We start from the raw sequence: 242858 nt of genomic DNA, 5'->3' as shown, positions 1-242858 counted from the left end.
TTTAAAAAATAATAATAGGGTGGGATGGGGGAAAAACACATCAGATGTAAGATAAGAACTATGATTAGTAGTAAGATTTTGACAATATTCTTTCATAATTTGTAATAAACATCTCACGACAATGCAAGGTTTTGGTGGAGGGTTGATGTATGGGATCCCTATATGATGTTATGCATGTTTGCTTTGTAAGTTCACAACTTTTACTATACATTTAATTGTTTATATTCATATATAAATGATATAAAGATAATAACAATAGGGTTGGTTGGGGGGAAAATACTTTGGTTAGTAGCAATATTTTGACAATGCTCTTTAATCATTAGTTAAAAAGGTTTAAGAACAATGTAAGTTATTGGTGGTAGGGTGAGTTATGAGAGTTCTGTATGATGATATATATGTTTGTTTTGTAAGTTTACAACTATTATTATACACTCATTGTTTATGTATGTTTATGTATGAGTGATATATTTCAATAAATTAATTAAAAAAACAAAAACAAATTAAATTGCTTTCAAGTTCTAGTTAAAATGCTTCCCCTAATTTTCCCAAGCAGAAATTCCCCCTTTCTTCTCTGAATTCATAGAATTCAATATACTTCATGTGGTGCTTACCCTTTCTCTTTCATAGACTTATATGTAGACCTTATTAGTGTATTAGTTCCACAGTGACTACAAGTTCTGAACCAAAAATTGTGTGATAACTATATGTCAATAAGGAATAATATTGCAAATCACGCCTATTTTAGAAAATGTAGATTATATAGTTGCCATAATTGTCTTCCAACTAGAGCGAATGCTCCTCATGGGCCACAGACTCGATTTAAACAACTTTTTCTGTTTTGTAGAGTTCTACCACCATCTTTCAGACATATGAAATAAGTTAGGTTCCCTCTCTCTGTCAGATTAATGGAAAATGCAATTAGGTGGTTTTAATGAAAAGTTTTATCTCATGTTATATGCCAAATAAATAAAAGCTAGATTGCTGATACAAACAATTAAAAAGACTATAAAAGAGACAGTTGAACCCCGAGGTGAATGATGGAATGTGGTTAAGAATACAAATATGAGAACGCTCTCTCGTGAACTATAACAAATACACAATACTGATGCATGGTGTTAATAATAGGATGGTTTGTGGAGAAAACACACCAAATACAAGCTATGGACTATAGATAGCAGTAATACCATGGCAATGTTCTTTCATAATTTATAACAAATGTGTCACAACAATGTAAATTGTTGGTGGGTTGACGAATGAAACAATGTGTGGTATGCATGATTGTTTTAACTCACAGATTTTCAAATTAAAACAAATGTGAAAAAGAAAACTTTGGAGATCATTAAAATCTTATGGAAGTCTACAAAACAAAACAAAACAAAACTATAGAAGTACCAGAAGAAAATAAAAGAGAATATTTTTATAATCTTATGTTGGAGGAGACCTTTCTAAATAAGCCACAGAATCTCAGATGCCATAAAAAAAATCATTGATAGATTTGTACGGAAAAAAGACACCTTAAACAAAGCTATAGGACACATGACCGACTTTGAGAAAATATTTTCATGTGGCATAATAGTTAAAGGACTAGTATCAGTACTAAATGGATAAACAAAAAATTAGGAAAAAAAGGCAAAGAATGTGAACAACCAATTCAAAGGAAAAAAGTGCAAATAATAAACAACATATGGAAGATGTTCAATATTATTAACTCCATAGAAATGGAAAACAATACAATAATGAGGGTAATTTGTCAGATTTGCAAATGTGGAAAAGATTGAAAATATTCATAATTGGAAAATATTCATAAACCATAGTGGTGGGAATCACCTGAGGAACAACTGGGTGAACTGCAAGACCCTAGACAAATGGTATTAATTCCTCTGACGCAATCAAAGTTTTAAAGGTGTGGCCACTGTGTGGAAAAGCAATGTGTTAGGCTCTGGGAGACACAGAGAAGTAAAAGATAGGAGCCCTTGTGGAGAAAGGCAGCTTGCTGGAGAGATAAGCCAATGGATCTTGAAGTACACAGTTGGGCTGTGCTGGCCATGAGCAAGGCAGGGCATGGGGAACTCAGAGACCCACAGGACTGGACAAGTTAGAGACATCTCTCTGGAGAAGAGTTTCCAGGAGGAAAACCTTGTCCACCCGATTTCCTGATTTCATCTGACTGGAAAAGAGAGGTAAAGAGGAAAGAGGAGAAGGCCCCGAGGAAGGGGAAGCTACACGGACATTGGGCAGAGGAGAGAATGGTCACCATCTAGTTGCAAGGAAGTGTGTGTCTGCTGGGCATAATGTGGAATACATGGAGTTGGAGAGTGGGACCAGCTTATGGAGGGCTTTCAATGCCCGGCAGAGAAATTCAGACTTGACGCAGTTGGGTTTCCAATACAGGAATTATGTGATGAGAGCAGAGTTTAAGGAGGATTAGTAGCTAGTTCCCTGGGGGTTAGTAATGATTTTTTTAGAATAAAGCTTGAGGTATTTTTTAAATGCTGTAAGCAGCCCAAGGTCATCTCTGAAAATCATTTGCTATTCACCTGACTGGGAAAACCTCACAAAATCAAGAGATTCAAATCTTTGTTTTCATTTTAAGAACACCCTAGAAACTGCACAGGCCATCAGGGGTATGCATATTTGAAGAGCCACCAAGTATCTGGAAAATGTCTTTTTATAGAAGCAATAGTACCATTCTGTCGTTACAATGGTGGCATTGGTAGGTGTGCCCAGGCCAAACAGTGGGGCTGGACACGGTCGGTGGTCCAAAAAGAGTGCTGAATTTTGTTGCACATGCTTAAAAATGCAGAAAGGAATGCTGAGCTTAAAGGTTTAAATGCAGATTCTCTGGTTATCGAGCACATCCCAGTGAACAAAGTCCCCAAAATGTGCCACCATACTTAATAGAGCTCTTGGTTGGATTAAATCACGCTTGAGCTCTCCCTGCCACATCAAAATGATCTTTACTGAAACCAGAAGAGGTTGCACAGAAGAAAAAGATATCCCAGAATAAACAAAATCTTAGGGCTCAGGAATAAATTCAGCATACAGTAAATGCAAAAATGTTTTTTAAAATGCTGACTTCGAGATGCAAGCATTGTGTGTGTGTGCATAAAACTTCCAAAGAGGTTTGTAACTTAATACGGCCTAATCCATACAATTAGTGAGAGAGAGTGAAAGGATTATCAATTTATGAAATCCACAAGTCCAATCAGGAGGGTTTGGGTTGGAGAAATTTGGGAGCTAGTGTAATACCAGATGCCCAAGTGGTGAGTTGGTAAGGTGGTTGTGAGAAGCTGCTGAAGCTGGCAGATGACTATGTTGTTCTGCAAGACGACATTTGCAAGAGGAACTGCTCAAGTGTCCTTGGAGACAATTGCTGGTGTCCCAGATACCTTCCAAGAAACCAGCCAGATGAGAGATACCAAGACCGACATGTGACACCTGGGAGCAACCTCACTGCACTCACTGCCTCATTCTGCCATATTCATTCATTATTCATTCATTCACTCATATTTACCCCTTCATTCATGAATTTATATCTGCTAAGGACCTACAGAAGATGTGAGCTTCAATAATGGGAGGCATGGTCCCTAAAATTCAGTGGAAGAGACAAATTCACAAATCATGGCAGTGCAAAGCCATTCTCTTTTGTTCCTTCTTCCCTCTCCTCTCCCCTTGGAAAAAGAAATATCTGTTGTATAGGTCGGTGAGGGTTTCTCAATTTTTCTCCATGAATTCCTATGCCAACTTTTGCTTTTTGTTTAGTGACAGGAGTGAATTCACTCAATGAGAAGTTTCTAGAATTCCTTACTTTTTCCTGCTTCTGAGGAGCATGGGTTAGAAGAAGTTATCTGGTTTGACTGAGTTGAGGCAGAGGGTACACAACTGAACAGTCTGGAACAGAGAGATCAGCCTCAGAGAGGAGCTTGGAGCTCCCAAAAGAAGGACGGATTAGGGGTAGGTTGAGGATGAGAACTTGATTTGAAGAGAAAGAAAGAGAGGGAAGAAGAGAGGGAGGAAGGATGGAGAGAAACAGTGAAATTTAGGGAGACAGGGAAATTGGTGGTAAGAGAGAAAGTCTGAGTAGCCCTGATGGGCAGAAGGATTTGGGGGAAAGGGACTGTTGTCAATTTGACAGAAGTTTTGTTACGCTGTGAACTCCCTTCTCCATGGTACTCACTATGCTGTTTTTCAAAGCTTTCCAGTGGCGGATGGGAGATAAGGATTTTTTTTTTTTAAAGCACAAACTGGTATGAAGACTGAAGGTAGCTCTTGTGTTACTTTCAATTTTACTGTCATGTTTCCTCAGACTTATCTGTCTACATGTGTGCGGTATCTGAGCTCACTGGCTTACGAGTATCTACGATCAGGGATTTAGCTTTTATGGCTGTAGCATGGAGTGAACCAGCTCAGCCTCTTCTCTGCTTAGAGACCTGGTTTGTGGTAAAGATCATCCTTCTCGTTCACTTTCTGGCCCACCCCGTTTTTCACATCCCCTTCACTTCTGTGTCATGCCCCAAATTCATTTTGGCTTTAAGTTCTTCCCCACTTTCTCTCAGAAATGTATACTGTATCCCCCCATGGTCTTACCCTTTCCCTCAGCTAAGTCTAGCCAGCCCTCCCTTGAGAGAATGTTTCTTCCTCTCATCCCTCTACATCTTTCTTCAACCTTGGACTCTCTCATTGACCTTCTTCCATCTCTGTATCTTCACTCTGAACATACAACTCTGTCTACAACTCTGTCTACAAAATTTTTATTCTGAGAGTTCAAAAGATCATACTTTGTACATGCCTTACGGACAGAGACATTAATTTGTACATCCCCAGAAGGAGGCTTGGTGCTTGGAATACGCTGTCCCCAGATAACCGTGTGGCTCCATGGAGGTCCCTGCATGAAATAGGAACCCCTCCCTACCATTCCCTGGCTCCTTTTCTTGATTTACTTTCTGTATCACCTGACATATTATACAGTCATTTATTAAACTGCTTAATAGCTGTCTTCCTCTCTCCCCTGCAAGGACCTTGTCTGTATCTCCAGACTACTTTGTGCCTTGCACAAAGTAGAGGCTCAGTATATACTAATCAGGTAACTGGATTCCTAGTAGATTTCACTTACTCAGTCAGTGAGTCACTAAATTAAATAATCAGTGAGCAGTGCATTTCTAGAAACATAACCTAACAAAAATAAGACTTTGTCTTTGTTTATATTGAAATTTTGAGCAACCCAGAGGTTCAACTAGTATCTTCTCTTTCCTCTCTCATGGGGATTTTTTCAAAAGCCTTGAGAAAATACAATAAGTTTAACTGGAAAACAATCAATTTTTAAATGAAGATTGCATTTTATACTTAATATTTTCAACTTAAAGAATCTGAGAAAAATAAAAGACGAAACTGATGATATCCACTTTTGTATCCATAAGTGATGATTATTGATAATTTTCTCTTTGTAACACAATTTTTCTTGCTATGCTGTGAGGGAAGGCCCGGCAGTGCAGCCGTCCAAGCCATGAGACTTGCGCTACAAGACACGGGACTATGAGTAAACTCTAGCCCCCACATGCCCTTGGGTAAACTCAGGGATGGTCTTCAAAGCGCTGAGTCACGGGGCGAGGACAGTGCGCATGCGCCACGCCGCCATTTCATCTCCTTCCGCCATTTTGTCTACTAAATCTATAGTTACCATATATAGACATATTGCTGTCCTAACTCATCAGATAATGTTTCCGCGTTCACCGTATATAACTCCCGTCCACTACCCCTTCCCCGGACTTGCTCGCAGATGGCGCATGAGCCTGCGCGCGCTGGCTTCCCCGCTTCCGCCAATAAAGCTGCCTACTTCTCCTGGCCAGTGGCTTCTGTGGGTTTGAAGCGCGGTCCCCCTTCGCTGACTAGCAGCCCAGGCCAGCAGTCCCCCGGCGCACGGCTGGGGAGGTGTGTCCACAGCCCGCGGCTCGCAAAGGCGGTGCGAGGAAAGCTCCCAGCAGCCACCGAGGCGGCAGCGGCAGTGGAGAAAGCGAAACCAACATCCGTGCGGGCGGCGCAACTCCCCGCCGACAATGCTGAACTTGGACAACAAATTCAAATTGGCATTTGGAATGACTGCCTCTCTCTTTTTTTCTTTTTTTGAGGTATTGGGACCTTGTATGCAGGAGGCTGACTCTCAACCACTGAGTCACATCGGCTCCCCTGAGTTGGCTCCTTTGTTTGCTCATTGCTTTGCACTTTGTCTGCTCATTGTTTTTTGCTTGTTGTCTCCTCATTGTCTTTGCTCATTGTCTGCTCATTGTTTTCGGGTCATTATTTTCATTCATCATTTGTTTGTTTTCTTTAGGAGGCACCAGGAACCAAATGTGGGACCTCCCATGTGGGAGGCAGGCCCTCAATTGTTTCAGTCACATCTTCTTGAATAGCTCTTTTTAAAAAAAATTTTTGAATCAGAATCCCTAAGACATATATGCACCACTAAAAGGATAGACAAAAAGCACATGCAGAATTGCCTTCCAAGCCAAGTACAAGAGCATGGCCAGCTCTCTAGGATCCCCCAGCGTGCCCCTTCCTGAGTCCTGGGCACTTCCAACTCCCTGCCCAGAGCTAATAAAACCCTGATTTGTGTAATAATCTTTCTCCTCCTTTTCTGCATTGTTTTCCCCTGCATAGTTTTGCAGTCCATGTTTTATAATATTAAGATTTTTATCAATATAGTAATGCATGTTAAGGAAAAAATAAAAGCCATGGTTTCCTGACTTCCCCAGTTCTATCTGCAGAGGCAGCCATTTATTACTTTTTAAGATATTTCTTCTGGCAGCTATCTCTGTACTTTAAAGAATATGCTTATATTGCTATTGCATGATCCATCCTTTTTAAAAGGGTGGGGGTAGGGGAAAGAAATGAGCTTGCCAATGAAAAACAATAATTTGAATGGGATCAGACCTGCTATCAGTAACACTGGATATGAGAAAGCATTTTTCAGTATTCTAAGAAAAAAACTGTTTCAAACTAAAATTCTATTTCTAGCTAAGTATCAATTAAATGTAAGAATTGAAAACAAGACCAAAGAAAATTTATCACCAATACATCCTTTCTAAAGAAGATCAGTTTCTGCAAACCAAAGAAATAAGGCTGAAAAGAGCAAAATATAGGATCGGGGAAACAGTTTAAGCCAGTGAAAATACTGGGTGATTACTGCACAGGAAGCAAGAGGGCAAGTTGTCCAAATTGTAGCAGGGGAGATCTAAGGGACAAAGCGGGGGATTTGGTAGAATGCCCAATTAGAAAAAGAGATTAGATAAATTTGAGAATAAAATAATGGCAAAGAAACTCAGAAAGGCAAATAAAAACTCCTGAGAAAAGCAAAAAAGCTATACAAGAAAAGAAATCATACTGATTACTAGCCCTGTGGCAAACAATACTTTAACAATAATTTAAACTGTTACTCATTTTCAGCTTCTAGACATAGCCTATAGAAAGAGCACAACGGGCTTAGCTTTGGTCCCAGAACAGATTGTAAATGTCATTGAAGGTCTTTTCTTTATCCCTAATGTATAAATTCAGTGATGACATGTCTAGGAATCTCTTGTCCTTCAGCTATGGAAAATGCCTTGTATTTCCCATTGTCTACTTTCTCTTTCTGTAACTTCTATTAGTCAGATGTGGAACATTCTGGATTAGCCCTCTATGACTCTATGATTTTCTCTGAAATATTCTTTGAATTTATATTTCAATGTTTCTATTGTTTTTTTTTTAAAATTTCTCGCCCCTTCCCCGCCTCCCCCCCAGTTGTCTGCTCTCTGTGTCCATTTGCTGTGTGTGCTTCTGTGACCACTTCTATCCTTATCAGCGGCATTGGGAATCTGTGTTTCTTTTCCCTGTGTCATCTTGTTGTATCAGCTCTCCGTGTGTGCGGCACCATTCTTGGGCAGGCTGCACTTTCTTTCACGCTGGGTGGTTCTCCTTACGGGGTGCACTCCTTGCACATGGGGCTCCCCTATGGGGGGGACACCCCTGCGTGGCACAGCACTCCTTGCGCGCATCATCACTGGGCGTGGGCCAGCTCCACACGGGTCAAGGAGGCCGGGGTTTGAACCACAGACCTCCCATGCGGTAGGCGGACGCCCTATCCATTGGGCCAAATCCACTTCCCTCTTTTGACTTTTTAACAAATGTATTTTAAATTTCCAGTGCCTCTTCACAGTTCTCTGATTGTTACTTTTTCTTTGCTTCACATTCTTGTAGGATACAATGTCTTCTCAGATTTCTCAGAGGATACTAGTTGGTGGTGTCTTTCCCCCTTTCTGTGTCCAGTCTTTACTCTTTTCTTTGGGATCATTTTTTTTTTAAACAAATCAATTTTATTGGTACTTATTAATAAAGCATACAATTTAGCTAAAGTATACAATCAATGGAATTTGGTATAATCACACAGTTGTGCATTCATCATTTCAATCATTATTAAAGCATTTTTATTATTTAACAATAATAATAATAAACAAACACCAGACAAACACACAAGAAAATTCCTCACCTCTTAATTTCTCTTTTTCCCTTGCTGTACATAGCTGCTATTTCTGGCTATTCCTGCACAATTATTTATTTGTTGATTAGGTAGTTTTATTGAGATATAGTCACATGATCTAGGCAAAGTGTATAATCAATGGCTTCTTCTTTTTTCAGCTATCCTGTATTGGGGAAGCAGATGTGGCTTAAGCAATTGGGCTCCTGTCTACCATTTGGGGGTCCAGGGTTCGATGCCCAAGGCCTCCTGGTGGAGGCAAGTAGCCCGCGTGGTGAGCTGGCCCCCACGGAGTGCTGGCCTGTGTGGAGTATGCTCAGGAGTGCTGGCCTACATGAAGAGCTGGCACAGCAAGATGGCTCAACAAAAAGAGAGATAGAGGAGAAATAATAAGAGATGAAGCACATCAGGGAGCTGAGGTGGCACAAGAGAATGATTGCCTTTCTCCCACTCTGGAATGTCCCAGGATCGGTTCCCAGAGCCATCTAATGAAGTATAAGCAGATGCAGAAGAACACACAGCAAATGGACACAGAGAGCAGAGAGAGGGGTAGAAATAAATAGATCTTTTTTTAAAAAGTCCTTTTTTGTAAAATTGTAAAATAAATAGAAAAATAGATTGAAAGAAATTACAAATTTTAAAAGACAGTGCAAGGCCATTTAATATATTAGATTTAATATAATCAATTATAAAAAATAGCATAGCAACAAACATTTATGAATGTAAATAACAATTCAAATAGATGAGAAATTAACTATAATAATCTAATTTTTATATTAAAGCTCTAACTATTAGATATAATAATCTCGAAGAATGAAATAAATTACTGGTTTAGTTATTTAATTTCCATTTAAGCCATAATTCTTTCTAGATAATCAAATTCCTATTTGGGACTTCTTCACATCTTATTGGAATGAATTATAGCAGATAACAATTTGCCATTTTATCTATCATTCTCAAGTTGCAGCCTGTCCTCAAATAACTGTTCATCTTTGGCTGTCTTTACTTCAGAATGAGGCCATAAGATGCAAATTAAATGTATTTCTTGTGCCTGGATGAGTCTCATGAATTGATGGCTTAGCATGATCTAGCTCTGCCAGTTACTTGCTGTGTGATCCTAGGTAAGTTACCTAGCCACTCTGTGCTTCAGTTTCTTCCTAAAGTTGTTGTAAACATTAAATGAATTAATATATAATGTATTCATTACAGTGCTTTTTAATTATTAGCCTTTCCTACTACTATCATTATGACTACTGAGACCCAGCTATTTGGCTTGGGGGTTGCTAAACGCCAGCATATCAGGGGTGTTACATTTTATAGAGAGGAGAACAACGTTGTTGAGGGTTTTTCTGAAGGTGTGTGTGGGGGGCCTAGCTGCTGCCGAGTGGGATGAGAGGTGGCCTGCTCCTTTGTGGTGGTTTATCATTCACCATGTTCCAGCCCATCACTCACTCAGCAGGTATTTCTGAACTGCCTGGTCTCCCAAGTTCTGCTTGGCATAAGGTTTCCTTTTGGGCTCTACTGCCCCACCATCCCTCCACTTGTGTAATCTAGATTTCGCTTCCTCTGTCCTCTCTCTTCTGCCACCACTCCTCCATCCACTGTCCGCCGTCACTCATCTATCAAGAGTTCCTCCACCGTTACTGGGTGTGGCAGTTCGATACTATTGATGAATTCCATAAAGAGATATTTGATTATGTTTGTAAACTGGTCTGTTCCTCTGGGCCTGATATGCTTTGATTATATTAGATTCAGCTGAGATGGTTTGATTACATTACGTTAAGATTAGGGTTTTGATTCTACCACGTTATTAGGGCGACTCAGTTTGAGTCCCTGTCCCCTTGGTGGGCTCTATAAATGGACACTCAATCAAGGAGTCACAGAAGTAAACACACCAGTGATGACAGACAGAGGAATGGAGAGAACTCCACAGACCCAAAAGAGGAACGAACTTTGATCCTGCGGCCGCGGGAAGAGAGGTGAGCCATTCGCCTGAGAGTCTGTGGCTGACCTTGTGAAGAGAACAGAGCAGCTGAGCCCAGAAAGAAACGAGTCCTCCTGCCTACAGACATTACCCGCCATCTTGCTTCAACACGTGGCAAAAGACATTTGGTGAGGAAGTACCTCGTATGGTACCTTGAGTTGGGCTCGTTAGGTCTTGTGACTGTAAGCTTCTACCCCAAAGAAATACCCTTTATAAAAACCAACAGATTTCTAGTACTTTGCATCAGCACCCTTTTTGACATTTATTACCTTTGAAATGCCTTTGCTATCATTTTAGTCGGTCTTGGTGAGGATAAAATCAAGCATGATCCGTCATCTTTGATCAGATGCTTATATACCCTCTTGACAGATACAGGAACAGGCTCCGTGTTTGAAATTCTAGTTCTTTTAGTACCTGTTTTGTTTTTTTGTTTGTTTTTGCACTTGTAGGGTCCTTTAAACTTAGACAAAATAAGGGAGGGATGGAAGAAAGTGTTATCCTAAGAGATTTATTCTTAGCTAAGGGATCTTAGAAGATGGTTTACAAATGCGTTCTCCTGGAATGATACAGTTGATTTGAACTTGCAGTCAGTAGGAGAGATCATTTTGGGCAAAGGTTCAGGAAAGATATTATAACTCATGATAAAAATAAGTCACTTAGAGAGATGTAAATTACTTCCAAGTTCTAAAAGTTATTATGAGCACTTTCCTGTAACAACTACCAGATCATTCTTCCATGACGCTGTTGCTGGAAGTCAGTGTGTATATTAGCTCAGGAATGAATAAGAGCTATTTTGGCAAAATACGGCAGCAGTTCTTTGAACAACAATCATTTGTTGCCTTATGATTCACTATTTCCATTACATTTGTCATATGAACCTATTGAGCAAAAGGAGGCTACCGCTTTGAAGCTCAGAATGGTGAAATTCACAGGCATTTGTGAAACTTAAGCATTTAAAACATTTTATTGAAAAGTAATAACTTCAATAGATTAAGAAACCACCTGCCAAACAAATAATTACAGGTAATAATAGCTCGGTGACCACAACCTTAATTAAGGAATTTGCTAATAGCTCATCATGTTAAAGACGAATGTGTGTAACCATGACATATGTATCAGTCAGGGTCTAACCAGAGCAAGAGAAGCCACTCCAAGTGTTTAAAACAAAGGGAATTTAATACAGGGAATTGGTTCTGCAGGGCATGAGAATCCGAGCAGCTTAGATTAGCAACAGTGAGAAACCACTCCCAATCATGGGCTGGAGGTACAGACAGATGGTGTTACCAGATCCCAGGGGCTGGCAGCAGGATGGAGCTGGGACCATGGCAGGCCCCTCTGGCACAGACTAGCCATGCTACAGCGCTAACAGAGACCATCCGAGGCAGAGAGTCTTGGGAGAAACACCCTCGCTTTTCCTTCCTCCCACCTTCTACTGCCTCTCATTGGATGGGCCCAACTGGGATCCAGGCAACCTGGGGATGCTGGGGTCAGCTCTCCTGAGATTCAGAGCAGAGCAGGGGGAGAGAGAAGAGTGGATCTGAAAGCAAATAGGCCCAGGGCCTGTACACTATGCTCATTGTATTCTACAGTTTGGGCATCCCTTAGCTTAAATATATACTATGACTAGCAATCTTCGTGTATAGCTCGGCAATTATGTGTACTGAGAACAAATTAGAATCACAGCCTTAGGCGGGTCAGCAAGGACGATCGTTATATATATATATATATATGGGATTTTTTAAAAAAGATTTATTTTATTTATTTCTCTCCCCTACCCCTCCACCCCCGTTGTCTCTTCTCTGTGTCTATTTGCTGCGTCGTCTTTGTCTGCTTCTGTTGTTGTCAGCGGCACGGGAATCTGTGTTTCTTTTTGTTGTGTCATCTTGTGTGTCAACTCTCTGTGTGTGCAGCACCATTCCTGGGCAGGCTGCACTTTCCTTCGTGCTGGGGGCGGCGCTCCTTATGGGGCACACTCCTTGTGCGTGGGGCTCCCCTATGCGGGGGACACCCCTGCGTGGCAGGGCACTCCTTGCGCACATCAGCACTGCACGTGGGCCAGCTCCACACGGGTCAAGGAGGCCTAGGGTTTGAACCGTGGACCTCCCATGTGGTAGACAGACGCCCTAACCACTGGGCCAAGTCCGCCGCCAGGATGATCTTAATAAATTAAGATTGGCTTCAAATGAGCCATAAACTTTTGCTTATCAATTATATGATATTTTTTGGTTTTGAAATTAGGAAAACACTTCAGCTAGTCACCTTTGGACATGGAAACAGTTTCCTTTACACTCAATTTATCTCTAATCTTAACACTAGGAGCTCATAGTCTACGATGCACAACTATAGTTCCCACAACTGCATAAGACCGTGCAACCCACTGAGATGTAACTCATAAGTGGTGTGCCTTTGTAAACTACTGACACCTAAGTTTAGTACTCTTTGGTAAATTCCATGACACTGCATAAGAATAATATTCTGAAACCTAGGCTTCACAAATAACGAAGAACAATTATTCAGTTTTTCCTTTATAAAAACTCGTGGTGGATGCGCTGAGCTGGCTGTTTTCCCTCACTAATTTCTGCCTGGCAGATGGCAGGATAAAGCATTTGTAGTAGATGGTGCCTTTGTTTTCTGAAAGCGACAGGATATATGGAGAAGGCTTCAGTCTTGGCCTCCTTTCAGATGTCAGCATTAAGCCCTGAAGGAAACCCAGAAAGTCTGAGAGGCCGCAGAAACGCCTTCAGTCTGTGCTTTCTAGAAAATGCTGAGGGCCCGCTACGTGGAGTGGGCCAGTCTCAGCCCAGCCGGGCTGGGCGGGGCATTCACTCATTTCCTGTTTCCTGAGCACCTGCCCCTAACTCTCCCTCTGTCGGGCAAGACTTTAAGCCAAGAGTAAATGAAAACTTTAAGAGCCTGTAGAGTGTGCTGCCCTTTTTCATCTCCACTGTTTACGGCAATGGAATAATAGCTTGGATGCATGGAAGGGAACTATACAATTAATTTCAAATAATTTTAATAAAAATGGGTAGAAGGAAGAAAAGGAGAAAGTACAGTAAATTAAAGGGGAAAGGGGCCAACGAGGAAGCTTCTGTCAACGGGAAATTTTATTTTAATGCTGCTGCATTCTTCCCCCACCACAGCGAAAAGAAAAGAATCCTGCTAGGAATTATGAAGTCCAGCTAATTACCTTGGAACTTATTATTCAAATATCTGTGTGCACAGGCCAACCTAGTCTCGGGGGTGAGACGCAGACATCAGTGTTTTCTTAAAGGTTCCCTGTGGTTGCAGTGTACAGCCAGGGTGGGGAACCCCTGCGGTAAGCGCGCCTTGGGCGTAACACAGCCCACGCTTGAAGAGCACGAGCTGTGGAGAGACGGGAAGGCTTGGACTGTTTGGTTTGGTAAGAAAGCACAGTCTCTGCTTAGAGCAGTGGCTCCCGGTGGGGAAACTTCTTCCTACATAGTGGCCTCAGGAAGCCAGAAACTGCCGCCCCAGGCCCAGCTGGGGACAGGCCTTGCCTGCCGCACACACTCCTCCGAGTCGAGGGCTCTCAGTGGCGGTGTTCCTGCCCCCTGGGTGACCTTGGAACACCCAGGAGCGGGGTTTAAATTGCCATAATGATTTGGTGGGGCAGGACCTGAGGGGAACAAAGCTGCTAGGATGGGCAGGGAGGGAAGCGGATGTGGCTCGAGTGATTGGGCTCCCATCTACTATACGGGAGGTCCAGGCTTTGATTCCCAGGGCCTCCTGGTGAAGGCATGCTGGCCCATGTGGAGAATTGGCCTGCGTGAAGAGCTGGCCCATGCGGAGTGCTGGCCCACGCGGAGTGCTGGTGCAGCAAGATGACGTAACAAAAAGAGACACAGAGGAGAGACAATAAGAGGCACAGCAGACCAGGGAGCTGAGGTGGCACAAGAGATTGAGCGCCTCTCTCCCACTCCAGAAGGTCCCAGGATCGGTTCCCAGTGCCACCTAAAGAGAAGACAAGCAGACACAGAAGAACACACAGTGAATGGACACAGAGAGCAGACAACGGGGGGTGGGGGGTGGGGATGGGGGTGAGAGGGATAAATAAATCTTTAGGTAAAAAAAAGAATCAGCATGGAAGGGACAGGGAAGGAAACTAACACTGGGAACCTATTGTGTGTTAGGCACTAATCGGGCACTTGAGACAGGTGAAGGGCTCCCATCCTCTGACCTCCCCACCCCGCCACACACCACACACTACACACTAAAGCAGCTTGATTGAGCTTAAGGAGAAGGAATGTGCCAATGCAGGGAAGCTAAGAGATGGAAACCCTGGGAAGAGGCAGGAGAACACTTTCCTTAGATAACAAGGCCAGGATTATTAGTGCACACAAAGTCGAGTTCACAGAAGGACTATATTCTCAAATGCAACAAACGAATGGGCTTTGGGAAAGAGAAGTCTATCCTCGCAGCTTGAGGTATGATCAGCTTTCGACACTGCAGGAGAGAATGAGCTGCTGCCTGGAGCAGAACTCCACCCGGCCATTCTTCATGCTCACATCCCTGCATCCCCCATGGACCAGTGTTCACCTTTTCCCAGCATAGGCAACACCCTGGGGTCCAAGCTCTCCCTTCTCTCTTGAGTCAGCAGGAATCAGGCAGAGGAGAAAAGCCTTTGACATCCAGGCACTGTTCCAAGTGCCTTATATCAATGCATTTCAGCCCTACAATGGCCCTGTGGGGCAGGCATAATCAACCCTAGTTCCTAGGAGAGCATCTGAGGTCACACAGTTAGCTTCTGGCAAAGTCAGGATTCCAACCCAGGTTGTCCGGTTCCAAGACTCAGGGAGAGGTGAAAGATTATGTGAATGTGGGTGCTGGTGGATCCTACAGAGAAAGGGGACCTGCACTCCTTTCCCCAGTGGAGCCTTGTGGAGATAGTAAGTTCTTGGCATGAAGAAATGGAAAGAGCTGTCATATCTAAAGGGGCCAAAGAAGATGGAGAGGATCGAGGGGCAGCTGAGTGCTAAACTGGTGTGGGTGGTGGCCATCCCAGGGGGCATCAGTACAGATGGATGAATTTAGACCATCCGAGACCATATTGTCAAGGACTGCATGGGCCCATCCTGCCTCCACCTGCTGGGGATAGGCAGAACCATGGGAATTCTAAATACACCTCGAGGTGAGCTTTAGAATAATCAACAAATTCTATTCCTTGAACCGTTGAGGTCAAATATTTAGATCTCCAGCCAGATCTCTTTCCTGAACTTCAGGCCCCTATACTATTGCCTACCAGATGGCCCTCAGGAGCCTCAAACTCAACATGTCTAAAATGGAATTCATCATCCCTCCCTGGTTCCAGACCTTGTTTCTTCACTGGTCTTTGAGTTCAATTGGATGTCAAGGATGAGAGAAGCAGACCATCAAAGGTGAATCTGAAGTTTAGTTTCTACCATAAGGAGTCACAAAATAAACAGGATCATTCTACCTGCAGTGTTAATCTCATGCCTCTAAGATTAAACATATACTGGTATATTGTGAAGTGTGTCACAATTAAGAATTGCTTCCATAGTAAGATCACGTTTCTTTATTTTTCAAGTTAAATTAGAACCAGCTCAGGCACTGAGAAGCCAAGCTTGGCAGGAAGTCTGATATTGGTCTGTTAGGGTCCTGCCTTTGTCTCTCATTACAGAAGTGCTGCTCGAAGGTGGCCAACTGAGAGATGGTAGGTGCATCTCAAAAATGGGAATCTAATCATGTCATCAGAAAATGGGAGATGCCACTAGGGCATGAAGATCTGGAGACAATTAGCAAGAAACTGTTCCATGTCCCTGAAAGAGGGTCATCCTACTCCAGACTCCCACCTGTCAGAAAGAGTCAATCCTTTCAGTCTGAGGTCATCTCCACTCTCATTGCTCCTTGTAGCTAAAAGTAATAGGCAAAGTATGACATTTAACATAGACAACACCCAATCAGAATGGTTGTTAGCACAGGGCAGGGCCTGGGGGTCCCTTAGAAGGTCTGTGTTCCCTTTTCAGTTGTGGGGAGGAGGACCTGAGGTGGCTGGGATGGTATGTGTGTGGAGAACTTTACTATTTTCATAATCATTATAGCTACTGAATGAATATCGGCCACCCAGGCCCATGGACCTTCCATAAAGACGACCCTCTGATCACTCCATATCTGTGTTTCCCGCCTTCCCAAAGCCATTATCTTTGATATGCTGCCATCTCAGAAGCATATCCCACTGTGCTTCTTCCCATGCCAGATGTCCATCCAGAGTGTGTGTCCCACCTTTTCAACCCACCCAAACACAGGCTTATCTGGTTTCTTTTTTGGCAAAAGTGCTCGTTAGTACATCTAGAGGCGGTTGATAACTCTTGGAAATCCAGAGTAAAGCCTAGATCCTTTGATGACAAGGAGCATCTAGAAATACTGTCTTGGGAAGGTGGAAAAAGACCTTATTTCTTCCCTAGGACCAACATAGGGCTTCTTGCCACCACAGTTGTGGAAGGCAGGATAATCCACCCCCACTCCCCCACCCTCCAAGTAAAGGTGTTGATGTCCTAATCCCCAGAACCTGTGAATACAGGACTTTACATGGCTAAAGAGACTTTGCAGAAGTGGTTACGGCTATGGACCTTGAGATGGGAAGACTGTCCTGGATTACCCTGGTGGGCCCAATGTAATCCAGGGGTCCTTAAAAGCAGAGGACCTATCCAGCACTTAGTCAGTAAGAAAGAGGGATGTGAGAGAAAGAGGGTCAAAGAGATGAAACATTGTTGGCTTTGAAGATGGAGTAAGGGGGCCATGAGCCAAGGAATGTGGGCAGCTGTTGTGGGAAAACAGTAAGGAACATGGTTTAAAGCTGAAACGTTTCCATAATGCAGACAAAAAGTGCGGGATTAGGAACACCGGGCCTTGACTAGATGGAACACTGTCTGGTCAGCACGAAAAAATGTTTGCATAAGGAGGCATTTGAACTTTGTATGACCTGTACTTTATTATCGTAAATGTTGCACCTGTCCCTTATTATAGTAAATAACAAACAGCTGCTTGTTAGTTCCTAAATAAATACGATGTGGAAACTCGGGCTGAGGCTCTCAGTTTCAGAAGCTGTGAGTCCCCTGGTCCCATATTTATTTCCTCTCGTGTCTTTCTTTCCGTCCTTCTATTTCTTCACTTCTGAGTCACCTTCCCTTCGTGCAAACCTACTGCTGAGCTGGTCTCAGCAGGCAGCCTCTAGAAGCTGGAAATGGCAGGGAAACAGATTGTCCCTCAGGGTCTCTAGAAGGAACAGAAAGCAGCAGACACCTTGATTTTTGGCCAGTGAGACCCATGTTGGACTTCCAATCTCTGGAACTATAAGATAATTTGTATTGTTTTAAGCTGCCAGGTTTATGATTACTTGTTAGGGTGGCCCCAGGAAACTAACAGCCAACTAAAACAGCCAAACTTAACCATGACTAGAATAAAGTCTACTATTACTAGAATTAAAAGTACACATGGGTTTCTAAGGTAAATAGGAAACATGGAATACATTTTGTGCTTTAGACACTGTTTAGAGTCCTATCCCCCAGAGTTCCTATTATCCAAGTTTTCTCTCTTCCATCATTAGAGGTCCTTGAGTGGAAAAGGTTGAGCAACACTGAGGATTACTAGCAACACTAGTAATTTACACAACGGCATGCTGGAGCATCAAGAAAAAGGAGACAATTAATATGGGCCCGAGCCGTGTAACCATCTCAGGATGATTCAATATTGAGGCAGAGATTTTGTGGATATTTCTTTACCTAGGGGGAAGATGGTACCTTGATCGCTGCCTGATCCTAGCTCTGCTGTAATTCTCAAGATATTGCTGCATTTCACTGCAGTCAGCTCCACCCTGCCCTAGAATCCTCAACTAACAAGGGGCTGAGAATACCCCTCTCTGCTGTTACAGGCCAGAGAACAAAGCTCCTGCATGGATGAGAAGCCCAAGTGTGTCGTGATTGTCCTAGGTAGCATCTTCCGGAATCTGTGGCCACCAAGGGAGAAAACATTCCACCTGCTTGGTCTCCTTTGTTCAGAGACCTTCTTCCCCATCTCCTACCTCACCCCCTTCCTGGACGAAGCCCAGCCCTGTAGCCTAGCCAGAGACACGCTTAGGCCTCACGTCATCCATCGAATCTCCGATGGCCGGCCCTTGTGTCTTGATGCCCTCCACTGACCTACCACACCCAGAACTCCCCAAATGATGTCTCTGTCCTGCCTCTGTAGAGGGAAGCTTGCTAGGATTCTGTGGCAGGTCATAAAGTAAACAGGAGTTTGGCCCCACTCTTGGGTCTTGGATGCTGTGATTGTCCATCTTTTCCCTGAGCGGGGAAGAATGCTCACTTTACCCATGGTATTTCCTTTTCCTGCCTGCTTACTTCCCTGTCCTAAATTTCCAGCAAGCATGGTGTTCTCTACAGGCCTATCCTGATAATAGAGTGTCATGGTGCCATTCCCAAAATGTAAGAAGCTGATGGGAAGTAGTTGGCTGCTTTGTTTCTGATGTTATAGTCAATACCCTAACTGTATATAAACGCCTACAGCTCCATATATTAGCATATGTGATTTGTTCACTCACTGTCACTCAACTTTTTTCAGACAAGATAATTTCCCCCTATGCCCCAGCTTAAAGAGCAGCTGCATCCTCTTCCTGAGCCAAACCCCGTGCCCGAGCCCTTGTTCACATTCTTATTTCGCTGCCTGAACTACGGTTTCTCCCAACACCTTTAGCCTTTAGCTTCTCACTGGCCTGTTTCATTTGCCTTTGTTGTCCCTTTCTAGCTATTCCTATTTCCTTCCTTTCTTTTAAAGCAAAACTTCTTGTGTAAGTGTTCTGTACCCACTGCCCTGCCTCACCTCAGATCCGCTACAATCTCTGTGTTTCACCTGCTTCTCAGCCATGGCTATTTTCCAAGGGTTGCCAGGGTTCTCTACTCTGCTGAATCCTGTGGCCTTTTTTCAGGTTTCATGTGTTAGTTTGTTTACTTTAGATTTTATGAAATATTCAAATAGAAAAGTAGAGGGGAATAATGAACACATATACCTGTTCCTTAAATTAAACCGTTGCTACCACTTTGCCATAATTGTTCCATCCCTTTTTTTTTGCTGTGGCATTATACAACAAATAATAGACATTGATATTTCATGCTGTAATACTTCAGTAAGCATTTTTTAAAATGACATTTTCCTACATATCTGCAGTATCATTATCACAGAAAATTAACAATAATTTTGTAATATCGTCTGCTACATGTTCTACTTTCCACTTTCTTCAGTTGATCCAGAAATGTCTTTCAGTTGTTGTGTCCAGACCAGGATGTCATCACTGACATCATTTGTGTGGTGGTCATCTCTGCTTGTTTTTTTAATCAATGACCTCACTATAGCATTTGCTTCCTTGAAATTCAGTCCTAATGAAAGTTCCTCTTGAAAGTTCTCTCTTGATTTCCACTGTACCAATGCTCTCCCTTGGCTTTTCAGCCAAACCCTTTGTTTCCTTCAGAGTCGTCTATCGCTACTTGTCTTTCTGGTATCGGTGCTCTATAGGCGTCTTCCATGGCTCTCCCATCTCCCCTTAAACTTGGTTCCCAGGCAATTCCACCAAATAATACTCCATTGTATGGACAATCCATATTTGTTTATCCAGTCATTCACTGATGGACATGTGTGTTGTTTCCACTTTTGGCCTATTATGAATAATATGACTATGAATATCTGTGCACGACTTTTTTTGCAGACATATGTTTTCGAGTCTCTTAGCTATATACCTTGGAGTAGAATTGCTAGATCATGAGGTAACTATAATTAACATTTTGTGGAACTCCCAATCTATTTTGCAACATGGCTGCACCATTTTACAATTCCACCAGCAATGTATGAAAGTTCCAGTTTCTCCAGATTCTCACCAACACTTGTTATTGTCTGTCTTTTTTATTATAGACATCCTAGTGGGTGTGAGGCTGTATTTCACTGTAGTTTTGATTTTCATTTCCCTCATGGCTAATGATGTTGAACATCTTTTCATGTGTTAATTGGCCGTCTGTATATCTTTGGAGAAATTTCTCTTGGATACTTTACCCATTTTCAATTGTGTTGTCTTTCTATTTTTTTTTATTTTATTTTTTTTATTTTCCCCCTTCTCCTCCCCCCCCCCCTCCCCCCCCGCTGTTTTTGCTGTCTGTGTTGTCTTCTCTTCTCATTTTCTGTCCTCTGGGACTCACTGGGATTCGATCCTGGAGACCTCTGATGGAGAGAGAGGTTCCCTGTCAATTGGGCCACCTTAGTTCCTGGTTTCTGCTGCGCTTCACCTTGACTCTCCCCTTGTCTCTCTTGTGTTGCATCATCATCTTGCTGCGTGACTCACTTGCACGGGGCACTGGCTCACCACACGGGCACTGGCTCACTGTGCAGGCACGCTTTCTCTTCTTCTTTTATACCAGTAGACCCCAGGGATCGAACCCAGATCTTCCCATACGGTAGGCAGAAGACCTATCACTTGAGCTACATCTGCTTCCCTGTCTTTTTATTACTGAGTTGTAAAAATTCTTTATATAGTGTAGATACAAGTCCCTTATCAGATGTATGATTTTCCAACTTTAATCTTTAGGTAAAGTTTTTTAATCATCTTTTTTACTCTCCAGTTAATTCAAACTTTCTGTCTTATTAGAGTGTAAGAAAAATACAAATACCCTGCAACTCACTGTCCCCTTACCCTGCTTTATGTTTCTTCACAGTGCTTAATGCTCCCTAAATGAGAATGTGTATTTGTTTACTTCTTAATCGTCTTTCCCACTAGCATGTAAGCTCTATGGGGTCAGAGGTCTTATCTGCCCTGTTTACTGCTGTATTCCTAGTGCTGGGTATGATTCCAGCACATTATAGGTACTTGAAATGTTGCTGAATAAATAAATTGATGCTATCATCTTGTCATCTGAGAGCAAGCTCTGGGTTTGTGTATAGGCCCTGCCACTTACTAACCTACAAACTTTGGGCAAATCATTTCACCCCTCTAGGTATCAGTTCTCTACCTATAAAATTGAATTAATGATACCTGCTGTGAAGGACTGTCGTGAGGATTAGAGAAGGAATGAAAGTGCCTGGTATTAGGTGCTCGATTTATAGACCTGTAATTACCCATGAAAGTAAACATCTTCCTCATGTATTGTTAGACTCAGAGACAAAGGGGGTCATCAAATACACTCCTTTAGAACCAGAACTTATTCACTGAAAATGCCACACTAGAGGTTAAAGAAAGAAATGAAACCGTTTCGGTGCAACAAACCCAGAGAGCTGTGCTTCTAAAGCAGCTAGGATACCCAGGCTTAGAGATACTCTCTCAATTTCTAGTCAAGGCACCACTTTGTTCTGTGGCCAGCAGCAGGGCTAGAGGGAATGACTCAAAATGACATCAGCTTTTGTCTAATCTAGTCCTGTGACCAGACCACAAATACCGCCTCATGTAGGGTAATAATTTCCTTTGCAGCTCTCTGTAAGAGGCCCATCAGGACGGTAAAATACTGTGCAGCTGTTACAAAGGATGAGCTATCTCAATGTGTTCTGACATGGAAAGATCTCTGAAACATATTGTGACGTGAAAAACTTAAGCTGCAGATGAAAAATATAGACACAGCAACAAACGTACACAGGTTTCTGTATATGATGAAAACGTATAGAAAAAGGTATAAAAGGTTAGAAATCACCTCAGTTACTCTTCAAAAAATGGGGTGGTGACTAAAACTAGAGGTGGAAACCAAAGGAGTCTTTAGCCTAATTTATAATATCGTTTTACAGGAGAATGTATTACTTATTTAATTACAAAGTAAATGTTAAAATTGCCTGTGGTAGGCTGAGAAATGGTCTCCCAAAGATATATTCACTTCCTAATGCCCTAACCTGTGACCATTACATTATATGGCAAAAGACATGATTAAGGATTCCGAGAGGAGGAGCTAATCTTGTGTTATCTATGTGGACCCTAAATGTCATCACATGTATCCCTATAACAGAGAGGCAGAGGGAGTTCTGGGAAAATGGAGAGGGGACCATGGCGGCAGAGACAGGCGTGAAGAAGCCACAAGCCAAGAAGCACCTGCATCACCACAAGCTGGAAGAGGCAAGGGGCAGGCTCTCTCCTGGAGTCTCTGGAGGAAGCGTATGGACCCCTGGCGACATCTTGATTTCCGAGTTCTAGCCTACAAACTGTGAAAGAAGAAATTTCTGTCTTTTTAGACCACCCAGTTTGTGGTGATTTGTATGGCAGCCCTAAGAAAGTAAGACGCTGCACAAACAAAATGATGCTAAAACACCACATTTAAGGCAAAAGAAGGCAGAATCACCCTCTAGGATGATACTTTTACTTTCAACCTTTTTATATCCTTATGTTTTAGAAGTGTTTTTATATAAGCAGCAGTAGAATAGTTGGGTTTTTAAAATCCAGTCTGACAATATTTATCTTTTCACGATACCATTTTGCTCATTTTTATTTATAATAAAAATTTCCAATATAAAAAAACAAACAAAACAAAACCACCCTAGGGGTGCTTGGAAATGCCTTGGGGCATTTTTTGGTTGTCACAAAGACTCCAGGTACTGGCATTTAGTTCTCCAGGGACCAGGGATGCTAAATGTCTGTCTATGGGGAAGTCCCACACCACAAAGTAGTGTCCCACCCCAGAGGCAATCATTGGGCCTGCTGAGGAACACTGCACGAAAGCTTGCGTTGCTTGTACTTCCAAATTTATCTATGACCCATGATTAAGAATTGTTTCTTTTTGATGCTCAACCCATGTTTCATTTGAATATATGAAATAATAAATCTTAGAAATGAGATGTAAACTGAAAACTATGCCAGTTGCTCAGGTGAGGAAACCCTGGGGAAAAAGGCCCAGGTATTAACAGAGCTTTTGGTTTGGGTTTGATGTCTCCCATCTAGACTATGTGGATATTTCCAAGAGTAAGTGTTTTCCAGGCACCAATCAATTCTTTCACACTTAAATGAGACTTTAAGACACACGCCCCATTTTCCAGCGGTCAGGTGCGGTCTGAGCCTTCGAGAGAAAATTGGGAGGGAGCCTTCTCCCTTGGTTCCCAGTTCCCACACAGGACAGTCGGATTCAGAACCCCAGGCTTTGGGGAACAGCTCCCAGGAGCAGGATACTGAAACGTGATTATAGCAAAAGAGAAAGAAGGCAGCATTTCTCCCTTCAATTCCATACTCACTGATACTATTTTGGTTTGTGCGTTCAACAAACGCTTCCTGAGCATCAAGCACCGTGCTAGGTGTTGTGAAACAGGAGAGTATGACACAGGTGAGTTTGCATTCTAGTGGGAAAGACATAAATAGATCAATTCCTAAATAAGATCACTTTAAATAGTGATAATTGCTAGGATGAAGCAACACAGGGTAGTGTGATTGATGGAGACTAGAGGCAGGATCAACAGATGAGGACAGAGAGGCCAGCAGAGACCTGTCTTGGGAGACCACTGGGGAGGTGAGCTGGGTCCTTTCAAGAAGAAGTCTAAGTGTCATAGCCTACAAGATTGTGCGGGACAGAGTGTAAACGCTAATGTAAGCTGTAGTCCATGGTTAGCAGCAGTGCTTCAATAGGGGTTCATCAACCGTAGCAAATGTACCACACTGATGAGGGATGTTGTTGATGGCGGAAAGATTGGAGGGGAAGGAGGTGGGGCATATGGGAATCCTGTATATTTTTGAGGTAATATTTCTATAGTCGAAAGCTACTTTAAAATTTTTAAAGCAGTATTGAAGAAGGAAGGAGGGAGGAGGGAGGAGGGAGGAGGGAGGAGGAGGGGGAGGCGGCGATGTATACTTATGCTGGCATGGCTGTGGCCACCGCGGAAGTCCAGCGCCTGCGGGAGCTGGTCCCGCCTTTTCCGGCCTCAGATGATGAGGGTTACGCAGTCTGGAACAGCAGGTGTGACCCGATCTTGAGGGTTCTCTGTGTTCCTGGGCAATGAAAATTATAGCGAGTAGCATTCACACTAAAGCCCCTGTATTTGTTTTCCAACTGTCTTAGCCAGGCTTTCAACTGCATCTGAGCCTAGTGTTTCACCTGGCATCTGAAGAAAGTCGGTTTTATTTATTTCAGCAGGTGAGGTTGGAGTTTTTGGGTAGATAACACTGGCATGGAAATTTAAAAATGATTCTTACTTGAAAACACTTGTTTGGCATTTACTTCATGCCAGGCACTTCACAGATATTTAGTCATTGAGGCCTCACAACAAACCCACATCGCACGGGCTGAGGACTATTATTATTCTCACTCCATGAAATAGTTCCCAGCCCTGAGGTGGTTTCTCCCATCAGAGCCTCCAAAGAAGCCCCCTTGCCAGGCGTGTGCGAAGCACGGCTCTGGCCCAGCAGCGGCGGTGGCGCTGGCGCAGGACTTTGTGGTGGTAAAAGCAGTGCCAGAAATGCTGATTCTTAGCCTGCTCCAGAGCTACCAAATCAGAATCTTCATTCTCTAAGTGATTCTTGTGAATGGCCAGATTTGAGGATCACCGATCTAGCCCATTATTTCATTTTTAGGGAGATGCCTGCTCAAAGCCCCCTGAAAGATGATCTGACAGATCAGCCTTCTGTATTGAGCTAGGTGTTCAAATTCACATAAGTATTTTATTTTAGGCACCTTTTCCCTTCCTTAGTTAAGATTCACTTCTCGGATGGGGGAACCAAGCCCAGTACAGTCAGACTCAGCCAGTTAACCCAGGAATATTCAAGCAGGAGGTGGAACATGCAAGGGGCTGGGGTCTGAGGGGCGCTGGGGGAGGCCCAGGAGAGAGGCTATAAGCTGCAAGATGTTTTCCCTGCCTCAAAGAGCACCTTATCACTGTATGAAGAAAAGACATATAAGTGCCAAATGGGGGAGACATTTTACATGACATCTCATCCCATGCAATTAAGTCAATTTAACCATATGCCCTTGGCATAAAGAAAGAAAGAAAACGAATTAATGTTGTGCGGTATCACTCCCCCATTCCAAAGAGGAGATGCCCCAGAGGGAACCTGTATTTTCCAGGGACACTTGGTCCCCTTGGCCTTCTCTAGGGTGTAATTCTCTCTATTCTAGATGAGAATGGATCTAATGTTTAAAGGTTTTTACAAAAACGTGCACCCTGAGTGCAAAGCAACCACATCAGCCTGGTTGTCTGCCTCAAAACCTGGTCTGTCCTGGGGCTCCAGGAAAACGTGGCTGTGTTGGGCCTCCTGAGAAGCAATGTGTCCCATATTTCATGGGAGATTTAAAGGATCCCCAAGAGACATTTTGATTATATGTGATTTTCACCATAAGCCTCCTATTTTCTGATTTCCACTGATGCCGATGGCAAGGCCAATAAACTGCCCAACCAACCTTCATTCTACACTGCAAAGTCCATGGCGGGGTGGGGTTGGTGGATGAGGGTGCTGGCCCAGAAGGAAGCAAGAACCTTACAATCGTTGATGGAATCTGATGGTGAAAATACCCTCTGCAACCTCACAGTGCCTGCGCCAGAGATGGGCATTCTCAAAACCCCTGCAAATGGCAATGAGTCTGTGTCCATGTGGGCGCCAGGCCAAGGGTCACTGCAATGCCAGGCACTCTCTCCCCGCCCCCACATCTTCCTTGTCTAGCCATCCTGTATGGTTGGTGCTTCATAACCCTCTCTTTGATTAGGAAGGGAGTGGACAACTCAACACAGACTGTGCCCAGTCAACCGCAGGGTCTCCTCTTACAAATCTGATGTGAGGGGCAGGCCTTCTGCAGTCAGATGGCAGCAGGCTGTTCCCTTTGTATTGCTCATTGGAGTTGGATTTCATCTCTTCCATCCAAAGTAGCTTTTACTGGAGCAAAGAGCCTGAGGCCCAGGCTTTACCCTGTCCACAGGAGTCCTTAAAGGCCTGCAAAGGCCCTGACAAAAGAAGGCAGGTCTTCCAAATGCTCGTTGACCTCACTAAGAGCTTCAGTCACTGGTGACCTCTTGGGACCCAAAATGCAAGCTTCTAGAATTTAATTGGTCTTAGCAAGTTCATTTGTCTAGGAAATCCCTTCCTACAGGACAGATAGGTTTTCCAGGTGCTGCATAAAATGCCCACGCTTTTACCATCCCTTTTCCCGATGGTTCTTCTGTGCTACAGGCCTGCCTTTCAACAGGGGGATGAACGCCCCCTACTCTTTATCACATTAGGGGTGGAGATAACACTGCGGGCCAGTGGTTTTCAGTTTTTCAGCAATGATTTTTTTATTTTCAATGAATGCTGCTCAAAACCTCAATGCAGAAGCAATATAAGCTGATCTGACCTTGGGTTTCTTTTTACTGCATCCCCTTCCCCCACTCCACCTGCAGCTTCCTCGTAGAACCCGAGGGCTCCAGGAACAAATGCTCAGTGCGGCAGATCGTTTCATCATTATCAGGAGCAAACATCATGGAACACCCGTTACATATTACAGCCTGTCCCAACAATCAAGCATAAGACAGGATCCCTGCCACAGAGGAGAGGTGGGGCAGATAAGATGCAGGCAACAATCAGCTAGAGCCCAAGCCAAGTACAAAAGGGTCCTAAGTTCAGTTAGGGCAATGGGGCAGGAATACTGGCCATGGGCTAAAGCAGTCAGGGAGGGCTCCTCGGAGGAGGTGGGATTTCGATAGACTTACATAAACAGAGAACATAAAATCCAAGGGGTGGTGGTGGTGGGGTGTATCCAGGCAAAATGAGAAGTGTGAGTAAGGGTTTTATCTGCAGTGTATTCAGGGAATGATTCACTGATGGATTTGGTTGAAGTAATGGGACATTCTGAATGAATGAATGGAAGGAGCCACAATTTGAATGATAGGCTGGGAAAATTCCACGCACAGGAGATCATCGAGAGACCTGAATGATTCAACTGAGGGGAAAAAGCCATTAGGAGAAAAAGGAAGACAAGGTAAAGAGCAAAAAATGAGATGCCAAACTGCTGAAGTGCGGTGTTGGACATGGGACTGCAGGAAAGGCGAAGGGTCAGCAAAGGGAAAGGTTTTGATAACACATTTCCGTGTTGCTGCGCCTTTTTGCAAGAAGGTCATGAGCGGAGGAGACGGGTGAAGGCCGGCGGCATTAGCTTCCGTTTATTCACGCGCGCCAAGAGGCAGGGTGACTCATTCGAAGCCGTTCAGCCAGGAGGCCTCCTGGGGGTCCTGACTCACAGGGCTTCCCAGAAGAATCTTCTCTCATCAAAAACATAATCATAGCCAGACACTAGTTCAGCAGCCCTGAGAGCGGCCTCCCAGCGACATCGCTGCGTCCAGATTTTTCTTCTGCCCAAATGCATGAAAGAGGAACACCCGAAGACTCCCCCAAGTTTCAGCCTCGGCTCACGATGACACCCTTACAGTTGAAGGGACCCAGAGAACTGCCAAATATTGAGACGTCCCCTAAAATCACCCGCAGGGAAGCAGGCCCGCGCACACAGGCACACAGTCGTTCACCCCGCAGGCATGAGGATCTTGGCTGCAGTGGGTCCTGGAAAGGTCAGGCTGCCCTCGAGCCTGCCCAGAGGGAAGGATGCTGGAGCAGCAAACTTCCAGGGGGAGGATGTGAGGAATCACTCCCTCACCCGATACCGTCTGATGGCGACATATGTGGGCAGGCCTGCTCTCTCTCACTCCGTCCCCTAGAAAATCAGCAGCCTCATTTTTTAAATGGTTGCCTGGAGTGAAATGGAGTCTCCATATGGGAACCTGTTCAAGGCATTTGTCCAATTGCCAGTGGCGAAGGTATAAGCCATCTCACTCCACAAGGCACACGGTCACCCCTGCCTCAGTTGAATGCACGCACCAACATGAAAGTTAGTCAGACGGTTAGGTTTGTTGCCCTGTCTAACGTGATGGAATTGGCGTAGGAGGTTTTATAAGCGAAACTTCAAAGAGATATGGCTACTAATAAAGAATATTTTAGTTGACAGGGAACTCCACATGTATCCTCTCTTTTTTTTCCCTGTAACTTCATTATAACTTAATTAAAAAAAATTTTTTTTTAAAATTTTACAGAAGCTTTAGAGTACATAAATGTTACCTTGACAATATAGGGGATTCCCATATGCCCCATTCCTCCCCCTCCCACACTTTCCCACATTAACAACATCTTTCATTAGTGTGGTACATTAGTTACAATTGATGAACACATATTTATTGAAGCATTGTACTAGCCAAGGACTATAGTTTACGTTATAGTTTCCACTTTGCCCTACACAATTTTATAGGTGTATATAATGGCCTGTATCTGTCATTGCAATGTTATGCAGGACAATTCCAATATCCCAAAAATACCCCCGCATTGCATCTATTCTTCCCTCTCCCTCCCCTCTGAACCTATGGTAGCCAGTGCCATTATATCAATGATACAATTTCTTCCATTGCTAGAATAATCATAAGTCTAATTTAGTCCATAGTTGCTTTCCACCTTTTGTGCATTCCTCAATCTTAAGGATTTTAGGTTGGTGATGCCTGCCCTATTTCTGAATGAGAGGGGGCTTAGATCCCATGGGGCAGATGGACATAACTGTCTTGCTTGCAGTTGCAGATACTCTCTGTTTCCTGGGATGGGCGATGTCCATCATCATCCTTTTGTTAGTTGTCTTGGGTCATTCCAATGAACTGGTGAGTAGGTGTTGCAACTCTGCTGAGATTCAGGGCTCAACCAGCATATGAAGAGACCAAAGATTTATGTCTCTGGGACTTATATTTAACATGTATAGTGCTAATTATAGGTTCAAATAAAAGAGGCAAAAGAGCCATGTGTAGGGAAATTATAAATAAGTCTAACTCTCTTACCTTAGAGAGCATATATTCCAAGTAAGTCTCATTGACAAGGTGCTGAATTCCTGAGATATACTGTCTAGATGTCTCTAAATCCCCAGGAGCCCCACTGTTTGAGGCACTTTTTACTGTGGCAGTCAATGAGATCTTGCTGAGACATGCATAAGTGTAACCTCTGGAATAACCTCTCAACTCATTTTGAAGTCTCTTAGCCATAAAAAACCCATATGTATTTAGTATTTCCCCTTTTTGGTCATGGTCTTTTTCCAGATTCATTGCTTGTCAATGCTTGATAATAATCCCTTGGTGCCAGGGAGGCTCATCCCTGGGAGTCATATCCCACATGGGGGGAAAGGTAGTGTGTTTATATGTTGAGTTTGTCTTAGAGAGAGGCCACATTTAAGCAACAAGGAGACTTTCAGGAGGTAACTCCTAGGCAATATATAATACTCCGCTAAGTTTCCATTTCTCTAGAAAAGGTTCACAAGTACAGCCATCAATATTGAAGGCCTGGCGTAATGGTCTGTCCTCCATTGCTATCCTCTCTCTTGACTCTCTTAAGAATCTGGAGACATAGGGAGGGTATATTATAAGGGGGAAAAGAGGCATAAAGAATCTGAGTGTCCTGCACAAGGCTCCTTGTGCAGACCCACCCTCTCTATCCAGTCCTCCAGTTCCAGAGACTGTGTTCTCTCTTTAATCCATGGGCTGATGAGAATGGCATCATCAAAAAGGGGGGCAATGAGGGGTGAGGACAGCCACCCACATACTCCCCATCAGCATAGGAAGTCTTCCAGTGGGTTGAGCTGGACTTCCCAGCATCTTCCTCAGAATTCCCCCAAAGCCGATTCCCGAGGCTCTGGGGGCCAAGGGCAAAGGGTGCTCCCTGGTGCCCTCTCAGTCAGGAGAGCATGTCAGCCACAATGGCAGTGACTCAGCATTTATGGGAAGGCTGTCAGCTGAAGCTGAGGCCAGTCCCTCTCCCTAAGGTCACTGGCTGCCATGAAAGTAGACTGGTCCACCTCCCAGCGCAATCATGTAGAGAAAGGGGAACTCTTAATTCCTGAAGACTGGGTTGCCCCTTTGCCGCAGTAAACATGCCATCTCCTTTCATTATGTTTTCTTTTCCAATGAGTTTTCTGAAAGGCATAAATATAATAATGCACACCTGACTAAAAATTCAAGCAATACAAATGCTGTACAATAAAAAGAAAAGCAATAGAGGTTTGGTATATTTTTCTATTTCTTGATGCATCAATGTAAGGCAGCATCTTGTGATTTCAGTTTATGAGTGGAGGAAATTAATCCACTTTGTGTGACTTTCCCGTTCTGCTTTCCTCCACCATATTCTAACCTCTGGTGCCCCTGCTGTCACTGTTACATGGTGCCAAGGTTAACAGCTCTTATATTCAGTTTTAGAAATACAGTTGTTTGTGCTTCACCTATAGCTAGATTCCTAAAATTAAAAACAAATAACCAACATTTAAAATATTATGATTGTGTAAGTATTACTCACTACAGAGGCAAATGGAAATCCTAGAGAAGGACATGCAGTCATGGCCACTAAACTTAGGCTGCTCAAGAAGAAATATAATTAACTAAATTGAGAGGAAGATTTGGGGAGGGGAAAGAGCAGGGTATTAAGTTATTTTTCTTTAGCACATTGAAGGCATTTCTCTAAGTTCTATCATTGAGTGCATGAAGGATGAAAAGAACAAAAGCAGGGGTCTTTATTCATGTGCCTATTCATGAGCACCTACTATGTGCTCCATACTATGCTAAATTCATATAAGAACAGGCCATACCTTCAATGACTTTCCAGGGGAGAATCAGGAAGCCCAAAGACTGTGTGCAAAGGGCGAAAGCTCTGTGAAAGTGGGGTTTTTTGCTTGTTTATTTATTTGTTTTATTCACTGATGTATTTTTAGCATCTAGCCTAGCCAATTCCTGACTGACTGAATGAGTTCAATGCCAGAGTGACACATGGGGTGAACAAGAGCACTGAGAAGGAGCCCTGAAAAAGCCCTCCTGCCTGAGGCTCGAAGGTTCAGAGAACATTGCCAAAGAGAGGATGGGTTGAATATCGAAGACCAAGAAGGACTAGAAAGCACATGGGAAGAAGTGGGGAAAAGAATTCCCAGTGGTTCAGTAGGGCCAAAGGAGAAGGTGTGTTGGGAAAATGTTAGGAGATGAGGAAGGAATGACATGAGGAGCAGTTCATGAATGGGCTTGTGTGACAGGCTGAGAAGACTGAGCTTTATTCCAGGTTTATAGGGAATCTTGTAGGGTTGCCTTCAGGGGACTAGCATGGTCAGTTCTGCATTTTAGGGATACCCCTGTGAGGGCAGTGTGAGGGATGGAAAGGGGCTGAGGCTGTCTCTGTGATGAGACTTGATAAGAACCTGAACTAAGACGCTAAAGTTGAAGAGAAGAGTTCGGATCCAAGAACCATTTAGGAGGAAGACTCTGGATAATTCTGTAGCTGATGGGCTCTGTGGGATAGATGAGAAGTCCAGAGAGAGTTCTTGATTTGAGTTGCTGAGTGTGACATCATTCACAGAGAGGGATTCAAAAAAGAGCAGCAGGGACAGCAAGTTTTGAGGAGAGCAAGTACCACTGTAGAGCTGTTGTGCATGTGGGATATCCAAGTGGGGGCATCCATTGGACAGGTGGGTATGTTCAGAGATGAGAGAATGATGGGCAAGTAAGTGTAGATGAAGCCTAGGACAGAAAAACATATCTATGTACAGGAAAGTTTATGAGAAACACCAACCTGAAGGATAGATAAAGAGAAGTCCATGAAGGAGCCTGAGGGGTTGAACTGGAAGGATGTCACTTATTTTGGTGTAGGGGTGGGTGTGCATGAGTCAGTGTGTGTGTGTACGAAATGATTTATCCCTTCTGACGTTCCCCTCTGAAGTAACTTCAAGCACTACACTGTATGACTAGAATCTGTTCCCATTAATGTTGGCTTAACTGCCACAAGAAGCATGACTTAATTCTGCGTGTGGTTTTAAAGTCACTCTAGGGGGAAGCGGACTTGGCTCAATGGATAGAGTGTCTGCCTACCACATGGGAGGTCTGTAGTTCAAACCCAGAACCTCCTTGATCCGTGTGACCCGTGTGGAGCTGGCCCACACACAGTGCTGATGCGCGCAAGGAGTGCTGTGCCACGCAGGGGTGTCCCCTGCGTAGGGGAGCCCCACGTGCAAGGAGTGCGCCCTGTAAGGACAGCTGCCCAGTGTGAAAGAAAGTGCAGCCTGCCCAGAAGTTGCGCTGCACACACACAGAGAGCTGACACAACAAGATGACGCAATAAAAAGAGACACAGATTCCCGTGCCGCTGACAAGAATAGCAGTGGACACAGAAGGACACACAGCGAATGGACAAAGAGAGCAGACAACTGGGCGGGGGGGGGGGGGGGCGGTGCGGAGTGGAGAGAAATAAATAAATAAATAAATCTTTAAAAATAAATAAATAAAATCACTCTAGGAGTGATTCTCAGGAATCACAGGAAATTCTCAGGAAATAATGGAACTCACGAGAGAGTCACAGTAGTTTTCCAGTTAGCAATTCCCCTTGCTGTTAGATTTGTTTTTAAATAAATTTTTAATCTAAGAATAGTTTTAGATTTACAGAGAAGTTACAAATGTAATAGTGTTTCCATACATCTTACACCAAGTTTCCCCAATTGTTAGCATCTTACATGGGTGTGGCACATTTGTCACAACTAATGAACAACTATTGATAAATTATTATTAACTCAAGTCCATGCTTTATTTAGATTTCCTTAGTTTTTAACTACTGTCCTTTTTCTGTTCTAGGAAAGCATCCAGGACACAGCATTACATTTTGTTGTCATGTCTCTTTAGACTCCTCTGGCCTGTGACAATTACTTGCACTTTCTTTGCTGAAGACCTTAATGGTTTTGAGCAGAGCTGGTCAAGTATTTTATAGAATTTCCTTCCATTTGGGCTTGTGTGACGTTTGTCTCCTGGTTAGACAAGGCTTAAAGGTTTGGAGAAGAAAAACCACAGAGGTAAAGTGTCATTCTTATAACATCACATCAAGAGTTCATGATGTCAACATGACGTAGCATTGTTGATGTTGACATTGATCATCAACATCAAAGTCTTTGGCTGAGGTAGTTTGTTGGACTTCTCCACTAGAAAGGTCTTCTTTTCCCTCCTTGCCATACCATATACTTGGGAAGGAAGTCCCTACGGGAGCCCATGCTTAAGGAGTGGGGAGTTAGGCTTTCCCTCCTTCAGAGGGAACGGCACTTAGCTTATAACCTCACCCTGCCTTTCATTTGAAGGAAACTTCTCTCCAACTTCCTTTCCTGTCTTTCAGGCACTCTTTTAAGAATACACAAGCCTGTCATCTATGGAACCTGAATTTCAAGTGAACTTTTATGGAGCTTATCTTTTCTAAATATATCTAAATACACACACATGTTAAAATACTATATTAAAAGGTTTTAAACTGTGGGTACAAGTGACTTCTGTCCAAGCAGGCATTGATCAGCCGCTGCTTCAGGCCTGGATGTGCCTTCTGAGGCACGCATAGGAAGAGGTCTGTCTGGGGGCTCCTCTGGAAAGCCCTGATCCCCTGTCAATCGACTGGTTCTGTGTGTGAAGTGAACCTAACAGAAAAGTCAGGATGAAGTGGAAACCCCCCCCTCCCCCCCCCGCCAAAGAATGAGGAATCAGAAAAGAAGTACTTAAAAAGAACAATAATGCTGACAGGTAAATAAAGTCCTACTTTGTCACAATAACAGCTCTCACTTTCTAAAATCAAAGGATATCACTATAAAGACATGAAACATGATCAGAGAGTTCATCAGTACAAATGCAAGTGTGGAGAGTTTCACACCAAGATTGTAGAAAAGAGAAATATTATTTGATAGCCTAATGAAGGTCCAACAAGAATTATTGCCTTGTGAGTTGGGAAACAAAGCACTTGCATTTCAGCATACCAATTTTTAGATTTTTTATAAAAAATGATTGCATCCTGCTAAGATAAGACTCTATTCCCCACCCCCTACTTTGGCTCCTTCTGCTGCTTTAGGGCTTCCCCACAGGGTAAGAAAGATCAGTCAGGCAAAAACTAAACTATTTTTCTCTCTCACTCTCTTTTTCTCCTCTGAGCACCTGAACTTTGAAATTCAATGTCATGTAAACATTAACTTGTTTCTTAAAGCCACTAAGAGAAAACGCTAATCCAAGCATATGATTTGCCCAACACATTCCAATGAGCTTGAAGGATTCTGGTTTCTTCTCTACCACTATATCTGTACCTCATAGCATTCTTTTTTTCTGTTTTTAAAATTAATTAATTATTAGAGAAGTTGTCAGTTTATAAAAATCATGCAGAAAATACAGAGTTCCTATATACCGCCCTCACACACGCAGTTTTCCCTGTAATAAACGCTTTGGCTTAATGTGGTACCTTTGCTACAATTGCTGAAACAATATTATTATAATTATGATAGTAACTATAGTCCATTGTTTACATTAGGATTCACTGTTCATGTTGTACAGTCCTATGGTTTTTTAAAAAAATTATTCTAGTAACATATATGTAGCCCTAAAATTTATTCTTTTAACCACATTCAAATATATAATTCAGTGGTTTTAATTACATCACAATGTTGCACTACCATCATCACCAGCCATTTCAAAACTTTTGCATCACGCCAAACAGAAACTGAACCTATACGAAATGTCTCTGTTTTCTACTTGCACCCTGGACCCTGTATTCTAGTTCCTGACCCAATGAATTTGCTTATTCAAATTAGTTCATATCAGTGAGATCATACATTATTTGTCCTTTTGTGTCCAGCTTATTTCACTCAGCATAATGTCTTCAAGGTTCATCAACATAGTTGCATGTATCTAAATTTCATTCCTTTTTACAGCTGAATAATATTCCATTGTATGTATATACCACATTTTGCTTACCCATTCATCTAATGATGGACACGCATTATTCCATCTTTTGGCAATTGTGAATAATGCTGCTATGAACATCCATGTGCAAATACCTATTCAAGTCTCTGCTTTCAATTCTTTTAACCTACTATTGTCTTTGAATTTAAGGTGAGTCTCTTGTAAACAGTGTATAGTTTAGTCATGCTTTTTTATCCATTCTGCCAGGCTCTGCCTTTTGACTGGAGAGTTTAAATAATCCCTTTACATTTAAACTAACTGTATATGATACAGGTCTTTCTTTTGCAATTTTTCTAATTGTTTTTTGTCTTTTACTATTTTTGGCCTACTGTTAATACCTACTTTCATATTTATTTGATCTTTTGTAGTATATTATTTTGAGTTCCTTCTCATTTCCTTCTGTATATATTTTTCCAGTATTTTCCTTGCGGTTGCCATGGGGCTTAAATTTAACATCATAAATCTATAACAATCATGTTTGATTTGACACCAACTTAACTTCAATACCATACACGTACACTGTTCCTATGTCACTCTAGCTTTTTGTTGTACTTGTTACAGATTATATCTTATATATTTCCAAAACATAGATTTATCATTGCTTTTATGTATTTGAATTTTAGAAACGTTACTAGAGATCTTTGTTTCTTTATGCCACTTTGATCCATCATCTAGTGTCCTTTCCTTTCAGTCTGAAGAGCTCCCTTTAGCATTGATTGTAGGGCGGGTCTAGTGGTGACAAACAGACAAACAGGCTCCCACAGATTTTTTTTTTGCTGGTACTATCTTCATGTCTCCTTCATTTCTAAAAGACAGTCTCACTGGATATAAAAATATTGGTTGGGAAATGTTTTCTTTCAGCACTTTCAACATTTTATCCCATTGTCTTCTAGCCTACATGGTTTCTGTTGAGATACTGGCACTTAATCATATTGGGACTCCCTTATACATAACACTTGGCTTTTTCTCTTGCAAGTTTCAGAACTCCCTCTTTGTCCTTGGCATTTGATAGTGTGACTACTATGTGTCTAGGCGTGGTTCTCCTCAAGTTCTTCCTTGTTGGGGTTCACTGGGATTCTTGAATATGCTTATTCATGTCTTTCATTAAATTTGGAAAGTTTTTTATCATTATTTCTCTGAATAGTCCTTCTGCTGTTTCCTTTCTTCTCCTTCTGGGACATCCATAACGTATATATTGTTATGCTTGCTGGTCCCACAGGTCTCTTAGACTCTGCTCATGTTTTTTTTCATTCTATTTTCTTTCTGCTCCTCAACCTGAGTCATTTCAACTGTCTTATCTTTGAGTTTTCTGATTCTTTCTTCTGCCAACTACAATATGATATTGAAACTTTCTAGAGAATTCTAAATTTCTGTTATTGTGGTCTTCAAGCCCCATATTTGTTTGGTTCCTTTTTTAAAAACAATTCTTTTGAAGATCTGTTTATTGAGATTCTCATATTCATTCATCATTTTCCTAACATCCTTAAGTTGTTTCTCTGTATTTTCCTTGATCTCCTTGAGCATACTGAAGTTTTTTTTTTAAGTCTTTGTCCAGTATGTTCAAAATGTGGTCTTCTTTTTTTTTAAATTAATTTATTCCCTGCCCTCCCCCCCATTGTCTGCTCTCTGTGTCCATTTGCTGTTTGTTCTTCTGTGTCTGCTTGTGTTCTCATTAGGCAGCTCTGGGAACCGATCCTGGGACCTTCTGGTGTGGGAGAGAGGCAATCATTCTTTTGTGCCTCTTCAGCTCTGTGATCTACTGCATCTCTTATTATCTCTTCTCTGTGTCTCTTTTTGTTGTGTCATCTTGCTGCACCAGCTCTCCATGTGGACCAGCACTCCTGCACTGGGCAGTACACCTGCATGGGGCAGCACTCCTGCATTGGGCAATACTCTGTGCAGGCCAGCATTCTGTGTGGGCTAGCTGGCCACATGGGCCACCTTGCCTTCACCAGGAGGCCTTGGGTATTAAACCCTGGACCTCCTATATGATAGACGGGAGCCCAATTGCTTGAGCCACATCTGCTTCCCTCTGGTCTTCTTCATTGATGGTTTCTGAATTTTTATCTTGTTCCTTTGGATGGACCATCATTTCCTGTTTCTTTGTCTTGTAATCTTTCATCGTACACTGTACATTTTAATATTTTAAAGTGTTGCTCTGGGATTTAGTCCCTGAGCTGTCTGTTCCTTAATTTTGTATTCAACTAGTGATATGACAGAAATTTCCTTGCATACCAGGCACTAACAAAAACAAAAAACCAATGCAAAAACATCTTTCACAGTCTTTGGCAATTGGCTCTGCCTTGGCTGGAGTTCTTCAGATTTTAGGCCTACTACAAGAAGAGCAGCCTAAGGTGAAAGTATAGTGTCATCTCCATCTTTTCTGAGACTGTGCCTTGTCCTGGGCTTGTGCTTGCTTGTGACCTTAGGAATATCCCTGTTTACAGGAATCCGAATATCCCCTCTATTTGCTATGAAATAGAATACTCACCCTCCCACCACCAATGTGCTGTATTGTATATCTTAAAGCTGGTAATCCATATCTCCAGGTTATTTTGACTTAGTTTTTTCTTACACTGCTTTAACTGCCTGCACGTTGCTTCTGCCTGCAAGGCAAGCTCTGGGAGGGTGAGCCATAGAGACAAGTTTCCTGGTTCAGTTGTTCATGCCATTAACCCATATATTGGCACTGACACATAAGCACCCTAGTGTGTGCATAGGAGTTACTCTGCTCCCTCCAGAACAGGGCTAGGGACCCACAGTGGAAGTGCAAGCTGGCTCCATACCACATTAGGGAGTTGTTGGGGGAGGGACCAGCAATGGTACCGCAAATTTCTACTGTTTTTAAAGTTTCGTTTTCTTAATTCAGCATTTGCCCAGTTATTGCAATTCATTCACTGTTTTCTGGAGTTTTGAGGAAAATGTCTGCCAGTTTTTTGCTAGTTGTTCTAAGATTCTATGGGGATACATCATTCCATAGCATCTTACTGTGCCATTTTGGTTGACCAGAAATCTCTCAGAGCAATTAGATTTGAAAGTCTTAACATTATTATTTTTGTTGTTGTTGTTTTGTTATTGATGTGTTTTCCGAACAATGCCTACCAGAGATGATTTTAGGTGGTAATATCCACTATTTCCTCTTATAATACATTTAAGTTTTTAAAAAAAAATTTTTGATTTAAAGATAAAAACATGTTAAATAGCAGTACTAATGGTAAAAAATGGGACAAAAATTACACTCTTGCAATCATCAGTGTCAAAGATAAAATTCATTGCACATTAGAGCCTTAATCATCTTACTCTAAATATGGAAACAACCTACAGCAGCTAAGATGACGCATTTATTGTTTTGCTAGTCGTCAGTCACTGTCTATGTACGTTATCAACACTTGTGCTGATTGTGATAGTTAAATTACTCTGGCAAATCCTTCAAACTCACCAAACCACACTCCTCATTAACACCATATTTGCAAAGTTAGTAGCAAAAGGAAAGCTTCTCCGAATTTGCTTTAGAAATATTTTTAGATTTTCTCCTAGGTTATAGTTTCTTTTCCCCAATTAAAATAATATAGAGAATTATAGTGATTCTTACTAAGTTGACATAATACTTTAATATATGTTGCTATCTGAACTGCCGAAGAAGCAATTCCTCAGTTTTGAGATCTTGATTTAATAAACATTCCATGTGTGTTAACTATTCTTCTTCCTCTGCTGTGGTGGTGTATTCTTTTTCAATGTATGTATCATTTAAAGTAGGTTCTCTAGCTCTGAATTGTGTAGCTGCGTGATCTCCAACAAATGAAAGAGTGATACCAAAAAAATGCTAATTCTTTCATCTTTTCCTTTTCCCGCACTGAGGTGTTTTCCCTTGACTCACAAATAAGTATATTTGAGCTTTTGCTGAATTATTGTGTGGTTAATCTCTCTCAAGAGCAGGAAATCTAGATATTTGCAAATTTCCTCTGCGCACCATTTCTGGTAGTTCATGTTTTCTAAATGCCAAACTGATCAGTTGCAGTCGATTCAAAACATCTGATTGTAGTCCATAAATAAAGCTCTTAGATGTTTTAGTTTTCTTTTTAGAATTGGCATAGACACAGAAAAATGGTGATTATATTACACAATTTTAAGTCTAGCTTAAAATATTATCACTGTTGTCTATGCTTACATTCCAAAGATTACATTTGTTATTGTGGTTGTCTAGTGTTATTTTATCTTTATAAATACACTCCATTTTTCAAAGTGACTTTGTTTGATTCTATGTGTCAAGTGATATTGCACATAATTAGCTTCGAAAACACATCACATTTATGTTATCATCACATTGCTTCTGAATATTATATTAACATTCTTTCCATTTCCTTTGCTCTTTCTTATTCACCTACCTTGCTTTCCTCTCTTTCTCTCCCTCCTTTCTTTTTTTTTTTTTTTTCTTCCTTCATCAAATATTTATTGAGCATCCATATGGCAGGCACTATGATAGATGCTGGGGAATCAAAGAAGGATAAACTCTTTGCCCCAATGAAGCTCATTCTAGAGCTTTAAAATCTTTCTTTCCTGTTTATTCTAAAGGTCATTTGGAGGAAACGCACCAATGGAATTCACAGACAGAAAGCACACATGGACAGCTTTCACTGAATTGGAGAAAAATCATGTCACCAACCTTTAGCAATTGTAGAGTAATCTTCTTTTTGGGGTTCTGGCTATATCAACAGTTCTTCTTTTCACCAAGGACTGGCTCAGGGGTAGGCATTCTTCCTTCTCTGGCATAAATAAACCTGGTCGGGAAGGTTTGATTGGACAGCAGTTGGTGGAGGCCCTGGGCAGCAGCAGAGGCCTCCTAGAAAACTCAAGGGCCCACATGCATCTGGTGTGGCTGCCTAAGGTCCTGGGTAGAGAGTTCCTGAGAAAACCACTAATGCACAGGAAATTGGGGAAAATCTGATAAAGGCACACCATTAAATGGCACATGCACAGAAGGGAAACAGTTAAGAATTAACCCAAATTAATTTAAGTTTACAAGAGCAAGTGGTGCAACGGTCTAGTTAATAAGTAGCTGGTTTTCTACACTAGGGCATTTGTGCCAAATGACTAACGACTTTCAGAACTATCAGGGGCCAGTTGGATAGAGAAAGGGACCTATTACAGAAAGAATCACAAATTTTGCTGCAGGAACTAAGGGCATGCACTGTAAGCTGAACCCATACAAATTCATTCACACATCCATCTACACATAAATACATCTACTGATCCACTCCGAAAATACTTGAGTACCACTATTCCAAGGCAATGGTAAAACATTTTAGTCACTGAGCTCTGTAACTTTTTTAAAAAATACCAAGACCTAAAGAACTTTCCAATGGAACAAGCTGTGACCCACCCCTCATTTTTCCCTTTTTTGGAGTTGTCTCTCCCTTTTTTCTTCATCACAGCTCAGCAAGACCTATTAGCATCCACATCTATCGGCATAGACACACCTATACTCAGGCTTCCAATCTTCCCCTAACATGGAATGTGAGGCCATTGACTGTTCTGTGCTTGCCTAAAGTCAGCTTATTGAATTCTTTAGTTTTTCACTGTTTTTGATCTTTAAAAGTTGATTTCCACTTCCTGGACTTCCCAGGGCTCAATATATGCCCATTGTCCTCTGCCTGGCTGATACCCATCCAACTACAAGACCCTGCTCAAATCCTTATCCTAGGCCTGAAGAATTGGAATATGGTAACATGGTCAGAATGCCTAGGGTATGCAGTAAGTGGAAAAAAGTAAGTAGATCCAAAAGTGAGAGGAGTTAAATGTCTGCAGATCAGGTCAAAGGTGTAGTCTTCATGGATCAGGGTCTATAGAGAACATGTTTCTTCTAGAAGACCCTCCCAGAAATAATTCATCCTATGTTGTGGTTTGGAGATAGTTTAGTGGTGAAAATAAGGGAATTCTATGTAAATAAAATCAGGGGAAAATCCATTCGTTAATATAAACAAAACAGAAAGGTAGAGAATAGACAACTACTAGTGGAAGGGGTGATTGTCCTTGAGGAGTCTGGAAAAAAAGAAGTTGAGGAGGAAGGATTTATCAGTGTGCCTCCAGCGTAGGCAGGATGGGAGATGCTTGATTGGTCTTCTGGTCCTTGTGGCAGGAATATCTTATAAAATAGACATGTGATACTATAATTTCATTCATTCATTTATTCTGCTGTTCAACGAATAGTTATTGAACTCATACGGTGTTTTAGATAATATGGAGATAAACAAATGAGTTAGACACACGCTCTTTTCTCTTAGAGTTCATAGTCTAATAGAAAGTGAGACATGTAGACAACTATTATTAAAATACTGGTGTTAGGATTTCTGATACAAGTTTCCTTGGAACCTCAGAGAAAGGGCAATCCAATGTCTCCCAAGAATGTCAGGGAAAGTGTTTCAGAGGAAGTGACTTTTCAATTGAGTTCTGAAGAAGAGTCTTTCTAGGTGGATTTTTTTTTTTTTGTCTTTAGTTAGCCTTTTTTTGCCCCCATATCAATTTTTTGGATACATATTAATAAAGCATAAATCTATCCAAAGTGTACAATCAATGGTATTTGGTATAATCACATAGTTGTGCACTGATCACTTCAATCATTATTAGAGCATTTTCATTATTCCAATAAAAATAATTTAAAAAAAACAACAAAAACCTCATAACCTCTCAATCTCTCTACGCTTCCCCTGTGGGAACAGCATCACTGCTATTCTCTTTCTCTCTCTCTAGTTTACTTGTATTTATATTTTGTAAAAAGTCTTTATATGCAATATTACTCATATGTGTATTTCACATGAGATTTCACTATGGTATACAGTCCCATGTTAAATGTTTAGCTTTCCTTATAGTAATACTTATGACCTTAGGCTTTCCCGTTAACCACTGTCAGATCCATATAACTGCTCTGGTAGTTACAAACACAATGATGTGCTTTCACCATTTCTATTCATTTCTAAAACTTTACAAACAACCTTTTTACCAATTCTGCACAGATTAACTCTCAGCTTTCCATTCTCTATCCTCATTCTATTTTCTGGTGACCGATAGTTTAATTGTTAACTCCATGAGTTTACACAATATATTAAGTTCATAATAGCACAATCATACAGTATTTGACATTTTGTCTCTGGCTTCTTTGCTTAACATAATGTCTTCCAGGTTCATCCATGTTATCATATGCTTCATGACTTCAAATATTCCATCATGTGAATACACCAGTTTATCTATTCATCAGTTAGTGGATACCTGGTTGTTTCCAACTTTTGGCAATTGTGAATAATGCTGCTTTGAACATCAGTGTGCAGATGTCTGTTCATGTCACTACTCTCAGTTCTTCTGGGTATATATCTAGTAATGGTATTGCCAGGTCACAAGTCTGTAGTCAACTTCCTTATGAACTGCCAAATAGTCCCCCACAGTGACTGTACCATTTTACATTCCCACCAACAGTGAATAGATGTTCTTGCCTTTTCACGAAGATGGCGCCGAAAGCGAAGAAGGAAGCACCTGCCCCTCCCAAATCCGAAGCCAAAGCAAAAGCTGAAAGCCAAGAAGGCAGTACTGAAAAGGTGTCCACAGCCACAAAAAAAAAGAAGATCCGCACGTCACCTACCTTCCAGCGGCCTAAGATGCTGTGTCTCAGGAGACAGCCCAAATATCCTCGGAAAAGCACCCCCAGGAGAAACAAGCTTGACCACTATGCCATCATCAAGTTCCCCCTGACCACTGAGTCAGCCATGAAGAAGATTGAAGACAACACACTTGCGTTCATTGTGGGTGTCAAAGCCAACAAGCACCAGATCAAGCAAGCTGTGAAGAAGCTCCATGACATTGATGTGACCAAGGTCAACACCCTGAACAGGCCTGATGGAGAGAAGAAGGCATATGTTCGACTGGCTCCTGACTATGATGCCTTGGATGTTGCCAACAAAATTGGGATTACCTAAACTGAGTCCAGCTGGCTAATTCTAAATATATTAAGTTTTGTGAAAAAAAAAAAAAAAAAAAAAAAGATGTTCCTAATGCTCTGCATCCTCTCCAACACTTGTAGTTTTCTGACTTTTTAATAGTGGCCATTCTAATAGGTGTGAAATGATATCTCATTGTAGCTTTGATTTACATTTCCCTAATTGCTAGTGATGTTGACCATTTTTTCATGTATTTTTTTTTGCCATTTTTAAGCCTGCTTTGTACAATTGTCTTTTCAAGTCTTTTGCCCATTTTTTAAATCCAGTAATTTGCTTTTTATTGTTGTGTTATGGTACCTCATTATATATCATGGATATTAAATCCTTATCGGATATGTGATTGCCAAATATTTTATCCCTTTGAGTCGGCTGCCTTTTCACCCTTCTGACAAAGTCCTTTGAGGAGCAGAAGTGTTTGATTTTGAGGAGGTCTCATTTATCTATTTTTTCTTTTGTTGCTCATGCTTTGGGTATAAGGTTTAAGAAAGTACTGCCCACCAGAAGATCTTGAAGAGGTTTTCCTATGTTCTCTTCTATGAGTTTCATGGTTGTCCCTTTTATATTTAGGTCCCTGATCCATTTTGAGTTAACTATTGTATAAGGTGTGAGATAGGGGTCCTCTTTCTTTCTTTTGGCTGTGGATATCCAGTTCTCTCAGCACCATTTGTTGAAGTGATTGTTCTGACCCAGCGGGGAGGGCTTGACAGGCTCGTCAAAAATCACTTGACTAGATGTGAGGGTCTATTTCTGAGTTCTCAGTTTGGTTCCATTGGTTAATCTGTCTATCTTTATGCCTGTACTATCCTGTTTGTTTGTTTTACCACTGTAGCTAAATAATATGCTTTAAAGTCAGACAGTGAGTGTTCTCCAGCTTATTTCTTTTTCGTTTTTTAAAATATATATTTGCTATTGGGAGCCCCTTACCCTTCCAAATAAATTTGATACTTGGCTTTTTCATTTCTGCAAAAAAAAGATGTTGAGATTTTTATTGGGATTGCATTGAATCTGTAAATCAGTTTGGCTAGAATTGACATCTTAGTAATACTTAGTTTTCCAATCCATGAACATGGAATGGCCTTCCATTTATTTGTCTTTGGTTTCTTTAAGCAATGTTTTGTATTAATAGTTTTTTTAAAACAGGTCCTTTATGTCCTTGGTTAAGTTTATTTCTAAATATTTGATTCTCTTAGTGACTACTATAAATAGAATTTTTTTTCTGATTTCCTCCTCAGATTGCTTATTAGTAGTGTATAGAAACACTATTGATTTTTGCTTAATCTTGTATCCCATCACTTTGCTGAATTCGTCTACTAGTTCCAGTAGCTTTGTTGTGGATTTTTCAGTATTTTCTAGATATAGGATCATATCATCAGTGAATAGTGAAAGTTTTACTTCTTCCTTTCCTATTTGGGTGTCTTTTATTTCTTTATCTAGCCTAATTGCTCTAGTTAGACTTCTAGCACAATTTTGAATAACAGTGGTGACAGTGGGCATCTTTGTCTTCTTCCTGATCTCAAAAGGAAAGTGTTCACTCTTTCACCATTGACTGCAATGCTAGCCATAGGATTTTCATATATGCACTTTAACATAGTGAGAAAGAGTCCTTCTATTCATATTTTTGGGGTGTTTTTATCAAGAAAGTGTGCTGTATTTTTGTCAAATGCCTTTTCTGCATCATCTGAGAGGATCATGTGATTTCCTTCTCCAATTTATCAATGTGCTTTATTACACTAATTAATTTTCTTGTGTTGAACCACCCTTGCATACCAGGTGTAAAACGAACTTTATCACAGTGTATAATTCTTTAAATGTGCTTTTGGATTCTGTTTGCAAGTATATTGTTGAGGATTTTGCATCTATATTCATTTGAGATATTGGTCTGTAATCTTCTTTTTTTGTAGTATCTTTATCTGGTTTTGGTATTATGGTGATGTTTGGTAGAGTTCACTCCTGTTCAGATTTTTGGAAGAGCTTAAGCAAGATTGGTATCAGATTGCCTTTATTTATTTATTTATTTTTAAGATTTATTTTTTATTTATTTCTCTCCCCTCCCCTCCCCCTCCCCCCATACTGTGTGTTCTTTTGTGACCGCTTCTATCCTTATCAGCGGCACCGGGAATCTGTGTTTCTTTTTGTTGAGTCATCTTGTTGTGTCAGCTCTCCGTGTATGTGGCACCATTCCAGGGCAGGCTGCACTTTCTTTCGCGCTGGGCAGCTCTCCTTACGGGGCGTACTCCTTGCACATGGGGCTCCCCTATGCGGGGGACACCCTGAGTGGCGGGGCACTCCTTGAGCACATCAGCACTGCACATGAGCCAGCTCCACACAGGTCAAGGAGGCCCAGGGTTTGAATGTGGACCTCCCATGTGGTAGTTGGATGCCATATCCATTGGGCCAAGTCGGCTTCCCCAGGTTGCCTTTAAATGATTGGTAAAATTCACCTGTGAAGCCATCTGATCCTGGGCTTTTCATCTTAGGGAGATTTTATTTTATTTATTCATTTTTTAAAATTTTATTTTATTTTATTTTATTCCCCCCCTCCCCCGGTTGTCTGTTCTCTGTGTCTATTTGCTGTGTCTTGTTTCTTTGTCCACTTCTGTTGTCGTCAGCAGCACGGGAAGTGTGGGCGGTGCCATTTCTGGGCAGCTGCACCTTCTTTCGCGCTGGGCGGCTCTCCTTATGGGCGCACTCCTTGCACGTGGGGCTCCCCTACGCGGGGGACACCCCTGCGTGCAGGGCACTCCTTGTGCCCGTCAGCACTGCACATGGGCTTAGGGAGATTTTAGATGACTGTTTGAATCTCTTCACTTGTGATTGATTTGCTTTTTCTAGGGTCAGTGTAGGTGGTTCGTGTGTTTCTAGGAATTTGTCTCTCTCCTTTACATTGTCTAGTTTGTTTGTGTTCAGTTGTTCATAGTATCCTCTTATGATCTCTCTTATTTCTGTGTGGTTACTGTTAATGTCCCCCCTCTCATTTCTGATTTTTTTTGCATCTTCTCTCTTTTTTCCTTTGTCAGTCCAGCTAAGGATTTGTCGATTTTGTTGATTTTCTTGGAGAACCAACTTTTGGTTTTACTGATTCTCTTTATTGTTTGTGTTTTTGTTGTTGTTGTTGTTGTTTTGTTTTTTAAAGATTTATTTTTATTTTATTTCTCTCTCCTTCTCCCCCCCACACCCCGCCCCAGTTGTCTGTTCTCTGTGTCCATTCGCTGTGTGTTCTTCTGTGACCGCTTCTTGTAAGTGGCACCAGGAATCTGTGTCTCTTTTTGTTGCGTCATCTTGCTGCGTCAGCTCTCTGTGTGTGCGGCTGCCACTCCTAGGCAGGCTGAACTTTCTTTCACACTTGGGTGGCTCTCCTTACGGGGTGCACTCCTTGCGCATGGGGGTCCCCTATGCGGGGACACCCCTGCGTGGCACGGCACTCCTTGCGCACATCAGCACTGCACATGGGCCAGGTCCACATGGGTCAAGGAGGCCCTAGGTTTGAACTGTGGACCTTCCATGTGGTAGGTGGATGCTCTATCCATTGAACCAAGTTTGCTTCCCTCTGTATTGTTTTTTTGTTCTTGATTTCATTTGTTTCTGTTCTGATTTTTACTATTTCTTTTCTTCAGGTTGGTTTCAGATTAGCTTGCTCTTCTTTTTCTAATTCCTGCAGGTTTGCAGTTACATCTTCAATTTTAGCTCTTTCTTCTTTTTTATATAAACATTGAGGGCTATAAATTTCCCTCTCAGCACTGCCTTTGTAGTATCCTGTAGATTTTTTCCCCCAAGCTTTATTTATTTGTTTGTTTGTTTGTTTATTTTATTTATTTCTCCTCCCTCCATCCCCTCGTTGTCTGCTCTCTGTGTCCACTTGCTGTGTGTTCTTATGTCTGCTTGTTTTCTCTTTTATTTATTTATTTTATTTATTTATTTCCCTCCCCTTCCCCCCTCCCCCCAGTTGTCTGCTCTCTGTGTCCATTCACTGTGTGTTCTTCTGTGACCACTTCTATCCTTATCAGCGGCACCAGGAATCTGTGTTTCTTTTTGTTGCATCATCTTGTTGTGTCAGCTCTCTGTGTATGCGGCGCCATTCTTGGGCAGGCTGCACTTTCTTTCACACTAGGTGGCTCTCCTTATGGGGCTCACTCCTTGCACGTGAGGCTCCCCTACACATGGGACACCCCTGTGTGGCGCGGCACTCCTTGCGCGCATCAGCACTGTGCGTGGGCCAACTCCACACAGGTCAAGGGGCCCGGGGTTTGAACCATGGACCTCCCATGTGGTAGGCAGACACCTTATCCATTGGGCCAAGTCCACTTCCCTGCTTGTCTTCTCTTTAGGCAGCACTGGGAACCAATCCTGGGACCTTCCAGAGTGGGACAGGGGTGCTCGATCTCTTGTGCCACCTCAGTTCCCTGGTCTTCTGCATTTCTTATTGTCTCTCCTCTGTGTCTCTTTTTGTTGCATCATCTTGCTGTGCCAGCTCTCTGCTTGGGCCAGTTTGCCACACAGACCAGAACTCCTGCATGGGCCAGCACTCCTGTGTGGGCCAGCACTCCACTGCGGGCAGCTGGCCACATGGGCAAGTTCTCCACTCGGGCCATCTTGCCACATGGGCCAGCTTGCCTTCACCAGGAGGCCCTGGGACTCGAACCCTGGACTTCCCATATGGTAGACAGGCCCCTAATTGCTTGAGCTGCAGCCACTGCCCTCCCATAGGTTTTTTTTCTTTTAAAGATTCATTATTTATTTCTCTCCCCCCCACATCCCTGTTTGTCTGTTCTCGGTGTTTATTTGCTGTGTCTTCTTTGTCCGCTTCTGTTGTTGTCAGTGGCATGGGAATCTGTGTTTCTTTTCCCTGTGTCATCTTATTGTATCAGCTCTCTGTGTGTGCGGTGCCATTCTTGGGCAGACTGCACTTTCTTTCGCACTGGGCGGCTCTCCTTACGGGGTGTACTCCTTGTGCGTGGGGCTCCCCTACGTGGGGGACACCCCTGCGTGGCACGGCACTCCTTGTGCGCATCAGCACCGCGCATGGGCCAGCTCCACACGGGTCAAGGAGGCCCGGGGTTTGAATCTCGGATCTCCCATGTGGTAGACGGACACCCTAACCACTGGGCCAAGTCCGCCGCCTCCCACAGGTTTTGATATGTCATGTTCTCATTTTCATTTGTCTCAGGATATTTATTGAATTCTCTTGCAATTTCTTCTTTGATCCACTGATTATTTAAGTGTTTTGTTTAATTTCTCTATATTGATGTCTATTATTGATTTCCAGCTTCATTCTTTTATGGTCAGAGAGAGTGTTGTATATAATTTCAAACTTTTAAAATTTATTGAGTCCTGTCTTGTGACCCAAAATATGGTCTATCCTGGAGAAGGATCCATGAGTGCTTGAAAAGAATGTATATCCTGCTGCTTTGGAGTGCAATGCTATATAAATGTCTGTTAGGTCTAGTTCATTTACCATAATATTCAAGCTCTATGCTTCTTTATTTATCCTCTGTCCAGATGTTCTATCCAATACTAAGAGTGGTGTATTGATGGAGCCAACTATTATTGTAGATATGTTGTGTTAGTCAGCCAAAGGGGTGCTGATGCAAAATACCAGAAATCTGTTGGTTTTTAAAAAAGGTATTTCTTTGGGGTAGAAGCTTACAGTTACCAGGCCATAAAGCATAAGTTACTTCCCTTACCAAAGTCTGTTGACACATATTGGTTCAAGATGGTTGCTGACATCTGTCAAGAGTTCAGGCTTCCTGGGTTCATCTCTTCCCAGGGCTTGTTTCTCTCCAGGCTCAACAGCTCTGCTCCTCTGTGTGCTTACTTCCTGGACTCCAGTTCAAAACCCCAACCTCCCTTCTCTGCGGTGCAGTTTCTCTGTGAGTCCCCTCCCACCAAAGGGGCAGGGATTCAACATCCTACTGACATGGCCCAAAGCCTCAATCATTATTTAACCAAGTAAAAGTGAAACCTCTGAATCCAATATAATCTAATATGCCTGGAGGAACAGACCAGTTTACAAACATAGTCCAATATCTATTTTTGAAATTCATAAACAATATCAAACTGCTATAGATGTCTATTTCTCCCTTCGGTTTTGCCAGTGTGTGTCTCATGTATCTTGGGGCACCCAGGTTAGGTGCATAAATATTATAGTTATTTCTTCTTGGTGAATTGCCCCTTTTATTAATACTTAATGACCTTCATTCCTTATAATAGTTTTGCATTTAAAATCTATTTTGTCTGATATTAGTGTCTCTACTCCAGCTCTTTTTTGGTAACTATTTGCATGGAATATCTTTTTCCACCCTTTCACTTTCAACCTGGTTGTGTTCTTACATCTGAGGTGAGTTTCTTGTAGACAGCATGTAAATGGTTCATATTTTTTTAATCCATTCTATCAGTCTATGTCTTTTGATTGTGGAGTTCAAGGTTATTATTGTAAAGGCATTACTTACTTCATCAATTTTGTCCTTTGGCTTTCCGTTGTCATCTCTTACTATTGTCTGCCTTTTTACCCTTTAATTTATCCTAATAATCTTCATTTCTACACTCTTCTCCAAGTCTCTCATCCTTGATTTTTCCTTTCCTGCTATAGTACTCCCTTCAGTATCTCTTTTAATTCTGGTCTTTTAGTAACATACTCTCATTTTTTGTTTGCCTGTGAAGACTTTGAACTCACTCTCATTTTTGAAGGACAGTTTTACCAGATACAGAATTCTTGGCTGGCAGTTTTCTCTTTTGGTACCTTAAACACATTATATCATTTTCTTCTCACCTCCATGATTACTGATGAGAGGTCAGCACTTGATCATATTGAGGTTCTCTTGTATGTGATACTTTGCTTTTCTCTTGCTTTCAGAATCCTCTCTTTATCTCTGATATTTTTCATTCTAAATAGTAGGTGTTGGAGTTGGTGTGTTTGGATCCATTCTGTTTGGGATGTATTGTCCTTTTTGGATATTGATATTTATGTCTTTCATAATGGTTGGGAAGTTTTCAATTGTTATCTCCTCAAATATTCTTTCTGCCCCTTTTCCATTCTCTTCTCTTTCTGGGACACTGATAATGCATATATTTGTGCCTTCATATTGTCATTTTTCCCCCCCTCCCCCTTCCCCACCCTGCTGTTTTTGCTGTGTCCATTCACTGTATGATCATCTGTATCTATTTCTCTTTTTTTTGTCTTCTCTTCCCGTCTTTCTCCTCTAGGATTCACCAGGACTCAATCCTGGGGACCTCTGATGTGGAGAGAGTTTCCCTGTCAATTGCACCACTTCAGTGCCTGGTCTCTGCTGCGCTTCACCTTGACTCTACCGTTTGTCTCTCTTTTGTTGTGTCATCATCTTGCTGCATGACTCATTTGCACGGGCACTGGCTCACTGCATGGGCACTCAGCTTGCTGCATGGGCACTCAGCTCACCATGTGTACACTGGCTCACCACATGGGCACTCAGACTGGCACTCGTTTCACCACCTGGGCACTTGCATAGGCACTCAGCTCAGTGCGGGCACTGGCTCACCACGCAGGCACTCACACAGGCACTTGGTTTGCCTCATGGTCCCTTGCATGGGCACTCAGCTCACCATGTGGGCACTGGCTTGCCGCACGGGCACTCACGTGGGCACTCAGCTCACTGCACGGGCACTCGGCTCACCACATGACACTCAAGTGGGCACTCAGCTCACCACACAGGCACTCGGCTTGCCACGCAGGCCCTTGGCTCACCACGTGGACACTTGTGTGGGCACTTGGTTTAGTACATGGGCACTTGGCTCACCACGTGTGCACTAAGCTCACTGTGCTACATGGGCACTGGCTCACTGTGAAGGCATGCTTTCTTTTCTTCATTTTCACCAGGAGACTCCAGGGATTAAACCTGGGTCCTCCCAAATGGTAGGTGGAGGCCTTATCACTTGATCTACATCCACTTTCCCACATTGTCATTTAATTCCCTGAGACCATATTCCATTTTTTCCATTCTGTTCTCTTGCTGTTTTCCTGTTTTTTCCAGTTTGGATGTTCTGTCTTTGAAATCAATAATTCTGTCTTTGAGCAATTCAAATCTGCTCTTATGTGCCTCTAATGTTTAAGGAGGTACCAGGGATTGAACCCAGACCCCACACATGGAAGGTGCTCAGCCACTAGCTACATCTGCTCCCCTTCTCATGTATTTTTAATCTCATTCATTGTGTCTTTCATTCCCATAAGCTCTCTCACCTTTCTTTGTAGGCTTTCAAATTGTTCTTTATGCTCACCCAGTGACTTCTTGATATTCTTTATCTCTTTAGTCATATTTTTCTCCAATTCTTTGAATCAATTTAAGAGAGTTGTGTTATTATCATTGATTAGTTGTCTTAAATCTGTATCTCATCAGGATATTTAGTTTGTTCCTTTGGCTGGGCCACCTCATCCTGTTCTCTAGTATGGTTTGTAATTTTTTGCTAATGTCTAGGCATCTGAATATGTTGGTGAATTTACTCTGATGTCAATTTCTCTCTCTTGCCTAGTGGTTTTCCTTTTCCTTCACAGCTCTTCTTTGATTTTTTATTAAACTTATTCTATGTCTTTAAAATTGTCCATCTTAAATTATCAAAATTGGGCCAGGAACTCACTAATGGGGTGAAGATTTTCTCCCAGGGTTGGGGTAAAGAGAGACTTAATAGCAGTTTTTCTCCTTGTAATTTCCTGTTTGCAGATGGCACTTGTTGGTGACCCTTTCCATGAAGGTGTTTCTTTCAACTCCTGCTGTCCAGTATTTCTGATCTGGCCAGAGCTTAGATTCAAGCAGGGTCTGTTTGCTGAATTCACTGAATAGAAGCCCTCCAACTCACCCTCTCTCTTCCTTTGTAACAGCTGGCAGGGAGGAAGACAACTGTTCCCCTCTCAGGCCGTGCAGGGAGCCACGGGTTTTATCCAGGCTTAATGTCTTAAGGGTGGGGCATGGGACTCCTTCCCAGCCTCCACAGGGGCGTGGTAACTCTTATTTGTTGTTTTAGGTTCTTTGTCCTCTGTCCCCTGCCCTCCTGGGAGTTATGCAGCACTGTCCTGGGCTGCTCACCCCTAAAGCAGTTCCCTCGGACAGCGTTTGGTCCTTTCTCCATTGTTCCTGTGAGAGAGCTGAGCCAGTGTTGAAATCATTCCCTTGGGTCTGAACTGAAAAAGGTTTTGAATCTATAAAGCTGAGAACTAAACCCTTGAGCAGCAATAGATGACATGATAACTACAAAACCCAGCCTGATAGGCTAGATATCCCTAATTTTCTTTACCAACTTACTCTCTGTGACTGGCTTAATTGGAGTCCTTCTGGAACAGTGTAAGAGCAAGCCCCACATTTCTTGAACAATAAGTAAAAATGCATAAGGGAATGCAATACAGGTCTCTTCATACTCAATGGAAAATATTTCCAAATATTTAGTTTACAATAGTTAGCTAGAGTTCTTGAATTATTTTCCCAGGATCCTAAATGAGCATTTACACTTCAGGACCCTCCCTCCTCTCTTGTGGATTCTTGCTCTCTGGGTTGTCTTGTCATTCACTGGGCGGAAAACTGCATGAACCACAGAGAAAGCAAGTGACATAAGGACCCTCTACTTCCTAAAAGAATGCCTGCCTTAAACCAAGGGAGAAGTGGAAGCCTGCAACTCCTGGCTATAATCTATTGCAGAGAGAGTCTCCAATTATGCTCACCCAGGATTTGGAACAGCTTCCTGAGTTTTAAGAGTTGCAAAGGAAGGTTCTACAAAGGCACATGAAATGTCTATTTTGTGCCTTAAGTTCACACAGCCTCTGATGACCAAGATACAAATCACTGGTCATTGGAGGCTTCAGACCTAAGGAATCTCCAAAAATCTCAGGTTGCTTTTAGAAACAAAATACAATGTAATAACAGAGCCAAGATAAGAGGACTTAAAGAACTCTGCAAGGCATCACTAGTACCATTCTGAAAATTAGTGTTTCCTGTTGCCTAATAAACCTCGGTCTTTCAGAGGGGCCTTGCTCAGGGTTACAGGTCCTAGTTGCCAGTGGCTCTCAGTCAAGTCACTGATGGCCAGTTGTTTCCATTTTCCCTTCAAATCCCTGCCAGTCCCATCCCTTCCCTTCAAACTCTTCTTATCAAGTTTCTTCAGCCCTCTCCACTCATTTCAAATTCCTCTCAGTCCTCTCACTGTCACATGTACTCATTTCCCCTAACCCTCCAGTGCTTCTTGGTTCCTCCAGACCCTTGTCCCCTTGTACCCCAGTCAATTCCACTCCCTCCTAATCAATACCAGTCCCACAGGTCTCTCTCTGCATGTCCACTCCCCTAGCCCTTCCCACTTTCCCCAGCTTCCCCATTACCTCAAAGAGTATACATGCATTTGACCAATACAGCCAAATTGCCTACCAAAAAGGCTATACCAACTAACATTCACACCAACATTATACTTTATGAAATGGCTTGATTGCAGAAATGTCACCAGTGCTATTGCCCTTTTTAAATACCTGGTAATAAGCTTTGTGAAAATAAACATTTTACCACTGTTATATTTTTTATTTTCTTGTTTACTAATAATGTTGAAAATGTAGTAAATGTTTGTTGGTCAATGGTATTTCTGACTCTGTGAATTGCCTGGCCATATTCTTTGCTTATATTTCAATTGTGTTGTCTTTTTCTTATTGATTTATATATTCTATTAGTCTTTTATCTATCTTGTGAATATTTTTCTCCAAGGTGTCCCTTTTCTTCTAATGAACTAGGCTGAGACAGACTAAACAGTCCTTAAATTGTTGTTATAAAGACATAAAGGAATGTTAGCCAACTAAAATTTTGCAGAACTGTCCAAAAGTTATTAAAAGAATTGTATCTTGTATGGGTTGCTATAAACTGCAAAATAGGTAAAAGAAGCAAGTAAATATGATGAATTAGCCAATCAGTAAATTGGCTTTCAGCAAATGCGTCTACTTCTTTTCCACCACATGTCTCAAATATCCAAAGTGTGACTGCATTTTAGTTTTATATGTCCATTTCCCCCTCATACTCATCACCTTTCTCTTTTAATTGTACAAGCTATATATTTAATTGTGGAAAAAAATTTAAATATACAAATACATTTGTAACCTATTCAATAATCATTTTCACTTCTTCCAGGCTGGCAAAGTCCAGATTTTGTTCAGATGCCCATTCAAACTTGTTAATTGGATTGCTTAATTCTCTAAATTACATTAAGAGGAGGGGAGGAGAAGCACAGAAACCTTGGTTTGATAACCCTGGGACATTTAGGGAGACAAAGGGTCCCTAGAACCACACTGAGTGACAACATTAGGAGAGGAGGACCTACTCATTCAACAACGGTGTTGCAAGGCTGCCTTGTGCCTGTTGTGGGGTTCCATTTAGAAGGCACTCTATGCGTTCCTAAAAGAGATCTAAACTGGATTTAGAGTGTGGCAGTTTGTAGAATTGATGGGCTGGCAACCCCAGGAGACATCTACTCCCATGGGGGCTTTGGGTGAGAAAATCGGACAGATGATGTGGGGGATGGCATGACTTTGGTACCCTGCCTGACCCTGGGGGAGAAAGGGACTAAGCAAGAAGCAGAGGAGTTCTTTTCATGAGGGACCTTGTATGACTTGAACTGGCAATATTATGAATGTGGTGATGTGTCTGTGGTTAGAGTTCTAGGAATTCTTAGGTTAGAAGTCGAATATCACAAATATATTGTAGACACAGACTGAGTGAATATGGATAGAAAATTCATGAAATGGATAGAAAATTCTTTAGAGACAAACAATGTACATTCAGGCCAATTAGGAGGTGAATATGCTACAAAACGAACATGAAACTTACAATGAGAAAGGAGAACTTTCTCTTTCACGTGTACCTTTAATTTTTATTTTTTACATGAACTATATCACAACCAAATAATTTAATATGTACAAGATAAAAAAGACTAATAAACATCACTTGTCAATCATCCTTCTTAAGAAAAAGAACAATACCTATCCCTTTAAAGATCCCATTTATATTTCTATTTAACATCCTGGGAAACCTAACACATCACCTTTGCTGCATGTCATTGGTGAAAACTGCACCGCATGCCCATGCCTAAATGTGTTATCACAATGGCACTACCATGATTGCTTAGACAAGTGGTTTTCAGACTTTTGGCCTGAGGAAGCCATTATACTCTTAAGGATTATAGAGGATCCCAAAGAATGTTTGTTTACACTGGGTATATCTAATAATATTTATTATAATAGCCAATAAAACAGAAAATTTTAAAATTTATTAACTCATTTTAAAGTTATGAAGCTTAATCCAATACATGTTAGCACACACACATAAAAATACTTTTTAAAGAAAAATAACTATATGTAGCAGTTTGATATTATTGATGAATTCCAGAATGAAATATTGGATTATGTTTGTAAACTGATCTTTTACTCTGGGCATATTAGATTATATTGGATTTGGAGGTTTACTGATTAAGTAGTCAGGTAAACTTCTTGTGCCAGTAGGGCGTTAAGTTCCCACCCCTTGGTGTGTGGGGACTCGCAGATAAAAGACAAGGCGAAGGATAGAGTTGAGGGTTTTTTTTTTTTTTAAGATTTATTTTATTTATTTCTCTCCCTCCCTGCTGGCCAAGTTGTCTGTTCTCTGTGTCTATTTGCTGCGTCTTCTTCTTTGTCCACTTCTGTTGTTATCAGCGGCACGGGAATCTTTGTTTCTTTTTGTTGCGTCATCTTGTTGTGTCAGCTCTCTGTGTGTGCGGCGCCATTCTGGGCAGGCTACACTTTCTTTCGCGCTGGGCGGCTCTCCTTATGGGGTGCACTCCTTGCGCATGGGGCTCCCCTCTGCAGGGGACAGCCCGGTGTGGCACAGCACTCCTTGTGTGCATCAGTACTGCGCATGGGCCAGCTCCGGATAGGTCAAGGAGGCCCGGGGTTTTAACCATGGACCTCCCATGTGGTAGACAGGCTCCCTAACCACTGGGCCAAGTCTGCTTCCCAACTGAGGGGTTTTTGATGTTGGAGTTTTGATGTTGGACTTTGATGCTGAAGCCTTAAGCTGGAGCCCCAGGAAGTAAGCTCACAGAACAAACAGAAGCAAGACCCTGGAAGACAGGAACCCAGGAAGCCTGAAACCTTGCAGGTGTCACAGCTATCTTGCTCCAACAAAGTCCAAAATAGACTTTGGTGAGGGAAGTAACTTATGCTTTATGGCCTGGTACCTGTAAGAGCCCACCCCAAATAAATATCCTTTATAAAAACCAACCAATTTCTGGTATTTTGCATCAGTACCCATTTGGCTGACTAATACACTATATTTTCCAAAACAAAGAATAATAAGTGATTTACAGTTTTGCAAATCTCTTTAACTGTCTTACTTAACAGAAGACAGCTGAATTCTCCTATCTGCTTCTGCATTCCAGTCTGTTCTGTTACTTTGATTGAAGCACCTGAAGAAAATCTGGCCTCACAGAGAAATGTAAGTGGAAATGGGAGGGTTATTTTAATAGCCTTTTCAGATAATTGTGAATATTCTTCTGTGTGAGCTTTTTTTTTTAACTTTTAACTTTGAAATAATTTCAAGCTTGCAGTATAATTTTGTGTGATCTATTTCTCTTTTTTAGAAAAGACAATAAAACAACAAAATAATATAAAATCCATAGAGAACTCTGACATACCCTTAACCCATATCCACCAAGTTTTAACATTTTGCCATATTTGCTGTATAATTCTATCTCTCCATTTATTTATTTATCTATTTTGTAAACCTTTAAGAGATTGAATACATCATGTTCCTTGAATACTTAATACTTCCATGTACATTTCCTAAGAATAAGGATATTGATCTAAATGAATTTGTCACTTCAAGGAAAACAGCTTATATTATTTGTTCCAATGATAAAATTTGGGCTTTCAAGTAAAAATTGGAATTTTGAAAAAACTTGTATTTAAATACAATACACCAAATACAATTACCAAGTTCAAGAAACTTAACATTGATATAAAGCTTATAGTCTATATTCCAATTATTATTATTATTTTTTAAAGATTTATTTATTTAATTCCTCCCCCTCCCCCGGTTGTCTGTTCTCTGTGTATATTTGCTGCGTCTTGTTTCTTTGTCTGCTTCTGTTGTTGTTAGCAGCATGGGAAGTGTGGGCAGCGCCATTCCTGGGCAGGCTGCACTTTCTTTTGCGCTGGGCGGCTCTCCTTATGGGACGCACTCCTTGCGCGTGGGGCTCCCCTATGTGGGGGACACCCCTGCGTGGCATGGCACTCCTTGCGCGCATCAGCACTGCGCATGGGCCAGCTCCACACAGGTCAAGGAGGCCCGGGGTTTGAACCACGGACCTCCCATGTGGTAGACGGACGCCCTAACCACTGGGCCAAGTCCGTTTCCCCTATATTCCAATTATTTAAATTGTAGAATAATATATACAACTTAAACTCTCCCATCGCAACCTCTCCCAAGCATATCATTTAGTGGAATTAGTCACATTTTAAATGTTGTGCTACCCTCCTCACCAAGAGAAGTTTCCCATCAACCCAGGCAGAAACCCTATACTCATTATGCATTATCTCCCCCATTCTTCCTCCCCCCACCCTACCCTGGTAACCTGTACTCTACCTTCTTTTTTTTTTTAAGATTTATTTATTTTATTTATTTCTCTCCCCTTCCCCCCGCCCCACCCCAGCTGTCTCTTCTCTGTGTCTATTTCCTGCGTGTTCTTCTTTGTCAGCTTCTGTTGTTGTCAGAGGCAAGGGAATCTGTGTTTATTTTTGTTGCGTCATCTTGTTGTGTCAGTGCTCTGTGCGTGTGGCACCATTCCTGGGCAGGCTGCACTTTCTTTCCTGCTGGGCAGCTCTCCTTACGGGGCGCACTCCTTGTGCGTGGGGCTCCCCTACACGGGGGACACCCCTGCATGGCGCGGCACTCCTTGCGCGCATCAGCACTGCGCATGGGCCAGCTCCACACGGGTCAAGGAGGCCCGGGGTTTTAACCGTGGACCTCCCATGTCGTAGATGGACACCTTATCCATTGGGCCAAGTCCGCTTCCCTGTACTCTACTTTCTGTCTCTATGAATTTGCGTATTCTAGCTACTTCATATAAGTGGAATCATACCATATCGCCCCTTTGCATGACTTATTTCCCTCAGCATGATGTCTTCAAGGTTCATCTATACAGTAGCATTTATCAGAACTTCTTTCCTTTTTAAGGCTCAATAATATTCTAGTACATGTATATACATTTTTCAATCCATTCATCTTCTGGTGGACATTTGGGTTGCTTCCATGTTTTAGCTATTTTGAGTAATGCTGTCGTGAACACTGGTGTTGATAGCTTCTTAAAGACTGGTAGCAATGTGGAATCATTCAATGAAACTTTTTGTACTATTACATTAAAAATCCACTGGTTTATCTTGCAATTTAAATAGAGTTTTTACCAGGCATCATGGTTTTGTAACATCATGCATTGGTCATTTGGAAAATATTGGTTCACTGAGTATAGTGGTATTAAAATGTGTTCACATAGTCTTTGGTATTACTCCTTTTAAGACATGGAAGTTAATTATCCTCTTCTTGAATGTGGACTGTAATAGGGAATTGCACTAATGAAAAGAATGTGGTGGAAATTACAGAGCGTGACTTATGAGGACAGGTTGTGAGAGACATTGAGGCTTCTATTGAGGCTTTCTTAGATTGCTTGCTCTGGAGCAGCCAGATGTCACACTGTGAGACTATTCAATTAAAGACCTATGAAGAGGTGCATGTGGTGAGTGACAGAGGCCAACAATCATGTTTGTGAGCCACCTTGGAAGCAGAGCCTCCGGTTCCAGTGGAGCCTTCAGGGGACTGCAGCCCCAGCAGACATAGACTGTAAGCAGACCACCTGGATAAGCTGCTTCCAAATTCTTGACACACAGAAATTCTGAGAAAATAAAGGTTTGTTATTTTAAGCCACTTACGTTTTGGGGTAATTTGTCATGCAATAATAGATATCGAATGTACTGAATTATGCAATCTTCCAAATGTTGACACATTTCATTCTTCAATATAAAGAAATCATACCTGTCATTATGACCACCTAGCTTATCAAAAAAAATCTTTCAAGTGCTGGGACTTTGTCTTGCTCATGGTGCCAAACAGTTTTTCAAAAATTCCAATTTTTTGCTTGAAAGTCCTAATTTTATCATCAGAACAAATGTTTTCCTTGAAGCAACAAGTTCATTTTATTCATTTTTGGGAAAAGGTTTGCCTAGTACCCAAGTTCAAATAAGCATTCTTTGTCAGTCCTTCATGCAAATGCAATGTTTGGGGGGAAAAGGTCTAGTTTGTCCAGCAACTCCAACAAATAAAGAAATACTTTTTCTCAAGACATACGTAGTATCCTAGTATGAAGTGGACATGCTTTATGCATATTGCAGGGACAGATGCTGGACATTATATATCCTGCCATAACCCACCGAATGGACTGGGGGACAGCGTAAACAACAACGTAAACTATTATCCATGCGGTGTTAACAGTGCTCCAAAATGTGTTCACCAAATGCCATGAAAGAGGTTGTTGATGTGGGAGGAGTGGGGGGGGGGGGGGGAGGGGGGGCGTGTAGGGTATATGGGAACCTCTTATATTTTTTAATGTAAAAAAAAAAAGGACAGGTACTCAAGGTGGCCGCGGAGAATCGCGGTCCACATCTTCCCCCACTACCCACAATTTCCCTTCCTGCAGCCACCCCTGGAAGTGTCAGGAGGGCGGTGGGGCCCACACGTGGAGCCGTGTGTGGCAGGCCTTCCTTTGACGCCAATGTCTTCGCTTCTTCCCAGGAGAAGGCAGGCAGCGCGGGGCTGGGGATCAGGGGCAGCCGGGAGCCGCCCGGGCAGGCGGAGAGGACCAAAGAGCCGGGACCGCCGCGGCCCGAGGCGGGCCTGGTGGTCCGCGGCCAGAGCGAACAGGCCGCCCTCCCTTCCTAGACCCGGATCCTCCGACTCACGAAGGACCCCTGGAGGTGGGCCGCCCGACACCCCGTACCCTTCTTACCCCTCAGAAATCGCCTCACCTGTCAGCATTGTCCCCACTTTCCCGCTTTCGGGGGAATAAAAAGTGCAGATCCGCCCCGCGGAGCTTTCTGGGAAATGGAGTCCCGCGAGGGGGCCGTAGTTCTTACTGTCTTTGCGCACGTCCGATTCGGTTTCTAGGCCCGCCGGCTCGGTTTCCATTCCTCGGCTGCGCGGGGAGGAGACGTGGGCACCCGTGCGTGGCCCGCCTCGGAGCTGCGGCTGCTTGGCTTGCGCGCTCGCTAGGGCGGAGTCCCGGGTGACGGCCGGGCTGAGGTTCGCTCGCGCTCTGGCAAATACGGCAGCCCGTGGTGCTCTCCGAGACGCGGCGTAGCGGGGCGCAGTAGGGCTGGGGGGACAGGGCATCCGGCCGGCCCTGCGGCGGGGGAGAGGGCCGGGTGCCCGGAGTCCTCAAGGCAGGACCACGACCTTGAACGGGCCCTTGAGTCAGAGGAAACGGGCTGTTGTTGGGCTCGGGCGAGGCCCCCGGTGTTCCTGACTTCATTTTTATGGATGTGCTTGGAGCAGTGGCCATCCTTATTTTATGAAGGTCATTGTGTCTGCGGCTAGGAGGAGTCACGCTGGGAGGGCATTGGGGACCTGGCAGTAGTCCCGGAAAGGTGATGGGAGCAGATGTTGGGAGTGGCATTGCGGATTGAGCCGACGATGAGGGCTCAGGGAGCGGGAGGAGGGGACGATGGTCAGGTGTCTGGTGTGGGCGGCACACTTGCTTGCAGATACTCACCTGGTGACACTCTTACTCCTAATCTGCCTCAGTTTGAAAAACACTCGAAGGGTCCACTTTTGTGAGGCACTCACGAAACCACGTTCCCAGACCCTGACCCAAAAGCCATTCATGCCCGCGCACATTTGTTATACCTACCCTCGTGAACACGCGGGTGTGTAAATACACAGCCACATAGAATAGCTATTTATGATCACATAGTCCCACACACTCCCTGCCCCAAACAGCAAAGGCTCTGACCAGTGCATCCTTCATCTCATCTCAAAGAGCTTCTACCCAGAGTCCCCGATGCCCTGCCGTCTCGGGCTAAGTGTGGCCTCCAGGCAAGAAGGAGGCAGGTTGATTTCCTTGAGCCTCTTTCTGGAAACTGTGCCCTTAGCTCAGCCCCTATCTTTCCTCCCTAATGCCTCCCTCTCCACTATCACTCTCTGACCCTCTTCATAATCACCTTCCTGCCACCCTGGCCTGAAGGTAGGGAGAGAGACGTGGGGCTTGAATTCAGGTACTGGCCTTGCTAAGGGTGTTCCCAGAGTATTTTGCGTGTGTTGGACTCTTGGGAATCCAGTGAAAGCTGGGAACCCTCTACCCAGATAAACACATAACATAATTTTGAAAACAAGGTTGAAACCATCTGTGGGGCCCTGTTCAGAACCCCACTAGAGGTGGATCAGAAGGTCAGTTCACTGGTTGTCCTTTCTGCAGCCTGCCAGTGGGCTCCAGGGGGGAGAAGAGTCGGGCCCTGAGCCCCTAGAGGAGTCAGGGCATGAGGGACGGGCAGCCTCCCCTCCCACCCATCTGTTACTCTTGTTAGGGGGCTGGGCTGTCAGGCCTTAGAGACCCTCCTCGGATGAGGAGTCAGTCACTCAGCTGGTTAGTTGGAATGTCAGCCAGTCAGTTTAGTTATTTGGGGTTAGTCTATTGGTTAGCAAGCTAGTAGGTCAATCAAAGCTAGTAGGTTAATCAAACTTAATCGGCCAACCAGCCAGCCAGTTACTCAGGATTAATTTTCCAGTTAGACAGTGGTCCAGCAGGGTCTGTCAGTCAGGTCAGTTTAATGTCCAGTCTATCAACTAGGGAGCCAGTTGTTGAAAATGCTAGACAGCTGTTCATCAGTGGGACAAAAGGGCAGGCAGGCTGAGCCCATCTAGACACAGTGTCTCTACTTGCTACAGCTTAAAGGCCATGTTTGCAGGTGGAGAGAAGAGCTGGCTTCTCCTGGGCCACGGGTGGGAGCTTCAGTTGCTGGAAAGCCTGGTGCTGTGGCCAGGGAAAGAAGAAGAGGCTGCAGAACAAGGGCAGTTGCCACCAGAGGGTGAGAGGGGGGAGGAAACCAGCCAGCGAGTGGCCCACCAGAAGGACTTGCCCTCTTTGGGCATTGTTTCCAGAGGCATATCAGCCCAAGCACCTGGCAGTGATGGGGGGCAGAGAGAGGACCGCCTCACTTGTACGAAGGGGAGCAGCTGTCTGAAACTGGGGCACCAAGGGCAGGACCTCTCTTTGGCCAAGGTGCGTGTCATGTCCTGGGCTGCCTCTCCTTCAGCTTCTCTAGGGGCCAAGGAAGAGCCAAACCAGTGGCTTAAAGCCTCCAACCTCCCATTCCTTTACTGAACTCTACAGTCAGTGCATTCTTCTCAGAGGAACAGCCCTCACTAAAGCAGGAAGGGTTAGACACAAAGATAATGAAAGACACATAAGGAAAGGACAAGCAATGAGCTTAAGTTCCCGTGGGGAATAATTGAGATCTTTATATAAGGTATCGAATAGGGTGTTGGCTGCAAAAGTGAGATCAGTACATTTGAAGTCTTTTCTCCCCAAAAGAGAAATGCATGGACCTCCATCATGTCTAGAGATGCTTCCACGTGTGCTTCTTAACTTAAAAAAGTGGGCAGGGTGATGAATGCACAGCACTGTGGTTATACTAAAAGCCACTGATTGTACCCTTTGGATGGAAGGTATGGTATATGAATATATCTCAGTAATACTGCTCCAAGGGAATGGATGTGGCTCACGTGGTTGAGCACTGCTCCCCACCCGGAAGAAGCTTCGTTCACTGGAGCCTCTTAAAAAGCAAAAAACAAACAACAAGCAAAGAAATGAAAAAACCAACTCAGGGGAGCCGATGTGGCTCAGTGGTTGAGCACCGGCTTCCCACATACGAAGAGGTCCCAGGCTCAATCCCCTGCCCTGGTACCTCAAGAACAAACAAACAAAGAAAACCTGCTTAAAAACAAAATAACAAAAAAGTGGGCAGGGGCTTATTCTGGATCCAGCTGTTTTTTAGTGACTGAGAGTAATAATAATAAATAGAAACAGGGGGCAAGCATGACATTTAGAGATGCCCCATGTGCCTGCAGCTTCTGAACACTCTCTTATGTAAGGCGTCATCCCTGGTTTACAAAGGAGTTGAAGGTCCAAGGCCCCACAGCAAAGAAGTGGTTCAGAATCCCAGTTTGAACTCTGTATGGTTCCAAAGCTCTTCTCCTTTCTGGAATATCACATTCCAGACCACAGTGGGGAAATGAGAGTGGGGGAAGGATGACGGGTGGGAGATGCTAAGCTCTGAGGAAGCTTTGCTGGTGGCTCTGGACAGGACTGCCCCCTCAGAGACCCTGCCAACCTGACATCCCACGTGGTGTGGCCCCAAAACCGCCTTTTCTCTTTCTCAGGCATGCCAAGGAACAGTCGACAACTGGAAGCACGTGCGGATCCTTCAACCTTGCACTTGTTCCAAGGAATAAAGCTGGAGAGGAAAGCGGGAGCCAGACCACGAAGGCCCTCGCGGGGCAGCCAGGGAGCTTGGGCTTTATCTAGAAGGCACTGGAGGGCCACGGTCACTTTTCCAGCACAGAGGGACGTGATGTGACTTGCTCTGCCATAAATGTATACGCTATATAGAGACCGAAATATTTTGTACTTTTCATATCCAAGCCATCACACTCTGAGACACTGTGAAAAATGTTCAACATGAAAGTGTAGTGATTATAAGCAAGGGCTCAGGAGCCAGGCGGATTTGACTCCCAGTTCTGCCACTTCCCAGCTGCAAAGCCGTTCATTTCACTCCACATCTGTAAAGTGGGGATAATGATGATAATTTCTAAGTCACAGGGTTGCAGGAGGATGCCGTGAAGATTACGCACCTAAAGCAGAGAGTACAGCCTGGCCGGTGAAAGAGCTCAGTGAGGGCTGGCTCTTACTAGAATTCCTACTCCCAGGACGAGGATGATTCTGCATATCAAACACACCGTGGGCACCACCTCCTGTCCTCTTGGCCACCTGTCTTCTCCCAGGCTTTGCTGTGGTGCCCAGGTCTGTGCAGGCTTTGATCTCTTTCTTCCTGTCCTGGGGCTGTTCTGGGGGCAGTGCCAGGAGAACACGCTGGGCACTTGGGCCAGTGTGACTCAGAAGGGCAAGTGAGATGGCTGGGATAGGAACTCACGAACACGTGGTTCCTCCTTGCTTCGCGGGTGAGCGGTTCTGAGGCGCGTTTCCTAAGGCTTCTGGGGACGCCCCATGGGATGGGCAGCCAGTCACCCACAGGGACAGCCGGCTCAACAGGCTTTCCCTCCTGCTCTCCCATCACCCCTCCTCCCACTCCTGCTCCCTGAGGCCACATTCCCAAATAAACTACCCACCCTTGTATCTCAGATTCTGTCTTCAGGGGAACGTAGGCTGAGGCAACCTGTTACAAGACAATCCTACTTTCTTGGAAATGCCGTGTTAGGGAAAGAAAACATGGGAGAAGAGAAACGAAAGGAGCTAGAAATCTGAATGTCCATACCGGAGGTGCAAGAGAAGATCACGCCCTTGAAGAGAACAGACTCTTGGCTCTAGCCCAACTTTCAAGTTTTATTTATTCACTTATGTGGGGGTAAAGGCGTAAGGGGTAGGTGGTGGAGGCAGTGGGGTAGAGGCCCCAGGGGAGCTCTGTAGTCTAAGGTGATCCACATGCCAGTCCTGTCTCTGCCACTTACCACTCATTGTGTGATCCTGGGCAGGTGTGTACTTTTGAGCCTCAGTTTCCTTTCCTGCAAATTGGGGTAATAAATGCCTCTTTTAAGTGGTTACTCACACTGTGCGATACAGACTGTGTCAGTGTCCAGCCCATGGTTTGTGTCCCACAAATGGCATGTCTTGGCTTAACAGCCCTCTGAAATGAGCATCACATGGTCCAGAATCCGATATCTCCCACTGCTTCATGGAAGCATACTTAGTCCCCACAATAAAATGGAAAACATCTCGAAGGCAGTGAAGAATGAGAAATTTTTGATCAATAGATCCATTATTCCTTTCAAACAAATGGCTCCGGCTTTCCTGCCCTGGCTAGCAGAGACCTCTCTCCTTGGGTTTCGCTTGTCTTCCGTGGCAGGTGGGTTTGCAGAAAGCAGACTCTGAGCTGCATATGTGAATGGAGGTTTATTGGTGAGTGCTCTAGGGTCAAGCCTGGAGGAAAGGAGGTGGGTTGAGGCAGAGGGAGAAGCTGGGCTCTGAGAAGCTGACCCTCAGATGGAGCACTGAAGCTGGAGTAGCCCCTCAGAGCTGCTCCCTGGCCTTTTAAATACCTGCTCTGACAAGACATTGGATCTAACTGTCTTTGGGCAAATGTTTTCTTCTCGCCATTCCCCTAAAGGGTTCACTGGGGGAAAATAACTTGAATTTGAATGTGGGAACCTGGTTTGAAGTTGAAACATTTCTATAATGCAGGTAAGAATTGTGGGCTTAGGAACACCAGCCTTGACTAGATGGAACGCTGTCTGGTCAGCACGAAAATTGTTTGTGTGAGGAGGCATTTGAACTTTGTGTGGCCTGTCCCCTAGTATTGCAGGGGCTGCAGCTTTAATAACAAGCAGCCTGGAAAGTAAACATAGATAACTACTGCTTTGTAATTTCTAATAAATACGATGTGGAAACTAGGGTGGAGGATCTCAGTTCCAGAAGCTGCCGAGCCCCCTGGTCCCATCTTTAACTTCTCTCGTGTCTTTTCTGTCCTTTCATTTCTTCAGTTCTGCGTCGCCTTCCCTTCGTGCAAACCTATTGCTGAGCTGGTCCCGGCAGCTCCTAGCTGAGCACTGCCAACCTGCACATTCCCAGTAGGTGGGGCAAGAAGTCCTGAAGGCGGGGGGGCAGTTGAGATCTGGGTGGTACAGCACCCCCACGCCTTCCAGCTCTAACGGGGTGGCTTTGGACAATGTGGCTAGTTCCCCTTCTTGCTTATTAAGCGGAGCCTGACCTTGGGACAGCAGCGCGCCCAATCAAAACACTCGCCTCCTTAGACCCCTTGGCAAGGGAGGTTGGCCAAGCCACTTCATTCCCGCCAGCGCGGTCAGCAGCAGTCTGGGTTCCTAGTGACACCGTGGAGCCACTGCCTCTCTCCACAGGTTCTTGGAGAACATGCAAGGCTTTACTTGCTTAAGCGACTGTAATCAGGTTTCTGTTGCATGCAGCCAAACGCAGTCCCACGTGGCTGAGAAGACAGTTTTTGGAGTTAGATGGACACAGCTCCCCGCATTCCCGCCAGCTGTGGAAACTTCAGACCAGTTCCGCCAACACACTTCATCTTTTCTGTGAAGGGGCAGTGATAGCAGTACTTAAAGGCATCTCTCAGCACGGAACACTAGGGTGACAACTCGTCCTGATTTGCCTGGGGCTTACCCAGTTTTAGCACTGTCGGTCCGTGTCCAGCAGAAACTCTTCTACGCGGGAAAGGCCAGGCCCAGAAGGAAAATTATACTTATGCTGCTCCCTAGTGGCTGAGCATGATACTATACCACCATGGCAAAAAGTATTTTCACAGGATATAACTTGTTTTCTTAATAAACATAGCAAGCCGCAGTTGGTCAGAGGCAGAGCTGGAATATTCCCTAAACACTTACATTTTAAATGTATAAGTGCTGTAACCCCACTATGTTTTAGTACTCATTGATACACTATATACCTTTTGGCTTTATGAATAATTTTTTTTCAGGATCAGTTAAATATTTTCAGTTCTTTTAGAGCCCAATAAGTAACATATTATGTTTCCATGAAGAAATTCTAAGGTTTTCCCCTATAGCAGCCTGTTAAGAATGACTTTCAAGTTATGAAGAAAACCCCTTCATTTTTTCCTCCCAACTTCTTTGTAAAATTGGGATGTTTTCGTAAACGCTCGTCTGTATTATTCAGTGTAGGGTAGTCTCATAGGGCTATTGTGAGAACTAAATGGAACAGTTAGGCACAGCCTTTCCCGCGGTATGTCACACCGTAAGCTCTCTCACAAAGTTCTCTGTTGTCACGCACGCTTGGGTTAGGCACTGAGCTCTGAAAGTCCTCTTGGAAAAGTCCCTTCTCCCCGGCCCCACCTCCCCCGACCCTGTTTCCTCATTGGTATTAGGGGTAATAACAGCCCCTGCCTCAAAGGGTGGTGAAGATTAACAAAGAAATGCTGTGCACCCCCTGGAGGGAGGCAGGGCCTCTAAGGTGCCATCCTTGACTACTGACAAGAGCCTTCCAGAAGCCAGGCCCCAGGCCGTCCCTCCGCCAAGGGCTCAGCAGCTCTGGGGTGCCTTGCTGGGCCCCCATGGCCACCTTCTCCTTGCCAAGGGCAGCTCGGCTGGCCGCCGGGCTTCAGAAGCCAGGGGGGCCTGAGCGGCCGCTCGCCTGCATCGGCTGTTCCTCTCAGGCAGAAGCCACTGAGGAGTCCTCTTCTGAGCCAGCCACTGGGATTAGGCCCTCAGAATGGTACCTGGCACAGGGTACAAGCCAGACATCCAGAACAGTGGCCGTGGGTTAACCGCTTCAGGGCCGGAATTCAAGGCCAGAACTGCAAAGTCAATCTCAGCTGTTTTCTGCTTTGATGCCCAACCCACCAAGGCTGCTAAATCTGTTCAAGACTTTCTGACCATTCAGGGAAACGTACATCCCTGCCACTCCTGCATCTGTCTTTAAAGAGTTCAAGAAAAAGGAATTGCCCAAATCTTTCAGAAAGTCAAATTCTGCTGTGGCTACAAAGATCCTCAGTAAGGCTTTGGAGCAATATTAGATTAAGTTTTTCAATTCTGTTCATACGTAAATTTAGAGACAGTATACTCCACTCAAATTAATAAATACCTATAGCTACACGGAAAAAGGTCCAACTGCTCAGCTGGGCTAGAAAATCCACACACACGATTGCCGGCCTGTCTTGCTTTGTTCAGTGTAACCCAAAAGCCTTGCAGTCCTGTTTTAGTGCCTTGGATTTGTTTCATGTATTTTTAATAAGATTTTTAAAATAAGTCCCATCCATACCAGGAAGTATTACGCAGTGGCCAAAAAAACACACAAAAAAACCAGACATTTCTCGATTTATCAGCATGGAAATATCTTCGAGACATAACTATAAAGGGAAGCAAGTTAATGAGAAATACTTCTAAGACATTATTAAGGGAAAAAAAGTTAATAAATTGTTATGGGAAGCAAGTCACAGGACAATATAGGTAAAATGATTCTGTTCCCATTTTAAAATTATATATATTTTAGCATCTGCCTGGAAAATTTCTGGAAGAGTATCTGCCACATCATTCACAGGGCTCTCTTCGGAGGTGGGATTAGAGAACTTCCCTTTTGAAGTTGTTTTCCAGGATTGTTTATTTTCCAGTGTGCATGTATTGATTTTAATCAGAAAAACAGGAAAGCTAAATCTAAACATGTCCATACCCCTATCACTCACGAACGAAGCCGCTGGCATTGCCCGGAAACCCAGGCTTATGCTCACCATCTCAGGGCTGACTGGTGGTTTACTGAATGAAGTGGCTCTGTAACTTGGTATTGAGGACAGTATCTTAATGTGGTGCACATCCAGCGGCCTGAGAGGCCCAACCTATAGCTGCCCTGCAGTGTTGGCTCTTCTCCACAATATTTACTTGTACCAACATCTGATTTGATTTTTAAAAACTCTTCTGACTCACTTTCATTTTTAAATCTTCATGCTGGGCTTAGCCATTCTAATTCACATATATTATACTATGAGTGGGTAGGGGGAAAAAACTCAGGCTTAAAATACTACAGAGATAACACAAGATTTTTGGCAATAAAAGAAGCGGTGAAGGTAAATTTCACAAATCTTGAATATCACTTGAAAAGAACTAAAGTGACTTACAGATACAAACCATTAGTCGAAGAGCACAGTATTCTTCAAAAATTTATTAATAGAAACAGACATATTCAAATGCAACATTGAACAAGAAAAAGAGAAGAGGCGGGAATGCCAGGGACACTGGAGAAACTCACTCACATTTTACATTTCTTCCCATAGAACTAGCACCATTAGTTAAGAAATCACATATTTAATTATAATAGCTTCTAATATATAAAATACCTTAGAAAGATGATTTAGCCACCTAGTAACAAAGCTCTTTTTCAAAATCTTATTTAAAAATCATTCAGAATTTGCTGTTTGAAACTGATGAAAATGGTTTAAAAATTGATCCCACTCTGTAGTCGTCAAAGGAAATGAGCCATAATTTGTTTTATTGGGAGAAAGTGCCTAAATTCAGTTTCTGGCCCACTTCTGATGACCAAGCAGGTATAGTAAATTGAATATTTCTCTATCACTAAGAGCACATCTAAAACTGGTCTTAGAAAATATTTTCCTAGACTATAAAAATACTAAATGGAATACAAAAAAATTCAGCATAGACAGTAAAAAGACTACAGCAGACAAATAGTTAAAACGTACTTAAAACTACCTTGTACCACAATCATCATGAACATCAAGTATTATTCTAATATTTTTTTCTATGATTCATTCTGATTCAATGTTTATTCTCCCCCCCACCCCCAAGTTTTGTGATAATGTTAGGTGAGGCCAAATTCTGTTTTTCTAGCAGAAGTTACTGGAGGCACCACTATAACAATTCTTTGTATTCCATCAGTTCTCAAAGTGCTGGAAGTGCAACCCTAGCAGAGACTGTTTTTTGGACTAGGGGTGGGCAAACCACAGCCTGTGGGCCAGCTCTGCCCACCACCTGTTTTGTACTGCCTGTGGGCACAGCCACATTCACCTGTCGAAAGGGTTGTGTTTATGCTACACCCACAGTGTTGGGTAGTTGCAACCAAGACTGGAGGTGGCCACATGGCCTGGAAAATCTACTAAAATATTTATTACCTGGCCCTTTTCAGAAAACGTTTGCTGACCTATGTTTTAGATAAATCGCTTTAGGGAATTTTTCACTGCCCACGACTGAAAGTTGGGGCTGCAATTTGCTGGTTCCATCACGCAGTGCCCTGGCAGGCCAAAAGCATGCCAACCTGGACTGGCAACTTTGGCAATCTGAGTCAAGTCTGCCTATGCAAAAGACCTTCCCTTCTCTGTGAACTGGCAATTACGTACCAATGAGCTGACGTACCAGATTACGACAAGTACTCACTCTTCAATCCAGACCATCTATCTGGCTCCCAAACAGGATTTCTAGCCTTTAAAAATCAAGTCATGTACCCTTAGCGTTGGAAAGAACCAGAAGAGGACTTTTTCCATCCCCTCCGTAGACGTCCTCAGCACCGCCCGGCGTGCCTTTTAGAATCCTTCCCTGTGACATGCATCGTAATAATTCGTACTAGTGCCCCCCAGGGCCACAAACATGTCCCGTTTGACAAAGCGGGCAAAGTTCTCGAGGGGGCACATGGGCTTGGGGGAACGCTTGTGGTGCTCCTGGCAAAAAGAGGTGTGGAAGGTGACATCCACGCCGTTGTACAGAATCCGGACAGAATGCTCGCTGGGCTTGTCTCTGTCTTGCCAGAGCTCAAAAACCAACCTGGCCGCAAACCTGGGGAATCTGGCTTCAGTAAGGCCCATGGCACTGAGAATGGGCGACAGCGTGACGTCGTGGGCCGAGTACAGGGCGAAGAGCTCCTCTCTCCTGCCCTCCGCGGCCCGCTGCATCCGGTCGACGGTTTGGTTCAGGATGGGGTGGGCGCCCAGCAGCGCGTACCCCAGGTACAGCTTCTTCTCCCGCCGCTCTCTCTCATCCTCGATCTGATGCGTCTTGATCACCTTGAAGTGCTCCATGCCGATGCAGCCGTTCCGGGTGCACGGGAAGCTGACGTTGTGGCAGAAGTGGCAGAGCATGGAGTCTATGGGGTTCGAGGCGCGCAGCTGCTTGGTGGGGATGTCCACGATCTTGGCCATCTCCCCGTAGGTCCTCTCCAGCTGGCTGTTTTTCAAACGTAAGAGGTACTGGCGACGCTGCTCCTTTTCCAGGTACTGGTTTCTCGTGGGGCAAGAGCAGCTTCCGGAGCAGAACAGAGCACTCGGCTGGTGCCTGAAATAAACCTTCTTCCAGTCGAAATCCGGGAGGAAGCTGTACAGCAGGGCCAGCCCGCTTTGCAGAGTGCGGCTCTTCCCAGTGGTCTCCAGGTAAAGGTGGTCTGTGGACCACCCGCTCGGCAGGAGTTTATGCTTCTTTAGATAGATGTCCCTCAGCAGGTGACCGTTCTGCAAATGCTGCACGACTCCTGAAACACAGGGTGACACACAGCGTTCCTTACCGACAGCTGAGATAAAGGAACTGCACAGGGGAGCCGTGTCACCTCTGGGCTGTCGTAGAGGAGTGTTAAGGTAAGGCAGTAGAGCCTGTGTCTGCACAGCAATTGGTAAGGAGAGGCTCTCCAGGATACCCACAGAGGGGGAGCGGAGTGGGGCCCCAGCCTCGGGACCGCAGCCTTTCTAGGGAGCGTGAGGGCCATCTGCCTTGCCCACCCCCCTCCCTCCTTCTTGCCAGGGGAAGGCTTCATGACTGGTCAGCCTTGGGCTAGGAATCATGCAGCTGTAGCTGTCCAGGCTGTCCCTGGCACGGGCCCCAGGAGAGCTCTGTCCCTTATGGGCCAGGGACATAGCATCCCTCATGCAGGGAGAGCACAGCTCAGTGAAATCGGCCAGGTGACAAGGAGAGGAGGGAACCTTGCTGTTTGCAGCTGAGGCCCCTGGCGGCTGGGACGCTCCCTCCTCTGCCCAGCAGAGGGCGCGCTGCTAACCTTCCCGGGGCATTGTGCTGACTCCTACGGAGCCTTACAGCAGGGGTTCCTAACCCCGGGCCGCTTTGCCAGTCAGGTGGAAAGCACAGACCCCTTACCAAGTCTACGCTACACTGTAATTATTTAATAAACACACCCCACCCGCACCAACACCTCCCTACAAGATTAATGTTGTTTCTTAAAAATTTTTAATTCAAGCTCATGGACCCCCTAAAATCTTTTCACGCACACCCCCTGCCCCCGCGGTTCAGAACCCCTGCTTCAGAGGCTCTTGTCAACAGGGACACTCTCTCTGTGCTGATTGGAGCGAAATATTACTTTTTAAAAAATGTAGAGCAGTATGCTTTAAGAGGTAAAAATAAGAACGTGCATTTGCAATTGCTTACAGCTTGCATAAAGAAACTCTGGAAGGATTCACACAAAAAAACTAGCATCAAGGGTTACCTGAGAAGGATGGGGGTAAAGAAAAGGGGTGGAAAGAACACGGGTGGGAGCAAGAATTTTAAAATTTACCATTTGACTGTGTTTTGTTTTGTTTTGTATTTTAGGGGGTACTGGGGAATGAACCCAGGACCTCGTACATGGGAAGCAGGTGCTCAGCCACTGAGCTACACTGGCTCTCCTCAATATTGTTTTAGTTTTTAACTACCACAGTATATAATCCTTTTTAAAATATTAAAAAGCTTATCTCCAGGAGAAGCTAATTCAAGATAAAACCAAGTTCACCCTCCTCCAGCCAGCAGGATGCCAGGGGCACAATCCCAGTAACGTGAGCACATGAATATTCTGAGGGCATAAACCCAATGGCCAGTAATATAATTTATTCAGATGTCCAAAAAGTTTGAAAAGGTCCACCGCAAAGATGAGGCAGAGAGGCGTATTGGTCCAGGAAGGGAAAACACGAAGGATGTCGGGTCCTACTCTGAATAAAGAGTATTGAGAGCAGAACCCTCTCAGGGATCTGGGCTGGGACAAGTCGTAGCATTTCCTAAATGATTTGCAAAAAAAGAATCAAAGCATTAAAGATACTGTTGGTCCTGTTTTACAGGTTGGTCTGACCCCAAAGCTTGTGCTTCGGGAGTACGACCCCACAGTTTCCAGCATTAGCAGTATCTCCACCTGTGCTATCCCTCTGCGGTCAGGCTTCCCTAGGACAGGCAGGCAGGTCTTACTCATCTTGCCACCCCACCCACACAGGCAGGGGGCAGCTACCAAAGCATCTCGCACACAGCAGGCGCTGATTATCCATCTTATATAGTTATGGTAGGGTGCCATAAGGTACCAATTACAAATGATTATTATAACAGCTATGCAATTGTAGTGACATTTAAATAGAAGAGAAAAGTGACCATTAAAAGAGAATGAGGAGGGAAGCAGATGTGGCTCAACTGATAGAGCGTCTGCCTACTGCATGGGAGGTCCAGGGTTCAAACCCAAGGCCTCCTGACCCGTGCGGTGAGCTGGCCCACACGCAGGGCTGCCATGTGCAAGGAGTGCCATGCCACGCAGGGGTGTCCCCCACGTAGGGGAGCCCCATGTGCAAGGAGTGTGCCTGGTAAGGAAAGCCGCCCTAATGAAAAAAAGTGCAGCCTGCCCAGGAATGGTGCTGCACACACAGAGACCTGATGCAGCAAGATGACACAACAAAAAGAGACACAGATTCCCAGTGCCACTGACAACAATACAAGCGGACCCAGAAGAACACATAGCAAATGGACACAGAGAGCAGACAACTGGGGGGGGGGGGGGAAGGGAGAGAAATAAATAAAAAATAAATCTTTAAAAAAAAAATAGAGAATGAGGAACAGGGGCACACAGTTCTGCAAAGTGATTTCTAGAGTAATGTGCATTTAGAAAATGAGTTGATGTTAATAGATCAATCGAGGAGAAAATTCCAGATGAATAGCGGCCTCTAAGTATGTGACAGCCATCCCCTCCTCTCCTCTGGGACAGCCCCTGGCTCCAGACGCTGGGCCCCATCTGCTCTCGACAGTCGTCCTGCCCCCCTGGCCAGCACTGAGGGACAGTGGCCCTGGGGGACCCCATCAGACTCACTCCCAGGAATTTGGACTTGCAGGTTCACCTCTGGGTGTGGACAAGGCAAACCCCCTGAGAGAGGCAGGGGTCAGATGGCTTCTTCCCTCCTGGCTCCGGTCTCTGGACACACTCCTGCCCATCTATCACCCCTGGGTCCTTTGAACAAAGGTCCCCTTTTTGCTTGAGTTGGTTTCTATGACTTGCAACCAGAGACTCTCAGCACTGGTTTCTGGCACGCGGACTGCTGCTCCGGGGTTGGGCAGGCTGCACTGGGGGGTGGGGCGGTCATAGCACCATGGGAGGGGCTTTCCTGGACCCTAGTGGGTGAGGGCCAGGGGGCTAGACACCCTCCACAAGGAAAGGCAGTTCTCCTTCCTACAAGGGAAAACCGGTTTGAAACCTGTTGAAAAAACCTCTTACATAAAACATGAAACTTTGTTTTTTCATATTAGCATCCACTGAACTTTCCAGAAATGCAATGTAAATTCAGGGGCACCTGTACTTTGTTTTGTTAAGGACTTGTCAGAAAACTCATGCCGTGACGTGTGGTACTGGCTTCACGGCACGGCGGTCTTCAGTCCGTCTGCTGGCAGCTGCCACAGTCACCACGCACAGTTAGGCGCATGCATTTGATGACTTCATTTTATTTTCTAGTGTCGCTGGGATCCAGCATTTATATGGAAAGACACAGAATTAGATAATAAACGAGCTCCCTGCTGTTTCTCCTTTACATGTATTATAGTTAGGGCCCGAGACAACTGATTTTTTAAAAATTGTGTAGGTAGGAAAGTTCTATTACATTTGAATTTCATTTCAGGATATAGGAGCATCACAAACTACTTGTTATAAAAAGGGGGTGCTGGAATTGGTAGGATGAGAACCCCTGGTCTAAACAAATGCAGAACTTGTGAAGGTGGAAGCAACCATGAGAAGGTTTTAATAAAATCATTTCTCCAACCTTCAGCTTATCCGCTGCCCACTCTCATTCCCCCAATAACAACAGTTTTCAATCCCCACTGAAACCCAACAGGACTGACTCTAAGGCAGAGACCTTTCCTTCCTTCCACCAAAACTGAGGACCCGAGATGCTGGTGGGACAAGTAAAAGGACATGGGCGCCAGGTCGTCCTGATTCCCCCAGCAGGGGCTGCAGTCCCAAGCAAAGGTCCGTCGGGGTCCCAGGCTGCAGCTCCGGGAAGCGGGAAGCTCTGGGGACCAGTTTGTCCTTCCTCCCCAGGGAACTCCGCAAACCACCCTTGGACTGTGAACTGACTATGCCAGGCTGCCTGGGGAAAGATGGGCTTCTGCGTGGAATACACCAGCAAAGCAAACCCCACCCTCGATGGGCACATGCCCTGCGTTATCCTCTCTGAGATCTCCTACAGTAAAATCTACCCGGAGTTTTGCTTGAAATATCTAAGAGCAGAGGAGTGGTTTAAATCATGGTCCATCTATATGGGACTAAGGTATCGTCATCAGAAATGAGGGTGCTGAACATTGACCGATAGGGAAAAATCATCACCACATAATATTAAATGAAAAAGTGGTTACAAAATATTATTTTTAGTAAGATACCACCCAGGTTTTTGGGTTGTGTGTGTGCATATGCACAGGAAAAAGATGACTAAGGGTCTAATTCTCTGGATGGTGGGATTATGGGTGCTTTAAAGTTTTCTTCTTTTGCTTAATTGTGTTGCCCAATTCCTCTTCCATGAATATGCACTGATATTATAAGAAGAAACGGGGCTTTTTACATTTTAGAAATCATCTGTTTAATTAGCTACCTCGTGGACCCTGAGCCTTTGGGGAGGGAGCCGGTCCTTAGTCGCCCCTGAGCCGCACAGCACCTGTCAGCCTCACGCAGGAGTGTTTGCTCCCCGGAGAACAGGTGCAGGCGGGGCAGAGCGGAGGGCGAGTGGCGGCCGCACCTACCTGTCTGCGTGAGCTCTCCCATCTCGCACAGCGGGTGGTTGGGGTAAAGCGGCAGGGAGTGCAGGGGGCTTTCGAAAGAGGTTCCAGCTCCTTTTGACATGTGGCTAACGAAAGCTTCCAGTTTAGGGTGATAGGGTTTCCTAAAGAGAAAACACAGAGAATGAGTGGTCGGAGGGCTCCGAGAAAAGTTCACCTGCGCCGTAGAAGGCGAGAGTGGTAGCCGTTTCCAGCTGCGGTAAGCAAAGCCCCAAGCGTGCTGTCACTTGTCATCCCCCCAAGAGCAGACACTGGCTGGATCATTTCTAAATCCAAATTTCCCTAACAGCCGACCGCGGACACCTACACATACAATCCCCGCTCAGTAAGCGTGCTTGAGCCGCTCTGCTGGGCTGACCGCACTCTCGGCACTGTGGGATTCTGTCCTGTACCAGACGTCCCCAACCCACGCCATCGCCTGTGCTCCCTCTCCAGGGAGGCACAGCAGCCACAGCCACAGCCTCCCCTGCCCGCCACCTGCCCCCCCCCCCAAGCCTGCAGCGGTGGCCTCCTGCCCACCCGGCCTTCTTCATCTGCAGCCACTCCTGGGGCTCTGGCCTAAGGCAGCTTTTATCTGGATGGCCGTGGACTCCTAACTCGCCTTCCTGCAGCTCAGTCCTTCCCTGGGATCTTTCATTCCCTACAGCCGGAGGGATCGACTTGAAAGGCAGTTCTGCTGCGGTGACTGCCCTTGCGGTGACTTCACAGGGCCCCCGTCCTGAAGACTCCTCATCCTGCCCTCCCCACCCGAGCACTGTGCTCTGGCCACACAGAACCAACCTCTTGCTCCTTTTCCCTAATACACCTTGCTCTTTCACCTCTCCATCCTTTTTTTTTTTTTTTTAAGATTTATTTATTTATTTCTCCCCACCCCCTCATTGTTTGTGCTCGCTGTGTCTGTTTATTGTGTGCTGGTCTTCTTTTTAGGAGGCACCAGAAACTGAACCTGGGACGTCCAATATGGTAGAGAGGTGCCCAATCGTTTGAGCCACCTCCACTCCCTGCTTTGTTGTAACTCATTATGCTTTCCTTGTGTCTCTTGTTGTGTTATCTTGTCGTGTCGGCTTGCTGTATTGCTCGTCTTCTTTCGGAGGCACTGGAAACTGAACCCGGGACCTCCCATGTGGTAGGCAGGAGCCCAATCATTTGAGCCACATCTACTTCCCTCCATACCTTTCTACACGTTGTCCCTTCCACGTAGGAAATACTACCCCAACCTTCACCTGGTTAACTCTTAATCCTTACTTTATGTGACCTCTAGAAAACCTCATGTTAAGAAAATTTTACGGTTGTTTAAGAGAACCAGGATCTCAACAGCTCTTCATAGTTTACTACGCATTTTGCACATGTAATATCTCATTTATTGTAGGGGTGGTAATGAATATCTAAAGGTGATTATCAGGGAAGTGGACATGGCTCAACTGATAGAGCATCCGTCTACCATATGGAGAGTCCAGGGTTCGATCCCCAGGGCCTCCTGACCTGTGTGGTAAGTTGGCCCATGTGTAGTGCTGCCTCCACACAAGGAGTGTCCTGCCATGCAGGGGCACCCCTGCATAGAGGTGCCCCATGCACAAGGAGTGTGCCCCACAAGGAGAGATGCCCTGCATGAAAAAAGTGCAGCCCGCCCAGGAGTGGGGCCGCACACACGGACAGCTGACGCAACAAGATGACGCAACAAAGAGACACAGATTCCAGTGCCACTGACAACAACAGAAGCGGACAAAAAAGACGCAGCAAATAGACACAGAGAACACACAACCAGGGTGGGGGGGGAGGGGAGAGAAATAAATAAAAATAAATCTTAAAAAAAAATAAATATAAAGGTGATTATCAGGTCTAGTCTGAAACATTCTTTATATTTCTGCCATGAAGTACCTGTGGTCGAGATGTAATTTATCTTTCTGGTCACTAATACACATTTCCCTGAATAATGAAATGACCTATGGATATACACACATTTTCCAGCCGAACAGATGGGGACAGAGTCATTCACAACTAAACTGCATAAAAATAGCATGAAAAGAAGCAAAGACAAATTATTCTAATACAGACCCCTGCTGTCTGAAAGCCCAATTAACTGTGGCCATGCTTTTAAAATGGATGCCAAAATAGTTTTATTATCTTTCAGAAACATAAAGCCAGAAAAAAAAGTCATCTTTTAAAAACATGTTTTAAAATTAGAGAATGGTAATCTTACTGACGCACAGTATAGTCTAATAAATCACCCTGATTGCCGCAGGGAGTTATGTCTTTACATAAAAACAGAGGGTATGTTATTTTGCCTGAGGCTAAAACACATAAATGTTAGCAAACCGGGAAATAAAACTTCCAGTCTGACAATAAAGCCACCAATATGAATCCACATCACCAACAGCTGCCTGTCGGCAGGAGCCAAGGCTTCCCTCCCTGGCCTTTATTTCCGCTTGGTATTATCTGAGGATCTGGGAAAGCTTTGCAGCCAATTTTAAAAATGGGGTTTCGTCCCTGAAAGTGCTGGCTGAGATGTCCCAGGGTCTCAGGGTACCCGAGAGCTTAATGATTCTTTGCTATCTTAACTGTAGTCACTAAAACTTTTCTTTTTGTAGGAAGAGATGAAGATTCATGGAAGAAACACTTCACTGGGAGAACAGATGGCAACTGGCTGGACCCTTGTAATGGGGAGAGGAGCAGGCAGCCCGAGTCCCTGGGCTTGTCCTGCACGTGACTGGCCAGGCCCTGCCTGCCGCGTCCACTGCTCCGTCCGTGGAGCCTGGAGTGGGCCCAGCACAGGCGAGGGCTCCAAAAACATGTGCTAGTGAACTCATCTGTGAAGTGCCCATCCTTAACTGTTTTATGAAAAGACCAACCTTCCCATAATCTGTAGCAATGAACATGGCAAGTTATAATGTATATTAAAATATTCCTATTCTCATGGAAATATATTTTTTAAAGATTTATTTATTTCTCCCTCTCCGCCACCTGGTTTGCCTCACTGTCTGCTCTCTGTATCTGTCATGTGCTCCCCATGTCTGCTCGTCTTCTCTTTAGGAGGCACCGCGAACGAACCCAGGACCTCCCGTGTGGGAGGAAGGCACTCAATTGCTTGAGCCACCTCTACTCCCTGCTTGTTGGGACTCTCATTGTGTCTCCTCATTGTGTCTCCTTGTTGCGTCATCTTGTGGCAGCATCTTATTGTGTCATCTTGTTGCATCAGCTCGCTGTGCCAGCCCGTCATGTCAGCTCTGTCTTGCTCATCTTCTTTAGGAGGCACCGGGAACAGAACCCAGGACCTCCCATGTGGTAGGCGGGCACCCACCTGCTTGAGCCACATCTTGCTTCCCAATATTTTTTTTAAAAGGCTGTTGTGGGTGAGACTTCTAGGTATACACTATAATCTCTTCTCCTCCTTTTCCTGGGACGTTGGTTAGATCCCATTTCTGAGGATACACATGACTATGTATTCAGCAACGGAACGGAAGGATCCATGCTACTTCTGGGCTTAGGCCTTAAAACCATCATCACACCCCCTTCGCCTTCTCATCTGCCCCCTGGCCACTACTCAGGCGAGGCGGCAACCCAGAGTCAACCACGGAGACATCCCTAGGGGATCCTGGGACCACCTCCTGGAAGGAACTGGGGCCCTGAATGACCTTGTGGAGCTGAGACTCACCACCGGGGATCCTCACCTCCTACCTTCATACAAGGAAGAGAGAAACTGCTTTGTTAGTTACGACAATGAATTCTTGGGCCTCTTTGTTACAACAGCCCAGTCTTACCCTGACTGATACAGCATTTATTATATCTGTGAGGATGAGTTTATCTTCAGCAAAAACTCATTATTGTGGTCTCAGTGGAAATCCACTTTTACTGAGAACTGAAAGAATCAAAAGCGTTACTGAAGCTTTCAAATCCTTCACCTCAGAGTCCTTATTTGCATTTTTATATGCATTCTTCAGATTTATTTATACCACAAAGCTCGCAACAGAACCCTGAGGTTAATTTACACACCCATGAGAAATATATTGTGTTCCGCAAAGAACATTAAGACAAGCAGAGAACAGGTCTGACACCAGCAAAATTGTTATAAAAACACACAATTCAAAATAGCTTACATGGCTGGAAATTGGAATGAACAAACACATATTTTTAAAATTTATGCCAATTAAAGAAATTATTCTTTTGTATTATTAATAAAATGAAATTCTGAAAAGACAAGCCCAATACCCTCTAGTCAGTCTTTAGTTTTTCAGACCTTTTTGCTTACCCTGACGTGTTTCATCGCCCCCCGCTCCTTGACACTCTCTCATGACACTTACTCTCTTGCCTTCTGCTTGACCCGCGATACCTCCTGGGATTTTCTTTTCTCTCTACGCCTAATGAACGTCGGTGTCTCCCAGGACCGTTTCCGCCCTCTCCCCAGTCCTCGGGCCGTGTGTGAGGTGCTCCAGCCCCCAGCTTCAGCTGCCGTCTACATGCCGGAGACTCGCCAGCAGAGCATTTCCCAGCAGTGCTCCTGAGCCCCACCTAGCCATCTCCTACTGCTAGAAGCTGTGCCCCGAATGTCTGACGGCAGCTCCAGGGTAGCGCTGACACCTGTACTCACAACTTCCTTCTCCGGTGTTCCCTGCTCCAGGGAGGGGCACCCCCACCACCCAGACACCCAGCTGAAGCCCGGACCCCACCTGCTCTCCCTCTCACTCCCCCGTGCTGTCCCCGCCTCCCACTGCTCTCAACCTCACACCCGTCAGCGACACGCCCTCTGCTCCATGCATCTCTGCCGCCACCCCGAGTTCCCGCTTCCATCGTGGATTCCTTCAGCAAATACTAATGAGCTCTCAGCCACACGTCAGGCGCTGTTCTGGGTGCTCGGGATACGGCAGTGACCAACACAAACGGAAGTCACTGCCTTCCGGAAGCTCACATTCTAGCCCACATACGCCCGACACCAGACATGTGTGCAGGTGTGTTAGGAGGCACCACCCGCGGTGGAAAAAAGAAGAGCAAGGGGACGGGGAGCCGGGTCCCCAGAGGGAGGGAGGAGGGCGCTGCCGTTTTAACCGGGGCGTTCCGAGTAGGCGTCACCGAGCAGGTGGCATTTGAACAAAGACTTGACAGTGGCTGAACTGGCCATCAGCCATCTGGGGAGGCAGCTGTCTAGAGAGGGGACAGGCAGCGTGGCCGCAAACCAGCAGGGAGTGGCGTGGCCTGCAGCGCAGTGAGCGCGAGCACAGAGAGGCCAGGCAGGTGGCAGGTGCCAGGCCCCATGGGTCCTCAGCAGGCCTCGGGCTTCGGCCAGCCTCCACGCCGCGGCCTCCCGAGCGCTTCGTCCTTCCATCACTCCGCAGCTCCCTCGCCGCCCTCCAGGCCCGGGGCCCACGCCACTGAGCCCGGAGGACCCAGCTCCCCCCACCTCTCCCTCCTCTCAGGCCCTGTGACGCCCTGTGACACCGCTGCGCCAGGCGGAGGACCGAGCTCCCCCCACCTCTCCTTCTGTGCTCAGGCCCTGTGACACCCTGTGACTCCGCTGAGCCCGGAGGACCAAGCCCCCCCTCCCCCCCCCCCCCCCCCCCCCGCTCAGGCCCTGTGACGCCCTGTGACACGGCTCCGAGGCCCCACCGACCCCACACCTTCACACAGGCAGGGCTCATGCCCAGGGCGCCGCCTGTCACCCACCGGCTGCTACCAGCCTCGCTCCTGCGCCCCTCTTGGGTCCCTCTCGCCGGCGGCCTTCCCTGGCCCACCACCCACTTCTACCTGGCCTTCCTCCCCCCAGCCGCCGCCGTCCCTGCAGGCGAGCGTGCCCTGACTGCGCATTGCAGAGGGCAGGTGCTCCCGGCAGAAGCAGCTTCCTTCTGTGACTCCCCAGCAGCCCCGCAGCACCTGGCACATGCCTGGAGCTCAGAAATAAAATTAGGCTATTAGAAACTTAGTATTAGTCCAGCAATGGGAGAACCTGTATCACTGATACAAAGGCAGTGGCCACCAGAGGCTCTGAGGGATGGGAGAGGGAAGAATAGGAGTTAGATGGGGCCATTTTCAGCCATTGTACATTTTGCCAAAACCTATAAAATTGTGTGGTGCAAAGCGTAAACTATTAGGTAAGCCATATAGTCCACGGTTAGTAGCAATGCTTCAAGATGTGTTCATCAGTTTTAACAAATGTACCCCACTAATGGAGAAGGTTGTTAACCGGGGAACGTGTGGGAGGGGGAAGGGCATGGGGCATATGGGAATTCCCTATTTTTTTTTAATGTAACATTTATATCATCTAAAGCTTCTTTAAAAACTAAAAAAATATTTTTAATGGTTGAATAAATGCAGATTGAAGTAAATAGTTTTTCTGTGGATCTAGAAAAGGTTATTGGGGAAGCGGACTTGGCCCAGGGCGTCCGCCTACCACATGGGAGGTCCACGGTTCAAACCCCGGGCCTCCTTGACCCATGTGGAGCTGGCCCACGCGCAGTGCTGATGCGCGCAAGGAGTGCCCTACCACGCAGGGGTGTCCCCTGCGTAGGGGAGCCCCACGCGCAAGGAGTGTGCCCCGTAAGGAGAGCTGCCCAGCACAAAAGAAAGTGCAGCCTGCCCAGGAATGGTGCCGCACACACAGAGAGCTGACACAACAAGATGATGCAACAAAGAGAGACACAGATTCCCTTGCCGCTGACAACAACAGAAGCGGACAAAGAACACGCAGCAAATGGACAGAGAGAGCAGACAACTGGGGCGGGGGAGGGGGGGAAGGGAGAGAAATAAATAAAATAAATCTTTTAAAAAAAAAAGGTATTTACTAAGAAGCACGTGCTAGCAGCCTTATTGCTGGCTGAATGGTGGGAGACAAGGGTACAAAGTGCCCCTCTCGCCTGAGGCCCATGGCAGTCCAGAAGAGGCGCGTCACCGCAGGAGCCTGGGAGCTGGCGAATGCTTCCTGGTGCGTGGAGCACTGGGGCATCCGGCTCGTAGAGACAGGCAGCTCTGCCCTGCCAGCTCCGGCACTCCCTTTCACTGGACTAGAGGGACGGGCACACCGAGGACTCGCCCCTTTTGTTTTCTGTAGCATATACTGAGTAGGAGGCCATAAGATTAAGAACTTAAGGGAAGCGGCCATGGCTGAAGTGATGGGGCTTCCGCCTACCACATGGGAGGACCCGGGTTTGATCCCTGCGGCCTCCTGGTGAAAAGGAAGAGAAAGTGTGCCTGTGTGGTGAGCCTGTGCCTGTGCAAGTGAGTCACACAGCAAGATGATGACGCAACAAAAGAGATACAAGGGGAGAATCAAGGTGAAGTGCAGCAGAGACCAGGAACTGAGGTGGCATAATAGACAGGGAACCTGTCTCCACATCAGAGGCCCCCAGGATCGAATTCTGGTGAATCCTAGAGGAGGAAAAAATGAGAAGACAAAAAGAGGAAATAGATACAGAAGACCACATAGCAAATGGACACAGACAGCAACAACAGCAGGGTGGGGTAAGGGGGAGGGGAAAACTGAAAAAAAGAAAAAGAATTTATGAAGCCAAAATAGCACTGTGGGAGGCTGCAGGTACTGCCCATGACCGGATCCCACAGTCCAGGGGACTCAGCTCCCCAAGTGCATCCACTTCGCTGGGATTCCTGGGGGCTCTAGTACAGGTTTCCCGTGACAAGTCAACTTTTTTTTTTTTTTAAGAAATGGAATTAATTAAATGGCATTAATGAATAAAGCATGCACATGCCACCTTTTTTCCACAAAGGATTTTAAGGTAGCTCATAAAAATACAGAATGTTCAGTAAAACAAAACTAGGCCATAAGATCGAGGCAAAGGAAAACGCGGGCAGAAGCCAGCACCACCATTCCCCAGTCACCAGCCCTTGCAGCCGTGCGGTCCAGCGATGGCCCCGTCAGAGGACCCTGCCATGGCTGGGACAGAACAAGAGGCCTGGGGCCTGTCCTGGCCTCGTGACCAGGTGCACTGCAGAGAGGGCCAGAGGAGAGGGGCCGGTCCCAGAAGGCTTCCAGGCTGCTGTGGTGACAACACCTTACCACTGGACAGCCTCTTGGTCTGGACAAGCTACACGCTCTATCCCTCCTCTTACTTAGACTTTGCACAGATGCGAAAGGAGAGGCGTTAGTACCTTGTGTTGCAGAATGGAGCACAGAGGCTCAGAGGAGGGGAGGGACCCCGCTACTGTCAAGCCAGGCCGTGGGATAAGGGCAGATGATAGGAATGCGGACCTGTGATTCGCAGGGAGGACCTGGGTTCACTGTTCTATGCCAGGCTCTGTGCGGGGCACCGGGACGGGTAAGGCCTGACGCCCTCGAGGAGCCCATGGCCTGGGGAGGGCAGAGGCTGCATGCTGGGGGCGGCGAGCTGCCAAGTGCAGGGAGCCCGGGGGAGGCGCTGCGCTCTGCCAGGCGGCCTGCCCCGCGGGCCCGTGCCTGGGGGGCCAGAGGCCGGGGTGGGCCCAGAGGCCACAAGGCCCTGCGGGACTTGCCTGGGGCCGGTGATGCTCTCACTCCTGGGAACTGGAGACCTGACTGGAGAAAAAGGAGCAGAAACTGGGAGGGGCTGAGGCTGCCCTGGTGCAGCCAGCTTAAAGGCCTTGTGGGCCGCTGTTGGGATGGCTGGCAGCTGACCAGCAGGCAAGTGCAGGGCTGCACCACTTGCTAACAGAATAAAACAGTGCTCTTCCCGAGGGTGAAAAGGCACCCACCCAGGCCTTCCCTGCACCCTGGGACCTCCAGCCACCCCAGATGCTCTAGCTATTCCCCACCATCCAGAAACTAAAGGGTTAATGCCCAGCACAGCAAACAGCCTCGGCCCAAGACCCAGCTCTTAGGCCAGTCTAACTCCAATTATTAAACGCTTGGGCTCTCACCCCTGCGTGCTCTGGGACCCTCCCCATACATCGCCCCCTTCAGTTAGAGACACATCCGGGGAGATTTCCTAGGGGAGGGAGCACCTCAGGGGAGCTCGAGGGCGCTGCAGGAGTGGGCCAGGCAGGGGTGGGGGGACAGCAATCCAAACAGCAGGTGCAGAGGCATGGGGGTAAAGGACCAGCAGGAGGCGGGGCACGAGGTGGCAGTGAGCCCCAGGGCCAAGACTAGGACGAAAGTCCAGAGAGCGGGACGGCAGCCTGGAGGAAGGAAGCAAGTGTCCGCAGGGCCTCCGACAGGGGCTGGACTTGGGCCGGTGGCTTCCCAAGCTACGGAACGCTGGGCTATGCAGCCGGGTTTGCTGACTACAGGAAAGAAGCCACCAACACCCAGGCCACAAGCTCCGTGACCTCCAGCATTAAACAGAGGAGGGGAGGAAAAAACCGACGGCCATGCAGTAGGCCATGATGTCTTTTTTTTTTCTTTTTAAAAAATTTTTTGTAAGACTTTATTTTTTTCTTTCCCTACAATCTCTTTATTATTATTTTTAAATTTTACATTAAAAAAAATAAGAGGTTCCCATATACCCCCCACCCGCCCTCACCCCACTCCTCCCACATCAACAACCTCTTTCATCATTGTGGCACATTCATTGCATGTGGTGGATACATTTTGGAGCACTGCTGCACCACATGGATAATAGTTTACATTGTAGTTTACACTCTCCCCCAGTCCATTCAGTGGGTTATGGCAGGATATATAAAGTCCAGCACCTGTCCCTGCAATATCATTTAGGACAACTCCAAGTCCCGAAAATGCCCCCACATCACATCTTTTCTTCCCTCTCCCTGCCCTCAGCAGCAACCGTGGCCACTTTCTTTATAAAAAATGGTTTACTTGGTCTTCGCTTAATACTAGATGGTGAAAAGGCTTGAGACGCAAATAGTTAACCTGAGGCTCCAGGTTCATGGTGCCATTGGCTTTTCAAGAACAGCCCTGCCTGCCACGAGGTAGACCAAGTTCTGGCAGCCCTGCCCCGCCTGCGAGAGGAGGCTGGCACCCCAAAAGCATTCCATCAAGATAACGTCCTCTCCACCAGGCACTCCTCTCTGTCTCCTGACCTCATTTAGTAAACTCTGCTGGGAATGTTATGCACCCCCGGACACATTTGCTAAGAGCTGGCCTATCATTTTATTGCTACCTGAGTCTCTAATTCTCTAATTTCAGGGCCAGGCATTTTCAGATGCACCATTTCAATTCTGTTCAATTATGCTTCATCCTCGGAGCTCTCAGCCAAGAGCAGGCTGTCTCCAGTCTTGAGAAAAATGAAAAGGTGAAAGGAGCAGCTTACATTTTCATGGCTTTGCAATCGAGAGTGCAGGTCGCCCTGCATTGGCTGGCTGACTCCTGGCACCAAGTCTGCGAAGCAAGCTTCATCAAACCTATTTGCGAGACAGCGGGCTGTGGCCAGCAGAGGCCAAGGGGCCTTGCCTACTGCCCTGGTCCCAGCAGCTCCTAATCCAGTGCTCGCCGGCCTCCCAGCTGTTTCTTCTACTGAAGAATACCGGGGGGGGGGGGGGGGGAGAACGGCCCCCCACTGGCCTCGGCTCAGATCCCAGTTTACCTGGGCCTGTCTTAACTGTAAAAAGTGTTAATGTGAAGGGCCGTCCTGAAGGTCAGGTACCTGGCAAACAGTAAGTGCTCAACCAATGCAGGTCATTCCCCGGCCTGCCATCATCCACAGTCACCATTCAGATTAGTACAGGAGACAGAGATTCATGAAAACGGCTTTTAGAAAAAGTGCAGTTTACCTGTTCGCCACCAGGGTGCAGTCAATTTCTGGTCGCTTGGTTTTGGGAATGGCGTAGAGCGGGTACCTGTCCCCGTGGCGAATGAACACGTGCACCGAGACCAGCTTAAAATGATGCGGGGCGTGACCTGCGAGAGGGAGGCAGGCCTGCGGTCATCGCGGGGAAGCGGCAGCCCCTTCGGCTCCCCAGCACCCAGCTCAGTGCTGGCGAGGGCGGTGGGGGAGGGGGGCGGGCAGGCCCTGCGTGCGCCCTGGCTGGGACGCGCACGAGGCGGTGGGGCTCCCTGGGGTTACAGAGCTAACCTCGGGGTCTATGGGGCCCTGACTGCAGTGGGTCCCTGTGCTGGGGAGGGGCCACTGAAGCCTCCTGAAGCTGGGGGTAGGATCAGGGGCCGGCGGGCTAGGTCCCAGCCCCCCGGGGAGAGCAGGGAGGTCTGGGGACACGGGTGGGGGCTGGAGGTCTGTGAAACGTGGCGATGACTACTAACGAGCCTTTGTGCCTCCACGGACTAGAATGGGGCCTTCTGCTTTCCATCGTTTAGGCAGGGCACAAACAGATCAAATAAATATTCAACATCCTTTGATACATTTTCAAAAAAGCAAAATTCAACACAGAAGCCACATTTTTTCCCACCTCGACTGCAAGCCACAAGGAAGGCATCCCGTGATGCTGAGCACCGAGAGAGCCTGTGCTGGAAAGCCGGGGACTATGGGTGATGCCCCAAGGCCCCGCCAAGGCCAGCTTTCCATCCCGCCGATGTTTGGGTACAAATCACGACAATGGTGGAGCCTGGTCACGACGGCTGCACTGCGCTAAGCGTTACTGAGTTCCCCCGGCAGCTCTGCGGAAGGCACGGCTAGTTACCTGCATTTGCAGCGGAGTTGGCTAAGACCGACCCAGGGGCTCATTCAAGAGCCCAGCCTAGGAGCAAAGGCGGGATCCCAACCCAAGCCGTCCAGCCCCTGGCCGCCGTGCTCCGCTCTTTGAAGAACTACCCCCGGAGCGGTGTCCCTGCAGGCTCCGAGCCCGGGGCTGCCCCGGGCCAGGTCGGGCGAGGCCTACCTTCCATGCTGCGCTCAGCCACGCTGGGAATGTTGCAGTACAAAAGAGCTTCGTAAACGGGGTCCACCCCGGGGGGCTCCGTCACCAGGTCGGGCATGATTCTCTTTCGGCTCTTGCTGCTCGCTCCATTCTTAGCTGTCGACACTGGGATCAGGTGGACTGCAGGGAAAGCAAAGCGGGTCAGGACACACGGCGTCACTGGAGGCAGGGGCCAGCTGCAGTGGCCCGAAGTGGGGCTGAATTTCACTGAGCGGCTTCTTCTCCCCGTCAAGAGGAGGATGGACTTCCGTGGAGCAGGAAGCCAGCTTCCAGGCATGAACTGTTTCTTGAGACCCCAGCGTGCCCTGCTTCTGTCTGGATGGCCCTACCCTCTCCTCTCCAGTAATAATCTATGCAACACCGGGGGCCTTAACCTCTCTCTGGGTCCTTGGCTCTCTTCTCCGTAAAGTGACCTGGGGAGGACTACTGAGCCGAGGCCTGTGCGTGGGCTCTGGGGGCTGCAAAGTGCAAGCAGGTGGTATTAAAGGAGACAGGTCAGGTGCCTACACCTAGCATTTCACAGGCACTCAGTACGTGAGGGTTTTCCTCCTCTGTGTTATTGATAACAGAATTCAAAGGGTGTTTGGAATGAGGTAATCAAGAGGTGAGAAGTTGGCATGTAGGCTCTTCCTTTAACCACTAGGAATGAAGCCCCTTCTCTAGGAGGTTAAGGCAGCTGCCCGACGAGGCCATGGTAGATGGAGCCTAGGTGGAAAAATGCACGGGGAGATGCTTACTCCCCTGACCCCAGGCCAGGGGTCCCCACCATGCTCTGCTGGGTACCGTGTGTGGGTCCTGCAGTCTGTTAGGTTTGTCCTTCTAGAACCCTCTTGCTGTTGGTGGGGAGCTCCTCCCCCTCCCCACGGGGTTCTGGTAGAGCTGTCAATCGCAGTGTCCCCTGCCCCTGGTTGGGGTGCCCCTGTGCCCAGCATCGACGAGGAGTGGACCCTTTTCCTTGAGAGACGCGATCCACAGATACTAGGAGAGGCTCTCTCTTTCTTCTGAATGCTGACCTATATGAATGGAGACCTGGGACTGACCCAGCCACCTGCCCTCCCGTGCACGAGAATGATGCTAAATGGAAACAAACCAGCCTAACAAATGGAGAGAGACAGAGGCAGACCCCTGGGGACAGTCTTTGAGCCCAAGGGTCCAAATGAGGTCTCTGATTTCCCAGGTATGTAAGATTTCCCAGGTATGTAAGTCAGGAGAGTCTTCCTCTTGCTTGAGCAAACTTGAGTTCAAACAAAAGAGTCCCGATTAATACACCTGATCAGTAATTCAGGAACAGAGATAACATATAATTCAGGTCAGCAGTCCCCACTTGGGGAACCTCCTTTTAGCATCATCAAGGACTTTCTAGAACTTCTTACATGATAATATTTGGTACTTTTATCATCCACTGATTGAGGAAACCACAGAAATACGCATGCCCATTGATCTCTGTAACTTCTGAAAGGCTTATTAATCATTTGTATGACGGCAAAAATGGGCCCAACCACCAGTCTAAATCAATTTAAATTCACTAATAAGTGCCTAACTGATAAATTCTACTATATAAATATTTAAAACTTCCCTTCAGCAAGAAGATGTCATAAACAAAGGTAACAGACGAACAACCTACTAAGAGGAAAAAATGTGCAACATACCAGACAAATGATTAATGTCACATAAAAAACTCCTACAACTGAAAAATCAGCAAAGGAAATGAGCAGGCTAATTACAGAAGAATAATAAATACATGGAAAAATGCTCAACCTGATTCATGATTAAAGAAATACACAATAAAACAGTAATGGTATATGATTTTTGCCCTATCAGAATGGAAAATGGGTTTGTCTGAGAAATGTGATACTTCCATATACTGTGGTGAGGGCAGAAATTGGAGCAACCTTTGAGAAGTAGTGTTTGGCAGTAGCCATCACAATGCTATATGTGCATTATCTCTTTTTTTAGATTTTATTTTTATTTATTTAATTCCCCTCCCCTCCCCCGGTTGTCTGTTTTCTGTGTCTTTTTGCTGCGTCTTGTTTCTTGTTTCTTTGTCCGCTTCTGTTGTTGTCAGCGGCACGGGAAGTGTGGGCGGCGCCATTCCTGGGCAGGCTGCACTTTCTTTTCACGCTGGGCGGCTCTCCTTACGGGTGCACTCCTTGCGCGTGGGGCTCCCCTACGCGGGGGACACCCCTGTGTGGCAGGGCACTCCTTGCGCGCATCAGCACTGTGCATGGGCCAGCTCCACACGGGTCAAGGAGGTCCGGGGCTTGAACCGCGGACCTCCCATGTGGTAGACGGATGCCCTAACCACTGGGCCAAAGTCCGTTTCCCCTGCATTATCTCTTGATTCCACTATTCTATGTCGTGGAATCTATCCTAAAAAGATAACAAATTCCCATGCACAAATACGTACATCCAAAGAGAGTCACTGCACTGTTGTCTGTAGTTACAAAAAAGGGAAATAACCTGAATAGCCATCATTAGCAGAACAGTACTGCATCCATACCATGGAATTATTCTGCAACAGTTAGAATGAAAAAGAATGAAAGATAAATGAAGTGAGGTAGATAAACCAAGTCACTGGATATTTCTATAATCCGTTTTGTGTAAAAAAAAAAACCCAACTGTGGGGAAGCGGCTGTGGCTCAATCAGTTGGGCTCCCATTTACCAAATGGGAGGCCCTGGGTTCGTGTCCTGGGGCCTCCTCATGAAGGCAGGCTTGCCTGCAAGTGCCACAGAGTGCTTGCTGGCCCACAAGCGCCACGTAGAGCCAACTCAGCAAGGTAGCGCAACAAAAAGGGAGACAAGCAAAAAAGAAAAACAACACAGAAGAACGCGCAGCAAATGGACAGAGAACAGATAGCAAGCAAGCTGCAAGGGGGGAGGGGATAAAAAAATACAGACACAGAAGAACTCAGAGCAAATGGACACAGAAAGCAGACAGCAAGCAAAAAGTCGCAAGGGGACGGGAGGAAACAACAACAATAAACTGTGAATGCATGAATATACAGACAATTGTTCATGATGTAAATGCACAGAAAAATATCTAGAGGGTATACAGGAGTGATACAAGAGGGGCCTGGGTTCCTGGGCATCCCACAGTCCCCGGCTTGGCTAGTTTACCTGTAAGCAGCAGGAGGTAAGACCTGTTGGGGCTGCCACATGGGAATCACAGGCAAATAATCCACTTGTGACCCAAGGAAGCTGCGTTTGAAAGCCACAGATAAAGACTGGGTGATAATAACCAGAATGAGATCTTCAGTCCAGCAAGATTCTTATCTGCCGCTCCCTCTACTACCTGGGCCTGTGGGTTGCGTCCACTAATTCAGTTTGTTGAGATCACTCCAGGCTCAAACAGGGCCTTCAAGGGGTCCTCCAGATTCCAGACTTCTGGGGTGGGGAGGGGGGTTGTATACAAAGAAGCCAGCTGATGGGGGGGATTCTCCCTGGCTCCATTTCCCCAGCACTCCTCGCTCTTTCCACTTGGTTTTCACAGCTCCTAACACTGCAGACTCCACTCTCCACCCCCTGGCCCTGCCCCAGGATGTTTCTCACCCATGCTTTCCCCTTCCTTGCAACTCCACTGTGATGGTTAGGCTGATGTGTCAACTCGGCCAGGTAATGATGCCCAGTCATCTGGTCAAGCCAGCCCTGACTGAGTGTACTACAAGGGCACTTCAGGGACTTTAATCACTGGTGAGTTGATTGCACAGATAGCTGGTTGCATCTACAATCAACTGAGGAGACTGCCATCAGCAATGAGTGATGCCTCATCCCATCAACTGAAGGCCTTAAAAGGAGAAGTGGTTTCAGCATTCAGAGAGAGAGAGAGACTTCCCATCGTAACTTCAGACAGCCAGTGTCTTCTGGGGAACTCAACGAGGCCCTGCATCTGAGCTCCTCGCTAGCAGCCTGCCCTACAGAATTTGGACTTGTGCATCTCCACGGTTGCGTGAGACAATTTTATAAATCTCATACTATTTACAGGTAACCCGTGATGGTTCTATTTGACTAATAAACCTATCCTTGCCCCATCTCTGCTCCCCAAATCTGGCCAGCTCCTTCATGGGGGATCACCTTCTCTAGGAAGCTGTCCTGAATTTCCCTTTCGATGGCCCTCTCCTGTTTGTGTGCCCAGTTCCTGCTGCTCTCATGGCTCACACCTCAGTGCATATAAGCAGGGTGTGCACGGTTTGTCACCGGCCACCCCAAACATCGGAGGGCGCATTTAGGTCCACCTCACTTGCTCCTTGACCCAGGCAACAGCACAGAGCAGGCTTCCCATCAATGCCTGCTGAGCTAAAGGCGTGCTCTGAGCCAGTCACTGTGCTCCATGCTTTTGATGAAATATCTCATTTAATCTTCCCATGGGAGTCCTGAGGGTGGGGGATTACCTAACCAGCTTGGGGGAAGGGGTATCTAGGACAGGCTCCCTAGAGAAGATACCCAAGCTGAGCCTGAACTGCCTAAATGAAGCTGCTATCTGGAGGAAAAGGGGGGGGGGGAGGGCTGGGGAAGGGGACCTGTGTGGGCAGACACAGCAGGCAAGAGCCAGCCAGCTGGCAGAGGTACACTTTAGGTCCCTCTGAGGCCTGGTGCCATCTGCCTCCCAGGGCTGACATGCAAGGTGGCCCACTGAGGCTGGCCGCAAAGCCTGAAGAAGGCTGCTTCTACCAGGGCTGCTGTGGGACTTGCCACATAGCTCTGCAGGGCTTGGCCCGCTCATGCGGACTGAGGGGCTTGGGATGCAGACGGGGCCAGCAGGCCAGGCTTGGGGAAACCATCCCCGGCTCCTCCAGCTGCCCCCATGGGGCAGCTGGGAACCCTGCTAACACCAAGCAGCTGATGGCAGCTCAGATGACTTTGGGCACAACAGGGGAACTGTGCAGGTGGCAGAAAGAACAGATAGAACAGATAGAAGGCTAAGGAGTTTCACTCTGCAGGTGGGAAACGCCCGGGCATCACAGCCAACTCGAGCAAGGAGTAAGAGACGTCTTCCAGCAGTGGGCATGCACTTGCCCCACGACAGCCTTTCAGTGGTGGGAATACCAGGTAGAAGGGAAGTTTCTAGAATTTACATGTGGAAATGAGTCTTTCATTTATGGCTGCTTTAGGTGTTCGACAATCACTTTCATCCTGGGGGTACATATATAAGCCTCTTATACAAGGAAGCCAATTCAAAGAAATGGCAGAGAACATTACCTCTAAAGCATCTCCTTAGGTCTCTGTTCTCTGAAAAGCAAGCAGTAAACCTCTTACATTCCTGCATTAAAACAGCCAGACGTTCCTCCACACAGGCCCCCTCTGCACCCCCAAAGCACAGAGGGTGAATTCACGTGCATTGTTGGTAAACATTCACACAGTCGTGGTATAAGCCAAACTGACCCGCTCTGCTTTTTCTAGCCTTGGAGCCCATCCTCAGAAGAGTGGCCAGCGGCAGGTAACAGACCTTGGCCAGCGGCAGGTTACAGAACCTGCCTGGGGTCCCCCAGCCTTCCAGCTCCAGCTTGCCAATCTCCCAAGCCTGGTAGTTCTGCATCTGACCAACCCTTACGGAGCATCTGTTGGGGATTCCTTGGAGAAGAAGGCAGACAATTCAACTGGGGCAGGAGGCCAGAGAGTAAACAAGAAAGCTGGAGCATAAAGCACATACAGCTTAAGGGGGAAGAGGCCTCCTCAGCCAAGGCGTCTCCTGTACAGACTGGGGGCGCAGGTGCAGGAACGGTGCAGTAAAGACTTAGGCTTAAAGAAAATACTGGCAAATCACCACGGGAGTGATCGATAACTGTGCAGGCCCATGCGGGATCTCAGCCCCCTCTCGATTTAGAGTTGGAGTGGGCATCGCCATCCCAGGGTCCTCAGGATGGAGGAATAAAATCTGAATTTGAGTGGACTTAACCGGTATTCTACTATAGAATTATTGTGACTCAGCAATTTAAGAAACTGTATCATTGATGTGGAGACAGTGGCCACGGGAGTTGCTGAGGGCAGGGAAAAGAAGGAAGAGGTATGATACGGGGGCATTTTTGGGACTTGGAGTTGTCCTCAATGATATTGCAGGGACAGATGCTGGACATTATATATCCTGCCATAACCCACTGGATGGACTGGGAGAGAGTGTAAACTACAATGTCAACTGTAATCCATGCTGTGTAGCAGTGCTAATGTACTCATCAAATGCAATGAATGTACCACACTAATGAAAAAAAGTTGTTCATGTGGGAGGAGTGGGGGTATGGGGACAAGGGTATATGGGAACCTCTTACATTTTTTAATGTAACACTTTGTGTGATCAGTGTATCTTAAAATAAATAATAAATAAAAATCTTATAAACCTAAAAAAAAAATAACCACTTTAGGCAAAATATGACCTTACCACTGAGTCGTGGGGTATGAGGGGCTTAGTAGTCAATATACGGACATGGCTGGGAGAAGGTGCTTCATCTCTTGGTGATTTGCTTATTTCAGTTTTTGTTTATTTGACCAACAGTCTTCAAGGACTAGAGCAAATGAGGGAAAGGTCTGGGGTCAGAGTCAGATCATAACTTTGGGGCACAGGCTCCTAGGCTACAAGCTCGTCTGGCCTCAGGCCTCAGGCCCCCTGTTATTTCCAGGAATTTGGCAATCAGTAGGGTCAGGAGGTAATCTTCCAGCCAAGTGTCTGCTCCAGCTTGGGACCTGGAAGTCACCTTGACTTGTACCAAGACAAGTCAGTGTCCTTCTTGCAGGTGCTTAAGCAATGCCTATGGTCCCCAGCTTGTCTTCCCTATCGAGGCCCTGGCTGGGCAGAGGACAAAGACCTACCTGCACACCCGGCTTTCTTCCACCAACTTTAGTCTTAAGAACCTTCCTCACAGCATGTCTCAACACCAACTTTGATGGAGCACTGTGGTAGCCCCCTTCTCTGGGTCAGCTCATTGCCCTCCCTCCTTCTGTGGAGCCAGCCCCATCTTCCTGAGGCAGCGACTCCACCCCCAATGCCAACCCTGTGGCCTACAGGGCCCTGTCCTTGCCACACTGGCCCAGGGATGGGGCTCTGATTCTAGCCAGCTGTGTCACTAAAGGACTTTTGCAGGAGAGAGGCAGGCTTCCTCACATGGAAGTGGGAGTCAGGTGACCTGCAAACCCCTGCTTCCCATCATCCCTGTGCTTCTGTGGTTTGGTTGTACACCCTTCCTCTGACACCCTGGCAGATTAAAGTTGGGGAACAGGACCCGTAGGTGCTCCCGTCAATGTGAGCACGATAAGGGATAAAGAGTTGGCTCAACTCTGTCTCTACCTTTCGGGGGCTCAGCTGCCCAGTGAGTCACGCCACCAAATGCACTAGCTTGGAACCTCTCGGGACCAAGGGCCAGGCTCACTCCTTTGGAGAGAGGAGCCCTGGGCTGGTGACCTCCTCAGGAGACTACGGTCACCTCTTCTTTGGGACCCCTCTCTTCCAGCCTCTCCTGTTGGCCAGTTAGTTGTCTGTGGTTCTGAATGCAGGGAGCCGGTCAGGGACTGGGGACTGGGTGTGAGCCAGAGTCACCAAGACCGGCGTTCCAGTCCTGGCTTGGCTCCTTCCTAGCAGCAGGACCTTGGGCACAAACCTTGGCCTCACTAAGCCTCATTCCCTTCATCTGTTAAGTGAGGATGTCGATACCTACATAGGGGTTGTGGTGAGAATGACCCGAGATGTCATGGTCCTGTACAGCACCTAGAACGTGGTAAGGCATCAGGAAATACTACTTCCATGTTCCCTTGATGTGGTGATTCCTGTTCCCGACAGGTCCTTAAGAGATGCTCCCTTCAATCAGGAATCAGGAAGGGATGCCAACTCTCTCTGTCTACACCTCGCACAGAAGCACCACGATCCAGGCCCCCTTCCCATCGCAATCACCCCAATTTTAGCAGCTTTTCTGACCTTCTTAAATGCATTCAGCTTACCCAGGATGGGTGCTCTCATAAGCTCGAACACCCCGAGTCCTGCCACCTAATTTCTCTAATTTCTTCCTCCCAAGAAGCCAAAAGGCTCTTGAATCTCCTTTACTGATCTGCCAAGGAATAATGATTTGTTCTAAGAAGCCATTCCCACAATTCCCTTAGTGCTCCTCAACCCACTAAATTATCTTAAATGCCCTACTCTGTCTCTACCTTGTACCGGACGTTTGTGAGTGATTGTTCAAATGTAAACCAGAACCACAATCCCAGAGCCCACAGTTCTGTCATTTCCCTTCAATCGTTTGCTTCTGAAGGCAGGGGTGGAAATCATGTTTAGGAACTTAGAAAGCATCCATGTGACATGTGAAAAGTCAAGTCCACATTTGCACACTTTTGGATTATTGATTTTATACAGGCAAGATTGATCAAACGACGGAATCCATTTTCCCTTTTTAAATCCACCTTATTTGGGGGCAATAACACGAAACCAACCTTTCTCGTTTTCCTTACTTTTGACATCACCTTGTGGTGAATCCCATTAGGTAGGGATCCAGTAAGTGCTTCTGGTGCCAGGGACAAGCCCGGCTGCATTCAGGGAGCCAGTGAACCCCAGCAGGGGCAGCTCGTGGGGTGCAGGGCTTGGCACATTTTCCATGCTGACGCTCTCCTTCCTAGATTGCTCACAAGCTCTTATCTCCTCCCTGCCCTGACCCCGGACCTCTCCCAATGTGACCGACACCCAGGTATTGCCAGAGAGTGGGGGCTCCTGCTGAGGCCTGAGCTTAAACCCTAGGTGCAGGCTTGTAGAGGGGCCAGGACCCCCCACTCGCTGGGGACCGCTGGGAACTGGCCTCACCTAACAGAGTGCTTTAGATTAGATGATGCAAGCACCAAAGATTCCACAGCATGAGAGAAACTAGAAATAAGAGAGACCAGGTCGAGGACAGGCTGAGAAAGAACTATCATAAATCTAAAAAGCCACCTCAAATATTCCTAATGGTTTGGGGTCATAAACCAACACCAACCTCCCCCTCCCCCTCCCCCCTGCCACATACGAAATTCTTACAAATCTTTTGAATTTTATTTCTGGGGATTCACAGGACCCTTGACCCATACAGGAACAATGCAGAAGCCCATGGATTCAGGATGAGAAATCGATTTACCAGGGAACAGATTTATAGCTTCAACACACTCAGGAAAAGATTTTTTATTTTTTACAAATTTCCTCTTTCCAAAATGAAAAGAGGACTTTACAATTCATATAAATATGAGGGATTAAAGGTTGACCAAGACGATGGCTCCAAGATTGGCCAAGATGACGCTCCAAGGTGCTGTTCCACCCAGAATCTTTGAACAATTAGCAAAGCCTGGCAGAGCCATCTTCATCAAGACTCCAGAAAACATTTAAAGAGTCGCAGGAACCTGGCGAGTGCCACATCAAGAAAAGGCAACCTTGAAGATGGTAGGAGCAGCTCATGGCGCCCCCGCCAGCCCCCCTCCAGCCCCTCCTCAGCACTGTGTGGAGGCAGCCCGAGCACTCATTGGGGTCCCTGGCCAGTTCTGCAGGGAGGAGAGTAACACCTGTGTGCGTACTGGGGCATGCCAGTGCCAGTACTTCAGAGGTGGGATGAAAGACTGAACCTGGAAACTTGTTTCAGGCTCATCCTCCCAGAACTTGCCCTGCAGGCCGCTAAAGCAGCGTAAGAAACAAAGAAGTCAAAGTGCCTGGGGCGAAAAAATTACCTGCATTAAGTCATACAGTAGTGCATCCAAGAGGGGGGAGAATGTCTGTTTCACAGGGAGTAGAGGCCTATTCAAAGACCCTGCACTTCACAGTCATCTCCTGTGATTTTTGATAGAGGGCTAAACTCTGAAGGAGACAACCAGTCAACACAGAGCCTATTTGAAATTCTGTGAAAGGTGTTTTTGCATTGGTTTGTTTTTACCACCTCCTGGCACTCACGGAAATCTCTGACATATCACTAACTGGATACAAACTTAAGGAACAGATAGCTCAAGGACTAAACCTCACAGCACCCGAAAATGTTAATGTAAAGTGTGCAACAAAAAATTATAAGAAAAAGAAACAAAATGCTGGCCTATCCAAAGGAACAAGATATAAATTGAGAAACCAGTAATGAAGAGGAATGGTAAGCATTCTGGAAAAACACTTTTTAAAACATCTTCAATATTCTCAAGGATATAAAGGAAAACATGGAGACAGAGCGATAGGATATCAGGAAAAGAATGAATAAATAATATGAGAATCTCAAAGAGAGAAATTTTAAAAAGGAACCCAACAAAAACACTGGAGTTGAAGACCACAATAAATGAAATATTCACTAGAGGGCATCAAAAGCAGACTGGAGCTGGCAGAAGAAAGAATCAGTGAACTTGAAGATGAGACAATTGAAATGACTCAGACTGAAAAAGCAGAAAGAAAAAAAACTTTTAAGTGAAGAAAGCCTAATAGACCTATGGGACACCAGCAAGTATACCAATATGTACATTATGGGAGTCCAAAAAGGAGACGAGAAAAAGTGGCAGAAGGAATATTAAAAAGAAATAAAGGCAAAAAAAACACACTTCCCAAATTTTAAGGAAGACATGGATATGCACCTTCAAGAAGCACAAAACACACCAAACAGGATAAACTCAAAAGAGAAACACATAATAGTCAAACGGTTGAATGCCAAGGATGAAGAGAGCATTCTGAAGGCTACACGTGGAAATATTTCATCTCACTACTTCCTTGCCTCCTTTAGAATGCTCTCTTGTTTCTACAAGGAGGCAAGGAAGTAGTGGGATGAAATATTTAAACTGTTGAATTAAAATAACTATCAACCATGAATTTTATATCTGCCAAGTCTGTCAAAATGAGGGAGAGATTAAGACATTCCTAGATGAACAAAAGCTGACGGAATTCATTACCACTAGAACTGCCCTATATGTAATGCTAAGGGCAGTTCTTCAGACTGACAGCAAAGGACACTAGAGAGTGGATCATAACGAAATAAAGACCTCTGGTAAAGGTAACCATATGGGTAATTATAAATCCAGTACTACTGTATTGTATTTTTTGGTAGGCAACCACTTTTTACTTCTTACAGGTTCTAAAATACAAATGCATAAAAAGTAATGATAAATCTACAGTTTTGGACGTACAATATAAAAATATATAGTTTGTAATAAGCACAGCCAAAAGGTGGGGGAATGGAGGGGCATGGGAATAGTGTATTGTGTATACTATTGAAATTAAGTTGCTATGAAATAAAAGAGATTGTAATAGACTTAGGATGCTAAATTTCAGTTTTATTATAACCGCAAAGAAAATACATTAAAAAATATACAAAAAGAAATGAGAATGGAAAGCAGATGTGTCTCAAGTGATTGGGCTCCCATCTACCATGTAGGAGGTCCAGAGTTCGATTGCCAGGGCCTCCTGGTGAAGGCGAGCTGGCCCACATGGAGTGCTGGCCCACACAGAAAGCTGGCACAGCAAGATGATGCAACAAGAAGAGACACAGGCAAGAGACAGTAAGAGACACAGCAGATCAGGGAGCCAAAGTGGTGCAAGAGATTGAGGGCTCTCTCCCACTCTGAAAGGATCCAGGATTGGTTCTTGGTGCTGCCTAAAGAGAAGACAAGCAGACACAGAAGAACAAACAGTGAATGGACACAGGAAGCAGACAGCAAGCACAAAAACAACAGGGTGTGAGTGTGTGTGTATGAAATAAATAAGTAAATAAATCTTAAAAAGAAATGAGAAGAGACTCAAAATGATACAATACCAAAAAAAAAAAAAAAACCCAAATAAATATGAAAGTAGGCGTTAATGGAAGAAATGAAGAACAAAAATCCTTACAAAGACTAAATAGCAAAATGGCAGAAGAAAGTGGTGCATTATCAGTAGTTACTTTCAATGTAAATGGATTATACTCCAGTCAAAAGACAGAGGTTGGCAGAATGGATAAAAAAGCATGACTCAACTATATGCTATTTACAGGAAACTTACCTTAAATTCAAAGACAACAGTAGGTTAGAAGTGAAAGAATGGAAAAAAAATATACCATGCAAATAGTAGTCGAAAGAGAACAGGGTAGTTATACTAATGATATAATACAGACTATATGTCAAAAACTATTATAAGGGACAATGAAGGACAGTACAATATACTGATAAAGGGGTCAATTCAACAAGAAGACATAACAATTATAAACACATATGTGCCTAACAGCAAAGGCCCAGAATATATGAAACAAATATACAGATTTGAAGGGAGAAATAGATGGTTCTATATTAACAGTAGGAGACTTCCATAGACCACTTTCAATAATGGATAGAACATCTAGACAGAAGATCAATAAGGAAATATAAGACTTGAATGGTACTCTAAACCAACTCCCTAACAGACGTTTATGGAACACTTCAATCATCAGCAACAAACTACACATTCTGCTCTAGTGCACATGGATCATTCTCCTGGACAGACCATATGTGTAGGCCTCAAAATGAGTCTCAATAAATTCAAAAATACTGAAATCATACAATGTTTCTTCTCCAAACACAATGGAATGAAACTAGAAATCAGTAACAGAAGACTTGAAAAATGCACAAATGTGGAAATTAAACAATGCACTCTTAAACAATGAAAGGGTCAAAGAAGAAATCAAAATTAGGAATAAGCAAACAAACAAAAAACAATTTAAAAATTAGGAATAATTTCAAGGTGAATGAAAACAAAAACAAAACATACCAAAACTTATGTGGTGCAGCAAAGGCAATGCCTGAGAGTGAAATTTATACCTCTAACTGCACATTAGAAATGAATTAAGATCTCAAATTAGAGACCTAATCTCACACCTGGAAGATCTAGAAATAGAAGAGTAAACTAAGCTCAAAACAAGCAGAAGGAAGGAGAGTACAAAGACTAGAGTGGAGATAAAAAAAAGACTGGCAAAATTAATAACTCTTTAATTAGACTCACAAAGAAGAAAGAAAAAGTATGCAAATTACTAAAAAATATTAAAGAGGGGTGGATTACCACCAACTCCACTGAAATAAAAAGGATTAAAAGAGGAACAACTAAATGCCAACAAATTAGAGGAAATGGGCAAATTCATAGAAACGCACAAATTAGCTACACTGACTCAAGAAGAAATAGAGGATCTCAACAGACCAATGCCTAGTAAAGAGATTGAATCAGTAATCAAAAACCTCCCAACAAAGAAAAGCCCAGGAAAAAAGAATACAAAGGTGAATTTTACCAAACATTCCAAGAATAATCCTGCTCAAAATCTGTGGAAAAACTGGAGAGGAGGGAATACTCCCTAAAACATCTTATCTACAAGGCTAACATCTTCATCCCAAAGCCAGATAAAGATACCACAAGAAAAGTACAGGGAAGTGGATGTGCCTCAAGCAATAGGGCCTCCGCCTGCCATATGGGAGGACCTGTGTTCGATCCCTGAGGCCTGCTGGTGAAAAAGAAGAGAAAGCATGCCTGCGTGGTGAGCCAAGTGCTCACATGGTGAGCTGAGTGCCCATGCAAGTGCCCGCGTAGCGAGCCGAGTGCCTGTGTGGTGAGCCAGTGCCCACGCAAGTGAGTCATGCAGCAAGATGATGACGCAACAAAAAGAGAGATGAAGGGGAGAGTCAAGGTGAAGCACAGCAGAGACCAGAAACTGAGGTGGCACAATTGACAGGGAATCTCTCTCCACATCAGAGGTCCCCAGGATTGAATCCTGGTGAATCCTAGAGGAGAAGAGAAGACAAAAAGAGAAATAGATACATAAGCTCACAGCGAATGGACACAGACAGCAAAAACAGCAGGGCAGGGGAGGGGAAGGAAAAAAAATAAAGTGTATTTAAAAAAAAAAAGAAAAGTACAGCCCCATATCTCTTATTATTATAGATGCAAAATCCTAAACAAAATAATAGTAATACAGCACATTAAAAGAACTATACATCTTGACCAAGCGGGATTTATCCTAGATATGCAAGGGTGGTTCAACTTAAGAAAATCAATTAAATATACCACATCAACAGAACAAAGGGAAAAAAACCCACACATGATCATCTCAATTGATGCAGAAAAGGCATTGGACTAAATCCAGCAGCATTTCTTGATAAAAACATTTAGAAAATTAGGAATAAAAGGAAACTTCCTCAGCATGAAAAAGGGCATATAGGAAAAAACCCCACAGCTAACAACATGCTTAATGGTGAAAGACAGAAAGCTTTCCCTCTAAGATCAGTAATAAGACAAGGATACCTACTGCCACCACTGTTGTTCAACATTGTACTAAAAGTTCTAGCCAGAGCAGTTAGGCAAGAAAGAGAAATCAAAAGGCATCCAAATTGGAAAGGAAGAAAAGTAAAATTCACTACGTGGAGTTAACATGATTTTATTGTTTTAGTTCACTAAAGGCTGCCAAGGCAATATACCAAAAAGGGATTGGCTTTTACAATGGGGATTTATTAACCTAAAAGCTTACAGTTCTGAGGTTGTGGAAATGTCAAATCAAGGCTTCATCAGGCAATGCTTTTGCCCCGAAAACCAGTTGCTGGCAATCCTGGGCTCTTCTCTCCCATGGCAAAGCAGAGGGTGGCATCTCCCTTCTCCTCTGAGTCTTGCTGCTTTCAGCTTCTGGCTGCTCCAGTTCTGGCTTTCAATCTCCCAGGTTCCACTGATTTCAGCTTCTGGCTTCTGGGACTTTCTCTATCCACTTCTGGGGGTTTCTCTCTGTCTCTACATTTTTTTCTCTCTGTATATTCATTCCATTTATAAAGGACTCCAGTAAGAGGATTAAGACCTATCCTGGGATGCAACTTACTGAAGTAATCTAATCAAATGGCCCTTAATGGACTCTAATCTAATCAAAGGGTTTTGCCTCCAGTAGGTTCACACTCACAGGAATGGATCAATTTAAGGACATACTTTTTGGGGGTCCACAAAAGACTCAAACTACCACAACTATATATGAAAAATCCACAACAAAGCTACAAGAGCTAACAAATGTACTAAGCAAAGCAGTAGGGTTCAAGATCAACAGGCAAGAGTAAGTAGTATTTCTATCTACTGGTAATGAACATTCTGAAGATTAAATCAAGAAAAAATCCATTTACATTAGCAACTAAAAGAATAAAATATCTAGGAATAAATTTAACCAAGGATGTAAAGGACTTATGCAGGGAAAACAACAAAACATTGCTTAAATAAATCAAAGAACTAAGTAAATGGAAGGATATTCTGTGATCATGGATTGGAAGACTAAATAGTGGTAAGACATCAATACTACCCAAAGCGATTTCCAGATTTAACAGAATCCCAGACAAAATTCCAACAGCCTTCTTTGCAGAAATCATCAAATTAGAAAAGCCAATCATCATATGGGGGCATTTTCAGGACTTGGAGTTGCCCTGAATGATACTGCAGGGACAGATGCAGGACATTATGTATCCTGCCATAACTCACTGAATGGACTGGGGGAGAGTATAAACTACAATGTAAACTGTAATCCATGTAGTGTAGCAGTGCTCCAAAATGTATTCACCAAATGCAATAAATGTGCCACACTGATGAAAGAGGAGGTTAATGTGGGAGGAGTGGGGGGTGGGGAGGAAGAGGGGTATATGGGAACCTCTTATTTTTTTAACGTAACATTTTGTGTGATCTATGTATTTTTTTTAAAAAAAGAAAATAATAAGATGTACATAATAAAAGAAAAAAATATCATCAAGTACTCAGAAATAAATCCAATAAAAGATGAGCAAAAAAAAAAAAAAAAAATTATGTGGAAGAGTAAGTGGCCCCAAATAGTCAAACTACCTTGAAAAAGAAGGAAGTTGGAGGACTCATGCTTCCGAATTTTAAAACCCATTACAATGCTATAGCAATCCAAACAGCATGTTACTGTCACAAGGACAGGTATATAGACCAATGGAATCAAATGGAGAATTCAGATATAACCCATCGCATCATGGCCAAATGATTTTTGACAAGGGTGCTGAGGCCACTCAATTGGGAAAGAACAGTCTCTTCAACAGATGGTCCTGGGAAAACTGGACATGCATGTGCATACCATATAAAAAAATCAACTTAGAGTGCACTAAAGATGTACATACAAGAACCCGAACTATAAAATTCCTAGGAGAAAACATAGAGTAGGATCTTTAGGACCTTGTATTAGGCAATGATTTCTTAAACTTTATACCAAAAGCATGAGAAACAAAAGAAAAAAAATAGGTAAATGGAACTTCATCACACTTAAAAACTTTTACACATCAAAGACTTCATCATGAAAGTAAAAAAACAACCTACAGAATGGGAGAAAATATTTTGAAACCACGTATCTGGCCAGGGTTTAATATCCAGAATATATAAATCCTACAACTCAAAAACAAAAAGACAAACAACCCAATCAAAAAATGGGCAAAATAGTCAAATAGACAGTTCTCAAAAAAGACATACAAATGGCCAATAAGCACATGAAAAGATGCTTATCATCATTTGCCATTAGAGAAATACAAATCAAAACCACAATCAGATACCATCATTTCACACCCACTAGAATGGCTACCATTAAATCAATAGAAAATTGCAAGCACTGAAGAGGTTGTGGAGAAATAGGAATCCTCTTTCATTGCTGGTGGGATGTAGAATGGTGCAGGTGTTGTGAAGAATTTGGCAATTCTTCAGAAAGTTAAGTATAGAATTACCACATGACCCAGCAATCCTACTTGTAGGCATATACGCAAAAGAACTAAAAACAGATACTTGACCAGATATTTGCTCACAGGTTCATAGTGGCATTATTCACAATTACCAAGAGATGGAAGCAACCCAAGTGTCCATCAACGGATGAATGGATAAATAAAATGTGATAGGGAAGCAGATGTGGCTCAAGCAGTTAGACACCCGTCTACCACACAGGAGGTCCTGGGTTCAGTTCCCGGTGCCTTCTAAAGAAGATGAGCAAGACAACAAGCTGACGTGACAGGCTGGTGCAGTGAGCTGACACAACAACATGATGCAACAAAGAGACACAGTGAAGAAACACAATGAGAGACACAAGCAGGAGCAGAGGTGGCTCAAGCCTTTGGGCGCCTCCCTTCCACATGTGAGGTCCCAGGTATGGTTCCTGATGCCTCTTAAAAAGAAGACAAGCACACAATGAACACTGAGAGCAGACAGCTAGTGCAAAACAACAAGGGGGTGGGGGAATAAATAAATGAAATAGATCTTTTTAAAAAAAGTGATATATACATACAATGGAATATTATTCCGCTGTAAAAAAAGAACGATGTTCTCTGATACATGTGACAACACGGATGAGACTTGACAACATCACGTTGAGTGAAATAAGCCAGACACAAAACCGCAACTATTGTATGACCTCATTGATAGGAAATAATTAGAATAAGCAAATTTGTAGGGCCAGGAACTAGAATTCAGGTTACCTGTTTTCAGGGTGAGGATAAGGGAATGTGGAGTTGATGTTTTATTAGTACTTGTTTGGAGCAGTAGAAAATTTTGTTAATGGATGGTGGTGATGGTATTATAGCACAACACTGTGAACATAATTAACAGAGCTGAATTACATATTTGAATGTGGTTAAAAGGGGGAAATTATAGGTTCTTGTATTAGTCAGCCAAAGGGGTGCTGATGCAAAATACCAGAAATTGGTTGGTTTTTATAAAGGGTATTTATTTGGAGTAGGAGCTTACAGATCTGAGGCCATAAAGCGTTAAGTTACTTTCCTCACCAAAGTCTATTTTCACGTGCTGGAGCAAGATGGCTGCTGACGTCTGCAAGGGTTCAGGCTTCCTGGGTTCCTCTCTTCCCAGGGCTTGCTTCTTTCTAGGCTTAGGGTTCTTTTTTTCCTGGGGCTCCAGCTCAAGGCTTCAGCATCAAACTCCAACATTAAAAACCCTCTAACTCTGTCCTTTCCCATGCCTTTTATCTGTGAGTCCCCACCCACCAAAGGTGGGGGCTCAATGCCCTACTGGCACAAGAGGCTTACCTGATTAAGTAATCAAGCAAACTTCTGAATCCAGTATAATCTAATATGGCCAGAGGTAAAGATCAATTTACAAACTGTATTAGTCAGCCAATGGGGTGCTGATGCAAAATACCAGAAATTGGTTGGTTTTTATAAAGGGCGTTTATTTGGGGTAGGAGCTTACAGTTACCAGGCCATAAAGCATAGGTTACTTCCCTCAGCAAAGTCTATTTTCACGTGCTGGAGCAAGATGGCTGCCGACGCCTGCCAGGGTTCAGGCTTCCTGGGTTCCTCCATTCCAGGGTCTTGCTTCTCTTTGGGTTCAAGGTTCCTTTCTTCTCAGGACTTGCTTCTTCCTGGGGCTGGCTTCTCTTTCCTCTGTGAGCTTACTTCCTGGGGCTGCAGTTTAAGGTTTCAGCATCAAACGCCAACCTCAAAACTCCAACATCAGAAACCCTCCACTCTGTCCTTTGCCATGCCTTTTATCTGTGAGTCCCCACCCACCAAGGGGTGGGGGACTCAATGCCCTAATGATGCGGCCCAATCAAAGCCCTAATCATAACTTAACCCCCGGGTACAGACCAGATTACAAACACAATCTAATATCTATTTTTGGAATTCATAACCATATCAAATGTTATAATTAATGATATAATTAACGTATAATTAACATATCAAACTGCTGCACAAACGTAATCCAATATTCCTTTCTGGAATTCCTCAATAATATCAAACTGCTACAATCGTATATAAGTTACTAAAATAATTTTTTTTAAAAAAAACAAAGGAATGCAGAAAATTCACATAAATATATGTTCATCCTGAAATGCTCCTTTAACAACTAAGGTGTAAAAGCAAAAATCGCCTGTCATCTTCCTAGATGGAGAAACCCACAGTGGACATTCCGTGTACCACCGCCTTCTCCTGTGTCCAGCTAAACGTCCCGCCAGAGGTTGAACTGGTGGTTCTTCTGCCCCTGCGCTAGTGGGAGTGGTGACAAAAAGCCCGTAGGGCAAAAGGACACCATCCCCCTTCCAAGAGGAACAAACAAGCTTCCTGCCTCTCCAAGGTCTGCACCTGTTAGAGGCCACCAACCCCATGTCCAGGAAGGGCCATCTGCTTCTGTCTCATGGGGTCAAAAGGAAGAGACAGCCAGGTAGAGGGTCTCCAGGCCGCCTCGGGAGAGGGACAACGTGGCTGATGGCGGGGTCTGTGCCACCAGGGCCCGGGCGGTTGTAACAAAGCCATCCCAGCCTTTGGTAAATACCTGAGGCCGGGGAGACAGAGAAATGTGGTTGAGTTCTGGCTGCACCGGAGGCGGCCCCCTGGCCAGGGGAGTCTCAGCCCCTCGGATGATACGGGGGGTGGGGGTGGGGGGGAGAGGGGACAGGGAGAGGCAAGAGGTGACACTGGAGCCCACACCAGGAAAATCAAGGCCAGCTCGCTCCTCTGCCCACCCCGAGCAGCCCGGCTCTCCCGGTCACAGCGAGGCCGAAGGAGCAACCCGGGGGAGGGACACGGCTCCAATTCTGCCCCTCCTGGCCGCCATCCGGGTCGTGTCACCCCAGGGCGGAGCGGCTGTCAAGCTCACAGGGCTGCGCCTCTCATTACCAATCACACCATGAGAAGGTGGCCTTTCTCACTTCAATGTCACCCGTGCGGGGCAGGAGCCCGTTGCCTAGACAACCGGGAACGGGGCCTGGGCTGGCCCGCGCGGCCGGCCCCAACTCCATCTGGTGAAACTCCCATCTGTGTCCTTGGCTCACCTCCCTTCAGTGGTTCCGCCAACGTAAACATCCTGCAGTTTTCCTCTCCTGTTTTGTCTCTCTCTCTCCATATGGTCTTGGCAACCTACAAATAGTCCCCTGAATTCACTGACTACTTTCACTAACATTTTCTATTTTTACTAACTAGCCCCGATAGTTTCCTAGGCTCTAAAATGACAGATTTCCCTTTTATCAATACAGCTGGCTCAAAACACACACGTACATATACGCGCGTGTGTATGTATTAATACATTCCTATATAAAAGAAGGAATATACCGTATGTACTTTTATCCAATATATTATGGACAACCTCCCAAGTCAGGGAACAGGATCTATGTCATCACTGTGTAACGGCTGCGGGAGTATTTATTTTTGGACACTTCGGCGCCTCCCCCATTCTTTTTTCCTTTTATGAGAAATGTTGCAATGAACGTCTTTGAACATACAACTCTATCCCTTTATTTATTCATTCTTAGAGAAAATTCTCTAAAATAAGAAACTAGAGAGAAACAATGTAATTATCCGCCACCCTGGAAGAAAGCTAGAAATGACCCAGTTTAAAAAGTTGTGATGAAAACTAACTTGCCAGATTTAATTCTGTCACTTAGCTACAAGATATTTTTCTCACCCGCAGATATTTAACTCTCTGTGATAGCTGGACATAAAACATTCAGAGAGAATTCAAAACTCCCAGAAATTAAGGGAACAGACAATTTTCAAAACAAGGATGAAAACTGTTCCTGAAAAATGAATTTTAAAAATTTTAGTGACTGATAGAAACGGAGATATTAAGACATAACCCTCACTTGCAATTCCTCATTCATTTTGACTCTAACTTACCTAAAACAAAACAAAACCCTAAGAGGAACCTTATTTTTTGCATGAGTATAGAGTACATTAAACTCTTGACATCCCAAGGTTTGTATTCCCCAAACCTTGGCCAGGAAAGCATACTGAGATCTTCACGAATCCCCAAATTCGCACATACCACGATGGCACATGATCTGCTCCCTCAAATGCAGGCAGGACAAAGAGGAGAGAATGAGGAAAGCTCCCTGGCTGGGCTGCAGGCCCAGGCTAGCTGAGCAGCTGAGCTCACTCCCAGCTGGTACTCGCCAAACGTGTGCGTCAGCAAAATCCCTGCCCCCCGGACCCTGTAGATCTTCAGGGTCCCCCACAAAATGCTAACCGCCTACTACGAGGAACAAGCCGAGGCTGGGGAAGCAAAGGTCTCTGAACGAGGAAGGCAAATGTCCTGACACCCAGGCCCTCTTCATGGGCTCCTCACTTTCTACTCAGAGGCAAGTTTCTTTTAATTTATGCAATCATGGTAAGTCCCTTGCCCAGCAAGCATCAGAACCGAAGCAGCAAATCAAAAGGAGAGAAGGATGGCGGCTTCTTCCCAACACACACGCACAGGGCCGGTGAAGCCGGGGCTCCTGGCTGCCCACCTGCGAATCTCAGGCAAGTTCCCAGCCTCTCCTCTGGCTGCTCCCGTTCTGTACCTTTCACGGCCTCTCTTCCTCTGCCTGCCCAGGATTTCATCTTTGGCCCTCTCTTCTTCCCGCTATCAAATCACTGGGCACAAATTCAAGAGGTGAGAGGGGGCGAGCCAGGAGGCAGGGTCTGGAAACAGGGAGTGGTGGGGTCTGTGGCAAAAGGAAGATGAGGCATTCCCCCTACAAGGGGCAGCCCCTACCCTGCTGCTCGGCGCCAGCAACTCTTAGAGCAAGGGACTGTGGGCCTCAGGTTGCTGCAGAGTCTGATTTTTTAAAGAGGGCCTGGAAGTTTATGTGAATTTGCCTAGTTTTTAAAAACATTGGTAAATAAACTCAAAAATTTAAAAACACCGTCTGGGCCAAACAAAACAAGCACAGAGGCCGTGGGTCTGTAGCGGCATCCACAGGCTCCTGGACACCTGGTACTCCCCGTGCTGTGTACATGCTCCCGGAAGGCACCGCCAAGCCTGAAGGCGGCTCCTGACGGGGGCTCTCTCAGTCCTCCAACCCTGCAAATTCACTTTCAGGCAGGAGGTGGTGGCCATTCGCTCTCGCACACTTGCCCATCTAACATGCCTGCAACGCACCCCATCCGGCATCTCCCCCACCTGCTCTGCTCCCAGCCCACCCATCGCCTGGGCTTGCCCCGCTTCTCCCCTTGCTCTGAGTGCAGCTACCAGACCTACACGGGTCACCTCCCAGGCCACGTGCTTAGATTTACCTCGGCCGTCAACGTACTTATCCTGAATGGAGATGGGACATTTGTGTGCAGGAATGAATAAACAAAGCCTCCGCTGAACCACCCAGTTCTACCCCCCATCACCCTGGGCCCACACCCACCCCATCAGCCCGACAGACCAAAGAGCATCGCCCAACCTGGCCTGCCTCGGTTTCCTTCTTTCCAGGGCCAACACCAGCACCTTCATCCAAGCCACCCTAGTCCTCCAGCGCCACCCCTTCCACCAGCCCCGGAATGGGCGATTCTCAGGTTTTGTGTAGAGCAGACTCACCCACGGAGCTTGTTAAAAATGCAGATTTGGGGGCACCCCTCCTGCCCAGATTCTGAGGCAGTAGGGCTGGGGAGGGGTCCAGGGATGTGTTTTTTTTCTTCGCCGGTTTTGGGAATGTGAATTTTTAAAAATTTACTGTATTTTAAAATTTTCAACATTTTCAAACACTTAGACTCCTTGTCTTGGTTTGAAGCTGTACGTACCCCAGAAAAACATATTCTTAAATCTACTCCACTCCTGTGGGTGTGGACGCAGTGTAAGCAGGACCTTCTGATGAGGCGACTTCAGGTAAGGTGAGGCCCAGGATGGGTTCTAATCCTATGACTGGAGTCCTTTATAAGAGAACGAAACTTGGAGAGAGACCGAGGAGGAGGAAGCTTAGACGCCACAGAACCAGAAGAGAAGGGGGAGACCAGACGGCTGTCACGTGCCTTGCCATGTGAGAGAGGAGCCTAGGATCACTGGCAGCCGGATGATGCCTTGATCTGGACATTTCCCAGGCCTCAAAACCGTGAGCGAATAACTCCCCTTGTTCAGGCGAACCATTTCATGGTATGTGCTTGAGCAGCCTAGGAAACTACAACACTCCCCAAGCAAGCATGCCTCCTCCACCACCCGACCTGCTAAGAATCCGCTATTTCTAGATATTTGAAATATTTGGCCTTAAGCACCGTGCTTATTTTGATCAGCACACTGCTTTCGGGGCTCCTCCGTGCTGCAGCAGGTCTGAGAACGTCATTCTTCCTTCCAGCTGAGTAACTGGAACACGCATTTTCATCAAGCTCCCCAGGTGACTCTGGTCAAGGTGCCCAGGAGACTGCCCTTTAGCCAGCACTGTTCTAGGTGATGCCCCCGCTTCAGCGGCTCTCCACAGCCTTCAGGATACGCTGCGGTGACGGGATTTAGGCGCCCCACCCCGTCGGGTCCAACTTCACAGCTGCATGCACGTGAATAACCTGGGTCTGCTCTCTTGCCTCTGCCTTCGAGCACCCATTGCACCTGCCGGGAACACTCTTCCCCAGCTTCCTCCTTGACTAACTCCTCCTCAGTCCTCAAGGATGAGGCTCAGATGTCACCCCCTCTGGGGATTCTTCCTTGATCCCTAAGGCTGGCTTAGGTTCTTGTCCTCTACCGTCCCATATACATCATCTACCATACATTATCTATCTTTTTTTTTTTTTTAAAGATTTATTTATTTTATTTAATTCCCCTCCCCTCCCCCGGTTGTCTGTTCTCTGTGTCTTTTTGCTGCGTCTTATTTCTTTGTCCGCTTCTGTTGGCGTCAGCCGCACGGGAAGTGTGGGCGGCGCCATTCCTGGGCAGGTTGCACTTTCTTTCGCGCTGGGCAGCTCTCCTTACAGGGCGCACTCCTTGCGCGTGGGGCTCCCCTACGCAGGGGACACCCCTGCATGGCACGGCACTCCTTGCGCGCATCAGCACTGCACATGGGCCAGCTCCACACGGGTCAAGGAGGCCCGGGGTTTGAACCGCGGACCTCCCATGTGGTAGACGGACGCCCTAACAACTGGGCCAAAGTCCGTTTCCCCATTATCTCTTATTTCATTTACCAAACACACACAGAGTGATTACTGTGTGCCAGGCACTGTTCTAGGTGTTTTATAAATATTAACCCATCTAATCCTGTAACAACCTGATGAAATGAGACCGATCATTATCCCCATTTTACAGGTGAGGAAGCCAAGGCACAGAGAGGGTAGGTAATTCGCCTGAAGTCACATAACAGGGCAGGGATTCAATCCAGGCAGTCGGACTCCAGAGTGCAGCTCTTTCCCACCTCACTCTGCAGCCACCTGTTACTGATCCCAGCACGCCATACACTGTATCTTCCAGACGTCTGCGGTGATTCTCACTCACTAGACAGAGGGCACCCCTTGTGGCCCTTTAGGGATGGCACTCCCAGTCCAGGGCCTGATACACAGTGGGAGCTCCAGGAACACTTGCTAGAGAACAAAGTTGTCCAGACTCGTGGCGCTGGGTCAACAAGGAAAGATACAATTTATTAAACCTTGGAGGTCCAACGACCTACCTAAAGCCTATTTTCACAGAGCGACTCTGCAGAGCCGGCACACCTCATGGATGGAGAACACACCACTGCGGGGACACATCACCCTTTCCACCTCACACCACTGCGGGGACACACCACCCTTTCCACCTCTGCCTGGGGCTGACGTGGGAAGCTCTACCTTAGGCTTAGCAAAATCACCTTGGGCCACACAGAGCAGGCCCCACCCCTTTTCACAGAGGGCGCTTCAGATCCTGAAGGTTCTCACTTCTGCAGGTACCCCTCTCCACCCCCTTGCACCTGGGGCTCTGCATCGCCAGTCTACTCTGACATTTCCTTCTGAACCTGCTAGGTCAATCAGGGGCCTGCCCAGGAGGATAACCCCAAGGTCTGGATGCCATGTGTCCAGTGTAGACCAGTCTCTATCATAGCCAGTGCACTCCGATTAAAAAAACCAAACAAGCAGACACATAGTTCAAAAGCTTCTCCCCCAAATGGCAAAGTAGCATCGATCTTGGCAGCCCCTGGAATGTCAAGAGACCTGTTTTCTGATAGTGGGACATGTATAATGGGACTCTGTATTTGTCTGCTTAAACGGTTTACTTTGGCTAAGCTTCCATGAGTCAAGAGTTCTTCTGTAAGGAAAGCCCCAATCTTACAAAGCAACAACAGTTAACCCTACCTTACAGAAGAAGAAACAGAGGCCCCAAGTGCACACAGCTGCTAAGCTGCAGAGCTGGCGTTCAGCCCTAATGCTGTTTGATTCCAGAGTCTAGGTGCTCATTTCACACCACCATTTTGGGATGACTGGTTGGAACATGGTGAAAATGAATACAAAATTAGAATTAAGAGAAGGCTGGGTTGAAGCAGGAGAGTGAATGGTTTTAAAACGAGCACAAAAAGCAGAAATACCACGAATCGTTCAAAACCTCACATCCCAACCGTCTTTCCCCTTGTGCTAAAGGAACCCTCGATTTGAGAAGTTGTGGTTCCACTAGTAAGTTACTCAGTATCATGTTTTAAGTAGAACAGCTAGAGTAAAGCTTATGTCTAACTTGTTCTCCCTCCACAAATCTAACATCAGGAATTTTAAAACATCACTGTTTCCAAATTTAAAAATATCAAGGACTTGAAAATTCAAACAAATGATTTTTCCCTCTAACTATTTAGCAGGTTAGTCATACCATTTTAAACGAACGCTTTTTGGGAAACTAGGACACGTATCTTAATCTCTTTTGTTTTGTTTCCCTTCTCTACCACCTCCACATCCACAGTCTAGAAAAATGTCAGACTCACATAAGCACTTAATAAATATATGTGGGTTCACGTAGGACTTTCTGTACCACAAGGAAGAAATGCTTATTTAAGCAAACTGGTTTCTGAATAATAATCTGGGCTATAACATTTCATATTCAAAAATGAGAAAAAGAAACCTAGCAAGACAAAATAAAACAGATAATTTCAGAAAACAAAACTATACTATTTAAAGCCTAAGAAAATGAAGTTATATTTGATTGCCTCAAATATATTACCTAAAATAATTACATGTGCTAATTTGGTATTCAAAAACTAGTCAAAAGAAATAAGAAAAAATCCACATGTTTTAGGGTAAGGAGGAAAACACAAGTGTTAGTTAAACGTAAACTTTTGTATTATCAAATAGTACAGTTTCTTTTACCATAATAATTAGCAGCCCATAAAGCAATTACATAAAGAAAGCAATGAAACTCCATTTCTACAGAAACGGGCAAATCCCAAAGTTACAGTTTACCTAGAAGTAGAAGAGCAGTAAGAACATCCATATTTCAATATCTTTCCGAACTCCAACGTATCCAAGAATGAAGAGCTCAGACCTGGCAAGGCTAATTCACCCTGCAAATTTTTCCTTAAAAAGTATGGCTGAAAATTGGCTCTCCTAAAACAGAAGGTACTTTCAGAAGCGTTATATAAGCAAAGCACACAGGCTATTCAGTGACGTGGAAACCAGCTCATGCAAGAGAAATCCAGCAAACACAAGTAACCAACATTCCCATCTTAGGACCTGTCAGTGTCTCAGAACAAAAATCAGGGTGACTGTAACGTTCTATGTCTCCAAGCAAAGGATGGAAAATTTTAATGAAAAGTTATCAACAATTAAACTACTGAGAGTCCTAACCCACTTTTTGGAGAGGATTCATATTTTAAAGTTCACTAATCATCTAGTTTGTTGGTGTATAGTTGTTCATAGAATCTTCTTACGATCTCTTATTTCTGTGGGGTCAGTGGTAATGCCCCCCTTCTCATTTCTGATGATATTTGCATCTTCTCTCTTATTTTCTTTGTCAGTCTAGCTAAGAGCTTGTTATTTTGTTGATCTTCTCAAAGACAGCTTTTGGTTTTGTTGACTTGCTCTACTGTTTATTCTCAATTTCATTTATTTCTACTCTGATCTTTATTATTTCTTTCTTTTGGCTTGGTTTTGGGATTAGTTAGCTGTTCATTTTCTAGTTCCTCCAGGTATACAGTTGGATCTTCGATTTTAGTTCTTTCTTCTTTTTTAATTTAAGAATTGAGGACTGGGAAGCGGATTTGGCCCAATAGATAGGGCATCTGCCTACCACATGGGAGGTCGGGGTTCAAACCCAGGGCCTCCTGACCTGTGTGATGAGCCGCCCAGCGTGAAAAAAGTGCAGCCTGCTCAGGAATGGCACCACACACACAGAGAGCTGATGGAGCAAGATGACGCAACAAAACAAGACACAGCTTTCCAGTGCCGCTGACAAGAATACAAGCAGACACAGAACACACAGCGAATGGACACAGCGCAGATGACTGGGGGGGGTGGGGAGGGAGGCGGGGAAGGGGAGAGAGAAATAAAAAATAAATCTTTAAAAAAAAAGAATTGAGGGCTATAAATTTCCCTCTCAGTATTGCCTCTGTGTATCCCCTAGGTTTTGATATGTTGTGTTCTTGTTTTCATTCATCTAGAGATCGTTATTGGTTTCTTTCGCAATTTCTTCTTTGACCCACTGTTTATTTAAGAGTGTGTTGCTTAATCTCCAAATATTTGTGTATTTTCCCTTTTTTTAAAAATCTATTATTGATTTCCAGAATCATTGCATTATGATCAGAGAAAGTTTTTGTATAATTCTAACTTTTTAAATTTATTGAGACCTGTCTTGTGACCCAACATATGGTCTTTCCTGGAGAAGGATCCATGATTACGTGAAAAGAATGTATATCCTGTTGTTTTGGGGTGCAACGCTGTATAAATGGTCTAGTTCATTTATCATGTTATTCAAGCTCTCTGTTTTCTTACTTATCCTCTATCCAGAAGTTCTTTCCAATGCTGAGAGTGGTGTAGTGAAGTCTCCACCTATTATGGTAGAAATGCTACTTCTCCCTTTCGTTTTGTTTGTTTTGTTTTGCTTTGTTCGTTTTTTGAGGTACTGGGGCTAGGACCACTTATGTGGGAAGCTGGTGCTCAACCACTGAGCCGTATCGGCTCCCCTGAGTTGTTTTTTTCATTTGTTTTCTTGTTTTTGTTTTAGGAGGCAACAGGAATTGCTTCAGCCACATCTGCTCCCCTGGCGTGTCTTTTATCTTTTTATGCCCACCTCTCCTTGACCACTTTTCCTATTCGGAAAGAATAAAACAGGTATGTTTTAATCTCTTTACTATTAGAAACAGCCTGGCATATGCACGAGTGCGTGCATGGGGACAGGTCAGCTATTGGAAGTGAATTAGGGAAGCGTCCTCAAGGCCACCTCTCTCCAAACCGCCAACTCCAAATGCCGTGATTTCCCACGTTCCTCCGTGCACTCAGAACATCCCACTCGCTAAGCCGTCTGCCCTTCCTTCCATCCTTCAAACGCACAGAAACACCACCTCCTCGGAGCCGTCCTGGGCGGCGAGGGAGGCCAGCCCTTCTCCCAGCCGTCAGGGCGGTGGGCTGGGGGGAAGGCCAGGGACCGGCAAGCACGTGACTCCCAGCCTGACAGAGAAGCTGCCTCAACTTCAAGGGGCAGCACGGAAGGGAAGGGAATTAGGGCCCGCCTGCCCCTCGGTGCAGGCCTGGATTCACTCACCTGCTCAACAGACATTTACGAAATGCCTACCACAGGCTTGGCGGCGCTGGTTTCTGGGATATAGAGGGAAAGAGCATTGCCCTCAGGAGCAGACAACCTTGTAGGGGAAAGACACAAGAACTGAAAATCACACAACGGTGTGGCTTGTGGTGGGAGAGCAGCAGGCCCAGGGCATCTTGGAGACACAACAAAGAAGCTCCAAACCCAGGAAGGGGGTCGTGGAAGGTCTCCTAGACGGGGAAAGCTGAGGGGAGGGGAGGAGAGCGCCGCAGGCCGGGGATCTGGCACAGAGGAAGAGCAGGCACGGGCTAGGGCCCGCCAAGGCGACGGCACAGGGTTCAAGGTGAGACGGAGGCCCGCCGGGGGCAAAGGGCCTGCCTCAGTAACGCGGGCCATCAGGAGGGGTTACTGGGATTGAGTCTGTGGGGGCATTTGGGGCACAGCCTGCGCCCAGGGAACCAAGGAAAGGCCAACTGCTGGGTGGTGAGGGCCGGGAACTGGTTTCCTCACCTCGCGATAACCGTGAGGGGGATTTCCCGTGCTGACCCCTCGGCCGGGTGTGGTACCGGGGGGCCTACTCCCCCCACCTTCCCCAGTCACTGCACCCACACAGCCGACTGCATGTAAAACAGGCCTCCAACCCGCAGGCAGGCGAGCGGCGGGCAAGCGCCTCTGGCCCTCTGAGGCGCGGCAGGAGAAGACAAGCTGGGCCCGCAAACGGGAAGGAAGACTCCTGGGGGCGGCTGGTGGTTTGGAACTTGTGTCAGGAGGCCCAGTGACAGCTCTTATTCCTCACGGCCAGGTCAACGCCCGGCGCCTCAGGAGCCCTGCGCACCCCCATCCGCCATCAGCGCCGACGAAGACAAGACTCCGCTGTTTTTTAAACCTTGTTATTCGCGTAAAAGACACAAGGGCTTCGGGCCCTGCCGGCCTCGCCCCCACCAGGGCCCTCAACTCTAGAACGCAGCCCGCGCCCTCCCCGGCCGCCCTGCCGCCGCGGCCAGGTCACTCACAGAACTGCAGGCTGAGGCTGACGAAGGCCAGCAGCGCAGCCAGGGCCAGCAGCAGCAGGAAGCGACTGCGGAAAAGCATTCTTCTCCGCTCTACTGGCTCGTCATGGCTTCACCTTGGATCAGGAGCGCCCTGTGAATAAAGCAGAGGCAGTAAACACGTGCTCGGAGTGTCCCAAGCAGAAAACCCTGTTTGTCAACTGAAAATAATCCCATTAGCGCAGCGCCCTGGCAGGGCCGTGTGAATCCCTCGCCAGACAACAAAAGCGCTCTGTGATTAGCCTTGGCCCCCTAACAAGCCCGATCGAGGACGCCCCCTTCAAGTAAGTAAGAGCAAACCGGTTCCTGAGTGCTTTGCTTCTCTGGCATCCACAGGGCATGAGGTATTTAACAGACATGGCCTTTCCCAAGAAAAAAGGAAAGGAAGTTTATTGAGCACTTACAACGCGCCAGGGAAGGAGGCCCTTACCTGATCAGCGTGCACTCCCCCCCGTTATGACCCCAACTCTTAAATCCTCAAACAGTTTTGATTAGAAACTCTGGCCAAGATTTGCTCCTAAACTCACGAAGCGCATCAGCTTCTTGGAGATGCGCTTTACCCGAGGCCCATTCCGATTCCTTTTAACCCAGGGTGCAAAAGGAATTTTTTAGAGCCCTGAATGAGAGCCTCCATGTGCCTTCTGTGGGAAGTGAGCGGCTGCTGGAGGTTTTACCTCATCAGTCTCAGATACCAAGTTCATTTCCTGGTGCTTATTAGGGGTTTTAAATAGAACTTGAGGGAAGTGGACTTGGCCCAGTGGTTAGGGCGTCCGTCTACCACATGGGAGGTCCGCGGTTCAAACCCCAGGCCTCCTTGACCCGTGTGGAGCTGGCCCGTGCGCAGTGCTGATGCGTGCAAGGAGTGCCCTGCCACGCAGGGGTGTCCCCTGCGTAGGGGAGCCCCACGCGCAAGGAGTGCGCCCCATAAGGAGAGCTGCCCAGCACGAAAGAAAGTGCAGCCTGCCCAGGAATGGCGCCGCACACACGGAGAGCTGACACAACAAGATGACGCAACAAAAAGAAACACAGATTCCCGTGCCGCTGACAACAACAGAAGCAGGCAAAGAAGAACACGCAGCAAATAGACACAGAGAACAGACAACTGGGGCAGGGGGGAAGGGAGAGAAATAAATAAATAAATCTTAAAAAAAAAAAAAGAAACACAGATTCCTGGTGCCGCTGATAAGGATAGAAGCAGTCACAGAAGAACACACAGCGAATGGACACAGAGAGCAGACAACTGGGCGGGAGGTGGGGAAGGGGAGAGAAATAAATAAAAAAATTAAAAATGAATTAAATAGAACTTGAAAACCACAATCCCCTTCAGGAAAGCATCTTTCAACTACAGTGAGATTGTAAGAGTCACTTCAAACCTGTTTTTAGCAGCAGAATCTTTCCCCCCTTCAAATGAATCTCCTTTGGAGTCCCCAGTAGTCAAAATCAGATAAAAGCACAGGTGGGAGTGTTGCACAACTCTGTGTATACTAAAAGCCACTGGACTGTCTACTTGGGGTGAGTTGTATGCTACGGGAATTAGATCTCAGTAAAGCTGGGTGGTTGTTTCTTTCATGCCCTCTGCTGGGAAGGAAGCAGAAGCCAGAACCTGGAGTTCCTGGCTTCCTGCCCCCTCCTCAAGGGAGGAAGGGAAGGCGTTTTGCCACAAGGGGCCATGTGCTAAAAGGCGGATGATGATACACTTGCACCCCAGTTCAGCCTACCCCTCACTGGGGCTCCTCACTGATCTGCACCGCCTCCTGGGGACCCCCTGCCCTGCGCATGGCAGGGACTCATCAGCCCCCCCATACTCTCTCATATTTCTGGCTAAAAAAAGACACCATCCCACTCCTGCCATGCTTGAGCGTATTTGGGGCTCCCAGGTGAGAAGCTGCAAGGCCAGTGGCTCTGGCAGGTTCCTTGCCTGCAGCCTCTGGGAGCGGGCACCATCCACTCCCTTGTAACCCTGGACCCTTGACCCGGGGGTGGTGCTGTCCTCGGTCATCTGACGGTTCAATAGGAAACCAAAGGGAAACAACCTAAGACACGTCCAAGCCGTGGTCGCTGTGCCTCCACCCTGGACTGGCTCTCTGGCTCTGACCGACCTCCCCAGGGGATGAGCGGGAGGACAACAAAACGCTCTCAGGAACCATCAACCCCGCTGGGTGGCCTGCTCCTCCTGGGCCACCCTCCTGCCCAGGGCGGGAAGCCCTCGGCCGCCTCCTGCCAGGCAGACACCCAGCCTTTGCTCTGCTCCTCCAGAACCAGGAGGCATCAGCCAGCCTGTGCCTTTTTCAGCCAGAAATGCCAGGGTGTGTAAGGCACGGCGTCCCCAGGAGGAGCTGCAGGTGAGCTTGGGGTGCTGGCCCCTGCGGAAAGGTACGGAGGCCGTACTCACTTGAACTTCCACCTGCTCAAAACCACCCATTTCCCTTGGTTTCCACGTACTGAGCAGTGTGAGCCAGCTGCCACGCGGGGCCCTGGGCATCGTCTCATTCAGCTCCACGGCGTGGTGTACGCATTTCTGATACTTGGAGGAGGAAACTGAAACTCAAGGGCGCAGGGTGCCGGGATACAATACAAGAACTCTGTGCCTCTCCTTTTCTTTTTTATGGTTTACAGTGTCGTCTCCCACCCCCACACAAGCTGATTCTAGGTGCAATGCAGGAAAGTGGACTCTTGACAGGTGCCAGTTTTTCAGATCCAGAAGAGGGCTGCAGCACCCGCTCCTAATTAGGAGCTCCCTTAAATGACGTGGGCTCCAGAGGCCTCTCGGGAGCTCCACCATCCCCGATTGGGTTTATTCTACCTTACCACTGGCCTTCTTATAAAGGGATGCTTTTCATTTGGGAAGATAAGTGGGGGTGCAGGTGGAGGGGCCATGAAGCGGGGAGGAGGGCCACAGCAAATCCCTCTTTCTCGGTATTTGTTCAATAAATACACTGGAGCTCTTAACGTCCTCGTCGCCTTCCGAGGCTCAGCCACCCTCTCCTGCAGCTAATGCAAGGCTCCTACTTCACAGGAACACCTTCTAGAGCTCCTGCTCTGGGGACGCCTTCGGGGTCTTTCAGCGGCGCCTGCGGTCCTTGCTGCCTGAAGATGCTCTGTCGTGTGGGACGGCATCAGCAGCACGTGCAGGGACGGGCACAGCACTCAACTCTGACCTGGGCCTAACCCCTTACGAGCTCAAGCCCCGTGGCTGTGGCCGAGCTACTTAACCTCTCTGAGGCTCACTGCCTTCATCTGTAAATTGGGTCTAATTAACCCTGTATTAGTCAGCCAAAAGGGTATTGATGCAAAATACCAGAAATTGGTTGGTTTTTATAAAGGGTAGTTATTTGGGGTAGGAGCTTGCAGATACCAGGCCATAAAGCGTAAGTTACTTCCCTCACCAAAGTATTTTCACGTGTTGGGGCAAGATGACTGCTGACGGCTGTGAAGGTTCAGGCTTCCTGGGTTCCTCCCTTCCAGGGGCTTGCTTCTCTTTCCTCTGTGAGCTGACTTCCTGGGGCTCCAGCTTAAGGCTTCAGCATCAAATTCCAACATCAGAAACCCTCCACTCTGTCCTTTGCCATGCCTTTTATCTGTGCGTCCCCACCCACCAAGGGGTAGGACTCGATGCCCTAATGATGTGGCCCAATCAAAGCCCTAATCATAACTCAATCACACCCAGGTACAGACCAGATCACAAGCATAATCCAGTATCTATTTCTGGAATTCATAACCACACCCAACTGCGACAGCCCCCATCAGGATGTTGTGAGGACTAAATGGAGATGACTGGGCACCCCCGGCATACTGCAGGCGTTCTAAAGCTAAATGGTTGCTACAAGCTTTATTATCTGCTCATGTTCTTAACCTGTGTGCTCATTCCTTGGGATGTTTGAGGACACAGTTCTTGTCCACCTCCCTCCTTTTGCAGCTCCAGTTAGACTCCTGTCTCAGGCCGTCCCAAGACCTTCTCGGCCTCACATTCCACACCCCTCACCCCTGATTTCTGAGCCCTAGTGTTGTCTCTTGCTTCATCACCACAGGGAGGCTCAGACTTGCCTCTGTGTCTCTCTGCACCTGCATATCGGAGGTATGGGTCTCTCTCTGCTGCTGGGCCACGTCTGGTTGTGGGTTAAGTGCCCTGGCCCTTGAACCATTTCCTGCTTCCAGCTTCTTAGGGGATTTTCCACCTCACTGGCTGGCAAGGGAGGCCACTAGAACTGCCAAGAATGTTTCCTATGGTTTGACTTGACTTTGCTTTACCATACAGAGATTAATCACACACGTTGCAGAGTTGTCTTCAGGTAGGACGTACATGGAAACAACTGCTCTTTGCTGAGTTAAACGCCAGGGTTCACACTTGGTGGACTCCTTGGCTCTGTAGCTTAGTTGGGCAAAGCGCCTGTCTGGTATAGCATGGGACAACTGCTGCTGCAATGGCCCTGGTTTATTCCCGCCCTGCTGTATCCATGACTCTGTGCAGTCTCCTCCCACATACACTGTGAGTTTAGCCAAGGGGTTTTCTTGGGCCCATGAAACATGGTGTGGGACAAAAGCAAATATGTTGCACGCAGAGGATTGAAAAGTGTTTCTGCACTGGGCCGTGTCCCCCTGGCTACTTTTGGAACCCTGAGACCACCACGTGAAGAAGCCTGAGCTGGCCTGCGGGAAGAAGAGAGACCTGAGACGCCGAGCCAAGCAGTCTCCCCAGAGGCTCTCTTCCGACAACCAGCCACCAATCACCACTTGTCAGGGAGGCCATCCCAGGCCATCCGGCCCGAGCCGTGCCACCAGCCAAGAGTCATCAGGAGAGTCAACCCAGACCAAAAGAACCACAGTCAATCCCCAGAATCATAGCAAACTTGATAGTTGCTACTAAATTTGGGGCACTTGACACAAAGCAAAAGTTAACCGAGTAGACAGAGAGGTCGCGTCTTGCATCTTTACCAGGAAATTCTAAGTCAGGGTCTGGATCTCCACATCCTCCCCTGGGCTCTAAAGGCAAAACTCCAGCTTGTCTACATACATTCTTCTGGGCACTGCACGCTGTTTGGGAAAGGGGCTATATTTAGTTGCATATTTAAATTCTGACGACGTGTTAGGTTTAACCAGATGGCTGGGAGTGTGTGACAGCCTCTCTGCTTTTAGTTTTCAGGCTCCTGACATCTCTGCTTCTCCCTGACTTTGCATGTGACAATAGAAGCCTTGATTTGGGAACATCCTTGACACCCTCGTCCTCCTGACTCTCCTCTGGCAGCCTCCAGCCTGTCAGAGCCCCGTGACTTCCTCTTGCACGTAGTACGGCAATGGCCCTGGGAGTGTGCACAAGTCCGGGGTGAGGGGGACACGGAGCCCCGGGATAAACATGCATCTTCTTCTGAAGCCAATTTCACTAGAAAAATTTGGAGCTGAAGGTCACGCTTTGTTTTTAAGTTCAAAAAACATGGCAAAATAATGGTGGTAGAATCCAAACTGCACCTGGATTGAAGAAGTGTGTGTTTGCAGCTAGAGCCAGGGTCCCAAGACGTACGTGTGTGTGTGTGTGTGTGTGTGTGTGCCCAGCATGGGAACCTGAGTGCCTGGGTGTGTGTGTGTGTGTGTGTGTGTGTGTGTGTGTGTGTGTCCAGCATGGGAACCTGAGTGCCTGGCTCTTCACTGGGGACATCTTGTCAGTGGAAGAGAAGGAGAGGAGACATGTTGTCGTGGAAGGACGGGGCTCTAGGAAGCGGAACGCTATGCTCAAGTCCCAGCTCCTACGCTTCTTTCCTGTACCCTCCTGACACCTGCCTGCCTTCACCTCCCTGAGGGACTGGGGATAAGATCATGCAAGAGCAGAGCGGCCCTGAGGAATGGCTACAGTAAGAGGTACGGAGCAGGGGTGTGCGTGCTGGAGGAGTCAGGCAGGAAACCTTGCGCTGTGATCGCAACACAAAGATTTGCCTCCCAGGGTGCTTCTGCCTCAGGCTGTGGTTCTCCTCCCAAATCCTGGCCTTCAGCCACTTCCTGACTCACTGGCCCCAAACTCAAAGTGAGGGCGGGTGGCCACATCTACGGCCGCGTCCATGGCCGTGCCACCATGGCGAGCCCTGGACTCAGCGGCTGCACGCCCGCCTCCGCCTGCGTTTGCCAGCCTGGAACATGTGTCTCAGCTCCCGCCGGGCCCCACCCCAGGAAGACAAGGGCCACCAGCCAACGGCCTCCCTCCAACTCCGTGGCCTAAGCTCCGGCCTCAGTGTTTCAGAAAAGGAGGTTCACGCAGCTGCGCAGGAAGTCGCACGACCCCCTGGGCGCCCTTTCAGCACCTGCCCGCACGGCCTGTTCCCCGGGCTCAGCTCACACACCCTGGTGCCTCCTGCGGCCCCTCCAAACACCCCGTCAGACCCATCCAAGCCCCGTGAAGTGACAGCCAGACCCTGGGGCCCAGAGCAGAAACCCTGCAGCCCACCCACCCACAGCCCAGAACACAGAGTCCACGGGAAGATTCACCGCTGCACTGGCAGCATGGCGGCTCTGGGTTTCAGCACGGCTTCCGTATCTACCGGTTCCCAAACTCTAATGCCCTATCATCTTCCACGGAAAAGACGCTCTCGGCTCCATATAGCATCATGACCATGTCCAGTTCCTTTAAATACTTCTGTGGAAACAACTGTGAAATGTTCCAGACTGAGCAAACGACAGTTACCAGTCACCAGATGTCTACTGGGCACGGCCTCAGACCCACAGGGCCAAACCCACACAGCAAAAATATCTTAGACCCAGAACGAGATTTATTACTCTGAATTCCTGGTGAAACAGCAAGAAACAAAAGGAAAAACCCCTGCCAATTTAAGTCAGTCTTAGAACTGATCAGCGAAAAAGAGTTTAGGATAAAATTTTGGAAAAAAAGTACTGGTTGACAGGCAGCTCCCATTATATTATAGTAAATACCATTTCTGAATTAAGAGGAAAAAGGAGCACGTCAAAAGCATTTTTACAAGCTACCCTTCTACCACCAGGGATTTCCAAATCCCAAGCCCTGGAAATGCCATGTCTAGAGACAGCCTCTGGGCTCAAGGTCTGCTTCCAAGTATACAGAATTTTAGGGTTTTAAACATGAGCATGACTGCTTGAAAGAAAATGTGCATTCAATTATCTTTCATCTGTGCAGCTAAAATACCATTACCAGGAATAGAAAGATGGCATTAAAGAACATGCTTTAGAGGCATTCTATACTTTGATATTTTTGGTCCTAAGTAAGCATTTTGGCCTAAGTAAATACAGTATTATAATTAAAAAGCAACCCTCAAGTCCATAATCGTGAACTAACTATGAACGAAGGAAAGGTAAAAGCATCATCGTAACAGTCCTCCCTTTCCAAGGTCACCTTGAGGTAGCGTTTAATTGCAAAATCAAAGATGCCTGGCTAAGAATAAACCAACCTTGAAGTCTGATGAACGACAGACAGATTCTAGAGCTTCCTGGAGACCTCAGGCAGCAGATCAGGCTCCGAGGCGGCTGCGGATTCACATCCCAGGGTCCCCCGCTAATCTGCAGGCTCAGTTCTAAAGGCTGAATCCCGTTCATTCATTCAGTCTGGCAGTCCATTCAAACGATGCATTTCCTGAGGGCCAAGGTCTCCGGCACCGTCCCCTAGGTAGTAAAGACACAGGCTGAGTGACTCTCAGTCTCTGCCATCTCGAAGCTGGCAGCTGGAGGGGACTCAGGTGTTTACGGAGAGAATGCTAGGAGAGATCTAGGACTGGCTTTAAAACGTCCCAGGTGGGGAAAAGGTTGAGAGGGAACTAATGAAACAAGACTGGCAAGATGTTGATTATTGTGGAAGCTGGGTGGTGGCTCCTTGAGGGCTCATTGTATGATCCTTTCTTTGAATATCTGTACTTAAAAGTTTCTTTAAAAGGTTAAAAAAAAAGTTTGGGGAAAAAAAAAAAAAGGAAACAGTCTGGTGAGCAAGGTAGCGAGTCAATACACAGTTAGCCCGATGAGACCAGTGCTGTAACAGGCTGGGGGGAGGGGGGCTGCCCAGTCTGGGGTGCTGGGGGGGCCCCTGGAGGCGGCTTGCTGGAGCCCAGTGTTGGAGAGCAGTTTGGAGTTGGTGCAACTGGGGGTGGGCTGGGAGCCCTACGCTGGCCTGGGTCCGCTCCTCCACTGGGCGCGTTTGCTGGAGCCCTGGCACTGAGAGGAGGTGGGCTGCGAGGGTGTCCCTCCCTCTACCCAGTCGTCTTTTTTACCCACTGATCCCGAGGAGTCCCAGTCTCACGGGGCCCAGGCCACCTCCCCACTGATGGGCCCTCCTTCCCCGGGGCCCTTCTAGGCACAAGGCCAGCTAAGCCAACAAGAAGCAGAAGAGGGGCTGACCCCTCCAAGCGGTGCCAGCCTAAGGGACACAGCTACGTCACGGACTGACCCTTGCCTTCCAGGGCCGGCGCTCCGTCTCTTCCCGGCACAGGCAGGGCCACAGGCCACCCTGCCCCTTGGCATGCTGGCCCCGCAGGGAGGCGCCTCCCTGTGGACTTCGTGCACTTGTCCCACGGCTGGCCTTCGCGGGGCACCCTCTCACCCAGGCGCTCTCTTGCGGAAGAGCACCCTGGGGTGGAGAGGGACGGGGTAAGCCCTGGTGCCGTCGTGCCTAGAGATGGCCCGGGCGGCAGCTTCTGCCTCCCGAGGAAAGGGGAGGCAGCGGGGGCGCCAGGCCGACACCCGCCTCGCTGCAGTGCCGAAGCAGGCCCTGGCAAAGGGCATCAGGCCAGAAGCCCCTCTGCCCTCTGTGCCAGGCCTCCCCGCAACAGGGCGTTAAGACCCTGGACTCAGGGAAGTGGACTTGGCCCAGTGGTTAGGGCGTCCGTCTACCACATGGGAGGTCCGCGGTTCAAACCCCGGGCCTCCTTGACCCGTGTGGAGCTGGCCCATGCGCAGTGCTCATGCATGCAAGGAGTGCCCTGCCACACAGGGGTGTCCCCCGCGTAGGGGAGCCCCACGCGCAAGGAGTGCCCCCCCTAAGGAGAGCTGCCCAGCGCCAAAGAAAGTGCAGCCTGCCCAGGAAGGGTGCCGCACACACGGAGAGCGGACACAACAAGATGACGCAGCAAAAAGAAACACAGAGTCCCGGTGCAGCTGATAAGGACAAAAGTGGACAAAGAAGAACACGTGGCAAACAGACAGAGAGGAGACAACTGGGGGGTGGGGGGGGAAATAAACAAAAAATAAATCTTTAAAAAAAAAAGACCCTGGGCTCAGGGCTAGCCGGGTTAGGTCGGGAGCCCTCCTCACCTTCCTGAGCCGCTGCTGCCTACGTACGAATGAGAACCACCACGGGGTCCACCTCGTCGGCTGTGACAGGGCAACCGAGTCGATACGTGCAAAGCACAAAACAGCAAGTACCTGGCTCCTAGCAAGTGCTCAGTACATGTCAGCGGCACTTTCTCTTCCAGTTTCAATACCCACTTTTGTGAGGTTCTTTCCCTGCCTCCTCCCTGTCTTTGCTTTGTCTCCCCCCACCTCTAGAAATAGAATGTCCCCTACATGGCATTGGGAGAGGTTTTAGCCACTGGAAGCGAGGCCAGGGCTCACATACCTCCTTCACAGTCAAGAGTGGAGCCCAGCACTGCCCGTGTCCTCCCTCTTCACTGAAGCAGACACACTATGTGGGAGGCCCCTCCAAGTGTCCCCCAGCCTCTAGACTCTCCTTCTTCTTACTAACAGAAGCCTCTGACTTTTAGCTGGATAGATGGCCATCCACCTCAGGACAAGAGTTCCCAGACTCCCTTGCAACTAGCTTGGCCATGTGATCCAGTTCTGGCCAAGGACCTATGATTGGAAGTGACGAGGCAATTCTCAGTCAAAAGGAGGTTGCCCTCCCCGACCCTGACCTTCCTCCTCCCCCTACTTCCCACGCTCTGAACCCTGGACATGGTGAACCAGCTCTCGTGATGCAGGTGCAGAAACAGCCCAGGGGATGACACAGAAGAACCCCGGGTGACTCCATGGAGCAAAGCTGTCCATCTCCTCGATCACCGACCAGCGAAGATCTTCGTGGAGGGAAAAATCAATCTCACAACTTTTTAAAGCCCCTGTTAATTGGCCTCTCTTAAAGCGGCCAACCCGACAGCTTAACTAGACCCCGCCACGTAGCGCTAAAGAACGTCGGTCCTGTCCGCTGGTGCTCTGCACAGGTGCTCACTTCTGGAGGGTGGGATGAACGAGCACACACGTTCACGATGGACTGCACCAGGCAGAAGGTTTCATCGCCGCCCCGACTGCGATCCCTGAACGGCTGAAGAGCACTCTCTGATGTATGAAGGAGACACAGTCACGGTAGCCTTTGTTCTTTTGTGCTTTTTGTTTTCTCTTCTATAATGCCTGTATCCATGAAGACGCCCTGGCTGCAGGTGACAGAAAACCCTTAACTCACAAAAGGAGACTCACCAACATTATCACCTAACATGCCACAGGGGCAGGACAGCAGCTCTAGGGTTGGTGAATGCCACGACCCAAAGGCATCATTAAGAAGCCAGGTTCTGGGAAGTGGACTTGGCCCAGTGGTTAGGGCGTCCGCCTACCACATGGGAGGTCCACGGTTCAAACCCCAGGCCTCCTTGACCCGTGTGCAGCTGGCCCATGTGTGGTGCTGATGCGCACAAGGAGTGCCCTGCCACGCAGGGGCGTCCCCCGAGTAGGGGAGCCCCACGCGCAAGGAGTGCACCCCGTAAGGAGATGCGCCCTGTAAGGAGAGCCACCCAGGGTGAAAGAAAATGCAGCCTGCCCAGGAATGGTGCCACACACATGGAGAGATGACGCAACAAAAAGAAACACAGAGGGAGGCGGATTTGGCCCAGTGGTTAGGGCGTCCGTCTAACCACATGGGAGGTCCGCGTTTCAAACCCTGGGCCTCCTTGACCCATGTGGAGCTGGCCCATGCGCAGTGCTGATGCGCGCAAGGAGTGCCCTGCCACGCAGGGGTGTCCCCCTTCCCCACCCCCCCCACCCCCGTGTAGGGGAGCCCCATGCGCAAGGAGTGCGCCCCATAAGGAGAGTCGCCCAGTGCGAAAGAAAGTGCAGCCTGCCCAGGAATGGTGCCTCCCACACGGAGAGCTGACACAGCAAGATGACGGCAGCAAAAAGAAACAGATTCCCGTGCCGCTGACAACAACAGAAGCAGACAAAGGAGACGCAGCAAATAGACACAGAGAACAGACAACTGGGGTGGGGAGGGGAAGGGGAGAGAAGTAAATAAATAAATAAATCTTAAAAAAAAAAGCCAGGTTCTTTCCGTCTCTGTGTTCTGCCATCCCCTCTGCCCTGCTCTTAGGTTGGCTTCCACAAGATGGTAGCCACGTTCTCAGGGTCACATCCATACTTGACAATGCTCAGAGGCAGAAGGGGCCATCCTGCATGCCTCTCCTGGATGCGAGGAAGCCTTTCCCAGAAATCTCCCTAGCAGGCTTCCCCTCGCACCCCACCCACAGCCTACGTCGAATGCCCATACCCAAACAGATCACTGGCCCCGGGAATGGGCCACAACCTTTGGGTGAAACCAATCTAGATTCACCTCCTGGTGGGGACCCATGGCAGGGAAGGAGAGGGCAGAGGCCCAAACAGGATCAGGGTTCTGCGAGGAACAAAGGAGCAAGGGGGTGTCTGCGACAACCTGCAGTTGGAGAAGATTTGACAACACACACAATTATTCTAAAAATTTACTCTCAAACTCCGCCATCTGATGACATCCCAGCGCTTTTCAGATTTTGCAATCAAAGCACATACAATCATAATTATATGTTTAAAAAACATCAGGGCTGCTTTGCCCGGGTGTAATTCGGCAGTGACAAACGACAGTGCAGCCTCCTTCAGCCTGCTCGCGGTTACATGCTCCACTAACGAGACCTTTCATTTCACTTTTTAAATATTTTTATTACAGCCATCATGCATTATTTAGCCACTCTTTCTTTCCAACAAGGACTTGAAGCAGATAATCTGCAGATTGAGTATTTTTAAATCCCTGGAATATTAAAGTGTTCATTTGTGAACCACACATTCCTACTGTACTCTCCTTTGAGGTTTTTTCCCAACTCTACAAAGGAGAAACTTGTCAAGACAGCTGATCATTTCTCAGGGCCAGAACAGACTAAAATAACTAATTCATCAAGCCAAGGTTTTTGCATCTTTATGTACTCTTCAGTTTTTTTCCTGACAATTTTGGAAGAAGTCTGTGTTCCATCCAACTTCGTGGCTTTGCTCTTCCATGAATTTTTGAAGTAGCTATATCTGAAATTGGCATTCTGATTTTAGAATGTCAAGAGCAACTATCAAAAAAAAAAGAAAAAAGGTGAAGCAGCAGTTGGCATGATTTACACCCCATGAACCAGTTAAAAAATACAGTTGATGCTTTTTCTTTTATTTTGCAAGCAAACTGTGACAATTAAGTTTCTTCAAATGTCAAGGAAAGCACAAGAGAAATAAATAGGCAGGGCGGTAAAACTGGAAATGCAAATGGAGTATGAAGATTTACTTATTTATTTCTCTCCCCCCCACCTCATTTTTGGCACTTGCTGTCTGCTCTCTGTGTGTTCTTCTGTGTCTGCTTATCTTCGCTTTAGCCGGCACCGGGAACCGACTGTGGGACCTTCCCAAGTGGGAGAGAGGCGCTCCACCTCTTGCGCCACCTCAGCTGTGTCTCTTACTGTCTCTCCTCTGTGTCTCTTTGTGTTGCATCATCTTGCTGCACCAACTTGCCATGTGGGCCAGCACACTACGCAGGCCAGCACTTCCCTTGAGCCAGATCGCCACGCAGGACAGCTCGCCTTCACCAGGAGGTCCCAGGATTTGAGGTCCCTGGACTTCCTATATGGTAGACGGGGGCCCAATCACTTGAACCACACCTGCTTCCCCCTCCCCAAAAAATCAAATTTTTAAAGGCAAAAAAAAAAGTTTACAGTGAACTGAGAATCACCGAATGCCAAGGTTACTTACGCTTTCTGATAGCTGCGTTTCTGTTAACAACACTACACAAAAAGGGCAAACCCTGTGCTCCCTGCCCCATGCCATGCCTCGATCCTGATGGGGCGTGGGGTGCAGCCGGTACTCTGTAGATCATTATCACTGTCTGTGCTGGCGGCAGGAACGCCATGCCCTTCGATTATACTCTAGAAAACAAGTGTACCTTAGCGGAGGTGGGCAGCATCAGGACAGAACAAGCCCTGCCGCCTGGGGAGGGGCAGGAGGGGCTGGAGGGGCTGCCATGGGAGCCCTGCACTGCTGAGAGCCAAGGATTCTCTGCTCCAGATCCAAAACGAGCTCTCGAAAATAATTTTTTGGCCCCTTTGCACTTAAAAGTGGCAGGTAAAGCAAAAGCAGAGCTTAGAATGCTGTCACAAGCATCACAGACATTTAGCTTGGAAAGGAATCTGAACTATTATCTAGTCCCAGCTCCTTTCCAGCAGAGGAAGAAAACGGATACAAGCTCCAAAACTTTCATTCTGTTTAGGTTAAGACTGTAATGAAACCACAGGCCTCAAGTTCAATGGTACTTAATGAAAATCTTGGGGCAGAAACTATTGATACAGTGCTTTTTTTTTTTTTAAGGATTTATTTTATTTATTTCTCTTTCCCCCACCCCAATTTTCTGCTCTCATGTCCATTGGCTGTGTGTTCTTCTGTGTTCACTTGCATTCTTAGTGGCACAGGAATCTGTGTTTCTTTTTGTTTCATCATCTTGCTGCGTCAGCTCTCTGTGTGTGCAGCGCCACTCCTGGGCAGGCTGCACTTTTTTCACATAGGGCAGCTCTCCTTGCATATGGGACTCCCCTATGCAGGGAACACCCCCGCGTGGCACGGCACTCCCTGTGCACAGCAGCACTATGTGCGGTCTAGCTCACCACACGGGTCAGGAGGCCCTGGGTTTGAACCCTGGATCTCCTGTATGGTAGGTGGACGCTCTATCAGTTGAGCCACATCTGCTTCTGACAAGTGCTTTTGAGAATGCAAAATGCTGGCGTAGTTATGCTGCCTGTTTACACACCAGTTTCCACAAACGTAAGTTAAATAAGCAAGTCCTTGTGCTGTACTAACATCATAAAATTGTTTTTACACTGAGTTTCTAAGCATATCTACTGAAAAAAGCAAAGAGCTATCCTGAAATTTTAGCCATTTGTTTTAATAGTCCTCTTCCAAAATCTGCTGAGTTATCTTTTGGGCGCTATTACGTATGTTACAGGAAATCACAGGGGTTGCACTGTGTTGTCATGGACGTTGATAGTTAAATTACGGGGTGAAATTGGTGGTGAACGTTGTTGGCTACAGTAGGTTGACTCTGTTCACAGACCTCGAGATAATCAACCACAGACTTCCGTATCACTGATCTTGTTATAATCGATTCAATCAGGATATAAATCTATGCATCCTCTCCTTAAACCAGCAACATATCTCAAAGCCTTCTTTTGTAAGAAAAATAAATAATTCTGACAGCTTAATTTTAAACCATAATACAAGTATATTTGCTCTTCTTAAAGATCATTCTGTAGTTCTGTTTTTAAAAAAATAAAGTACAGCATAATTATACTTAAAAAAAAAGCCTAATGTAAAATCTTGCTCTTCCAAGAAAGACTGTCCTGTGTTACTCCTGGCAGGTGGTTAATCCAAACCACAATGCTCTTGGAATGAAGACCAAACCCTTCCCACGGCTTACAGGGTCCCCCCTTCCAGTCCCACCTCCAGCCCCGCACCACGGCCCCTCAGCCACCCTGGCCATCTCTCAGCCCCTCAGAAGATCCCTGCTCTGGAGGGACTGAGAGCCTGGGGCATGCTGGTCCCTCTCCACAACCGAGCCCACCAGGGGCACCAACCCACGTGAAATAACCTGGGAGAACGTGCCTCTCTGAGGCTGCGTGGGGCAGGGAAGGGGGGAGAGACCCCAACGTGCTCGCTGAGCAAGCCCACAAGGCCATGAGACTATCTTCTGGAGAGGACTCTGGTGAGCTGAGGTAGGTAGGTGAGCAGGAAGCCAAGGACGACGTGCTCAGGAGAGCACAGCACGAGGATGTGGTGGGTTTAAAGTACACCCACAAAGTCTCTCACATCTCCCACCAAGAGGGGTGCATTAGTCAGCCAAAGGGGTGCTGATGCAAAGTACCAGAAATGTGTTGGCTTTTATTAAGGGGTAAAAGCTTACAGTCACAAGGCCCTAAAGAGTCCAACTCAAGGCTGCTTGCTCACCAAAGTCAGCGGCCACGTGTTGAAGCAAGATGGCGGGCGATCTCTGCCTGGTCTCTCCTTCCTCTTCCTCTCAGAGCTCCGTGGGCCCAGCTTCTTCCCATCTCAGCTGCAGGCTCGCCTCTCAGGGGCTCGCCTCTCAGGGCTCCCTCTATCAGTCTGGCATAGGCCTCACTTCTTTCCAGGCTTTCTCAGCTGCTCAGCTGCAAACCATCAGGTGAACGGCTCAGCTCTCCTGGGGCTTTAGCTGTTTGAGCCTTCTCCTCTCTGTCACACGGCAGGACTGAAATGACCAACGTCCCTCCTCTTTCAGTGTGTCTTCTTGAATTAGTGTCCACTTATATCAGCCCACCAAGGGGGTGGGACTCAGCCCTGAGTCATGCCCTACTGACGTGGTCAAATCAAAGCTCTAATCTTAACAGGGAATTTAATCAAAGACAACTCAGGTAAATCTGATACAGTCACATGAAGTAACTTACAGAGAAGATACACAGAGGATACTGCGGCCCCAGGACGAGAGATGAGCCTGACAGTTCACAGCTATCAGACTTTGGGTGAGACACTATGTTTTATATGGTATCTTGAGTTGGACTCTTTAGGGCCAGTGACTGTAAGCTTCTACCCAAATAAATACCCTTTATAAGAGCCAACAGAGTTCTGGTGCTTTGCATCAGCACCCCTTAGACTGACTAACAGAGATGACTTGTTAAAAGCAATGGTGAGCTCCATGAGGCTGGGAACGTACCAGCCTTACTCACTACTATTGTATTCCCAGTGCCAAAAATGGGGTCTGACCCGGAGCAGGCACCCAATCAGTAAGCGAGCAAATGAAAGAATGAATGAATGAGCAGAGGAATTAAAAGAGAAGAGGCTTGCCACAGCCACCGGCAGCCGGCCCTCCCTGCCAGCACACTGTCCTCCCAGCCCTCCACCTTTCCCGCCTTGCTGACTGGGGAGGACCCCTCCGCTCTCAGCTCAAAGGGCACCTTCTCAGGGAAGCTGTCCTGCAGCCCCGGTGGCTAGGTCGGCATCCTCTCTGACACCGTCCGTATTTCTCCTTCATGACGTTTCTCAGGGCTGTAATACATAATCAGAAAGCACTGACGTTCCCGCTGGCCGGCCGGCTCCAGCGACCGCCCGTAAGCCATGACCACAGGGACGGTGCCTGCTCACCAGCGTGTCTCCGGTGCTGGACCCATCCCAGCACAGCGCTGGCCGCCTGCCTGCCGGCACAGTTCTGGAAACTGGCAGCAGACTGCCCACCCCATTACTAGAAGGTGCTGATTCTTAGAGAGTTCTCGGTGGCGCTGCCCTGGAATCGTTACCCCCCCCCCCCGCCAGGCTCTCCAGACCCCTCGCACCCCGGTCATCCTCACCACACAGACCGCCAGGGAGCCCACCGGACTGAGCGCCCGTGCCAGGGGAAGAGCAAAACCCGAAGCCGGCTCTTGTCCCCTGCCAGTTCAAGGGCCACGCTGCCTCTCGGACGTTTCCAGGGATGTTAAATGTTCTGAAACTTCACCCAGCAACAAATAAAGCTGCTGCACTTGCCACAGTGGTATAAACAGCTCAAGTTCGACATATATTACACACACATATACACGTAACACTGTACACCAACACAATGGCCATTTACAACAAGAGTCCATGGTGATATTTTAGGCACCTCCTCGCCAAATATCTAAGGGATGAGCCCTTGAGCAGATACCTAATTCAGATTTTAATTTGGTTCCTGTTCACTGGACACACCTGGGGTCAACTCTCTGCAGGGAATGCTACCCTCTGCGCTCCTTTCTTTTCTATTACTTGCCATTCCCAAGTCTTTGGAGATTAAGGACATAAACAAATTAAGATAAAACCGTGGGAGGTGATCGGCAATCGTTCAGCAGGACAGTAACGCCGATCCACTGAGCTTGAAAAGACACTGCAATGACCAGGGAAAACACCCCTGACCTAACGTGAAAGGAAAAAAGGCTACAGATCCATTTTTAAAATGCATCTATGTGTATGCTTAGAAAAGTAGGATGAAGAGAAATGCAAATTTAAAAATGAGATGCCGTTTGTCAACCTTTAGATTGGCACAAAATAAAAAGATTATTAGTCTCCAGTGAGTGATAATGTTTAGGGGGATAAATTCTTTCATGCACTGCTGGTGAAAGGGTTAACCGGAACAGCAGTTGTGCGGCGCTACTGGTGGTCACCATTAAAATAATAAACGTACACGCCCCTTGCCCTAAGAATTCTTATTCTGGATATTAATTCTAGAAAAATGCTCATTCATGTACGGAGCAGCATTAGGAATAATTACAAAACTCTGAAAGCAACCCAAATGTCCAATCACAGAAATATGGCTGCGAAATTACATTTGTTTATACCACGGACCACAATTCAGCCTTGAAAAAGGAGAGGTGGAGACCCTGCCCGATCGAGACTTTGGAGTGAGACATTTCAGGGTTCTGTCCTCCCACAGGAGCTCTGTACAGACAGCAAGACCTAGCAGAAACATGTTTCTCAAAACTTCAGAAAGCAGTTAAAGGACTGCAGCCACAGGGGCAAGAGCCGAATCAAGACCCAGTTACTTACAAGCGGGAGGACATCGTGGTGCCCTGGCTGGCCCCTCCTGCCCCCTCTTGGCTCAGCACGGAGCCGGTACACCTTCCCTGTGTAGATCCCTGGTCCCAGTTCTGGAGGGAGCAGGGTAAACCTCTGCGCATCCTGGGGGCATGCCCGTCTGGCGGTGGCCTGAGGGACTCGCCTCCCCGGAACCTGCTCACTGAGCTCTCCTGCAGAACACCGGGAGAGGGCAGGCAAGTGGCTGCCGGGGGCAAGGGACTGCCGGGCGGAGGGCACGCAGGGCAGTGATCAGGACCGGGAGGAAACTGCTTCCTTGGCAGGATGGGACATTTGGAACCGTCTAAGTGGAGGAGTTCCTAGGGCCACATGTGCATGCCCAGAAAGGAGAGGGAGGGAGGCGCCCGGGAGCTCTCGTCTAATCCAATGACATGGATAAGCTCTGAAGGACAGCACTCTCAGGTCAATCTGCAAAGAACACTGGGAAAGGTGGTGTCTTTTTTTTCCCTTCTTCCTCTTCTTTTTTTTTTAAAGATTTATTTTTTATTTATTTCTCTCCTCTTCCCTGACTTCCCCCACCCCCATGCCCCCAGTTGTCTGCTCTCTGTGTCCATTCACTCTGTGTTCTTCTGTGTCTGCTTATATTCTCGTCAGTGGCACCAGGAATCTGTGTCTCTTTTTGTTGCGTCATCTTGCTTCATCAGCTCTCCGTGAATGTGGTGCCACTCCTGGGCAGGCTGCACTTTTTTCGTGCTGGCCAGCTCTCCTTATGGGGCACACTCCTTGCACGTGGGGCTCCTCTACGCGGGGGACACCCCTGCGTGGCACAGCACTCCTTGCGCGCATCAGCGCTGTGCATGGGCCAGCTCATCACACGGGTCAGGAGGCCCTGGATTTGAACCCTGGATCTCCCGTGTGGTAGGCGGATGCTCTATCTGTTGAGCCAAATCTGCTTCTCTTCTTTTTTTTTTAATGTCAGCTCCTGAGCGCTCAAGGAAAGCTCTGTCATAACACTAGCTGGATACAAGCTTAAGAACAGAAGCCTCAGAGTCTAAATTCCAGCTACAGCACATCATTAAAATATCAAAATGTCTGGATTTCAACAAAAGATTACAAAGCATACAAAGAACCAGGAAGTGACGGGAAGGACAAAGGAGGAAATTAAAGAATTAGCGATGAGGAGGACAGACCTGACCTGGACTTTTAGAAAACAATCCTGTCATAGTTTGACATTATTTATGAATTTCAAAAAAAAGATATTTGATTATGTTTCCTCTGGGCATGTATTAGATTCAGCTGAGATGCCTTTAATTAAATTATGTTAAGATTAGGGCTTTGCTTCGACCATGTCATTCGAGCCGAGTCCCTGCCCCCTTGGTGGGCTATCTAAATGGATGCTCGATCAAGGACACAGAGACGCAGATACACAGGGAAGACACACAGAGGAAGAGAGACAGCTCCACAGACACGGCAGAGGCCCCAGGAAGAGAGAGCCATTCACCTGGTAGTTGACAGCTGGCCTTGTGAAGCAGCTGAGCCTGGAAAGAAACAGGCCCAGGAAGAGTAGAGCCCTGTGCCAGCCTACAGCTGCGACCAGAAGAAGCTGGGCCCACAGAGCCTTAAGAGGAAGAGGAAGGCTGACCCCTCGCAGACGGCACCCACCATCTTGCTTCAACACGTGGCGGCAGAGTTCGGTAAGGAAGTAACCTTGAGTTGGACTCTTCGGGGCCTTGTAACCGTTAAGTGTCTACCCCAAATAAATACCCTTTATAAAAGCCAACAGATTTCTGTTACTTCGTATCAGCACCCCTTTGGCTGACTAATACAGATCCTAAATATGCTCAGAGAGTTAAAGGAAAATGTAGACCAAGAATTACAGGAAATCAGGAAAACAATAGATGAACAAAAAGAGGACATCAATTAAGAGTTGGAAATTGTGAAAAGGAAAACAGTTAGCAGATTGCAGTCACTGGGCAAGACAGAATTTAGATAGAGTACAAGTCGCCAGTGGTGGAAGTCAGAGACAATGGGGAGTTCAAGCAAAATGGGTATAGGATTTCTGTTCGGGGAGATGGGAAAGTTTCAGTAATAGAAGGTGGTGAGGGTCCTGTAACATAGTGAAGATGATTAATCCCACTGAATGGTATGCATGGGAGTGGCTGGGAAAATTTATGTTGTATTTATGCTCCCACAATAAAAAATAAAAAGAGAGTAACTAAAGAGACAATTACAATTAAATGCAACAAATAATTCAGAATGGGATCTAACAAGGGAGAAGAAAAGGCCCCAAAGGACATTGGGGCATACGAAAAAACTGGAACATAGACTTTATATCAGTGTTGAACTCCTTGAACTTGATAACGACACTTAAGTGTATATCCTTGTTCTTAGGAAATGTATGCAGCAATATTACATGATGTATGTGACCTACACTCAAGTGTTCAGAAAATGGATCGATAAATAGACAGACGGACAGATGGAATGCCACAGCAAATGTGGCAAAAATGTTAAAACTGGTGGGTCTGGGTATCTGGGGGGATGGGGGGATGTATGGGTGCGTATTATTTTTGTAACTGCCCTCAAACTGTAAGTTTGAGAGTATTTCAAAATAAAAAGTTTACAAAAAAAATAGAAGAAAAGATGGACTTAGAGGTGTGGACAAACACAAAGCTGCAAGAAATACTGTCAAGTTACAAACAAAGGAAGGGGAGTGGAGGTGGCTCAAGCCATTGGGCACCTCCCTCCCACATGGGACGTCCCGGGTTCAGTTCCTGGTACCTTCCCAAAACAAGATGAGCACGCAAGGAACAGACACAGAGAGCAGACAGAAAAAGCAAACAACGAGGTGGGGGGAATAAATAAAAAGAAACCTTAAAAAAAAAAGGCAGAACAAGTACAGCATAACACACACAGTACAATTTTACTTAGATAAAACATACATTGCATATCTCAAAATCCACAGACCACATGTAAAAACTTGAATTGAATTGAAATTCAAAAGAACATTATTCTGGGAAGCGGCTGTGGCTCAGTCGGTTGGGCTCCCGTCTACCACATGGGCAGCCCTGGGTTCGCGTCCCGGGGCCTCCTTGTGAAGGTGGGCTCGCCTGCGTGCTGTGGAGAGCCGTCCAGCCCGCAAGAGCTGCGCAAGCACTGGGGAGAACTGACTCAGCAAGGTGACACAACAAAAAGGGAGACAAGTAAAAACACAGAAGAGAGCACAGCAAATGGACACTGAGAGTAGCCAGCAAGCAAGCTGCAAGGGGGGGGGCGGGGTTAAAAAAAAAAAAAAAAGAACATTATTCTTGTGGGGACGTGTTGGTGGTGTGGGCAAAGGGGCCCGTGGAACAAAAAAAGGTTAAGAACCCCTGGTCTAGAAGGAGACAGCTCCCAAATTAATAGTATCATCTCTCGGGCGGTGAGGGTAAGATTTTTCAACATTTATTCAAACATTTCATTACTGCTTTGCTTTTGCAAAGTGTTATATACAATTTTTTTTAAAAAGATTAATGGTGACACAGGAAAACGGAATATTCTTAAATCAAAAAAGCCCAATTGCCTGAGCCGCCTCCACTCCCCTTCCTGCAATGCAGCACGTACAGGCCGATCTCCACTGTGGGAGAAGCTATGCTATAAAGCCTGGACTGAGCAGTGTGGGAGAGGGGTGGGAGCGGGACTTGTTAATGCATAATTCTTTAGAATTCTGCAACCTCTGATATTTTTTAATGAATAAAATTAGCAAAAAGAAAACCACTGGAAGGAAAAGATGCCCTAAGTGTTAGAAGCGGTAATGGCTGGGATTAACACATAATCTTTATTTTCTTAAAAGCAAATTACCAGAAGGAAGTCTGGCTTACAACTCCTTCAACAGTGGTAGGATCCTGGAAGACTTCCTTTCTCATTTCTACTTTAATGCATTTTCCAAATATTGAAAACATACCTGTACTACTTTTAAAATTGGGGGGGAGGGGAGGCTCTGAAATTGCTCTGTTATTTTTGAACAACACAGTTGAGCGAGATTTCACAAGGTGGCACGTGATAAAGTGTAACAAGCACGGCTGACCAACGGCTCTGAAACGGGACCCCCTTTCGAAACTCAGGGCAGCCAGGATGTGTAAGACAGATAAGAGCTGCCGGCACCTGCAGGGGACCCAGGGCCCCGCTTCACCAACGCCACTGGAAAGGACGCTCTAGGGGCGGCTGTGTGGGCTCAGAGGAAGGAGAGCCCCTGGTACTACTGCAGGGGTCCGAACGGGCTTCCTGGAGGAGGCAGAAATTCTAAAACTTGAAGGTCAGGGCACACGTGGGTGGGAGCCCGAAGGGGGCAGGCTGTGGCGAGGACCCAGGATGTGCGCAGTGGGCAGAGGCGGGGCTGCCGCCCAGACTGGGCCCTCAGCCTCCTGGGACTGGGCTCCAGGCCTTTTACTCCTCCCCACACAGCCGTGTGCCCTGGGGCAAGTGCCTTCTGATTAAGCCAGTATTTACTGAGCATCTACTGTATGCCACGTGCACTGCTCTAAGAGCGGGGGACTGGGAGCAACCAAATCAGCCAAAACTTGCTGCCCTCATGGACAGGGCATCCTAATGGAAGGTGACATCGTGTGGCTCAGGGATGAGATGAGGCCTTTCACGGAAAGCAGCTGGGGTAGCTATGAATAAGTTATAGCCATCCTCGTCCTCCTCCTCCTTCTATCATTACAGCACAGGGCACAGAGAAGGCGCTCAACAAACGCTGGCAGATCGGCGGCGCTTCAGGTACAGTGGGGATTCGGACTCCCCTACCTGGAGGCGCAGGGCGGGCAGGGACCCCTCGCACAGCGTCCCCCCAGCACTGTCAAACCTCCTGCTATCCTAAAGGGGGCTCCCAGGGGAATGAAGGACACCGCCCCTGGGCCACTCATCCCAGCGAAGGCAAGTGACGGCTCCCCTATACCCTCCTCTGTGGCTGCTGGCAGGGACCTCAGCATGGGGCCGGGCCTCCCCCCAGGAGCACAGCCTGGACCCTCCAGTGAGCCCCCAGCCCCCTGCTCCTAACTCGGTGTCTGTGCCCATTTCACTGCCTTGGCCTGGATGCCCCTCTTGACTAGTTAACGTCTACTCGTCCTTTACCTCAGCTCAAAAGCCACCTTCTCCTGGAAGCCTTCCCTGGTCTCCCAGGCTGGGTGAGGTCCCCCGATATTGGGCCACCACAGCCCCAAGGCCTACCCCTCCTGCAATAGTCATTGACGCTGCAGCTTCACGTGGGCTTCCTTGCCTGCCTCCCCCAGGGCTGGTCCACGCACAGCCACGTGGGCAGCAGGGATTCAGCAGGAGTGTGCAGGAAGGCACGCAAGGAGGAGGAGTGGAGAAGCAACGGTCACAGAAACCTATAATGAAGTGAACAAGAAAGCACCACAAGCCAAGCATCAGTAAACTGGAGGAGGAAAAGATGAGCAGGAAGTGGGGGGGAAACACTGCTCCCTGGCTTAGCGTGGGAAGCAGAGGTCGCTCTTTGCTGTGCCCTCTCCTCCCCTCCAGAAGTGGGCTGCAGTAGGGGCTAGAGAGGAAGAGGAGGACAAAGAGGAAGGGAAGTTCTGGAAGGCTGGGTCTGTGGGGCAGCTGAAAGGCTCAGGGCTGGGCGAGAAGCTCTCAGGCTCATCTCTCCTGGGGGGCTGGAGGCTATTGCTTCTGGGTGACCTTCAACGAGGTGAATCAGCTAGAACCCACTCGACACACTCTGGGGCAAGAAAGAAGAATAATGGGAAGCGGATTTGGCTCAACAGATAGGGCGTCCACCTACCACATGGAAGGTCCGTGGTTCAAGCCCCGGGCCTCCTTGACCTGTGTGGAGCTGGCCCAGGAGCAGTGCTGATGCATGGAAGGAGTTCTGTGCCATGCAGGGGTGTCCCCTGCATAGGGGAGCCCCATGTGCAAGGAGTGTGCCCCGTAAGGAGAGCCGCCCAGTGCGAAAGAAAGTGCAGCCTGCCCAGGAGTGGTGCCGCACACACGGAGAGCTGACACAAAACAAGATGACGCAGCAAAAAGAAACACAGATTCCCGTGCCGCTGACAACGACAGAAGTGGACAAAGAAAAACACGCAGCAAATAGACACAGAGAGCAGACAATTGGGGGGGGGGGGCGGGCAGGGGAGGGAAATAAAAATAAATAAATAAATCTTTAAAAAAAAAAAAGAAAGAATAATGGGGATCTTCACTGTTCTGCTGAGTTACCTGTTAACCCAGTTCCCAAAGGTGGAAAGGAGCAGAAGCTTAGGACAAATGCCGTCCTGGGAATGGAGACTAGCTGGGGCGGGAGCCTTCTCAGCCCTGTACTTCCTTCTAAGGCAGACACCCCTTTGCCCCTCAATATCCATTCCCTCTTCCCTGCTGGGAGAAGCCTACTTGGGCAGAGGAGCATCGGTGTGGGCGAGACGGCCGGCTCGTCCTAATGCCAGCCTCCTCTTCCTCCTAGGCACCCTCTGGCCACGCTGCCCAGCCTCCCACGCGGCAGATGTGGCCTTGCGCCTGCTCTGGCCCAGGGAATGTCAGAAGGGAGTCTTCACCCCCCAAACGGGCCCATAAACCACCCCCCATGCCATCCTACAGGCTCCTTCCCCTTCCTCTGCTTGAGGCAACTGAACGTGGCAAAATAATGAGCCTGGGTGTCTGAATCAGCTCTTGGAGGAGAGCCCACCCCCACCCGGCAATCAGGATCAGCCCCTTTGGACCTTGGGTGAGCGAAAATGAAATGTCTGTCTTATACGAGCCATTAAACCTGTGGGTTTGTTGGATTCGGCCCCAATCCCATCCTGTTACAGGCAGCCGCGTGTCCTGCTACCTGTTCACGTGGCCCTGTCAACTGGAGGTGGCCGTGAGACACAGTTCTGGGTGTCAGGCTGTTTTGGGGCTGCCTGCTCTCCTGAGAAGAGGCACTCATGTGGCTGTGTCCCTGCCTCCCCACAGCAGCCATCACGCAGTCAGGAAAGACAGGCCAAGAGAACAACAAAAGTCACGGCAGATATCCACTGCTGAAAGCAATGCCAGCAACTGCCAGACATACTGTCAGGAGGGAAAAATAAGCCCCTATTTGCCTAAACCCGCAGAAGTAGGGCTTTCTGCTACCTGCAGGCAGACACGCTCATAACCAATAAGCTTGGCAACCACTCATTTGTTCCTGCACTCAACCTTTATGTGCCTTTCTTTCATGCCAGACCTTGCGTGAAGGGCCGAAGATTCAGAAATGAGCTGGGCAGGGCCCCTGCCCTCCAGGAGCTCCCAGATAGTCGGGGCGGACGGGCCCATGAGCTGACAATGAGGATGCAGGGGGACGGCTGCCGTGGGGAGACACATGCGAAGTCCCTGGGAGGTGTGAGCCTTGGGCGGCAGATGGGAACTGAGGCCAGGAGTTCCCAATCCCCTTTCTGGCATTCGACACACAAAGTCAACACTCCTCCAGCGAAAAAGCAAATAAAAAGCACGCGCTCTCCGCAGCCAAGCCAAGTGCAATTACTTACTGTACGGAGAGCTGCTAAACACCATCAATTAATGCAGCTGCTTCAAGATAATCAGCAGTCATTAAAGCAAGATGCACAAGAGGAGAAAATGAAAAATCATATGCTGCTAACTTAGAAATGCCGGAAATTTTGTGCACAGAGGATGAAAACACAAGCTCAGATGTTCCTGCCTGCTGACGCTAGCCATCTCCTGAAATATACTCTTTCTCAAGGAACACACAGTAATTTTTCACCTTATAAGCCAGAGTCAAAACATCAACCCCCCATGCCATGACCTTTGACCATAAATGTCCAGGCTTTGATTTTTCAGGTCTGTGCTTCCATTAGGAATGGTGATGGAGAGAGACAATGTGGCGACAAGAGAGGACGGGGCTGGGAAACCAAGGACGAGCACCTAAGGGACCATTTGTACAGCTGAGAAAAGGACTGCCTGCAGTTAAGGCCATCTTCCCGATGGACAGACAAATGATTTTTAAAAACAAAAGGCATAATCTGCCATCTCTTTATTTTCCAAGTATAGGCAAGTATGAAGAAAAAAAAAAAAATCCCCAAAGGACAAAACCTCCTTCCCTTCAAATTCCAGGAGTTTCAAAATGAATGAAAACAAGCAGTCTCCCCATTAGGAGAATCAATCGTCTGGGTTCCAGCCTGACGGCCGGCGTCTCGGTATGAAGCATCCCAGGGCAGAGCTGAGGGTGTGCTGATCAGGCTCAGACGAGGCAGACAACTGCTCAGCTCCTGAGGCACCAATGACAGGTGTCTCCAGCTCATGGCTGGAAGCCCCAGGCCAGCCCCGGGGCGGAGGCACCAGCCACGCTGGAGCCTCTGCAGGAGACACGGAGCCGGCCGGGGCAAGGCGGGAGCAGAACCTTTCCAGAACCAGGAGAGCTCAGGGAACCCCAGCCCATCCGCCCCGTTTCCCCGAGGGTTTCGGCCCAAGAAGGTTCTGGCTGTGGCGGCCACAGGACACTGGGGTGCTCTGGCTTCCTGCCCGGGATGATGCCTTACAGGCCCCCAGGGGCCACTGTGCCACTCCTTGCCCCGAGAACTGGGTCTCTGGGAGAACTGAGGGCTCCGGGGCTGCCGACGAGTCTGAAAATGCGGCCGGGGCAGCGTTCTGTCGGCAGGAGCCAAGGGTACTGCTGCAAACCAGATGAGCAAATATTGAGTCCGCGGACTCTTGTCACGCTTCCCGCTAACTCTCCACGGTCAAAGGTGATAGTTCAAACGTTAACAGCCAGCGTGTCAGGCACAGAGCAATCCTAGAGCGCCTGTCAACAGCGGGCGAGCCGGGTCACACCAGGGCGTACCTGAGGAAACACATCACACACCCCTCCCCCAAGGTCACCTTCCAGGCCACGCCCCAGACTCCCAGGAGCAGGCCGGGTGGCCAGGAGCCAGCGGGAGTGCCTGGGAACTAGGTCTACACTGCCATTCATGTCCTTGGCTGTGAACTTAAGTATAATGTCAATTCCCTGAATGCAGACTGCGTGTGTCTAATCCAATACCCAATAGTCATCGTCTCAGTGCTGGCAGTTGGCACCGAAAATGTATGTCTAAGGCACCAATGGAGAGTAATAACAGCTCATGTTTTTAAATTTTGCTTTTGAAGATTTATTTTATTTTTTTAATTTATTTCTCTCCCCTCCCCCATTGTCTGCTCTTTGTGCCCATTTGCTGTGTGTTCCTCTGTGACCGCTTCTATCCTTATCAGCGGCACCGGGAATCTGTGTTTCTTTTTGCTGTATCATCTTGTTGTGTCAGCTCTCCGTGTGTGCGGCACCATTCCTGGGCAGGCTGCACTTTTTTCACACTGGGCAGCTTTCCTTACAGGGCACACTCCTTGCATGTGGGGCTCCCCTACGCGGGGGACACCCCGGCATGACACAGCACTCCTTGTGCACATCAGCACTGCTAGGACCAGGAGGCCCTGGGTTTGAACCCTGGGCCTCCTATATGGAAGGCGGGCGCTCTATCAGTTGAGCCACATCCGCTTCCCACAGCTAATGTTTTTTACACATGTGCCATGGCTAGGCCCTGTTCTAAGCCCTCATCATGCATTATATCATTTTGGCCTCATGAAATCCTACGAGGTAGGTATTACTACTATCATCCCTATTTTACAAATGAGGAAACTGAGGCACAGAGGGTTAAGTAACTTGCCCAAGGTAAAAGCTAGTGATGATGGAGAGTCACAGCCAGCCTGGCTTCAGGTCTACACCCGTAACCACACACCTGAACTCAGGTACTCTAGTATTTGGAAGCCATCAACAGAGACCTTGCAGAGACCTGAGAAATTCTCCCAGGAGGTTTCTGACGGTATTAACCATCCACTATTTTTGTTTGTTTGTTTGACTTGCAGAACATTTTAAAGAAAACCAATACCCACTTCTACCTGCATGCAGGAAGGCACCCATAATTTTCAAATAACTATGTAACCACATTTGGTTATCAAGCAACCTAGATATTGCAGGAATATCTAGGTTTAAATAATATTTCCCTGCCAAGAGATTTGAATTCTAGGCTTTGTCACTGGTTCTGTGGACCATGGGAGGCCCTTAACCACCTTGAGGTCCCATTTCCCCATGTCTAAGTGGACCCCAGATTTGCTGGAGGATCAGATGACATCAGGGTTGCCTACTTATTTGGGAAAGTACTACATAATGGAATTGGAATCCTAATAATAAATTCCACAAAACAATGGATCAAAACTTGTACATTTAATCTAGACTTGTCGAGATTTCTTCTATACTTGTCTCTACTTTTGTGGAAATTCATATCTCCCCAAAATTTAATTATAATGTTCAAAACTTAATAAAAGCCTGCCCTGCCCCTTTATTATTTCTGAGTTTCCAAACACTTCTGCTTTAACTTTTCTCTGCCTACAACCCAACTGCCTATTTTATTTCAGAAGCCTAAAGAAGTAGAGGGCCAGTCAACTTTTTATTCTACTTTCAGATTCTCCTATATTAATAGATAACAAAATTATTTAGCAAGCAAGAGCTTCATTTCATGTTATAATTTAAAAATTCAAAATGACATTGCAGGAAGGTCAGTGCCGGGCACAAGACGATAGCAAGCTGTGGTTCTGTTGGTTGGAAAGACACATGTCTCCATATAATTGAGGGGTAGGACAAAGAGTATTCAAACTATTTGTAAATTTGGTGTAAATGATGACTCTAACCTCAAAGAGGAGTGGAGAGAAGTGGAAGGAGCAGAGGGGTGAAACCGGTGCAGTGATTTTCATCTTAGTCGGTTTTAAAGCTCTGGTTTCTAGGCTACTGATTATAGCAGTCCCTAAGGAAGTGGGCCATACACAGAGGCACAAAGGGCAGCAAGCAAATGACAGAAGGATGGCTCATAACACAGAAACACCAATGTGTAAGCTGGAGAAGCAACCCAGGAAATAGAATTTCAAGGACCAGTGCTTGCTACTGCCCGATGTTTGACGTCCCTAAGCTCTCCTCACCTCAGAGGAGCTGGCTCTGCCGTGGGCGGCGAGATGGGTGGGACGGAGGGACGGATGGACGCTCGTGCTGAAGGCCACCTCCTGCCTGCAGGAACCACTCCACAGTGCTCCACCAAGCCCTTTTACTAATGCCTTGTAATCGGTAACTTCCCCTGCGTTCCCGGGACTCTCCCTCCCTTCGTTACAGACTGATCTTTTCCTTCCCAAAAGCCGGCAGCTCCTCCAGCCAAGGCTCGAGGCGGGTCAGGGCAGCTGCAGGGTCTGGGGGTGGACGGCAGCAGGCCAGGGTTGGTGGCTCGGTTAAGCCACCCTGGCCCTCTTGCCCTTGGCCTCTGGGCAGACCCTGCAATTCATTCTGTTCCCAGGAGCCTGCTCCTGGCTGCCTCGTGGTGCCTCCAGGTGGGGGGCTGCGGCAGACCCTACGCCCACCTGCGAGCTGACCAGCAGGTTCAAGAAGAGCCCTAGGAAGGCCGCTTCGGTGAGAAGGCCCAACAACCTGCCAGCGGCGGCTCTTCCCTCCCTTCGCTCCCCCACGTGCCGGTGCGTGCAGCCGCTGCTGGCTTTGACTTCCCCTGCCCTCGCAGCGCCCCAGGTGTGAGGGTCTCCCCCAGGCCAGATCGCAGACCAGCCTCCTCCAAGCCCCCATTTCCAGAGTGGCTCAAGCCCTATTCAGAAACTTACAACACCCCAGTGCCCCCCTTGCTAAGTCCAACTTTCAGCTGGCTTTCAAGGCCTTCCAGAAACGAGAACAGTGGGCTGCGCAAACCGTATGTCTGATTGCCGCAGGACCATTTTTTCCATCTCGGTGACTTTGCTCCTAAAAGGGACCCGGACACCAGAGTGTGAGAGCACGTCCTCACCCACCCACCAAGGACAGGGCAGGTCTCGTGCTGGACCCCACCCTGCTGAATTTCCAGGACCTCGGATATTCCCCCATCCTTTCCCCATGTCTCCAGAGAGTGGAATCTCTCTCTCTCCCCCTCCCTCTCTCTTACACACGGCAGGCATTGACTAAACCTCTCCTAGACCACAGACTTTCCCCAGCTGCAGAAACTCTGGGTGGGACACCGCCTGGGTAAGAGAGCGATAAGCCCACGACAGCCAGCTGGGGCAGTGCAGGCTCCCACACCCAGCTCGGAATCCCTGCCCTTCCCAGACTGCTGGGAAAAGGAGGCACGGACCAACGTGTATGCTTGAAAATGGTGAAAATGGCCACTTTTGCGTTATATATAAAAAGGGGGGTGGGCATAGAGTGCGCCCAACCTCTTAGGCCCTGGCTGGACACCCCAGGGTTAGCCTTCGACAGAGGCCAAAGAGCTGGCTTATTGGGTCCCAGGCGCCCTTGACAGACAGAAACACCCTCCCAAAACACCAACCTCCTGCCCCGCAGAGCTGCAAAGCCAGGAAATGAGAGAGGAGGGGCACTCCCAGCCCTCCGCGGGAAGCATCTCTGCCGACCAGGCCGGGAGGGAGTAGGGTGTGGGCCAGTGACGCCCTGCAGGGGGTACCCCGTTGCCCTAAGAGCCTCCCTGGCTAGTGGGCAGGGGTGGGGCTGCAGAAGGCGACTGGGGCCACAGCTCAGGACCCAACTGCTTAAGCGGTGGTAGACTCGGCTCCCCAGGGGCCCAGCCTCACCCACCCCAATTCTTGGATGAGGACGACTGGTTTCCTTCGAGGAAATTCTGGAGTCCCTACTGGGGATGGATACAGCAGTCAGAGCCTGGCCCTCTTTTTTGAGCTCTCTGCCCCCTCACTTACACACACAAGAGTTCGTCTCTAGGGTGATTACATATACAATGACCTGAATTTAAGGATAATATTTTGAAAGCAGTGTAGCACAGTAGGAAAACAACAACACACAGACTGTAAACTCAGACAGAACCGACCATATAGTGGTACCAGGCTGGATGCTGGGGCCACAGAGGGGGCTCCCACCCCGCCCCTGCAGGGGCTGCTGGCCAGGGGGGCATCTGACATAGCACAGCACAGTGTGGCAAGATACTCATGGGAATCTGTGGGCACTCAGGGGACCCCTGCGGAACCCCCGCGTGACCTTGGGCTAATTACTTATTAAATTCACTACTCAATGGTCAAGGGAAAATGAGCTAATTACTATTCAAGCCAATCAATAGATAGAAAGAGTTACGGACACTGCAGTTTCACAAATGCTCAGTGTCCTGCTCCAAAGGCCAGGTATCCAGTGGCCGGCCGGGGCACCCAGGCCCCCACTCCCACCCTGGGGCATCAGTGAGGGTGGTCTGGCCATAAGCCAATCCCTAAAAGAGCAATAACCCCCTACATAGCTGCTTTCTCTCTAAAAGAAATAGGCAATTAATTTAATCCAGGTCTTGATGAAAAGCAAGAGAAGGAATGGGCACTGATTTTCAAGCTGTCGCCACCTCTCCCCAGGGAACCCGAGGCTTTTCAAACCATCTGCTTTATTTTTCCTTCTTCTTTATTTTCTTTTAAATGTCACATTCAAAAAATAGGAGGTCCCCATATACACCCCACCCCCCCACCCCACCCACCCACATCAACAACCTCTTCCATCATCGCACCCCCTGCACCTGGCGAATACACCCTGGAGCACCGCTGCAGCACATGGACAGTGGTCCACATAGTAGCCCACACTCTCCCCCAGTCCACCCAGTGGGCCACGGCAGGACACACAACGTCCAGCATCCGTCCCTGCAGCACCACCCAGGACAACTCCTAATCCTGAAAATGCCCCCAAGCCGTATCTCTCCTTCCGTCTCCCTCCCACCATCTGCTTTAAATCCTCCTTCCACAGATGTCCCGACTGGGCACCCACACCTCCGAGGAGCGGGCGTTGTAAGAGTGGGCTCACACCCTGTCTGCAACACACTCTGTTTCACGCACGGACCTTGTGCAAAAAGACGCCCCCGATTCGTGGAGCTGCGGTCCGACGCCCTCACCCCACGCTTGCATCCCGATCTGAGTCCCCATGGCTCCTGATTTTACTTGTGGAATGCCTACAAAGCACCCTTCCTTTCCCACGCCGACGCGACCACCCAGGCGGGGAGAACCTCCCTCCCCACAGAGCCGCTTCGCCACCGCGGAACACACGCCGAAGCGGGAAAACACGGCCACGCGTTCCCCTGCACCGCTAACCCTTCCACCATCCACAGGTACGTCTGGAAAGAACGCTGTGCCCGCAAAGAAAGCCATCTGCTCTGAACCAACCCAGTTTCGGTGAACAAAGCCTGCTTCTCCCAAAGATCGCGACCCACGCACGTAAGGCACCGGCAAAAGCAGTGCCGCGGGGTCTAAAGCACGCCGCCCACACCTGAGCATCCAGGAGTGTGGACCCCGCGCTGAGCGGCGCCTCCGCTACGCCCTGTGACTCCGGGAGACCCCCGGCAGCAGGTAGGTGCCAAGGGCCACCCGCCCTGGGGACAGGCCGCGGAGAAGTTGCAGCCGCCTTCTTACCTAGAGACTGGCCCGTTCCGGACTGCCCGGGAAGGGGGACACTCAGGGCTCGAGCTGGGGCTGGAGGCGGCCGCAGGAGTGCGGGGGCCGAGTGGGAGCGGGTTGGAGAGGCCGGGACGGAGGGGGGGGGAAAGGCAGGAGGCACCGAAGCTGGGGGTGGAGAAGCAGGAGGCAGCGGGGGCAGGGGGGAGGCTAGGGTGGAGGTGGAGGGCTTGGGGAGGGGTAGGAGAGCCCTGGAGCTTGGAAAGGGGGCGGCGGGTGGGAGGCTGGGGAATGGGACAGAAGCAGGGGAGTGGCTTGTGGAGCGAGCGCGAGCTGAGAAGGCAGGGGGGCGGTTTGGGGAGCGCACGAGAATGAGGGCGGGGTCTCCGTCGCGGGTGCAGACCCGACGCTGGGAAGCCCGTCCCGGTTCCCTCAACCCCTCTCCCGCCCGGAACGCTGCCTGGCCGCCCCGGCCCTCGGCGCACCCGAGGAACTGCCCCCGTCACCCCACCTCGGGCCCTGCAGCCCCCAGCCGCCCCGAACCCCGGCACTCAGCCCCAACGGCCACCGTCCAGGTCCCGCGCCGCACTCACCGCCTCGGGCCCCCGCCCGGCGCCGGCTCCGCTGCTGCGCGCCCGGCTCGGCGGCCCGCCGCCTGCTCCGCCCGCGCGCGCGGGGGTAGCCGAGGGCGCGGGGCTCCGGGGGCCCCGCGACGCCCCCTGCCGGCTCGGCCGAGCTCGGGGCTGCGTCCGCCTCGCGCCTGGCGCGCTGGAGCTCCGCCCTGGGGGCGGCGACGCGGAGGGGCCGGGTGGAGGCCACCCGCGCGGAGTGGGTAGCGCGCGGGACGCGCCTCCTGGGGGCCAGACATAGCGCCCACCTCCCCGAGACAGGCTGATCCGCCGAGCGAAGCCGCGATCACCCGCACCGGAGCACGCGAGGGCCGCGACCACGGCCGCGCCGGGCCTCTGCGCGCCCCACCGCGCCGGGTTTGGGATCAGGGACTGCGCGGACGCGCGCCCAGGCCGGGGTACACGAACTCGGCACCCCCGGGCGCTGGCGTGGGTGTCTTTGGGCCGTGTGCCTAGCCAGGCACCGCCTATCTCCCGAAGCTGGGTAGGTGCGCCCGATTGGGGTCCGATTCCAGCGGGTGAGTCGGGGCCGGCTGCCCCTGGGACCCAAACTGTCACTGCCCTCGCCACTTTCTCCCCGCTCCGCCCCTTCAGCCTACCCTCCGCCTCTCTTCCGGCGCCGACCACATCCGGCCCGTGTGTCACCTCCAGAACTCGCGGCCACTCTGTCTCGGCAGGTCTGCAGGCGTCCCGGGGAGGTCGCGGCCCCGCGCAGCCTTCCCCCGCCCCCACGCCCCGCGGCTTCCCTGGAGGTCCTGAATATCCGCTTGACTGATTCTGTGCTACCCTGTTGACGAATCGGTGCGCAGTTGTGCTGGATGGGATACAGTATTTGTGGGTTATGAAGATGGAGAGAAATTCCCCCGTGGTTTCTCTGTGGGGATCTGACCGAGAGTGGTCGTGAGAGAGGCACGCTCAGTTCAGGGGCTGCAGTGACCCCTGCCTGCACTAACACAACTGGCCTTAGGCCAAATGGACACTGCCAAATTCCTGACGTTTTACCTTTGAGGGCCCACTTCCACCAGGAGCTCATCCTCCCTGGCCTCGACTTTCACTCCCAAATCCACATGCTGAACCAGATATTTCACCCTTATTTCCACCTCCTCCCTGGTTTTCTGCTTAGAACTTCGTACCTCCAATCACCACTGCCCGCACCCAAGTCTACCTCTTCTCAGCTCCTAACTCCATCTCCTTGGTGGGCTCAGGTTCTCTGTCCATGCAGTAACCTTCCCACGCTGTTCTCGGGGGCACGGCTGCCCTGCCTGCTGACACAGCCTGGGCCCATCCCTCCGTGCATCTGCAAGCACGCCATCCTTTCACTGCTCCTTATGGCAGCACCCCAAACTCTCCCACCTGGCTCTCCAGGCCCTCGACAGTCCACTCAACACCTGCTCCTTCTTCCCTCTAAAGCAGGGGTCCTTAACCTACTTTGTTCCATGGACCCCTTTGCAGTCAGGTGAAAACACGGACCCCTTACTAAGGCCACACTATACTGTGAATTGTTTAGTGAATATGTCACACCCGCACCACACGTCCCCACAAGAATAATGTGTTTTTTTTAAACTTACATTCAGGCTGACGGACTCCTTGTTAAGAACTCCCGCTCTAAAGGCTCCTCTTTCTACTCAGCTGGCTATCCTGTCACTAATTGTGGCCCTTACACCCAGGTTTAAGCTCTTCCCAACCTGGGTTTCAGGGCACTTTCTGCTTTGATGGAAAACCCAACTTACACCGGCTTAAGCGCACAGATAGCTCATTGGCTTATGTAAAAGAGATGCCTAGGGCTTGTCTCTTAGGCCCAGCGGGTCCAGGGTCTTCTCAGGGATTCTCCTACCATCTCCCGACATTGCTCTCCTCCAGTCCGCTGAACTCCCAGCCCCATGGGCGCCCCGACCCCCGCGCCACGTGCAGCCGCAGCTCCCAGGCCAGCAGAGCTGCTTCCCTGCCAACCTTCCAGTAAGCCCTGAGTCTGGCTCTGGTTGGCAGAACTGGGTCACTTGTCTAGCCCGATCTCCCAGCCTCTGTGACCCTACGGTGGGTCGGCTCCCTCCCTCTCAGCTACCTTCTCATCCCCCGCAGGGAACGTGTGGCACTTCTGGATCCCTTCATGGTCACGCAGGAACTAGAGGTGACTTGGGGGCACCATCTCTAGGCACTTACACACGAAATATGCCCCACTGCCATTGCACTTTGATGCAGCCCTCCTGCCTTGGCACAGGGACTCCTGTGAGGCGGACTTCCGACGAGGAGGTGGGATGCAGGCCTCTGCTTTTAACTTCCTCCGTGATCTATCTAGGGTTACCACGTCCCTCTCTGGGTGCAGACTTGGCATGACAGTGGTCTCCAGCCCCCCAGAGAACCTCATCGTACTCTCCCTCGGCTCATGCCCTTCGGTCTCTGTCCCTCACATGCCCCATTCCCTGCAGGCTTCTATGTCCCCTTCCATTTTGGTGGGGTACCTCCTCCTGGCTCCTTTGTGTAGACTTCTCAGTTCTGAGTAGCACCCACCCTTCCCTGTCTCTGGGTGACACCCCCTCATGGCTGAGCTTTCAAGGAGGAAGAAAAAAGTAAAGGTTCCTACTGGTCAAGTATATATTGGAGAAGCATCTCAAGGCCACTGTCCCTACTAAATCTCTTTCCTCTTGCGGTTGCTGAGGAAGTAAGATGTCAGTCTGAAGCAGTGAGTAGCCATCTGGCCAACATCTGGGGAGAATACGTGCGGGAGGTGGTAGCTGACGCAGAGGAAAGCAGAGTCGGGAGGCAGAGAAGCAACTTTCTGACGTGCTCGAAACCCGTTTATCACTGGGGTTTTCAAATACATGTTCCAATAAGTAAATGTTCCTCACTTTTCCTCAAGCAAATTAGAATTGGAATTTTATGTGTCGTTTGCAACCAAAAGAGCCCTAACTAGTCCAAGCTCTTAACACAGTGCCTGGTCCGTAGGTTCCTGCCAAATAATAACTATGATCATTATCATTCCTCTGATAGAGGAGCAAGCTCTGCCCACCAATGAGTGTAACACAGAGTAGAAATGAGAACTGCAGAGCCTGGCTCAGAACCTTCCTCTCCCCTCCCCTCCTTTCTGCTTGTTTGTCTTTCACACACACAGACACAGACCCACAGATGCCTCTGTACCACCCCCCCCTCCCGGGAAACCCTTAAAATTCTTTGAAAGCTGAGCCCACCCATCTTAGACAAATAGTCCCAGGCTCACCCCAGTCATGAATATTCTGATAAGGCAGCATTCACTGCCTTTTAACACAAGCAATTTCTACCCAGTCTGTACAGCTGGGAGCAGGTGCCCAGCTGCAATTCAGTTTCAATCCATTGAGCAGAAATTGAGCAAATATTTGCACTGCCTCCTTTGTCCTATGTTGCAGGCTTAGAGAAAAAAAAATGAGCTACTGCTCCCACCCTTAAAGGGACTTGACTATTAGGAGAAGACAAAGAGTCTAGGAGAGAGATTAAGCAGAGAGTCCTTTGGGGAAGGGGTGGGGAGGTTTGTCTGCACTAGGTTCTAAGTTCCAAACACCTGTATTGCCCACAGTCCTGCCCTACAACTGAATTACACATCCACGGAAAACAGTTTTTGTACCCTCCACGATATAAAGATTACAAATATATTTTTAAAATTCTATTTACTTTGGGTTTTGTTTCTCTGATTATAAAAGAAGTGCCCATTTGCTGTAGAAACTTGGAAAAATACAAAATACCCAAAAATAAAGATGAAAATGAAAATCATCCATAATAGGTTTGTACCAATTAATGTAGTAGAGAAGATCTAAGGAGAGAAGACAGTTCCACTCGCTCTTCAACTCCACTGCTGCCATCCCCAGCACCTCAGGAGAGGTAAATATCTTGTTAACAGGCTTACGGGCATTTCTTGGGTTCTTGCAGAAATGCTGCACTCTCCCTAACACATGGATATTTATATAAAGAAATCCTTCAATTTAACAACAGAAATGAGCAAAAGACTTGTATATCCTCTCCAAAGAGGACATACAAATGGCAAGAAAGCATGCAAAGCTCCTCATCATCATTAGTCATATAGGGAAATGCAAATCAAAACCAAAATGAGAAGAAAAAAAAAGGGGCCACCATTTCACACATTATATACAGAACGACCGCTATTAGAAATATATAACAAGTGTTAGAGAGGATGTGGAGAAATAGAACATTCATCCGTTGCCGATGGCAATGTAAAATGGTGTAGCTGCTGTGGAAGACAGTTTGGTGGTTCCTCAGAAAGTTAAGTGTGGAATTACCATATGACCCGGCAATCCCACTGTTAGGTAGACACCCAAAAGAAGTGAAAGCAGAGACCCGAAAAGATTTGCACACCAAAGTTCATAGCACCAATAAAATTGCCAAAAGATGGAAACAACCTAAGCGCCCATCAACTGATGAATGGATAAATAAAATGTGGTATGTACGTACAATGGGATATTATTCACCCATGAAAAGGGATGAAGTGCTGATACACACGGCAAGGTGGATGAACCTTGGAGACATCAAGCTGAGTGAAATAAGCCAGAAACTAAAGGACGAATATTGTATAATCACACTGATTTGAAATAATTATAATAAGCAAACTCTTAGAGTCAGAATCTAGAATACAGGTTACCAGGGAACAGGGGAGGGATAGGGAATGGGTAGTTAAGGGTTCAAACGTACAGGGCTCCTATTTGGAATAATGGAAATGTTTTGGTTATGAATGGTGGTGATGCTAGCACATCACTGAATGTAATTAACAGCACTGAAATATGTATCTGAATGTGATAAAAAGGGGAAATGTTAAATTGTATATATGGTAACTGAATAAAAAATATTTTTAATCTGTATGCTACACAGAGAACCCTAAATTAAATCGTGGACTATAGTTAACAGTACAATTATTAAAATGTGCTGTTATCAATTGTAGTAAATGTTCCACACCAATGAAAGGTGTTAATAATAGAGTGATCTGTGGGACTCCTGTACTTTATACAGGATTGTACTGTAAACCCACAAGTTTTCTAATATAGGAAGAAGGAGGAAAAGAAGAAGAAACAAGACACAGCCCTGGCCTCCCAGCGCGGGGTGGTCTGATCTCCATTCTTTACAGGTGCATGATTCATTTTACGTACTACCCAAGGCAATCGCTTCTCCCCTCCCCAGCAGGCTCATTATGCAAGTTCCTTGCCGGAGAGCAACTAAGGAAGGCAAACTCATTTGATGATCTATCTGGGAGAAATGTAATTAGAAAGGCAAATCTGCAAGGGCAGAACACAAAGCAGCCATGTTAAATAAAAATACGAAGCTCCAAGCCTGACCTTGAGTCAAAAATCACAAACAACTGCAGTCATTTGCTGGATCATAGATCTAAATATTCCTTTTTGTCCTCTAAACTCAGAGCCCAACCCAAGGATGTTTCTAAGGGAAAAAGAAACAAGCAAGCACCAAATGAACGCACTCAAATCACATTTAGAAATCCTAAGAACAGAGCGAGGACTTTAGCTGTCTATTTCACCCAAAACAGTGCTTGGCACATAGAGATACTATATAAAAACTGAATAACTAGACCAAGGGCCAAGAGTTTACGCCACCCGTTTTGCAATGAGAGGCTCATCACAAAGAAGACAGGAGAGTGGGACCTTGGCGGAGCTTTCTGCAGTCTCATGGCCACCTAGAGGCAGAAACTGGAGTTCAATGAGGGTCTGTGAGAAAGGAGGGCCCTAAGTTACAACCCAGTCAGGACCCCAAACACAGGAGACGGAAGCTAGAAAAGAGCCTGAGAGTGCTACAAGTCACTGCAGCCTAGAATTCTGTGCCCAGAGAAAACAAGGATCAAGAGTAATCGATTTACCCCAAATCAAGTCAGAGTGAGATAGTGGGAGAACTGGGACTAGAATCCAGGCCCTTTTCACTCAACTAAGGTGTTTTCTTTACCGTCTACATATATATATATTTAATTTATTGAAGTATATCACTCACACATAAACATACATAAACAATAAGTGTATAGTAATAGTTGTGAACTTACAAAACAAACATACATAGCCTCATACAGGTCTCTCATACCTCACCCTACCACCAATAACTTGCATTGTTGTTAAACACTTTAAACTAATGATTAAAGAGCATTGTCAAACTATTACTACTAACCAAAGTATTTTCCCCCAACCCACCCTATTATTATTATCTTTATATAATTTATATATGAGCATACATAAACAATAAGTGTATAGTAAAAGTTGTGGACTTACAAAGCAAACATGCATAACATTATACAGGGGTCCCATACATCAACCCTCCACCAACATCTTGCATTGTTGTGAGACATGTGTTAAAGATTATGAAAGAATATTATCAAAAATCTTACTACTAATTATAGTCCTTATCTTACATTTGGTGTATTTTCCCCCAACCCATGCTATTATTATTTTTTAAATATATTTTTATAACAGAAGTTGTAAACTTACAAAACAATCATGCACATGTGCACAATTCCCAAACAATATCCATCTATATATCAGCACACCACACGGTGATGGAACATTTGTTACAGATAAAATAATATCATCTGATTGTTACCACGCCCATAGTGTACTTTTGGCACACATTCTCAATACTGCCCCATTATCAACACAGTACATCTTTGGCATAGATGCAAGCATATTACATTATTATTAATAACCACAGTCCATAGGTCATTCCAGTTATATTTTTCCCATGCCTCTCCACATTCCCACCACCCTGCAGTAGTGATATATACATTTGCTCTAGCTCACAAAGGACACTCTTGCATCTGTACCTTCAACCACAATTCTCAATTCACATCACCTCTTGGTTCATTGTGCTATTCAGTTCCTAGATCATTCTCTAGCATTCTGTCAATTGGCATTTACATCCCCAGACTACCATTTTTAGCCACATCCCCATTTATAAACTAGCTGTTACTATTTGTTACCATCCACTCTATACATTTCCACACTTCTACAGTAAAGCTAATTAAAATTTATACATATATTAACCATCAGTAGCCCATCTCAATCCTCCTCTTATCTCCTTTAAGAATCTACCACCTACCACCAGGGCTTGAAGATATTTTCCTACAATTTTTTCTAGAAACTTTATGGTTCTTGCTTTTATTTTCAGGTTTTTTTATGCATTCTGAGTTAATTTTTGGATAAGGTGTGAGAGAGGGGTCCTGTTTCCTTCTTTTGGCTATGGATATCCAGTTCTTTCAGCACCATTTGTTGAATGGACTGTTCTGCCTGAGCTGTGTGGTTTTGACAGGCTCGTCAAAAATCACTTGACCGTACATGTGAGGGTTCAAATTGTTTTGAACAATAAATTTGGTTCCATTGGTCTATGCGTCTGTGTTTATGCCAGTACCATGCTGTTTTTACCATATAGCTAGGTAACAATTTAAAGTCTGGAGCTAAGAGTTTACTTTTCCTTTTTAAGATATTTCCGGCTATTCAGAACCCCATACCCTTTCTAATAAATTTGATAATTGTGTTTTCAATTTTTTAAAAAATGCTGGTGGAATTGTTATCGGGATTGCATTGAATCTGTATCAGTTTGAGTAGAATTGACATCTTTATGATATTTAGTCTTCCAGTGCATGAGCATGGAATGTTCTTCCAGTTATTTAGGCCTTTTTAAAATATCTTTTAACATTGAGTTGCAGTTTTCTGAATACAAGTGCTTTACATCATTGGTTAAGTTTATTCCTATTTGAGTTTTATTTGTTGTATTTTATTTTCCCCACTCTTTTGACACTATCTGTTACTTTTATTAATATAATCTTCATTTCTAGACACTCTTCCAGGCCTTTCTCTCCTATCTTTTCTTTTCAGGCTCTAGCACACCCTTTAGCATTTCTTGAAAATCTGATCTCTTGGTAAGAAATTCTCTCAGTTTCTGTTTATCTGTGAATATTCTAATCTCACCCTCATTTTTGAAAGACAGTCTTGCCGGATAGAAGATTCTTGGCTGAAGTTTTTCTCTCTTACAGTATTTTAAATATATCATACTACTGTCTTCTTGTCTCCATGGTTTCTGGTGAGAAATCAGCACTTAATTTTATTGGGTATCCCTTATATGTTATGCATTGCTTTTCTCTTGCTGTTCTCAGAATTCTTTGTCTTTGGCATTTGACATTCTGATGAGTATGTGTCATGGAGTTGGTCTGTTCGGATTTTTTCGGATGGGAGTACACTGTGCTTCTTGGACATGGATATCTATGTCCTTCAATAGGGTTGGGAAATTTTCTACCATTATTTCTTCAGATATTCCTTCTGTCACTTTTCCCTTCTCTTCTCCTTCTGGGACACCCATGACATGTGTGTTTGCATGTCTTTTGCTGTTGTTTAGTTCCCTGAGACCTTGTTCATTTTTTTCCATACTTTTCTTCATCTGTTCTTTTGTATGTTCACTTTCAGAGGCCATTTCTTCAAGCTCACCAATCCTTTCTTCTGCCTCCTCAAATCTGCTATTATGATTCCAGTGTTTTTAAATTTCATTTATTACACCTTTCATTCCCATAAGATCTGCTATTTTTCTATGTATGCTTTCAAATTCTTCTTTGTGCTTATCCAGTGTTGTCTTAATATCCTTAATCTTTCTAGCCATCTCATTGAATTTATTGAGATTTGTTTGAACATCTATGATTAGTTGTCTCAACTCCTTTATGTCACCTGGAGGTTTATCTTGTTCCTTTAACTGGGCCATAGCTTTCTGTTTCTTGGTGTAATTTTTTGGTGTAATTTCTTGGTGTAAGTTTTTGTTGGTGTCTTTGTATCTGGATTACTAGAGTATTTATTCTGGGTGCAGTTTTTCTCTTTAGTTTAGGGCTTCCTGCCCTTTCTCCCTTGCTGATTGTCCAGTAGGAGCCAAGGATGTAGATAGTGCTATAAGCAGTGGAGGCTCAAGCTGCCCTCATTGCTCCAGGGACCGATGAGGCTTCTCCCAACTTTCTCCTTTGGCAGGGGTAGGGACAGAGTCACAGCTGTGTGGAATAATCCAAGTCACGCAGGCCTAGGCTGTAGTTGCCCAGAGAGACTGATGAGGTTTCAAGTCCCTTTCCCTCCTGCCTGGGGCAGGGATGGAGCTGCAGGTGTGGGCAGCAATCTATGCAGTGCAGGTCCAAGATGACTGCAGTTGCCCCGATAGACTTCCGATTATTCAGTTTGTACCAGCTAAAGGTACCTGCTGTTCCTTGACAGGCTGGTACAGGGCCTGCCAGCCTCCTCCCTGCTAGAGGTGGGGCTGGAGCCTAGGCTAGGGCTGCAGGCCGATCTGGGTGAAAGAAACTGGTTCCTCCCGTCACTGTGATTTTCAGTCCTGACTTTCCCTCAGGCTGGGGGCAGAATCAAAATGGCGGCCACAAGCCTCTTTCCAACTTGGACAGATTCACACCCCAGCTACTCCCAGGGTCATACTTCTGCCAGCTGAGTCCACCAATCAGTAGCCAAAATCAGTGGCCAGCTGTCTCCTCCTCCCCTGTTTTTGGGAAATGGAGTGTCCAACTCCAGCCACAGAACAGCTCCTTGGTGCAGCCTGTGCTGCCAAAGTAGGATGATCACTGGCCTCTATGGCTTGGCCAGTAATTTCCTGGAGAGCCTGGCTCAGGTCCCCCCAACCTCCTCGCCCCCAGAGGTGGGGCTGGGGCCCAGGCCAGACCTGCCATCTGCCCTGGATGGGAAGAAGCCAGTCCCCACCAGCACTGGGATCCTCAGTCCGCCCCGCTTCCCGTGTGCCAGGCGCGGAGTTAAGATGGCGGGTCCCAGCCTCTTTCTGACTTGGACAGGCTCAAACTTTAGCTGTTCTCAGGATTATGCTTTAATCCGCTGAATTTACTCATCAGTAGCTGAAGTTGGTGACCAACTGTCTCTTCCTCCCCCGTTTTTGGGAAGCAGAGCTTTCAATTCCAGCCATGGAACAGCTCCTGAGGTGGCTCGTGCCTCTAGTGGAGGCACTAGCCTCGGGGCATGGAGCCTCTACTTACGAGTCTTCTCTGCAGATGGGCATCTCCTCCTTCCACTCCTTCAAGGATGTGGCAGGATGCTCTTCTGGCCTCCTGGAGCCCCAAACAGGTGCTTCAGCTAGCTCCAGAGAGCTCTGGGTGTTTGCTAACTGCCCTGTAGCAGGAGCTGACTCTAGGAGCAACTTGCTTCACCACCATCTTGCTGGTTCCCACCTGTATTTTTAAAAAAACCACTGAATAAAAAGAGAATGAAATATCTCGGTATTTTTCAAAGAGAAGAACAATGTTTTTCTTATCTTCAGTTTGATTTTTTTTCTGAATTGCTTACTGAATCCACCTGAGGTCACCCAGCCTCTCTGTATTTCCAGATCATTTATATTTAGGAACATTGGCTGACTTGCTAGGGTCCTGAGATCCTTTGGCTCTAGCCTGGGCCTCATGTTGAGCAATAGACCAGAATATCTAATTGCTTACTCAGTGATTCCCCCTGAACCTCTCAAAGCACCTCAAACTCCAACATGTCCAATCCGAACAAGAGCTGATGCTCAGAACTGGTGTTCCCAGACTTAGAGAATTGCACCTGCCCCCACCTTTCCTAGTCTGCAAGCTAGAAAGCTGTCATCCAAAGCACCCATCTCCCCCATCCCCCATACCTTTATCCTTTTTCTGAGGGCTGCCAATCATATACTTCTTTTTTTTAAGATTTCTTTATTCCCCGCCCCCCTTGTTTTGCACTTGCTATGTGCCGTGTCTTTCGGAGGCACCGGGAACTGAACCTGGGACCTCCGATGTGGGAGGGAGGCACCTGATCACTTGAGCCACCTCCGTTCCTTCCTTTTTGTGTCTCTCATGGTTTTTCTTCTTGTGTCTCACGTTGCATCATCTTGTTGCATTATCTTGTTGCCTCTGCCCATCGTGTTAGCTCACTGTCTTGCTCGTTTTCTTTAGGAGGCATCAGAAACCTCTGATCCCTGCTTTGTTCTGTCTCTCATCATGCTTTTCTTCTTGTGTCTCTTATTGCATCATCTTGTTGTGTCAGCTTGCTGCAACTGCCCATCATGCCGGCTCACTGTCTTCCTTAGGAGGCACCAGGAATCAAACCATGATCCTCCCATGTGGTAGGCAGAAGTTCAGTCACCTGAGCCACACCTGCTGCTTCCTAATCATTTACTCTTTATTCCTCCAATTTGCCCACTTTTGTCCTCTCCACCACCACCATGATACTCCACACCACTAATCTGTTTTCTGGTACCGTGGATTAGTTTGCATTTTCTGGAATTTTACAGAAATGACACCATACAGTACATATGTTTTTTTCCTGACTTCTTTCATTCAGCATAATTATTTTGAGATTCATCCATGCTATGCATGTATTGATAATTTGTTACTTTTCATTGCTGAATGTTATTCCATTGCACGAATCTATGACAATTTATTTACCCACTTACCTATTGATGGATAGTACTGTTTCCAGGTGAGATTTTTTCAAACAAAGCTGTATTTGTGTATAAGTATTGGTATAGATGCATGCTTTCATTGCTTTTGGGTTGTGACATGACCAGGTCATATAGTAGGTACATGTTTAATATTTGGGAAACTACCAAACTGCTTTTCAGACTGCTTGTATCATTTTACATTCTCACCAGCAATTCCAATTGCTTCATATGCCCACCAATAGCTGGTATGGTCAGTCTTTAATTTCAGCCTTTCAAGTGGGTGTAAAGTAGTATCATTGTGGTTTTAATTTACATTTCATGTTTAATGATGTTGAGCATCTTTCCATGTGTTTATTTGCCATCTGCGTATCTTTTTTGGTAAAGTGTCTTTCAATCTTTTAACAGTTAATAATTGGGTCATTTGTCTTATTATTGAATTGTGGGTGTCCTTTGTCGGATACACATTTTGCAAATATTTTCTTCCGGACTATGACTTGCCTTTTCATTTTTGTTAACAGTACATTTTGAAGAGCACATTTTAAAGTTTTAATGAAGTCCAATCTATCAATTTTTTTCTTTTACAGTTCTTGCTTTTTGTATCCTAGTCAAGAAACATTTGCCAAATCAAATGCGAGATTTCCTCCTATGTTTTCTTTTAGAAGTTTTATAGTTTTAGCTCTTACATCATGGTCTGCTGCAAGTTAATTTTTATATAAGCTATGAGGTAAGCATCAAGATTCATTTTTTTTTCATGTGGTGTCCAATTGTTCCAGCAGTATTATGTAAACATTATCCTTTCCCCACTGATTTGTCTTGATGCCTTTGTAGAAAATTAATTAATTTGTATTTGTAGGTCTATTTCATTCCATGATCTATATGTCTATCTTTACATTAATATCACTCTGTCTTAATTGTTCTAGCTTTATAATAAGCCTTGGGTCAGGTAGCATAAATCCTCCAATTTTGTTCTTTTTCAAAATTAAGTATTCTAAAACCTTTGCATTTTCATATCAATTTTTACCATTAGTTTGTGAGTTTCTACAAAAAATCTTGCTGGGAATTTGGGATTGCATTGACTGTGCAGATCACTTTGGGTAGGACTGGCATCCTACTAATATTGAGTTTTCTGAAATATGTACACCATATGCTTCCATTTGTTTAGGTCTTTAATTTCTCTCAGCAATGTTTTTTAGATTTCATTGTATAGGTCTTGCACATCTTCTGTTAAATTTATCCCTAAGTATTCCGTATTTTTGATGCTATTATAAATGGTGGTGTTTCTAAATGTCAATTTCTGGTGCTTTATGGATAGTAGATATAAATATAATTTTTTTATATTACATTATATCCTTCAGCTTTGCCAAACTTGCTTATTAATTCTAGTAGCTATTTTGTAGATCCCTTAAGATTTTCTACAGAAATAATTTTATCATATGTGAATAAAGACAGTTATACCCTTTCCTTTCAAATCTGGATGTAGTTTATTTATTTTTCTTACTGCACTGGCTAGAACTTCTAGTAAAATGTTGAACCTGAATGGTGAGAATGGAATCCTTACTCTGTTGCTAATGTGTAGAGTGAAAGCATGTGCTCTTTCATCATTAAGCAAGATGTTAACATGAGCTTTTTCACAGATACCTTTTAGCAGGTTGAGGAAATTCCCTTCTATTCCTAATTTGCTGAGGATTTTTATCAATAATGGATGAAGTCTGTCAAAAGCTCTTTCTCTATTGAGACGATCATATTTTTTTTTCTTTTTTATCTGTTAACATGATGAATTACCCTGATTGATTTTTCTGAATGTGAAACCAATCTTGGATTCCTAGGATTAACTCTACCTGGTCATGATATATTGTCCTTGTCATATAATGTTGAATTTCATTTGCTAAAATTTTGTTAAGAATGTGTGTGATATTGATCTATAGTTTTCTTTTCTGGTAAAGTCATTTTCTGTTCTGGTATCAGAGTCATGCTGGCCTCATAAAATGAGTTAGGAAGTGTTCATTAAGGCCCACCTGGTTCAGTTCAACATACCTTAACTAAAAATAACATCTTCCAAAATAAAATCGTCCTATTCAAATGGGTTCACACCCACAGATTCACTGATCAGAACTAAGAATACATATTTGCTGAGGTATATAATTGAACCTACCATACTTGACATATAGTTTCCTTCATGCTTCTTCTGTTTGGGGTTCATTGTGGTTTTATAGTTTTCACCAAATCTGGAAAAATTTCATTATTTCTTGAACTATTTTTCCTGTCACCTCCCTCCTTTGGGGTTTCCACCTATATGCTTATTGGGTGGTTTGAAAAAGTACAGTACCATTATTATCCTTCTATAAAGTCTCTATTTATTCCATTATTTATATAATTTCAGGGTCGATTTTGACTGCTTTATTTTATTTTTTTCTCCTCATGGGACATAGTTCCCTCCCTTCTTTATGTAACCAGAAATTCCCACCTACCCTCCCTGCACCCACAAGCTCTGTTCACTGATAATCATTGTATAATTTTAGCAGGTTTACATGTTAAAGTTCTACCACTATCAAGCTAAAGGGAAAAACCCCTCACTGACAACATTTCATGCTATGCCTAACAGCTCGGGATCTCTCTCTGGAGGTCATTTTAAGAAGTCTTTAAGGTCCACAAAGAAAGAACACTGCTTGACTTCTGCGTCGTGTAGTCTTTGGGATATTTCACATTTTTAGATGATTTAGTAACAGCATTTAAAACTGAGAAGGCAAGAGAAGGAGAGGCAGCAGGGAACGAGAAGCCTCCAGAAGGGGGTCAGAGCCATCTGCTTCTGTCTCAGATTATTCTAAACGCAACTTTGCAGTGTGGGGTGTGTGCTCTAGTGCAGGACCTTTCTTGAGGCTTGGGGGGGTGGGGAAAGGGGTGCATTTTCTCTGCCTTTGATAGTTCCTGCTAAGTGAGGCAGAGCCTACATGGACTCTTCATCTGGAGCTCACATTCACAGTTCAGGACTCCAAATTCCTGCCGTGGCTTGCCCCAAGGTGGAAGAACAGGACAACACGCACAGGTCCTGGGCAGGCTGCCTCTTCAGCCTAGGTCTTTGCTTTACCAGGACCGTGTTCTTCCACAAGCCGCAGGCCTTCTTGGGCATATGCCCAAGTTAGTCACACTGGGTCTAGATGGAGACGTCTCTCCACACTCTTAGGAAAGACTCTTTCTCAATCACTTTACCATCCTTAAGGATCAGGCAATCTATAGGTGTTCCAATTGCACTTCTTTCTTCTCTTCCCCTGTCCCCTTCCCAGGAAAAAAACTTGGCATGTTATCTACACATCCCAGCAAATCTTCTCAAACCTGCTTCTCTGAAGGTCAGATAGCTCTGAAGAAGACAACTATATCAGAGCACACCCGGTTTCTTTCATGTTTCATGCCTGGTAATTTTTATTGAATTCCAGACATTGTGAATTAGTATGTCTTGCTGGGTGCTAGATATTCTTTTGTTTTTACAGTAATTTTGTACTTTGTTCTTGAACACTTAAGTTACTTGGAAACAGTTTGATCCTTTCAAAGCATGCTTTTAAGCTTTGTCATGGGGGACCAGAACAGTCTTTGGTCTATAGCTGGTTTTACCCCACTACTGAGATAATGCTCTTTTGAGTCCTCTACCTAATTCCTCACATATTACAAGGTTTTCCATTCTGGCTGTTGAAAATACTAGCGATTCCAAGCCCCATGTGAGCTCTGTGGATTGTTCCATCTTCTCTTCTAAGATGATTCTTTCCCTAGCCTTAGGTAGTTTCCTCATGGCATGCCCTGATGAGTAGAGCTGAAGACTTGAGGCTGGCCTGCAAATCTACAGCACTCTTCATAAAACCCTCTCTTCTACTGAACTCTGCCCTGTGAATTCTTGGAGATATTGATGGGCTCTGCCTGGGTCCCCCCTCCCTGTGCCGTGGCCTGAAACTTTACCTAGGCAGTAAACTGAGGCATTCATAGAGCTCACCTCTTTTGTATCCTCACTATAAAGCTTACTGTCCTGCATTACCTGTTGTCCAAAGAATGAAAATTGCTGTTCCCTGTATTTTATCACTTGTTTAAGGTGGCCATGTAAATTTGTTCCCTGTTATACCACCTTGGCTGGAAGCCAAAACACTGATTATTTTATTAATGTCTGTCACTCCCCCAGCAACATCAGCCCTTTGAAGCTATGCCTATTTCATCTTTGCATCTGTCTGCCTTACAGTCAAGCCGTAGGTGTCAGGGGTCTGCCTTTGGCTGGAGCCAGCAGTTGTTCCACAAGGAGCACAACAGTCGCATGTGAAGTAGGACATCATCCTGTGAACATCCAGCTCTGCCAAAGCGAGGTCAAAGCTGGAGCAGGGCAGCCAGGAGCTGTGGCTCTCCCAGACAGCATAAGACACAAAAAAGCAACATGACTGAGCTCCCATGCTCACCAGGGTAGAGGCAGTCTTATAGTAACCACAGACCTAAGCCAAGACATGGCGTCGGCTTCTCTAGAACTCTTTGGTAACCCTTCTGGCAGCAATAGAGCTGTAATTCTACCCCCTCTCCTGACACTGCTGCCAGTTGTGAGGTGGGGAATGGGTTGTATCTGGATTGTAGAACGTGATAGCTACTTGTCGTAAACCTGGAGGAAATCTACCAGTTTACAGACTTTTTTTTTTTTATTTTTTTTTAGGCAGGTGATCCTCCTCACCATATCCATTTTTTCCCCCAAGTGAAGTCCTCATCAGGGCTCCCAATATGTGAGATTAGTTCTGCTTCAGTCCCATGTTTAGCCTCCCAGAGCTTCTTTCCAAGGCTCATACCTTGCTAGGACACTTTCTTGTCCTGGAGAGAGAGCAGTTTGGACAATGTCACTTAAATGCCGTTGCTTCCTGGACTAGATTGTAGGAAGACTCTTTCCTGGAGGAACTAGTGTTCTCCTCTGTTTTTTCCTCCTCCTATTTCTTCTTGTTTCTGTATTCATCTGTTTTCTGTGGTTTGCAAGGGACCAAAAACCTCAAACGTAACTGCCTTTAGCACAAAACGGCAAGTATTGGATCAGAATGAAGCCAGGGCTAGCTTTGGTTTCCGGGCACGGCTGAACCTAGTGATGTTATCAGTGACAGGCACTTTCCACTTATTGGTTGTTCTTTCTTGTGGGTTGGCTTCATTCTTGGGGAGGCTTTGTGCTGGGATGACAAAGCAGCTCCGAGCGTCCAGGCAACAGCTTGTTAAGCCCAGAGGAGAGAGCAGTTCTTTGCAGTTCCAGCGAAAGTCCCAGAACTGGCTCTGAAGGCCTGCCTTGGGTTATGTGCCCATCCCTGAATTAATCACCATGGCTGGGAGAAGAGACAATCTGGAGACCTAATCCCACCCAATTCATAATGACTGCGAGTGGAAGAGGGGAGCAGTGTTCTCTCCAGAAAAGAAAAAAAAAGTGGTGTCCTCTAAGCAGAAGGAGGAGAAAATTGCTTGTTGGCCATGAAAATGTCACCGGATTTTCACTGTATACTTATTTTCGCTTTATGTCTTGCTATTTCCAAATTCACACCGACTCTCAATTCATACCTTGCTACTTTCTAATTTACATCTACTTCCAATTCACACTTTTCTACTTCCCCAAAAAGTCCACGTAATGACCCTCTTTTTCTCCCTCCTTTGAGTGATCCCTTGGGACCCAGCACACACTGGAACTACTTAAAGTGGTGCTGGGTGCTCTGTGGTGGTAGTGGGCCAGCTAGACCCATGCAAAATCCTAGGTGCCAGAGACCTGTTCACCTGCCTTCAGGGTTCAAATGGTCCCTGCCACCCAAGCGACTGAAGTAGGGTTAGAGGTGGCTGCTCCCTCAATGCCTAGAGCAGCAGCAGAGCTCACACACCTGTAGGGAGGAGAAGCTAAGAGGCCCTGGCCCTTACCTCTGCATCCTTCTCCCTACTCCTCCGACTTGACTCCAACGCCCTAGCTCTCTCCCTCGGATGTTCCGCAGGTTGCAAAATTGCCCAAAACAGAGAGGCTGAGTTGAGCCAAGACTGGAGTGGGAAGGGCAGCAGGCCGAGGACATCTGGGACTCGTCACTGTCCTCAAAGACCAGAGGTGGAGTCAGTCCAAGTCCCTTTGGGAGAGTGAGAAGCCAGCATGATGGCAGTGTGCAGGAGTGGGCACCGCATGGAAGGCAAGAGACCTCCAATCCCCATCCATTCATTTACTGAGTGCCCAGGACACGCCCAGTACTGTGCTGGGTACCTTGAAGATAGCAGTGGATAGAAGATGGGTGTGACCACTGCCTGAGCAGCCCCCAAGGCCTGCTTGGGAACACGTGGGCTTAAACAGGCAATAAAGTATAGTGTGACAGCCCAGCGATAGGAGCAGAAGGGGGATGCTGAGCAGGGGGCCACCGCCCAGCCTGAAAAGGAAGAGAATCTTCCCAGGGGGGTGATCTGTGCGCTGTGCGCTGAGGCTCTGTGCGCTGAGTGCGGGTGAGCAGAAGCCAGACTGGCTCTTCTCCTGGCCTTTGTCCTGGCAGGGGGCAGATGGGACAAAGTCACGTCGCAGTCCCCTTGGGGTTTTTGTATCGCCTGGTCTCTAGGGGAGGAAATAGCTCATAGATGGGACAGAGCTTCTCAGTTCTGAAGGCTGTGACTCTCAACTGTAGCTTGAAAACAAAGCATCGCCCTACATGCTCCTCTCTTGAGAGTAAGGCTCCCTTGAGCTGGAATTCGACGGGACCATCACAAGGGCTCTCCTTCACCAAGCACCTGCCATGAGCTAAAGCGTTTCCCCCGCACCATCTTTTTCACCGTCCGCTGGTCATTAGGCGTTTTCAGCTCCATTTTACAGAGAAGGAGCCGAGGCGCCAAGGGTTAAGCAGCTGCCCAGCGTCACGACTCCCTGGGCAGAGCTGGGTTCGGACGTTTGGCTCTGACTTCCGTTCTCTGACCCACCTCCCCACCCCCGCCCCGCCGCACTGGGCCCCTCGTTAAGCACCCGTCTTCATTCAGCTCCCTTCCTCCCAGGCAGAAGCCCCTGCTGGGCTTGGGAGAACCGGGAAGGACTGAAGATCTCAGCCAAGGCCCGGGCTGGCTCCTGGCCTGGTCAAGGAGCCACAGCCAGTTCTGAACCTTGGGAGTTATTTCTAAGGCCCTTCTTTAGGCTTCCAGTTCCTCATAAATTTTCACCCAGACCCCAATCAAAGCCCACTTTTGACTGTAAGGGATCCAGATGGCCCAGTCCTTTTTTTTTTTTTTTAAAGATTTATTTATTTATTTATTTATTTATCACCTCCCCCCCCCCGTAGTCAGTTCTCTGTGTCTATTTGCTGCGTCTTCTTTGTCCGCTTCTGTTGTTGTCAGTGGCACGGGAATCTGTGTCTCTTTTTGTTGCGTCATCTTGTTGTGTCAGCTCTCCGTGTATGTGGCGCCATTCCCGGGCAGGCTGCACTTTCTTTCGCGCTGGGCAGCTCTCCTTACGGGGTGCACTCCTTATGCGTGGGGCTCCCCTACGCAGGGACACCCCTGCGTGGCAGGGCACTCCTTGTGCGCATCAGCACTGCACGTGGGACAGCTCCACACGGGTCAAGGAGGCCCGGGGTTTGAACCGCAGACCTCCCATGTGGTAGGCGGATGCCCCATCCACTGGGCCAAGTCCGCCGCTGTGGGTGACCAGTCATTTTGAGTGGACACGGCCACTGTGCTTGCCCTCCCAGGCCATGTGGGCTGTGCCAGGCGAGGCCTTGTCCCCTCTCTGGGTGGAAAAGGAGGCTTGACCCTCTGGGGGTCCCAGGGAGGGATTTGGGGTGCAGAGACCTCGGCGTTGACTCCCATCTCTTTCATCGACAGATTAGAGGCCAAGTCTCCTAGGCCAGGTGCACACCAGGGACTCCCAGTGCCTGGGCCTCCTCGGGGTGGCTCTTCCCCCTCCCCAGCCAGGTAGGGGGCAGGGAGGCGGGTGGATCCTGGCTGGTCTCCAGGCCTCTAAGTCTCTTTCTGGTCACCCCACATGGTGAGGAGGAGAAAGGGAGCTGCCCGCCCTATGTCTGAGGTGGACGGAGGCTGCAGAGTCCTGAAAGGAGCCAATGTTCAGCCAGTGGGGGGCCACAGCATCTGGGCTGCTCTGCTGCTGGGCAAGGTGGCCCAGGGGTGGGCAAGAGGCAGGAGGGCCTCTCCAGGAGAGGAAAGGAGAGAGCCATACACGCGGCGGCCCCGGCTCTCCTGCACTCTGTTACCCGCCGCTACCTCCCAGCTGCCCACCCAGGACCAGGGCACCATGTGAGGCTGGAGGAGGGAGAGGCTGCTCCTCTCCACCCTGCCCGCAACGTCGGAAGTGTTCCGGAGCACCTGGATCGGAAGCGCCACTTCTAAGCCAGCCCTCTCCAGCAGCCGCCTCCCCGCTCCCGCGCCCTCCGCTCTCCTGTCCCAAGTCCCTGGGAGAGCCGGGACTGCCCCGCCGTGCTCGGCACTGGGTCCCAGGTGCTGGTCTCGGGTGTGGCTGGTTCCTGGAGCCACTGGCTGAGACGAGGACAGGCAAGAGAGGCCTTAGGGCGCGACGCGGAAGCTCTCAGGGCCGGGCCTGGGCGCGGCTGCCCCCATGCCCCGCGGAGGTGGCCTTCAGTGCTGGGTCCTGGGTGGCTGCTGCCTCATCCTAGCCTGGCCGTCCCCGGGGGCTGGGGGCCGGTTCTGACAGACAGCCAGCTCCGGCCCCGCTGTCCTCCGGGAATGTGCACCCCGAGCAGGAGGACAGCAGGGTGCACGGGCTGCGTTTATTCCCAGCAATGCGCTGGGGGGCTTAGACGAGCGGAAGACGGGCAGACGCAGAGGTGGAGAAGGGATCTGGGGCAGAGAGGAGAGACCGGAGGGCCGGCAGGATGACAGATGGGAGTAAGGGTGAGAGAGGGCCCGGGCCTGCCCGCTCCGTCCCGCTGGGCTGCCAGGGTGGCTGGACGGTGGAGGCAGGGGTACCCCCACGCGGTGGGCGACGCGGGGCCGGGATGCACACTTCTGGCAGCTGAGCAGCAGCCCCGAGGCAGGGCTCTTTACCAGCGAGGCGGTTCCTTCCCAAAGCTCCTGGGCTCCTGGCTGACAGGGCTCCTCCAGGCCAGGTGGGCCCCTCTGCCCGCCCACCTCCGCCCACTTCATCCCAACGCTGGCAGAGCACTGTCCTCGATTGGATGCTCACTGTGAACGCAGGGGTTCAGCAGGGAAACAGTGGATGCCGTTTCACGGATGGGATAAAAGGAAAGGCCAGAAAGGTTAAGTGACACTCCCAAGGTGACCCCGCCGTTTGGTGCTTGGATTTGCATCAAATGAGAGCTCGGAGCGGTTTCCCCCAGCTCTGTCTCGGGCCTCTCAGCAGCCTGGCCCTTTGCAGGGGGGTACTGGTGAGCCTGCGTGTCCCTTCCTACCAGGGTCCTCTGCGCAGGCTCCGGGCCCCTAAGCAGGGTCTGCACCCCCCCGGGGCCGGCGCTCCCCGGCTTCTGCTGCCTTGAGGGGCTGTGACTTATCACCGCAGTGGGCTTAGCTCCTCAGAAGGTCCCTGCATCCCCGAGAGCGCCTTGCACGTGCCTGGTAATCAATAACTATCTGCTGATGGAGTCCCTGTTAATGAATGAATTGATTGCTCAGAGCCTGCTCGCTCTGAACAAGAAGCCAGGGCTTTTGCCAGGGGAGGCAGCGAATTCTCAATAAGCCTCATGCATCCAAGCCCTTACATGAGCAAACCTGTAATCAATTTGGACCCTGTGGGTGGGAGGAAATCTCTCTGTTGTCATGGTGACCCTTCCAAAAAAAAAAAAAAAAGAAATTCTTCTTTAACAGCATCCCAGACATCATGACGATGAAGTAATAGCCCTTTTAAAATTGAATCATATTAATAAGATCTACCCCACTGAACAACGTGTTTCTTTTTTTTATGAGATGCATTATTAACTCAGCTAGCAACAAGCCATTATAAATGCAAAGTATCCATTCAGGAAGAACGGCACTTCCAGCATGGTATAAGTAAGGACACATCCCATCAACTCTAGAGTTCCTGGTGAAGATGAAATATACTCTGTGAATGGCGGTCCTTAGGTTGATTCTCAAAGGGCCTGGGCTGTGTGCGGGTCACTTGTCGCTGGTGAGCCCTCAAAACCTGGAACAGCCCACACAGGCAAACACCTGGCTGGCCACAAAAACAACAGAGAAGTTGGGAAAGGGAAAGGTTAATTTCACAGAAGTTCTACATTGGGCAAGAGATGAATAGCAAGAATCTCGAATTTCACAGCTTTCCTAGCCAGGTCAGCTTTTGACAGTGGGTTTAACACTACTTGGCATTTATTGAATACTGTGGCAGAGAGTCTCTAAAATGGACCCCACGGGTTCCCACCTCCTGATGTGCATGCCCTTGTGCTAAAATCCCCTTGAGTGTGGGCTGGACCTGGTGACCTCCTTCTACCAATAGAATATGGCAAAGGTGATGGGATGTTACTTCAGGGGTTACCTTACATAAGATTGTAACTTATGTCTTGTTAGCAGACTCTCTCCCTTGCTGGCCTCCATGGAGCCAGCTGCCACGTTGTGAGCTGCCCTATGGAGAGGCCCACGTGGCAAGGAACTGAGGGCAGGACCTGGCCGACAGCCAGCAAGTACTGAGGCCCTCAGTCCAACAACCCACCAGGAGCTGAGTCCTGCCAGCCACAGACGCTTGGAAGTGGGTTCTTCCCTGGTCGGGCCTGCAGATGAGACGCCAGTCCTGGCCAATGTTGTGATGGCAGCCTCACGAGAAATCTTGAAGCCCAGGACTCAGCTAAGTCATGCCTGGATCCCTGATGCACAGAAATTGTGAGATAATAAATGAGAGCTGTGTTAAGCCACTGCATTTGTGGTAATTTTTTACACAGCAAGAGATAACTAACGCAAGCACCCGCTACTGTTCCAGGTGCTGTGGACATACCAGTGAACAAGAGAACGTCCTGCCTTCATGGACTTTCCTCCTAGTTGAGGAGAAAGACAATAAATAAATGAATAAATTATTGCTATGAAGAAAATTAATTTACGGCGAGGGTATAGAGGAGGTGAGTAGTATTTTAAATAGGGTTGGTGAGGAAGGGTCTGTGAGAAGGAAGCATTTGAACAGAGAATGAAGAAGTGAGAATATTTGGGGGAAAGACCTTCCAAGCAGAGGAAACAGCATGTCCAAAGGTCCTGGGGTGGGCACAAGCTTGGCAAGTTGCATCCCAGTTAGCAGAGGGAGCATCGTAAGAGATGAGTTCACAGGGCTAGTAGGGCCAATCATAGATGACCTTGTAGGCCATGGAGAGCTTTGCTGATATTCTCCATGTGAGAGGAGGCCCCAGAGCCTCTGGGTGGGTGAGTGACGTGGTCTGACCTGTGCATAACAGTCTCTCTGAAAGGATGATCTTCTTGTCATCTCACAGCATGAATTGCACAGAAGCTACGTGGGGCCTGGAGAGCGACAAAGGGCCTCCCATCCATTCTTCTCTGGAGAGTTCCTCAGAAACCTTGAGGGACAGGTATGGGCATCCATCCCAAACTTAGCGTTCCCCAAGTTGAAAATTCTGGGTTGTGTAGCTGGACTTCTGTGTCCTTCCTACATGCTCAGGAGCCATTTGAGTGGAGGCAAGACAAATGATGAGTCACCTGGGCATGGCTTGGGGGCCCTCAAGCACAATGTCAGAAAGACCTTGAGTGATTGTGTGTTGGATGAAGCAGATGAGAAACAGTGCCTCTTAGATGCACACTGTTTACAGCAAAGGCAAGTAAATGTACAGTAATCTTTGTTTTACAGGCACCTTTTTGAAATTTCAGAGAAGGAAGATCCTAACAATATTTCCCATTAATTATACAGGACCCATTGCTGTGAACCTAAAATGCTTCAAATGTCATTAAAATGGTATTGTGTTTTGTTTTGTTTTGTTTGGGCGGCACTCTCTTTACTATGTTTTTTAAAAGGCCATATAAATATATATAAGTTATACATATTCACATACATTATTCATTTCTCAACCTTATTTTTTTTCTGTAAGGCTTGAGTTCTACACCTACAATATTTTTGTTACATAAATATAAACCTCACGGTTGGGGAGAGAAATATGTATTATTATCGCTGATGTTCAAGAAGTGAAGTGAATGGTATCTCTGCTTTCCTAGAGAGTTCTGCTAGCCTGGGCCACAGGGGAGGGGAAGAGCAGCCACCACAATATTGGAAGACAGTGACTGAGACCGCACCCTACCCTACATGCACGCACCTCATCCATCCATCCATATCCATCCATCCACCCATCCATTTAGTCACCCACTGGCTCACCCGTGTATCCCCTCATACAGCCATCCACCCATCCATCCACATATTACATCATTTATTCATTCAATAAATGTCTACTAGCACCAAACACGGCCATATGTTGCAAGAGGAAACAAAGACAAGACAAGGCAGACATGGCCTCTGTCCTCATGGAGTTTACTGCCTAACCTTTCCTATCCAAACAAAGTTGCGGGAAGCAGATTTGGCTCAACTGATAGAGCATCTGCCTACCACGTGGGAGGTCCAGGGTTCAAACCCCAGGCCTCCTGACCCGTGTGGTGAGCTGGCCCATGTGCAGTGCTGCCGTGTACAAGGAGTGCTGTGCCTTGCAGGGGTGTCCCTGCATAGGGGAACCCCACGTGAAAGAAGTGTGCCCCGTAAGGAGAGCTGCCCTGTGTGAAAAAAGTGTAGCCTGCCCGGGAGTGGCGCCGCTCACACGGAGAGCTGATGCAGCAAGATGATGCAAAAAAAAAAAAAGAGGCAGTTTCCCAGTTCCACTGACAGGAATACAAGCGGACACAGAAGAACACACAATGAATGGACACAGAGAGCAGACATGGGGGACGGGGTGGGGGGAGTGGCGGAGTTGGGGGGAGAAGGGGAGAGAAATAAAAAAATAAATCTTTAACAACAAACAAACAGAGTTGTGTCCCTTTCCCAAAACACCATCTCCACCACTGTCTTTGAGCTCTCATTTATACAGTCACATATGTGAGTCTTGCTGGGGAATGTCCAGGTAACCTTTGCTTCTCATTCTTGGGGATGCCGAATCCAAGACTCCCTCAAAGCACCCACATGACAGGGAGCCTGCCTCTAATCTCTTAGATGGACATGGTGAGGACTGACAAAGAGAGATCTCAGAATCTGATCTGAAGTCCATTTGGCACCTAATTCAGAGGGCAGCTCTTCTAAGTACCAATACTAATAGAACATAGCCTTCTGGGACAAATTCCAAATGTGTTGAACAATTATTACAAGTTGGCAGGACTGACTGGCGTGTTCTTATTTTCAAAAGTGCATGGTTCTTTCTCAATCCTCCTCCTCCACCTCCTCTGCCCTAAAATTTTTATGCTTCCCAAGATTATCTTCTCAGCCCTTTGGCAATGTGATCTCATCCACTTCTTTTACCAAATCTGAATCCTAATTCCTTAGCTCTTTACTTGTGCATCTATTTTTCTGCTGGACTCAGATACCTCACAGGACTGGAAACTCAGCCTGTCCCAAACCAAGCTCTTACGACAATTGCAATAGCAAGGCCTCCAGATGTCTGCAATCTGATGAATGAGATCCACGGAGGATGTCTCCTGGGCTGACTGGAGTAGCTCAGGAAAATAGCAGGTAATTCAGGGCGTGAACCCATCTCACGAAGTCAGAAGCAGGAAAAAAACCTGGGATTCAGAGAGACAGTGATATCATTGTCCAAGGAGGGGTGACCCCAGATAAGAGGGGTTCTGGGCAGTCCCTCCACTAGATAGGGACCTCAGCTATAGGGTGGGAGATTATTTTAGGATTCTCTGGTTCAGGGTCCATGCTTCCTGGCTTAGTTTGCCAGGCTGCTATGACAAATGTCATGCAACGGGTGGGTTTAAACAACAAGCATTTATTAACTCATGGTTTTGGGGCCTAGAAGTCCAAAATCAAGGCACCGGCAGGACCATGCTTTCACCCTGAAGTCTGTAGCATTCTGGTATGTGCTACTGCAATCCTTAAGGTTTCTTGGTGTGGCACCCCAGAAATACATGTTCTTACTCTTAATCCATTCCCAGGGGTATAAACCCACTGTTCATAGGACATTTTGATGAGGTTATTTTTAGTTAAGGTGTGGCCACCTGACACAGGATAGGTCTTTATCCTGTTACGGGAGGACTTAGAGAGAAAGCCACAGAGAGGAAGCCACAGGAAGCAGCCAGAAGCTGGAACTCAACAAACCCAGAAAAGAAAGGAGATGCCACCATGTACATTGCCATGTGATAGAAAAACCAAGGACCAAGGGCCACCCCACTGTCTCTGGGGAGAAATCACGTTGCTCATGTCTTGATTTTAGACTTCTCCTAGCCTCAAGACTTGTGAGCCCATAAATTCCTGTTGTTTACGTCAACCCACTGCACGGCATTTGTTTTAGTAGCTGGGGAATTAAGATACCTGGCCTGTGTCTTCCATCACAAGGTAAGCTCTCTCTCCTTATGCCTGCTCTTCCGGTGTCCCACTGACTTCAGCTTTTCCCTGTGGCCCTCTCTGACTTACGGCTTCTGGTCCTTCTCTTTATAAGGCCTCCAGTAATATGGGTTGAGCCCCCCTGACTCAGCTGGCCACATCTTAACTAAAAATAACATCTTCAAAAGATCCCATTTCCAAATGTCTTCGCACCCACAGGAATGTGGATTAAGATTAACATGCCTTTTGCTGAGTATTTGATTCAGTCTACCACACTCCCCTGTACAGGTGAATGATGGCTTTGCCTTCTCAGTTTTTTGAGAAGAATCAGGAGCCTTCCTGGCTCCAGGTCAGGATCCCACTGCTGTGAATACATTCCCTTCTGGGTGGGAGGGGTTACACTAATCCCCTGTAAGAATGATTGATGTGACCCAAATACTGGAGACATCCTTTTGATGCAGCCTGAGAACCCAGCCCAGGCCTAGTGCACAGGCTTGGGTAGCACAGGGAGGCACTGTCCATTTTCTAGGGCATTCATGACATCCAGTTGGCCCACAGTCATTCAAGGCTGGCATGACCACTTTCTTGCTGTGATTTCCAGGCCTGTTAGTGATGGTATTTCCCTCATCTGTTATCTTTAGGAGCCAACATTTCAGTAGCTAAGGTTTTCATTCCATTTAAATGAGGTTCACAGATGGGGTGTCAGTTGGCACAACTTTGGAAAACTGGTAATATTTACTAAAGATAAACAAATACCTACTGCATGATCCAGAAATCCCATTCCTAGGAATACACTCAAGAGAAATGAGTGCATTCACCTGGCAAAAGACATGTACAGGAATGGTCATTGCAACTTTACCCATTATAGCCCTAAACTAAAAACAACTCAAATGCCCATCAACAGGAGGACTGGCAAACTGTGGATACCCATATAACAGGATACTACCCGGTGGTAAAAAGGAACAAAGCACTTTACATGCAATATCATTGATGAATTGCTAAGCCAGAAAATGAATGAAAGAAGTTAGACACAAAAGGCTACATACTCTACCACTGGATTCATATGAAGTTCAAGAACAGGCAAAACCAATGATGACAGAGGTCAGAGCAGGGGCTATTGCCTGGGAAAGGGCACAAAGGAACTTTTGGGGAGCTGGAAATATATTTTATCACGCTGTGCATAGTAGTTTCAAAAAGGTATTCGATGTGTAAAAATTCATCAGCTGCACATTAAAGATTAGAGCAGTTTTTGCAATTAATGCCCTGTATATCATACTTCATTGAAAAAGAAAACAAAAATAGGAAAAGAAAAAGCATACAGGTAGCTCTGAGCAGGATTTCACTGTAATACAGGGAAAGCAAGTGTGTTTATTCACTCATAAACTCTTGTCCAGTGAACTTTTATTTCAGGGACCAGATAGTAAATTTTTAGGCTTTTCAGGTCATTCCACAACTAATGAGCTCTGCCCTTGGAGCTTGAAAGCAGCCAAAGGCAACACGTAAGTGGATGGGCATGACTCTGTTCCAATAAAACTTTAATTGTTTACAAAAACAGGCCAAAGGTGAAGGTGAGACTCGGCCTCTGGGTTGCAGCTCCCTGCTCTGGAACACTGCCTTGAGAACTGAAGGGCCCGCCGGGCTCCCCAGGGAGCAGTGCAGTGACCCATCAGTCACGTGGGGTTTGTTGGTGGTGGTGTGTGTGCGTGTGTGTGCGTGTGTGTATTTGAGGTACCAGGGCCAGGGATTGAACCCTGGAGACCTTGTATGCTGGAAGCCGGCGCCCAACCATCGAGCCACATCAGCGCCCCGAAGTTGTTGTTTTGTTTGTTTTTTTTCTGTTTGTTTGCTTGTTCTTTGTTTTTGGCTTTTTAGGAGACACCGGGGACCGAATCCCAGGCTTCCCGTGTGGGAAGCAGGCGCTCAACCGCTTGAGGCACATCCCTCCCAGTCTCGTGTTTCTGGAGAAGGACAGAGGACGGCATCCCGGCCGCTGTGTACCTGCAGTCAGGTGTGCTGCAAAGACGATGGGCCAGCCCCTCCCATGGCGGCCTCCGGAAGCCTTGTTTCACGACACCCTTTCGTTCTTAACCCTTTCCCAATGGCTGTCCCCCACCACCGGCCTTCACTGCCCACCCCAGGACGCCGCTTCTCCCGCAGGTTCCTGCAGTGCAGCGCGTTCATCCTGCAGTGCAGCGCGTTCATCCTCCTTCCTGCAGTGCAGCACGCTCATCCTCCTCCCCCGCCCCCCACCTCTGGTCTCCCTACTCGCCAGGCCCCTTCCAAACCACCTGCCGGGAAGTCCCCTCCTCCCTCGAGGGCTCTGCCTGATGACCAGGCACCATCTGCCCCTGCTCAGTGCTGGCATCTCTCAGTCTCTGGGCGTCCCCCCCCCCCCCCGACACCCTCACTGTCCTCCTCCTCACCCAGGGACTGTCACCATCCTGGGGTCTCCAATGCCTACAGGGTGGACCCATGCAGTGGCTTGGCCTCTCGGGTCCTGTAGCCCCTCCCCAGGGTGCCGGGACCCTCACCCCTTACTCTACCTGAGCCACTCCCTCCCTCCGGCACACTCAAGACAGCACCATCCCACGTGCCCTCTCCCCCCTTAGCATCTTAAGTCCACGCTGTCCCCTCCAAACCCAGCCCCTGTTCTTACAGCTCTCCCTCGCCCTCCAACGCCTTCCCCTCACCTCCATGGGACCCTTAAGCCTTTGATAGACAGCTTGAAGTTCTCCCCACCAGCCCCTGGGGCCTCCGCTGCCCTGGACGCCGTCGAGCTTCTCACCCGCTCACGAGCCTCTCCACCTTGCTTGCCCTCTGTCCAGCTCTCCTACGCGGCCCCAAGCTCCCCCGTCTGCCCCTCTGTGCCCGGCCCCACGTGCCCTGCTGGAGAACGACCCACACTCTCAGGCTGGCAGCCCAGACCCCACGGACTTCCCCCCGGCTGGGTCCCCGAGGCTGCCCGACGTTGTTCCTCCACGGTGCCCCGGCAGCTGGGGGGAAACCTCTCCCTTCTTCTCCAGCCTCACCCCTCCGCCCACACCGTCACCCTCCAGCCTCCTGCCACCACCTCCTCAGATACCCACGCGAGGCCCAGATCCCGCTCGACCCCCTTCCCGCCTTCATCCCAAGAGTCTCGCACATTCCTAGGGGCTCGTATCCACACACCCCTCCTGGCCATGCGTTCCTGCCTCAGTGGATCCTTCAGCCTTACTCCCGTCCCGTTGGCTACCCCTCCTCCCTCTTCCTTGCCAGCCCAGGCACACCCCTGAACGGCCCTCCATCGACTTCCCCATAAAACCATGCACATTGGGGAGCGTGGCAGATTTTCACTGAAGATTGGGAGGAATCAGTGGATGTAAAATCACAGAAAGGCAAACAGGCTAGAACTGAACGTGGGAACTCTGGTTCTTAAGTTCTTCAGCTCCTTTTGCCAGCGGGAGCCCCTCTCCGGCACAGTAGCTCTCCCACCCCCTCTTCTGCCCTCATCCCCAGCCCAGCCAACCCAGCGCCTCCCCCTTTCTTCTCGGGGCAGCTCGGCCCTCCCCAGCCCTGTGGCCACGGCACCCAGGCCTCCCTTTCCTTGGCTGAAGACCCCCTGCAGCTGGCTGAGCCAGGCACCTCCTGTGGGCCCAGCTCTTCCTCCTCCTTTCCTGGTCCCTGCCTGGAAGAGGGGCAAGGAGGGCAATTCCTTTCCCCTCCCACCTCTAGGGAGGGGAGGTGGAAGTGGGGAGGGGCCATACACTTTTGATTTTAAATGCCACTTTTTTTCTCGGTTCCACTGGCATCTGTGTTTCCTGCCCACCCCATGCCCTCCCTCAATGACAGGGGTGCCCCCGACCTGAGTCTGGAATTCTCACCCCTCCTGCCTGCTCGGGCCTCATGCCTCTGCTCTTCTGTCTGGATTTTACCTACTTTCTTCCTGGCTTCTTTTCATGTCCATTTACATGCTTTCAAATCTTTCTTAATCCTTGGGGAAGACCATTTTAAAAGCCTCTTTGAACCCATTTCCATCTCCAGCTACTACCCCACCTTGCCCTCTTTCACAGTCACCTTCTGGAAAAGTCTCTCCTCTCCTCTGAATGTTCTCCCAGCCTGGCTGCTCTCTCTCGACTCTCCCATCAGCTGGGCCCTGGCCGGGTGACGTCGCCGCCCTCCCCAGCCCCTGCCTCTCCACCTCCCTGCTGCGGTCGACCTGGGCCGCACCCTCCTTCTCCAGACCCGGTTCCTGGGGCTCCTGGAGCCCCACACCCCCCGACGTCCCCTGCAGCTCTGGCTGCACCTCCTTGGCTCTTCCTCAGCCCCTCCTCAGACTCCTCTCCCCACTCCCCATCCGGAACTGTTAGTGTCTGCAGGGCTCGCTCTTCTACACTCCTCTCGCTCATGCCCCCTTCCTCTGAGCAAGATGGGTGCTAACAACCATCTATTTCTCAAGCCAAACCACCCCCTGGAGTGTACTGGGCAGCTCTCTTTGGGGGAGACAGCTCCAGCAGAGACTGCAGGTTGCCTCCCTGCATCTGTTGTCCCCTTTCTACCTAGTAACAGATCCCCAATACTTAGCTGGGCACACAGCTGTCCACAGAAAGCAATACTTCCCAGCCTCCCTTGCAAGTCGTTGTGGCCACAAGGCTTGGTTCTGGCCAGTGAGATTCACGAGCAAGTTTCTGAGAAAGCTCCTGGAAGGAATCTCACTGACCTCGGGGTCCCATCCCTTTTCCCTTCCTCCCTGCCTTCTTTTGACTGCCTGGGATGAGAAGCAACACCTGACTCCAGCTGCTGTCTTGGGCCATGTGGTGACTTTAAAGATGGCAGCCACGTGTGGTGGGGCGAAAAGATGGGAGCTACCTGGGACCCTGATGACTTAGTAGAGCTCCCTGGACTTCTTATATACAAGAAAAGCCAGAACCGACCAACCAACCAGAGGATCCCTGTGTGTGTTAGCCACCGTTGAGTCTGTACTAGGCGCTGAAACTAATCCCGATGGCACCCCCTCCTGCCCGTTAACAATGAGATGGTGTCAGGGGCCAGGGAAGATGCAAGCCAAGCCTCCACATTCATTTTTTGGATCGGCTGCCTCAATCCCTTCCTCCCCCTCTTTCCCCAAAGACACTTCCAGCCACTTCTTCGTGGGGAGAAGGCTATGTGTGGAGCACAAGACAAGCAGGTATCCCCCGGCTTAATCGTTCATCATTGAGCACCTACTGTATGCCAGGCACCGTGCTGGGAGCCTCTCACCGTAAATTTGGGGAGTGTTGATTATGCCCGCTATCTGGGTGATGACACTGGGACTCAGGTGTGTGACTTGCCCAGGGAGCACATCTTGAAAGGAACGGACCTGGAACTGATCCCAGGTCTGTCTGACTCCAGATCCCTGCTCTTCCCCACCTCACCAATTATCCTACCCTGGATAAACATCGCCGTCACCTGGGAAGCTATTACACATTCCAGGGCTAAACCCCAGTCTACGTGGGCGGTTTGGGGGCTGGAGCCGGGGACTTGGTATCTTTTTTCCACAAATGCCCCAGGTGCCCCAGGTAATTCCGCGGCTCAGCAGGTTAGGATTGGCCCTGAGTCGTGTCTTGCTGACTCTCAGGGACAGGAGAAGCTGCTGCCTCCCCGGTTCAGCCGCTGCAGCCCTGCGCAGGGATTGGGCTGAGTAGGAGAGAAGAGTACTGATAAGCACAGCCTGCCAAGAGTGCCCGTGTCGAAAGCGTGGCCCTTTGCCATTCCTCCCCAATGCCAGTTCCCAGGACTGTTGCCCCAAGTTCTTCGTACGTTTGGCCACACCTGGCTGTTCTTCCCCTCGCCTGCACAAAGATGCCACGTACATGCTCCACGCAGAAGCTGCACCACGTCCGACCTCTTGAACATTTTCTAACCCGTTCCCACCCACGGGGTCCAGGTGAAGCTCCCGGCCTGGGGGAGGTCTGGCACGACCTCCCACTCTTGCCTCTGGCTGGTCTCCTACACGAAGCCCCTGGACCTCTTGCCCCCAATCTGGATCACCCTCTTGAGTCCCACCTTCCTCTCCAGATCCTACCCCAGCGGAAGCACCCCGTCCTCCATGGAGCTCACCTGGACTGGCCCAGCCTGCAGCCCTTCCTGGCCTGCTAGAATACTTGCTGTTCACCCCTCCCGCTCTGCTGTGTTGTGCAACTGTCCACACATTTTGGTCCTAATGACACCAGCAGAAGTTACGTCTCAAGGCCAGGGACTGGGTCTGCAGTGTCTCCTCCACTAAGTTGTCTTGAGAACCATTCTATCAGGCCCCTTTATTCTACTCTGAGTCCAAGAAACTAGACTGTGGTGATTTAATCATGTGCTGGTTAAGGTTTTATTTTATAGGAAAGGAGAGGAGATACATTTAATAGAGCATCTACAGTTTACTGGGTCTTTTACCTCGATTATTTCATTCGTGACAAAACTGTCTGTGTTAGGCTGTATTACCCATTTCACCATCAGGAAACAGGGATCCGTGGAAGTGAAGCCACCCGCCCAAGCTCACACAGCCAGTTAGTGACCGAGCAGGGGAGTGAGGTCTGGCCGTGGTGGTTTTAGTCTCTAAGCACGGGGTCCTCCTTTCTTTTCCTGCAGTGTTTGTCAATAGTCGCCAAACGGCAGCAGCTTGATGGTACAATCCAGTTCCTTCCACGGAACGTTGGAGGCGCTGAGCCTGTGGTCCCCACAGTCACCACCAGAGGGCAGGCAGGCGAAAGAAATGGCACATCCAAGGCCTCTTGGCCCCAAATGACTCGGGCACCTCCTCCCTAGGGCTAGGGAAGGCCACAGCAGCTCACCGATACTGATGTTTTAGTTATTCTAAGCATTATAGGGTCCCAAGCATTTTTTTTGAGGTACTTGGGGCCAGGGATTGAATCTCATATATGGGCCTCATATATGGGAAGCTGGCACTCAACCAGGGAGCCACGTTGGCTTCCCTCAGTTCTTTTTTTTTGCTTTTATTTTTGCTTGTTGTTTTTGTTTTCTCGCGAGGCACCAGGAACCGAACCCGGGACCTCCCATGTGGGAGGCGGGCACTCAGCCGCTTCAGCCACATCCGCTCCCCCAAGATTGTTCTTGAAATCTTTCTAATGTGTATTGAAGCATCATATCCTAAGCAGAACTTTCATCTTTGTAATTAATTAACAGGACCAGTATGGTTGGTTGAAAAAACAAAATCCCAGCTCCACAACTTCCTGGCTGGTGTAAGAGGAGAACCACCATCATGAATTACCTCCTGCATGCCAGGTTGCACACCTTATCTCATTTAATCCATACATCTTGGAGAGGTGCAGAGAGGCGCAGTGCCTTAAGTTTATAAAGTAGAGCCAGGATTTCAACCCCAATCTGTTCAAGCCTCTTTGAGTTTCAATAGCCTCACATGCTAAATTTGAAAAACCATAGTGATATTTATCCCAGGGTTGAACAAGATAATATATATGAAGTGTCTCGGAGAAGTCACAGAAGTAGAGGGCTATAGCAAGTGAAGTAACTGAAACAAGTACCCTGAGGTTTTCCGCCTGAGAAAAACATTTTACATGAGCTTGTCACATAGTGACTTCTGATGCAGGTGTGTGTGAGAAATTTTCTGGGAGAGACTTTCATAGCTTTCATCAGATTCTCAAAAATTTAGTATATAATAAAAAAAAAATCCAAGCAAACACTGTCCCTTTTCCCTCTACCCCACCTCTCCTGGTAAACTTTCTATTTCCGCAAATTTGCTATTTCTAGTAATCTCTTATTAAGAGATACCATAAAATTGTCCTTATGTGCACTGCTCATTTCCCTGAGCATACTATTTTCAAGCTTCTTCCGTGTTGCATGTCTCATAACTTCAATCTTTCTTACGGCTTAATAATATTCCATTGTATTTACATACCACATTTTGTTTGTCCTCTCATTTGTTGGCTGTTTCCAGTTTTTGGCTACTGTGAATAATGCTGCTAGAAACATTGCTGTTTGAGACCCTGTTTTCACTTTCTTCAGATAAATGCCTGGTAGTGGAATTGCCAGGTCAAATGTAATTTTACATTTAACTTTTTGAGGATCTGCCATGTAGCTTTCCACAGTGTCTGCACCATTTTACATTCTCACCAACAATACACTAGAGTTCTAGTATCTTCCCATCCTTTCGACACGTATTATATACATAAACATATATATAATAGTATCCTTGTGGGTGAGAAGTATTATCTCATTGTGATTTTTGAGTTGCATTTTCCTAATGGCTGATGATGTTGAGCATCTTTTCATGTGCTTATTTTGGCCATTTGTATATCTTCTTTGGTGAAATATCTATTCAAGTCCTTTGCCGATTTTTAAATTGTTGTTGCATTGTAAAAGTTCTTTATATACTAACATAGTGAACTCTAAAGCAAGTCTGCAAACAGTCTCTTCTTTGCAGCGCCAATGGCATTATAAATACAGCAGCAGGGGTTTTCATATCTTATTTAGAGAGAGAAACAGAGGGGAAGAGACATGGTTTTCATTAATTCTCATGCATCCAGATACCAGACAAGCATCGCTCGGCGCTGACTGGGCGTCATTCCTGAGCTGGGCACTGAAACACAGGGACGACGGGGATCCTGTCCCCACTGTCCAGGCGCTCAAAGTACAGGCAAAATCTCCCAGACCGGGCTTGTGCCCTCATTCCCCATGGCCTTCTGTGATGTTTCCACACCACCGCAAGAGAGCCAGTAGTGACCCCCAGGGGCCAGGAGTTTCCAGCTGCAGTGGCTTACTCACCTACTGGAGGCAGGTTAGTATAGGAAACGGGGAGGGCAGTTAGAGCAGAGCAGGAACCGTCACAGCTGAGGCCCAGCAAAGGACACGGCCAAGAGACCCCACCTGGAGCCCCCAGGGAAGGCGGCTGTGGGAAAACAAGGCCGAATGCTACAACGGAAAAGCCCGCAGGGACGCACATGGTCCCCTTTGAAAGCCCTGGGCTCAAAGAAGCCCCGCAGCCCTCCAACAGGAAGACTCGCCACTGGCTCCCTGCAAGCCGCCAGGCGCACCTGAGTGGTCTGTGGGTAAGCCAATGGGAAGGCAGGAAAGCAGCCAACCAGGGCGCAAGCAGCGAGCTCCGCCTCAACACGTGAGTGGTCTGTGGGTAAACCAATGGGAAGGCAGGAAAGCAGCCAACCAGGGCGCTAGCAGCAAGCTCCGCCTCAACACGTGAGTGGTCTGTGGGTAAGCCAATGGGAAGGCAGGAAAGCAGCCAACCAGGGCGCTAGCAGCAAGCTCCGCCTCAACACGTGAGTGGTCTGTGGGTAAACCAATGGGAAGGCAGGAAAGCAGCCAACCAGGGGCTAGCAGCGAGTTCCGCCTCACCCCGTGAGTGGTCTGTGGGTAAGCCAATGGGAAGGCAGGAAAGCAGCCAACCAGGGCGCTAGCAGCAAGCTCCGCCTCAACACGTGAGTGGTCTGTGGGTAAGCCAATGGGAAGGCAGGGAAGCAGCCAACCAGGGGCAAGCAGCGAGCTCCGCCTCAACATGGCGGGTGGGAAGGCGCTCAAATCTCCAACACGTACCCTCGCTTTTTCTTGTCTTTCGATAGACTCTTTGACTTGCTTCACTAACCTGGCGTGTCTTTGAATTCTTTCTCAGGAAGTAGCCGAGACCCTCGGACCCAGCTGTCGGCAACATGCTCCACTCAAAGTGGCCGACAGATCTGCTTCCCTGGAAAGCTTGCGATTCACATCCCCTGCTAGGCCTCGCGAGTGAGAAGGACGTGGGCAGATGGGTGTCCGGGCTGGAAGGCTGCTCCCGGGGTTCCCACAGGGGGAGGGCTGTGCCTGGGCAGGGTGTGCGCGCGTCTGCGGAGGCCACACTGCAGACAGCAGGAGCTCAGCCACCCAGGGCTCCCTCTGCTGACCCCTCGCCGGGTGGCGGGCAGGGGAGGGGGTCATGCCCCCGGGTGAACAGGGACCCAGGGCCACTCGCTTGCTAGACCCCCTTTCCCAGCCTCCTGGGCCATTCTGCAGCCCCAGCATTCCTCCCTGAGAGCAGATGGGGCCAGCAGCTGGTGGCCGGCCGCCTGCGCGTGGGACAAAAAAGTCCATCTGCAGATGGGCGGGCAGATCCCTGGAAGGGAGGCCTTCTCCTCCCCCCAACCCCGCCCCTGTGCCTGTGCCTCAATCTGAAAAGCCCACTGGTCTGCAAGGCACCCACCTGTCCCTCCTGCTACTTCCCTTTCTGCCCACCCCTGACCTCCCCACCTCCCCCAGCTCCCTTTCACCTCAGGGCTCCAGATTCCAGCCCCCAAGGGGGGAGGGGGCCCAAAGCCCTCTTCATAAATCATTGTTAGCACTGATGATTTGGTGTGGCCTGAGGCCCTCCGGTAACAAAGAGATCTTATCAGGCAGGACATTCCAAGGGTTTAGAGATTACCCTGGAGGGCAGAGGCCAGCGCTGGGGAAAGTTAATTCTTTACTACCCCACTGGATGGAGTGGGAGAGAAGGGGAGAAATGCCCTAGATCCTTACTTCCTCCCACCTTCCAGTCTTCCCCCAGTGCCCCCATTGGTAGGCCCTACACGGAGAGCAAGGGGACCTGGGAAGGTAGCCCCCAGCACTACAGAGGAAGGCAGGGGCAGGCCAGGGAGTGGGCGGGGGAGCAGTGGGCAGCTGGGCTCTCCTGGAGAGACTGCCCCAGGCCCAACCCCCACTAGCTGCTTCCTCGGACTTCCCATCCTCTCTCTTGGTTTCCAGGCTCTGCTTCTAAACCAGGTTTCTGCATTTTCCCTGAAATTTCTCTTCCTTGCTGGTTTGCTGACCTGGTTTTGTTTTGTTTTGTTAATTTTAAATTTTTATTTTTTAATTGTACTTTTTGGAAGATACATAGATCACAAAAAAGTTACATTAAAAGTTACACAAGGGTTCACAGCTAAGCTAGCAGGTTACATTAAAATATATAAGAGCACTGTGTATAGAGAATAAAGTTAGTAGAATGACAATGCAAAAAAATATATATATAAGAGGTTCCCACATACCCCACACCCCACCTCCCCACTCCTCCCACCTCAACCTCTTTCACCATTGTAGCTCATTCATTGCATTTGGTGAATACATTTTGGAGCACTGCTGCACCTCATGGATAGTAGTTTACATTGCAGTTTACACTCTCCCCTAAGTACATTCGGTGGGTTATGGCAGGATATATAATGTCCAGCAGCTATCCCTGTAATATCATTTAGGACAACTCCAAGTCTTGAAAATGCCCCCATATCACATCTCTTCTTCCCTCTTCCTGCCCTCTGCAACCCCCGGGCCACTTTCTCCAGATCAATGCTACAATTCTTCCATTACTAGTCACAATAGTTCTATAGTAGGATACCAGTAAATCCACTTTAATCTATATTTTATTCCTCCATCCTGTGGACCCTGGGATGGTGATGTTCACTCCACCTCTATATCCAGAGGGGGCTTAGATCCCACATGGTTGATGGATGCAGTTCTCCTGCTGGCACATGGACAGTCCAGAGATTGAAGTTTGAGTATACACAAACCCCAGCACCAACCACAGGTCCAGTAAAAGTGACAGAAGAGGCATGTGTAGAAAGGTCACATCTGAGTCCAACTCCATCACACTCAGGAACACAAACTCCAAAGTAGGGCCCAGTGGCAAAGCACTGAACTGCAGAGCCATCTGCCATGACCATAGAACCTGGGTGTCTCCGTAGCCCTCAGGAGCACCGTTACCTGGGGTTGTATCTACTTTGGCTGTCTCTGGGATCCTGCTGAGGTGTGCATAAGCACAACCCCTCCGATGACCTCCCGACTCTTTCTTGAAGACTCCTAGCCATATAAATTCCCCTGGTTTGGGGGCTGGTTCCTCAGACCGCCTTAGTGCTGCCTCCCAGCTTTCTCTTCACACCTGAGCCCTCAGGGCTTCTGCTGTCGCACAGCACGGCTCTGCCGCCCTTCCCGGGGCCAGGGTTCACAGCTAAGCTAGCAGGTGACGGCACTTCAGACCCGCTCGCCCCCGCAGGTGCTGAACCTGCACGACCACACACGGCGGCCCTGGTGCTTAAGATCCTGCCTCACGCCTTCCCAGCCCCCTGCTCAGACAAGGGCACCTTGAGGGCAATGTCACTCCCCTCTGAGTCCCCAGGGCCAGGAGCAGGGCCTGGCAGTCAGCGGGATGACTGGGTGGACCCACCCCATGTCCTTCTGTCCAATGGCCGAGGTGGGGAAAGGAAATCCAATGGCTACAGTGCACAGCCAGCCTGGTGGTGCCAGGGCCAAACCGGTTTCAGTGTGGTGTCAACTTCCTCCCAGCTTGCTCCCTGAGTACCTCAACTGTTCCATTTATGCCCTCAGGTCCAGGCAAAGGGCTTGAGACCAGGGGCAGGGGAGGGGAGCAGTGGGTTTTCCAGGGCCTTCTACTCAAAGAAAGATCTGCTTCCCACAGCACAAGGAGAGACAAAGGGACAGACACTGTCATGCAGCAGTTATAATCAGGGTGGGGAGACCCTAGATTTATCAAGAGAACAAATAGTGAACAATGCAAATGCGCAGATCATTTTAGGGCCAGACTTCCCAGACTGACTGAGCGTTTCTACTGCCTCAGGGCCTGTGGAGCCTGGGGTGAGCCTGAACCACCTGCTGTAAGCTCATGGGTTCTTTGAAGTTCCTGTTTCATCTTAAAAATTCGTGAGAATTTGGCACTCCATTTCAGGGCCTATTTTAACATAACATCGATGTGTTAAATTACTTTTCAGAGTAAAACGAAAGCTGCAGAAAGAAGCCCGAGCTTACCGTGACTTTGTCTACTTGTTGGCACGCTCCTGAGAGGAGACAGCTGTTGCTTTTCCTGCCTTGCCTCTGTCTCCTCTCTGGTCCCAGGGCCTCAGTTTCTCTTTGGGAACCACTCTGCCCCGCTTGCTGTCTACATACTCCGTCCTCTGTCTTGGGGCAGACCTGTAACTCAGGGTAATGCCCTCAGACTTCAGGAATGGGCATGTGGCCCCGGTTGGACCCATGAGCATCAGCCCTGCCAGGGGTTTCTGTTGCTGCTATTGGGACAGAGAAGTCTAGTTCCGCTGGCATGACCAAACTGCTAGGATGGAGCGCAGAGCTTCAGGGCACCAAGACGAGTCAAACTGCCTGAGAATCAGCCAAACCAACAGAAAGCAAAGCTGAAAGATGGAAAGAGGCAAAGGCTCAAGGATATCATTTAAGTTGCTGGATCTAGCTGTACCTGAAACCATGTAACTTTTTTGGTTAAGTTGGTTGCATTAAGTTTCTTTTACTTGTAACCCAATTGTGTATTATTACAATTGTGTATCCCTAAGTGGACATATCCCCCAGTTTGGAGGCACAGACTTAATGGAAAGAATTTTGAAGCTTTGGCCTGAACATCAGAATACTGAATTTGGGTCCTACTTGCTGTATATGATTTTAGGAGTTGGACAAAATTATTTCCAAGGTCTTTTTTTCCAATTCTAAGAGGCTCTACTTAAAGATCTTGAAGAAATTGAAGGAAAAGGAAATCTTACCCATAACCTGAGGGTAGGATTTCTGAGCTGCATCTCTGGAGAGTCTGACCCTGTGTCTACCTTATTTTTAATGCATTGTCCAGGCGATCCTGACACATGGCTAGGTTTGGGAGCCACACCACGTCTTAGATTCTTCCTAAAGCAGATATTTTTTGTTTTGTTTTTGTTTTTGTTTTTTTAAAGATTTATTTTTTATTTATTTCTCCCCCCCTCCCCTCCCCCAGTTGTCTGCTCTCTGTGTCCATTCACGGTGTGTTCTGTGTCTGCTTCTATCCTTATCAGCGGCACTGGGAATCTGTGTTTCTTTTTGTTGCGTCATCTTGCTGTGTCAGCTCTCCGTGTGTGCGGTGCCATTCCTGGGCAGGCTGCACTTTCTTTCGCGCTCTCCTTACGGGGCGCGCTCCTTGCGCGTGGGGCTCCCCTATGCGGGGGACACCCCTTCGTGGCACGGCACTCCTTGCCCGCATCAGCACTCCTAAGGCAGACATTTAAAGAGACATCCAACAAGATTTTATTAGGCACCTGCTGTGTGTCGATGGTGCCTTCCACTGACAATGCTTCCTTGTTGGGTGGGGAGGCGGCCTCCGTCCTCATGTCCGGCTCTCTGTAAAATCCCAAAGCTGGCTCTGAGGGAGAACATACGGCACTGGCAACACACATCCTCCGGTCATGGAACTGCTTCGTAAATGGCATTTAACACTTCTCCTGATGAACAAGCTGTACACTGTCCAGTTGGTTCATTTATAAACAGCAAGCGGATGAACGTGTATGTTTGTGTCGCCGTCGCTGCCGACGTCTCATTTAAAACCTTAATGAGGCCACGCCACGGCAACCGTAACTCGCACGGTACTAGAATTCAAATGGCTTATTATCAAGATAAACATTTATTATATTAAGGTATGCAATATTAGTGTCATATTTTATCCATGGTTACTTGTAGCATAGTTCAGCTCGGGGCCAACACCATATTGAATTATTTAAAGCCGTTTCTCCCCGGGTTATTAAAAAGTTCAGTAAAATATATATTAGTGTATAAAAATTTAATGCATAGTTCACATTGCAGTGTTTTCAAGCTCTTGGCCTTTGGAAGAGGAAAGCCAGGGAAACAGGGCTCCAAGCAGACCGTATTTTCGAGAGAGTGTTCACTTTGCTACAAAGCACAACATGCACTTTGTCTTGGCACTGAGTTCCAGCCCTGCAAGGCTCCCCTGACACAGGCCACAGCCAAGGAGACCAGGACAAGGTGAGAGCCGCACTCAGGGCTCTGGGGGGCCTTCGGGTCTCCAACCTCATCGGCTGACCCCTGCTGACGTGTGCACGGGGAGGGGGCCCACCACTCCCCTCTGCTCTCCGAGACCCTGTGTGGCAGGGGCTCTTAGCCTTTTCTGTTCCCTGGACCCCTTTGCCAGTCAGGGGCAAACCACCGGCCCCTTCTCAGCATGCAGCGGCAGGGAGTTTTATGACACACCCGCACCAACACTTCCCCACAAGAATAACGTTTTTCCGAATTGTCACTTCAAGCTCAGGGACCCCCTGAAATCTTTCTGTGGACCTGAGGACCCCTGGTGAAGAAGCCCTGCTGTAGGGACAGGGCCGGGCAGGTGGGCAGTCACTCGAGGGCTTCCCTGGACTGTCATGTACCCATTTCGTGTGTGTTCAGCTCACCTTCCCTGGAAGGGCCAGCTGGGGCTGGGGGGTATGGCTTGCAAAGCTGGGTCACGGTGGAGAACTCGTCAACTGCGGGGCCTACGACCATCCGCCCACAGCACGGCGCAGGAAAGTAATGCCCTGGGAGCAGCCTCAGCCAGTGATGGGTGAGCTGTGGGCAGATTCACCAGCTGATGGCCCCCCGGGGCCCCCAGAGGTCCACGGGCGGCGGAACCCCGGTGCCCGCAGGAGTAGCCTGCTCGCTGCCTCGCCCTGCTTTGGCCTGCTTTCCTTCCCGCTCCCTTCCCCACGCCCCTCCCCACTGCCTCCTGGGGCCACCTCCCAGGTGACACCCAAGCCCTGGTCTCAGGATCTGCTTTTGGAGACCCCAGCCGCGGGGATCTGGGCTGGGAGCTCAGCTTCGGCCTCAGCCTCGCCTGGCGTACCTGTGCGCCCGCGTCTCGTCCGTTCCCTGCACCTGCTCCCCAGGCCTGGGCTTCCCAGACCGGTCGGCCACACCCTCCGGCAGAGGGGACGCCTCACTCCGCTCCCTTAATGTAGCTGGCTCAGCGGGGTGAGGCGTTCATTTTAGAGGAGGTGATGAAGGTTCGGGACTTAGCATTCCTGCCTGGCACATGGTTCGCGTTCAATTAAGGCCGGATATTATTTTAATTTTCATATTTATTGGAGCTTTGCACTTGCTCTTGCTCGGCTCTCCTCTTCCCACCCCCATTGCTAGCCGTGCTCCCCAGCCGTTCTCCGTGTCCACTCGCTCCCACGTCTGCAGGTGGAGGTGAGCGTGGAGGGGTCTTGGATGGCGCCAGGTTGGGAGTAGTGGTGGCTTCCTGGGTGCACACAGAGAGAAGACAGTTGGAGACAGTTGGAGCCACCTGGGCGGGCAGTTCGGCTCCACTGCCCTCTGGCTCTGAGCCTTGGCCAAATTTTTAAGCCTCCATTTTGTTACCAGAACATGGAGCGACTAATAAGCCTCCACGTGGAGATACTAAGAAGAATAAATGGGTGATTGGGTACAACATGCCAGGTCCCTGGTTGGTGGTCCACAAATAGACCTTTACACTGGAACTCCTGAGGAAATGGTAAGGCAGTGACCCAGGATTGCTGATCGCCTGCCTGCCCTCAACGCTGGAGGGAGGGGCAGTGAGGAAATACGGGGCAGAAGGAGGCGGGGGCCAGCCACTCCGCCCCTGGGAAGCTGGCCTCAGCCGGCACGAGCAGGCATTGTCTGTCGTAGGGATTGCCTTTCCCGCAGCCCTGGACTCTGGCGGCTCCACCCCTGCCTCCTACTGCGGCTGCTCACAGGGCGGGGTGGCGTGGAGTAAAGACCCGTCGCTGCTCCACCACTTACTAGCTGTGCGACCTTGGGCAAGCTGTTGAACCTCTCCAGGTCTTTGCCTCTTAATATTCGGTTACTGTGATGGATTGTTGCGAAGATTAAATGAGATATTGCACATGAAGCGTTTAGAACCATGCTTGGGGCACAGTAAGTGCTCCTCAAATGTTAGACTTTACTGTTATCCTTGCCATCAGCACCAGCACCCCCCCCCCCCGCCCCCGCCCCCAGCTCTTGGCCTGGAGCTAGCAGACATTCGGAGGTGACCGCTCAGGGTGGCTCCAGGGCAGTTGAGGATTCTGCCTGAACTGGAAACCACTGGTTCCTAATGGTCAACAGCCACGCCTCCCCACACCTGTCCCACCCTGAACTTCGGGGATGGGGGCGTTTCTGTTATTCTTTTCTTAAAGACTTATTTATTTATTTATCCCCCCCCCACCCCAGTTGTCTGCTCTCTGTGTCCATTTGCTGTGTGTTCTTCCGTGTCTGCTTGTATCCTTGTCGGTGGCACTGGGTATCTGTGTCTCTTTTTGTTGCATCATCTTGCTGTGTCAGCTCTCCGTGTGTGCAGCGCCATTCCTGGGTAGGCTGCACTTTCTTTCGCGCTGAGCAGCTCTCCTTACGGGGCGCACTCCTTGAGCGTGGGGCTCCCCTATGTGGGGGACACCCCTACGCATCAGTTCCTTGCGCGCATCAGCACCGCGCGTGGGCCAGCTCACCACACAGGTCAGGAGGCCCTGGATTTGAACCGCGGACCTCCCATGTGGTAGGCGGACCCTCTATCCATTGGGCCAAATCTGCTCCCCAAGAATCTTTTGTCAACGTAATACTTGGTACATTTGGCTCTATTTGGTCTGAAGTGGCCCAAGGATTTCCTGGTGGGAGTGGGTGCATGAAATAAAGCTTTTTCAAGAGAGAGAAGAAACTGGGGGGAGGTTTCTCATCATCCTGCAGCACGAAGTATGAGTCACATTTGTTGTTTCTCAGCCACCTAGCAAGAGAACCCTCTTCCTGCTGACGGGAATCCTCTGGGGGTGCTTCGTATGCAGGGCAAGGGCTCTGCCTCCAGCCTCAGAGTGTGAAAGCATTTGATCCCCTCTTCCATTGCTTCTGGAAGCCACGGCCTGAACCTACCACTAGGCTCAACCAACTGGCTAGCCCCAGTACTGTTGTAGCAGTTGTGAGAGGTTAAATTATTTCCGTATAGAAAGGCCAGGACTCAGGAATGATTTTGAGAAGGAAAAATGGTTTAGGGAAACGAACTTGGCCCAGTGGTTAGGGCGTCCGTCTACCACATGGGAGGTCCCCGGTTCAAACCCCGGGCCTCCTTGACCCATGTGGAGCTGGCCCATGTGCAGTGCTGATGCGCGCAAGGAGTGCCCTGCCACGCAGGGGTGTCCCCCGTGTAGGGGAGCCCCACGCGCAAGGAGTGCGCCCCGTAAGGAGAGCCGCCCAGCACGAAAGAAAGTGCAGCCTGCCCAGGAATGGTGCCGCCCACACTTCCCGTGCCGCTGACAACAACAGAAGTGGACAAAGAAACAAGACGCAGCAAATAGACACAGAGAACAGACAACCGGGGGAGGGGGGGAATTAAATAAATAAATAAATCTTTAAAAAAAAAGAAAAGAAAAGAAAAATGGTTTATTGACGGCCGGCTGGACTCGGGAGCCTTCTGTTGCAAACCCGAGCCCGGAATAAGAATTCTGAGTTCCTTTTATACAGAAGAAGGGCTAAATCGTTCTTTTGTTTCAGTTCTCAATAGGCTTGACTTAGCATATATCTTCCACATCCTAGGTAAGATTTAGCATGGACTTCATACATTCTAGATAAGCTTTTAGCACATTTGGTTTGCATTTCCCCTGAATATTTAAAGTTTATAGCTTGTTTGCATTGATAAACTGTTTCCTGGGACTGAGTCGTTGCCATGGTCAGCAAGGGCAGGACTGCAGCCTCTCACCATCCCACACCCACAAGTCAGGACAGGCAGCTTAGGTTAAGGTTATCTCCGAAGAGACAAAGAGCCTCCCACCCATAGCCCACATCAGGAAGAGCAGGGTTGGTGATGGCAGTACCAGTGCTGATGGCCGGTGGCCCAGTGTCAGGGGGAGTGGTGACCGTGGGGGGAACTGGAGGGCAGTAGTAGGGGGCGCAGGCTTAGGAGAGGTATGACTGGCGGCATGTTAGCGCGGTGTTGGGGTGGCAGGTTGGATTATGTGTCCATGAAAAAAGCACACGCCCTTAAGCCGTGGCTGGGGGCGTGACCGCACCGTAAACAGGACCTTTCAAAGATGCTGTTTTTGGTTATGATGAAGCCCGGCTGAACGAGGTGAAGCTTAATCCTGCTGCTGGAGCTGGATGCAGAGACAGCTCCAGGCAGCGGGATTCTCTGCGAGCCGGGTGGAATGCCACCAGCCCACGAGGAAGCCGGGGGCCAGTCGATTCCCGCTGCTAGGCCAGCCCGGGTAGTACTGGCTTTAGCAGCGGCGACACGGAGGCGGTCCGTGGCAGCGATGTTGGTCTCCGTGGCAGCTGTTCCTGTGGATGAGCTGGGCAGTGCTTCCCACTGTCTGCCCTTCTGTAGTCCCAGCCCACTTTTCAAACATTTTTTCCCAGCCTTTCCATCAATTCTGTGATCTGCTTCACCTCCTGCCAACAAATTCCTTTTTATGGCCATCCCTAGGATCGGTTCTGCTGAGTGCAACCAAGAACCATAATCTTCCTTTCTAGACCTTGGCCTTATTTTAACCTCACAATTGAATCTGAGGAATGTGCCAGAGTCCCTTTGCCCTAACCTGCTGCGCCAAGCTGCCTCTTCCTCTCCTGGTGCCAAGAAGTGTAATTAGCAAGCATTTCTCCAAAGATCGGTCTTGTGAAAAGCAGGTCAGAAGCAAGTATGTCAGCTCTTTATTGTTTACCAGTGACCTAGTGACTGAGGGAACCTTGCCAAGTGGGGCTCCTGGGGGCCGAATCACCCAACAGGAGACAAAGCCTGTGTTTAGGAACTTCAAAGAAGCGAGACAGAATTTTTTGGGGGGAAAGAAGTTGATAGTTGATCCTTTTAAATGGAAGCATAAGAAGATTTGGAGTTCTGTGGACTTTTAAAAATCTTTATGTACCAGTTTAGTGCTTGATTTTGAGTAACATGTTCCCTTTTACTATGGAGAGGGACCTTTCCAAATAATGCAGATGGAATTAGACATTTTAAACAGGCACACCATTTCTTAAGGACTTGGCTTCTTATAATAAAGGAAAGTTATATTTTCTCGAAAAGTTACTCTAGTCTGGCTGGCAGACGCTTGGTTCCTTGCTTTGGTTAGGGTGCGGGCTTGGGAATAGATGCTATTCCTACTCCCCCCCACTGCCCCCCCAAAATTCTCCTGCACCCGGTGCTGGTTGAGCTCCCTCAACAAGCATTTTCCCGGCAGCTATTGAGGGGTAGACGAGAAGGCGACACCGTACCTGCCTCGAAGCGCTCCCAGCCCAGATGAGGAGACAGAGGAGCAGGATATCCCGCGATTTTGCCTGGGGTTGAGACACACACCGGGGACCCAGGTCAGCATGGCTGGGGGCCGCGGGGACGTGGTGGAGGAGGTCTCTGGGCGCAGGGCGCCTCCGCTGTGCAGGAGGAAGCCGCAGAGTTGGCCGAGGCGACGGGGAACACAGCAGTTCTGTGCGGTTCAAGTGCAAGTTGGGAGTTTCAGGACTTGAAACTAAAGAAGTAAGCGAAGGCCAGGTCGTGGCGGCCGGTAGGCGGGATGACCCTGTAATTCCTCATCCAAATCAGGGTACTTTTTCTTTTTTTTTAGAAATGTAAGTTTTTTAAAAAAAGACTTATTTATTTATTTCTCTCCCCTCCCCGCCCCCACCCTGGTTGTCTGCTCTCTGCGTCCACCTCTGCACCTTCTTCATCCACTTCTGTTGTCAGCAGCACGGGAATCCGTGTCTCTTTTTGTTGCGTCATCTGCTGTGTCAGCTCTCCGTGTGTGTGGCACCATTCCTGGGCAGGCTGCACTTTCTTTCGTGCTGGGAGGCTCTCCTTACGGGATGCACTCCTTGCGCATGGGACTCCGTGGGACTCCCCTAAGTGGGGACACCCCTGCGTGACACGGCACTCCTTGCGCACATCAGCACTGTGCGTGGGCCAGCTCAACACGGGTCAAGGAGGCCCGGGGTTTGAACTGTGGACCTCCCATGTGGTAGGCGGACGCCCTAACCACTGGGCCAAGTCCACTGCCAGGACAATTTTTCTTAAGTTAAACATCTTACTTTGAGATAATTGTAGATTCACCTGCAGATGTAAGAAATAATAGAGATCAGATGCCCCCTTATCCTGTTTCCTCCACAGGTACTATTTTGCAACACTGTGGTACAATGCCACAAGCAGGGTGTTGACCTAGAGGCAGATTTCCATCAGCACAGGGGCCCCTCACACTGTCCTTTCAGCGCACCCCTCCCTCCCACCTACCCCCTTCCAACCCCAGGCAACCATTAATCAGTTTCCTACTTCTATAATTTTGTCATTCCAAGAGTGTTACGTAAATGACAACATACAGTAGGTAGCCTTTTGGAATTGGCTCTTTTCACTTAAGGTTATTTTCCGGAGACTCCTCCAGGTCAGTGGTGTGTTCCCTTTTGCTGCTGGGTGGTGGTCCACAGTGTGGATGGACCACGGGTGTTTACCCAGTCAACGTTGTGGGACGGTTGGGTTATTTCCAGTTTGGGGATATTATGAGTAAAGCAGCCCAGAATATTCATGTGCAGGTTTTTGTGTGACTGTCAGGTTTCATTTCTCTGAGATAAAGCCCAGGAGTGCAATTACTAGGTCATATGGTAGTTAATTCCGTTTATTCACCACCCAGCAGACTGCTGGCACATTCTGCTCTTACAGAGGGGAGGATGAACCGTCTTTCCGTGAACCCTCTAAAGCCTCATGGCACAGGATGGCAATCCCTCAACAATCAGCCAGGGACAGGAGACAATCCACGGGAAAACGTCTCACGATGTTCCGAGCTTGCAAAGGAGCAAACACTGGCAAGAAGGAAGGTAGAAATGTGATTTGCTAACGGGTAGGAAATTTTGCAATCCAACCCGGACATGCATATATATGTATCTTTATTTCTCCATAACAGGTAGGAAATTTTGCAATCCCAACCCAGACATGCAAATACATATATCTTTATTTCTCCATCACTGGACCCAGGTGGCTCTTGAACCCCCTTTTCAAGCAAAGAGCTAAATTTGCTGATCGAACACAACTGAGGGCTGATTTTATCTATGGCAGGTGAGTATAAACGCAGCGGATTCAAGATTCTTGCACTTCCTCTTCGGTTGCTTTTCTCCGCTCGCCGGCAGGGGTGACTTAGTGGAGGGGAAACCATCTGGGGGTTCCTGCACGGGGAGGTCAGCGGCCCCTGCCTGCGCTGCCCTGCCCGCGGGGTGGCTTCTCCGCCTGTCTCTGTGCCCAGCCCGGCTTGATGGCCACGACGCACCGATGCGTCCTCTGCGGTCTCACCCAGGCCTCCTCTGGGCCCCTGCCCTCTCAAGCCTCACCTTGGGTGCTCAGGGAGTCTTGGGTATTTTCAGCTCCCTTCAATGGCCCAGAAGCCCGCCCTAGACTCCCCCCACCACGTGGAGTGCAGCCTCAGCGTGTGTTGAGACGACCCCAGCGACTCGCAGGAGCGCTTAGCTAACCTGGTAAATGGCACCGCCTCATTCGTTTTCTTGTGTTTCTCATTTGACTCATTTATTTTCATCATTCTTTCCTAAGCAGGATATAATTCAGCTTTACTGATCACAGTTGGTTATCACTACTCAATTTTGTGATTCAAATCCTTTTTAACATTGCTTTTTTAAAAAATGTTTGTTTTGAAATAATTTCAAATTTACAGGTCAGGTACTTCCTCCCTCCCTCCCTGCCTCCTTCCTTCCTTCTCTCCCTCCCTCCTTCCTTTCCTTTCATCTATATATCTCTGATTTATTTTTTATTAGAGGAGCTGTAGGTAGGCTTATAGAAAAATCATGCAGAAAATACAGAGTTCCGTATACCTCTCTTCACACACATTATTATTAACATTTTTCATTTCACTGATTGATGTTTGAATGTTAAATCAAAATTTCATTTTTGAGATAAACTCATTACTATTTGATTTGTTGTTGAGTTAGATTTGCTAATATTTTGATAAGAACTTTCAGGTTTGTATTTGTGAGGGTTTATGAGGCTAATAACTTCCTTTTCTTATCTTCTCTGTGGTTTTGATACCAGGGCTAGGCTAGATTCATTAAATGAGAATTTCCTCCTCTTCTATTTTATTTTAAAAATTGTGTAAGATTGGTGTTCTTTTTTTTCCCCTTAAACTTTTGATTCAGTTAATCAGTGAAATCATCTGGACCAGAAGCTTTCTTTTGGGGAAGTTTTAAAATTATGAATTCAATTAATATAACAGATATATGGTTACTCATATTTTCTCTTTTTTTCTTCTATCAGTTTGGTAAGCTGTCTTCCAAGAAATTTGTCCTTCATCTAGATTGTAGAGTTTATTGGTATATGGCTCTTCATACTCTAAATATCATTTTAATGCCTAGAGGTTCTGTCGTTGTAGTAGCAGAGAGAAGTCAGATGTACTCAGTATTGAAGGCCAGCAAGCAAGAATTCTGAAAAGGAAGATGATTCATTTTGACTGGCAGGACTCGGTGGACTCTTGTCCTAATAAAAACTGAGCCCTGAATAGAGTTTTTGGGTCCCTTTTATACAGAGGATATAAGAGTGGGGAGCCAAACGGTGCTCGTATGGAAAAGGACTTTTTGTTAGTTTCTTCAAGTGTTTTATCTGAGTATTTGATAGGTTATTTTCTCCAGGTAAGCTTGATTTAACACATATCCCCCACATTCTAGGTAAGCTTTTAGCACGAAACCGCCACATTCCAGGTAAGCCTGACACATTTGGCTTGCGTCCTCCCTGAATATCCGAAGCCTGTAGAGTTTATGCTTCTCAATTGGTTTTCTAGGCATATTTGGATATAGAATAAGTTTGAATTTATGCACAGGCTATATTATAGGTGAGGTCCCCTTTTTCATTTGAGGCATTGCCAATTTGTATTTTCTTTTTATTAGTCTTAATAAAGTTTTGTTAATTTTAGTAATCTTTTCCAAGAAACAAATTTTGCTTTGTTAACAGTCTCTATAGTTTTTTTTTTTTTTTAATTTTTAAATTTGATTTGTATTATTTTCTTCCTTCTTTCTTTGGGTTTACTTTTTTTTTTTTTTTTTTTTTTTTAGGATATTTAGATTACATAAATGTTACATAAAAAATATAGGGGATTTCCATATGCCCTGCTCCCCACAATCACCACATTTACCCCCTGTAGTAACATCCTTCTTTAGTGTGGTACATTCATTGCAATTGATGAACGAATTTTGGAGCATTGCCACTAAGTGTGGATTATAGTTGACATTGTAGTTTATACTCTCTCCCACCCAATTTTGTAGGTTATGGCAAGATATATAATGGCCTGTATCTGTTGCCGCAATGCCTTTCAGGACAGCTCCTGAGTCTCTTCGAGTTTAATTTACTCTTTTTCTGTCTTCTTAAGGTGGAAATTTAGATCACTGATTGTAGCAGTTTGATATTATTGATGAATTCTGAAAAGAAATACTAGATTATGTTTGTAAACTGATCTTTCCCTCTGGGCATATTAGATTATATTGGATTCAGAGGTTTACTTAATTAAATAATCAGGTAAACCTCTTGTGCCAGTAGGGTGTTGAGCCGCCACCCCTTTGTGGGTGGGGACTCACAGATAAAAGGCATGGCAAAGAACAGAGTTGAGGGTTTCTGATGTTGGAGTTTTGATGTTGGAGTTTGTTGCTGAAGACTTAAGCTGGAGTCCTGGGAAGCAAGCTCACAAGGAAAGAGAAGCCAGCCCCAGAAAGAAAGAAACCTTGACTCCAAAGAAAAGCAAGCCCCAGGAACGTAGGAACCCAGGAAGCCTTGAACCCTCGCAGATGTTGGCAGCCATCTTGCTCCTCCAAACAGACTTTGGTGAGGGAAGTAACTTATGCTTTATGGCCTGGTATCTCTAAGCTCCTACCCCAAATAAATACCCATTGTAAAAACCAACCAATTTCTGGTATTTTGCACCAGCACCCTTATTGGCTGACTAACACAATCAGTTTGAGTAAAACTGACATTTTAACAATATTTTGTCTTCTAATCCTGAACATGGAATGTCCTTCCATTTATTTAAGTCTTCCTCAGTTTCTTTCAGCAATGTTTTGTAGTTTTCTAAATACAGGTCCTTTTATGTCCTTGGATAACTTTATTCAGAAATATTGAATTCTTTTAGAGACATTATAAATGGATTTTTTTTTCTGATTTCCTCCTCAGATTGCCAATCAGTAGTGTATAGAAATGCCACTGATTTTTGCCTGGTAATCTTGTATCCTGCCACTTTGCTGAACTTGTCTATTAGTTTTAGTAGCTTAGTTGTGGAATTTTCAGGATGTTTCTAGATATAGGATCATATCATCAGTGAATATTGCAAGTTTTACTTCTTCCTTTTCTATTTGGGTGCCTTTTATTTCTTTAACTTGCCTAATTCCTCTAGCACAGTACATTCCCTTTTGAAAATGGTGCTTTCGCACAGCATAATCATTTTGTGATTCATTCATTCATTTATGTTGTTATGTGTTATCAGTAATTTATTCCTTTTTATTGCTGAATCGAATTCCATTGTATAGATACACCACATTTTGATATGTATTCACTTATTGATGGACATCTGGGTTATTTCTAGTTTGGGGAATTGTTAAGTAAATTTAATATGAATATTTGGGACATGTCTTTAGGAGTTGAATGGCTGGATTGTGTGGTAAATGAATGTTCAATTTCTTAAAAAGCAAATCAATTTTATTGATACATATTGATAAAACATACAATCCATCCAAAGTATACAATAAATACTATTTGGTATAATCACATAGTTGTGCATTCATCAAGGCAATCATTATTAGAGCATTTTCATAATTCCAATAATAATAATAAAAAATGAAAAACAAAAACTCATCACCTGTCAATCTCTCTAAACATTCAAAAAGAGTTTTCCAAAGTGGTTGCACCATTCTGCAGATCATCAGCAGAGTAGAAGAGTTTTAAATGCTCTACATCCTTGTCAACACTTGGTAGTAAAAACTTTTCAAATTTTCTTTTAACATTTTAGCCATTCAAATAGTTGTGTGGTTAAGTCTCATTGTGGTTTTAATTTGCATTTTCCTGAAGATTAATGATGTTTTTCCTCTTTTTATGTGTTTATTACTCATTTGTATATTATTGTTGGTGAAGTATCTTTTCAAATATTTCCCTTTGCTTTGACTTTATATTAAATTATAAGTGTGCTTTATATGTTCTGGACACAAGTTCTTTTTTTTTTTTAAGATTTATTTTATTTATTTCTCTCCCCTCCTCTCCCCCACCCCCTATTTTCTGTTCTCTTGTGTACATTTGCTGTGTGTTCTTCTGTGTCCGCTTGCATTCTCCGTGGCACCGGGAATCTGTGTCTCTTTTTTTGTTGCATCAGCTCTCCATGTGTGCGGCGCCACTCCTGGGGGTGCCGCGCTTTTTTTTTCACGCGGGGCGGCTCTCCTTACGGGGCACACTCCTAGTGCGTGGGGCTCCCTTACGTGGGGTACACCCCTGTGCGGCAGGGCACTCTTTGGGTGCGGCGGCACTGTGCATGGGCCCATTTATCACATGGGTCAGGAGGCCCTGGGTTTGAACCCTGGACCTCATATATGGTAGGCAGACACTCTGTCAGTTGAGCCACATCTGCTTCCCAAAAAGTTCTTTTTTATATATAAATATAAAAAAATATTTTATTTTGTTTCATGACTTTTTTTAATAACCAACAAAAGAGATAAAATGAATCATAAATAATACTCAGTGCATCCAAAAGAATTCAGAAAAAGAGAAAATTGAACAAAGAAGAGGTGGGACAAATAGTAAGCTAATGATAAGATGATAGATTTAAATCTAACCAATTCAATAATCATACTAAATGTACATGGTATTAAGCCCCAATTAAAAAGCAAAGGTACTTAGATTGGATAAGCAAAACAAAACAAAACAGGATGAATCTTACAGTGCTTACAAGAAATACACTTTTGGGAAGCAGATGTGGCTCAAGTGATTGGGCTTCCATCTACCATGTGGGAGGACCCAGGTTTGGTCCTCAGGGCCTCCTGGTAAAGGCTTGACCACGTGGTGAGCTGGGCCCCTGAAGCAAGTGACACAACAAGATGATGACGCAATAAAAGAGAGATACAGGGAAGCGGGTTTGGCACAACAGATAGGGCGTCCTCCTATCACATGGGAGGTCCAAGGTTCAAACCCTGGGCCTCCTGACCCGTGTGATGAGCTGGCCCAGGCATAGTGCCAATGCACTATGTAGGGGAGCCCCACGCGCAAGGAGTAGCCCCATAAGGAGAGCCGCCCTAGGCGAAAAAAGTGCAGCCTGCCCAGGAATGGCACTGCACACAAGGAGAGCTGACGCAGCAAGATGATGCAACAAAAAAGAGACACAGATTCTGGGTGCTGCTAACAAGAATACAAGTGGACACAGAAGAACACACAGTGAATGGACCCAGAGAGCAGACAACTGGGGGCAGAGAAGGGGAGAAAAAAAGAAAAAAAAGAGAGATGCAGGGGAGGGTCAAGGTGAGACACAACAGAAACCAGGAATTGAGGTGGCACAAGTGGCAGGGAACCTCTCTCCCACATCAGAGGTCCCTGGGATTGAATCCTGGTGAAGCCTGGAGAAGAAAAACAAGAAGAGAACACAAAAAGAAACAGACACAGAAGATCATACAGTGAATAGACACAGACAGCAAAACAGCGATGGGGGGAGGCTGCGGGGAAGAAATACACTTTTAATGTAAAGGTATAGCTATCCATATATAGATTGGATTAAAAAACAAAACAAGACCAATCTTATATTGCCTACAGGAAATACACTTTAAATATAAAGGCATATACAGATTTTTTTAAAAGATAGAAGAAGATAAACCATGATATTACTAATAAAAAGGAACCTGGCATGACTGAATTAATAACACACAAAGCAGATTTGAAAGCAATGACTATTACCAGGGACAAAGAGAGTACTATTATCATGGGGCATAACAGTCCTAAGCACTTATGCACTTAATATCAGAGCTTCAAAATATATGAAAAAACTGATAGAACTGCAAGAAGAAACAGACATACCCATAGTAATTGAGAGAAGTGGTGGCAGAAAATTAGTGAGGACATAGAAGATGTGAGCAACACTATCATCCAGCTTGACCCAATTAACTTTTATAGCATATTCCATTCAAAAACAGGAAAAAAATTCTTTCAAAATGCACATGAAGCATTTAACAAAATAGATTATATTTTAGACTATATGTTAATAGAGCAAGTCTCCAATAAATTAAAAAAGTTTTTAGCTATATAATATATGTCTTCTGATCACAGTAGAATTATATTAGAATCAATTACAAAATTATCTCGGAAAATTTCTGAATAATTTGAAAATAACATACTTCTAAATAAGAACCAAAAAAGAAATTAAGAGACAAACTAGAAATTAAATAAAAATGAAAATACAACATTTTAAAACTTGTGGATACTGCAAAAGCAGTGTTTAGGGAGATATCCAGACAACTAAATACCTGTAGTAGAAAGGAAGAAAAGTCTTATACCAAGGACTACAGCTCCCATCTTAAGAAAGTAGAGAAAGAAAAGAAAATGAAATCCAACAAAAGCAAAATAAAGGTAATAATAAAGATCAGAGTAGAAAACAGTGAAATAAAAAACAGAAAAACAATAGAGAAAATCATTTAAACCAAAACTTGCTCTTTGAACAAATTAGTAATATTGACAAACCTCTAGCTAGGTGGATTGAAATAAAAAGGAAGAAAACAAATAATATCAAGAGGTGACATCATTATGGAATATACAGATATTAAAATCATAATAAGGAAATACTTTGAACAACTTTATACTGATACTGATATATTTCACGACATAGATGAAATGGACAAATTCCTTGAAAGAGTCAAACTACCAAAGCTTCCTCAAAAAGAAATTGATAAATGGAATAGCCATTATCTGTCAAAGAAATTGAATCTGTAGTTAAAAACCTTCTTGCGAAGGATAATCCAGGCACGATGGTTTCCCTGCCAAATTCTATGGAACCGTTAAGGAAGAAATAATGCCAACTATACACAAACTCTTCTAGAAAATTTAAAAGGAAAGAATCCTTTCCAACTTATTCTTTGAGGCCAGTATTACCCTGACACCAAAATAAGACAAAAATCATTTTAAGAAAAGAAAGCAATAGGCTAATATTTCTTGTGCTCATCAGTGCAAAAATTCAAAACAAAGTTAAATCCAAAATGGATGAAAAGGGATAATCCATCATGGCCAAGTGGAGCTTATTCTAGGAATGCAAGTTTGATTAACATGCAACAATTGATCAGTACAATTTACCATATTAAAAACTCTCAAAACTTAATAACAATAGAGGCATGAACTGATTTGGGGCTTGACTCTGTGGCTACCAGGTCGGGCTCCTGCTGGTTCAACAATAAAGGTGAGAGACTGATGTTCTTCCAATGATTATGAGAAAACTCTACTGAAGATACTAAGGAAGGGGCAGATCTTCTACTGACAAACTAGTAAGGAAATAATTTCCATCTTTTAGGATCAGAAGACCAGCTCATTGTTAGACTTTTCTGAAGCAAAATTAGGTTTACAAATACAATAAAACCACTTGGTTAAGAAATATACCTTTCAAAAATTACATAATATCTACTACAGAGGTGCAAGCCACCTCGGAAGCAATTCTGTGGCTGGAGTTGGAAGCTCCGTTTCCCAAAAACGGGGGAGGAAGAAATGGTTGGCCACTGGCTTCAGCTACTGACTAGTAAATTTGGTGGGCTAAAGTAACCTGAAGAACAGCTAATGTTGGAACCTGTCCAAGTTGGAAAGAGGCTGATAGCCACCATTTCAACTCCTCCCCAGCACGAAGGGGAGCCAGGATGATTGAAAATCACAGTGATGGTAGGGACCAGCTTCTTTCCACCCAGACTGGACTGCAGCTCTAGCCTAGGTTTTAGCCCCAACTCTGGCAGGAGGAAGCTGGTGGGACCTGCACCAGCCTCTCTAGGTAACTGCAGGTACATTCATTTGACACGACTGAATAGCTGGAAGTCTACCAGGGCAACTGAAGCCCTTTGGGCCCGCACAGCATAGATTGCTGCCCACACCTGCAGCTCCATCCCCAACCCAGGCCGAGGAGAAAGGGCATACCTTCATCAGTCTCTGGACAACTACAGTGTCGACCTGCATGACTTGGATTATTATCCATGGCTGTGGCTCTGTCCCTACCCCTGGCAAAGGACACAGGTGGGAAAAGCTTCATTGGTCCCTGGGGCAACATGGGCAGCTTGAGCCTCCATAGCTTATAGCACCAACTACATCCTCAGCTCTTACTACACAAGCAGCAAGGGAGAAGGGGAAAGAAAGCCTTAAACTAAAGAGAGAAACTGTACTCAGAATACTTGCATTTAGTAAGCCAGTGCCAAGACACCAACAAAAAATTACAATCCATACCAAGAAACAGGAAGACATATCCCAGTTAAAGGAAAAAGGTAAACTTCCAGATGACATAAAGGTGTTGAGACAACTAATCAGAGATGTTCAAACAACAAATCTCCTTAATAAATTCAATGAGATGGTTAAAGAGATTAAGGAGATTAAAAAGACATTGGATGAGCACAAAGAAGAATTTGAAAGCATACATAGAAAAATAGCAGATATTATGGAAATGAAAGTCACAATAAATGAAATTAAAAATACAATGGAATCATATAACAGCAAATTTGAGCAGGCAGAAATAAGGACTGGTTAACTCGAAGACATGGCCTCTGAAAGCAAACATACAAAAGATCAGATGAAGAAAAGAATGGAAAAAATTGAAAAATGTCTCAGGGACCTAAATGACAGCAAGAGATGTACAAACATACATGCCATGAGTGTCCCAGAAGGAGAATAGAAGGGAAATGTAACAGAAGGGATATTTGAAGAAATAATGGTAGAAAATTTCCCAACACTATTGAAGGACATAGATACCCATATCCAAGAAGCACAATATACTCCCATCCAAATAAATCCAAATAGACCAACTCCAAGACAACAGTAATCAGAATGCCAAATGCCAAAGACAAAGAGAATTCTGAGAGCAGCAAGAGAAAAGCAATACATAACATATAAGGGATACGCAATAAGATTAAGTGCCTATTTCTCATCAGAAACCACAGAAACAAGAAGACGGTAGTTTGATATATTTAAGATACTACAATAGAAAAACTGCCAGCCAAGAATCTTATATCTGGCAAGATTGTCTTTAAAAAATGAGGGCAATCTTAGGATATTCACAGATAAACAGAAACTGAGAGAGTTTATAATTAAGAGGAAATAAAGGGTATGCTACATCTAAAAGAAAAGACAGGAGAGAAAGGATTAGAAGAGAGTCTACAAATGAAGATTATATCAGTAAAATTAACTAAAAGTCTCAAAAGAGTGGTGAAAATGTAATATGGTAGATAAAACCCAAAGGTCAAAATGGGTGAAATAAGAACTGCCTTTTCAGTAATAATATTGAATGTTATTGAATTAAACTCCCTTATCAAAAGATACAGATTAGCAGAATGGATAAAGAAATATGACCCATCCTATATGCCATCTTCAAGAGACTCACCTTAGACCCAAGGATACCAATAGATTGAAAGTGAAAGGCTGGAAAAAGACATTCCATGCAAGCAGTAACCAAAAAAAAGAAAAGGAAAGGAAAAAAAACCATACTTATATCAGATGAAATATATGTTTTTTATCTTAATCTTATTTTATTTTTTAAAATTTTCTTCCCCTCCCCCACCCTGCTGTTTTTGCTGTCTGTGTCCATTCTCTGTGTGATCTTCTGTTATCTATTCCTCTTTTTGTCTTCTCTTCTCACCTTTCTCCTCTAGAATTCACCAGAATTCAATCCTGGGGACCTCTGATGTGGAGAGCAGCTCCCTGTCAATTGCAGTACCTCTGATCCTGGTCACTGCTGTGCTTCATCTTGACTCTTCCCTTCGTCTCTCTGTCTCTGTCTCTCTCTCTTTTGTTGCATCATCATCTTGCTGTGTGACTTGTGTGGTCACTGGCTCACTGTGCAGACACTTAGCTCACCACATGGACACTTGTGTGGGCACTTGGCTCACTGCGTGGGCACTCAGCTTGCCATTTGGGCACTGGCTCACTGTGCAGGCACACTTTCTCTTCTTCTTTTTCCACCAAGAGGCCCCAGGGATCAAACCTGGGTCCTCCCATATGGTAGACGGAGGCCCTATCACTTGAGGTACATCCACTTCCTGAAATAGACTTTAAAAGACACTAGTAATGTGCAATCTGAGGAGGATGTCAGGAAAAAAAAGTCCATTTACAATAGTGATGATAAGAATCAAATATGGTTTCCTCCTGACAGACTTCATGTTACTCAAATGTGGCCACTCTCACAGCCAAACTCAGCGTGTAGATGCGATGCATTCCCCCTAGCGTGGGACACGACACCCGGGGATGAGCCTCCCTGGCACCGAGGGATCACTACCACATACCAGCTGAAGAAGCAACTAGAAAATGACCTTGAATTAAAGATTCAATGCGGAACAGCAGAATATACCTGTCTACATATAATAACATGACTTCAGGAAGCTGTTTGACCTAATGTAAGGGGGAAATGGAAAGGAGAAATGAGATTATAAGGCTGTGAGTCTCTAAAAAAGAGTCTGGAGGTTGTCAGAAGGAATACCCCTATGTACAACTGAACAGAGTCTAAGAGACAGATAAGGTAGATAAACCCCAGGTATTGGTTCTTTTGAGGGATAAAGAGACCCACAGGTTCTATGGTCATGGCAGAAGGGGTTCACTGCCATGACAGATAGCCCTTCTTTGGAGCTGGTGTTTCTGCGTGATGGAATTGGACTCAGAGGGGATCTCTTTTCACAAGACTTGCATGCTACTTTATTGGAATTGTAGTTGGTGCTGGGTTTAAGATATATGTAGGGGATTTGAATCTCTGGACTGATAATATGACACCCAGGCCCAGAGCCTCAACAGACTTCAGCTCCTACACTTTGATTTATTGGACTTACTCCACTCGGCTAACATGGAGTTGAAGAAGGTCAACCACCACAACATGGAGCCTAGAGTGTCTACAACTGGAAGCGGGAGGAGTGCATCCAGTACCCATGTGGAATCTAAGCCCTCACTTGACATAGATGTGCAATGGACACAACCAATCCAATGTCCACAGAGAAAATGTGGAATGGGTGTGGGAACGGTAGCCATGGTGGCTGCTGGGTGTGGGGAACGGGAGGAAGAGATGAGATGTGGAGGCGTTTTCGGGACGTGGAGTTGTCCTGGATAGTGCTTCACGGACAATTACGGGACATTATAGATCCCCCCAGGGCCCACTGGATGGAACGTGAGAGAGTCTGGGCTATGATGTGGACCATTGACTATGGGGTGCAGTGATGCTCAGAGATGAACTTACCAGGTGCAATGGATGTGTCATGATGATGGGAGAGAGTGTTGCTGTGGGGGGAGTGGGGGGCGGGGGCGGTGGGGTTGAATGGGACCTCATATTTTTCATAATGTAATTTAAAAAATAAATAAATAATTAAAAAAAAAAAGAAGCCAAAAAAAAAAAAATGTTTAGGAATAAACTAACCAAGGATGTGAAGCATTTGTATTCAGAAAACTACAATGCATTGTTAAAATATATCAAAGAAGACCTAAATAATTGAAAGAATATTTCACGCTCAATATTGGAAGAATAAATATCATTAAGATGTCAATTCTACCCAAATTGATATGCAGATTCAATGCAATCCTGATAAGAATTCCACAGCATTTTTTAAACAAATGGAAAACCCAATTATCCAATTTATTTGGAAGGGTAAGGGGTCCCAAATAGCCAGAAACATCTTAAAACATCTTAAAAAGGAAAAGCGAAGTTGGTGAACTCTCACTCCTGGACTTTAAATCATACCACCTAGCTACAGGTAATGTGATTTATGCCAGCATGGTATTGGCATAAAGACAGACAACATAGACCAATGGAACTGAATTGATGGTTCAGAAACAGACCCTCACATCTATGGTCAGGTGATTGTTGAGAATCCTTTAAACCCACTCAGCTCGGGCAGAACAGTCCATTCAACAGATGGTCCTGGAAAACTGGATATCCATAACCAAAAGAAAGAAAGAGGACCCCTATCTCACATCCTGTACTAAAATTAACTCAGAATGGATCAAAAACCTAAATATAAAAGAAAGAACCATAAAGCTCCTAGAAGAAAATGTAGGAAAACAATTTCAAGACCTGGTAGTACATGGTGACTTCTTTTTTTTTTTAAGATTTATTTTTTTAATTTATTTCTCTCCCCTTCCCTGTCCCCCTCCCAGTTGTCTGCTCTCTGTGTCCATTCACTGTGTGTTCTTCTGTGGGAATCTGTGTCTCTTTTTGTTGCATCATCTTGCTGCATCAGCTCTCTGTGTTTGCACGGTGCCATTCCTGGATAGACTGCACTTTTTTCCACACTGGGCAGCTCTCCTTATGGGGCACACTCCTTGGGCATGGGGCTCCCCTACGTGGGGGACACCCCTGCATGGCATGACACTCCTTGTGTGCATCAGCACTGTGCATGGGCCAGCTTATCACACAGGTCAGGAGGCCCTGGGTTTGAACCTTGGGCTTCCAAGGTGGTAGATGGACGCCCTATCCATTGGGCCAAATCCGCTTCCCCGTGGTGGCTTCTTAAAGGTGATAAGAGGACTGAGTGGACTACTGATGCTTAATGTATGTAGAAGTTTTAATTAACTTTACTGTAAAAGTGTGGAAATATATAGAGTTGATGGTAACACATTATAATGTGTGACAGCTGGATTATGAATGAGAATGTGGCTGGAAAGGGTAGTGTAGGGATGTAAATATCAATTCAAAAAAAGCTAGAGAATAATCTAGGGACTGACTAACGCAGTAAACCCAAAGGTGGGTGAGAATTGTGGTTGATGGTACAGATGCAATAGTGTTCTTTGTGAGGGAGAGCAGATGTACATCACTACTGCAGAGTGTTGGGAATGTGGAGAAGCATGAGAAAATACAGCTGGAGTGACCTGTGGACTGTGGTTAGCAGCAATCCTGTAATATTCATGCATCTATGCCAAAGACATACTGTATTGATAATGGGGGAGTATAGAAAAAGTGTGCCAAAAGTACACTATGGATCATCACTAGTGGTAATAGTCTGATGATATTATCTCATAATCTATAAAAAATGTTCCACCATGGTGTGGTGTGTTGATAGAGGGGTATAATATAGGAGTTCTGCACATGTGCATGAATGTTTTGTAACTTCACAACTTCTGTAATAAAATATATTTTTAAAACATGGGATGATTTTGGGGGAAAATACACCAAATGTAAGATATGGCCTATAGTTAGCTTTTGATGATATTCTTTCATAATTTGTAACAAATGTCTCACAACAATGCAAGGTGTTGTTCTGGGTTGATATATGGGACCCCTGTATAATGTTACACATGTTTCCTTTATAAGTTCACAACTTTTACTATATACTTATTGTTTATTTATGTAAATGTATAAATTATATAATAATATTAATAAGGTGGGTTGGGGAAAATACACCAAATGTAAGATACTTTGTTCAGTAGTAATATTTTGAGGATGTTCTTTCATCATTAGTTATAAATGTTTCACAACAATGCAAGGTATTGGTGGAAGGGTAAGGTAGGGGAGCCCTTATGATGTTATGTATGTTTGTTTTGTAAGTTCACAACTACAAAATTTATTGAAGTATAAATTTTGTTTATGTTTGAGTGATATACTTCAATAAATTTTTTAATATAAAAAATTATATAGTAACTGAGAAGCAACCAAGATGGTGGCAGAGTAAGGAGCTCTAAGAGTCAGCTTGCCCTACAGCTGGCTGATCCTGCACCAGCCTCTCTGGGCAACTCCAGGTGCTTTTGGCAGACACAGACTGGATAGTCAGGCACCTGGGACTTCATCCCCAGTTCCCAGTAGGATCGGAGGAGAGCTGTGTTTACTTGGACTCTCTGGGCAACTGCAAGTGCTTTCAGCCTGCACAGACTGGTGTGTTGAGTGTCTTTGAGTCTATCCCCACCCCTCTCCACCTACTGGCATAGGATAAGAGGGGACTGGTGTTTCCTTAGCCTTTCTGGGCAACTGCAGATGCTTTTGGCCTGCATGAACTGGGCTGTTGGGTGCCTGTGGCTCCACCCCACACCCACAAGGACAAGGGGATGGTGATGTTTCTCCAGCCTTTCTGGGCAATTTCAGGTGCTTTCAGCCCCCACAGACTGGTTTGTTAAAAGCATTTAATTCCATTCCCACCCCCACTTCCCATAGTATAGCAGGGGACTGGTGTTTCTTCAGCCTTTCTGGGCAACTGCTGGTGCTTTCAGCCCGTAAGGGCTAGTTTGTTGGGTGCCTGTGCTTCCATCCTCACCCCCTAAAGGGCAGAAAGGACAGTACTCACTCAGCCTCTCAGGGCAACTGCAGGCACTTTTGGCCCACATGGATTAGATTGTTGGGCCTGTGAAGGGGACATCCCCACACCTGGCAAGGGAGGAGGTGGGGGCTGGAGCTATGTTAGTCTACCTGGTCAACTTTGGCCAGTTTCAACCCACATGGCTTAGTTTGCTGCCCACACCTGCAGCTCTATCACTGCCAGGCAGAGGAGGAAGGGATGTGACCCTTCATCAGTCTCTCCGCTCACCTACAGGTGATCTTGGCTTGCATGGCTTGGATTATTACACACCTGTGACTCTGTTCCTACTCCTGGCAGACTAGAAAGGTGGAAGAAGCTTCATCGGTTCCTCAGGCAACATAGGCAGCTTCATCCTTCACAGCATACAGTACAAACTGTATCTTCAGCTCCTACTACACAACCAGCCAGGAAGAAAGGGCAAGAAAACCCTAAACCAAAGAGAGAAACTGCATCCAGAATAAATACATCTAATAAGCCAGATGCCAAGACATCAACAAAACATTACAACCCATACCAAGAAACAGGTAGACATAGCTCAGTCAAAGGAACAAGATGCCTTCACATATGGAACTGAGACAACTAGTCATAGATGTTCAAACAATCTCCTTAGTAAATTCAGTGAGATGACTAAAGAGATTATGGATAGTAAGAAGACATTGGATGAGCACCAAGAAGAATTTGACAGCATACATAGAAAAACAGCAGATCTTATGGGAATAAAAGGCACAATGAATGAAATTAAAAATATACTGCAGGCATATAACAGCAGATTTGAGGAGGCAGAAGTAAGGATTGGTGAGCTTGAAGACATGGTCTCCAAAAGTGAACATACAAAAGAACAGATGAAGAGAAGAATGGAAAAAATTAAACAGATTCCCAGGGAACTAAATGACAGCAAAAGATGTGCAAACATAGGTGTCATGGATGTCCAAGAAGAGAAGGGAAAAGGGGCAGAAGAAATATTTGAAGAAATAATGGTAGATCATTTCTCAACAATATTGAAGGACACAGATATCTATGTCCAAGAAGCACAACATAGTCCCATCTGAATAAATCTGAAAAGACCTACTCTGAGACATACTAATTAGAACATGAAGTGCCAAAGACAAAGAGAATTCTGAAATCAGCAAGAGAAAAGCAATTCATCACATACAAGGGATACCCAATAAGATTAAGTGCCAATTTCTCATCAGAAACCATGGAGGCAAGAACACAGTGGTATGATATATTTAAGATGCTATGAGGAAAAAACCTGCCAGCCAAGAATCTTATATCTGGCAAGGTTGTCTTTCAAAAATGAGGGCAAGCTTAGAATATTGACAGGTAAACAGAAACTGATAGAGTTTGTAACCAAGAGATGGAGTTTGCAGGATTACTAAAGGGAGTGCTTTCGCCTGAAAAGACAGAAGAGAGAGAGGGCTGAAAGAGAGTCTAGAAATGTAGATTATACCAGTAAAAGTAACTAAAAGTGTAAAGAGAGTGGTGAAAATAAAATATGACAGATAAACCCCAAAGGACAAAATGTGTGAAATAAGAACTGCCTTTACAACAATAACATTGAATGTTAATGGATAAAACTCCCCAATTAAAAGGCACAGACTGGCAGAATGGATAAGAAAATATGAGCTGTCTATATGCCATCTGTAAGAGGTTCACCTTAGACCCAAGGATACCAATAGATTAAAAGTGAAAGGACGGAAAAAATATTCCACACTTGCAGTAATCAATAAGAAGCTGGAGTAGCTATGCTTATATAAGTGAAATAGACTTTTAAAAAAAGATTTATTTATTTATTTCCCCTTGCCCTTGTTGTCTGCTCTCTGTGTCCATTTGCTGTGTGTTCTTCTGTGTTTCCTTGTCTTCTCTTTAGGCAGGACCAGGAACCAATCCTGGGACCTTCGAGTGGGAGAGAGGTGCTCAATCTCTTGCACCACCTCAGTTCCCTGGTCTGCTATGCCTTGTTTCTCCTCTGTGTCTCTTTCTGTTGCGTCATCTTGCCACACCAGCTCTTCACTCAGGCCAGCTTGCTGCATGGGCCAGCACTCCTCCATGGGCCAGCACTCCTCCATGGGCCAGCACTCCTGAGCAGACCAGCACTCCTCTCAGGCCAGCTAACCATGTGGGTCAGGACTCTACATGGGCAGTTCTCCACTCAGGCCAGCTGACCACACAGGCCAGCTTGCCTTTACCAGGAGGCCCCAGAAATCGAACCCTGGTCCTCCCATATAGTAGATAGGAGCCCAATTGCTTGAGGCATATCTGCTTTCCAGGATGAAATAAATTTTAAAAGCAAAATTATTTATTTATTTATTTATTTCTCTCCCCTCCCCCCTGCCCCCCCCCCCCCGTTGTCTGGTCTCTGTGTCTATTTTGCTGCGTCGTCTTCTTTGTCCACTTCTGTTGTTGTCAGCAGCATGGGAATCTGTGTTTCTTTTTGTTGCGTCAGCTCTCTGTGTATGCGGCACCATTCTTGGGCAGGCTGCACTTTCTTTTGTGCTGGGCAGCTTTCCTTATGGAGTGCACTCCTTGAGCGTGGGGCTCCCCTAAGTGGGGGACACCCCTGTGTGGCACGGCACTCCATGCGCGCATCAGCACTGCACATGGGCCAGCTGCACACGGGTCAAGGAGACCCAGAGTTTAAACTGCAGACCTCATATGGGAGGATCTGGGTTTGATCTCTGGGGCCTCCTGGTGAAAAAGAACAGAGAGCATGCCTGTGTGGCAAGCCAGTGTCTGCGTGAGTGCCTGTGTGGTGAGCCAGTGCCCACGTGAGTGCCCATGTGGTGAGTCAGTGCCCCACACAAGTGAGTCATGCAGCAAGATGATGATGCATCAAAAGAGAGACAAGGGGAGAGTCAAGGTGAAGCGCAGCAGAAGCCAGGAACTGAGGTGGTGCAATTGACAAGGAGCCTCTCTTCCCATCAGAGGTCTTCAGGATTGAATCCTGGTGATCCTAGAAGGGAGAAAATGAGAGGAGAAGACAACACAGACAGCAAAAACAGCAGGGCAGGAGAAGGGGAAGGGGGGAAAATAAATAAACCTTAAAAAAAAAAATAGAAGAGCTAAAATCAATGACCTAACCACACAGGCAGAGGAACTAGAAAAAGAACAGCAAACTATCCAGAAAGCAAGTAGAAGGAATGAAATAACAAGGATCAGAGAAAAAACAAATGAAATTGAGAACAGAAAAACAATAATCAAGAAAACCAAAAGTTGGTTCTTTAAGAAGATTAACAAAATCAACAAACTCTTAGCTAGACCAACAAAGAAAAAAAGAAGTTGCAAATAAATGAAATAAAAAATGAAAGGTGCGACGGTTTGCTCGGTCGGTAGAGGTGGGGTCTGGCTGCGGACGAGGGGTCGGTCCAGCTTGGGACGAGGGGTCGGTCCCGCTTGGGACGAGGGGTCGGTCCCACTTGGGACGAGGGGTCGGTCCCACTTGGGACGAAGGGTCGGTCCGGCAGCAGACGAGGGATTGGTCTCACAGGGGTTGCGCGGTTCGGCTGACGGGGTCGCCCGGCGAAGCCGGCGACGAGGGGGTCGCCCGGAGAAGCAGGCGACGAACTGGGGACAAGGGAGGCCAGGCCCTTGTCGGGGGCTCTCAGGACTGGAGGGCGCACGGCAGAAGAACTACCGCGGAGACAAGGTAAACACGCAAGTCCACTTTATTGAGGGAGAGGCAACAGTTTTATAGGGGCTGGGAAAGGCTGATTGGTCGAAGCCACGCCCTGTTCTGATTGGTTGCCGGAGAAAGGTCAGTGGGCGGTACTGGATGGGGGAGGGGTGGTGATTAGGGATTGGCTGTTGCTGTTGCTGGGGGAAGTGGCAGGGTTTAGTGATTGTGGCTGCTATTGCTGGGGTAGAGGGCAGACTGGAGTTTCCCGCCCACGCCTGGCTGTTGCTGCTGTGGGGGGGGGGGAAGGGCAGACTGGAATTTTCCGCCCTGCGCCTGCGCAGGGAGAAAGAAGAAGAAGGCATTGTGTGGTGCTATCCGGGAGGAGGGGTGGCTGCGGAAGCATGGCTGCCGAGAAGGGGAGACCCGAGGGCACTCTGCGCCCATGCCGAGCTTCCTTCAGGGGTGGCGGTGGGCCCGACCAACCACCCTATTATGGGGGCAGCGGTTTGGAATAGGCCTACCGCGGCCGCCGCCCCCCTCCAGGCCAGCAAACCACACTTCAGCCCGAGGGGTGGCCGCAAAAAGGGGTACATTAATACTGACCCCACAGAAATAAAAGAGATCCATGAAAGGATACTATGAACAACTGTACACCAACAAACTAGACAATGTAAGGAAATGTAAAAATTCATAGGAATGTACGAACAACCTGCGTGGGCCCTAGAAGTAGACGACCTCAACAAACCAATCACAAGAGATTGTAACAATCATCAAACAGTTCCCCAAAATGAAAAGCCCAGGACCAGACAGTTTCACGGGTGAGTTCTACCAAGCATTCAAAGATTTAATACCAATCTTACTCAAGCTCTTTTAAAAATAATTGAAGAAGGAATGCTACCAATCTCATTCTGTGAAGCCAATATCACCCTAATACCAAAGCCAGGTAAAGATATTATGAAAAAAGAAAATTACAGACCCATTTCCCTAATGAATATGAATGCAAAAATCCTCAACAAAATACTTGCTAATTGAATCCAACAATACATTAAAAGAATTATTCATCATAATAAGTGGGTGATTCAACACAAGAAAATCAATCAGTATAATATACCACATTAATAAATCAAAGAAGAAAAATCACATGATCCTATCGATTGACTCAGAAAAGGCATTTGACAAAATACAGCATCCTTTCTTGATAAAAATACTCCAAAATATATAATGGAAGGAAACTTTCTTAACATAATAGAGGCCATATATGAAAACCCCACAGCTAACATTGTATGCAATAGTGAAAGACTGAAAGCTTTCCCACTGAGATCAGGGATGAGACACCACTGTTGTTCAGTATAATGCTAGAGATTCTGGCTAGGGCAATCAGGCAAGAAAAAGAAAGAAAAGGCATCCAAATCAGAAAGAAAGAAGTAAAACTTTTGCTATTCGCTGATGATATGATCCTGTACTTAGAAAGTCCTGAAAAATCTACAACAAAGCTGCAGAGCTAACAAATGATTTCAGTAGGCTGTCAGGATACAAGATCAATATGCAAAGATCAGTGGTGTTTCTATACACTAGAAGTGTATAGTATCACAATCTGAGGAAGAAGTCAGGAAAAAAATTCATTTGCAATAATGACTAAAAGAATAAAATAATTAGGAATAAACTTAACCAAGTTTGTAAAGCACTTGTATTCAGAAAACTATAATGCCTTGCTAAAAGAAATTTTAAAAAGACCTAAATAATTGGAAGAACATACCATGGTAATGGATTAGAAGCCTAAATATCATTAAGATGTAAATTCTACCCAAATTGATAAACAGATTCAACACAATCCTGATAAAAATTCTACCAGCATTTTTTAAAAGATTTATTTTTTATTTATTTTTCCCCTCTCCCCCCAGTTGTCTGCTCTCTGTGTTCATTCACTGTGTTTTCTTCTGTGTCCAGAATTCCTGTCAGAGGCACCAGGAATCTGTGTCTCTTTTTTGCTGCGTCATCTTGCTGCATCAGCTCTCTTTGTGTATGGTGCTACTCCTGGGCAGGCTGTACTTTTATCGTGTGGGGCGGCTCTCCATATGGGGCATGCTTCTGCTCATGGGGCTCCCCTATGCAGGGGACACCCCTGCGTGGCACGGCACTCCTTGCATACATCAGCACTGTGTGTGGGCCAACTCACCACATGGGTCAGGAGGTCCTGGGTTTGAACCCTGAACCTCCCATGTGGTAGGTGGATGCTCTATCCATTGAGCCAAATCTGGTTCCCATCTACCAGCATATTTTAAACAAATGGAAAACCAAATTATCAAACTTATCCAGAAGGTTAAATGACCCCAAATAGCCAGAAACATCTTAAAAAGGAAAAGCAAAGTTGGAGGACATTAAATCATATTGCCTAGCTACAGTGGTTAAAAACAGCATGGTACTGGCTTAAGATAGACATATAGACCAATGGAACCAAACTGATGGTTCAGAAACAGACTCTCACATCTATGGTCAAGTGATTTTTGAAAGTCTGTCAAACCCACCCAGCTGGGTAAGAACAGTCTGTTCAACAAATGGTGCGGGGACAACTGGATATCCATAGCCAAAAGAAAGGAACCCCTATCTCATGCCTTATACAAAAATTAACTCAAAATGGATCAAAGTCCTAAATATAAAAGCTAGAACCATAAAGCTCCTAGAAGAAAATACAGAAAAATATTTTCAAGACTTGGTGGTAGGCGGTGCATTCTTTTTTTTGACAAAATTTGAAATGGACTTTATTCATCATTGCAAGACCTTGCAGAACAAGGTGGAACATTCTTAAACTTTACAGTGAAAGCAAGAGCAATGAAAGAAAACATGGATAAATAGGACCTCAACTTAAACACTTTTATGATTCAAAGGACTTCATCAAGAAGATAAAATGGCAACCCCCTCAAATTGGAGAAAATATTTGGAAACCTCATATCCAATAAGGGTTTTAATTTCCATTCCATATATATAAAGAGATCATACAACTCAACAGTAGTAGAGCAAGCAATCCAATTTAAAAACTAGGAAAGACTTAAATAGACATTTCTCCATAGAGGAAATACAAATGGCCAAAAAGCACATGAAAAAATGTTCAATATCACTAGCCATTAGGGGAGTGCAAATCAAAATGACAGTGAGATATCTCACACAGTGCAGAATGGCCATAATTAAACAACAACAACAGAAAACGGTAAGTGTTGGAGAGGATGTAGAGAAACAGGAACACTCCTTTACTGTGGTGGGATTGTAAAATGATGCAGTCTCTGCAGAAAACAGTTTGTTGGTTCCTCAGGAAGCTAAATAGAACTGTCATATGATCCAGTAATTCCACTACTAGGAATATATCCAGAAAAATGGAAAACCATGGCACGAACAGACATCTGCACACCGATGTTCATAGCAGCACTATTCACAACTGCCAAAAGATGGAAACAACCCAAGTGTCCATCCACCAATGAATGGATAAAATATGGTATATACATATGATGGAGTATATGCTGCAGCAAGGAGAAATGAAATTGGGACACATATGATAACATGGGTGAATCTTGAAGACATTATGCTAAGTGAAATAAGCCAGGCACAAAAGGACAAATATTGCATGGTCTCACTAATGTGAACTAAATACGAAGAATAAATGCATGGAGTTAAAACCTAGGGTGTAGGTTATTAGGAGATAAGGGGAGGACTGTGAAGGAGTACTGATGCTTAATGTATGTAGAGGTTTAATTAACTTAACTGTAAATGTGTGGAAATGAATAGAGTTGATGATAACACATAGTGAAGAGAACTGACACAGCTGGTCAATATATGGGGTTGTAGCTGCAAATGGTAGTCTAGGGATGTAAACGTCAATTGAAAGAAAGCTAGAGAATAATCTAGGGACTGAAAAACACAGTGAACCCAGAGGTGGATGTGAACTGTGGTTAATAGTACAACTGCAAGAATGTCCTTCTGTGAACTAGAATGGATGTACCTCACTATTGCAGAGTGGTGGGAATGTGGAGAAGCATGGGAAAAATACAATTAATGTAACCTAAGGACTATAGTTAACAGTAATACTGTAATATTCTCGCACAGATGCCAAAGACGTACTGTGGTAATAATAGGGAGATATGGAAAAAATATGCTAAATGTATGCTATGGACCATAGTTAATGGTAATAATCTGATGATATTATCTCATAATCTGCACAAATGTTCCACAACAGTGTGGTGTGTTGGTGAAGGGTTGTTGTATAGGGGCTCTACACATACCCATGATTGTTAAGTTCACAAATTTTGTAATAAAAATATATTTTAAGGGAGGTGGAGCAAGATGGTGTCTGAGAAGTACACTGTCGTCATCTCTTTTACAGAAGACTGGCTGTGTGGTGGTGGAGTCCTACTGGAGCAGGCTGTTTTGAGAACCTGCAGGGTGGGAGGTGTCTGGACATCGATCTGGAGAGACTGCAGCAGAGTTGGTGTTTGCTCAAGGTAGAACTGCGGGTTTCAAACACTGAACGCGGAAGCCGTGGGACGGTAAATCCCTCCCTCCCTAGGGCTAAGAGTCACAGCGTTCACTGAGAACTGTCGGTCGTGGAGTGCAGTTTCCAAGCCCTGTGTCCCCCAGACGCGTGAACCTGTGACCCATGAACCCCTGTGGCCCACGCTAAATACCCCGAGTCCACATTCTCCTGGGCCTCTGTTTCCCGAGCCCAGCACTCCTGGAAATACGGCATTGCCCTACCCCTCTGGCCACGGGCTAACTCCAGAAGTGGGAGAGTTTAGGTGGGAGGTGCAGAGGGGCCAAGGAGCACAGGCTCAATCTTCTGGTTCCCCCCCTTTTTATTGAGTTTGAAGGAGATATCAGCTGACTTGGGGAGAGCCTAATAGAGAAGAGGCGACTCTGGTGAGAGAGCCCAATTTACCTAAACACCCTGGGATAGGAAACTTGGTCTGGGAGAAGGTGGAGTCAGAAAATTGACCAGCCCCCTTGTAGCACACCTAAGGGAGAGGGACAGTAGGACGTGCTTTACAGGCTTCCAATAGCATATTTAGGGTTCCTGGCAAGGGGTGGGTGCCCTCTCGAGAAATTAAGAGTCATTATTTCCTCAGGTGAGTTGGTTCACCAGGGACCTATTTGAAAGAGGGTGGAAGAGGGAAGGTCAGACTCCTAAGCAGTTTATTCTATAGCAGAGAGGATTCTCTGCCTGAGGCCTTGTCTGGTCTTTTTTGTTGGTCTGTTTTCTTGTTTTCCTTCCTCTTTATGCCCCCCACTGCCCTTTTTTTTTTTTCTTTTTCTTTTTTCTCCCCTCTCTCTGTCTTTTTTTCTTCTCTCTTTCTTTCTCCTTCCCCCCTTCCCTTTTTTTCTTTTTTTTTTATATTAGTGCTGCAGGCAAAATTTCTTATTTGCTGTGCTTCCTCATCCTCAATTTTCTCTTTTCTGGGTGTACTGATTTTGGCTTCCAATGCTGTCCCCTTTCCTTTACATCATTCTCTCCCCCATCATTTATTGTTTCTCTTACATTCCACCTCTCTCTGTTTAACCCCCAAATTTTCTGACTTTTTATCTCTAATACCTCTAATCTGTTTTCTACCATTTATTCACTCTTTATATTATTGTCCTCTCTTTCCTTTTTCCCTCTCTCTTGATCACATTGACCTTTTAATTCATAGTATATTCCTCCCCATATTCAGTTTAATATCTCATTATAGGTACTCCACTTTTTTATGGTTATAACTATACACAGCTTCCATGAGTTCTATGTCCCTCCTCCTAGATTTCATATGGTTCTTCTGCTAACATTCACTATCAATACTATCATTATATTTTTCTTTTCTTACCCCTTTTGCTGTCTCTGGACCTAATATTTTCCTTCAAGGGAACTTAGGCAACAACAAGGAAATAGAATAAGAAGGAAAAAGTGACAAAGAGAAGACATAACACATACATGAAACAACTAATTAAACCCCAAGTCTAGAATAAGAAGATAATCAACAGAATCAACCCAACAAGATAAAATGATGACCAGACAGCAATAAAAAACTACAGACCATACCAATAATCTGGAAAACATGGCCCAATACAATGAACAAACTAAAAGCCAAGAGAAGAAGTGGAACACTGAACAAGTAATTAAAGCTCTCAAAACATGTATCATGGACCAATTCAGTGAAGTGAAGGAAGAGATTAAGCATATTAAGAAAACACTTGGAGAGCATACAGAAGAAATTGTGATCATGCACAAAAAGATCACAGAGATGATGGGGATCAATAGCACAATCCAAGAAATAAAAAATACACTCTCAACAAATAACAGCAGATTTGAAGAGACAGAGGAAAGAATTAGTGATGTGGAAGACAGTACATCTGAAATCAAACAGATAGTAGAATTAATTGATGAAAAGATAGAAAAAATCCAGCAGGGACTTAGGGACCTGAATGACAATGCAAAACACACAGACATACACATTATAGGCATCCCAGAAGGGGAAGAGAAGGGAAAGGGGACAGAAGGGGTGTTGGAGGAAATAATGGCTGAAAACTTCCCAAACCCATTCAGGGAGATGGATGTACATGTCCAGGAAGCACAACACACCCCAAACAGCATAAATCCAAACAGGCCTAACCCAAGACATATACTTGTCAAATTATCAATGCACAAGACAAAGAGAAAATACTAAAAGCAGCAAGAGAAAAGAGAACCATCACATACAAGGGAGGCTCCATAAGATTAAGTGCTGATCTCTCATCTGAAATCATGGAGGCAAGAAGGCAGTGGTATGACATAGTCAAGGTACTAAAAGAAAAGAATTTCCAACCAAGAGTACTCAATCCAGCACAGCTAGCATTCAAAAATGATGGAGAGTTCAAAATATTCACAGATAAACAGAAACTAAGAGAGTATGCCAACAAGAAACCTGCCCTTCAAGTAATACTAGAGGGAGTTCTGCAGGAGGAAGGAAACAAACAGGAGAGAGAGTTGGAGGAGAGTGTAAGAACAATTAAAACTACAAAAAAAAAAATCAAACAACATAAGACAAACACAAACACAAAGAAAACATGGCTAATATAAGTAATTCCTTGAAAGTAATAACACTAAATGTTAATGGATTAAACTGACCTGTTAAGAGACACAGATTGGAAGGCTGGATAAGGAAATATGACCCATCTAAATGTTGTCTACAAGAAACTCATCTTAGAACCAGGGATTCAAGGAGGTTGAAAGTGAATGGCTGGAAAACAATCTTACAAGCAAACAGTAACCAAAAAAGGGCAGGAGTAGCTATATTAATATCAGACAAAATAGACTTTAAATGCAAAACAATTATGAGAGACAAGGATGGACACTACATATTAGTGAAAGGGATAATCTTTCAAGAAGAATGAACAATCATAAACATTTATGCTCCTAACAAGCGTACCCCCAAATACGTGAGGCAAATGCTGGAAAAACCAAATGAAAGAATAGATGCCTCTACAATTATAGTGGGGGACTTTAATACACCACTATCAAGTTTGGACAGAACGTCTCAAAAGAGAATCAATAAAGAAACAAAAACTTTGAACAGTGTATTAGAGGAGCTGGACCTAATAGACATATACAATACATTACACCTGAATACAGCAGGTTATACATTTTTCTAAAGTGCACATGGATCATTCTCCAAGATAGACCATATACTAGGCCACAAAGAAAGTCTCAATGAATTCAGAAATATTGAAATCATACAAAATAATTTCTCTGACCATAGTGGAGTGAAGCTAGAAATCTGGAACCGAATTGAAAGTTCTGATATAGATCCTCATATGTACACTCATATAATATTCGATAAGGCCACCAAACCCTCTCAACTGGGAGAGAATGGCCTCTTCAACAAATGGTGCCTGGAGACCTGGATATCCATATGTAAAAGAATGAAAGAGGATTACCAGCTCACACCTTATAAAAAAATAAACTCAAGATGTATTAGAGACCTAAATATAAGAACTAAGACCACTGGAAAGCAATGTTGGGAACCATCTACATGACCTTGTAATAGGAAATGGCTTCATGAACTTCACACCCAAAGCACGAGCAGCAAAAGAACAAATAGATAAATGGGACTTCCTCAAAATTAAAGCCTTCTGCACCTCAAAGGAGTTTGTCAAGAAAGTGAAAAGAGAGCCTACACAATGGGAGAAAATATTAGGTACCCATATATCTTATAGGAGACTTATATCCTGCACATATAAAGAACTCCTATATCTTGAAAATAAAAAGACAAACAACCCATTTAAAAAATGGGAAAAAGACTTAAACAGGCACTTCTCCAAAGAAGAAATACAAATGACTAAAAAGCACATGAAAAAATGCTCCAAATCGCTAGCCATTAGGGAAATGTAAATCAAAACTACAATGAGATACCATCTTACTCTCATAAGATTGGAAGCTATGAAAAAACAGAAGACTACAAGTGCTGGAGAGGATGTGGAGGAATGGGAACACTCATCCATTGCTGGTGAGAATGCAGAAGGATCCAGCCATTCTGGAGGACAGTTTGGCAGTTTGTCAAAAAACTAGCTATAGATTTGCCATATGACCCTGCAATTCCACTGCTGGGTATATACCCAGTAGAACTGAAAACAAGGACACAAACTGATAAATGCACATTAATGTTCATAGCAGCATTGTTCACTATTGTGAAAAGTTGGAATCAACCCAAATGCCCATCAACAGATGAATGGATAAATAAAATGTGGTATATACATACAATGGAATACTACTCAGCTTTAAGAAGGAATACAGTACAAACACATGTGATAACATGGATGAATCTTGAGAACCTTATGTTGAGTGAAGCAACCCAGGCATTGAAGGACAAATACTACATGATCTCACTGATATGAAATAAGTAAACCAAGCTGCCTCAGAGAGCTAGAGACTGGATGATAGGCTTAAAGGAATTTGGGGGGTAGAGGAAGGTTGTGAGCTAACACCTACCTGGGTGAAATCTATGATAAGCTGGAGGTAAGTATTTGTACAGGGAAGGGATAAAATGGGGGCATAGGGATACCTTTGGGTGGGGCTTTGTGGGCTTGAGGGGGGCTAGGGATGGGAGGATGGGTCAGATGGCCCAAGAAATTGGGGGGTGGTTGGGGGAACATAGGAGATTGCCAGGTATGTGGCTGAGAGTATATTGTTGAGAAAACTTTTTCAAAAATATAATAAGGAAGGTTACCTGTTTAAGATGCTTAAAGGGGAGAATCTGACACAGGACAGGCTTCTAGGGAGTGTGTGAGTGCTCATTTTGTGACAGTGGGTTATATCATTGGATGGAGACCCATATAATGAGAGTGAAGGAATACCCACATCCTGGGGAGGACTGATGTTCTCAAATAGAGGGAATTGTATCTCTCAAGAGAAATGGTGGCTCCCAATGCGTTAGGGCAGTCGAGCATGTCAAGCCCTCAGCATTGTTGCAAGTATCTCTGAACATGGCCCTTTAAGCAATGAAGAGTGATTGTCACTGTGGGCCCTGAGGGGAGGGGGAAAGAGGTATTGAAGAGGTGGAATCAGTGTAACTGTGGGGCAATGGAAGAGTTCCACAAGATTATGCAAGGATGGATATAGGACATGTTAAATTACACCCTAAAATGTATAGGGGCCTATAGGCTAAAATGTAAATCATAATGTAAAACATAAGATAACAAAAAATTTAGAAAATTGTATAGTCTAAAATATAGACCACGATGTAACCCCAAGTATAATCTTGTTTGAAAGCTATTGTCTCAATATCTGTACATCAGTTGCAGTAAATATAGTATGAACATGTAAAAAGATTATTGCTGGGCAAGGGACAAAGTTTCTGATGTTGAATATGTGGAGACTGTATATTGTATATATGAATTACTGTGGTCTAAAACTTCTGTGAAGACAAGCTTAATAATTAGAAAAAAAAGAAAGAAAGAAAAAGAAAGGAATTAGACCCTGAGGAAGAGATGGAAGAAGTTGCCTTGCCAATGTGCATGCAGGACAGCACTTATTGCAGTGATGGAAGGCAAAACATCATAAACAAAGCTTTTTAATTTTTTAATTTTTTGATACCCCACTTTATTTTTACTTTAATTTTTCTAAATTAGTATGTATTCTATATCTGACCTCTAAACCTATCACTATATCCCATTTTACTATTAATGGAACCTGGCAATATATTGGGCTTCATTTTCGGGAAGGTTTTGGACCACAGAGGGGTTCAATGGTGGTGGGGTAGGAACACTGGTGTGGGGTGTTATTGGTGGGGGGCGCATGGTTGGGAGGGAGTTACCCAGGGCATATGTGCAGGGTGCATAAAAATGTTTGGATATTTTTATAATGGTTACAGTTGGGAATAATGGCTGGGGGAGTGCTGAGTTCCTGGCTGGGGGAGCTCTATCACATTCCCCAATGGAACGGCAACAATCCTCTGAGTGCAATGGCTAAGACCAATAAGGAAGGATGGTCCAATAATGAGCCCTTGATGCTAATGACTATGCTTGTGGGCCTGTGGGCCTGAAATAAGAGCTAGGCCTAGAGCTGCAGGGAGCCTAAGAGTTACCTCCTGAGAGCCTCCATGTTGCTCAAATGTGGCCATTCTCGAAGCCAAACTCAGCATGTGAATTCCCCCCAGCGTGGAACCTGACGCCCGGGGATGAGCCTCCCTGGCACCGAGGGATTACTACCAAGTACCAGCTGATGATGTGGCTGGAGAATGACCTTGAACAAAAGGGTCAACTCAGACCAGCAGAATATCTCAGCCTACATGTAATATCAGAAGTTAAAAATGCTTTTTGACCTGAATAAAAGGGGGAAATGGAAAGGACAAATGAGTTTATAAGGCTATGAGTCTCCAAAAAAGCCGGGAGGTTATCAGAGGGGTTGCCCTTATGCACACCTGAGCAGAATCCCAGAGACAGAGAAAGTAGATACAGCCCCAGGTATTGGTTCTTCTGAGGGCTACAGAGACCCACAGGTTCTATGGTCATGGCAGGTGGACTTCAGTGCCATGTCAGTTGGCCCTACTTTGGAGTTTGTGGTCCTGAGTGTGATGGAGTTGGACTCAGATGTGATCTTTGTTCACAGGCCTCTCCTGTTACTTTTACCAGACCTGTGGTTGGCGCTGAGGTTTAGTGTATACGTGCGGGACCTGAATCTTTGGACTGTCCTTGTGATAGCCAGGCCCTGAGCCTCAACAGACTTGCAACTCCTACCCTCTGGTTCATTGGACTTACCCCAGCCAGCTAACAGGGAGGTGAAGGTCAACCACCACACCAGAGAGCCAAGAATGCCTACAACTGCAAACAGGAGAATTGCATCGTCCAAGTGGAGTCGAGGCACCCTCTTGATAGAGGGGTGGAGTGGACATAGGCATCCCAGGGTCCACAGAATGGAGGAATAGAGTATGGATTAGAGTGGACTTACTGATACTCTATTCTGGAACTAATGTGATTAGTAGTACAAGTAAATGTAACACCGAGATGGAGAAAGTGGCCATGGTAGCTGCTGAGGGTGGAAACAGGAAGAAGAGATGTGATGTGAGGGCATTTTCAGGACTTGGAGTTGTCCTGGGTGGTACTACAGGGACAATTACTGGACATTGTATATCCTCCCATGGCCCACTGGGTGGACTGGAGGAGAGTGTAAACAATAATGTGGACCATTGACCATGAGGTGCAGCAGTGCTCAGAGATATATTCACCAAGTGCGATGAATGTCCCATGATGATGGAGGAGGTTGTGGTTATGGGAGGAGTGGGGTGAGGGAGGTGGGGGGTATATAGGGACCTCATATTTTTTTAATGTAACATTAAAAATAATTAAAAAATATATTTTTAAAAGAACTCATTAAAGGAAGCGGACTTGGCCCAATGGATAGGGCGTCTGCCTACCACATGGGAGGTCCATGGTTCAAACCCTGGGCCTCCTTGACCCATGTGGAGCTGGCACATGTGCAGTGCTGATGCGCGCAAGGAGTGCCCTGCCACGCAGGAGTGTCCCCCGCATAGGGGAGCCCCACATGCAAGGAGTGCACCCCATAAGGAGAGCCGCCCAGCGTGAAAGAAAGTGCAGCCTGCCCAGGAATGGCACCACACACGTAGAGCTGACGCAGCAAGATGACACAACAAAAGGAGACAGATTCCTGGTGCCACTGATAAGGAGAGAAGTGGTCACAGAACACACAGCGAATGGACACAGAGAGCAGACAACTGGGTTGGGGGGCGGGGGGAAGAGGGCTGAGAAATAAATTAAAAAATCTTAAAAAAAAAAAAAGAACTCATTAATAATAGAAAATAATTAGTTATCTGGAGCTTAAATCAAGGGGTTTTATTTTCATTTTCAAATCTTGATAAGAAATGGCAAGTTGTTTCAATGACAAAATATCCATGATTATTAACTCATACAATCAGATGTAAATGTTCATCCTACCACAAAGAATCCATTATTTGTTCTTTTTGCTTTTTATTATACAAATTTTCAATTTCAAAAGTAGTCCACAATTTTCAATTCATTCCCAGTCTTATTTCATCTATATATTCCCATCTACACCTTGTGCCCCCACTGTGAAATCAAGCTATGTCATCTGAAAATATTTCAGTTTGTGTCTCTGTAATATAAGGATTTTTTTCAGGCCCTGTTTAAAATTTTTTTTCTTTTTATACCACCTCCCCCTTTCCATATTCACTCACTTAACAAATAAATGTTGAGGGCCTTCTGCATTCTAGACTTGTGCTTTCTGTGTGTGGGTAGCGAGCACTTGGAATGTGGCTTATCTGAACTGAGATGTGCTGTACGTGTAAAATACACACAGTTCAAAGACTTAGCACACCCACTCAAAAGAAGAATGCAAAATATTTTAGTCATTTTTCAATTAGGGATTTATTAAATGATAACATGTTGCCTATATCGGGTTAAATAAAATATTTTGTTAAAATTAATTTCATCTATTTCTTTTTCTTTAGGGCCTCATACATGGGAAGCAGGCGCTCAGTCACTGAGGTATGTTTGCTCCCCAATGAAAGCTGGTGTTTTTCATTTGTTCTTTTTTTTTAGGAGGTACAAGGGATTGAACCCAGAACCTCGTACATTAGAAGCGGCACTTAACTGCTTGAGCTACATCTGCTCCCTTATTTTTTTAATTATTTTTTTCTTTAAAGATACATAGATCACATGTTTTAAGTTTCTAACAGTTCAAAGCCAGTCCTGGCAACGTTATCAGACACTCTTAGAGGGGCTTTGATAGGAATGTGAGATTGCCCACCCATTGAGAAAGGAGAAAAAGAAATATCTTATCTTCCCTGTTTACTAAAAGAAGGGGTGGTTTTTTCTGTGTGTGTTTTTTTCCTGTAGCTGGTGGGAAGTAATATTCTTATTTAGCCCTGTGAAAATCCCAGAGGATGCTCTGAAACATGATTATTATCCAGGAAAGGAATGTGCATTTTTAGATGGGAATTTGAGATTCTAGAATTTATCCCCTGTATGCATTTGGGTTTATGAGGGCACCCACACTTTCTTTATAGGAGGCCACTTGATATGGGAAATCATTGAACAGATGTTGCCCTCCTGTAAGTGTTTCCATGACATTAGGCCCCTGGAAATGTTTTCACAAGACAATGGGATTATCTGTTCTTCAAAATCATCAAATCTCTCAGCCTACTTTTTTTTTCTTTCACCTGCTGTGTAAACATCTCCGTTCTTGGGTACAGTAACTGTACTAGTTACTGCCAAGGGAAATACTTCATTGAATCCAAAGCATTTCAAGTGAAAAGGAAATAACTTTAAAAACAGAAGTCTGGGGATTCTGCTCCCTCCATTCCCCACTTTCAAAAAAAATTATGTATATTATATGTAACAGAAAACACACCAATCCCAAGGATATAGTTTGCTTGATTTTTACATATGTATGTATCCATGTTTCAACACTCAGATTAAAATGTGGAACATTTCTAGGACTCCAGAAAGTCCCTCATGCTCATTCTCAAGTCAGTATACATCCCACCCCCAAAGTAACTCTAGTCTGACTTTTATAATCACAGGTAATTTTTACCTCTTCTTGAACTCACATGAATGAAATCACATACTCTTTTGTGTCTAGTTTCTTTCACTCAACATTGTCCTGAGACTCATCTAAGTTGTGTGTAGCAGTAGTTCATTCCCTTTAAAAACAAACAAATATTGCATAATATTATAATATGAATATGCCAGAATTAATTTTCCCTTTTATTGTGGATGGACATTTGGGTTGCTTCCAATTTGGGGTAGTTAGGAATAGAGATACTATCCTTGTTCAGTTGATTGCAAATGACTTCTTCCAGACTGTCTTGTCTTTTCACTCACTTAATGTGTTCTTTGATGAACAGATATTATTAGTTTTACTGAAGTTCAATATAGTTATCACTTCCTTTATGGTTAACTTCATTTTGTGTTCTGTTTAAGAAACACTTGCTGACCCCCAAGGACATGAAAATTTTCTCCTGCTTTCTTCCAGAAGCTTTCTAGTTATTGTTGTTTTACTTTTGTGTGTTAGGTCTACAATCTTGTTCCAATTAATTTATGTCTCTGATGTAAGGTAGGGGAGAAGATTCAAGTTTTTTCACATATCCAACTGCTACATCACCAATTGTTGAAAAGACCATCTTTCCCCCCATTGAATTGTGGTAACACAACTCAACGAAAATATACATGTGGATTTGTTTCTGGACTCTATTCTGTACTTTGGTCTATTTGTTTAACCTGCACCAATATCCAATAGACTTAATTACTATAGCTTTATATTAATTCTGAATATCTAGGATTGTAAGTCCTCCTACTTGGTTTTTCTTTTTCAGGATCATTATGGCTATTTTAGGTCCTTTACGTTTCCAAGTGAATTTAGAGTCAACTTCTCAATTTCCATAAGAAAACTTAAAATTTTTTCTTGTTACTGCCATTGACTCTATAGAGCAGTTTTGACAAGAATTGACATCCTAACAATTTTGAATCTTCCAATCAACATGGTAATATCCATTTATTTAGGTCTCCAATTTCTCTTGGCAATGTTTTGCTATTTTCAGTGTAGAGGTCTTGCGTGCCTTTCATTAGATATTTTCTGTTTTTGTTATTATAAATCATGTGTTAGTCCACCAAAGGGGTGCCTGAGCAAAGTACCAGAAATCTGTTGCCTTGTTAAAAGGGTATTTATTTGAGGTAAAAGCTTACAGTTCCAAGGCCATGGAAAGTCCAACTCAAGGTACTCTAAGAAATACCGTCTCACCAGAGTCAACTGCCATGTGTTGAAACAAGATGGCGGGCGATCTCTGCCGGGTTTGCCCCCTGGGCTTCCTCTTCCTTTCTGGGTCCAGTTTCTTCCCCACCTCAGCTGCAGGCTGGCATAGGGCTTGTCTCTCAGGGCTTCCTGTATCAGTCTTGGCTCTCTTCCCAAGGTTGGCTGTAACCTATCAGGCAAATGGTCTATCTCTTCCCAGGGCTTTAGCTGATTGAACCTTCTCCTTTCTGTTACACGGCAGTATAAAAAATGACAAAGTTCTCTTCTCTGTGTGTGTCCTCGAGTGAGTGTCCATTTATGTCAGACCTACCAAGGGGGTGGGACTCAATCTGAGTCACACATTATTAACATAGTCAAATCAGAAAGCTCTGATCTTAACAGATAATCTAATTGAAGACACCTCAACTGAATTTCACACAATCAAATGGTATTACACCCAGAGAAATAGATTAGTTTACAAACAATCTTTCTCTTTTTGGCATTCATAAAATAATCTCAAACTGTCACAAATGGCATTGTTTAAAATTTCATTTTCTAATTGTTTGCTGCTAATATGTAGAAATATATTTCCTTATTTTATATCATGTATCCAGTTGCCTTTCTAATTCCATTTGTTTGTTTGTACACATCATTTGAACACAATGTCTTATCTGAAAATAGTGATGGCTTCATTTTTTCACTTTCATTTATTTTTCTGGTCTTATTGAACTGCCTAGGACTTCCAAAACAATGTACAGAACAGTGATGGTCGTGAACAACCTTTCTTGTTCCTCATCTCAAGAGGAAAGCATTCAATGGTTTATCGTTAAATATAATATCTAAGCATATTTGTTTAATCATATGATAAGCTTTATTAGATTAACACAGTACCCCCCTTCCTAGTTCTTTGAAAATTTTTTTTCAAATTATAATCAGGTGTTGAATTTTATCAAATGCTTTTTCTATATCTATTGAGATTATCATGTTGTTTTCTCCTTTGTTCGATATGTGAATTGCATCACTTTTTAAAATTGTTAAACCAAACTTGTGCTCATGAAAAAGGCTCATGATGAGACTTTTTATATGTCCCCAGATTTTATTTGCTAAGATTTTTGTTTAAGACTTTTGCATCTTTATTTTGAGTAATATTTGTCTATAAAGTCCTTGTTAGTTTTTGGTACCATCAAAGTGTTCTCTCTTCTACCATTCTCTGAAAATGTCTGTGTAGGATTTAGTTCCATTTCTTACTTAAAACTTTGGAAAATATTAGAGCTGTATGGTCTAGGATTTTTCTTTGTGGAAAGATTTAGGTTTTGCTTTTGTATTTATTACTCTTTCAACTTCTTTCATGGGTCAAAGATATTTAAATTTTCTATTTCTTCTTAGCCTGTTTTGGTGAGTTGGTTTTGCAAGAAACTGTCAATTTCATTTAAATTTTCATATTTATCGGCATAAAATTGTTAATAATATTCTCTTATCTTTTTAATGTCTGTAAGATCTATAGTGATGCCTATTTTTTTCATTCATGATTTTGATAATTTGTGTTTTCTCTTCCTTATTTTTGGTCAGTCTTGGTAGGGTTTATTATTTTTTTATAATTAAAAAAATATTGAGTCCTGTGTGATGCTATGTATGTCTGTTTTGTAAGTTCACAACTATTACTGTATACTTGTTGTTTGTGTACGTTTATGTATGAGTGATATACGTCAAAAAATTGAAAAAAATTAGCTTTACTTCATGTCTATTGGAAAAGGGGCCAGTGTTCACATAGCTACATCTCTTTCTAAATCAGGGGCTCGTCACCTTTTTTGTTCCACAGACCCCTTTGCCAGTCAGGTGAAAACCAGGGACCCTTACTGAGTCCTCACTATAGTGTGTATTACTTAATACACATATCACACCTGCACCAACACATCCCCACGAAAATTTTTTTCTTTAATTTTCAGTCAAACTCATGGATCCCCTGAAATCTTTCCATGGACTCTGGTTCAGAACCCCTGTTCTAAATGGACCACCCTGGGAGAATATACCCGAAGGGAGAAGAGTAAAGGTACTCATGGCAATATTTCTCAAGCTTTCATTTGCATTTGTACTTGAGGATCTTGCCAAAATATAGATTCCAGTTCAGTAGATTTGGGGTGGTAATCAATTTTCTCAGAGTTCCCCAAAGTCTCTCAGCAGCTTGGTGATGCCAAGCTGCTGGTCTGTGAGTAGCCAGGATCCAAGGCCACGCCTGAAACATCTCCTCTCGCCTGCGTACAGCAGCATAAGGAAAGCATTTATTGGCCAGAAGCTTAAAAGACATAGGAAATGCACAGTGTCATTGTAAGACTAGAAACAAAACAAATACCCGAAGAGGAAAAGCTAGATCTGACATTATTGCACACACTGAGGTGGGGTGAAGGATAGACTACCCAGCCATTCACTGGATGTAAGTGGAGCTATTTTTGAAGTTTAATTTTAAGTCCCAAATAAAAATCTTTATACTAGTCATATCCTTTTGCTAGAGAGGAAAAATTCAATATTTTCCGTTAAAGAAGAACTAAAGCTCTCAGAATCACTGAGTTGTACAGTGATAATGTACATGAATCTGTTCCCTCCTCTAAAAATTTCAAATGATTGTGCTTCCTGGAAAATAATATATTCTTTTACCAATGTATATTCTTAATGTACAAAAAACTTCTTCCAAATATTTCAGCTAGAAAAGCAGATAATATGCCTGTAGCTTAGAGGCAATCCATGGAAGTAAAAAAACATACATTTTAGAGAAGTGGATGTAGCTCAAGTGATAGGGCTTCCACCTGCCACATGGGATGACTTGGGTTTGGTCCCTGGGACCTCCTGGTAAAAAAAAAAGCGTGCCCATGCAATGAGCCGAGTGCCCGTGTGGTGAGCCAGTGCCCATTCAAGTGAGTCACACAGCAAGACGATGACGCAGCAAAAGAGAGACGAAGGGGAGAGTCACGGTGAAGCGCAACAGTAACCAAGAACTGAGGTGGCGCAAGTGACAGGGACCCTCCTTCCACATCAGAGTTCCCCAGGATCGAATCCCAGTGAATCCTCGAAGAGAAAATGAGAAGAGAAGACTGAGAAGAGAAGACAAAAAATAGAAAGAGATACAGAAGATCACACAATGAATGGACACAGACAGCAAAAAACAGCAGGGGAGGGGGGAGGAGAGGAGGGGGGAGAGAAGGGGGGAAGGGGGAGGGGAACATACATTTTAGAATTTCGAGCAACACAAGAGGAGAACAAAGTGTTGTGTGTGTGTGTGTGTACATTATCCCATATTATTAAGAGCTTCCAAGGTGTAATGTACATTTACAGGGCAACTCCTAGCATTTAAACTGTGGGGCATTTTTCCGGAAATGTGAGTCTCGTTCAGTGGTTGTGTAAGCACTCTGCATCTTATACATGGTTATAAATATTGTGAAGAAGAGATATGATGTGGGGGCATTTTCTGGATTTGGAGTTGTCCTAAATGACATTGCAGGGACAGGTGCTGGACTTTATATATCCTGCCATAACCCACTGAATGTACTAGGGGAGAGTGTAAACTACAACGTAAACCATTACCCATGTGGTGCAGCAGTGCTCCAAAATGTATTCACCACATGCAATGAACGTGCCACAACGACGGAGGAGGTTGATGGTGTGGGAGGAGTGGCAAGAGGGAGGGGAGGTGGGGGGTATATGGGAACCTTTTATATACTTTAATGTAACATTTTTTTGTGATCTATCTATCTTCAAAAACAATACAGTGAAAAAAGATAAATGCTCAAACAAAAAAAAGCTCCTAGAGTTTGTCAGCCGGCAGGATGCGCCCTCGCTGAGTGCTGAACTGCGGAGGGCGCCCTGGTGGCAGTGCCAGGGGAGTGGAGAGAGCCTGGGGCCGCTGCAGGGGGCGTCTCCGCTGCAGTCCCGGCAGGCCAGGACGCGGGGCTCCCGCTGTCACTCCGCCCAACGTCGCTCCGAGGGGGCTCCACCCCGGCCCGGGGGGCCCCGCAGGGCGCTGCTCCCACCGCCCTCGCGGGGAGCGCGTCCTCCTCGCGCCCTCCCTGGCTCTGCTCTGACTTGGGGAAGGTGCCGCCTGCTGGGCCCTCCCGGGCGAGGCTGGGGCGTCCGGGACGGTGGGCGGGGCGCCCGGGGCGGTGGGCGGGGCGCCCGGGGCGGTGGGCGGGGCGCCGCTGCGCTCCTAGCCGTGCCCGCCTGCGCTGCCTCCTCAACCCCCAGACCCCCGAAACCCCGCGCGGGGCTGACCGGCCCCTTCCCAGCCGCCCCGGGACTCCAGAGCCAAGGTTTGGGGGCTCTTCTGCCTCTCTCTGGAAGTTGTGTCTCCCCGTTTATTACTTTTGAAAATCTTTCTCATGTACCCACTTTGGGCTTTGTCGATTTTCTCTTTTCTCTATTGTGTGTGTTTTCTAGCTTCTTCAGACGTAAGCTTGTATCATTGATTAATTTTCAACCTATCTTCTTTTCTGTGTTTGTCCAGCTATAACTTTCCCTCTAAATACAGCTTTACATGGATCCCACAAGTTTTGGTATGTGGTATTTTCATTTTCTGGGACTCTGATTGCATACACCATAGACCTCACAAGCCTCATACTTTTTTCTGTATTTGTCATGCTTTTTCATTCTGTGCATCAGTATGGATTCTATTAACCTGTGTTTCAAGTGTTTTGCTGTTTAAAATCTGCTATTAAATCCATCTATTGAATTTTCAAACTCAGTCATACGTTCCAGTTCTAGAGTTCTCCACTAAGTCATTGTATGCGGATTCTAGATTTCTACTGAATTTCTCTAGTCTTTCATTTAGTTTCTCAAGCACATTAATCATAGTTTTAAAAATATTTTAAAAAGCGTTTTATTTTGAAGTTACAGATTTACAGGAACTTGTAAAGAAATGTACAGGGAAGATCCATTAACCCTTCACACAGCCTTCCCCAAGTAATCATAGTTATTTTAAAGTCCCTGTGCTTAACTCCAATATCGGAATCACCTGTGAATCTGTTCCTATTGTCTGTTGTTTCTCTCAGATTCTGGTCAGTTGGTCCTGTTATATTTTTTTTTTCAGCCAGTTTCAAAATTTTTGATTGAATGCAACATTTTGTTCATAAAATTGTAGAAGATATCAACCTCTTCTAAAGAAAATTGTTATTTTGGCAGACAGAGTGTCAGCAGATCACCTTTATCCTGCTGTAGGTTGGTTTTATCTTTACTAGATATGGCCTATTTCAGTTTTGCCCTTGCTCCTAGGGCAAGCCCTCTGGGCCCTCAAGGGAAAGCCTGAAGTGTTTTTCAAGTGTTTCTACCTTGGCAGACCTTGAACTCTAATTCCATGCCCTCCAAACCAGGCAGCAGCTGAAATATCTGCCCAGTTCTCACCTACCACTTTCCATTCTAGTTCTTGGAGTTTTGCTCTGCACATGTGCAGTTTGAGGGTGGACCCGTTACTTGAGGGGATGTTTTAACCTGATTTAGGACTTCTCCCTCTGCGGCATTCTTGTCCAGGGTTTTGTTGTTGTTGTTGTTGCTTTGCTCTGTTTTGATTTTTCCTCTCAATTTACATCTGCTTTGGCAACCCCAAACTCTGAGCTCCATCTTCTCCACCCAATAGATGGACACTTTCTGCTTGACTTTATTCTCCTGGGTTCCTAGAAACTGAGAAGTTCATTGGGGGAGAGTTTGGTAAATGTAAAGCTTCCCAACTTCCAAGGATTGTAGACATGCCTGCTTTGGGTACTCTCCAGTACCTCCAAACAGCTGTTTTTTTTTAAGATCTTGTCCAGTTTTTATGACTCAAGGGAGGGAAATGGCTGTGACCCTGTCCAAACATGCAAAGGACCTAGAGCACAGAACTTAGAAGGAGCTCAGTAAATGGTGGCCCTTGTGATTTATGGTGTATGCCAGAGCCTGAGTGTGAGGGTGGGTGAGTAGGTAAGTAGGAGTGTGAAAATCGCAAGACGATGTGGGTGATTTCAGACTTGTCTCCTAATCATCCCCCTCTCTGCACCAGAGGGGGCTCCTGGCTCCTGAGAACAGGCTTGTATCTCTTGAGGCTCAGCAGTGCCTCTGCTAATGTGTGCTTGGTGGCTGTTCAGAGTAGTTAGATGAATAAACAGCTGACTGTGCATGGATCAGGCTTTGTGTTGGTCATTGCTGTGAGGGCTTCATCAAGGCCCGGTTTCCCTTATGCCCATCTACTCTACACCAGCTTCTCCTCGTCGCTCCAAGGCATGTCGGTTAAGGGACCACTTTAATGTTAGGCCAAGCAAGATGTGCTCAAACCTGTGCTGGTGATACCCAAGAAAAGACAAGACGAGAACTGCAGGGGGCTAATTCCAATCCTAGCAATCCAGGGGTATCTTGGAGCTCACAAGAGCTAGTTGATAAAATTTCAGAAACTTTGCAAGCTGGCTATTAATCCAAGCCACTTCTAAAAAATAAACTATATACACTTGCAATTAAATAAATTATATTAAAAACAAAGGTAATAAAAACTCAAAACTCATCACTTTTCAACTACTTTACTACATTTCAGTATTATTCTTGTTATGGCATCTGTACCGTAAAAATATATACTGGTTTGCTACTGAACATCTCTTTTCACCTCTGCATTCAGAGACATGTTGATACTTGAAATCAGCCATGGCAGGAGTATTTACACTATGAAAATCAGCGTACACCACAAATCAGGGCTTTCTCATTTTCCCCAGAGAACTGGTAAACATTTACAAGCCCATGATTGTGGCAACCCCTCCATCTGCCGTCTCCTCTTCCCTGCTCAGTACCATCTGGCATACCCTTTATTTACTAGTTTACTTGTTACTAGAACAAATGCGCCATGAGAGGGGAGATTTTTGCTTTTTTTTTTTTTCATTGCTGTATCCTCAGCACCAACAGCAGTATCTCGCACATAGTAGGCCCTCAATAAGTATTTGTTGAATGAATTAGTTGTGGGTGTCCTTGCCTCTTGCCTTGCCTGACTCCCACGTGTTCGGCGTCACACGGGCCATGGGCTCGGCCCATTTGCATTGGTTCTCTCTTGCCCAGCCCCCAGCCCCCAGCCCCAAGGCCTCGGTCAGGCCTGCCTTCTGTCCATGGGCCCCACGGCCTCTTCCTCAGTTTCCCCACTTCTACCGTTGCCTGCTTGCTAAGCCAGCCTCCATAGACTCTGGAAAACACAAATTGCACTTCCTCATTCCTGCTTCCAACCTGCTGGGGCTCTCCACTGTCTGCAGCTGCATTTGAAAAAACCTGGGCCCTGGACCTGCCTCGTCTTGTTACACACTTGGTTGTGCTTTGGGAAAAATGTAATTTTGACTGTAGCCTAAGGCTCCTTGAGGAGGCTTTAGGTGTTCTGAGCGGGGAAGATGGGGAGGTTTGGAAAACTTGCCCTCCCCTCGAACGGACCCTGTGGATCAAATTAGCTGTTGACTATTTATACATTCGAGTTTTGCACTCAGTTGCACAGGGGCTTTTGCAAGTGTATAGGGTGGAGTCAGCTGCACTCTGTAGTGTCCTCTTGCCACCCTCCGTCCTGCCTCGCCTGCCCTGTCTGCGTGCAGGACGGGGCCTCTGTTTGCCACACCAACCAGGCTCCCTTGTGGTCTGGAGGCTGAGCCTTTCAGCCAAGATGGGAGGAGGGCCGAGGGACAGGGCCCGTGATCTATGCCCTGGCTCTGTCGGGCAGTGGCTGGGCACCTCCACCCAAGGCGCATGCTCTCGGGATGCACGCTCTGACAGCTTTTTGCCTTCTCTTCCTCTTCTCTCCAGTTACTGCCGCCTTAAGCCTCGGGATGGGAACGAGTTGCCCGTCCTCCTGTGCTAGACCTGCGGAGCTTCCCCCTCAGTCGTGGGTGTCCCCCAATCCTGCATACACCTCCGTAGATGGACCTTCATTCAGCTCTCCTCTTCTTCCCTCTCGAGGGTGTCCACTGGTTCTAAGCAAGCCCCGTCGTCCTCCGTGTGGCTCCCCAGGCCTCAGGCTCTGGTTCCCGCTGCCTGGTGGCCTCTTCCTTCCGCCCGGTGCCCCTGCCCCAGCAGCCCGCCCTCCTTCCCCGGGAGGCGTCGACATCGCCCGCACGCCTGCACTCTCTCGTGCTCCGTGCTGAGCCCTCCGGGAAAAGACCCCTTCTCCGCTGTGCTCACACCACCAGCTGGCAGTGGTGACTCTGGGTTCGCCCGCTTGCCGTCGGTGTCTGTTTTCCAGAGTCTGCGCCAGCCCTGGGGTCTGGCACGGAGCCTGGCGCGAGCTAGCTGTTGATTCGAGGTGGCGGCTGGAGGGCCACCCTCTTCTTCGCGTGCCACCCCACGCCGCGAGTCTTCTTCCCTTGGATGGAAAAGTCCCGCACGGGGACAGTGCAACGAGGCCTCTGTGCTGGCTGCAAGGATGGGCAACCCCTTATCCCGATTCTCCCCAACTCCCTGCGTGCGCTAACCGGGTGGGTGCTCAGCCGCGCCAGCGCTGCTCACAGGAAGGAGCCCAGCTGCCGGCGGGGACGCAGTCCCAAGGCAGGCTTGGCTTGCCACTGTCCCGTTTACTCACAGGCCCTCCCAGACGTGGAGGGGAATTCTTCTTATTGGCAAAATGCATTTTAAGGAAGCAAGGTTTGGAAGCACCAGGAGCCAAGCCATTCTTACAGGCAGGCTCCACGATCCCAGATTCTCCTGTTCAAAACAGTACGTTCAAGATCACTCCACATTCAGTCTGCTCCTTGCTGCTGCTTCTAAGGTTATTCTGATGGATGGCGACAATGCACCCTGGGACATTCTCCACCCACCTTCCCCACAGCCTCGAATCAGCCAGGAAATTGTGCAGCATCAGAGCAGAAGTGGCTGGTCCTTCCTCCCCAGTGCTGGAGAGTGAGCAGCCCAGCCTCACTGGAAGGAAGGGAGAAGGGAAGGGCAGGATTCTTTGGCTTTGGACGTGATCCCGCTGGTGGTACCGGCCGCTTAGCACCCTCCCGTTTCCGGGGATGCTGGGTGGACTGGGGCGGGTGTCTCGGGCATAGGGTGTGTGCTGTCACTACATCTGCATTGTAATAACTTAATTCACCACTAGCTGCATGTTAGAATCCTCTGGCGGGAAGTGGATGTGGCTAAACGACTGAGCTCCTGTCTACCATGTAGGAAGTCTAGGATTTGGTTCCCGGGGTCTCCTGGTGAAAAGCAAGCTGGCCCACATGGCGAGCTGGCCCTCGTCGAGTGCTGCCCCGTGCAGGAGTGCTGGCCCATGTGGAGAGCTGGCACAGCAAAATGATGCAACAAAGAGACCCGGAGGGGAGACAATAAGAGCCGCAGCAGACCAGGGAGCTGAGGTGGTGCAAGAGACTGAGCACCTCTCCCACTCCAGGAGGTCCCAGGATCAATTTCTGGTCCTGCTTAAAGAGAAGACAAGCAGACCCAAGAACACACAGAGAGCAGACAGCGAGTGCAAAACCATGAGGGGTGAGGGGCGGGATAAAGAAGTAAATATTAAAAAAAAAAAAGAATCCTCTGGGGAAGCTGTAAGAACGGCCAAGAGGTCTTGTTTAATTAGTATGGGGAAGAGTCTGAGCACGGGGCTGTTTAGAAAGTTCCTCGAGGGAGTCTAACGAGCAGCCAGTGCTAAGAATCCCCGGCCTAATCAAATCACCCAGGTCGTTAAAAAGAAGGCCTGAGAACCCTCGTCACGTCCTCTAGGCGTTCGCTGTCTACTCAGGGACACACGCGCCCGCTCTGGGGTCTGAGTAGAGGTCCTGGGTGGCCTCAGACTGCAAAGCCCTTTGAAGCCAGGCCCGGCGCTGGCTTCCCTTGGCGCCCTCCTTGCACGTGTGTCCGTGTGTCCGTGCGTGCGTGGTTACTGCCCTGCCGTGGTAGAGCAATAGTCTGGTGAAGCCAAAAGCCTTGACCCGTGGCCAGGAAGCCAACGCCGGTGAGGGAGGGTCTCAGGACGCTGTGGGAGGCTGGGTGGGTGGGCGGGGGCCCTGGCTGCAGGCCTGCCCTCCAGGGGTCGGTCACCAGGAAGGAATGCGGGCCTGCCGTTGGCACATCTTACCCGTCAAGAGAAGTCAGAAATCTGGATGTTGAATTGCTTGGTTTTCCCCAGCTGGGTTTAATTTGATTAAACATGTGCATAGACACACACGGACCTTCAAGCAGAACAACAAAACGACACCTGCAGGCTGGGACAGGTGGGGACAGCAGATCCAGGCCTTGTGTTCAGGATGAACATCGGCGCTTTCCACGCGGCAGGGACCTGAGGAGCCACGCCACGTGCCCCGGGTCATCAGCCCAGGCACGGGTAAGCCTCCTGGCCAAGGCTGCAGCGGGGCAAGTCCTGGGGCAGGGACAGCTAGTGAGCTGTCGGGGCACAAACCAGTGCCACACAGCGCTCACTTGCTACCTGCTGCCCCCCTCGCCGTAACGTCACAAGGGGGACACATCACTGTTTCTTAGCGAAAGATGGCCCGAAAGGAAGCCAGCTGCTGGCGCGGGTGATCAAGAGAAGCAAGGGAGAGAGGGATGGCTTTTACCCAGAAAGCGGAAACGTTAGGTGGAGGAAAGAACGAGCCGGGGAGCCGGGCAGGGGCTTGGATGTGCAGGGGGCCGTGCCCACCGGCATGTGGTATCGGCAGGTGAGCGGGGGCCCTGCGGGAACAGGGCCTGGAGAGAGGCCAAACCTCAGGATGTGCCAAGCACGGAAGCGGGCCGGGGGCTGGGTTATGGGGGCACTCGCCCCGGAGCGGCTGCGAGGGCCCCAGGAGCGGCTTGGTGGCGGGCGTGCGCCTGGAGGGACGCACACGCGCGTGGGGCACGCTGCGGCCGCACAGGGCCTGCCCGCCAGTCCTCGGCTCGCTGGGGCTGGGAAGTGCAGCCTTGAGGAACTTGGGTGGCCCAGGAGTCCCCTCGCCTGGCAAGCTGCTCCCCTCCCTCTCACCTGCCTGGCCTTCGGGGCTCCCCGGGACTCCGTCGTCCTCGGTCACTCCCAAGACGGCTCCTCCTGCTCCTGCTCTCTAACCCACGCCCCGCTCCGCCCCTCTCTGCCACCCTCTTGCCTGCCACCCCCGAGAGGGCAGGGCCAGGCGTGCTGCTCGTCTTCCCGGCGCAGCGCGGGTCACCCAAGGCCTGGGGCAGGAGAGGGGGCATTTCCACGGCCAGCTCCACCCCGCAGGCCTCTGCTGGGCTCGGGCGACTGGTCCAGGGCCGGGGGGGAGGAGCAGTCACGGGCCCTGCCCTGTGGGACCCCAGCCTAGGTGCCTGGGGAGTACTGGGTGCCAGGAAAGGCATCCTCAGGCCGGGAGGAGAGCTCCAGCTTTGAGGAAGTTGGGCTTCCTGGAGGAGGCGCCTTTTTTTTTTTTAAGATCTTATTTTAATTAATCTATTTCTCTCCCCCTCTCCCCTCCCATTGTCTGCTCTCTGTGTCCATTCGTTGTGTGTTCTTCTGTGTCCACTTGTATTCTTGTCAGCGGCCCGGGAAGCTGTCTCTTTTTTTTGTTGTTGCGTCATCTTGCTGCGTCAGCTCTCCTGTGTGGGGCGCCACTTCCGGGCAGGCTGTGCTTTTTTCATGCGGGGTGCACTCCTTGCGTGTGGGGCTCCCCTGCGTGGGGGACACCCCTGCGTGGCAGGGCACTCCTTGCGCACATCAGCACTGCGCATGGGCCAGCTGCACATGGGTCAAGGGGGCCCTGGGTTTGAACCCTGGACCTCCCATGTGGTAGGCAGACGCCCTGCTTGAGTCAAATCTGCTTCCCAGGAGGAGTTTCCTGTAAGGCGGGCCCTGGAAAGGGTGAAACAAGGATGGGGAGGTGGTCGGGGGTGAGGGAAGCAACGTAAGATGTGGAAGTGGAGATGAGAAGGACGCACCCGAGCTGGAAGCTGATGCTGACCCGGGACACCGCGAGCCAGGAAAGGGAAGGTCCTCAGTGTCCTGGTCTAGTCCTCACAGGGTGCAGAGGAGGGAGCCGCCCAGAGAGGTGAACTGGCTTACCCAAGGCCACACAGCATCTAAGTGACAAAGCTGGGCCTTTGTCAAACCCAGGCCCCCTGACTCCAAAGCCTGAGGCAAGAAGCTGCCCCCTGCAACCAAGCTACAGATACCTGCCCAGAGCGAAGCCCAGCCCTGAGGTCAGAGGGGGTGGGAGACC

The 242858-nt window shown here is 46.7% G+C and overlaps 1 protein-coding gene, 3 long non-coding RNA genes and 1 pseudogene across 11 annotated transcripts; 3 read left to right on the top strand and 2 right to left on the bottom strand.

The window, feature by feature from the left end:
- The first annotated feature begins 42730 nt into the window (after positions 1-42730).
- Positions 42731-43259, top strand: LOC101434589 (large ribosomal subunit protein uL23 pseudogene; annotated as a pseudogene).
- Positions 43260-55778: 12519 nt separating this feature from the next.
- On the bottom strand, positions 55779-60344 carry LOC131278169 (uncharacterized). Its single transcript, XR_009185421.1, has 2 exons — positions 60258-60344; positions 55779-59128 (listed from the first exon to the last, which is right to left on the bottom strand). It is a non-coding gene; the product is annotated as an uncharacterized lncRNA (long non-coding RNA).
- A 253-nt stretch (positions 60345-60597) lies between these two features.
- LOC131278168 (uncharacterized) lies at positions 60598-65967 on the top strand. The gene is made up of 2 exons (XR_009185420.1): positions 60598-60875; positions 63667-65967. It is a non-coding gene; the product is annotated as an uncharacterized lncRNA (long non-coding RNA).
- Positions 65968-69139: 3172 nt separating this feature from the next.
- Positions 69140-149930, bottom strand: PXYLP1 (2-phosphoxylose phosphatase 1). 6 transcript variants are annotated; one of them, XM_004459253.5, is made up of 8 exons: positions 126320-126932; positions 125457-125636; positions 124471-124681; positions 117032-117161; positions 87694-87852; positions 86632-86758; positions 75952-76091; positions 69140-71464 (listed from the first exon to the last, which is right to left on the bottom strand). In XM_004459253.5, the coding sequence occupies exons 4-8, from the start codon at positions 117108-117110 to the stop codon at positions 70527-70529; spliced, it is 1443 nt and encodes a 480-aa protein (XP_004459310.2). In that variant the 5' UTR covers positions 117111-117161; positions 124471-124681; positions 125457-125636; positions 126320-126932; the 3' UTR covers positions 69140-70526. The 6 variants fall into 6 exon arrangements, with proteins under 6 accessions (XP_004459310.2, XP_058151053.1, XP_023444761.2 ...); XM_058295070.1 differs by lacking the exons at positions 125457-125636; positions 126320-126932 and adding an exon at positions 149812-149930; XM_023588993.2 differs by lacking the exons at positions 125457-125636; positions 126320-126932 and adding an exon at positions 149237-149817.
- LOC101436566 (uncharacterized) lies at positions 148726-184064 on the top strand. 3 transcript variants are annotated; one of them, XR_011648566.1, is made up of 5 exons: positions 148726-149173; positions 171745-172053; positions 172151-172286; positions 172650-172745; positions 177563-184064. It is a non-coding gene; the product is annotated as an uncharacterized lncRNA (long non-coding RNA). The 3 variants fall into 3 exon arrangements; XR_009185418.2 differs by having other exon boundaries at positions 148761-149173; positions 171748-172053; XR_009185419.2 differs by lacking the exon at positions 177563-184064 and adding an exon at positions 174726-174874 and having other exon boundaries at positions 148761-149173; positions 171748-172053.
- Positions 184065-242858: the final 58794 nt, after the last annotated feature.

This window comes from Dasypus novemcinctus, chromosome 4 (assembly GCF_030445035.2).
Source record: "Dasypus novemcinctus isolate mDasNov1 chromosome 4, mDasNov1.1.hap2, whole genome shotgun sequence".
NCBI lineage: Eukaryota > Metazoa > Chordata > Mammalia > Cingulata > Dasypodidae > Dasypus > Dasypus novemcinctus.
The sequence above is the reverse complement of the archived record's forward strand: the minus strand, read 5'-3'. Positions and strand labels throughout refer to the sequence as shown.

Coding starts and splice junctions, on each gene's coding strand:
- PXYLP1 (XM_058295070.1), bottom strand. CDS start 117,110: ATGCTTTTCCGCAGTCGCTTCCTGCTGCTGCTGGCCCTGGCTGCGCTG. Junction 86,759..87,693: donor GGCTGAGCGCAGCATGGAAG/GTAGGCCTCGCC, acceptor TCCCTCTCGCAG/GTCACGCCCCGCATCATTTT. Junction 76,092..86,631: donor TGCACCCTGGTGGCGAACAG/GTAAACTGCACT, acceptor TTTTCTCTTTAG/GAAACCCTATCACCCTAAAC.